Here is a 249,517-nt window from a genome sequence, read left to right as displayed (position 1 = left end):
CATGATCTTTATCATTGTCTCTGGCAGCCCCAAGTGTGCAAGAGGCTGAAGCCGTCCTGCGAATCTAAATAACACTTTAAACTTATTATTGGCCAAGAATTTCTGCTTTAGGCACATTTGACCACCGGGGGACAAATTGCACTAAAAACTGCACGAGGTTTCAGAGGCGTTTCTTAAATCAAGAATTTTACATTCGGCGTGCGGGAGCACGCCTGACACGCCTGAGCGTAATATGACGCGCAATGACATCGGGCGTGCGCCCTAACATCATCGCACACCCTCAGGATATTTCGTGAGGTGGGCGCACGATGAAGATGGAGGCGCGAGCGCCGTTAATTATCGGGCCAGTTAAGGCCCACGAGACTCCAATTGTCGTGGAGTTTACGCAGCCCGTGCGATTTTCAGGGCGTCGCACGGGCAGGCCATATTTTTAAAAACCTCACCCACGGGCGGGATAAGAGGGGTGAGTGGGCTTGTGAATGCGAGTAGTTAGTACTTTAGCTTATAACTTGCTGCTGCTTGCTTGTGTGAACAGGACAACTTCAATTCTCTTCAGAGCTACTTTGAGGGAAATAAGAGGCTTCAGTTCAGGACTCCGGAGGAGATTGCGCTCTCCGCTGGAGGCACCTCCTCTGAGGAGGAAGAGAGGGCCAGAAGGGGGAGGAGGCCAGGTGTCCCTATTCAGTCTTCAGCGGAGCCACCTGTGGGAGGAGAGGCGCAGGCACAAGGAGCGCAGGGCCAACAGGTAGTCCAAGGCGGAAGGGGCCACAGAAGATGCCACTATCCTGCTGCCAAGGTTTACAGGTGGCAGTGCAGCTACCTTAATATGCTGGAGGTGCAATGCTGAAGCAGGCTCCTCCTCTCAAGGGAGACAGTGACCTCCATCTGTCAGAGGATTGGCCCTAAGATCAGCTCCGACTGTGTGGGTGGACACACCATGCCAGTGGCGCTGAAGGTCACAATGGCCCTTAACTTCTGTGCCTCTGGCTCTTTCCAGGGGTTGGTGGGTGATCTTTGTGGAATCTCCCAATCAGCTGTCCACAGTTGTGTCAAGCTGGTGACAGAAGCTCTATTCAGGAGTGCATTGACTTTCATTCATTTCCACACAGACAAGGCCAGCCAGGCTGAGCGAACCAGAGGCTTTGCCGCGATTGCTGGGTTCCCCCGCGTCCAGGGTGCCATCGACTGCACACATGTGGCCATCAAGGCGCCAGCGGGTGAGCTGGGCGCCGTCGTCAACAGGAAGGAATTCCAATCACAGAATCACACAATGCAGAAGAGGCCCTTCGGCCCATCGAGTCTGCACCAACACGTGAGAAACACCTGACCTACTTACCTAATCCCATCTACCAGCATTTGGCCTAGAGCCTTGAATGTTATGATGTGCCAAGTGCTCATCCGGGTACTTTTTAAGGATGTGAGGCAACCCGCCTCCACCACCCTCCCAGGCAGCGCATTCCAGACCGTCACCACCCTCTGGGTAAAAAAGTTTTTCCTCACATCCCCCCTAAACCTCCTGCCCCTCACCTTGAACTTATGCCCCATTGTGACTGACCCTTCAACTAAGGGGAACAGCTGCTCCCTATCCACCCTGTCCGTGCCCCTCATAATCTTGTACACCTCAATCAGGTCGCCCCTCAGTCTTCTCCAACGAAAACAACCCAAGTCTATCCAACCTCTCTTCATAACTTAAATGTTTCATCCCAGGCAACATCCTGGTGAATCTCCTCTGCACCCACTCCAGTGCAATCACATCCTTCCTATAATATGGCGACCAGAACTGCACACAGTACTCCAGCTGTGGCCTCACCAAGGTTCTATACAACTCCAACATGACCTCCCTACTTTTTAACATGAATGTGCAGATAGTGTGTGATCACAGGATGCTGATTCTACAAGTCTGTGCAAGGTACCCAGGCAGCTCCCATGACGATTACATCCCGGGACACTCCCAGGTGCCGAGGCTCTTCAGTGCTCCAGCCAGCTGGATGGATGGCTGCTGGGTGACAAGGGCTATCCCCTCAAAAGGCGGCTTATGATGCTTCTCCGCCATCCAAGAACAGAGACCGAGCAGCGGTACAATAGGAGCCATGGCTCCACAAGGATGGTGGTAGAGAGAGCCATAGGTCTTCTCAAGATGTGCTTCCAATGCCTGGACCATTCAGGGAGCACACTGCAGTAACCCCCAGATCGTGTGTCACTGATAGTGGTTGCATGCAGCACTCTCCACAATCTGGCGCTGGAAAGGGGTGACGCAGTGGAGGAAGATGTTGACACAGCTGCTCTGGCTGCAGACAATGAGTCCAGTAGTGAGTCCAAGGACGAGCACGCTCAGGAGAACACTGAGGGGATAGACGCCGACCTGGGCAACCTCCAGGGAGGCAGGGACACCCGGGAGTCTTTGATCCAACGCTCCTTCATCTAGCCCACCAAAGATGAACCATCCCAAAGCAGGGCTGCAGTCTCCATACTCGATACCTGAGGGCAACATCTGCCTGGTCAGGAACATTAACTATGTGCCACTTCAATAAAGTTCAATGACAAGCAAGTCACTCATAACATCATAGGTTACTCTGCACCTGCAGAACTAATGAAGACCCAGAGGCTTGTTGAACACAAACATATTTAATGGTGTGGTGCCTGGCATACATAATACAAATTAAATTGATAGGTGTTCTCAATCACACCAATGAACATCTAACGTAAAAGTGGGGGAAAAAAATATCACCAGTGATAAGCCCATGTTGTGCTTAAGGTGATTAAAGTTTGCGTTTGTGGGTGCTATGTCTGGGTCTCCTACGCTCACTGGCACTGGCATTGGAGCCAGCCTGCTCACTCTGCTGTCCTATGGGCCTTGATGACCTTGGCGGGCGTCCTCTGGCCCGTGGAGCCTGTGCTGGCCCCGCCTGGGAGGGAGCGGCCATTGGCACGGCTGGCATCTCCCCAATCGCCACAGCCTCATCGGATCCCACAGTCACTGGCAGAGGGGCGGGGGAGTTGCTGCCTTCATCTGGAGCGCCCTGAGAGGACCCCGCAGAGACAACAAGCAGCTCGTGCGCCAACGTCAGGTTGCTTTGCACCTCCCTGCTCACCACTGATGGACGGACACCTAGCTGGGATAATTGATGCCCAATCCACCTCCCACACCGACAGTTACCACCTGAGGTCACTGCCGCTGTGAGGGCTTGCAGGTCCGAGCGCATCCCCAGGAAGCCCTGATTCAGCTCCTGGAGAAGCCTCTCTCTGAGAGTCACCACTCCCTCCATGGAGGAGGCCGTGTGCTCGGCCATGAGGGTCAATGCATTGCTCATGCTCCTCATGGACTCCTCCACAACAGAGACCATGGCACGCATTCCCTCATGTATCTCCGCCAGATCCTCCCGCACACCCTGCTGGACTTCCAGCATCTGCTGCCTCAGGGACAACTCCAGAGGGTCATCATCAGCCACCGACTGAGCATGTTCTTGGTCCCCAGCAGTCCTCCAACTGCCGGCATCCTGGGCACTCTCTGCCTCCGCCTGCACCTCAAAGTGAGTGTGAAGTGCCCTCGCCACTGTGCACCAAGATACTAGCTGCCGATCTAATGCCCACCAAGGTGCTGGTATCTGCGCTGGTGCCTGCCTGGCTGAGAGGGTGTGACGCGGGTGCGTTGTGATGGGTGCTGTCCTCTGGGGTCAGTGGTGGGCCTTCAGTCTCCTGACCCCGATGGGCTGCTGGTGAGCCTGAAAGGAAGAACAAGGACATGTCATTTGTTGAAGTAGTTACACTGATACTGCGCATGTCTGGCATCCGGATCAGGGGGCCCTCTCTTTCCAGTATCAATGGAGATTCCATGTTCGAGGCTCAAATCAATATAGAGACGACAGTGGAATGGTGGCTATTACAGACATTCTGACCTCAGTGCCCTGCACTCTTACCTCCCTGTGGCACCCCAGCCACACCACGGTTGGTTGATCTAGGTGCATGGCTCCTCTCCAGGTCCAGTGCTTCCTGCTCATATCGAGTGAGGATGAGTAGATGAGGCGCTCCACTGCCTGTCCGCAACCTCTCAGCATTGTTATGGGATGTCTTCTCCTGTAAGGAGAGAGGAGCATTGATTAGTCCACCCTGTACCTGCAGCGCCATTGCAGCCTGGCCAACCCCACCTGAGGAACACCTCGCAGGGCTCAGCCGATTCGTGACTCTGGAGCCGCAAGACACTCATTCCGATCTGCCAGGGCTCACCCCCTTGGCCAGATGCTGCCTCATTGACATTTGCCACTCAATCTGGGTCAAAATCCTGGAACTGCCTTCCTAACGGCACTGTGGGTGCACCTACACCACACGGACTGCAGCGGTTCAAGAAGGCAGCTCACCACCACCTTCTCAAGGGCAACTAGGGAAGGGCAATAAATGCTGTCCCAGCCAGCGAAGCCCACAGCCCTTGAATGAATAAAAAAAACTCTCTAAGACCTCTGAGGTCCAAAGGGAGGGGTGAGACGGGGTGGGCAGCTCCTAACTGCTGTGCTGTGACCTATGCCAGCACGGTACCCACCCTTCCCGATCGCAGGAGATCATTGAAGCGCTTACGGCACTGCACCCACATGTCGCCTCACCACATCATGGCAGCTGACCCTGGATGCCACCCCCTCCCCCCCTCAGGCATTTTTGTGAGGTGGTGGTGGGGGGGTGGGGGGGGGTTTGGGGGAACCTCCTCCTCTTCCCGTCCCTGGGGACAAGGATCCCTCTCCCGTGCTGCCACCTCCTCCAGGAGGGGCCCCGAGACACTCATCAGGGAAACGTGGGGCCCGCCTGCCCTCCTGCCCTGCCGCGTTCACCCGCTACGATCTCCATCACGAGGTGCAGGTGCTTCACCGGCGGCCTTCGAATCGGCCGCGCGGGTCGTCATTGAACCTGGCGGACATCGAGCACTGGCCGCCCCCCCGCCGCGCGCCCACCCCTTCTCGCTCGTTCCACGGCCGTGCCTCACACCGGGCGGGCCTTCATTGACCCGGCCCAGCGTAAATTCGCGGCACGGAGCCAATCGTGGGCGGCAGTCGGCTTCCCGGCCGCTCCCGCCCGATGAGGGAAAATCTCTGGCCCAAGTTTCAGTTCAAAACTCATTTGCATATCACCAAATGTAAAACCTGCTTTAAACGAGTGAAAATCAGGCAGCAATTCCGAATGTAATTTTTTTTATTTATTAAAAAAAAATCCTTTACACATTTAAAAGTGATAACCTGGTGCAGTTTTATTGATGGAGCTGAAAATGAGTTTATCACAAAAACTAATCAATGTCTAACCCTTTGAGTAGCCGGATTTTAAGTAATTGGAGTTGACCTTTAAAAAAGAACTAAGAGTCATTTACTAGTTACCTTGCTACGCAGTAATCAGTTTCTTAGTAAACTGATGTACACACTCTTGCCTCTGAGTCCAAATGTTGGACGTTCAGGTTGCACTCCGGACAGAGACTTGGGTACAAAGTCCTGGGGTGGAGTGTTGCATTGTTAGCGGTGCTGCTCTTCGGATGTGATATCAAACCATCTTCCATCTCGGATGGACTTAAAAGATCCCCATGGCATAATTTTAAAGAAGAGCAGGGGGGTGTTCTCCCCAGTGTTTATCCCTCGAGCAACATTACTGGAAAACAGATTATCACATTGCTGTTTGTGGCAGTTTACCTGGCTGCTACTGTACCTACTGTTGAACAGCACTTCATTGGTTGTAAAATGCTTTGTGAGGTAGTGAGAGAGGCTGTATAAATGCTGGCATTTTCTTTAACTCCTGCCCTGGCCTTGATCAGCTACCCCAAGTGGGACATGAATTTAAATCAGAACCTTATGCTTTGTCCTGCCATGGGCATTTATTCTCCAGGCCAATGAGAGAAGACCAAATAGTGGATTATAAACACTTGTAGAAATTGGAGAGCACTTTCAGTGCACCCAGTGATGTGACTCACAACATCAACACAGAATCTATAGGGTAGAGAATCATTAAATTATCTCTAGTCCCACTTCTGCTTGTTATATTGCATTCCGTTAGGAATAGCTAGCTAAAACCAGTGTTTGAGACACCTACAAATCCCTCCCAGTTTGTTTTGTTTTTAACTGCATGCTTTGTGCACAAGGAAAGAAGGAAATTTGCATTTGTATAACACACATCATAAACACAGAAACATTTAAGAATTCAATGCTTACACTATCCACACAAAATAACCCTTGTATAAAGGAAGAACTTGCATTCATATGTATATTTTAAAATACTTTGAACATCTGAAATGATTTACAGCTTGTTAATTACTTTTGAATTGTAGCTCGACAAAGTTGCACACAGCTAGATTTCACAGGCAACAAATGAATATAAAAAATAGATGTCTTGCTTTTGCAGGTGGAATGTTAAGCGGGATTCCAAAGAGAACTCCATGGGGCTGAATTTTGCCGTCGGCGAGCAGGGGGGCGGGGCCCAGTTGCCGACGCGCAAAATGACGCGGTATGATGTTGGGCGGAACCTCCGACGTCATCCCGCCCCATTTAAATCTTCAGCAAAATCAGCTGCGGGCCCGCCGACCTGTCAATGGCCAATTGAGGCCATTGACAGGATCATTGAAACAATTAAAGGACCTGCCCTTCCGACCTTAAGGCTGGCGGGCAGGCCAGGAGCCCCGGCGGGGAATAGAAAAAACATGAAACCTCATCCAGCGGCGGGATGAGGTTTCATGCAGGGTTTCAAAAATTTCAATGAAGTTATTATGTAAATTATGAACATGTCCCATCTCATGTGACATTGCCACATGAGGGGCACATGTTAGGGAATTTTTTTTCTATTTTTAACATTTTTAAAGCTGTCAGCGATCTCCCTGAGTCAGCACTTAGCCTCGGGGAGATGTGCACTCTTTTGTGCGCATGCGTGAAACAGCACACTCTCGCTTTTGGGGAATCCCCCCTCCCGCCCGCACAGGGAGCGCATAGCGCTTCCCACCAGACGTCACGCTGGGCGGGCCTTAATTGGCCCACCCTCGTAAAATGGCGGCGGGGCCCGCTTCTCCGGCGGGGATCGGCTCCCCGCCCACCGGAGATTGGGTCGGGCCCGCCTGCCCGACAGGCAGAAAATTCTGCCCCATGTTCCAGTTTGCATAGTGCCGTCAGGCATATTACCAAACAGGCAGAAGGAGCCTTGATTTAATGTCCTCTCCGAAAGACAGTGCGTTGAATTTCGATCCATTTTGCCTGACCATCCGTTCAACCTGCTTCTGCTGATACAGTTGCCAGACAGTATAGAAACATAAAGATAGAAAATAGGAGCAGGAGTGGGCCATTCGGCCTTTCAAGCCTGTTCTACTATTCATTCTGATCATAGCTGATCATCCAATTCAATAGCCTGCTCCCGCTTTCTCCCCATATCCTTTGATCCCTTTCGCCCCAAGAGCTATATCTAACTCCTTCTTGAAAACATACAATGTTTTGGCCTCAACTACTTTCTGTGGTAACGAATTCCACAGGCTCACCACTCTCTGGGTGAAGAAATTACTCCTCATCTCAGTCCTAAGTGGTCCACCCCATATCCTCAGACTGTGACCCCTGGTTCTGGACTCCCCCACCATCGGGAACATCCTTCCTGCATCTACCCTGTCTAGTCCTGTTAGAATTTTATAGGTTTTTATGAGATCCCCCCCTCATTCTTCTGAACTCCAGCGAATATAATCCTAACCGACTCAATCTCTCCTCATATGTCAGTCCTGCCATCCCAGGAATCAGTCTGGTAAACCTTCGCTGCACTCCCTCTATAGCAAGAACATCCTTCCTCAGATAAGGAGACCAAAACTGCACACAATATTCCAGGTGTGGTCCCACCAAGCCCTGTATAATTGCAGCAAGACATCCCTGCTCCTGTATTCGAATCCTCTCGCTATGAAGACCAATATACCATTTGCCTTCTTTACCACCTGCTGCACCTGCATGCTTACCTTCAGCGACTGGTGTACGAGGACACTCAGGTCTCGTTGCACATTCCCCTCTCTCAATTTATAGCCATGAATGATGAATGTTTGGCTGAGCTCCACGAATAACTAATGCATTCCATCCTGTCGGAGGCTGTTTATACAGTTGCAAACTGGACCGATAGTTTTGTTTAATTGACAGTTTTATTAGCTTGGAATAACTTGATCTTTCTTTGAAGTTGTTTTTCAATGCCTGTGTGTTTATTTGGGCAGGATTAAGGATTTCTTCAAGGGGAATTTCATTCATGAACTTTTATTGACAGTTTTTTGAGAATGTAAGGTGGAGGCAGGTGTGGTTTCTAAAGGGAATGTTCAATGCCTGTTTTTTTTTGATGAACATTTCAAAGACTTGTCAGTGTTAATATATGGCTCATGAGTTCTGTAGCTAGTGGATTCTGGGTAAGTTGGCATGGAGGATGAAAGGGGAGCATGGAGGGGGCATAGGAGATAGGGGCATGGGAGATATGAGGGGGCATGGATGGTTCATGGCAGATATGAGAGGGAATGAATGGTTCATGGGCGATATGAGGAGGCATTGGAGGGGCCGTGGGAGATATGAGGGGGCATGGAGTTGCCTGGTGCTGGGTAGGGGTGAGGGGCTGAGATGTGAGGGCTAACAACCATGAATTGAACTGGACCGATGTTCCAGTAAATGGAGGCAGCCTCCATTGCTGCCTCGGGCCTGCCCCAGGAGGCAGTGACCCCGACTCCAACCCAAGACACCCGGAGACCAAAATACCTGGCGAGTGGACTGACTTTTAGAAATCAGGACCTCGACATCAGGAAATGGCCCAACTCACAGTTCCTGAACCGAAGACTCGCCCAGGACCTCTGACAGTGTAGCACTCCCTTTGAGAAATGTTTTGGCCTTGAGTCTTATGTCAGATTAACTGACCTTAAAAATGAAGTAAAAATTCCTATCTCTTTTGAATGTGTTCATAATTTCCCTAGAAATTCTTGGTAGGGCAATCATCACAAATAAGTTATAATGTCACCATGGTTAGTGACCAGAGGGATTTTCTTTTTTACTCATAATGATACCATGGGTGTTTCATTTCTTCATTTCTAACACGTGATTGACAGTCTTTTAAATTGCTCAGATATAAAATGTTGGGACATTTCGCTGGAAAACCCACAACTGTTGATACGATGTCCTGGGAAAAAAAGAGGGAAAGTAGTTTTCATTCTGTGTTCCTTTCGCTTTGAGGAAATGATCTTGCATCCTGGCCATTCAGTTTTTTTGCAAATTAGGTCTCAGAATGACCCAGTAATAGATTCTATTTTCACATTTACTTTAAGGACAGTAAGTCCCTTATGAGCAGAAGGCCTGTGAAAATAAAATCAGAAGTTCATTTTGGATGCGAGCACTTTGACAGGACGTTCAATCGACATTCCTTCCTTCAGAATTCGGCGTTCGCATATATCCAGGCCTTTTAAAAAAAAAACTTATAAACATTGCCTATACGTGTTCACGTGTAAAGCACAACATTAATGATCAGATAACAGACCGGGTAGACGTTGCTTACATTCCCCTGAACATGAGGAAGTTAAGGATGCCAGTCGGATTGAGGTGCTTAAAATAATGAAAGGGATTCACAGGGTATAAGGGGAACAATTCTTCCCTCTATTAGGAGAATCCAGAGCAAGTTGGGGCTTAATCTTAGGGAAGAATTTTCCCCACGTAGGGCTGACTTAGGGCTCTGGCAATGGTTGCAGGCATTTTAGAGAGACCATGAAAGTTGGCGTGCCTGAGGCAGCTCTGCCTCATCTCTCCGCGCTTAACCGGTAAAAGAATAGTTTCTCATGCGCCAAGTGTCACTGGGTCAGGCAAAACATTTCAAGAAGTCCTAGACATAAAAGGAAATGAAAAAGATTACTCATAGGGAAACAAATGAAAGAAGTGATTATGCAAGCAAAGCTAAAATTGTGATGGTAGAAGGGCACAATTTTCCTCTCACGCCCGTGGTGGGAATCCTGGCGGGCGGGGGCACTGAATTTGGAGTGATGGCAAAAGCCAGTTTCACGCTGGCAGGAAAATAGATTGGAATTTTCTCCTCCCAAGTTTCGTTGGGGGGGGGGGGGGTCGAGTTTCCCGCTGCACCATGTGGGGGGGAACCAAATCTGCATCCCTTTGCATCTCATAAATGCTCATTAAAACCCCAGCTCGCCAGGATCACATCCTCCCTCCGAAGTTATTTGTCCCGCCAGCTTATAATGAGGTCGGCCTGTTTCATGACCTGATATAAGTGGCGTGCACCTGGCGACCTTCACTTCACTAGCGACCTCGAGGTACATGGACACTCCTTTCACCTGCCTTTCACAGCGGGGACGGGGGAGACAGAGGCATGACTTGGGGGGGGTGGGGGTGGGGGAGGGGAGTAAATGGAGCACGGGAGAGGAGACTGGAATGCAGACGCATGACTGGGTATGCGGGGAGGGTAGCTGTCAAAGGTACAGAGGATGGTAACGTGAGAAGGTCCGGGGGGGTGCTGAGGGCACGCTGTCGGGGGCAGAATGAGAAGGCAGTCCTGGGGCTGAGTGGTCATGCTGGAGGACACTGCACGGCATGCATGACTTGGTCCTGGTCCTGGTCCTGGTCCTGGTCCTGGTCCTGGCAGGAGGAGGCCTCTCTGGACAGTGACAGTCGGGCACAGCATGCTCTGCAGGGCATGATCAGTGTGCTGCAGAGGTTGGCCCTGGGGTTTGGAGGATCCATATTGGGAAAGCAGATGGCACAGTCACGGTCAGGGGAGGCATCTGCACCCAGTAAAGGAAGAGCTGGTAGTTTGTGGGCAGGCGTTGGAAGGTCTCATGGGGAGGTGCCTGGGAAATCATGGTACATATGGCCTGGAGAAGGGGAGGGGTCAGGTCGACATAAGGCATGGGCACATCAACAGAAAAGGGTTTGACGGGGACGACGGGAATATCAAGATAAGTGAAGATTGGCACCAGGGTGACAGAGGGAGGCAGGAGAGCGATTGGAGGAATGGGAATTTGGACATGGTGAGGATGGAGGAGGATAGGAGGGACTTGGAGGGTAACGGGGGGAGGCTGGAAGCTGACCTCAAATATATAGGCCAAAATTTTCCATTAGGCAGGTGGGCGGAGCTGGTGCTGACGCGGCCGTGCCACCATTTTGCGCGGGCAGGCCAATTAAGACCCGCCCAGCGCATTTCACACGCCCGTGGAGAGCTGGAGTCTTAAATTTGCAGCAGGCATGTTCACTCCACCTGGTCCAATGGCGACCCGGCAGTCTGTTTGAAAAAAGGCCTGGCAGCCTCCTGTCGGCTGTTCACTATGGCCAGCTGCAGGTGGCACCGCTGGGGGTCTGCACAGCAGGCCAGTGTTGAGGGAAGGCCACAGGAACGGGGTAGGCCAGCAGGAGGCCAATGTGCCCCTCGCTTTTCTGACGACTGCCTTGCTGCCCTTGTGGAGGAGGTGGCAGCACGGCAGGAGGTGCTGGTTCTCCAGGATGGGAGGAGGAGGCCCCCCCCCCCACATGACGAAGAGTGCCTGGGAGGAGGTGGCGGAGGTGGTGAGCTCCCACGACATGATGCGGTGCACCTGGATCCAGTGCCGCAAGCGCTTCAACGATTTGTTGCGCCCTGGCAGGGTACCATGTTGGCGTTGGGCATTTAACCCAACAGGTAGCCTTAGCCTTTGAAGCACTTCCCCCCACAAGTCGTGACTGCATTGACTCATGTTGGGCATTTGCCGCACGCTGGGTGGTCAAGCAGATAGTGACCATGCTTACATCAGCCTCAGTGGTTCATGAGAAGATGGGTTCTCCCCGCACCATGTGTTGGTCTTAGTCACACATGAGTAGTCTGGGGTCAACCTGCAGGAGATGCAGCTCGTCGCATACTCATAACTCCAATACATGTCCTATTCACGGTGATGAAATGGTGGAAGGGGAGACTCAAGGTGTCGTGGCCAAGAGCCATCTGATGCCTTCGGCACCGCACCTAGTTGCGCCTCCTTGCCATGGGAGCTAAGACCGTGTGTTTCTGAAAGTGATGGACGCAGAATGTGTCCAAGTTGGCCGTTGGGGGAGGCTGGGAGGGGGGTGGTTGGGAGCAGCCGTGCTATATTTTTGTGACTGATCAGCGGTAGCATGGGCAGGAGGCACTGGAGCCCTCAGATGGGCCACTGTGGTTGGGATGCGGCTGGTGTGTACAGAGTACATGAGTGATTAATCCCAGTGAATGGCCTTCTCTGTTTTGCAGGAGAAAAATGCGCATAATGTGTATGAATGTTCGTGCACTGGAGGCAGCCAGGCCCAGCTCGTAATATTGAGCCGTTTTGAGCAGGAGGCCCTAGAGTTTGAAAGGCGCCATGCGCCCAGGTCCACAGGTGTCGGTGAGGCTGGGGTGGAGCGGCCAGGTATTTGAGGCCCACAGTCCCATCTGCTCTGTCTTCCCACCATACAAAGCACTGATGATTGTTGGAATCGTTAATGCAGCAACATTGCTCATTCACAGACTGATAGAGTCAGACGTGTGGGTCATAGGCAAAGGTCCCTCGGCCCTTCGAAGATGTGCATGTCTAGCACCTTCCAAAGTTGCCTTATCCCATTTCTGATCACTATCTCCATGGCCTTGTATGCCATGGCATCGCTACTGCACATCCAAACACTTATTACATGTTAGGAGGGTTTCTGCCTTCACCATCCTTTCAGGCAGTGCGTCCCACATTACTGTGTGCAAAAGTTCCTCATCACCTCACCTGTCAACCTCATGCTCCTTACCTTAAATAAATGCCGCCAGGTTAGTCATCCCTCCGCCAAGGGGAAATGTTGCTTTCTGTCCACCCGATCTATGCCCCTCATAATGTTATGAAGCTCAATAATGTCACCCTCAATCTCCTGTGCTCCATGGCAAATAGCCCCAGTCTATGCTATGTGTCCTCATAACTCCAATTCTCCAGGCCAGCGTGCATCCTGGTCAACGACCTCTGCACTCTCTCCACTCCAATCACATCCCTCCCATGAAATGCTGATCACAACTGAAAGCAGAAGTGTAGCTGTGGCCTCAGCAGCGTTTTCTGCACTTGCAACATGACCTCCCTGTTCTTACATTCTATTCCTCCGCTAATAAAGGCAAGCATGGCGTTTACCTTCTTAAGCGCCTTATGTACCTGTCCCGCTACCTTAACGGGCCTGTCGACATGCCCAGCAAGGTCCCCCTGATCCTCCTTAAAGATAAATGTTCTCAGTGCTAAAATATGAAAAATAAGTTTTGAATAACAGAAATCTGGCATAGCACAGCACTACATTCCTTGAATAATGGGAGTGGAATGGAAATACCCTAGTTATAAAACTGAGAGGAAGGCGCCAATAATCAGGAAATGCGCTGATACTTCTGACCTCTTGTGTATAAGGCAAAAAATTGCTTAAATATTCTCTGTTTAATCGTTGCTCCTGGCTTTGATGTCGTGAATCCAAGCATGAACCAATTAATGGATGCTGTCAATCTTGTAAATGTTTCCTTTTTAAAGTAATTATTTTGAATATTAACTATCTTTTGTTCACCCTTAATTTGCTTCCTCTTGTGAGGTCAATGTTTGCTTCATAACTCCTCGCGTTCCACAGTCCACAGCAAAGTTCCCACACATCCCGGGGGGCGTATAGTGATTAACAGAATTTTGTCTCATAAATAGTAACACTTCACTCTCATTGAGCCACCAGCCATAGCTCATGATTCATAATTTCCTCAACGACAACCCCTATGGCAAATCATCTTCAAATTCCACATGGTCTCTTCTGCTGCTTCTTCAAATCCTCCACATGTAAAAACCCTAGTACCTTCCTATTTGCCTCCATCACCGAGTTTACCCCCTCCCCACTCCCCCTGCATTGAGAGAGCCCTTACCATTGGCGGTTTCTACTTGCATCTTACCTTAGCTTCTAGCACAACTGTCTTCCCTGCCTTTCTTGGTGTTTCCTTAATTTCGTCCATTACAATGACTTCCTTACATGGCCAAGACCTTGTCATACGTGACCTCTAATTTTCTGAGAGCCCATCCAACAACAATGCTCTCTCTGGTTACTTTTTATTATCTTCTTTCTATGTATCACCACCCATTCCTGCTCCCCTGTTATCATTTCCTGCTTCTGAAGAAAGCTATTCTTCAGCTTTCTCACACTGCCCAGAATGACATTGACACCTCTGGCAGTCTCTTTCACAGCTGTCTGTTCTCTTTTGATGCCTTCATTCCCCTTAGATTCTGGTCAATGTACAATTCCATCACATCCTGGTACAATAGCTATCTCAATGACCTCTAATCTGCAGCTAACATATTTGAAAAACAGCCAGTCTCACTACCTGACATCAAATATGGCATGAACACCATAAGCTGTCCAAGCACTTCCATTCCATGACCAAGCTCTCATATCACTCCAAAATCACCCGGACAATTCCAAACTCCCCTTCTCCACAAGTAACGGCCTCCTCAGACTCCTCCTACTCCGTGCCTTAGCCTGACCTCAGACAAGTATAAGGAGCTTCTGAATATCTCGTTTAAAACTGAGAGCATCTGCCCCATTATCTCCACTTTGACTATTCCTACTATCCTGTTTTAACCCTCAACCTTACTTCTTCTATAGTTTCTTCTACATCTCCTCACTACCATCATGAAATATATCTTGTCCCTGAAGACCACCATCTTCTCCCTTGAACCCTTGAACAGTAAGTTCCTAACCATTCAGCTTCCCTTTCTTAGACCATGCCAACATCATCAACCTGTGGCGGTCTTCTGTTCTGGTATATATAAACCTATTCTCAGAGACCTCTCCTCAAAACAAAATTCCTAAACTCAAATGTTCCCAATTTCCAAACTCTCTAAAGTCCTGGAAGATACTAAAGTCCTGTGTTTAAGCTTCCTCAACTCCTTGTCCAGAGCTCTTTTCCCAATGCTCCTGTCCACTCCACAGCGTTAGGTCTCTCTACTGATTAAGGTCAATGACAGCCTGTATGATTGTGCACTCAGATTGATGTACCTTATCCTCCACAATCTCTGGTGCCCATTGTATCCTACTGGAGCACCTGTCCATCACAATCCACCACCTTTGCAATATCCTGTCATTGACGTGCTCCTAATTGTCACCGTGTGTAAAAAGAAACTCAGCCTCCAAATGATTCATCCATTTTTGTTCCAGTTTAGGTGCAGATGTGGCTCAGTTGGCAGCGCTCTTGCCTCGGAGTCAGAAGGCTGTGGGTTCAAGTCCCACTCCAACGCTTAAACAAAAAAAAAACCAAGGCTGACATTCCACTGCAAAATTTAATCTTTTTGGATAAGGCATTAAACTGAGGCCCTCTCAGGTGAATGTAGGAATAAAATGTCATAAAATATAATAAATGTAGGAATAAACAGGTCATTCTCAGATTGGCAGGCCGTGACTAGTGGGGTACTGCAAAGATCAGTGCATAGGCCCCAGCTATTCACTATCTATATCAGTGATTTGAATGTGGGGACCAAATATAATAATTTCCAAGTTTGCTGATGACACAAAACTAAGTGGGAATGTAAGTTGTGAGGAGGAAGCAAAGAGGCTTCAAGGGCATTCAAACGGACTGGTTGGGGGCAAGAACATGGCAGATGGAATATAATGTGGAAAAATGTGAAGTTATTCACTTTGGTGGAAAAACAGAAACGCAGAATGTTTCTTAAATGGCGAGGGATTGGGATGTATTGATGTCCAAAGGGACCTGGTGTCCTTGTTCATAAGTCACTGAAAGCATTAAGAAGGCAAATGGTATATTGGTCTTTGTTGCAAGAGTAAGGAAGCTTTGCTCCAATTGTATAGAGCCTTGGTGAGACCGCGCCTATTGTGTACCGTTTTGCCTAAGGAAGAATATAGTTGCCCTAGGGGGAGTGCAACGAAAGTTCACCAGACTGATTCCTGGGATGGCAGGATTGTCTTATGAGAAGAATGGGCCTGTATTCTCTAGAGTTTAGAAGGATGAGAGATGATCTCATTGAAGCATACAAAATTCTTACAGGGATCGACAGGTTAGATGTGGAAAGGATGTTTTCCCAGGCTGGGTGAGTTGTAGAGCGGGTGGGGTGGTAGGGTCTAAAACCAGGGGACACCATCTCAGCACAAAAGGTAAGCCATTTAGGACCAAGATAAGGAAAGATTTCTTCATTCAAATGCTGGTGAACCTTTGGAATTCTCCATCCCAGAGTGTTGTGGAGGTTCAGTTATTAAGTGTATTCAAGACAGAGATCGATAGATTTCTAGATATTAAAGATATCCAGGGATATGGGGATAGTGTGGGAAAATGGTGTTGAGGTAGAAGATCAACAATGATCTTGTAGAATGGCGGAGCAGGCTCAAAGGGCCGGATGGCTGACTCCTGCTCTAATTTCCTATGTTCTCATGTTCATATCCCACTATTTCGAAGAAGAGCAGAGGAGTTATGTGGTATTTTGGGCAATATTTAATCCTTCAATCAACATCACAAAAACAGTTTATTCAGTCATTATCACCTTCTGTTTGTGGGAGCTTGCTGTGTGCAAATTGGCTGTCGCATTTCCTGCATTACAATAGTGGCTATACTTCAAAAGTGTTTTATCAGCTGCAAAGTGCTTTGTGACATCCTGTGGTTGTGAAAGGTGCTGTAGAAATGCAAGTCTTTCTTTTCTAGGGAGTATTCAAGGTGAAGAATTGTGTATTTCAGAGTTCAATATAGTTAGATTGTCAAACTCGGCTCAGTCTTAGCTCTCTCACCGTGGAATAGGAAGGTTGTGGACATTATCTAGACTAACATTTCAGTTCAGTACTGAGGAATTGCAGCTCTGATGCAGGGGCTGTCTTTCAAATGGGATGTTAAATCATGTTGGAGAGTTAAAATTCAACTTCTGGCCTCAGTTACTTGTAGAGCTCAGTTTAACATTGATATCTTTGCTCGACAAGCTGCCTGCGGGAGTGCAACCAGCACCGGCAACGCCTGAGGATCAATTCCCATCGATCTTCAGGCCTCTTGGTTCTGGTCATGAAAATCAGCCCAGACCAAGATCTACTCCATTGATTCCAATCACTGCTGTCTCAGTTAAGATCAGCTACCCAGCACAGACTGCAGATCAAACATGAGCGATTCTCGCCTGGGTAGCTCATGGAGGAACACAAGAGCACACAAGGTCATCAGGCAGGGTAACTTTTTTTTAAAAAAATTCTCTCTTTCATAAATAAAAGTTGCAATGAACCAATTCATTGGTCTTCCTCAGGTTCCTCATTTAATCCGAAACTGGAATCCAACATGCACAACAGGCATTAACCCGTTGCAGAAGAAGTGAAGATTGCAATGTGGTTCCTTCATGTATAAGCAGGCTACTTAATCGCAATTCTAATAGTTCATGTTCCCACAAATAATATAACAAGACTAAAAAAATAAGTCACACTGTATATTTAATGTCCCACAGGTTCAAGGAGGCAGCTCACCACCACCTTCTCAAGGGCAACGAGGGATGGGCAATAAATGCTGGCCCAGCCAGCGAAGCCCACATCCCATGAATGAATAAAAAGAAGTGGCAACAAAACAAAAACATTGCTCAATCTCTTACAATACTGTCCTTTTTTTTCAAGTGCTGTGCCAAAAATGTAATCCCAATTTAAATATATATGCAGCTTTAGGAAAACTACTTACTTTTATGCAGCTGGAAAAACTCAGCAGGTCTGACAGCATCTGCGGAGAGGGACACAGTTAACGTTTCGAGTCCGTATGACTCTTCAACAGAACTAAGGAAATATAGAAATGGGGTGGAATATAAGCTGGTTGAGGGGGGGTGGGGTAGGTAGAGCTGGATAGAGGGCCAGTGATAGATGGAGGCAAAGAAGAGATTGCCAAAGATGTCATAGATAAAATGATAAAGAGGTGTTGACGGTGGTGATATTAACTAAGGAATGTGCTAATGGTGACATTAAGGGTAAAAAGCAGGACAGGCAAGGTACAGATAGCCCTGGTGGGGGGAAGGGATCAAAATAGGCTAAAAGGTACAGATAAAACAATGGATGGAAATAAATTTAAAAATAAGAGAAATAGACGGGAAAAGAAAAATATATTTTAAAAATTATAAATTATTGGAAAAGGGGGGATCAGAAAGGGGGTGGGGATGGAGGAGAGAGTTCATGATCTGAAGTTGTTGAACTCGATATTCAGTCCAGAAGGCTGTAAAGTGCCTAATCGGAAGATGAGGTGCTGTTCCTCCAGTTTGCGTTGAGCTTCACTGGAACATTGCAGCAGGCCAAGGACGGACATGTGGGCATGAGAGCAGGGTGGAATGTTGAAATGGCAAGCGACAGGGAGGTCTGGGTCATGCTTGCGGACAGACCAAAGGTGTTCTGCAAAGCGGTCACCCAGTCTGCGTTTGGTCTCTCCAATGTAGAGGAGACCGCATTGGTCTCTGCTGGAGGCACCTCCTCTGAGGAGAAACAGAGGGGCAGAAGGGAGAGGAGGCCAGGTGTCCCAATGCAGATTCCAGGGGAGCGACCTGTGGGAGGAGAGGCGCAAGCACAGGGTGGGCAGGGCCAGCAGGAAGTCTAAGGTGGAAAGGGCCACAGAAGACGGCACTATCCTGCTGCCAGGGTTTACAGGCAACGACGCAGCTACCTGAGGAGAACGCTGAAGGTGTGGAGGGAGATTTGGGTAACGTCCAGGGAGACAGGGATACCCGGGACACATTGATCCAACGCTCCTTCTGCTAGGCTACCAAATAAGAACCATCCCCACATGCCAGGGCTGCAGCTTCCATACTCCATCCCAGAGAGGAGCATTTCCTTGGCCACCAACATACACTCAGTGTCTGTACAATAAAGTTTCAAGAGACACACATCCACCATTACACATTGGCCTACCCTGCACCTACAGACAAATGAATCATACTCAGGCCAATAGCACAAAATCAAATCTCATTTAATATTGCAAGTGAAAGATTGCTGAACCGAACATTAACTGGTGTTGTTCATCATACCATGAAAAAACTCAAAGCAAAATGGGGGAACAAAATATCACCTGTGACAAGCCTGTCTTGTGCTTAAGATGCTTTCATTTTACGTTTGCATGTGCTAGGTCTAGGTCCTCCCCCCTCGCTGGCACCGGCATTGGAGACTCCTGACTCTGCTGTCTTGTTGGCCTTGATGATCTTGGCCCATGGCGCCTGTGCTGGTCCTGCCTGAGAGGGAGCGGCCAGTGCCACGGCTGGCATCTCCCCAGTTGCCGCAGCCTCATCAGATGCCACGGTCACTGGCAGAGGGGCAGAGGAGCTGCTGCCGTCATCCGGAGTGCCCTGACAGTTGCTCTGGACCTCCTTGCTCACCTTTGATGGACGGGCACCTAGCTGGGATACTCGGTGCCCCATCCATCCCACACAGGGACACTGACCAGCTGAGGTCTTTGCCTGTGTGAGGGCTTGCAGGTCCGAGTGCATCCCCAGAGACCCCTGGTTCTGTCCTTGGAGCAGCCTCTGCATGAGAGTCGCCATTCCCTCCATGGATGAGGCATTGTGCTCGGCCATGTGGGTCAATGCAGTGGTCATGCTCCGCAGGGACTCCTCCCAAACGGAGACCATGGCACACATTCCCTCATGTATCTCTGCCAGATCCTCCCGCACGCCCCGCTGGACATCCAGCAGCTGCTGCCTAATGGACGACTCCAGAGGCTCATCATCAGCCTTCAACTGAACATCGTCCTGGTCTCCAGCAGTTGCCCGACTGCCGGCGCCCTGGTCACACTCTGCCTCTGCCTGCACTTCAAACGAGTGTGAAGTGCCCTCACCAATGAGCACCGGGATACTAGATAGCGCTCTAATGCCCACCGAGGTGCTGGTATCTGCTCTGGTGCCTGCTTGACAGAGCAGGTTTGATGCAGGTGCATGGGGAGCATGGTGGTCCTCCGGGGTCAGGAATGGCCCTTCAGGGTCCTCAGTCCAAATGCCTGCTGGTGAACCTAAAAGGGAGAACAAGGACCTGTCATTAGTGAAAGTCATCACACTGTTACTGTGCATGCCAGGCACCCTGGTGAGATAACAGAGATCTGCATCATGGTGCCCTCGTCTTTCAATTATCAATGGAGACTCCAGGTTTGAGGCTCACACCAATGAAGAGACTACACTAGAATGGTTGCACAAGGTGAAATTCTCACGTCAGTGCACTGCACTCTTACCTTCATCTGACACCCCAACCTCACCGTAGCCAGTTGACCGAGGTGCATGGCGCCTCTCGAGCTCCAAGGCCTCATGCTCATAGCGGGTGAGCATGAGGAGGTGTGGGGGGTCCCCCGCCAGTCTGTAACCTCTCAATATTGTTATGGGATGTCTTCTCCTGAAAGGACAGTGGAGCATGGATTAGTCAACTCTCTACCTGCAGCGCCATTGCAGCCTGGCCAGCCCCAGCTGAGGAACACCTTGCAGGGCCACCTCCGAGTCGTGGCCCTTGACCTGTAAGGCGCTCAATCCAAGCAGCCAGGGCTCAACCCCTTGGCCAACTCCTTCACTGACAGGTGCCACTCAGACTCTAACACCCCAGAGGTCCACGGAGGTGGATGTTGGGGGGGGGGGGGGGGGTGGAATGGCCAGCTCTTAATTGTTCTGCACACTGGCCCATGCCAACATGGTACTCACCCTTCCTGAGCGCAGCAGGTCACTGAAGCGCTTCCAGCACTGCACCCACGTGCGTTTCACCATGGCGTGGCTGCTCTCTTGGGATGCCACCTCCTCCCATGCCTTCCTGGTGAGGCCTGCAGGCCTGCTCCTCCCGTCTCTGGGGACAAGGGCGCCCCCTTCTGGCAGCCACCCCCCCCTCCAGGAGGGCAAGCGAGGCGCTCGTCGGAGAAACACGGGGCCGGCTGCCCCGCCGACCTCACCTCTCGCGTGGATTCTCCTTCCTGGGTCGCGGCCATGTCGCTGCTGGAACTCCGACGCGGGCATGAATTGGCCGCTGGCCAATTGGGCCCCTTGGACCCGTCGGACGACAGCCTTCTCGGAGGTTCGCCAGGCACCCCTCATGCTGGGCAGGCCTTAATTAGCCCACCAGCGTGGAATCACTTTCCTGCCCCGATCGCGGGTGGTGGTCGGTGTCCTGACCGCCCCCACTGAGCCTGCCTGACAAGGGCAAAATTCTGCCCTACATGTCCATTATTCTGTGCAGAGAAAGTGCTTCTGTTCGGTGCTTTTTTGCAATGACTGCTTCTGCACTCAAGCTAAACAAATGATTTGTTGTCACAAATATGTGCTTGCTGCATCAATAACAATTTGCATTTGCCTTGTGCTTGTAACATAGTTAAACATTCCCAGCCACTTCACTGCGGCATTTTAAACGATAATTAGACACTGGTCCACATAAGGGGATATTAAGTCAAATGTTCAAAAGCACACTGGCTAAATCTGTTTACTTACAGAACTGCCATCACAGTTTGAGATCTTGTATCCCATCAAGCCAGCAATTTTTTTTCCCCCGTCCCCCCCAAGTACAAGAAGTCTTCAACAGCACGAAAACATGCAGCTGGTTGTTCTACCACCCTGGCTTTGTTTGACTCCCTTAACTATTTCCACACAGCAACTGATCAACCAGTTTGTCAATTATGTGTGATTTGTAGATTGTTCACAGCTTTTCCATGAAAGAGATAGCTTTTAGGTCAAAAGAAATTAGATGGATAGCCGTCCCAGATCTGTCTCCTAGGCCTTAGCTTGGGCGTTTCCCTGATACTTACTACGCGTATGGTCCTTCTGTCTTATTACACAAGTCTGTATCATTTCAAGATTTGACCGGGAAAATAGAGTCACACAAGTTGTATGTATTCTAAATTATCACTGTTGCGATGTAGGATATGTTGCGGTGTAGGATTTTGCATATGTTCCCTTCAGTGTATAATTTAATTGCAAAAATAAATCCAATCAGTAATTTTAGCCTGAACAAAGTGGGTACAGAATTTGACATTTCCTACTTCCTGGATTAACTGTAGAAAAAGAATTGGATCTGAATTTGGATAAGCAATCCACTATAAACCGGGTTACTTATTAGAGCTGGGCAGCACTTGCTTCCTAGAATGTTGGATAATTTTAATCTAACGTGTTCCTCAGGAAACTGACAGGATCAGGTGCAACTTTGCCATCCCCACCCACCCCCCCTCCACCCGATTTTACTCTTCATTGAAGTCTCTGGAGGTAATATTGCGAGGGATGTAAAACTGTTCCAACCAATCCCGCAGGTTTTCCACCCAGTGAGCTTGGTTCAAATTACTCCCCCCGCAGATTTCTGATCATATGGAACATGATCTGTTCATGGGCCTGCTTTCATGCTGTGGCCTAATAGATGGTAGCAATGGGAAAAGTCTCATTGTCAAACTGAACAGCTGTTAACATTATGTCGATTTTGTCAGACAGTCAAATTCTGGGGCAGGAACGGCTGACAGTTTGCAGAGCTGGCAGTGATGTTTTGCAGCTCACCTCAACTCATAATAGTTATTTGCATTAATCAACAGGGTGTGAATAGAGGTGTACAGCCTGAAGCTAAGGCAGATCATTCGGGGACGATACAAGCACTTTGACGTATGACTCAACAGGGACAAAGCCCTTGATGAAGTGGCCACTGCAGGTTGCTGAGGTGAGTGAAGCCATCAGGCAGTGAAGGCCAGTGAAGTTCCAACTTCAGATCAGAATCCCTGGAAATCTACAGATACACGGAATCTTCAAAACCACCCGGGAGATGACTGCAACAGTTGTTGCCTTCAAAAGGTAGAATTAAGAGAGAAGAGAGACAATAGTAATTGTCATGGAAATTCATTTCTTTCAAGAACTAATGAAAGTGCTTCTCAATGGCCTACTCCAAAATGTCTCAGCCCTCAGACACAATTTGGCTTCAGAATGAACTGCATTACTTGGCAGATTCAGGAGAAATATGTGGAGCAGTGTAAGCACCATTTTCTGACTTGATGAAGGCTTTCTGTCTTCTTTCACCTTACTGGGTCTGTAAAAGGTTTGGTTATCCAGATTGTACTTCAGCTCCCCAGTTGGTAGAGTGAGTGCTGAAAGAATGTGGGTCTATGTTTGCAACTGGCCATTTGAACTCCTGTTCACAACTGTTTCTGGTGACACAGCAAGATATGCGGGTATGGGTTGTCATTTGTGCTCTTCAACCTTAGAATGAGGCTTGACAAAATCTTGGAGGAGGTCATGCATGTGCATTTGCTTGTAGACAATTCAGATACTGAAGAAGTCCACATCCATATTCAGCACAACCTGGACAACATTCAGGTGTGGGCTAATAAATGGCAAATAGCATTCATGCCAGGCAACGACCATCTCCAACAAGAGAGAATCTGATTATGTCCCCTTGACATTCAATGGCATTACCATCGCTGCATGCCCCACTACCATAATCCTGGGGTCTATCATTGGCCAGAAACTGAACTAGACCAGCCATATAAATACTGTGGCTACAAGAGCAGGTCAGAGGCTGGGAATTCTGCAGAGAGAAACTCACCTCCTGACTCCCCAAAGTGTGTCCACCGTCTACAATATACAAGTCAAGAGTGTGATGCATTGCTCTCCGCTTGCATGGATGAGTACGGCTCCAACAACACTCAAGAAGCTCGACACCATCCAGGAAAATGCAGGACATTTGATTGCCATCCCATCCACCAGCTTAAACATTTACTCCAACAACGCCTAAAGTGTACCATACACAAGATGCACTGCAGCAACTCACCAAGGCTCCTTCGAAAGCATCTTCCAAACCCGCGATCTCTACCATCAAGAAGGACAAGGTGGGAACACCACTACCTACAAGTTCTCCTTCAAGCCACACACTATCCTGACTTGGAACTATATCTCTGTTCCTTCACTGTTGCTGGGTCAAAAGCCTGGAACTCCCTTCCTAACAGCACTGTGGGTGCACCAACATCATATGGATGGCAGCGTTTCAAGAAGGTGGCTACCACCACCTTCTCAAAGGATGGGCAATAAATGCTGGCTTAGTCAGCGATGCCCACATCCCATGAAAGTATCAACAAAATTAAACTGCAATTTCTGAACACACTCGCTCAGAAGGATCTAACTCATTGCCAATCTGTTTGCCACACAAGCCTATGAACAAGGAGCAGGGGTAGGCCATTCAGCCCCTCAGGCCTGCTCTGCCATTTAATAAGATCATGGCTGACCTTGAAGCGAACAGAAGTCAGGTGTTATGACAGCACAGTACCAAACCAACCATCACCATTGTTAATACCAAAGTTAATTTTGGAAATCAATTCCCTTATCTGTGGTGATATAGAATGACATTCCCATCACATTGGAAAGGTCAGCTTTCTATTGCTAAGAGTGTACAGAACCAGCATTGGATCAAGCTCACAGTAAAGCTGAATGTGTAGAGCAGTGTTGTCAACACAATCTTTCTATACGGAGGTCTGTCCTAGATGCATTATCGCCAGCTCGACTAGTTCCACCTCCAGCAGCTGGGATGGCATGCGTCAGGATGGAATCCATCCTGAGAGAGTCTAGAGTGTTCCACGACCTGCTGTCACTGAGACCATACTGATCCAAGCACTACTTTGTTAGTAAGGACACATCATCCATATGGAAGCTCCAGAGTGCCAAATGCCAGGAGCTAGAGCAGATCTGGAAAAGGGCAGGTAAAAAAACCACCAGGGAAATGAAAAACAAAAGCACAAAACAGAACCTCTAGACCTGCAGCATCAGTGCTGACAGCTGGGAAAATGTGTCAGCAGTGATACATGGTGGATTAGTGCCTGTACGTAAGTCTCTTAAGGGAGAAATAGCAACATCAGAGATGTGGGGACCAGGTTATTGACTCCATTCAGGCTGTTTAGTTTTGTGAAACATGCTTTTTTTCACCCTTTATAATCATCAAGACAGGGGACAAGATTTCTGTAATTCTCTTTTAAGCAGGTATAAGGGGAATACCGCTAAAACTCTGTCACAAAATTATATAGGCAAACATCCCAACCTAATCCGACCGTCTGAAGTTATTGCGATTACCGTACCTACAATTCCTATCTTTATTTACAGAACGAACAGAAAAACAATTAGAATGGGTAAAACATAAAGCCCAGTGATCATTAGCCTTCTGCCTTCCTAGCAGTTGATTTCATATGGGGAGAGGGGTAGCAACTAGCTAAAAACTGTCTGAAAAGATGCATTGAAGGAACCAAATTTTGTGATGACCTGTCTGAAAGAAGCTTCTTCTGACCGGAGGTTTCCCTTTAAGTGCAACTGGAGCACACTATTTCTGAAAAGCAGTAAAATCCTGGGTAAAGGATGTGAAGGCATTAGAGGGAGTGCGGAAAAGATTCACCAGAATGGTTCCAGGGATGAGGGACTTCAGTTGTGAAGATAGACTGGGGAATTTGGGTCCGAAAAGGCTGAGAAAAGATTTGATAGAAGTTTTCAGAATCATGAGGGGTCTGCACAGAGTAGATAGGGAGAAACTGTTCCCCCTCGTAAAAGGATCGAGAACAAGAGGGCACAGATTTAAAGTAATTGGCAAAAGAAACAGATGTAATATGAGAAAAAACTTCTTCGCGCAGAGAGTGATTAAGGTCTGGAACGCACTGTCTAAGAGTGTGGCAGAGGCAGGTTCAACTGAAGCATTCAAAAGGGAACTAGACTGTTATCTGAAAAGGAAGAATGTGCAGGGTTAAGGGGAGAAGGTGGGAGAATGGCACCAAGTAAGTTGCTCATTCAGAGAGCCAGTGCAGACATAATGGGCTGAACGGCCTCCTTCCGTATGGTAAAAATTCAGTGATTCTGCGCCAATAATTCTTCCTGCGGTTATAGTTTCTCAGCGGACCAACAGCCTGATCACATAATTTTTATGGGCTGGACGTTGGTGGGTTTGAAAGCTGGTGGGCAGTTAAAATTTAGTGATTAGCCTTCCCACTGCCTATTTGCCTGCCCCCAAGCTTGTCTGAAATTTTACAGGAGGCAGGGGAGTTGTCAGGTGGCCTGCCTACCCTTGGGTCTATTGAGGCCCTTAAGTGGCTATTAATTGGCCTCTTAAGGTCCTCATCCCACCACTGTGGGTATTTTCCCCGTGGCAGGGGGAGGTCCAGACCACGCAGGAAGCCCAGCAGCATTAGCTACGAGTGCTGATGGGAGCTTCCATATGGATGTTGGGCAATGTTGGGGGGACTTCCTCTGTTGCTCCCCGGGTCCCTTGGAGGCAGCCCCCTCCCCCTGCCCCAGGTCGCCCGCCTTCCTTTCACCCTCCCGCTGGCCTCTTGAACCCAGTGCCCTGCCCACCCCACGCTCCCCCAAGCTCCAGGCCCTCGCCGGGACAGGTTAGCAGGACTCGGTGAGACCTTCAACCCCGGATTAACCTGGGCTCTGTGGCATGGTGGGGCTGCCTGTAGTCCCAGCTGTAACCACTGCTCCCGGTGGCGCTGCTGGGACTACGCAGCTGCAGACCATCTGGTTGGCTGGTAGCTCTCTAAGGTGGGTCTTCCTCCTGAACTGGGGACTGGGGGTGGTGTAGAAGACTTGTCATAGAGCAATTTAACATTGGTCCCAGTGGGATCAAGGGCGGTTTCCCTCCAACTTTTGAGCCAGGGAGCAATTCTGAGTTTTGACAATTTTATAACGCCGATATATTGACTTTTCGAAATGAAGCAAGATTTGTGTGTCAAAAAATAACAAGGAAATCATAGGATATACATAAAGGTATATCCTCATCACCAAAGCTGAAACACTGAAACTGCCGCCAATAATAATTTGGTAAAATATTTGTCAGTTTAAAATAAAAATAAAATTTAAAAATATGTAATTTGATCCAATGGAACTCATGATTTGCTCAAGTAAATTACTGTTTATTTTCTTTTGAGTTCTTTTCGAATTGTTTAATCTAATTTGACATTTTAACTAAACAAATACTTTGAGAACGGCTCATTGAAAATGTTTATAATGTTTTGAAAGACAAATACTGCATTATATGCTTTATTGCACATTTAGCCCATGTGCTCATTTGCCCAGATATATCCCAGAAACCTCTTCTCCCACACCTTAAAGAATTGCTAGATCTTTTCCACCTTTATCCTACATGGAAGTCCCCATGTGTCGTTCGCTTTTTTTTGTATGAATCCATTATGTACTTGAAAAAGAGAAAAATTCAGGGTTATAAGAAAAGAGTGGGAGAGTGGAGTTCATTGGATAGCTTTCAAAGAGCCGGCACAGGCACAATGGGCTGAATGGTCTCGGCTATATAGAATTTTAGCATAAAATCCCATGCTTCTATCAATGCACTGAGAAGGTTAAACCTTCGGTGTATCCCTATCAAGAAACAAGTGAGTCCAGTTCCCATAATCCTAACGTGTTCCAGCATGCTTGATTTGGAAAATCTTTCACTCTCTATTTACAAAAAAATGTGAGGGTGACTTGATAAAGTTGTAGAATGTGGGCACTCAGTGAAAAGCACCAGGGAAATGCTAATGTTACTCGGTGAAAAGCACCAGGAAAATGCTAAAACTATACAAGTAACGGCAGTTAGAATATTAATATTATATTAACTAACCCAATTCCCAACCAATGAGGCGGTGGATGGGGGTGGGGGGTGGGGGTGGGTGGGCGAGTGTGGTGGGGGTTTGTGCAGCTACTTGAATGGGGAAGTTGATCAAATGCAGGTGACTAGAGAGGGAGGGGAATGAGGACAGGGTAGCCAGGGAAGAGAGGAGTGTTCGGACATCAGGACGGGAAGGAGGTTGGGGTCGGAGGGAAGCAAAGACAGAGGTGAAAGAGAGAAAAGAGAAGACCTTCAATTGATGTGGTTAGATTCCAGCCCAGAATTTAGCAGAGAAATTTTCCAGTTGCACATCCTTTTCAGAAAAGAAAGTTACATTTCCTGCCTGTGAGTGACTTAATGAGCAAATGATTCAGAAATAGCTTGAAGGAGATTTCTTAAGTTCCCTATTTCTAGGAAATCTGTTGGAAAGATTGTTTTTCTCCTTGACTTCACCCAATTCCTCCAAACAGAAAGTGTTGCTATGGAAACATGTATGGGACCTAGCTATGTCTGCCTTTTTTGTAGAACATATGGCATATTCTTTATTTCAGTTCCACCCACGTTTTCTCCCTCACCTCTTATTCTGGTAGATTGATGACTGTATCAGTTTCCTTCTCTCACCCTCAACTAGAAAATGTCATTAACTTTGCATGCGGGTTCCATCCCTCCCTTGTATTTACATGGCCCATTTCCGACTCTTCCCTTCCTTTCCTCAACTTTACTATCTCCATTTCTTGGGATAGGCCGACAACCAATATCTACTCTCAGCCCTTTGACTCCTTCAGCTGCCCTTGTTCTATTCCATGAAGCCTGGCGATGAAGGGCAGAACTGGAGCCTAATCTTTATACACTTTTATAAGCTTTTATTACAGAGGTACAAATTACAAATGCGCACCTCCTAACCCAACCGCCACAGTTTCAGTCTGTAGAGGCACAAGTGAATCCCCAGTTGATGCCCGCCACCTACGTACAATTAAACCCACAATTAATATGCAATTAACAACCTTGACCCCACTTCCTCCCATCCCGCTTTCTTAAAGAATTCAATTCCATTCTCCCAGTTTCTCCTTCTCTGCTGCATCTGTTCTGATGATGCCATCTTCCATATTAGTGCTTCTGATATGTTTTGCTTCTTCCTCAACCAAGGACTCCCCTCCATTGTGGTTGACAGGGCCCTCAACCGTGTCCATCCCATTTCCTGTACTTCTCCTCTCACCGCTTCCCCCCTGCCTCCCAGGACCATGATAGGGTGACCCTTGTCCTCATCTTCCCTCCCATCAGCCTCCACATTCAAATGAGCGGCATGCACCATTTCCAAAGGGACCAACCCCTCTGCAACACCTTGGTCCACTCCTCAGTCACCCCCAACGCACCACCCCTTCCCATGGCACCTTCCCACGCAAGTGCAGACGATAAAAATATCTAATTTCTTACCCCCTCTCTTCCCACTGTCCAGGGCCCCAGACACTCCCTTCGGGTGAAAGAACAATTTACTTGTACATCTTTCAGTTTAGTATTCTGTAATCACTGCTCGCAATGTAGTCTTCTTTACAATGCAGACACCAAACACAGATTGAGTGATTGCTTTGTGAAACACCTCCATTCAGTCTGCAACTGTGACCCTGAGCTTCTGGTCACTTGTCATCTTAGTTCTCTACCCCAATCACAACCTGACCTCTCTATCCTCAGCCTCCTACACTGTTCTAATGAAGCACAAGGGAAGCTCAAAGAACAGCACCTCAACTTTTGATTAGGTGCTTTACAACCTTCCTCACTCAACATTGAGTTCAACAATGTCTCTTATGTGGAGCTTTTGTTGAATGTCTTCGGAAGTACATATAAATAGCATCCATAGAAATTCTGCTTTGTACACATTTGTTACTTCCTCAAAAAATTCCAACCAGGTTTGTTAAACATGACTTAATCTTTGCCAAGCCACACTGATTCTCTCTGATCACCTCTTAAGTGTGGGAAGTTGTGCATGGTGGTAGGTCACATGAAAGTGTTAGTTATCCAGTGGTCAACATCTCCCTTTAACAGGAATCCAAACAGTTTTAAACTGCACACTTCCAATTGCTGAAGCTGCAACACTTAAGAGTCTCCACAGCAAATGATTGAGAAATTGATCTAAACAGGTAATATTTGGGCCCAGATTTTTGCTCCCAAACAGAGACAGGAGAATTCCTGGCTCTGTGAACCCTATCTTTAAAAAATGGCAGTTGGGATATTTGTTCTGGGGATGGGGTGGGCTAGATTTTAAGTCAGGCCCACTGCCCCCAGAATGAGTTTGAAGGCTGCCGGGTGCTGAGGTGTGCTGGGCAGAGGGCCTGCCTCTGTGCTCCGACACTTTGTTTAAGTTATTTTCTAAAAATTAAAACCAAAAAACAACCCTCGCCCCTCATCCCCCACACTCTCCCCATGCCCCATCAATGCCAACCTATGCCACCTTGTGCCCCAAATTGCCAACTATGGTCCTTTATACCCCCACGCTAACCCATGCCCCTCTACCCACTCCCATGGCCTTTCATACGCTTTTTGCCAACCCATGCCCATTTTACCCACCCCATCTCCCCTCATACCCACTATGCCCCCACATTCCCATGCTCCTTTATAGTCCCATGCCATCTTCATGCTAATTCATGCAACCTATGCATCCCACCCACCAGCCTTTGCCCTTACCCCTCCATGACAACTCACCTAGTGTCCTTTGAAAGTTCTTTGACAGTTGTTTGACAGTTCCTTCACAACTTTGATAGTTCTTTGGCAGTTTCTTGATAGTTTTGACAGCTATGACAGCTTTGAAAGTTCTTAGAAAGTTTCTTGACAGCTTTGACAGTTCCTTGGCAGTTTTGATCATTCCTTGACCGTTCCCTGACAGCTTCGACAGTTCCAATGAGTTCATGCACTTTTTACGCACAATCATGTTTACTTTTAACAATTTCAAAAGGTGCTTTACCTTTCCCAAAGGGTGTCCTACCTCTCCAAAAGGTGTGCAGGACCATATCCAAAGAGGTACCTTATTTCCCCAAAGCAGTAGTTTGGTTATCCAAATGAATCCACCAAATTTAGATCTCCTCTTGCCTGGTCTAATCTGCACACTCCAGGTTTCACACTCCTGGCCTACCAAAATCCCACATCAGTGGAGGCAGCTGGTGATTTAAATGGCCAGCTGCCTCCATAAACTGTGCATATGCGAGCCCCGGCCCAACTCTAGTCCTGCCCCCGCAAAGATAGGGAATGCCATGTTCGGGGGGGAGACTTTGGATTTCTGGCCATTTCCAGGATTTTAGCCAAGACAGAGAGTCTCTTGATATATATGTGAATGCACGGTCTCTCATTTCCCATAGGAACAACCCTGCCTACCTATGGATGAAGAGTTTAGACACATGTTGGCATGAGTCAAGTTTGTGTAGTATTACTACTGGAATTTAAGCCAGCTAAATCTAGGCAACATCAGTAAGCCTTCCATTCCTTGTTTAGCTTGGGAACCTGGAAATACCAGTGACGGAGCCCTGGAGGAGATTATTGAGGAGGAGACCAATTGAAGATGAAGGATAGGCTGCACAATTGGGAAGACCAATGAGACCACCTAAAGCTCTGCATAGCTGGCAGCCCCACTGGGAGAGGTGGGTGCTGCCAATGTAGGTCGGGGACCATAAGGGCACCTCAGGACAGAAACTCCATGCGGCATATGAAGCGTGTCCTCAATTGGCACTTTAATTGGGCTAATTGGCTGCCCGCTGCTGGCAGACGGATAGCCATCATCCCCCCCACCGCACCACCCCTGCACCCCATCCCAGAAGATACCTCACTGAAAACAGGTTGGAGGTGGGAACATGCCAGCCAATAGCAAGAAATTGCCAGCATGCCCGCCTATGTATCGGGATGAAAAGCCTGCCCTCTGCCATCCAAATATACCAGTCACTTCCTCCACTGCGGGAATAGTTGATTCAACTCATCATAGGCCACACCGTAGGAGATCCACCAACAAAATATAAGGTATGAGAGATGTCTAATACCCCCAGCAGTTTCTTTAAAATTTTGTTCTTGGAATATGGGTATCATGGCAAAACTGCATCTTTTACCCAGCCTGGTGATCCTGAGAAGATGGTGGTGAGTTTTCTCCTTAAACCACTGCACTCTTTATAGTGGTAGCGCTGTCATAATGGAGTTATGTAAAGACCTCCAGGATATTAGTTACACTGAAGAAATAGCAATATATGGTTGGTGTTTGACCTTTTTTTTAATTCATTCATGGTATGTCACTGGCTAGGCCAACATTTATCCCATCCCTAATTGCAATTTGACAGCATTTTAAGGGTCAGCCAGGTTTTTAGAATCAGACCAGGTAAGGACAGCATATTTCCTTCCATATAGGACACTAGTGAACCAGGCGAGTTTTTACAACAATGGTTTTGTGGTCATCATCAGACTTTTAATTCCATAATTTTATTGGATTCAAATTTCACCATCTGCTGTGGTGGGATTCAAACCCCAGTCTCTGGAGCATTACCCTGGGTCTTATGGAATATTAGTCTAGTGACAATACCACTACACCACTGCTTCCCCATGACCTGGAGAGGAACACCCTAGGTAATAGAAATACCCCATCAGGCTGAACCTCCCACTGTCCTTTTAAATAAAGTCCCTTCCCTCAATCTTCTGAGTATAATCTAATGGATTTCCAGTAGCAAGGGACACTCTGGGGAACCCTGGGTATTTAACCCTCCATGAACATAATTTCTTCGAACAGTGGTTGACCACTCTGCTTGACGGTGAACCCGAAAACAGTCCTTTTCTTCTGCTAGGCATAGCAGCACTTGTTGTGGGTCTTCTTCCCCAAATCCCTGTGTCTGGCTGTCTCGGAGAATCTGCGGGCAGAAATTTCTGTGCCCGCTGGCATTGGGCATCATGGAGAATGTGAGTGGACAATAAGGCGGGGAGACCAAAAATCAGTTTCACGCCGTCGTGAAACACGTTTGTAACCATCCGCTCTGCCCGTCAATGGTGGGCTATGTTTTCTGCCACTGCACATCGGGAACTTCATTGTAATACATCTGCATATCATTATAAGCCCAGCTTGCCGGAATCAATAAACCCACGCTGGATCATCCGGGAAAACAACCACCATTTCTCAACTGTACACAAGAATCGTGCTTGGTGAGTTGCACTTCACTCGGGACTTTGAGGCTTGTTTGCCTACCTTGCTTTGGGCATCACTTGTGGTCATCTGCGCCAGGCTTCACAGGCAGCACCACATCATTTTAGGGGGATTCACGGTCAGGCCTCTACCTACTAGACCAGCCATAAGGAAGGAATGGCTTTTTAATGGCTGGCTTGGGGAAGGGGGAAAAGTAGCCTCAGACAAGGGAAGACGTTGCAGGGCAAGGGCTGCACTGGGGAAGGGGGCATGCGGGGACACATGTTGATCTGTGCAAGTGGCATCAAGAGGGTGAGGGCTGAGGGAGGCAGTCTCCAAAGGAGATGAGGCCAGATGGAGATGTGAGGGTGTGTGTGAAAGAGTGAGTGGTGATGTCCCTTGAGCTGGTAGTGAGTGAGACGCCGGTGAATGTGTGATGGCCTTGTGAGTGTGTGAGTTTAGAGTGATGTGATGGTTGCCGTACCCTGATGACCCGGATGAGATCATTCATCCTCTTTCTGCGCTGGATGGCCGAACTCTTCTGTGCAGCATTGGCACTGATCACCACTGCCAGCACCTCCCAAGCTGGAGCGGTGAAACTGATGGGCCTCCTGCGGCCAGAGCGGGGGTAGAGACATCCTGGCGGGCTCCAACGGCATCCGGAAGTCATCCTAGGGGTGTGTCACAGATTCAGGGGGGGCTGCAGTCCTTTTGACTTTTGGGGCCATGTCTTCTCTGCAAGCAGTCCTGGGCTGGGAGCACTGAGAGGTGTGCATGTGGCTGCATTTTAAATATGGCGCCCAGCGTGAGGAAGTGGCAAGGTGACAGCGTGGTGGGCGAATGAGAGCCCACCCACCATTGAAACGACGTGTTTCCTGGGAATGCAGGATTAATGAGGCGGGATTGGGATGATACAGCATGAAAAGCACCATTATGGCCGGTGGGTAAAACATTCTTTCGCATACCTGCCAACGTACTTAGTGTAAATCTGGGACAACTCCGCCCTGTAAGTCTATATGGAGCAAGGACAGCTGCCTCATTTTTTGTGTCCAGATGTTAAAATGTGAACCTTACTTTCAATAAGTTTTGAGCTTGGCCACTGTCCCCATGGCAATCAGGCCACATGGGCTTGTCTCCAGGTAGATCTTGTAGGATTCCTCCTCTCCAAAGTATTCCATTTTTACCTTGAATTAAAGCAGTTTAAAAAATAACCATCTAATAAAAGTCCAGCGGTCATAACAATCATGTTGACAAGATGAAGAGCGTGCAATCATGAATAGTCCATCTAAAATGTTAATCTACCTTTTCTCTTTTTGGATGCTAAAGAATAGTCACAGAGGGAGAGCATTGACCTACTGCAAACTGGAAGGGCAGTTGGTATTACGTTGGGGACATCTCTTTGTCAAAGCTCCTCATGTGAGGTCGTGGACTTAGCTTTCGTGGCAGATATAATGTTAATGTGATTTCAGCATATTGGGAGTACCTTCAGATTGCACTATGCCAGCCGGCATGATGTTTCAAATATTCAAGTAACCCACAGGGCTATCCCAGAACTATATAAAACACTAGTTAGATTGCAGCTGGAATACTGTGCACAGTTCTTGTCACCACATTATAGGAAAGATGTGATGGCACTAGAGAGGATACAGAGCAGATTTACAAGTAAGGGAGGGTTTTAACCATGAAGAAAGATTGGATAGACTGGCGTTGTTTTCTTTGGAATAAAGGAGGTTGTGGGGTGGGGGCAGATTTAATTGAGGTGCATAAAATTATGAGGACTTAGATAAAGTCGATAGGAAGGCCCTATTCCCTTAGCAGAGAGGTCAACAACCAGGAGGCATAGATTTAAATGGTTTAATTGGTAGAAGTCAATACTAAGTCATTAGACAACAGATAACCATGGTTTTGACCTCTTGTAAAGTGGACAATAAGACTTAAGTGGGCATAATTAAGAAGTTTGCAGGTGATCCAAAAATTGGCCACATGCATGATAGTGGGGGATTGACTTGGCCAGTTATGGAAACTATCCTGTCTGCCTTCTTAACCATCTTATTTACCCATCCTACTACCTTCAGGGATCTATGAACATGCACCCCAAGGTCCCTCTACTCCTCTATACTTCTCAGTACCCTAACATTTATTTTGTATTTCGTTGCCTTGTTTGCCCTCTCCAAATGAATTACCTCACACTTATTTGGATTAAATTGTACTTGCCACTTTTCTGCCCACCTGGCCAGTCCATTGATATCTTTCTGCAGTCCACAGCTTTGTCTCCCACTGTCAAACACATGACCAATTTTATATGAGCTGCAAGCTTCTTAACCACACCCACTACACTTTATCCCTCAAATCACTGAGCTATTCTGCTCACCATGTCACTTGTGAGGTGCTCTTAGCACTTATTGTCCACTTTGCAAGAGGTCAAACCCCTGGTTGTCTGTTTTCTTATGACCAAGTATTGACTGCCTTCAGGGAAGAGGGAAAGTAAGTGTGATCAACCAGTTTGGGATCAAGTTAGCTCCAAGGTGGCACTCCTTAATATAAAAGTTCAGAAGTAGATGTACCAGTACTATAGCAGCTATGGCTCAGTCAGTAGCTTTCTTGCTTCTGAGCTGGAAGGCTACAGGTTCAAGTCCCACTCCAGAACTTGAGCACAAAACTCAAGGTTGACACTCCATGTAGTACTGTTTGAAATGCTGTCACTTTTTTGAGAGATGTTGAGGCCCCATCTGACCTCTTTGGTAGTTGTAAAAGATCCCATGGCGTTATTTCGAAGGAGAGTTGGGGAGTTCTCCCTGGTGTCTTGGCCAATATTTATCCCTCAGTCAACATCACAAAAATAGATTATCTGGTGTTTATCTTGTTGCTGTTTGTGGGAGCTTGCTGTGCACAAATTGGCTGCTCCGTTTCAAAAGTACTACATTGGCTGTAAAGTGCTTTGAGACCTCTGGTGGTCATGAAAGGCACTCTGTAGGTTTCTTCTTTTCTTTTTAAATCAACTCACTTTGATAGACAATAATCTGATTCCTGAGCAAGGTAAGGATACAACAGCAGCCTGGAGAGCAGCCAGGACAGCAATGGTCCTAGGCCACCAACATCTGTTGCGCTGTACTAGTCCACTTTGGAGTCCTTGGGCTACATTATCTGAGCCCTAATATCTCACCAGATTTTTGCTATTTCACTGCAGTGCATTTACAACACAGTCGCAGTACAGTTCCCAATGTGATCATCACAGCCTAGCAATAAAATAATGCATTCAGATACATCTCTAGTTGTGATCAACCTAATGCAGAATGTAACTTTGACAAATTATATAATAGAAAAGGATAAAACTCTGAGCTAAACAAATATAGGGTGCTCTTTAGACAGATACTCATGTAAATATTACATAAAACAACTTTACAGAATCCTGGTCCTGTAATAAAGCTTGCAGAGGATAATGGACCCACCCTTTTTCACAACGATTGAGCATTTTCCTTCCTTGCTCATGAAGCAGAACTGCATTGGCACTGATTTGCCTGTTGTAGCAACACGTCCTTGCTCCTTCTGAAGAAGTTTGCAAGAAGGGGAAGTGGTTTCTTATTTGGCCTTAGCTATTTGTTCATGTAATTTTGGCTGTAACCTGGGTTCCATTTTCAGTCTACAGCTTCAGAGAAAATGTCAGATTGTTTTTGGGAGGTTGCTGCGCTAATTAAATCCAGATGGTGCAGCTGGGAGATTCACTTAAAGCTTTCACTTTTGCTATGACTCTGATTTAGGTAAGATACCATTTTTAAAAATTTTCATTTGCAATTTTCATTTGTCATTTTTTTCCTCAACTGAGAAAAATTTCAAGAGCTGTGCGTCTTTCCTTTATGCCGTCCTCAGCAAGTTAATGGCCTCCTTATTCGTAATTGTATTTTTAAAATTTAACATTTGACTTCAATCTACATAAGATATGGTACCAGAGGCTCTAGGAATATCTTGCCCTCTTCATTTTTAAACCATTTGATGATCTATTTGTCCTTTAACTAATGGCCATTGAAAATCCAATAAGTAAGAAAGCCTTAGTAGAATGGTTCCCACCTTTAGTCCTTATATTGTAGCCATGAGTTCAGGAATGCAACACTAACATTCAGGTATTTGCCCACAGTTGAAGTATTTCTCTTATGTGGGGCACAGTGGTGAAGCAACAACGCAAAGCCAGAGAATGGTGGGATTCACTTTTGTACCTTCACCGCGTTCTGTTTCTGTTCTCAGCTGCACTGCTGTACCAGGGCACTGAGTAGAGATCCGGCTCATTCTGGCAAGGGTCAGGCAAACTGGATAGGGCCGCTTCACTTGCTGTTGGCCAACCAAGAACAACCATGATGGTACCATGGAAGTCAGCCATTGCAACTGGGGACAAAGGATTAAAATGAGGAATACATAAGGAAAAGAGAAAAGCGGTGCCTCATGGCAGAATAAATACTCTCAAGAAAATGTTATCATTCGTAATAAATTATAGTAAATGATCCCTGTAGGGTAACTTTATAATTATAGATAGGGCATAAACCTTATTAACAAAATTAAAACCATGGGACTAAAGCTCCAGTAGCAGCATAGATATGAAATTGGCTAAGGGACAGAAAGCAGAGAACAACAGTGAACAGTTGTTTTCAGACTGGAGGAAATGATTCCTCAAGGGTTTGTACTAGGACTGCTGCTTTTTTGAAAAATGTTAACGATCAGGACTTCGTATACAAGGCATAATTTCAATGTCTGAGATGCCACAAAACTCTGAAATGCAGTAAACAATCAGGAAGATTGTACCGGAATTCTTTGGAGAGTAGGATATCCTTTTGGAGAGGTAAGGCACCCTTTTGGATAGGTCCAGGGAGCGGTCAAGTGCTCTTTTGGCATTGGTCAAGTGCCATTTTGGGATTGTTAAAATTAGACATGAATATGTGTGAAAAGTGGACAAACTCATTGGAATTGTAAGCTGTCAAGGCATGTAAATCCCCTGGCCTTTAAATTTTAAAAAGTCTATTGTTTAAAAAATCTGTGCTTGCTATTTCACTCTGTCTATTGATATAAGCCTGAGGGGTATCATTATAGGACTTGTGTTGCATTGCTGATTCTACAACATATCATTATCACAGTGGAGTGCCTATCAGTTCACAGTTTGACAGCTCAAAGTGGTTATAACGTCTTTGATGTGGGGCTATGAATATAAATGCTTGTTTTTATAAGGGATTTGAAGGAAATTAAATATAGTAAATGAGTTTTTATCAATGAGAATGTTATTTTTAAGTACTGAAGTCATCAATAGACACTTCAAGCTTTATTTTATTTCATCTCACCATGGGTCCTGAGATCTACCCCTGGTGGATAATGGGTGAGTTAGAATGGAGGGTATAAGGGCAAAGGGTGATGAGTGGGTTGGCATGAGTGCATCAGTTGACACTAAGTTGTCATAGGGCTACAAATGACCATGGGGTGGGTGAGATGGCATGGGTTGTCATAGTTAGGGCATGGGGACTATGTGGGGAATTTGAGGTGACGTGAGGGGTGAGGTCTAGAGGGCTGTTTTTTGTTTTCTCATTTTTTTAGAGCTGGGGCAAAGTGCCCGAACACTGAGGTGGGCTTTTCAGTCAGCCCACCTCAGTACATGGCAGCCCCTGAGTGGGGGGGGGAGGGGGTGGTGAAGGGAAGATGTGTTTGGTGGCATAATCATGCTGGAGTTGGCAGAAATGGCAGAGGATGATCCTTTGAATGCGGAGGCTGGTGGGGTGATAAGTGAGGACAAGACGGATAGGGCCCCGCCCTTCACCCCCCTGTCGGCATTCCGTAGGGGCCATTCCCTCCGGGACACCCTGGTCCACTCCTCCATCACCCCCTACACCTCAACCCCCTCCCACGGCACCTTCCCATGCAACCGCAGAAGGTGCAACACCTGCCCCTTTAATTCCCTCCTCCTCACTGTCCAAGGGCCCAAACACTCATTTCAAGTAAAGCAGCATTTCACTTGCACTTCCCTCAATTTAGTCTACTGTATTCGCTGCTCCTAATGCGGTCTCCTCTACATTGGAGAGACCAAACGCAGACTGGGTGACCGCTTTGCGGAACACCTTCGGTCTGTCCACAAGCATGACCCAGACCTCCCTGTCGCTTGCCATTTCAACACTCCACCCTGCTCTCATGCCCACATGTCCGTCCTTGGCCTGCTGCAATGTTCCAGTGAAGCTCAACGCAAACTGGAGGAACAGCACCTCATCTTCCGATCAACAACTTCAGATCATGAACTCTCTCCTCCATCCCCACCCCCTTTCCGATCCCCCTTTTTTCTAATTATTTGTATATCTTTTTAATACATTTTTCTTTTCCCACCTATTTCTTTTTATCATTTTTAAATTTATTTCCATCCATTGTTTTATCTCCACCTTTTAGCCTATTTCGATCCCTTCCCCCCCACCCCACCCCCACTGGGGCCAACTGCCACTTGCTCGTCCTGCTTTCTACACTTAATGTCACCATTAGCACATTCCTTAGGTAATATCACCACCATCAACACCCCTTTGTCCTTTTATCTATGACATCTTTGGCAATCTCTTCTTTGCTTCCACCTGTCACTGGCCCTCTATCCAGCTCCATCTGTACCATCCCCATCAAACAGCTTATATTTCACTTCATTTCTATTTTTCTTTAGCTCTGATGAAGAGTCATATGGACTCGAAACGTTAACTGTGTTCCTCTCCACAGATGCTGTCAGACCCGCTGAGTCTGACCACCCTTGACCTGACCTGACCCAACACCCACCCCCCACACGCCCAACCTACCTGACCCCCTGACCTCCGATCCAACCTCCAACCCCCCAACCTTCGTCTCCCCGACCCTGCCAGCCTCTGACAACCCTCACCCCCGAGGTCTGACAGCCCAAACCCCCCCGCCCCTCCCGAGGTCTGACCCCCTATCCCTCCTGCAAGGTCTGACGCCCCCCCCCGACCTCCAAACTCCCCACAACCCCAAATCCTATCTGCTTACCGTAGACACATATCTTCTCCTTGGCCTGTCAGGTTCAATGGCACCTTTAACTTACCTGGTTCACGGCAGCTAGCGCTGTAAAAAAAGGGGGCGTGTCCTCCTTCAAATTGTCGGAGCTGGACTTCAACACTGGGCCTTGGGGACGGGCTACGCTGCCTGGATCTCACATGGCCTGAGTCGGAAGGTTGGGTGAGGTAGGCACGGAAGAAAATCCGTGAAGGTAATTGGGCATAGATTGGCAATCTGGCGCTGATTGCGAGGAAGTTGCAGCCCATTATGTTAGAAAGGGGATTCTGATAAGGAACTGGAGATCTCATAACAGACCTGCAGACAAAGAATGGATGGTTGTTCATCAGATAGTTGTACCGCCTGAATATTGTAAGGGGATATTATGGATAGGACATGAAATTCCTATGTCAGAGCATATAGGGATACGGAAAGCTCAAGTGAGGGTAAACCGCTATTTTTACTGGCCAGGTCTTCACAAGGATGTGGTGCAGTTTTGTAAAACATGCCATAGATGCCAGATGGTGGGAAAACCACAACCAACAATCAAACTGGCACCCTTAATTCCCATTTCAGTTTTTGGGGAACCATTTAGTAGGGTGTTAGTAGGCTGTGTGAGACCGTTACCGAAAATGAAAGCGGGACACCAGTGTATCCTTACTATTATGGATATGTCAACTCGATTTCCAGAGGCCATTCCTTTGCAAACAATTACAGCTCAGGTAGTGGTAGAGAAGTTAACCCAATCTGTGACTCAATACGGATTACTGATAGAGATATAGTCGGATCAAGGTTCCAATTTTATGTCTAAAATTTTTCAAAATATAATGAGTGATTTGAGTATAAAACAGTTAAAGTCCACAGCATTTCATCCACAGACACATGGAGCTTTAGAGAGGTACCATCAAACCCTCAAAACAATGATTAGAGTATATTGTCGTGAACATTTCCATGATAGGGACAAAGAACTGGATTTTCTTTTATTTGCTACCCGAGATTCACCGAATGAATCTACCAGGTTTAGTCCTTTTGAATTAATTTATGGACATGAGATAAAGATCCTCTGAAATTAATCAAAGAAAAGTTTTTAGGACAGAGGGACAAATCCTCAATGTTAGATTATGTGTTGGTGATCCAGGCACGCCTCACCAGAGCCTGCAAGGTGGCTGAAGAGCCTCTTAAAGTTTTACAAACAAAGAGGGAGGAATGGGCAGATAGGCAAGCTGGGACCCGAACATTTCAACCAGGGGATGAAGTGTTAGTGTTATTGCCTTTACAGGAAAACCTCTAAAAGCACGGTTCAGTGGTCCATACAAGGTAATTAAGAGGGTTGGTGAAGCAAATTATTTGACAAAAACCCCAAATCGCAGGAAAAAGTGTCATATCAATACTCTAAAACATTATCATAGGGAGAACGATAAGAAGGAGCAGGTATGTCAGATAGTAAGGGCAGTGGAGGATGAAAGAGACAATGAGAGTGAGGCAGAAGGTGACTTAGACAGTTCACAAATTAAACCTCCTGCTGTGCAGTCTGCTGACACTGAAATATTAGGACAGTTAGGCACCATATTTTCATACTTAGAGGTAGGACAACCGAGAAGGTCTAGTGGGGTTACTTACAGAATCTAAAGGAATCTGTAGGTGTAAACCAGGGTGTAGAACGTCAGCCATGCATGATGTGGATGTAGGGGAATCTCCTGTAAAACATCCTCATCGTTTAAGTCCGGAGAAACAGGCTCAGGTGAAAGCAGGAATTCAATACATGTTGGAAAATCACCTAATTGAACCTAGCCAAAGCAGCTGGTGTTCTCCAGTAGTGTTAGTACCTAAACCTGATGAGTCAGCCAGATTCTGCATAGATTATAGAAAGGTTAATGCTGTAACAAAACCAGATTCCTCCCTAATTCCTCCCCTAGAAGATTGTATTCACAGGATTGGAAATGCCACGTTCCTTGCTAAGATAGATTTACTGAAAGGATACTGGCAAGTACCTTTAACATCACGAGCTAAGGAGATATTGGCTTTTGTCACACCAAAATGGGCTATACCGATGCCAAGTGATGCCATTTGGACCAAAAATTGCTCCAGCCACTTTCCAAAAACTCATGAATGAAGTTGTAGTCATTCTTAATTGTTGTAGTTGTAGTTATTCTTAACTGTGTTATTTACTTGGATGATGTATTTGATTTACAGCAGCACCTAGAAAGATAATTTAAAACTCTAGGAAACCCTATTTAAACAAGTACAGTTGGCAGGTCTAGTAATAAACCTTGCCAAAAGTGAGTTTGCAAAAGTGTAAGTAACTTATCTAGGGCAGTGGCAAGTATTGCCAAGAGCAGCAAAAGTATAGGCATTGGTGGAGTTCCCTTAACAACTAAATAGGAAATCATGAGATTTTTGGGGATGATAATAGCTGATATAGCAGATAATAGCTGCTCTACTAACAGAGTTATTACAAAAGAAGGCAAAGGTGGTACGGTCAAGAGAGTGACAGACAGCTTTTGAGAAGCTGAAGGCAATCCTAACTAATGAACCTGTGTCGGCTGCCCCAAGTTCACTAGACCCTTCAAGGTGGCAATCGATGCTAGTGACTTGGGGATGGGTGCAGTGAATCGGGCATAGTGAAGCCACTGTGGTACTTATCAAAAAAAAATTAAATCGGCATTAAAAGGGATACTCTACAGTAGAAAAGGAAACCCTGGGATGGTTACTGGCTCTGGAAATAAACTGAAAAGGAGAAGGCTGCTCAACTTGCTCCCTCCCTGCCTCAACTAAAATTCAGTGTAATTATCAGTTTCCGGCTAGAAGTCCTCATCTTAGCATAACTCCTCTATAATTTGGAAACCTGAGAAGTTGAGATGAAAGACAGATCCCAAGGACATTGATTCTGTTCTGTTCCCCTCCACACCAAAGCTCCTTTGGAAAGAACTTCCAGATAACTACTGTGGCCATGCAGGAACACCAGATTGACAGCGTCAAAACCCTTCATAAAGTTTCCCCATTGGCCATAAGGCGTTTTTTCCTTTAAACACCAAACTCTGCAGAGACCCCATTTGTTTTGTCCTTTGTGTGTGTGTGTTGTGATTTAAAGGGATATAATGTTATACTTCCAGGTTGCAACTAGCTATTAAAAATAAGTTTTGTTTCACAATAAATCAATCGTTCTGAGTTATTGAAAGAAGCCTGGTTAAAGTCTCTATTATTCTGGGTCTAAGAGCAGTAAAAGTAAACAATTGCCCATTTTGATGAGTGAATTAAATACTTATACTTATGGTGCAACCTATGGAGTAGTGTGGCTAGAGAAATTGTGCATCCTTCCTGTCCTGGTCATAACATATGCACATTGAATATTTCAATGGAGGTTGGCCTGAATTAGGGACAAACTGCATGCAATATGTGATTTCCATCATGGTGAACTCTCACTGAAGATTAACGGTTTAAGAAGCAGGATAGCATTGGAAGTTCTGAGTTGGTTCTGGATTGTGACAACACTAAATTACCTGAGAGGATAAGAAGGGTTCTGTCTTTATATTTTTATGATTGTTTTTGTCTTTATGTCTTTAGGAGAATCTTCAATTTACTTTTCATTGATCTTTAATAATACACTTTGATACTATTGGAAAGTGAGTTACAAGCATATTTACAATGTGCATTGAGGATGTCCTTAAACTGACTAATCTATTGCACAAGAATGTACTTACAGAAATCCCCTTGATTATGTGTGCACTGTAGATACACAGTGAGCAACATAATAAGAGAGTGAAGCCAATTATATCAACTCCAGCTAAAGGATCCAATGCCATATTTACACTTAGCAATTCTGTAATTGGACCTTGTGGCATTCAGGTAGCATTCAGGTGCCAATTTACATTGTCAAAACCACCCCTCCCTTAGACTGACTGCAGAGCTGCATTTGTAGGGCTGTGCTATTCTGCAGTCAGGATAATGGAACTGGTTTTAGCAATGTGGTTATCTAACACATGTGCGATCTGAGGTGAATTCTATCATGGTGCTTTGTGCAGGCTCCAGGGATACATGCCATCTACCAGCTCATTTAATGGTGCAGTGGATCTACAGATTCCACCCCCCTCCAACCCCCATCTCTGAGTTTGTATAGTTGTCCACCAATTGTCCTGCAGTTTGTACAGCAACCAATGTCCATTCCTAGCCAGGTTTTTCTGCTTAGCCATTGCCTGGAGAACCCTCTTATGAATACCATAATAGAATGAAGGTCCTCAGTGTTAAAAGTGATTGAGTGTCTCCTCTTTGATTAAATAGGTAAGAATTATATGCTTAAGAAAGTTAACAAAAGAACCAGAGCAGTAGAAATTCTTTCAATGTGCTGTTGGGATCTGGACTGCACTGCCAGGAAGGATGGTGGAAGTAGGTTCAGTATTAACATTCAAAAGGGAATTGGATAAACACTGGAACAGGGCAAATTGTCAGGGTTGTGGGCAAGTGCAGAGGGAGGGGTTGGACTAATTAGCCAGCTCTTTCAAAGGTTTAGAACAGACTTGATGAGCCAAATGACCTCCTTAGATGCAGTATATTCTAAGATATTTTGACTGGTGGCACTAGGAAAACAGGGTTGGGAATTTACTTGATAAAATTACCAGCTGCACCTGAAATTGGTCAATAAATGCCGACAGTATTCTTCCCAAATTCTCCCTGTTTAGTATCCAAGGGCAACCAACAAAGTGTGTGTGCACCCTCAACTGTCATTATAGGTCTAGCCCTCATCAGTGTTTTGCCTGGAATCTTTGAACCATACACTACAGAGAGAGACAAAAGCAGAATTACCTGGAAAAACTCAGCAGGTCTGGCAGCATCGGCGGAGAAGAAAAAAGTTGACGTTTCGAGTGAAGTGTCATGAGGACTCGAAACGTCAACTCTTTTCTTCTCCGCCGATGCTGCCAGACCTGCTGAGTTTTTCCAGGTAATTCTGTTTTTATTTTGGATTTCCAGCATCCGCAGTTTTTTGTTTTTATCACTACAGAGAGAGGCCATTTAGACTAACAATGTGTATGCCAGCTCCTTGCAAGGGCTATCCAATTGGGTCCACTCCCCTGCTCTGTCACCATAGCCCTCCAAATTTCTTTTCTACCATTCTTTTATGAAAAGTGCAGCTAGCATGAAGTATACTCTGTGAAATGATTAAGCCGTGCTGGTTAAACGTGACTTTGATCTCGCAGACTAACTTGTGCATTCTGTTCCACAAGGATCACTACTTTTACCGTCCCAAATTGGAATATTCCAGTCCTTTTCCTGTGCTCGGTACAGTCTGGGTGGTATCTACATTATACCCAGGCACTTACATATCAGCAAGCTGCCTGATACCAATTATCCTAACCATTTCCAAGCTGAGTGCAGAGTAGCGAAACAGTCTGAATGAAAACTCCAATCCTCACTGCCCAGTTGGGGAGCTGTCCAGCTTTGACTTTCTGGTTGAGTGCTTCCCAAACTTTTTCCCAATGTGACCCTAATTTACTGCCTCAGATTTTGTGCAGCACCAGAGTGAAAATCACTGCGTCTCCTGCCAACGCAAAATGGCTACCAATATCCATCTGCCCATGCGAACATGTCCGCGCGTGCGCAGAAAACCAAAGAGGTCATTGGCCGGAGACACAACGTCTTTAAAAAAAAAACTTCTGTGGAGATTTTCGAACTAAACAATTTGAGTCCAAAAACTATAATTGTATTCAAATCTCTGAGAATCTTATCGATTCTGCTTTTAATATATCTCTGTGTTATATTAAGTTCTTTTATTATGTATGAACTTTCCAGATAACCTAGAGTTAACATATGAACATACAAATTAGAAGTAGGCCACTCGGCCCCTCGAGCCTGCTCCACCGTTCAATAAGATCATGGCTGATCTGATTGTAAACTCAACTTTACATTCCCGGTAACCTTTCACACCCTTGCTTGTCAAGAATCCAACTAGATTCTTTTTCCACCACTTTTTGAGGAAGGGAGCTCCAAAGATTCACAACACTGAGAGAAAAAAAATTCTCCTCATCTCTTTCCTAAATGGGCAACCCCTTAATTTTTAAATAGTGACCCCCTAGTTCTAGATTCTCCCACAAGAGGAAACATCATCTCCACATCCACCCTTTCAAGACCCCTTAGCCAACATATTATATGCTGAATCTGAGGACTGTATATTCAATTTCTGAAGGCTTTCAAATTGATCTGTAAGTGTTTTTGAATTATTTCATATGAAGGTACATTGATGCTTTAATATTTAGAAAATTATGCAATTACATAAAGATTTGTTACTTTACCAGATGGATGACCACTATCGTTTTAATTTAAAAACACACTGCATTCATTTATTTTTCATTACAAAATAAAAATCTTAGGACCATGAGTGCCGAAGGAACTGAAAAGTCTAATTGATATGATTTCTGATCTCTGTCACTCGCAAGGATGTCACAGACTAAAATAATACAACTGTGCCTGCACTGTGTTGGCAGTGAACACAGCCAGTGAAAATTTGCAGGGTGTGGGAGATTTTTTGTGAGTGGGGGTGGGTGGGGGAGGGGCTTTAGTGACCAGGGTGAGCAGGGGAACAGGAGTTGAGCATGAGGGGAGTTGGTGAAAAGGCAGGCTTTCTGCAAAAAAACCCAAACACCTATCTTTTTACAGGCTCTTTTTGAAGTAGCAATTGGGCCTCAGAGAGAAGTCCATTAGGCTACGCCCATCACCTAAAAAACCCTCAAGGATTTAAAGGGGCCTCCCAGCTGCCTGACATCAGTTGGAGCTCCCATGGCGGCCATTTCATCTCACGGCCCCACTGTTGGGGGGTGGGGGGGGGGGTCTCGACCCACAGGTTGGGAACCCCTGTTCTAGTTTGTGCTGAGTTAGGTGACCTCAGATGAGAGGCAGTGATTCCTCTCAACCGGGAAGAGGAAAACTTAGCAACTTAGTTGGCAATCCTGATTTCTACCCAGCGACTCCTGCTTGCGAGGGCATTACGGCATCAGGCTTGCCTTAGGGGCCCATCGTAACCACCCCCACCCCCCCACCCCATCGCCCAACCCCCACCCCCAAACACCCCTGACAGCAGCCAAATGACGGTGTCAACAGCACCCACTGTCAGACGTTCATGTGTAAAGTGTGCGGATGGGGGAGGAACAGGCTAAGCCAGTGGAATTGTGCTCTGGCCAGCGATGGTCAGTCCAACCAGGGCAATGCCAGCAAAGGGGCAGACTGGCATGGTCAGTAGAAGATTGGAAAGGGGGGCGGGGGGGGGGGGTGGGGGTGCGGTGATGGGTTACTGTAAATGAGTTGGCCATCCTGGGAAGGAAATGAATCCAATGTGGATGGGTTGGAATATCCCCAGGGTGGAGATGTTTGCCATGTATGTGGTTAGGGAGGATCCCCCGCAGCCCGTTGGTGCGCATGTTTAGCATTTTTCTTTGCTCGTCCTGCTTTGGCGTGTAAGCTGACACCACACCGAAACAAAGCCCTGTCGATTTCCCGGCACAGAGCACCATTCCTACACACCGAGCATTCCGGCTCATCGCAACTGGGAAGTAATAGGGAGACATGTCACGAACACCTGCCTATAGCTTGTGTGAGTGGGATTTGTCCCCTCACCACCCCCCCTTTAAATCCAGAGACAATTCCAGCTTTCCCATCTTGTTTCTCAGTATCAGATGTCCCGCTTCATTCTCGAAAATTCGCAGTTTAAAAAGGGGGTGGGGGGAGGGTGTAGTTTGACAAAAAAAAAAGTGAAAGTGAAACGTATACCATGTGTGCCAGCGGCCGTCATAGCGAGCAACTGCTGGGGAGTGTTCCGTGCAACAATCATCTGAAACTCTCCTTTAAAAAGATCTGCTTAAGGGACGGGAAGAGGCCGAAGATGGGATAGCAGCGAATCGGGACTGGAAGGAGCCAGTGAACTGTCTGTGTCGACCACCTCCACATGGCCGGGATCAAACAGCTGTTTCTGCTGTGGTCCATATTTCACACAACCCTTGCCTTCAAAGGTAGGCGCAGCACTAACTTAACGAAATGCTGTCTATATATGCAGTGACATTACTGTTATCTATAATAATGAACTTGCAATTGGTTCTGTGCTTTACAGTGTTGGTTAATTCGCATGTTTCCTCCATTAACTACACTTTATTGGGGCTGTTATACACTTCAGAACGCCGGCGGTTGTGAAAGACGCTATGTAAATAAAAGTCTTTCTTTTCCTGTTTCTATGCTGTACTACAAATTTCAGGTTATTCCACTGCTGAACAGGGGGTGTTTTGGAGAGCTCTGAAGAAGATTGATAAGGACTCGAAATGTTAACTGTTTCACTCTCCACAGACGCTTGGCTGACCTGCTGAGTTTTCCCAGCATTTTCTGTTTTTTTTTTAATTTCAAATTTCCAGCATCGGCAGTATTTTGCTTTTATCTCAGGGAGGGTTCGGGGGTTCTTCTATCAGACACAAGTGTAAATGGCAGAGATGTAAATAACTCAATGAAAAGGCAAAGTCAGGGAGGACCAGCTTGGGCTGGCAATGCCCTTGTGTATTTTATAGGGGGAGACCTGGAGAAGCGCTGAAACAGACAGTGGGAGGAGACATGGAGGTAAATCTATAATAAGGGTGCATCTAATGACTGCTAGAGAATTAAGATAATGGAGCAATAAGAAACAGCGATGTGGGCAAGATCAGAAACGTGGTTTAAAGCAGTGGATGGAAGACGATTCAGGGGTGTAGAGTGCTTAGAAAGGAAGAGTGGAGTGCAGACTCATATGTCAGGGGCATCTAGGGGGTAAAACGAGTCAATTTTGTGGAAGGTGGGAAGTTACAATGTGAACTACTCAGTTAGACGTCACTGGCTCTCAGACATTCTATAGACCAGCTTGTTGGCGTAAGGAAGACAGTTTACATTACAGGGAGATTAGTTGAGTAAGTGAGAACATGGCAGATATTTAAAGGGAGGATTCAATCAACCAAATACAAACTGGGACAACTCGTGGTTTTGAGCCAGAGTAGGTAGATAAAAGGGCGGAAGGAAAGGACTTATATTGGTGCATCACCATTCACATTCTCACACTGTCTCAATGCACTTGGACAATGGAGTGCTTCTAAAATGCAATCACTACTGTACCTAAAATGCAATCACTACTGTACCTAAAATGCAATCACTACTGTACCGTAGGCAAACATAAGGTGTAATACATGAATGTTTTTTGACATTCTGCGTGAAGAGATTGATGAGAAGCAATGTTCATCTTGACCTGGTGGTATATATATTAATGACCTAGTAAAGGTATAAGATATGCAGGTTTTGACATGTCAGACCACGAAGCCGCCTTCTTGAAACGCTGCAATCTGTTAGTCTTTACAATTTCAAGAGGTACGGGATAATATTATCGTGATTGGTATCAGGCTACAAGTGAACTCACTCCTTGGGAATTGAAATAGTCCCTTATGTATCTAAGGGTGGAATATTGCTTTGGGTCAAATAGAACATACTTGTTGCTATTACTCATTGAAGGCAACAGGAACAGTTGAACGGAAGCAATATGTTAACAAGCCATGTGGCTTGGGGTTTAAACTACAAATCAGAGGCAAAGAGTAAACAAAAACAATAGATCAACATGGCAGTTTTCACTTGGTGAACTGAACAAATCTGTTGCAAAATAAAAAAGGCACTTTTGTATGTTGGAAGCAGTGCAATTGTTTTAGTTCCGTCAATGATATTATGGCAGGGATTTTCCAGCCCTGCCGTGTCCGGACCCATCCCGGTGGATGCGACGGTCCAGCCTAAAGTCCATTGACTTTGGGCGGGACCCGACGAACCCATAAGACCATAAGACACAGGAGCAGAAATTAGGCCATTCGGCCCATCGAGTCTGCTCCGCCATTCAATCATGGCTGATAAGTTTCTCAACCCCATTCTCCCACCTTCTCCCCGTAACCTTTGATCCCCTTACCAATCAAGAACCTATCTATCTCCGTCTTAAATACACTCAATGACCTGGCCTCCACAGCCTTCTGTGCCAATGAATTCCATAGATTCACCACTCTCTGGCTAAAGAAGTTTCTCCTCATCTCTGCTCTAAAAGGTCTTCCCATTACTCTGAGGCTGTGCCCTCGGGTCCTAGTCTCTCCTACTAATGGAAACATCTTCCCCACGTCCACTCTATCCAGGCCTTTCAGTATTCTGTAAGTTTCAATCAGATCCCCCTCATCCTTCTAAACTCCATCGAGTATAGACCCAGAGTCCTCAAATGTTCCTCTTATGTTAAGCCTTTCATTCCTGGGCCCGGTGGCAGGTGGTCCCGGAAAATTCCGCCCTGTGGTCTTAATGTGAACTTGTATTTGTGATTTTGATTAGGGCTGTTTCAGTGCTATGGCAAGGGGAAAACTGAATGGAGATTTGGAGTTGTCAGGGAGATGGAAACAGGTTTGGCGGGCATTATTAGCGAACCAGATAGGTTTTTACAACAATTGACAATGGTTTCATGCTCATCAATTAGACTTTTAAAAATCTGGAATTAAAAGTCTAATTGATGAGCATGAAACCATTGTCAATTCTTGTAAAAACCCATCTGGTTCACTAATGTCCTTTGGGGAAGGAAATCTGCCATCCTTACCTGGTCTGACCTACCTGTGACTCCAGACCCACAGCAATGTGCTTGACTCTTAAATGCCCTCTGAACTAGGGCAACTAGGGATGGGTAATAAATAAATGCTGGTCTGGTCAGCGATACCCACATCCCATGAATGAATATTAAAAATAAAATAAATTGACTTTGGAAAATGTGTCATCATTGTGTGCACCTCTTAGTACCAAAGGATGACATTGCTGAGAGTACAGATTATTATAAATGTCATTTTAATGGTTTAATTAGGTAAGGCCAACAGTTCCACACCATATGGTAAGCAAGAAACAAGCACGGATGCATAAAATTAGTTTTGATCTCTGAAGCTAAGCTATATTTCCTGAAAAAGACATTTGTCTGATTCACACAATACGAACATTTTCAGGAAAAAGAGTAAAAGCTGCAATTCCAATAGCTACAATTTAGGTAATTTCACTATGAAAGTAATGAGCATTGCGATTCTTCAACGCTACCATTATTCTGGTAGCAGGAAATTATTGAACAATACTGCAGTGTAACTGCTTTCACTGCCTGTGATTTGTTTAATACTATTAATGCTTAATGCTCGTCTCATGCTATGCTATGTTATGCCACGCAACACCAAGCTATAATCTATTCAGTCCCGAGATTAGCTGACGTCTGTTTTTGATACTATGTGCTTGAAATAGTCTAGCGCTATTTATTGTATCACATGCACAAAATGGTTCAAAGTATACTGACACATCACAATTATCTAAAACTACAGATTTACAATGGGCAATCATAACAAAGGGAAATGACTGCGCTGGTTTAGTCACGTGTGCGTGAGAGCTATACAAAATGTTGCTGGCCAATTATTTGGCATTTGAACTCTACCTGATAGAGATATAGTAAGAAAAATTCACTTTAATGTGGAAACGTAAATGGTTTTAAAGGGCAACATGCAATTGTTGCCCCTTTAATGTGGTAACAGTAATGCATAACACTGTAATAGAATATCAATTGGTGTGTCCACTACTTCTATTGTACATTTCAATGTCCATGGTAAGTATTTACTTAGGAATGGACGTCATGCTGGAGTTCTCTTCAGCTGTAAAATTACTTTCATGTTAGCTAATCTCGGGATTGAATAGATTATAGCTTGGTGTCGCATGGCATAACATAGCATAGCATAAGACAAGCATTAATGATTCAGCAACTCATTTCATGTGCTGTCCAATTTCCTTTTCCATTGCAGTCAATAGAGACAATGGGCTGCCATGTTGTGACTTTGCCATTGGCTGTATTGAGCGGCTGCCTAACCTGAATTTACATGCAGTGTTTTTCTAGTTCAATCCTTGGCCATTGCCAACATGAAATGCAAGTGGAATGTATCTAGAGTGTTACACCTCAGATAACTCAAATTTAAACTTTTTCATCTTCATGTACTCTTTAAGGAAATTGCAAGCATTGGCATGTCCTATGTAGTCAGTATTTTTCTACATAAAAATTGACTTTTTCCTTAATTGTCAAATAATTGGTCTGTAACATTTTGATGTTATGCCATCTGTTCAAATTGGGGGAAAAAAAAACACAACTTAATCCATCAGTCATTCGAAGTAAATATTGATGATATGAGGGTGGCTTCTCAGGATTTGTTTTCAATTATCCCATCTTCCTTTTATTTAGGACAAATCCAAGCTGATGAAACACAGCAGCAATCAGGTGTGATCTTGCACCTCATCTGGAGGACAGGCTCCAGGGCAATGAAAATTTAAGAGAACTTTTCTACACAGCAAACTACATCAACAGTCACCCATTACTGCAGAACCCAGATAAACATAGTACAGATTTTGGCCATTGGTGTTTCTGTACTTGAAGGGCTGTGTTTAAATTCTGTGAATGATTAAGTAGAAAAATTAATAAAAACGGGCAGTTTAATCATTCAGTATCAATTTGGGCATTTAAAAATCTGCTCAGATGCGCACTCAAAAGTGAGAACTTCGGTTGTTGATCTCTGATCTGGCACGCATCACGGCCAGGGAATGATCAAAGAGCGTTTCCAGCAAACTGCATGTGAAACCATCTGTGGTTTTGGTTCTCCTTCCTTTCTTTGCATCTTCCCATGTCCAGAATTAACCCCCCCATCCTCGAGGACAGGTGGAAACAGCCTGCTTCCAGAACTAACCAGCCTCTTGGAGCTACTTTAGAGAGTAGCCTGTAGGATTTACCAATTGTCTGAAATTGCCTTGGAGTCTCAACTAACAATTAATCTCCATGGCACTGCTGTGCACAACAGCCCATAACCCAGGAGAAAGATTATAGGGCCTTGATTTTTATTTAAATTTTCTTTGAACACTTTGTTCATGAATTCACGGAACCTTACAGCACTGGAGGGGGCTATTCTGCCCTTCCTGCCTGTACTGGCTCTTTGAAAGAGTATTCCGATTTAGGCCCACAGCCCAGTTTTTTCCCCCCCATAACCCTACAAATTATATCTCCTCAAATACACGTCCAGTTGCCTTTTGAAAGCCCTCATGGGATCTGATTCCATCACTGCTTCAGGTAGTGTATTCCAGACCTTAACACCCCTTTATGTGAAATTATTTGTCCTAATTTCCCTTTTTGCCAACTATTTTAAATCTACGACCTCTGTTTCACCTGGCAAGTGAGTCAGTAACCAATCCCTCACTACTTTCTCCGTCAAAGCCTTTCATAATTTTAATACCTCTGTTAGGTCTCCTTTCCCTGCTCTCAGGTAAAAAAAAGTCAGCTTCCCCAATTTCTCCACATAACTGTCTCACATCCCTGATATCATCCTGGCGAACCTCCCCTGCACCCTCTTCAAGGCCTACTAAAAAGCGTGGTGTCCAGACTTGTACTCAGCATTCCAGCTGAGACCGAACCAGTAATATTTTTAAAGGTTTAGCATGGCTACCTTCTCTTTATAGTCAATGCCCCTACTTAAAAAGACCAAGTATTCGAAATACTTTCTTAACTCTCAACTTACCCTCCATATTTAAGGATTTATGAATATACACCCCTGGTCCCTCTGCTTTTGCACCTCCTAAAAAAAGTACATTTAGATTATACTGCCTCTCCACATTATTTCTTGCAAAGTACATCACTCCACGCTTAACCTCATTAAATTGCATCTGCCACGTGCCAGCCCATTTCATCAGTCCCCCTCTATCCTCCTGAGGTTTGCTACTACCTTCCTCATTGCTCAGTTTTGTATCACCAGCAGACTTTGAAATTGTTCCCCCCTGCCCAAGTCCAGGGCATTTGGATATCACAAGAAAAATAGTGATCCTAATACCAACTCCTGAGGGGGTCCCTACTACATACATTCCCTGCCAAAAAATTATAGTTGAAATACTAATTGGACATGGGGGAAAAGGGCTGTTTGACTGGATGATTCTTGATTGTCAGTCAGGTAACAAAGAGTCCATTCGCTTTCCAAAGGGTGTGGGAAGGTGGTAGATCATGAGTATAGGCACATTGGAGATCAATGGCAGGAGTGAGGGAGTGGGGCTGTCGAAGGCAGAATCATGTGATGACTCCTCCAAGAATACATTCAATCTGAGGTGGTAATCTTATTTTCCTCCAGTTTCTTTTGTCTGCCATATTGATAATTGGGACCAAATCTTATTTAACTAATTGGTGTGCATTAAGTCTGAAGGTGGATAAATCACCTGGACCAGATGGATTACACGCCACAGTTCTGAAGGAGATAGCTGAAGAGATAGTGGAGGCGTTAGTGGTGATCCTTCAGGAATCATTGGAGTCAGGGAGGGTCCCAGAGGACTGGAAAATCACTAATGTAACCCCCCCTGTTTAAGAAGGGAGTGAGGCAAAAGATGAGAAATTACAGGCCAATTAGCCTGACCTCGGTCGTTGGTAACATTTTAGAGTCCATTATTAAGGATGAGATTTCAGAATACTTGGAAGTGCATGATAAAATATGGCAAAGTCAGCATGGTTTCATCAAGGGGAGGTCATGCCTGACAAATCTGTTAAAATTCTTTGAGGAGGTAAAGAGTAGGTTAGACAAAGGAGAGCCAATGGATGTTATCTACTTGGACTTCCAGAAGGCCTTTGACAAGGTGCCGCACAGGAGGCTGCTCAGTAAGATAAGAGCCCATGGTGTTAGAGACAAGGTACTAGCATGGATAGAAGATTGGCTGTCTGGCAGGAGGCAGAGAATGGGGATAAGGGGCTCGTTCTCAGGATGGCAGCCGGTGACTAGTGGAGTTCCGCAGGGGTCAGTGTTGGGACCACAACTTTTCACTTAATACATTAATGATCTAGATGAAGGAACTGAGGGCATCCTGGCTAAGTTTGCAGATGATACAAAGATAGGTGGAGGGACAGGTAGTATTGAGGAGGCGGGGAGGCTGCAGAAGGATTTGGACAGGTTAGGAGAATGGGCAAAGAAGTGGCAGATGGAATATAACGTGGAGAAGTGTGAGGTCATGCACTTTGGTAGGAAGAATAGAGGCATAGACTATTTTCTAAATGGGGAGAGAATTCAGAAATCTGGAGTGCAAAGGGACTTGGGAGTCCTAGTCCAGGACTCTCTTAAGGTTAACTTGCAGGTTGAGTTGGTAGTTAGGAAGGCAAATGCAATGTTGGCATTTATTTCGAGAGGACTAGAATATAAAAGCAGGGATGTGCTGCTGAGGCTTTATAAGGCTCTGGTCAGACCACATTTAGAATATTGTGAGCAATTTTGGGCCTTGTATCTCAGGAAGGATGTTCTGGCCCTGGAGAGGGTCCAGAGGAGGTTCACGAGAACGATCCCAGGAATGAAAGGCTTAACATATGAGGAACATTTGAGGACTCTGGGTCTATACTCGATGGAGTTTAGAAGGATGAGGGGGGATCTGATTCAAACTTACAGAATACTGAAAGGCCTGGATAGAGTGGATGTGGGGAAGATGTTTCCATTAAAAGGAAAGACTAGGACCCGAGGGCACAGCCTCAGAGTAAAGGGAAGACCTTTTAGAACAGAGATAAGGAGAAACTTCTTTAACCAGAGAGTGGTGAATCTATGGAATTCATTGCCACAGAAGGCTGTGGAGGCCAGGTCATTGAGTGAATTTAAGGCGGAGATAGATAGGTTCTTGATTTGGTAAGGGGATCAAAGGTTACGGGGAGAAGACGGGAGAATGGGGTTGAGAAACCTATCAGCCATGATTGAATGGCAGAGCAGACCCGATGGGCCGAATGGCCTAATTTCTGCTCCTATGTCTTATGGTCTTATGGTCTAAGTACGATGGATGAAGAATCATTTTGGTACTGCACATTTTTGTGTCTGCCTATGCTGTTCAATTCTTATTTCCTAATTCTGCATCATGCCTTTCCTTGTAGTGCCAGCCTCTCACTGTTCACTATGCACTCAGCTAATCATAAAGATATGTTTTTCACGCTGAAGGAATCAAGGGGTGTGGGGATAGGGCAGGAAAGTGGAGTTGAAGTCAAAGGTCAGTCATGATGTTAAACATCGGAGCAGGTTCAAGGCACCGTATGGCTCCTTCTTCTATGCCCTATGCCCTGCAAGATAGAAACCTTACTCAACAATGGGCTAGATCTGCCCCAGGTAAGTCAATCAGTCCCAGAGCCATGGCTTCTCAACACATCACTAGAAAGTCTCTAGGTTAATTTTTCAGTTAACTTTATTAAGAAATGATTCATAATAAAATGCATTTATTCAAAAATGTAGAAATAACCATCCATTCCTGGCCATTGCTTGCCCACACTATTGAATTCTTTCAGCCTTATTCTGGATCATGTAATTCATTGTAGTACCACCTTCTGACTGGTCACTATATACAATCAATTTATCACAGTATCACTGCATTGTTTAGTGCAGTGAATCTGTGCCAGTGATGGCCCTTCACATCACATCCCATTTCCCTGCTCTTTCCTCATGTTCACCCTATATAGTACTGACGGACCCCCTTGGACATTGTCGTGGGTAACTTTGGATGGGCAATGAATGCCAGCCTTGCCAGCAATGCCCCTGATACAGAGAAGAAATGTGAAAAAAGCTGCTTTATATTCCTCCTGCTTAGGCTGCAGAATAAAATCACCCCCTTCAGGGGATCTTCAGAATCTTTCAAATTATGATCCTTTCAGGTGGTGATGACTCACACAGCCAGAGCAGTAGAATGTATATAAGATTTGATCACTACCTCCTCTAATGTTTACCTGTTTAGCCCACAACATCTGTACTGCATCCAGTCACCAAGAAACAAGGGCAAAGTTCACTGCTGGAGGCAGTGCACAGAAGACTCTCACTATTGATCAAGTCTCAGAAGTCTAAGTACTGAGGAAAGATGAAAGAAGCTTGGACTTTTTGTTCATTCATGGGATGTGGGTATCACTGGCTGGGCCAACATTTCGTGCCCAGTCCTAATTGCCCTTGAGAAGGTGGGGGTGAACTGCCTTCTTGAACTGCTGCGGTCCATGTGGTGTAGGTACAGCCTAATGCTGTTAGGGAGGAAGGGAGTTCCAGGATTTTGACCCAGGGACAGTGAAGGAATGGCGATATATTTCCAAGTCAGGATGGTGAGTGGCTTGGAGGGGAACTTCCAGGTGGTGATGTTCTCATGAGCCTGCTGCCCTTGTCCATCTAGATAGTAGTGGTTGCGGGTTTGGAAGGTGCTATTGAACCTTGTTGTGTTTCTGCAGTGCATCTTGTAGATGACACACGCTGCTGCTACTGTGCATCGGTGGTGGAGGGAGTGAATGTTTGTGGATGGGAGGAAGTGAATGTTTGTGGATGGGGTGCCAATCAAGTGGGCTGCTTTCCTGGATGGTGTCAAGTTTCTCGAGTATTGTTGGAGCTGCACTCATCCAGGCAAGTGGAGAGTATTCCATCACACTCCTGACTTGTGCCTTGTAGATGGTGGACAGGCTTTGGGGAGTCAGGAGATGAGTTACTCGCTGCAGGATTCCTAGCCTCTGACCTGCTCTTGTAGCCACTCTATTTATATGGCTAGTCTAGTTCAGTTTCTGGTAAATGGTAACGCCCAGGATGTTGACAGTGAGGGGAGTCAGCGATGGTAATTGCATTGAATGTCAAGGCGCGATTGTTAGATTCTCTTGTTGGAGATGGTCATTGCCCAGTGCTTGTGTGGCACGAAATGTTACTTGCTATTTGTCAGCCTAAGCCTGGGTGTTGTCCAGGTCTTGCTGATTTTGGACATGGACTATTTCAGTAGCTGAGGAGTTGCGAATGGTGCTGAACATTGTGCAATCATCAGCGAACATCCCCACGACTGATCTAATGATGGAAGGAAGGTCATTAATGAAGCAGCTGAAGATAGTTGGGCCTAGGACACTACCCTGAGGAACTCCTGCAGTGATGCCCTGGAGATGAGATGTGCTAGGTATGGCTCCAACCAGCAGAGAGTTTTCCCTGATTCCCATCGACTCCAGTCTTGTGAGGGCTCCTTGATGCCACACACTGTCAAATGCAGTCTTGCTGTCAAGGGCAGTCACTCTCACCTCACCTCTGGAATTCGGCTCTTTTGTCCATGTTTGAACCAAGGTTGTAATGAGGTCAGGAGCTGAGTGTCCCTGGCAGAACCCAAACTGGGCATCATTGAGCAGGTTATTGCTAAGCAAGTGCCGCTTGACAGCACTGTTGATGACCCCTTCCATCACTTTACTGATGAATGAAATGTGGGGGGAGGGGTGGGGGGGCGTGGGGGTGGTGTTGTAGCTGTACTGGAACAGCTTGGCTAGGGACACAGCAAGTTCTTAAGCAGAAGTCTTCAGCACTATTGCGGAATATTGTCAGGGCCCATAGCCTCTGCAGTATCCAGTGCTTTCAGCTGTTGCTTGATACCACATGGAATGAATTGAATTGGCTGAAGACTGGCTGATCTATGATGCTGGGGACCTCCGGAGGAGCCAGAGATGGATCATCCACTTGGCATTTCTGGCTGAAGATTGCGGCAAATGCTTCAGCCTCATCTTTTGTACTGTTCTGCTGGACTCCTCCATCATTAAGGACGGGGATATCTCTGGGGAGCTTCCTCCTCCAGCGAGTTGTTTATTTGTCCAGTTCACAGCTGGGTGTAGCAGGATTGCAAAGCTTAGATCTGATCTGTTGGCTGTGGAATCACTTAGTTCTACCACTTGCTGCTTATGCTGTTTGGCATACGTGTAGTCGTGGAGTGTAGGGTCACCAGGTTGACACCTCATTTTTAGGTATGCCTGGTGCTGCTCCTGCACTCTTCATTGAACCAGGGTTGATCCCCAGGCTTGGTGGTGATGGTAGAGTGGGGGATATGCCGGGCCATGAGGTTACAGATTGTGGGTGAGTACAATTCTGCTGCTGCTGATGGCCCAGAGCACCTCATGGTTACCCAGTCTTGAGCTGCTAGATCTGTTTGAAATCTATCCCTTTTAGCACAGTGGTAATGCCACACAACACGATGGAGGGTATTCTCAATGTGAAGACGGGACTTTGTCTCCACAAGGACTGTGAGGTGGTCTGATTGCCCTTGAGAAGGTGGTGGTGAGCTGCCTTTTTGAACCACTGCAGTCCATATGTTGTAGGTACACCCACAGTGCTGTTAGGGACAGAGTTCCAGGATTTTGACCCAGCAACAGAGAAGGAACGGCAATATATTTCCTTTTCCTATTGACATACTTAAGATTGTGAAAGAAATGTGAAAAATAAATTTGGAATATTACTTTCAAGAAGGACTTTCAATTTATATAGCACCTTTCACATCCTCAGGACATTTCAACATATCTCAAACTACTTTTGAAGTGTAGGCACAGTGTTAATGTAGGAACCGTGCAGCCAAATATGCATGGCAAGCTCCCACAGACAGCAACTTGGTAATGGTTGTTCATTTCTAAACAAGTATTGGAAGTTAAGACTGAAACCAAGACAGACTGCTTCAGATAGAGTTTTATTGCTTATCGTAAAACTCTCCACACATAACTAGTCTCAGCTGTTACCTCTTTTATACAAGTTAAACAACCTAATGAACTTTTTTAAGAGGGGAATCTGTTAGGGAAGGGAAGGAAACAGTTAAAGAAGCAACTGTAAGTTTATGTAAATCACAAAAAAAAACAAACATCAATATATATTTTTCCCGTTCAATAAATTCACTTTATTCCCCTCCTTTAAAAATAGAGAACACATGTATAGATATGTCCACACAAAAGGAGTGTTTTTTCCTTAAAGAAAAAAGACATCCCTCTTTGAGGATCTCTAATAACTCCTTGGAGCTCGCACCTCTTTTGGTGAAGTTGTCAGATAATTGGTAGCTGCTATCAATCCATTTGATCTTGGCAATCTCCTTATTCTCGAGCATCATCTGTTTTAAGCTTGCAATGTCAATTCGCAATCTCATCTTGTTAACACACTTCATAGAGTGAACATTTTCCCCAAAGTGACTTTTTGTCTAAGACATTCAATAGGTACCGTTCTGGAATACCCTTTTCCATTTAAAACTTCTGCCAGTATCTCTAATATAAAGAATGCCATATCTACCACTTCAACAAGGGTGAAAGTCTCCGCTGCCAATGTACTTTTTACAACTCTTCGTATCTTTAGATCCCCATGCCAAGCGGCAGCATTTGTCTTTCCCCACCTTCCATGAGAAATATTGTAAATCCTCCTGCACTTGAAAATCCATCAAAGATTTGCATAAGACATCACTGAACACAGTTTTTTTTCTAACATAAAAGCAATAAAAACAGAAAATGCTAGAAAAATTCAGCAAGTCTATCAGCATCTGTGGAGAGAAAGAGAGTTACCGTTTTGAGTCCGTATGACTTCTTCAGAGCTAAAGAGAAGTAGAAATGTGATGAAATTTATACTGTTTAAAGGTGGGTGGAGCAGGTGAAGCTGGCTAGAAGGCCAGCGATAGGTGGAGGCAAAGGAGAGATTGACAAAGATGTCATGAACAAAAGGACAAAGGGGCGTTATTGGTAGTGGTACTGGCTAAAGGAGGTGCTGATGGCAGCATAAGGTCAGAAAGCAGAATGTGATAATAGCAGGACAAGGGTAACCACTCTGGAAAGAACAACATGAACATGTGACATATGGCCCTAGTGGGGGTGGAGTGTGGGATGGTGGGAAAAAAGATCAAAAATAGGATGAAAGGTATGGATAAAGCAATGAATAAAAATGAAAAATAAACAAAGTGGATAATAAATAAAAATTAAGAAATAAAAATGAATATTGAAAAAAAAGGGGTGAGGATGGAGGAGAGAGTTCATGGTCTGAAGTTGATGAACTCAGTGTTAAGTCCGGCAGGCTGTAAAGTGCCTAGTCGGAAGATGAGGTGCTGTTCCTCCAGTTTGAGTTGGGCTTCACTGGAACATTGCAGCAGGCCAAGGTCGGACATGTGGGCATGAGAGCAGGGTGGTGTGTTGAAATGGCAAGCGACAGGGAGGTCTGGGTCATACTTGCAGACAGATCGAAGGTCCAAGTAAAAGGTGTGGCTATGGGTACCTGCATGGGCCCCAGTTATGCCTGTCTCTTTATGGGTATGTGGAACATTCCTTGTTCCAGTCCTACTCAGGCCCCCTCCCACAACTCTTTCTTCGGTACATCGATGACTGTTTTGGTGCCACTTCATGCTCTTGTCTGGACCTGGAAAAATTTATCAATTTTGCTTCCAATTTCCATCCCTCCACATGGTCCATCTCCGACACCTCCCTTCCTTGACCTCCCTGTCTCAATTTCTTGTGATAGACTGTTCACCAATATTCATTATAAGCCCACCGACTCCCACAGCCACCTTGACTACAGCTCCTCACACCCCGCTTCCTGTAAGGACTCCATCCCATTCTCTCAGTTCGTTCGCCTCCGTCGCATCTGTTCCGATGATGCCACTTTCCACAACGGTACTGCTGACATGTCTTCCTTCACTGAGGTTCCCCACCCACTGTGGTTGACAGGGCCCTCAACCGTGTCCGACCCACTTCCCGCGCCTCTGCCTTCACACCTTCCTCTCCCTCCCAGAACCATGATAGGATTCCCCTTGTCCTCACTTTTCACCCCACCAGCCTCCGCATACAAAGGATCATCCTCCGCCACTCCAGCCAACTCCAGCATGATGCCACCACCAAACACATCTTCCCTTCACCTCCCCACCCCCCGCCATGTCAGCATCCCTCAGGGACAGCCTGGTCCACTCCTCCAACACCCCCTACACCTCAACCCCCTCCCACGGCATCTTCCCATGCAATTGCAGAAGGTGCAAGACCTGCCCCTTTACCTCCTTCCTCCTCACTGTCCAAGGGCCCAAACATTCCTTTCAGGTGAAGCAGCACTTGACTTGCACCTCCATTTTGGCCTACTGCATTTGCTGCTCCCAATGCGGTCTCCTGTACATTGGAGAGACCAAATGCAGACTGGGTGACCGCTTTGCAGAACACCTTCGGTCTGTCTGCAAGCATGACCCAGACCTTCCTGTCGCTTGCCATTTCAACACACCACCCTGCTCTCTTGCCCACATGTCCGTCCTTGGCCTGCTGTAATGTTCCAGTGAAGCCCAACTCAAACTGGAGGAACAGCACCTCATCTTCCGATTAGGCATTTTACAGCCTTCTGGACTTAACATTGAGTTCAACAACTTCAGACCATGAACTCTGTCCTCCATCCTCACCCCTTTTTTCAATATTAATTTTATTTTTTTTATTTTTTAAATTTTCATTCATTGTTTTATCCCCACCTTTTATCCTATTTTCAATCGTTTTTCCCACCACCGTCCCCCACCCCCACTAGGGCCATCTGTCAATTGTTCATGTTGTTCTTTCCAGAGTGCTTACCCTTGTTCTGCTATTATCACATTCTGCTTTCTGACCTTATGCTGCCATCAGCACCTCCTTTAGTCAGTACCACTACCATTAACACCCCTTTGTCCTTTTGTTCATGACATCTTTGTCAATCTCTCCTTTGCCTCCACCTATCGCTGGCCTTCTATCCAGCTTCATCTGCTCCATCCCCCCCTTAAAACAGTATAAATTTCATCACATTTTTACTTCTCTTTAGCTCTAAAGAAGAGTCATACCGACTCAAAATGTTAACTGTCTTTCTCTCCACAGACTCTGTTAGACCCGCTGAGTTTTTCCAGCATTTTCTGTTTTTGTTTCATTTTTCTAACATCACCCAAAGATGGGAATTTCAAAACACACGACTCCATTTTTGATTTTGTCAATATTTTGTTTACCCAAATGATTTCTTCAACCTTAGCATCATTCATTTTAGTGTTCAATTCCAAAACGTCAAAACTGATGTCCGGCCTTGTTTCTTTGTTTGCCTAGCCAATTGAGTTGCCCAATTAGACTTTGGAGTTCCTCTTTCTCAATTTCAGGAGCTGCTGTATCTTTCTGGGAGGCCCTACCACAACTAATTGCAATGGGATTGACGTTCTCCAAGTAGGAGTGCTGATGTAAAAAGACATGCGATCTACTCTGCCTGATTTCCAATCCAATATACTTAAATGCACCAGAAGCCTGACTTCCAATTTTAAACTCTGTTCTGAGCCCATTAATGACAACTGTTTCAAATTCACTGCTACCACCCCACAAAAAAAAAATAAACAATCTACATACATCATAAAGATGCTTGCAAGTTTCCCTCCATGGTGTCAATAAAACATTTCCGGGTTCCAGCTGAAAACAGCCCAACTTTAACAAAACTGACCTCACTGATAAATACCAAACACTGGAGGTGTTATTTAAACCATGTACGCATTTATTTAGCTTCGAGAGAGCCCCTTCTGCATTTGGCGCCTCTTTTGGTGGACAGAGCAAAACTTCCCTTTTAAATTGGTACACCTGCAAAAAAGCAGCTTTAATATCAATGGACTTTCTTTCCCAGGAATTTGTAGCTAATAGAGCCAAAATGATCTTCAGCATAATTTTCCCTACTGTAGGTGAATCTACTCTTATATCCCGGTCACCCAATTTTTTTTCAAACCCTTGTGCCATTAGCCTGGCTTTAGCTTTAAAAACCCCATCAGGAAGCACCTTTTCCGTGCATATCCATCTATGAGACAGAGCTGTGGCTCTAATTGGCACCTCTGTATATCCCAAATTCTTTCCAACTATGTAGTTCTTGCTGTTTGGCATCCTTTATTAATTTATCGACTAATTTGTTTGAAGTTACTAAGACTTCTTGATCACATGGGCTTCTGCTCCTTGTAGCAGTACCAGTCTGTGCCATATTCCTTGATCTTGTTAAGCTACACCCTCTATCCTGCCTTCTTTCACACTCCAGACTGTTACTGTTTGATCTCCCTCTCCCATTTATAGATGCTCTTTCAACAGTTTGCGATCTCTTCCTAGAGGCATGTCCACTCCCAGACCCACTGTCTGAACTGATACTGCTTTTCTGTGCCTTCCATTTTTGTACTTCATGTTCCCAATCCATAGGCCTAACTTCCTGTCCTTTATCTCGTACATTTAACCAGTTTTAATAATTTCCAGTGGCCTTCCCTGCTCTATCTACAATGGTCGCATCCTGCCATTGACTGGACTCTTCTGGCAAGTACGTAACTTTAGTGCCAGCTTTCGACAGTTGTCCTCTGGGAGGAATTGTCTCATCTTTGTCCAAATTACTGTCTCCATCTTCAGATACCCTGTCAACCTCAGCTACCTGATCCTCACAATCATGCAACATATGGGTATGAGAAGTATGTGGTTCCTCATCCCTTCCTACAACACTTCCCAAACCCACGGATTTGTAGTCCACGCCAACTAATCTTGATTAGTGTACCTGAATAGTCTGGTTCCCATGTTGTAAAATGACTGTTTTTACGATCTTTACTGGGCCTTTCCACTCATTAAGTCCTTCACTTTTATAGTATACCATGTCTCCCGGATCAACAATAGTTTCCAATGATCGTACATTGCGTCCTAGGGCTCGCCGAGTTCTTTTGGAAACTTTGGCTTTAAGGAACACTTTTATATGCGTGTAGTGCATTTAAATATTCAGAAAAGGTAGAGCTAATTGTAGTTCCCCCCCAAGCTGCGGGGTGATCATTCGAGACTGAACGGAAATTCTGGTGTTCTATTAAAAATCAACTGATATGAACTATAGCCTCCAACCATCTTCAGTGAATTCTTGGCATGGGCAGCTCATGCTAGAGCAGATGTTAAGTTACAGCTTGGTTTGTCAGTGCTTTACTAAGCATCTCATCTATAACCGCAGGCTTCCTTTCACACACTCCGTTACTAAAGGGGCTTTCAGCTGCAGAATTCATAACTATTATACTCATGTCTTTGCACATATCCTGGAATTCATAGTTAGCAAATCCCCCCCCCCCCCCCCCCCCCCAATTATCAGTGAGGAATTTCACTGGTGGTCCCAATCCAGACCCTATCCACTTCTCCATTACCAGATCCACAAGTTTTTTTTTACTGTACAGAATTGTCGACTGGCTAAACCTTGTTGCCAAATCTACAAAATATAAAATAAAAATGTTCTTTTCTTAATCCCACACTTTTAAATCCATCGCCATGGCTTCATTGAAGTCCCTCGCTAAAGGTAAACTCACAATCGGATGTGACGGTGTCCTATATTTCTTACATATATCACATATCTCCAAGTTTAGTGTACTCTCCATCCCTTAGCAAATTTTAAAATCTTTGCTAAGGAGGTTGGGCAAACTGTCGATGCAGCTTTAAACACAATTTGCCTTTTGTCTTCTAAATTCCTACCCCCTGATGCTAATAAGACTTCTTTAATCTCCTTAGTAGAAAGTTTAGGTTTCATTAAAAGAATACAGTAGTGTCCAGATTGTGTAAATTGTAAATCCACAGGTTTTCCAAGTACAATGGCCTTGTCATTTTCCACGTCCAACTTCATTTGCACTTTGGTAAAAGCAAAATACTGCGGATGCTGGAAATCCAAAACAAAAACAAAAATACCTGGAAAAACTCAGCAGGTCTGACAGCATCTGCAGAGAGGAACACAGTTAATGTTTCGAGTCCCTGTGACTCTTCAACAGAACTGAGGAAAAATAGAAAAGAGGTGAAATATAAGCTGGTTTAAGGGGGGGTTGGGGGGGTGGTGGAGAGTGGGACAGGTAGAGCTGGATTGATGACCAGTAATAGGTGGAGATAACCAAAAGATGTCATAGACAAAAGGACAAAGAGGTGTTGAAGGTGGTGATATTATCTAAGGAATGTGCTAATAGGTGATATTAAGGGTGGAAAGCAGGACGAGCAAGGTACAGATAGCCCTAGTGGGGGTGGAGTGGGGGGAAGGGATTGAAATAGGCTAAAAGGTAGAGATAAAGCAATGGATGGAAATACATTTAAAAATAATGGAAATAGGTGGGAAAAGAAAAATCTATATAAATTATTGGAAAAAAGGGGGATTGGAAAGTGGGTGGGGAAGGAGGAGAGAGTTCACGATCTAAAATTGTTGAACTCAATATTCAGTCCGGAAGGCTGTAAAGCACCTAGTTGGAAGATGAGGTGCTGTTCCTCCAGTTTGCGTTGAGCTTCACTGGAACAATGCAGCAGGCCAAGGACGGACATGTGGGCATGAGAGCAGGGTGGAGTGTTGAAATGGCAAGCGACAGGGAGGTGTGGTTCATGCTTGCGGACAGACCGAAGGTGTTCCGCAAAGCGGTCACCCGGTCTGCATTTGGTCTCTCCAATGTAGAGGAAACCGCATTGGGAGCAGCGAATGCAGTAGACTAAATTGAGGGAAGTGCAAGTGAAATGCTGCTTCACTTGAAAAGAGTGTTTGGGCCCTTGGACGGTGAGGAGAGGGGAAGTAAAGGGGCAGGTGTTGCACCTTCTGCGGTTGCATGGGAAGGTGCCGTGGGAGGGGGTTGAGGTGTAAGGGGTGATGGAGGAGTGGACCAGGGTGTCCCGGAGGGAACGATCCCTGTGGAATGCTGCGGCATCATGCTGGAGTTGGCGGAAATGGCGGAGGATGGTCCTTTGAATGCAGAGGCTGATGGGGTGATAAGTGAGGACATGGGGGACACTATCATGGTCCTGGGAGGGAGAGGAAGGTGTGAGGGCGGATGCGCGGGAGATGGGCCAGACACGGTTGAGGGCCCTGTCAATCACCGTGGGTGGAAAACCTCGGTTAAGGAAGAAGGAAGACATGTTAGAGGAACTGTTTTTGAAAGTGGCATCATCAGAACAGATGTGACAGAGGCACACTTTCTTCATCAATGGTCTGTTCAACAGTTACAGTATTTCGCTAGACACTACATCCGTGCTGATGAAATGATTGACTCCGGCTATCTTACAGGGAATCGCTATCCTTTACAAAGATTTTAGGGTATTATCATCTCCAAATCTAAAACTGGTGGAACTCTCAAATTCTTTCACCTTATTCCGGTCCTTGCCATTTAAGGAGTCCAGGTAGCATTTTAACCAGTCTATTCCATAGACTGTAGATGTGCATCCGCTACCTAGCGCCACACAGCTGAAGGACTTTGCCACCAAGACATTCATCACTGGGCTGAAAATTCTTGCAACTAATGCAATGTTCTCTCTTTAGTCAATATCTCCATCTTCTGAATCTTCTCTCTCATGTTTAATTTCAAACACCTTACTTAGGACAGTTCATTGCATAATGGTATGTTGAATCGTATCTAAAACACCGATTGACCACACCCTGGGCACACCATTCTTTTGTCGTAAATCCAGAATTCTTTTCTCCTGCCATAATTGTCCAAGGTGCTTCTGCCCCCATTGCTTCTAGTTACAAATCTCCTTTCTTACTGATGCCTGCATCCTGTTTCTAAACAATCTCACCATCCTTAACATTAACATTGTATCTTCCATTTCCTGTCTTACCGTGAATGACTCATTTGCACATGAACACTGCTGGAAAAGAATGTTTTCCGAGAAATTGTTTTAGAGCTTCGAACATCATTTCTAGCACTGTGTGTCTTTTTGTAAACTTAACTCCTGTTAGAACTAGAAGCCTGTCCATATTCAATACTCTGACACAGTCTAGTAACTTGAACACCAGCACCGATTGCAAAAGTTTCGTCTAGAAATTGCCGAATCTTGTACACAGTTTATCGAATTCCATTATGCAATCTATGGAACTTTCTAAATTTGTCAAAATCAGACCAGGCTTCATAAGCACTTAAATCATCTTTTTGATAGCTCTTACCCATAAAATCTAACTCTTCCAAACCTTCAACCGTGTCTAAATCGAAAATACTTTACATCCTATTTTGCTTTTGTATGGTAACGAAAGTGCCAAGGCCATTCTCTGTTTTTTCTTTGGCAAGGACGTAACCCGTGTCCACATAGTTACTTTATTCTTCCATTGCTCATAGGGCTCGCTCTCAAAACATCAGTGGTAAACATACCCTGAGACTCTTCGTTTTGATTCAGGCATTTTCTTTGTTTTTTTGTTTTTTTGTTTTTTTTGAGTGACTCCAAACCACTCTGCTGTTATAGTTAACTCCAAAGATAGTCTTTTGTCCAAAGAAAGCTTACAAACAACAACCATCCTCTGCTACCACTGTTAAGTTCCAATAGTTGTTTAGAAATGAAGATCAGTACCAAGACAGACTCCTTCAGAGAGAATTTTATTGCTTGTCATAAAACTCTCCACAGGGAGAACTAGTCTCAGCTGTTATCCCTTTTATACAACCAAATGGGTAACTAGTTAAACAACCTAATAATTAGCAATTGAACTTCTTTAACTGTTTCTCTCCCTAACAATAGTCAGATAATCTGTTCCAGTCATGATGGTTGAGAGATAAATATTGCCCAGGACTAGTGCAAACTCCCCTGCTCTTATTGGAATGGTGCCCTGGGATCTTTTACATCCACCTGATATGGCACATGGGTCCTCAGTTTATATCTCATCCGAAAGATGGCATCTCTGACAGTGCAGCACTCCCTCAGTACTGCGCTGGAGAGTTGGCCCAGATTATACGCACAAGCCTCTGGACTGGGGCTTGAATCCACAGACTTCAGGCTCAGTGGTGAGAGTGTTACCAACTGAACCACAGCTGATACTTAAAATTCAGCTATGGGGATACAAGGCACCGATTCAAATCAAAAGGGCCATTTTAATGCTGACATCACGAAGTTCTTCAATTGTAGTGATCAACATGTGGAACAGAATTGCAAATAGAGTAGTGGAAGTGAAATCTTGGGCTCATTTAAGAAGCATTAGGATGCTACAGTTGCGGAACCTTTTGGATGAATGAATTAAGGTGTGCTGTTTGACCTTCCTCATCTGTAATTACCTTGTGAGCTGGGAAAAGCCTCATTAACCTGACAGACCCATAAGACAACATGGCTTGTGGGCCAGCCAGTTCAGTGGATGTTTATTGTTTGCTCGGTTTGACAAGAAGGCTGAATGTTGCTATTCATTTCCTCATGTAGACAACTAATACTGAAGTGTTCATTAACAATCTTTAAACTTTGAAGTTTCATGCTAAAAACCAAACCAGTCAATAGAAAATGTTATGGATATTTCTGAAATGTTAATCACCAAATTCGAGACAAGCGTGCAGACCTCATTGAGCACATTAATGACAATTTTGTTTTATTTTGTGTTTGGCGAAAAGCATTGAAATGATTCTTTTACTGGAGCAGTACTGCAATACTAATGTCCTTATATAGTGACAGTACCATTCATGTAATCTTTCTTCTCTGCATCTTGTTCTGTCGCAATGCAACCTGAACTATAGTTCCACAGGCAACTTCCAACCCTTAGCAACGGTCATTCTCCTTGCTTAAGCTTTAGCAGCTACCTGACTCACAGCCAAACCACAGCAGGTCTGGCAGCATCGGCGGAGAAGAACAAAGTTGACGTTTCGAGTCCTCGTGACCCTGCAACAGAACTAAGTAGAAATAGGAAAGGGGTGAAAAATAAGTTGGTTTAAGGTGGGGGTGGGGAGGGTGGTGAAGAAGGGGGGGCGTTGTTGGGACAAGCAAGCAGTGACAGGAGGAGATAACTTGTGCTGCCTCTTTAGCACAAAGATAAGGAGGCTAATGGAGGCAATTAACAAAAGTTGATTTTTGGGTTTGAAGGACTTCAGGTGTGAGGAAGGGTTAATGAAATTGGACATATTTTCTAAAGGGGGATGTTTGAAGTGATACAGTACAGGTTTTAGATATTATGAAGCCGATCAAGACAACGTGTTGACTGTAAAGAATTGAAATAACAGCAAACACAAGGTATAAGCTAGGAGAGTGTATGAGAATAAATTCATTCAGAAGATAACGAGCTGTGGAATAAATTTCCAGGGTAAAGCTCCTGGGATAAATGAAACAATTGGATATGTAGTTGGAGAAAATAGATTGAAGGATTTAGTAAAATGGTGGATCAATTCAACTGGCCTATCAGAAACGGATTCCGCCCATTAACTCAGTTTTCCGCTCCTCATAGGTGTTGCCAGGCCTGTTCAGTGTTTCCATCAATTTCTGGGGTGTATAATTTTTTTTTTTGTTTAATTTACCTCAGAAAAGCTGGAAGCACGTTGCAGCATTCAGGGAAGTCCAGGTACTTCTGTCAAGAGTGATAAACTCTCTAAACCACAAATGTGTTTTTTTTTGAATATGCTAATTTTGAACAAACCATAATTTAAACCGTAGCCGCTGACTGGGTCTTCTGAAGTGTGCCAATTGGCAGGGCTAATGGTGAGCAACTGAGAAAGACAGAAGTCTTTCTGATAACACGCTGCAACATGACACAGGGAAATTGGAGGTTATCATCAAGTGTTATTCATCAAGTAATTCTTACCAATGTATTGGTTACATTTGAGCCTGAAGGAACATGAGCAGAATATTTTTTCACTCAGCATGTTATTACAATCTGGAATGAAGTGCTTGAAATGAGGCTCATTTAATAGTAACTTTCAAAAGAGAATTAGTTCTATGCTTGAGGCAGTAGAAATTTGCAGAGCTAAGGGGAAGGAGCAAGGGAAACTCTTTCGAGTTATCAACAGTCACAGATTGCAACTCTTTTCGAGTACAATCACAGTTCTTGGTTTCTGGGAGTGGGACATGAACCCACAACCCTCTGATTCAAAGGCGAGGGTGCTATGAACTGAGCCACAGCTGACACAGTGGGACTAATTAGACCGCCTTCCAAAGTATTGGCCCCAGCACGATGGGCCAAATGGCCTCCTTCTGTGCCATATGATTCTATGATTCCACATAAAATTACATTTGCATAGCAATTACCTTCTAGTTACAAATTTATTGTAACCCTTATTAAACTGATTGGTTCAGGAAACCTCAAGCTCCCTAAACCAACCAAGCTTGAAAAACTGCACCTTATCTTTCAACTGGGCACTTCTGGAATCAATATTGAGTTCAACAATTTTAGATCGTAACCTCTGCTCCCATTTGGTTTCCTTGATACTTTGCTGTTTTTTTCTCCTCTCTTATTTTCTTTGCTTTGCTTTCGGACGGCAGCTTTACAGAATTCTGCCATTCATACCTCATCTAGACACATCTTTAGGTTCTTTTATCTGACCCATTATCGCTCCCTTTGGCCTTACGCCAAGAAATTTTTTTGTCATTTAATCTCTCCTGCCCTCCAATTACAATTACCTCTTACATTTCTAACCTTTCCCAGTTCTGATGAAAGGCCACAGACCTGAAACATTTAACTCTTTTTCTCCCTCTACCGCGGTGGGTGACCCACTCTTATGACATAAAATAAGAGACACTTCAACCAGGGGCCCAAGAAGCCATGAAACCAATTCATTGGAGGGGTGGGGGGGGGTGTTTTAAAGCAGCTGAAACTTACCGCTTATCTTGTGGAGTCACATTACCATCTCTCTCTTCTGAAGAAGAGTCATATTTGACTCAAAACGTGACCTCTGTTTCTCTCTCCACAGATGCTACCAGACCTGCTGGGTATTTCCAGCACTTTCAGTTTTAATTTCAGATTTCCGGCATCTGCAGCATTTTGCTTTCGTTGTCATCTCTCTGCCGGCCGACTCACACACTTGCCATCCCGCTGAAATCGCTCGACTGAGACTCCCGGGCTCATTCTCCCACAGGCTGTCTGAGGAATACGGGACAAAAGACGTCCCTTAAGCTGTGTGATCGGGCATCCCGGATTTTGCGGGGTGGTCCCGTGACTGAGCTGGTTGCCCCACGTCCCAGGTTCCTCGACACCGCTACACCGTTCTGCCTGTATTTGAACCCCCGCCCCTCTCTCTTCCCCTACCCCTTACAGGTTTGCAACGGCACCTAATTATCCCTTAGGTTTTTCACCAGGTATTGGTTAACCTGCCCCTTAAGGGGCACGGGATAAAGGGTGGAATCGTCCCAGATTTGTATGAAGTGCGGTAGCAGGAGTGAAAAACAACGTTTTACCCACTGGCCGCAATGGCAGGTCTTCACGCCATGTCATCCTCTTCCCGCCTCATAAATTATGCAGTTACGGGAAACACGCCGGAGTGCGGCTGGCCTCTTATTGGCCCGCCACGCTGTTACCTCGCTGCTTCCTCACGCTGGCGCGATATTTAAAATGCAGCCGCACGCACGCTTTTCAATGTTTGCAGGTGAGGACATGGCCTTGAAAGCCAAGAAGAGTGCAGCATTCCCCCCTGTTCAGTGACGTATCCCTGGGATGCCTTCTGGATGCCATGGAGGCCCACCACAATGTCCCCTACCCCTGCTCTGGCCTCAAGAGGCCCATCAGTCTCACCACTCCAGCTTGGGAGGTGCTGGCAGAGGTGGTCAGCGTCAATGCTGCATACAAGAGGTCGGCCATCCAGTGCAGAAAAAGGATGAATGATCTCAACAGTGTCATTAAGGTAGGACAACCATCTCATCACTCTATACTCACACACTCAGAAGGCCATCACACATTCACTGACATCTCACTCACTGCCAGCTCAAGGGACATCACCACTCACTCTCTCACACACACACCCTCACACCTCCATCTGGCCTCATCTCCTCTGGAGATTGCCGCCTCGTCCCGTCCATGGCTCCACTCAGCACATACGTATGCCTGGTATCCTTCTCATTTGGTTGCACGGGCGTCATCAACCACATCCTCTGTGGGTAGCCCTTGTCCCTGAGGATCCAACCCTGCAGCCTCTCTGGAAGATGTCAGGAATCTGAGACTTGCTAAGGATGTTGGAGTCATGGACGGTCCATGGGAATCGCGCGCAGACCTGTTGGATGCGTTTGTGGTGGACGCACACCAGCTGAATATTCAGTGAGTGGATGCTCTTGCAGTCGGTGTAGTTGACTGCTCGTTGCTACGGAGACCTAAGCGCCACGTGTGTGCAGTCGATGGCACCCTGCACTTGTGGAAAACCTGAGATCTGGGCAAATCCCAGCGTTCTTCCTTGCTTTCCTGATCCCAGGCAATATGCACAAAGTTCTGTGCCTTCGTGAAGATGGCGTCCGTGACTTCCTGAATACACTTGTGCATGGAGGCTTGTGAGATCCTGTACTGGTCACCTGTGGAAGGAGCCACTGGCATAAAAATTGAGCGCCATGGTCACTTTCATAGCGACTGGCAGTGGATGCCCTCCATGTCCCCCTGGTGCCAACTCCTGCAGCAGGCGGCATATGTGACCGACCAGTTCCCTAGACGTGCGCTGTCTTCGGTGACACTGGTTCTCAGTCATCTGCAGGAATGACAAGCGCCATCTATAGACCCTCAGTCTAGCAAGGCACCTACAAGTGATGGCTCGCTGTGGATCTTCAGCTGCGTGCACAGCAGGCCCTGCCGCCCCTTCATCTTGAGAGAGGTGCTCCTCCCTTTGCCAAGCCAGGCTCCTCTGCTGCTCTCTTCTTCTTCTCTGCTCCCTGTAAGTCATGAGGCGTACCGCGAAATCACCAGGCCCCATGATCCTGATGTTCCCCTCCTGCAGGATCAAAGAGAGAGATGTGTGGGTTAGCGTATGTGTTCCAACAACCTCTCTTGGTTAAGTCTGAAGGCCCCTTCACACATTCAGGAGAGTGCTGGCCACCATTTGGATGGCCAGTATGTAGTGCTCTTCATGGCTGCCCGAAACCCCATTGCACTTGACCGACTGGCGGCAGCTTTGCCCATTGGACCTGCATGCTGTGCTCTCAGCTCAGGCACAGGCATCCTCCTAACCCACACTGCAAGGCTGCACTGTTAGCTTGAACCATGAAGGATACTGGTCCAAACCTTCATAAAGACATTGCAAGAGGCTGTGAGCCCCTCCACCAGTGACTGCGCCGTGGTCACCTTTCACAAGGGGATTGTACAATCTGCCCAGTCGGTCAATTGTTCTGTTGCCCCCTAAAACACACATTTATTTCCAGCCTGCGCCCGAGGGGTGAAACTTTCTGGTGCATTTGGTGACACTTTCATGCTTTTGCGTTGCTTGAGTGGGCAGGAAAGCTTCAGAGGCTCCGACTCCAAGCATGGCCGTGGAACTGTCTCAGTTGTGGAACAATGCTCACTTTTGACAAGTTTTTCCAAGTGTTTGGCCACTTCCCTCAACCCCGCCCACCTCCCATATGTGCTTGTGTACTTCCTTCAGTCTGCGCTGCCTCGCCCCTCCCCCTTACCCTGACCCCGCCCCTCCCCACCCCAGAGCCCTTGCCCCAGTACCACACTGAAAGCCAGCTGGGAAAAAGCGACTTGCCTGGGCCCCCTCCTCCCCCACTGCTGAGCGTGCGTCGCCTTCTTCTTAATGTCCTATGGGCGACGTTCGCGCGCGCTGCACAACGCTGTGTGCACTTGCCTCCATGAAGCACGCCGTACTAAAGTCACGCTGACGTGGGTGGTAAATTTGACATGGGTGGGGGGGTGGGGGGGGGAGGGGGTAAATTTGATGTTGGAGGATGATTCCGGCGAGCAGGGCTTATAATGAGATGCTTATAAAGTATTGAAATGAAGTTCCGGATGTGCAGGGGTGGGAAACGCGGCCCAGCCCCGCTGTTGACGGGTGGAGCGGACGATCACAAACTGGTTTCACGACACCCGTTAAACCGATTTTCGGCCTTTTCGCCACATTGTCCGCTCACACCCGCCAACGCCAACAGGCCCAGGCAACTCTGCCCGAAGAGTCAAAATAAGGCATAGTCCCCTAAAATCTGAGACAGTCGATGTCCTTGCTCTGCACAGACGCTGCCAGATCTGCTGAGTATTACTAGGATTTTGGTTTTTATTTTTGTTTACAGTTTTCCCAGTTAAAACAAATGCTACTCGAATGTCAATGGCACATTTTTTACTGTAATATTAAAGCACATGGAACTAAAATAAATACAAGAAAACATTGCATTAAAAAGACACGTTTGCTGTGGTATCAGCACTTCTACCATCATTCTCTCTTTTCGGAATCAACCGTCCTCCATGTTTTGAAATTATTTCAAACTAATACTCCCGATTATATTATTTTCTGCCTCAGTTGCCTCTAGAGTTGCCCATTCAAACACACTCTTGGCTAATCTTCCATATCCTGTCCTCCATAAACTTGAGGTCATCCAAACCTCAGCTGCACATGTTCCTAATTTTCACCAAACTCCATTCACCTATCTTGCCTGTATTCACTGACCTCCGTTGGATCCCAGTCAAACAATGTCTTGATTTTAAAATTGTCATCTTTGTTTTCAAGTCTCTTCATGGCGTCGATCCAACCCACCTCCGTAACCTCCTCCAGCCCCACAACCCTCCAAACTATCTGCTCTCCTCTAACTCTGGCCTCCTGTACATCCCCAAATTTAATCGCTCCACCTTTGGTGACTGTGCCTATAGGCCTTAAACTCTTGAATATCCTCCCTACGCTACTCGGCCTCTGTCCCTCACTTTCCTCCTTTAAGACAATCCTTAAAACCTACCTCTTTACAAAGCTTTTGACCATTGGCCAAAGGTATTCGAGATCCTGAGGGGTATGGACAGGGTAAATAGCGAGAAACTGTCCCTACTCAAGAGAGTATCAAGAACTAGAGGGCACAGATTCAAAATAATTGGCAAAAGGAGTAATGATGATGTGAGGAAAAAATCTTTTCATGCAGAGCGAGGTTGGAGTCTGGAACAAACTTCCTGCAAGGGTGGTGGGAGGTAGGTTCAATCGGTATTCAAAAAGGAATTGGAAGAATGTGCAAGGTTACGTTGGTAAGGCAGGGGAGTGAGACTAGGTAGAATGCTCTTTCAGAGTGCCAGTGCAGACTTGTTGGGCCGAATGGCCACCTTTACACTGTAAAGATTCTCTGACCTTAAGCAGTTGGTATCATATTTACAAAGCTCCCGTGTAGCGTCTTTGGAGGTTTTATTACATGAAAGGTTGTATAAATGTAAGTTGTAGTTATTTTGTCCCCTACCTTGCTCCTGTCCTGAAAGGCACTGGTGCTAATTTCCATCTACAGATGTAATTGGTTAAAAACTGGTACAAAACTCAATAGAATGGAAAAGCTCTCAATGTTCTGGTGTAAGCTCATTTGCATAGTTACACGTGGTGAGAGTGGAAAATCTCTTGTAAGTACAATTTAAAGGGACAAGACCCATTGAAGCAGTAGGGGAGAAATATTTTGAGGGCAATTTTAACTTAACCTGTCCAATGGGAAGAGGACAGGTACAGTTCAGCTGCCTATTTTACAAGCTGCCTGATTATCATCTGCATTGAACTTATTTTCCGACTAGACTAAAAAATTGTGAGTGGCTTCAAAAGGCATAATGCACTTACCTTTAACGTGTGTGGCCCTCTTAAAGGTCTAGCCACCTACAGGCCTACCTCTGTCCAGGCTGTTGGCCTCAACTGAGTGGGAGAACTCTGTGTCAGGAGGTTGTGGGTTCAAGTCCCACTGCAGAGACTTTGAACTCATTCTCTGGAGTAAGGGAGTGCCTCATCGTTGGAGGTGCCGTCTTTTGGATTTTACATTGAACCGAGGCCCTATCTGTCCTCTTTGGTGAATGTAAAAGATTCCAAGTCACTCTTTGAAGAAGAGTGGTGAAGTTCTCCCTGGTAACCTGGCCAATAATTATCCCTCATTCTTGTTTTCAAATCCCTCCATGCCCTCACCCCTCCCTATCCCTGTAATCTTCTTTAGCCGCGCAACCAGAATTATCCATTAATCAACATCACAAAAACAGATTATCTGCTCATTATCGCATTGCCCTTCATGGGAGCTTGCTGTGCGCAAATTGGCTGCTGCATTTCCTACATTATGAAGTGGCTACACTTCAAAAGTACTTCACTGGCTGTAAAGCACTTTGGGACATTGTATGGTCATGAATGATGCTATATAAATGAAATTTTTTTTTCCTTTTTTTTCCTTTAAATCCCACTAGAGGCTAGAGACACCACAAATAACATTTGCTTATTCTGTGCTTTCTTGTGTTCTAACTGTATGTTGTTACAAAAAACAGTAAACTACAAGATAAAAATTAATTTAATATTCTCAGTTATAATGGGACTTGAGCACCTACTCAAGACCAGCTCCTTCATGCATTACTGAGGATGCTGGATTTTTTAGTGGTGCTGTCTCCCAGATGAGTGGTTTAACAAAGGAACAGTTGATACGTTTAGGTAGATGTCAAAGATCCCATGGCTCTCTTCAAAGAAGAGCAGATCATTGGCCCATTATTCTTAACTCCACTTAAAATATAATGACTAAATTTAACTGGTTAGTCATTGACTTTACAATGCCTCACAGAGGGCAGAGAATCCCTTTGGGACTACTTTCTGTCTCAGTCTCCCAAGCTGTGAGACAGTCGAAATTGTGGAATTGCACTCACAAACCCCGCCAGCCCCGACACCCGCCACTCACACGTCAGGGTCTCACTTGAAAGAATTACTGCTTTTACTCGAGTCAATCCCCGACCATGCAGTTAAATTACGTTCAAATTTAGCTATCATAAGAAGGAAAGTAAGGAAACAGGAAATGTTGGAAACAGCAGATCAGTCACATTTCCTTACAGGCTGTGGGCACCTCACCACAACTGGAGGATGTTGCAGATTATCAGCAATAAAAATAGAACTGGACAAAGGCGAGGGTGAGAATAAATAAACACATGTACATGTACGCAGACACACGCCTGGCATAGTGGTATTGTTGCTGGAATAGTATTCCAGAGACCCAGAGTAATGCTCTGGGGACCCGAGTTTGAATCCTACCACAGCAGATGGTGGAATTTGAATTCAATAAAAATCTGGGAATAAAAGTCTAATAATGTCCATTGTTGTAAAAACTCATCAGGTTCACTAATGCCCTTTAGGGAAGGAAATCTGCTGTCCTTACCTGGTCTGGCCTACATGTGATTCCAAACCCACAGCAATGTGGTTGGCATCTTAAATGCCATTTGAATAAAGGGAAATTAGGGATGGGCAATAAATGCTGGCTTAGCCAGCGATGCCCACATCCCATGAATGAATTTTTAAAAAACACATGCACACCACAACCATATACACAAGTCCCATACACATGACCTCTCGAGGTGGGGGGGGAAGCTGCCCAAATTACTTTAAGGGCCCAGGAGGTAGGAAAAGAATAAAGCAGGCCAACACCAACAATGCAGACTGATCTTGCAACAATGTCTTAACCTAAGAAGCTGATTATTAACAACTTCAAAGTCCTGCCACTGGGGCCAAAACAGACAGGGGGACCTTGGGGTGGCATTTAGCCTGCAGAGGCTAATTAACAGGCTGGCAAGGAACCAGCGTCCAATTAAGAACGACAGCAGCAGCACCCCCCCACCCCCAATGAAAGGGCCAGAAGCCTCAGCAGCGTCCTCACGAACAGTGACATTTCTGAGGCACCAGTACAAGGGGCAAGGACGCAATGTTGAGGTGCCCTCGAAGACATGTAAATGGACTGCCCAGGAGCCCCTCTGTGAGCCCTGGAGCACCCATAAAGGAGGGCTCTCCTTGCCTTATCCCAGAAACGTGCTGGGGGGTCTCCCCACACAGCGGTGGGCCCTCCCAATGTGGGCAAAATGCCTTAGAGACAAGAGGTGGCCCTTGAGTAGCTCAACTGGCCGCACAATGGACTCCCTTCCCCTGCCATATTAATAGCCCTCCCATCTCCCATCCTGTCTCCAAAGGGCTGGGAAAATCCACCCCAGGGTCTCCACACCAAACACAGCACCTTTGCTACAAAAACAGAAAATGCTGTAAAAACTCAGCAGGTCTAACAGCATCTGTGGGGAGAAAGACAGAGTTAATGTTTCGAGTCCATATGACTCTTCTTCAGAGCTAAAGAGAAGTAAAAATGTGATGAAATTTAAACTGTTTGAGGGGGCGTGGAACAGGTGAAGCTGGATGGAAGGCCAGTGATAAAGGGGGGGGGGGGGGGGGGGGGGGGGGGGGGGGGGTCGGGTGCTAAGGAGAGATTGACGAAGGTGTCATGGACAAAAGGACAGAGGGGTGTTAATGGTAGTGGTGTTGGCTAAAGGAGGTGCTGATCGTGGCATTAAGGCCAGAAAGCAGAATATGATAATAGCAGGACAAGGGTTTGAGTTCAACAATTTTAGATCATGAACTCTCTCCTCCATCCTCACCCCCTTTCTGATCCCCCCTTTTTTTCCCAATAATTTATATAGATTTTTCTTTTCCTACCTATTTCCATTATTTTTAAATGTATTTCCATCCATTGTTTTATCTCTACCTTTTAGCCTATTTCGATCCCTTCACCCCACCCCCACTAGGGCTATCTGTACCTTGCTTGTCCTCAATTCTACCCTTAATTAACACATTCCTTAGATAATATAATCACCTTCAACACCTCTTTGTTCTTTTGTCTGTGACATTTTTTGGTTATCTCCACCTATCACTGGCCCTCTATCCAGCTCTACCTGTCCCACCCCCCCACAACTTAAACCAGCTTATATTTCACCTCTCTTCTATTTTTACTTAGTTCTGTTGAAGAGTCATAGGGACTCGAAACGTTAACTGTGTCCCTCTCCGCAGATGCTGCCAGACCTGCTGAGTTTTTCCAGGTGTTTTTATTTTTGTTTTGGATTTCCAGCATCTGCAGTTTTTTGCTTTTATGAACAAGTGATAGAGGGCCCTTGTGGGGGTGGGGGGAGGGGACGGTGGTGGGTAAAAAGATTGAAAATGGGATCTTTGGTATTGAGCTATGTTTTGTTCATTTCCTGGACCACTGAACGTTGCTGCACTTTGGTGTTTATTTGCACTTCCATTTGTGCCTGCCTTACCCCTCACTCACCATAGTCTCATAGATGGCTTTCATTCCTCTCTTTATGCTTTGTCTTGTCTCGTGTCAATATTGTTTCAACCATTTAACCATGTCCTGTTTTAAACTGAAGTACTTTACACACCACTCTATTACTTATGAGTGTATCTGTGTACTTTACCTGTTATTCTTTTTAAATGCTATTCGCCTGCAATATCTTTTGCTTCTGATGAAGAGCTGTTTCCAGCATTTTCTATCTTTGCAGAAGTTTGAAATCTGAAACAGATTTTTTTCTTATAAGGAGGGAGATACGTATCTTGTTAAATTTGGACTGTGTACGTAAAGAGCTGATGTAATGCAACAGTCATTAATCACATTTTCAGTAGATTAAACCAGCTTTGCTTCAGTATCTCATTTGACCTTTCTGATAAATCACTTTAAACACTTTGCGTGAAGCACCCTGGAATCCACCAAACAGTGTCTGCCTATTCTTTGTCATGTTGCATTACATAACTAAAGGCCAAATTATAGAAGTTTACTTCCTCTGTTGTATGTACTCTTTGCTATCCATTATCAAATGTTCACAGTGCTGTGGTGTCTGAATATCAAAGTACACAACAGCGAGGAAACAGCTTGAAAGCAAACCGCATGATAATGCATTCCAGTGTCATTACAGCCTGGGAGTTGACCTAATGGACTCAATAAATGCATGGCATTCCATAAATATCCTTTCAACAGCAGAAGAAGGGAGTACATAGAACCATAGAAACCATAGAAAAGTTACAGCACAGAAGGAGGCCATTCGGCCCATCTTGTCCATGCCAGCCTGAGGACACCCAGGTGCCCTTTCTAATCCCTCCTTCCTGCACCTGGGTATCCTCAGGCTGGCATGGACAAGATGGGCTGAATGGCCTCCTTCTGTGCTGTAACTTTTCTATGGTTTCTATGCCCTGCAGCTTACAGCACTTAAGGTGTAAATCCAGGTACTTTCTAAAAGAGTTTAGAGTTTCTGCCTCTACCACCAATTTGGGCAGCGAATTCCAGACACCCACTGCCCTCTGCGTAAAAAAGTTCTTCCTCATTCCCCCCTACACCGTCTGCCACTTATCTTGAATCTGTGTCCCCTGGTTCTAGAATTCTCCACCAAGGGAAACAATTTTATCCTGTCCACTCTATCTATTCCCCTCATAATTTTGTACACCTCAATCAAGTCACCTCTCAGCCTCCTTTGTTCTAAGGAAAATAACCCCAACCTATCCAATCTCTCCTCGTAGCTACATTTTTTTCTAACCCTGGCAACATTCTTGTAAACCTCCTCTGCACTCTCTCCAGAGCTATTACGTCCTTCCTGTAATGTGGTGACCAGAACTGCACACAATATTCCAGTTGTGGCCTCACCAGTGTTTTATACAATTACAACATTATACCCTTACTTTTATATTCTATACCTCTGCCAATGAAGGAGAACATTCCATATGCCTTCTTTACAACCTTGTCTACTTGAACTGCTGCCTTCAGGAGTTGGGAGGACACCTGCTAAATCCTTGGGGATACATCTTATGAACTAGCTGCAGGGTGAATGGTGGGAGAACGCAGTGAGAATAGAGAGGTTACTGCATTCTGCATGGTTTCTGTCCATTTCCCTTTGGGACACACATGGCCGAATTCCTGGCATGTGCACTTATCATACAAAGCTCTAAAATGAAAGCACTCATCTGTTAAATGCATTTGTCTGATTATATGCTTTCAATGGGATTTTCTTTAGATTTTTTACATGACAACACTTGTTTTCAGACTGTGGATGTTTTGCTTTGCGTAGCGACAAACAGCACACTGAAAGATTTTAGAGAACTTCGAACCTTGCCTTCATCCAGTTTTTGTTGAAGTGCCATTCACACTATTTTGCCATTGGGGAAAGAGTAAGTGTAACTTGCATCGGTCGATCAAACTCTGTATCGCCACAGAAATCAAAGTAGTTTATAAATAGGAATGATACCACTCGAAGTCAGTGACAGAGTTACAGGAATTCAGAACCTTCTGAGCCTGGCAGGTGTCAGCTGTGGCTTATTATGTAACATTTTCACTTCTGAGTCAGAAGGTTGCAGGTTCAAGTCCCACTTTAGAGACTTGCACATAAAATCTAGGTTGATAGTCCCTTGGTAATATACTGGCAGAGAGTCATAAAATATTATGTTAGGGGGAGTCAGTGGCGTAGTGGTATTGTCACTGGACTGGTGATCCAGAGATCCAGGGTAATGCTCTGGGGACCCAGGTTCAAATCCCACCATGGCAGATGGCAGAATTTGAATTCATTAAATATCTGGAATTAAAAGCCTAATGAGGACCATGAAATTGTCATCTGGTTTGGGGAAGGAAATCTGCCATCCTTACCTGGTCTGGCCTACATGTGACTCCAGACCCAATGTGGTTGACTCTTTTAAAAAAAAAAGCCCTCTTGAAGAGGAGATGTTACACTCTCTGATCCCACAACGACCACACGAGACTCTGGCTTCCTTTTAACCAGTTTTATTCAAGCATATGCAAGGCCCAGCTCCCTAATTGATTACATTTTACTACTTTTGTACTTTTTCTTATCATAACACATTTGAGTACATTTGAATACATCCAATCGGTAACCGACATGCCAGTTCCATACTAACTCTATCCTATTGAGTACATAAACATGTGATTTTGCTAACCAATTATTCATGTTTACATAAATATATTACCCAATCAAAATTAAAACACATACACAAAGACCTTGGTTCTTACAACTCAAGACTATTTGTGTTTCATCAAAGCCCCCTCTTTGTCCATTGTTCATCTTCCCATATCTAAGCTAAAACCATCTGCCCCTTCCCTATCTGAGACAGGAGTACGCTTAACCTAATTTATGTCATACATTTGTGTCCAGTCTGGCTCTCAAGGCTGTGCAATGTTCATCTGGTAATCTTCAACTCTTAATATGTTTAGCAGCCATGTCTGCCTGGAGATTTTAGGGGTTTTTCAGTAAATTCTTACTGTATTCTCTTTTAGCATTTTTAATTTCCCCCAACACCTCTGAACATGGGTGCCCTGAATTTAGAAGCAATAAGACTACCACGACTTCAAAGGTTTTTAGAAAACCAAATTAAACATTTATTAACAAAAGAAAAGGTTTCAAGCACATACATAGATCCACAAATTACTACTATAATAACTCCTAAAGCCCCTAATTAATCTGGCTCCCAGTTACACCTCCATTAAGGCAACAGTAAAAGACGAATAGATTTAAACAGACCCAGGCAAAGCAACAAGATACCCTGGACAGTAGAATTCAAAGTGAGTTTTCTCAGCTTAGGTTCCTGTAGACAGCGACTTGATGCACAGTGGCTGGAGGCTTTACACACTTGTTACATCTTGGAATGCCTTCCCCTCATAGAGTCATAGAGACATAGAACAGCACAGAAAAAGGCCCTTCAGCCCTTCGAGTCTGCACCGGTCAAACAAGTAGCTAACCATTCTAATCCCATTTTCCAACACTAGGCCCATAGCCTTGTATGCCATGGCATCGCAAGTACACACCCAAATACTCCTTAAATGTTATAAGGGTTTCTGCCTCTACCACCCTTTCTGGCAGTGAGTTCCAGATTCTCACCACCCTCTGGATGAAAAAATTCTTCCTCACATCCCCGCTAAATCTCCTGCCCCTTACCTTAAATCTATGCCCCCTGGTTATTGAGCCCTCCACCATGGGGGAAAGTTCCTTCCTGTCTACCCTATCTATGCCCCTCATAATTTTATATGCCTCAATCATGTCCCCCCTCAATCTCCTCTGCTCCAGGGAAAATAACCCCAGTCTATCCAATCTCTCCTCATAACTAAAACTCTCCAACCCAGGCAACATCCTGGTAAATCTCCTCTGCACTCTCTCTAGTGCAATCATATCCTTCCTGTAATGAGGATTCCAGAACTGCACGCAATACTCTAGCTGTGGCCTAACCAGCGTTTTATACAGTTCCAGCATAACCTCCCTGCTCTTATATTCTATGCCTCGGCTAATAATGCCATATGCCTTCTGACACATAGCCTCATCTCCTTTATATATGTTTCTCTCATTTTCATGTAAATTTCATTGTTCCAATATGCCTTTGGAACTTTACCTTTCTCATAATATATATCTTTCATAGTGCTCATATTCTCAGTAACCTTTGGGAAAAATAAACAAACTGTTTGGTTTTGCTTCTTCTGGCTAGGGTAACATCTTACTATCTCTTTGAAATTCAAACTGCTCTGGTTTATGTATAAATGCAAATTTCCCTCACACCGCACATTCTAAAATTTCAGCCAGGTTTACATATTTAGCATTTCAAACCTAGCTTCTTTTTGATGACTTAAAGCCTCCAGACCAGCTGTCTTCAATTCAATTAAATCCCACACACATGCACAGAAACTATCCAAACCCCACTATAATATTATGAGAATTATTATATTTTCATGACAAGGTCGCCTCTGGCTCTTTTGCCAATCACCTTAAATCTGTGGCCTCATGTTATCTACACTTCCGGCATTGGAGCAGGTTCTCTTTATTTGCTCTAACCCTTCATGATTTTAAAACCCTCTAACAAATCTCCCCTTCGCCTTCTCTGTTCCAAGAAAAACAACCCCAGTTCCTCCAGTCTAGCCACGTAACTGTAATCGTTCATAGAGTGGTTACAGCACAGAAGGAGGCCATTCGGTCTGTTTTGTCTGTGCCAGCTCTCTCCAAGTGCATCTCCCACCCTTTCCCCATAGCCCAGCATTTCTTTTATAGTCAGATGCTTTCCAAATGCATTTTGAATACCATGATTAAATCTGCCTCCATCACAGTCTCAAGGCAATGCATTCCAGATCCTAACCACTTGCTACGTAAAAAAAAGTCCTTCCTCATGTTGCTGTTGCTTCCTTTTCCAATCACCTTTAAATCAGTGCTCTCTGATTCTTAACCCGTCTGTCAACATTAACAGTTTCTCTCTGTTTACTCTGTCCAACCCACTCATGATGTTGGACTCTTATCAAATCTCCTGTCAAGCTTCTCTAAGAAGAACAACCCCAGCTTCGCCAATCTATCCACAGAACTGAAGTCCTTCATCCCAGGACCCATTCTCGTAAACTTTTCTGTACCCTTGCTATAGCATTCGCATCCTTCCTAAAGCGTGGTGCCCTGAATTGGACACAATACTCCAATTGGGGCCAAACCAGAGTTTTATACAGGTGTAGCATAACTTCCTGGCTGGTAATGCCTCTAGTTATTAAAGCTCAGCATTCCATATGCTTTATTAACCAGTTCTGCCACCTTCTGAAATTTATGCACAAACACCCCCAGGTCTCTCTGTTCTTGCACCCACTGTAAAATTGTACCACTATCTTGTATTGTCCCTCCTCATTCTTCCTACCAAAATGTATCGCCTCGCCTTTCTCTGCATTGAATTTCATCTTCCATGTGTCTGCCCATTCTACCAGCCTATGTGTGTCCTCTTGCAGCCTATTACTACCCTCAATGCTACTTTCTACACTTTCTAATTTCACGTTATTTTCCGAATGTCAAAATTCTGCCCTTTACGCCCACGTTCAGTAACTAACGTGGTCCTATTTTTCTGATGAGATGTTAAATTGAGCCCCAATCTCTTCTCTCAGCTTTATCTAAAAATTCCCAGGGCACTATTCTAAGAAGAGCAGAAGAGCTTGCTTTGCAATGCCAGGCAATATTTATACATCAACCAGCATCACTGAAAAAAGAAACAGATCATCTGCTTGTGAGACCTTTGTGCAAATTGGCTGCTGCACTTTCTATGTTACAACAGTGACTACACTTAAAAAGTACTTCACTGGCTGTAAAAGTGTTTAAAGATGTGCAGAGGTCATGAAAAGCACTATATAAATGCAAATCTTTCTTTTATTATTGCCAGTTAGTAGTTCTCTTCCCTGTTATTCATACATCTGTAGTTTGTTGACTTCGCTCCAGGAGATGACCGTGTAATCTTGGCAGTCAATACAAAAAATGGGGAGTGTGACTAATTGTGAGACAGACTGTTTGCAGCTTCAGGGCAATATAGATGAGCTAATAGATTGGGCAGTTGAGATAACTGCTGAACTTCATGCAGAGAAATTCGAGCTTGGATTATTTTGGCGGAGGTACAATGAAAGGACATGGACACCAACGAGTTGAATTTCTTTGGAGCTTCTCCCATTCTTCTGCCGTAACTTCAATGAAGGTTCAGTGTAAAACACCCCCTTCTCCCCATAGATATATTGGCAGAAAAGGTAATATTTTGAAAAGGTGGCGGTGGCATAGTGGTATTGTCACTGGACTAGTATTCCAGAGACCCAGGGCAAAACTCTGGGGACCCGGAATAGTGAACTTTGAATTCAATAAAAATCTGGAATTAAAAATCCAATGATGACCATGAAACCATTGGCAATTGTTGCAAAAACCCACCTGGTTCATTAATGTCCTTTAGGGGAGGAAATCTGCTGTCTTTACCTGGTCTGGCCTACATGTGACTCCAGACCCACAGCAATGTGGTTGGCATTTAAATGCCCTCTGAACAAGAGCAATTAGGGATGGGCACTAAATGCTGGCCTGGCCAGCGACGCCCACATCCCATGAAAGAATTAAAAAAAAACAGAGCAGAGAAACTTTGGGGTTCACACACGAAGAAGTAGGGAGCACCAGTTGATAAAGCTGTGAACCCAGAAGAAAGAAACTGCTGAACCAGCCCTGGAACCAGTTGAAACCAGTTGATCCCAGATTGCAGGAGCCGTCGCTGCACCCGCCCCCTCCCCACCCCCACCCGGGTTGGATTGGGCGCAATCATCACAGTTCGGCTTAACCCTGGTTGAGCCTTATGAGATATAGTTAGAATTATAGAAATATCGCGCCATGAAGAAATGTTGTGCATTGCCACAATAATGTGTGTGAAATTTTGAGAAACCAGCGAGGAAAGAGAAACCAGCCAGGGTCATCCGCTCCCTCCAAAAGAGTCTCCCGGACTCTCCCGCAGCGGGTCCCACCATGACGGGGCCGGAAAATCCCGGCCAACTTGAGCTAGGTTTCAAACTTTTTGGGGAGGGATTAAATTAGGTCAACATAAATCCTATATTATTTGATATAAATGAACTCCTAACCTGACAAGTCACAGCATTCCCACCTAAGTAAAAGGCATGAAATCCTGGGTTTTATGAGAGAGGTATGAAGTACAAAAGCAATAAAGGTAATAAAACTGCACAAAATCAGAAGTTAGGCCACAGGAGAAAGATTGCACCCAGTTCTAGTGTCATACATTAGGGGAGGGTTATCAAGCTCATGAGGAGGCTGCAGAAGATATGTTACTGGGGGTGACAGGCTTGAATTATGAACAGAGACTAGAGGAACTGGAGACTATTCTTTGCAACAAAGAAGGCTATGAGGAGATCTTATAGAGGCATTCAAAGTTATGGAAGGTTACGATTCAATAAATTGGAAAACCTATTCCCATGGGCTGGTTAGTCGCTATCTGTTGGGCATATACCTAGGGCCGTCAGTTTAAAAAGAAGAGTTAGGCCAATATTTTTGACACAAGAGATTATTAGGGCAAGATATCATCTACCCAAAACTGTGGCAAGAGCAGGGTCCATTTTAGCTTTTGAAAGGGTAGTGGATAAATATTTGAAAGAGAAAAGAATTAAAGGGTTTCAGAGGAGTAGAGGAATGGGATGAAGAAGGTAACTCTTTCAGAAAGCTGACATAAACCTAACGGGCTGAATAGCTTCCTCCTGTATTGTAAATGGACCTCCCTTCCTGACAGCACTGTGGGTGTACCTACACCGCGTGGTCCGCAGTAATTCAAGAAGATGGCTCACCACCACCTTCTCTAGGGATGGGCAATAAATATGGCCTAGCCAGCGATGCCCACATCCTGTGAAAAGATTTTTAAAAATAAGTTGCTTCAATCTTCATGAGTTGTCTATTCAAATCCTAGATTCCTTTACCTGAGCCCTTTTTTATATTGCTCATCTTAGAAAGTACTTGTATTTATATATCAACTTTCATGGCCTTAGAATGTCCCAAAGTACTTTACAGCCAATGAAAGACTTTTATTTTGAAGTGTTATTAAAAAATAAAGAATGGTAAAACGTAGTAAAACGTGTCCCCTCTGTCACATGAGCAGGGACATGTTATTAATTAAATCTTAAAACTTTTATTTTATTTTTATTTGCTTTTGGAAACCTCATCCCGCCCTGTGGATGAAGTTTCCAAAAAAAAAGCAAAGGCCGTTTGGCCTTTTTGCCTGCCCCTGCCAACTGTTAGGTTGAACAGGCAGTGAAAAATTCAGCGCAATTGTTAACTTTATGGCCTTAATAGGCCTTTTAATTGTCGGCAGGCACGTGCCCGCCGACCTAACTATGGCGAGAGCGCATGTTGATGTTGGCACGCTCAGCCGACGTCAAAGCGCTTTATTTCACGCACAGGCGTGTCGGGCCCGCGCCTGCATGTCGAGCAGAAAATCCTGCCCTAAGTTGGCAATGAAAGATTTTTTTCCAAAATAACCCTCACACACTTCCACGCACAATAAGCCATCACTCCAAACGCATCTTCCTTGGGCCTTCGGGGAGGTCATAGCTAATGTGTTTTCATCGCAAATGCGCAAGCCTTGGAAGACTTTAACCAGGCGGTTTCTTGTCCACTTGAGGGCCTCAGTAAGCCTAAGGGTGGGTGGGTTTACCTGATGCTTTACTTGCCGGGCCGCCCCCCCCCCCACTACACCCCCCAGCCGCAATAATATGGGGGATAGGTCAAGGGTGGGCAGGATGGTGGCGGGCTGGCCACTGCTTTATTTTACACACCCCCTCCCACCTTCAAATTCACCCCCATACAAAACCCAAGCTGAAAATTCTGAACAGGGAGCATTCGCAGGTCCTAAGCTCTTCCTGTGGAAGCTGGTTTTTGAGTGGGTGCAGATGGTAGAGGTAACTACTCAGAGGTAGTAAAGAGGGCAAGTTTCTACTTGAATAATACAGTGCAGCAAAGGGAAGGAAAGGCTAACAAGTCAGTAAACATAACACATAGTGTAGGACATTTGCCCTTTGGGGCTGAGGCCCCGACATTGGGGTCAAATGGGGTCACAGCCACACGCTGTGTGGGAAACAGTCACCTGGAAGTGATTTTCCCCGAAGTGGCCAATTAGTGGCCAGAGGGCAGCCCCGCTGTCCAGTTAAGGATGGCCGGCGGTTTTTCATAGCTGGAAGGCCAATAGGAGGGCCTCCAGCGTGAATGGAGCATCACCCTACAGTTCCGATAAGCAGGGGGGGACGGTGTGGGCGCCTCCATTTTGAGGTGACCCCTCTGCACATTTTAATAGTTTCAAACTCAAAAATGTCCTCGGTAGCCGGGGCCAATGTTGTGGATGGGTACTCTGGTCTGCCACCAGGGGGCCACCTACAGGGAGGTGGCCTAGTTCCTGATGCCTTCAGGGGGATGCTCAGCCTTAATAGACCTTTAACTCCCCCCCCCCTGCCACTTAACTGGCTACCCACCAACGATCCCACCTCTGGGAAAATGGCATGGAGCGGACTGCTGCTGGCAAACTGGCACACCAACCGAAGGTGCAGATTGTTACGCTCACCCATCTCTGTGCTCACTTCAATGTGGGAGTGAAAATCCTGCCCCTAACGTCACTATTAACCAAAGCGGGGGCGTAGTACAATTTTGATGGAGCACACATAAGTGGGCATAAGTGGAAAGAAAAGTTGGGAGGGGTTTAAAATGAGAGGGTCTACCAGTAAAGCTTGCTTTATATCCCTGCCCAAAATTTAATTTTACCTCCCGCCTGTGTCCAATGCAAATAAGCGAAAGGATATCCAATCCACAAATGCACTGAAGCTGCAGATGGAAAGAATCTCCTGATCGCTAATGATGTAACTGCAGCCACGTGACTTTTGTTTATTCGTTTGTGGTATGTGGACATCGCTGGCTAGCCCAGCACTTATTACCCATCCTTAATTGCCCTTGAGAAGGTGGCAGTGAGCCACTGCAATCCCTGTGGTGTAGGTACCCCCACAGTGCTGTTAGGGAGGGGGTTCTAGGATTTTGACCCAGCGACTGTGAAAGAACAGCAATATGTTTTCAAATCAGATTTAGACGGGTAATTGCAGGTAGCGGTGTTCCCATGCATCTGCTGTTCTCGTCCTTCCAGGTGGTAGAGGTCGTGGCTTTGGAAGTTGCTGTCTAAGGAGACTTGGTGAATTGCTGCAGTGCATGTTTTGAAGGTACACTCTGTTGGCACTGTGCTTTGGTGGTGGAGGGAGTGAATGTTTGTGGATTGGGTGCTAATCAAGCGGGTTGCTTTGTCCTGGATGTTGTTGTGCTTCCTGAATGCTTTTGGCACCAGGCTTTGGGGGAACGAAGATTCTCCATTGCAAATTCATTTTGGCTTTGCTTCTAAATTTCTCTCCCAGTGCTCAGATGGAGTTGGAACACTGCTGTTGGCTTCAGAGTCCAGGATAGGGAGCAGAAAAAAGTCAATCAGGTTCCTCACTCTCGGGGCTTGATTTTCAACCTGGAGTTGGGAACCCAGTGGCCAGAAAGTTTCCAGCTCCTGACCCCGTATTTCCATCTTCAACCATCTTCAGCTGCTTCATCAATGACCTTCCCTCCATCATAAGGTCAGAAGTAGGGATGTTCGCTGACGATTGCACAATGTTCAGCACCATTCGCGACCCCTCAGATACTGAAGTCCAAATGCAGCAAGACCTGGACAATATCCAGGCTTGGGCTGACAAGTAACATTTGCGCCACACAAGTGCCAGACAATGACCATCTCCAACAAGAGAGAATCTAACCATCACCCCATGACATTCAATGGCATTACCACCACTGAATCCCCCACTATCGACATCCGGGGGGTTACCATTGACCAGAAACTGAACTGGACTGGCCATATACATACTGTGGCTACAAGAGAAGGACAGAGGCTAGAACTCCTGCAGCAAGTAACTCGCCTCCTGACTCCCCAAAGCCTGTCCACTGTCTACAAGGCACAAGTCAGGAGTGTGATGGAATACTCCCCACTTGCCTGGATGAGTGCAGCTCCAACAATACACAAGAAACTTGACACCATCCGGGACAAAGCAGCCCGCTTGATTGGCACCCCATCCACCAACATTCACTCCCTCCACCACTGACACACAGTGGCAGCAGTGTGTACCATCTACAAGATGCACTACAGGAATTCACCAAGCCTCCTTAGACAACACCTTCCAAACCCATGACTGCTATCATCTAGAAGGACAAGAGCAGCAGATACATGGCAAAGCCACCACTCGGAAGTTCCCCTCCAAGCCACTCACCATCCTTACTTGGAAATATATCGCCACTCCTTCACTGTCGCCAGGTCAAAATCTTGGAACTCCCTCCCTAACAGCGCTGTGGGTGTACTTACACCACATGGACAGCAGCAGTTCAAGAAGGCAGCTCACCGCCACCTTCTCAAGGGTAATTAGGGATGGGTAATAAATGCTGGCCCAACCAGCGATGCCCACATCCTGTGAATGAATTTTTTAAAAATTCAGATGTTCTAATTGTGTTGACGCCAAACTCGGCGCCAAATTGGTGGCACCAGGAAGCAGGAATTGACTCCAGAGAACAATCCTCAAAGGCAGATGGCAGCCATGACTGAGTTTTCCACTGCCTTCTAGAATGGAGAAGGCAGGAGATCAGGGAGCCGGCAGCTTCCTGGCACAAACAATGGCTTAAGGAAAGTTAGGTAGACCCGTTCTGACAGAATTATCCTTGTTTCCAAAAGATTTTTCTGCGGCATTAATATGGCTCGATGGCTCCCCAAATGCACCCCAACAATGTGCACCAGACTGTTCAGTTTTGTGGATCTGCAATTTCAAACTCATTTTCTGACCCTCCCCAGCCCATGAACAAGCTCCTCCTCAAGGAGCTTAATGGGCAGTCGATTGGAGGCAAGTGGGTCCCCAGCTGCCCACCTGCTGTCCTCGCTTTGAAAGTAGCAGAGGATCCCAGAGGCATCAGGACGCCATCCAGGAGCACCTTATTCAAAGTGGCCATGCCCCAATCTTGCCCCCACAAGCAATTGAAAATCAAGCCCTTGATCGCTGACACCTCCCTGGTCACGTTAACACTTCCATATATTTGGGTTCAGTTGTGGTGCCCACCCTGGGCAAATGTCTTCCCAGCCCTGATTAACTAGGCTCCATATGTGTGCAGTGGCCACTTGAGTGGGCTACCCGAGGGTCGTTAGTACTTCTGGGCCTATGCCCCCAGCCCTGCTCTGTAAGGAGTCAGGTGGCATTGTATATGAGGGAGCTAGCAATGAGAGGACAATCGTGGGCTGGAATTTCCCAATAGGTTGGCCTAGGTTGGCAGGCATCGTGCCAAGAGCACACAGGAAAACATACTCCTGTGCAATCAAGCAAGGACATGTCTCGCTGAGCTCAGTGGTGAAATGCAGAAATGCAGCAGGACAAAAGGGCATGTAGTTTCTTATGATCAAGGCATAAACAATCTCATAAATGCCCTGGCACTGTGCCTCAGGAACAAGTTCACCGAAAGCAATAAATCATTTTGGTGCAACAGGAAATATTAACCCACCCAAAATCTAACATTCCTGATGCAGTTGGAGAAATTAATCCAGCTAGGCAGAAAGGAGGATAGTTCCATCTTGGGCGCACGTGAAAAGATCCATCAGCACTATTGATAAAAGAGCAGGGATGCTTTCTCTGGAGTCCTGGGCAATATTTAACCTCAGCCAACATCATGGCTTATATCCAGGGCACAGCTCTGCCAATGTCAGTGCAGCAAAGTCGATGCCATAACCTCTGCTACTGCTGCCTGTACTGGGGAGTCAAGGCAGAGTCACCTCATTGCCATGGCGTGCCCATCCGAGTGTGGGCCCATCTCAACGAGAGGGACACGAGACCAGCGGGCACCATCTGGCTTTTAAGATTTTCTTGTTGAAATGTTGGCCAGTCGAGCTGGTCGAGATTGTTCGCTGCGGGCCTGGAAGTTTCCGGAGTCTCTCCCAGGTGGGCCAGACATTCAGCCTTAAGCTGACCCGTACCATCAGCTTTGCCAGGATGCTGGGCGGAAAGGAGGTTAGGAGCTGAGAAAATTCCAGGTGTACAACTGGCATCTATCTCCCTAATGCCGCCCTCCACCGCCAACATCCCCCGCCCCACCCACCCCACCCCAAACCGCCCGCCCCCCACCACTCCCCACCCCGAAGCCTGAAGATTTCCGGAGTCACTGTGAGCCCTTGGGTTTGTTTCAATAATGAGCTTCAAGACATAAATTTAAGACCCTTTTTCTCACCAGCAGCTTTCAACAGCACAAGGTCAGTTTGCAGGATTGCTCAGTTTTCAGAAACAATTGTATCCTGATGCATAAGGCCGAATTTTGGAAGCCCGCCAGAGACAGGATTGGAAGTGCATGGGCCTGGCATTGCCCACTGCCGGATGGCGTGCTGGTTTGCTGGCATGGTCCCACCTTCGGGCCATTTTTAAAGAAATTGGCTGGTAGCCAATTGAGGCCATTCAGCAGGCACCATCTCCCACGCCAACTGGAATTTTCCAGTCGGCAGGAGAGCCCATTGCACTGAGACACGGCCAGAAAAAGGAGGTGACTCCCAGTTGGCAAACCCAGGTCTCAGCATTCCGTTTCACTAGTTAAGCATCGCCGCCTTCCTCCAGCTGCTGCCAATTTACAAATGGCCGCCAGCTGCCCTGTAGAATGTGCCCTCTCCACAAAGGCAGTGTGGCACCTGTGGGCATTTGTATCCTCAAAGAATAGAAATGTACTGAGAAGGTGTCTTCCCCACCCCCCACCTCTCTCTCTCTCTCTGCATCAGCAGGCTCCGTCCTTCTCATTGCTGGAAGACCTCCTGTTGGCCCTCCAAAGCGAGGAGCCCACCCTGCATCTTTAATTTGAAGGCGAGCGCGCGCAGAGGGGTCATTGATTGGCCAATAGAACAGAACTCGCATTGGGTGCGTCCATGCCGTGCAGGCTAGAGCTTGGAAATGACTCCAACGTCGGGCTCCCAAACGCAAAACAAAAATCCTCCCAAAAGTACTTAGAGCACAGTAAGAGCCCATTCAGCCGGTGTTTATGCTCCACATGAGCTGACCGTTTCTATACTATATGCTTTTGTCATGAGGAGGTGTGCTTTGAAGTTAGTACGGTTGCAAATTGTGTGTTTAAGCGTAATAATTTTGTGCATGTAAATCACTCCTTAAATCCTACTGCTTTAACTGAGTTTTGGGTCGCCTGTCCTGATACCTATTCACGTCGCGCAGGGTCAGGTCTCGTCGGATTTGTATGATTACCTTTTTATGTGGCTCGCTGCCAAATTTTGCTTAAAACGCGAAGCACCTTGACGTGTTTTATTGCTCTGAAGGTGCTTTATAAAATGAAAGCTCTTGTTACGAGTTGAGGGGTAGAAGTGGGCTAGGACTCCGGGGAGAACTCGTTGGGCGAAATTTTACGGCAGCGGGATTTTACGTTCCCGCTGAAGCCAATGGGGTTTAGAATGTCTCGCCGCATTTTACGGCCCCCTCCCCACTGAAACGGGGCCGTAAAATTCTGCCCATTGTCTGTGAAGCGTCCAAGGATGTTTTACTATGTCAAAGGCAGCTATATAAATGCAAAATGTTGTTGTCAAATTAGCATTAATGGACCAGTTGTTAGTCTTTGCTCATGTTTGTAAAATTGCTAAATATCGCAAGATGTTGGAAATCTTAAATAAAAACAGAAAATGCTGGAAACGCTCAGCAGGCCGGGAAGCATCTGTGGAGGGAAGAAGGTAAAGTTAACGTTTTGAGACAATGATTCATTGTCTGAACCTAAAATTGCTGCTGGGAACGAACGGGGAAAGGTGTTAACTCACTGACTGTGCACTAAAATGGGTTGATTAGCCTGCACATCCGGAGAAAGATTAATTTTTGGACAGAAAACGGAAAAAAATAGAGGGCGGAGATCCATGGTGTTCACACGCATGTGCCCCCATTGTGCTACCCAGATTATCTGCTTGGGTTCCCTCAGGGCAAAGGTCAGAAGTTTTGGGAGTGAAGTGAGAGTAGCATCAGAGTGGGCCACCCTGCTGATACAAAGTTAGATGGGGGAAAAAAGTGGTGAGGAGGTTGCAAAGACACTGTAGAGGGATACGTTCAGGTGAATGGGCAAGAACATGGCAAATGGAATACAATGTGGGGAAGTGTGCAAATGTAGGGAAAAAGAGAAAAAAATGTTTTTTGCATGGCAGGACGCTGGGAAAAGCTGGCATTCGGAGGGACCTGAATGTCCTTGCACACGAATCACAGTCAAGATAGATGCTGAGAAAATGCTTCCCCGGGCTGGGGAACCTAGAACACGGGGTCACTGTCTCAGAACAGGGGGTCAGATATTTCGGGTTGAGATGTGTAGCAATTTCTTCATGCCAAGGGTTGTCAATCTTTGAAATTCTCTACTCCAGAGGGTTGAGGATACTCAGTCATTGTGTATATTCAAGACAGCGGTTGATAGATTTTTGGGCGCTAAAGGGTTAAATGATATGGGTATAGTGTGGAAAGGCGGAGTTGAGACAGATGATCAGCCATGATCTTGTTGAATGGCAGAGCAAGCTTGAAGGGCCAAATGGCCTAATCCAGCTCTTACTTCTTATTTCCCTGAGTCAATACCAAGTGGATGCTCATTCGCAGTGGATCTGCATCCTTGTTATCCAGACCCTGCTCAAATCAGGGCCTGCTTTTCGATCAAAGAAAAGGAAGTTTGCATTTAGGTAGCACCTTTCATGGTCTCAGGAACGTTGCAAAGCACTTTACAGCCAATTCAGTACTCTTTGTAATGTAGCTATCGTTGTAATGTAGGAAATGGAGCAGCCAGTTTGAAGACAGCAGGGTCCCACTAACAGCAATCCAATAATGAGCAGGCAATCTGCCCCCATTTGTAATTCCTTCCAACCTCACAACTCCCTGAGATATCTGTGGTCATCTAATTCTGGTTTCTTAAACATCGCTGATTTTAATTGTCCCATCATTGGTGGCTGCACCTTCAGCTTTCAAGGCCATGAGCTCTAGAATTCCCTCCCTTAGCCTCTCTGACTCTTTACCTCTCCTTCTTCCTGTAATATTTTCCTTAAAATCTACCTCTGTGACCAGGCTTTTGGCCATCTGCCCTAATACCTCTTTATGTGGCTCGCTGTCAAATTTTGCTTCATAATGCCAAGCACCTTGGCACGTTCTATTACATTGAAGGTGCTATATAAATACAAGTTCTTGTTGAGGGATAGACGTTGGCTCAGACTCTGGGGGAAACTCCCCTTTTCTTCTTTAGAATAGACACACAGAATATTTTTACATCAATGTGAGAGGACAGAAGGGGACTTGGTTTAAAGCATTATTATCTGAAAGACAACAGTGCCCTCAGTTCCACACTGGAGTGTCAGCCTCGATTTTGCACTCAACGCTCTGGGGTGGGACTTCAACCCACAACCTTCTGCCTTAGAGGTAGGAGTGCTGCCAACTGAGCCACAGCTGTTGTAGTCATTAACCATTTACTTAGGAACGGCTTATGGCATTACTTGCTTCCAGGAACAGGCCTGGATCAGGTAGAACACCTGGCTTGTTAACACGATCTGAATCTAGAAATGCAGGCAGATACAGGTTTTATCAAGCAGATCACACTTGCAGGTACAGCTAGTCTGCCTGACTGCTGTCCATTGAGAGGAAGAGGTGGTTAATCAGGCTGATTAAGCTTGATAAGGAGCAATTGGATTCTTAAACGCCTAACATCTTTAGCAGAAACTACGCTTCTTCAGAATGAGTGTTACAACAAAAGCTTCCATTTTAATTAAACAACATACAACTTACATTTGTAGGAGTAAATGTACAATGTCAGAAACACCGAAGTAAAATATCAGAAAGGTTTCAAAATGGCCTGGCTGAATTGTGGCATGTTAAAGTACAAAAATTAACTTTCTTGCTAAGTACATACTTATTTATTTATTTTCCTTGTGTGGGATTCAGCGGTGGTAATCCCACTGAACATCAAGGAAAGGAATGGATGCATTTTATAGGACTTCCAGAAGACAAACAATAAGGTTTGAAGACAAACCGCTGGCCTGGTTAGGAGATTGTTCAGCGGTAGAAGGCATAGATTAGGGATAATAGCTTTGTACTCGAATTGGTAGGAAATCACTATTGGTGTCCTACAACGATTGGTGCTGGGGCATCAGAAAATTTACTTTTCAATACCTAGGTGGGTTTTAAACCTTGCTAAAATTTCTCCAGCTTGAAAGGCCTAGGAGAGAGAGAATTAAGAAGCTGGCCTTGAATTTCCAAGGCCTGGGTGAAAGGAGTACTAGCAATTGAGTCAGAAAGTCTAGGGCCTGAGATCAAGGACAATGTGATCACCTCCAAATTTTACTTCAAAATAAAAATCTGATGGATTTGATAAGAGAATTGATTTACATTGCAATCTTGAGATTTAACAGAAAGGAGGAGATCTTTGTATTTGAATAACACCATTGTTTCTTTTTCCCCGGTAGGAAACTGCAGCAAACCCAACTTTGAAGTTGAAAATGTAGACATGAGCCAAATAACAGACACGCATTTCGAAGTTGGCCAAAGGCTCCGTTTGAAATGCCAAAGTGGTTATAAGAGAAAGGCAGGGACATCAAACCTCATCCAATGTGAGAATAAGTCGGAACAAGCCAAGTGGTCAAAGCCAAACCTCACATGCATAAGTAAGTTCCACTCATTGCATAGGATTACGTAGGGTATATGGCACAGAAACAGGTCATTCGGCTTAAGCTATCCATGCTGGTGTTTATTCTCGACTCGAGCCTCCTCCCATCTTTCCTCATCTAAATCTACCATTGTAACTATCAATTCCTTTCTCCCTCATATACTTATCTAGCTTCCCCTTAAATGCATCTATGCCATTTGCTTCAACCACTCCCTGTGGTAGCGAGTTCCACATTCCTACTATGTCAGTTTGACGACAGAGTTGAGCACCACATTACATTGAACTTAACCAGGTTATGGGGTTAGGTTGTTAGTTAGCAGAACAACACTGTTGTGATAGTTGGTAGAGTTACCTGTTTAGTATGAGAATGCATCACCAAGTACGCACCTCTGACCAACTCACCTTAAGTTCGTGGTATTGATTTGTCTGGTCATGCAAAACATTTAAGGTAACATTTACCTCAGGTATGATGGGTTTGAATTACATGGATTGAGAATTGGTTAGCAGACAGGAAACAAAGAGTAGGAATAAATGGGTATTTTTCAGAATGGCAGACAGTGGCCCCTGGGGTACCGCAGGGATCAGTGCTTGGGCCCCAGCAATTCACAATATCTATAAATGATTTGCATGAGGAAACCAAATGTGATATTTCCAAGTTTTCTGCTGACACAAAACTAGGTGGGAATGTGAGCGGTGAGGAGGATATTAAGAGACTTCAAGGCGATTTAGACAAGTTGAATGAGTGGGCAAATACATGGCAGATGCAGTAGAATGTGGATAAGTGTGAAGTTATCCACTTTGGTAGGAAAAACAGAATGGCAGAGTATTATTTAAAAGGTGACGGATTGGGAAATGTTGATGTGCAAAGAAACCTGGGTGTCCTTATACACCAATCACAGTGGCCATAGTATCATCCCAGCAAGAGTCAGCACCTTCAGAAAGGAAGAAAAGAATGGAAAAAATGAGACTAAATTGGCAGAACAAAATATCCCACAGTTTTTATATCCTAACACTAACCAGAAACAGTCTCAGAGATGTTCCTAACCCAAACAATTCACTGTCATGCACTTTTTTCACATCTGAGATTATACAGCTAATATCCAAGGAATATCTGATTGTAGTTTTACTAATGTCTAAGACTCCTTTCCATAATTTATAAGGCTTGTCAGTCCTGCAATTTACAGCCCATTCTCCTCTTCATGGTCACTCTACATTGCTATCTAATATCTTTTGGCTTCATGCATGCCCAAAGCAGTACTTACAAATGGGTAAATTGTGACCCTGTGTTGACACGTGGGGTAGAATCGTCCCCCCGCCGGTCAGGAGGGTTGTGCGTGAGCGGGCAGGCCTCCGACCAAGTCCGCGCCGCCATTTTAAGTGGGCGGGCCTTAATCGGCCCGCCCAGCATGACACGCACCAGGAAGCGCTGAGCACTCCCTGTGCGGGCGGGGGGAGTATCCTGAATTGGTGCCTGCACTCTTTCGTGCATGTGCGTGAAAGAGCGCAGAAAGTTTAAGTTCCAAAATTTTTAATAAAAGGAAAAAAAATTTTAAGACATGTCCCCTTATGTGACAGTGTCACATGAGCTGGGACATGTCAATGAACTTTAATGAAAAAATTTATTTAATTTATAATCCCTTCATGAAACCTCATCCCGCCGGTGGATGAGGTTCCTTGAAAAATGTGAAGGCCGCCCGGGCTCATTGCCTGCCCCCCCACCGCCAACCTTAAGGTTGGACGGGCAGCTTTCTCAATAGGCTTTAATTAGTTCATTAATGGCCTTAACAGGCCTTTGACAGTTCGGCGGGCGAGTCGACTGCGCGCCCACCGAACTGAAACTGTAAATGACGCACGCCCAACGTCACCCCGCATCGTTTTACACCTCAGCGTGTGGGCCCCGTCCCCGCTCGCCGAGCTGAAGATTCAGCCCGTGGAGTTGAAGGAGGCTTTTGACAGACCGGCCTCTGAACGTCTCCCCTTTTTGTTATCTGTGCCCTTGCATACCTTGTCTTTCGTGAAGTAGACCAAGGTCAAAGGGTAAAACCTGTGAGATCCCTTACCACAGGTGGGCCTCACCTGACGTGAGCTCATTTTTGAAAAATTATGACCCAGTGAACACTTCAAGTTTGATATTTATTCCCATCCAGATCTTCAATGATGCAGCCATGATCTAAACAAATGATGGATCAGAGTTGAGCGGCTGAATTCCTGTTCCAATGTTTCCATGTTAGAGTGTGTTGCCAGTGAGTGAACTCTTGAGTCAGCACCCTTAGTTAATCTTAAAAAAATCTCATTTTTAAAAAAAAGGCTTTGACTATTTCTTTCTTTACTCCTCTTCTGCGCGCATCACTGTTGAATTTAATAAAATCTCTGCTGCACATGTTCTTAAATGCTTCCACTGAATTAACAGGTTGCCATATATTTTTTTTTCTAGTTTGTGGAATATTCCTTATCTATGTAATTTCCTACAATGAACACAATTTAAGAGAGCAGTCACCTCTGAATGGCTTTTCATTCCATTATCATATCTTGCCATTCATGAACTAATTTGATCACATGTTACTCAGTACTAAGCTCCAGTGGGTCTGATATGTTATTTTTATAGGTGCAGAAGGTTAATTTACTCCTTTATATATATCAGATGTTTCTTCCAAGCAAGGATCATTGAATGTCAATTTAGTCCACATTTAAGTTTCAACATTAAGTTAAAAATTACTCCATTTAATTGAATACAGTGTTGTTGTCAATACCAGCAAATTAAAGATCTTTATTTGAATGAGTATAAAGCGATTGCCTTCAGGGCAAAATATATTTTGCACATCTTGTCTAGTTTAATTGCAAACCATAAGACCATAAGACCATAAGACATAGGAGCAGAAATTAGGCCATTTGGCCCATCGAGTCTGCTCCGCCATTCAATCATGGGTGATAAGTTTCTCAACCCCATTCTCCCGCCTTCTCCCCGTAACCTTTGATCCCCTTACCAGTCAAGAACCTATCTATCTCTGTCTTAAATACACTCAGTGATCTGGCCTCCACAGCCTTCTGTGGCAATGAATTCCATAGATTCACCACTCTCTGGCTAAAGAAGTTTCTCCTTATCTCTGTTCTAAAAGGTCTTCCCTTTACTCTGAGGCTGTGCCCTCAGGTCCTAGTCTCTCCTACTAATGGAAACATCTTCCCCATGTCCACTCTATCCAGGCCTTTCAGTATTCTGTAAGTTTCAATCAGATCCCCCCTCATCCTTCTAAACTCCATCGAGTATAGACCCAGAGTCCTCAAACGTTCCTCATATGTTAAGCCTTTCATTCCTGGGATCGTTCTCGTGAACCTCCTCTGGACCCTCTCCAGGGCCAGCACATCCTTCCTGAGATACGGGGCCCAAAATTGCTCACAATATTCTAAATGTGGTCTGACCAGAGCCTTATATAGCCTCAGCAGCACATCCCTGCTTTTATATTCTGGTCCTCTCGAAATAAATGCCAACATTGCATTTGCCTTCCTAACTACCGACTCAACCTGCAAGTTAACTTTAAGAGAATCCTGGACTAGGACTCCCAAATCCCTTTGCACTCCGGATTTCTGAATTCTCTCCCCATTTAGAAAATAGTCTATGCCTCTATTCTTCCTACCAAAATGCATGACCTCACACTTCTCCATGTTGTATTCCATCTGCCACTTCTTTGCCCTTTCTCCTAACATGTCTAAATCCTTCTGCAGCCTCCCCGCCTCCTCAATACTACCTGTCCCTCCACCTATCTTTGTATCATCTGCAAACTTAGCCAGGATGCCCTCAGTTCCTTCATCTAGATCATTAATGTATAAAGTGAAAAGTTGTGGTCCCAACACTGACCCCTGCGGAACTCCACTAGTCACCGGCCGCCATCCTGAGAAAGACCCCCTTATCCCCACTCTCTGCCTCCTGCCAGACAGCCAATCTTCTATCCATGCTAGTACCTTGCCTCTAACACCATGGGCTCTTATCTTACTGAGCAGCCTCCTTTGCGGCACCTTGTCAAGGCCTTCTGGAAGTCCAAGTAGATAACATCCATTGGCTCTTCTTTGTCTAACCTACTCGTTATCTCCTCAAAGTGACAAAGTTACCTCCTCCACATGACAAATTGACACAAATCAAATGGAGACACATCATTGAGCAACTTTGATGTGACATTTTGATATACATAACTCCTCTGGAGCTTGTCCCTCATGAAACAAAGGTTTGGCAATTACCATTTAAGAAACTGAGAAATCTGGGTAACAGAAGTCGTCTGACAGGAGTTTGCCTTGTTCAGTTTTACCAATCCTCTTCATATTTTCCAAAGAAAAATTCTAATCAGGCCACCTCTTCTCCAGCAAGAACAAATTAAACTTTCTTACCATTTCCTCATAACTTAAAAATGTTTCTCACAAATGCAGTGCCCCTTGGGAACGTAGACATTGCTAGGCTAAAAAGCCCAAGGTCGTTCTAGTTAGTACACCTTCTTACCAGCCTGGTGGTTGCATGATACGATTATGAAGTAGTTGACTAACCAATCATTCTCTATCAATTAGTCTCCAACAGACCCAGACATGAGGTGAGACAAGCCTCAGGGTGGTGGAGAGCTTTGGGAACCATAAGTCCTAGGTTTCCTGGTTCTCCCAAGCATATCATGCTTACTACATATCTTGCCTTGTGTTACTCATAAAATGCCTTTAAAATGCCATCAATCAAACAAACACTGCACCACGACATTATTTTATTATAAGCTGCTATCTTAACATTAGCCTACTTGTCGCATTAATAATGAATCTCATCAGCTCCCCAATGACAAATTACCTAATGCTTCTTAACTTCTGAATAACACGTGATTTTTGAAAGCAAAATAATCATTTTGATTACATGTTTGGTCCATAGGTTTTAAGAGTGCAATGACACCTGTTTATTTTTAGCACTGGCTCACGTTTAATTTAATAGGACCTGACAAGCCATCTTCAATCTGTATAAATTGAGAACTTCAGAATGTAGAGGGTTCAGAGGTTCAGGGAGTCCAAAATTCTGAAAGCGATGAACACAAAGGAGGAATCTATATGATAGTGGAAGCACCTATCGGTATTGGTGTTGCTTCACCCAAGGAGTTCATGCCTTTTTTTCAGATTTGTGATTGTGAAGGAAGGTATTGTCAAGTTGCTGGAGCATGTGGTGCTCTTACAAAGATAGATTAAGATGCACTTAAGGGGAGGCTGGAGAAAGGGCTGGAGAAAGGAATGGAATGTGATGTTGATAAGAGTTAGATGAAGAGGAAGTGTGAGGGGATGGGTGGCCTGTTTACTGTACATGCAATGTAATTCTGTTAAAGATTAAACCTCATGTTGACTTGGCAGAGTTCCCACTTGCATTGTAGTTTTGTGTACAGTATCTGTGGTTTCCAGAGGTTTATGCCTTTTTTCCCTGTATATAAACAGAAAAGCTAGAGAAAAGAAACTGCCCTCATACTTCTCCCATGGACCCTATCCTATGCATGCAAACAAAAATAGTGATTGAAGGCTATGTTTTAGCATCGCAGTCATTTCCTGGCTATTCCTGTGTAAAGTAACATTACTGAGCATTTGCCATTGATTGTAAAAACATGAAGAAACCAATGAATAGTTAACATGGATTTCAAAAGGGAAAGTCTGGCTAGATCAAACTTATTGGATTCTTTCAAAAGATCATAGAGAGAGTAGACAAGGGTAATTCAATAGATGCAATATATCTAGATTTCCAAAACGCCTTCGATAAGGTACCATAAGTTGGAAAGCACAGTGCCCAGCTGAGACATTCAGACCAGATTTGATTCCCAGTCTCTGCTGAATAAACTGTAATCGCAAACTGAATATAGTTGCCATTACTATCCTTTAATGGCACAATTGTAAGCAATTTTTTGTGGCCCGCCCAACCTTACGGTTGACGGACAGGCCAATCGGCCAGGCGACCTTTACATTTTTTATGAAACCTCATCCAAGGGCGGGATGAAATCTCCGTTTGGCTATAAAATAAAAAGAAATAGATGGGGACAGCGTTCTTATAAGGTATGCTTTCAGGTGCTGGATTGTGTTGCATAGATATTTTTTGCAGCCTTTTTGTGCATTCTTTTATTATTTGGGAGTCTGCAGCTCCCTGGGGCAGCTGCCTGCCTTCAGGGAGCTCAGTGGGTGCGCTCACCTGCCCCAAGGTGACATGGTCGCCTGCCTTCTTCCCGCCCCCACCCCGGTAGCGCTGAGCTTCTCAGCACGCATTTCACGCTGGCTGGCCATTAACTGGACAGCCAGCATGAAATCACAATTGGGTTGGGGGGGTTGCCGATCGCGGTCAGGGGCCCATTTCCCGATAGCTCCCGGGCCCACCGATCTCGCAGGCCTGACGGGGCGCAAACTTCAGGCCTTGATCTCCGCCAAGAATATTCATCCAAGCTTCTCTTTCCTAGCCCCCAGTGGAAAGTGTGTGCCAGATGTACTTGGTTGTGATAAGGATAGGATTAAGGTATAATGTATGCCACCAATTCTAGCTAGACTGCTAACGCTCCTTCGGGTAAATTTTCATCTTTGGCGTGGCCAAGCGGCCTTTGGGTTTTTTTTTAGGAAACCTCATCCGGGCAGGATCAGGTTTCCGTAATGAAATTTTAAAAAAAAGAAAAAATTTTGGGCGGAATTTTTCACATGTACATGTCAAGGTGAGTGAGTCCACTCTGCGTACATTTTTTGTGGATTTTTAAAACCTTTATCTAGTGGTTTAAAAACCTTCAACTCCTTGAGGCAGCTCCCTGCCTTCCGGGAGCTTTCAGTGCGCACACCCCCGTGCACGCGTAGACTTCTGTGCTTGCATCCTCCCGCCTCCCCCACCACCTCAGCAGTGCTGAGCGTTTTGGCGCACGTTTCGCACCAGCTGGCTGTTAATTGGCCAGCCAGCGTGAAATCACGGTCGGGGGCCAATGGCGGGTGGCGGGCTGTTTCCCGCCTCTCCCGGGTCCGCCCACCGTGCCTGCCCAACAAACTCGAAAATCCTGCTCTATGTTTTTATGAGGGTGATTCATTTTTACTTTGTGAGGGAAACAAAAGTTTGCCATAAATTTATAAACCATGTAAACTCGGTGCAATACTAGTTTACTAATCCAATGGTATACTTGGCATGGGAGCCTCGGTGTTTGTTGACAACCGCACACAATATCCCAGATGTGGTCTCACCGAGGCCCTGTATAATTGCAACAAGACATCCCTGCTCCTGTACTCGAATCCTCTCGCTATGAAGGCCAACATACCATTTGCCTTCTTTACCACCTGCATGCTTACCTTCAGCAACTGGTGTACGAGGACACCCAGGTCTTGTTGCACATTCCCCTCTCTCAATTTATAGCCATTCAGATAATAATCTGCCTTCCTGTTTTCGCTACCAAAGTGGACAACCTCACATTTATCCACATTATACTGCATCTGCCATGCATTTGCCCACTCACTCAGCTTGTCCAAATCACACTGAAGCATCTCTGCATCCTCCTCACAGCTCACCCTCCCACCCAGCTTTGTGTCATCTGCAAATTTGGAGATATTACATTTAGTTTCCTCATCTAAATCATTCATATATATTGTGAATAACTGGGGTCCTAGCACTGACCCCTGTGTTACCCCACTAGTCACTGCCTGCCATTCAGAAAAAGACCTGTTTATTCCTACTCTTTGTTTCCTGTCTGCCAACCAGTTTTCTATCCATCTCAATATACTACCCCCAATCCCATGCGCTTTAATTTTACATGCTAATCTCTTATGTGGGACTTTGTCGAAAGCCTTCTTAAAGTCCAAATAAACCACATCCACTGGCTTCCCCTCATCAACTCTACTAGTTACATCCTCAAAAAATTCCAGTAGATTTGTCAAGCATAATTTCCCTTTCATAAACCCATGCTGACTCTGTCCGATTCTGCCACTGTTTTCCAAGTGCTCGTCTATTAAATTTTTTATAATGGACTCTAGAATTTTCCCCACTACCGACGTCAGGCTGAATGGTCTATAATTCCCTGTTTTCTCCCTACCTCCCTTTTTAAATAGCGGGTTTACATTAGCTACCCTCCAATCTGTAGGAACTGTTCCAGAGTCTATAGATCAGAGTCATGATCATAACTTTGGCAGTGAGACATTCCATTAATTGAGCACTTAAGTATAATTGAAAGCTCGACATCTTAGAGGGATAATGGAGCTAGGAAAGAGGAGAAGGGGTCATTATCTGAGAATTCAAGTTACTGAGAATCACCATCAACAGTCTGGGTTACTTTGGGCTGCTAATCCTCCTGGAAAGTGAGTGTTAAATTTGATATTCACATGCATGTAGTGAATCTGCCACTGGTTTAGAAAATATAAACCCTAGCCTTGAAATAAAAATAGAAAATGCTGGAGGCTGAGCAGTATCTGTGGAGAGAGAAACAGTGTTAGGTTGGAATTTGAAAAAAGGCAAAGGGAGGAGCGGTCCTGGCACGAAGACTAGGAGCAACAGATTGAAGGTTTTGGATAACAGTTGTAGGGGGAATGTAAGGAAGAACTTTTACACAGCAAGACCTGGAACTCACTGCCTGTGTGGGTGGTGTAATCAGAGATGATTTCAAAAGGAATTTGGATGGGTGCTTGCAGGAAATAAACTTACAGGGCCACAGGGATAGAGCGGGGGAATGGGACTGACCGGATTGATCCACGGAAAGACTCAATGGGCTAAATGACCTTCTTATCTGCCATAAATGACTTTATGACTCTATTGTTGCTGCCATTTTCACATTGCTTTCCACATTGCCACCTTCTATTGACTGTTGCTTTCTTCATGGCACCCCAACACGGTGCATCTCTCTTAAGATTACATCCGATCATGTTATGAATTGTCGTGATCTGGAAGGCACTGCCCGAATAGGTGGTGGAAGCAGATTCAGTTTGCAACTAACTTTCAAAAGAGAATTGGATCAATACTTGAAGGGGAAAAACATTGCAGGGCTATGGGAAAAGAGCAAGCGACGAATTGGATGGCTGTTTCAAAGAGGCAAGATGGTGGGCCAAATGATGCCTCCTTCTCTGCTATATTGCCCTATGATTCTACATACATTTACAAGCCGGACATTAAATTGTACGGTAGATGTTACATGTTATTGATTACAGTAACTTTACAATATCTATATAAGCTACATTTACAATTTCATATTTGTTATTTGACACCCATTAGTGGCTGTGCAAGAAATTCTGTACAAACCAAAGCCATGGCCACGTCTTCAATCGATGTGGTGGCATGATCATGGGCTGCCTGTGCCTGACATGGTAACCCAGGGCAGCAGAAAAAGTATTAAATCATTGCCAAAACAAATTACTGTGCATATTTAGATTTAAGTAAGAAGCATACTGAAACTAGCTTGGAATGTAACTTTGAAAATTTTTTCTACACTACATTAAGCAACACAGTTTCTGCATCGATTCTTAATGCGTCCCCTGTCAGACTTTGTAGGTTGTTCAACCACGCAGGTTATTGAGGGACTGACATATTCTGCAGAATGGTAAGTTTCCAGCAGAAAGATAGTCCTTAAAATTTTTAAAATCAGTGATGCAGTTAGCTCTTCGAATGAGGAACCAGGAACCGAACAGTTAAAAATACATAAAAAGATATTGACTGAAGCCTACCCTAAGTCTCCTGGCCCAACCTCCAACTGTATTTTCAAATCCCCAAAAAAGCCTTGTCTGGTTGCATTTTCCAAATGCTCCTCGTCCTTTTTTCCCTAACAGGCTTGTTCTTAAATTTATTTTTTCATTAATTTAACCTAATTTCCCCTAGTTCTACTGGCCTGACTTACTCTGCTATAATATTTTGGGTTTACCTTGTCTGTAGTAAGCTTTTACCTCCTCCCCTGCCCCACCACCCCTTCATCCCCTATTACCCCTCCATCCCCCCACTACCCCTCTCTCCCTCACTACCCCCTCCATCCCCCACTACCCCTCCATCCCCCATTGCCCCATCTCCCCCACTACCCCTCCATTTCCCACCCCCACCTCCCCCCCCCCGCCCCCACTAACCCTCCCCCTCAACCTTCTGTCTAGAATTTGTCCCCCTCACGTGTGCAGTTTTGGAGCAGCCTTGGGGTGTTCGTGATCTTTTAGACCATGAAAAATACTGTTTTGCAACAGCAACTTGTATTTATATAGCATCTTTAACGTAATAATAAACTGTCTCAAGGTGCTTCACAAGAGCATTTATAAATCAAAATCTGACACCAAGCCACATAAGGAGACTCTCGGGCAGGTGACCAAAAGCTTGGTCAAAGGGGCAGGTTTTAAGGAGTGTCTTAAAGGACAAAAGAGAGTTGAAGAGGCAAAGAGATTTAGGGAGGGAATTCCAGAACTTATGGCCTTGGCAACTGAAAGCACAGCCACCAAGGTGAGGCAATTAACATGGGGGATGTTCAAGAGGCCTGAATTAGAGGAGCACCGATAACTCAGAGGGTTGTGGGGCCAGGGGATAATACAGAGATAAGGATGGGTGAAACGATGGGGAGATTTGAAAGCAAGGGTGAGAATTTTAAAATCAAGGCACTGCTTAACCAAGAGCCAGTGTAAGTCAACAAGAACAGGGATGAAGGGTGAGTGAGATTTGGTGTAAGTTAGAACATGGGTAGCAGAGTTTTGGATGACCTCATATTTACAGAGGGTGGAATGTAGCAGGCCAGCCAGGAGTCCCTTAGAATAGTCAAGTCTAGAGGCAACAAAGGCATAGACTAGTACCTCAGCAGCAGATGAGCTGTTGAGGCAAGCATGGAGTCAGACGATGTCATGGAGATGTAAATAAGCGTTGTTAGCGATGGTGCAAATGTGTGGTCAGGAGCTCAGCTCAGCGTCAAACATGACACCAAACCTCAGACAGTTGCTAGGGAGAGGGATGGAGTTGGTGACTAGGAAAACGGTGCTTGTCATGGGGACCAATGACGATGGCTCAGTCTTCCCAATATTTAATTGCGGGAAATTTCAGCTTATCCAGTACTGGATGTCCATAAGCAGGCTGATAATTTAGAGACAGTGGAGGGGTTGAGAAGGGTGGTGGTGAGGTAGACCTGGGTGTCAACAGCTGTGTTTTTGGATGATGGCACTAGGGGGCAGCATGTTGGTGAGAAATAGGAGGGAGCCAAGGATAGATCTTTGCAGAAGCAAAGACCTCTCTAAAATCTAAACCTTAATCTGCTTGGAGTCCATCACTTTCTTTACTGCAGAGCTTAATGCAAATTCTAGCATATGCCTTAATCACAAGTAGCTCTTATGCTGAAAAATTGAGTTCTATTTGAATGAACCATAATCCCCAGGGGGGATATGCCAACTTTGAATGGTTGTTTCAGCAACGCTGTTGTCAGGTTCCTTTAGATATAAATTACAATGTGTTCATTATTAACTTCCCATTTTAAAATAAATAAATAGTACTTGAAATCATGAGGGGGTTTAGACTGAGTAGATATGGAGAAACTATTCCTATTGGCAGATGAGTCGAGAACCAGGTGATTGAAGGTAATTGGCAAAAGGACTAAAGACGACATGGGGAAAAACTTTTTACACAGTGAATGGTTAGGATTTGGAAGGCACTACCTGAGACTGGTGGACACAGATGTGGGTGTGCCTACACCACATGGACTGCAGTGGTTCAAGAAGGCAGCTCATCACCACCTTCTCGAGGGCAATTCTGTGATTCTATAAAATGTATCTATTTCTTTTGAAGGGCTCCAGACATTGCGGGTAGAAGTCTTTCCAGATGGATGTTCTTGCCCCAATTTCCTTCCATACTTTTTTGTAAGGACAGACAATGACAGGTTCCATATATTATCTGTGATGCCCCCTGCCAGAACATGGTGGATTAGCAAAGGGTGTAGAACAAAGCACAAAGAACAAAGAAAAGTACAGCACAGGAACAGGCCCTTCAGCCCTCCAAGCCTGCACCAATCATATTGCCAGTGTACTGTCCTAGAAATGTGAGTGAGGCATTTGAGGGAAAGTTACTATTTTATTATCAATTTTTTTTACTAAAAGGAATGAAGGGAGGCTGCATTGCTAATTGTGGTGGCCTGAGTTTGTTTTAAATATTTCAAGTTTTATGTGAATGAAAATCTAGGAAGTCATCCGTTCGCAGCATTGACATCTTTAGCAACATCTGTAGAGCCAACATCTGTAGACCCAACAACATCGACATCTACAGCAGGATCATTTTCAGACCACTATACAACATCAACTATGGACATTACAGTCACCTCAGGTGCGTTACTATTTAACGCAAGTAATTTTCAGGGAATTCTGAGAAAAACGTAACAGTTTTTGGGGAATATTCAGTAAATACTTAACTGAAAGATATTTACTTAATATGTTGAATATCAGTTAATTTTAAATGTTAACTATTTCTCATAACATTCTTCGAGCATGTAATATAGAAACAGAATTTGTGTTGCCATGGGTTATTGACACATGTGTTCGAATGGCTATAAAATGTGAACTCTGCCTTGATGCAGTTTTAGAGGGATTCAACCCTGGTGACAAGGGGCTGTTCCACAATGGAGATAAACTACAGGGAGGGACAGACAGAAGTGGGGACCTGGGCAAACAACTTAGACAGACATGGTGGGGTGCAGAGGCAATTGACCATAAATGGCCCCAGATAATCAGGGCTGGGAGTTAGGATGAATGGTTAAGGTTGTTGGGCTTCCTTTAGAAAAGAGATGTTAAGGTGACATATTGAAGATTTTGAGATTATAGTTGGGACTTTTCTTGGAACTGATGCTGCTCCAATGTCATATACCTCGGAACTGCTCTCGTTCCGTGTGTGCAACTATGCCAGACAGTTGGTGTACGTGGATAAATGGAGTTTCCCCAATCACTAAAGGCAAAGTTAGGGCATTGAAGCAGCAACATCTTTGAGGAAATACCTGGGCCCAGATTTTCGTCCCCGGATCAGGTTCACAGAGTTGGGGGATTTCCCTGCTCGGCAAATCCGACCTTTAAAAATGTCCACCCGCAGGTTGGATTTCCAGCCGGGGGCAGAGAGGGGGTGTGGGGGCCGGGCTGAAGTAGGAGTTGGGGCGGGTGACCCCAGAGCAAATGCACAGGCCGCTAGGTGTGGAGGCGGGCTGGATGCAAGGCCCTGCATCTGTGCCCCGGCACTGTGTTCAAATAAATAAATAATAAAACAAAAGGCACCCTTCACCACCACACCCCCTCACACCCCCGTGCCAATCCATGCCCCTCCAAATGCATCCTATTGCTCCTATTCCCCTATGCCAAACCATGCCCCTCTACACACACCCCATTGCCCCCGTACTCCCTATGCCAATATACTGCCAATCCATGCCCCCCTCTCCCACCACCCTTTGCCCTTACACCCTTCATGCCAACTCACCTGGTATTCTTGGACAGTTCTTGGACAACTTTGACACTTCCTGGACAGCTTTGACAGCTGGTGGCTCTTTAACAGTTCCTTAACAGCTGACAGTTCTTTGACAGCTTGACAGTTCCAATGAGTTTGTATGTCAAAAGTGTGTAATCATGTTCACTTTTAACAATCCCAAAGGGTGCCTTAGCTCTCCCAAAGGGTGCCTCACCTCTCCCCATGGTGCCTTGGGACTATATCCAAAGGGGCATCCAGGCTATCCAAACGAATCATAGGAACATAGGAGTTCAGATCAGCTCTTACCTGGTCTAATCTGCACACTCGGGGTTTCACACTCTTGGCCTTCCAAAATCCCACTTCAGTGGAGGCAGCTATGACCTGAATGGCCAGCTGCCTTCACGAATTACGCATGCGTGAACCCCCAGCCCAACTCCAATCCCACCCCTGCAAAAATGAGAAATGCCAGGCTCAGGGCAGGACTTAGAAATTTCGGCCATCTCCGGGACTTCTGTCATGACAAAGAACCTCCCTGTTGTGGAAAAAAATCTGGGCCCTGGTCTACGAGAGAATGAGCAATGTTGATCCAGGGGAGTATTTTACAGCGCCCACAGGCTTGATTACCAATTTTAAAATTAGGAAGTTAAGAGAAAGAAGGGAAGTTGCTAGAACTTTTTTATTTTGGCCCCTGTTTCGTGAGTGCAAACCTCGCCAAGAGTTTCTCTCTCACAGTTTGCGCCCAAGTACATTTTTGAGGGACATGGAAGAGGAGCATACACCATGCCTGGTCAGAGTAGCCTGACCAGTAGACTTTAAATCAAATTACTAGTAACAAATAAATTAATTACTAAGTTAAAAGCAGAAATTTTTTTTAAAATCTGGACCTCACTGGTGGTAAACTGAGGATTACTGCCCAAACCATGTGCTAATGAACATAGGGACAGATAGAAACAAAAACAACAATTGCTGGAAAAACTCAGCAGGTCTGACAGCATCTGTGGAGAGAAAGACAGAGTTAACGTTACACGCCTGTTTCTGAAGAAACGGGGCTCTGAAGAAGGGTCATACGGACTCGAAACGTTAACTCTGTCTTTCTCTCCACAGATGCTGTCAGACCTGCTGAGTTTTTCCCAGCAGTTTTTGTTTTTGTTTCAGATTTGCAGCATCCGCGGTATTTTGCTTTTATCATAGGGACAGGGAGGTCGGGAAGTTGAGTGCATGGCTGACAGAGTGTGTGGGAAAGAGGGGTCCTTTGCATGTGACATGCACGATACTGGGGCAGGAAGGAGCTGTATTCCTGGAATAGGCTTCGCCTGAACCAGAATGGGACCAGTAACCAAGCGGAAAGGATCAATAGCTCTATGGGCAGGACATTAAATTGGTGAGATGTGGGAAGGCTCTGGTGAAAACAATATAATTCTGAAGATAAAAGAAATAGGGGGGATAAGAGTAAAGGCCAAACCAAGGTAAAGAACAATAAATAGTCAGGGAACAAATACAGTTGTAAAATGTAAGCATAAAATGACTTAAAAATAAAGTGAAAGGAACAATGAATAAAAATAAATGAAATAGCCTTTACAGCAATGTGCATAGTATCTGAAACCAAATGAAGAGGTTAGGAAAGAAGTGAAAAAATAGGCAAAGCGACATGACAAAATTAAATTATCAAAAAAATAAATCATAATTATATAAAAAGAAATAGTAAAGCATTCTACAGACAGATAAATAACAGAAGAAATATAGGAAGGGGATATGATGAGTGTTCCCTCTAAATTCTCTTCATTGTATGCAGCCTATGTATTTCAATGCGTGATACCTTTACATTGTTTGCACCATCATGCACACAGGGCTTACAGGCAACAACTGTTGTACCTTCCAGATTGCTGTGCAGCCATATGCGCACGCAGTTTAGCAGGAAAGTTAGGTAGAAACACATGAGCATGCATATGATAAACTCGCAGGTAATGTCAGTAAACGGCAAAATTATTGAGTGGTTTGCTTTGCTTCAGTAACCACCAGGGAGACTAAAAAGGTGGACATGACGTTAGAAGAAGAGACCAAAAATGATCTAGAGACAGTTAAGATTGAAAAGGGGGAGATGATTGATAAGCTAATCAAACTTATGGAAGATGAAACCACTTCTCCAAACAGATCACATACACACGTATTAAAAGAAGTTAGGGAAGAGCGAGCGAAATCAACTTAACATATAAATAACAATTCATTAGAAAAGGGAATAATACCAGTGGACTGGCTGATAGCTAATGCTATTGCTATATTTAAAAAGGGAGGTAGAACAACTTCAGGAAACTGTAGACCTATGAACTATAGAACTATAAACTATTGGCTTAATGACATTGTTAGGAAAGATAATGAAATCTTTATATAACAGAAAAACATGTAAGGGAGGATCTTCCGGTTGGCGAGCAGGGGTGAGGACATGCCAGGGAAATGTTGCTATCATTGGTTTAACATTTTTTAATTTGGAGTCAATCTCCCTGAGGCAGCACTTAGCCTCAGGGAGATCAGTGCGCTCTTTCGCGCATATGTGAAAGAGCGCACTACTGGCTGAGGGAATCCCAACCCCCCCCCATCCCCGGCCGTACAGGGAGCGCACAGCACTTCCTGGCGGACATCATGCTTAAGGCCCGCCCATGTAAAATGGTGGGGGCGCCAATCGGAGGCACCCCACCCCCACAACGGAGGAAAATTTTTCCCCTTGAACCAAAAATATAACTAAAAGTAGTCAGCACGAGCTTCAAAATGAAGAACATCTTTGACCAACCTTATTTAGTTCTTTGAAGAAGTAACAGAAAGAGCGGACAAGGGGAAATTTAATGGATATTATGGCCGGAATTTTACGACTCTGCTGCAGCGGGGGCAGGGCTGTAAGATGCGGCCAGCCTTTCTAAACTTAATTGACTTCAGCAGGACTGTAAACTCCTGCTGACGTAAAATTCTACCCTATATATTTAGGTTTTCAGAAGGCCTCTGATAAGATACCACATAGCAGACCCATGACTAAGATCAGAACATGTGGAGTCAGGGGTCAAATAGCTGAATAGATAGTAAGCGGAGCACAAAACAGACAGTAGGTGCTAGGAGCTGCAGCTCAAGGTGCTAAGTGGTCTTCTACAGGGATTGATGCTGGGACCACTGCTGTTCACAGTTTCGTTAATGATTTGAGCTCGGGAATCCGAAGTACAATTTCTAAGTTTGCCGACGGCACCAAATTGAGAAATATAGTTAATACAAAGGAAAGTTTTGACAAAGCACAGAAAAAAACATTAATAAACTTGCAGAATGGGTGTTGAATTCGCAAATTAATTTTAATATAATTAAGTCTGAGGTGGTACATTGTGGCAGGAAGAATATGGAGGACAAGTATTGCCTGGACAATAGGAGATTAAATAGGGTAGAGGAGCAAAGACATCCAGGGCTACACATGCATTAATCACTAAAAGTAGAAACAAAATAAGGCCATAAAAAAGCAAATGTTATCACTGGGATTGATTTCTAGAGGGATATGATAGAAGAGCAGGGAATTAATTGTTAAATTTGTTTAGAACCTTGGTTAGATCTCATTTGGAGTACTGCGCACAGTCCTGGTCTCCATATTATAAAAAGGATATAGAGACATTGGTGAAGATGCAAAAAAAATTCACAAGGATGATACCAGAACTGAGATGTTATAACTATCAGCAAAGACTGAATAGGTTGGGGCCCTTTTCTTGGAAAAGAGAATGTACAAGGCAACCAAAAGAGGTCTTAAAATAATGAAAGTATTTTATAGGGCAGGCATGGAGAAAATGTTTCCTCTTGTAGGGAGACCAGGCCATAAATACAAGATAGTCACTAATAAATCCAGTAGGGAATTCAGGAGAAATTTGCTTACTCAAAGAGTGGTAAGAATGTGAATCTACTACATAGATTAATTGAAGCAAATAACATAGATGCATTTAAGGTGAAACTGGGTAAGCACATAAGGAAGGAAGAAATAGAATGCTGATATGGTTAGATGGAGGGGGGTGAGAGAAAGCCCATGTGGAGCATAAACGCTGACGTGGACCAGTTAGGCCCCATGGTCTATTTTAGTGCTGTAGACTAGAAGTAACTCAATGTAAAAGAACTGTTTGTGGGTGTTTTAAAAGCAACCCAGAAACCTTTTCCAAATTATTGCACTGCGCATTTCCTGCCTATTCCATCTCCCGGAGTTTCTCTTCCTCAAGTGAGCACAGCATAGAAACTGAATGATAGCCTGTCAGAATCTTCCCAGGGCCATAAATTCCCTGTCCTTGTTGAATAGGAAGGTCATCCTGTGCAGAGTTCCATTTTGAAGGGAGAACGCTTTCCTAAGAGTAATGGCATAAGCTCACTGTAAATATTTTGTACTTTATCATACAATGGAAACTCTATTTATCATCAGCAATGACAACATTCACTACATCGACAGAATCAATAACCCTGACTGCTACACCAACATCAGCTTCAGGCTGCAATCAAACATCTTCCAGCTCTCCAGTCAATCCAGCCAGCTCAGGTTCGTTGCTAATTTTAGGCAAGCACAGCCTAAAAAATGAAATATTGTTGACGATTTCATGGAAGTTGCTTAAATATCAGTTTATCTTAAATATTGCCCATTTATATATTAATTAAAACGTAGGACTGGGACCCTTAGCTACAGCATGGACAACAGTAAGACCATCAACGCCAAGTGCATCGACAGTTGAAACAGAATTTCCAGCAGCAGTTCTCTCAGACAGCACTCAGAAAGCAACAGCTGAAACCACAGTCACTTACAGTACTAACGGTACTACAGGTCAGTAGACTTACAGAGCTTGTAAAACATGTCAAGCTTCCTATGGTAGTCCAGGCGGTGCTCGGATTTGCAATTGTGATACCAATGCTCATCCGATCATTTTGATAGATTACCATCAACATTACAATCAGTAAAGTTAGACTGCTAAACCCTGTCACTATCTGTCACTACAACGTAAGACAGAAGACATTGGAGCACTGGAGTAAACACCGCTCCTCTTCCTGATGTACAGTACGGTATTTGTAACAGTGTAACTGTAAGCTAACCCTGTTGCTCATGTAACGCCACTAAAATACTTTTTTAATTTCTGCAAAAGCTAGCCAATTGTAAACGTTCTGCATCTTATATTAACACCAACTTAGGAACAGAACCATTAACAACCAGGACAGCACTGGCAGAAAGAACAGTAAAACCACCTACAGCATCAGAAGCAGCTTCTGACGTTACCACCACTATTGGCACTGCAGGTCAGGTAGAATGTTAACATTTTTCTATAAGTGTGTTACTTGAGCTTTTGGAGGTGTAACTGGTACCATAAATTCAGGATCATAACTTATTCCACAACTTTTTATGGCTTGGTTCAGAGTTTTCCCTACTTCCCCAAGGAAGCTGTCAGTGCTACAATTAATCTGGATGCGTTGGCCAAGGGAAGGGGAAGGAAAATTAGCCAGGTCACCTACTCCGATTAGTGATTCCAGGTGGAAAGTTATGTATGGACACCACGTAAGATGATCAGATTAGCCTCTAGTGCACCCATCATCACCACATTCAAATATGTTTTTGATTTTCATTATCTAGGTTCATCCATTACCGCTAGACTTGACTACTCCAATGCATCCCTGGCTGGCCTCCCATATTACACCCTCTGTAAATTTGAGGTCGTATTGAGCTCTGCTTCCCATATCTTACCTCAGAACAAGACATGTTCATCTAGCACTCCTGTCCTAGTTTATCTACATTGGCTCCCAGTCAAGCAATGTCTCGATTTTAAAATTCTCATCCTCCATGACCTTGTCCCTCCCTATCTCTGTAATCTCCTCCAGCTCCCCAGCCCTCTGAGATAGCTGCAGTCCTTTAATTCTGGCCTCCTGAGAATCCCCAGTTTTAATTGCTCCATCATTGTTGGCTGTGCTTTCAGCTGCCTGGGCCCTAAGCTCGAGAATACTATCCCTAAGCCTCTCCACCTCTCTACCCCTTTTCCTCTTTCAAGACACACTTAAAACCTACCTCTTTGACCTAGCTCTCGGTCATCTTTATCCATCTTATCCAAGAAGGAAGAAGATGCTGCACCTTATAATACTTGGTGTCATATAGAATCATAGAATGGTTAGCACAGAAGGAGGCCATTTGGCCTGTTGTGACTGTGCTGACCCACTGGAGGAACAATTCACCAAGTGCCGCTCCCCTGCCTTTTCCTTGTTTATTTTATACTGGCTCTTCATCCTCTTCCTACCAAAATAAATTATTTCACTCTTCTTTGCATTAAATTTGATCTTCCCCTTGTCCGCCCACTCCGCCAACTTGTCTTTAGTCCTTTTGAAGTTCTACACTATCCTCCTCACAGTTCACAATAATTCTTAAGTTTTGTATTGTCCGCAAATTTTGAAATGATGCCCTTCACACCAAAGTTTAAGTTAACAATATACATATATCAAGTTAATAATATATAATAATAATCATAACACTGATTCCTGGGGACTCCACTATAAACCTTCCTCCAGTCCAAAAAACATCCATTAACCACTACTCTCTGTTTCCTGTCACTCAGCCAATTTTGTATTCCTGTTGCTAACTGTATTTTTTTAATTCCATGAGCTATAACTTTGCTCACAAGTCTGATGTGTGGCACTGTATCAAATGCCTTTTGGAAGTCCATGTACACCACATCAACAGCATTGCCCTCATCAAGCCCCTCTGTTACCTCACCAAAAAACTCTAGCAAGTTAGCTAAATACAATTTTCCCTTAACAAATCCATGCTGGCTTCCCTAATTAACCTGCATTTGTCTATGTGACTATTAATTTTGTCCTGAATTATTGTTTCTAAAAGTTTCCCCACCAGTTAAACTGACTGGCCTGTTCTTGCTGGGTTTATCTTTATACCCTTCTTTGAACAAGGCGTAACATTTGCAATCCTCTAGTCCTCTGGCACTACCCCTGAGCCTGAGAAAGATTTAAAAATTATAGCAAATGTTTGCATAATTCCCATTCTCTCCTCCTTCAGTATCCTTGGATGCATCTCATCTGCTCTTGGTACTTTAGCATATCCAATTACTCCTCCTTATCAAATTTTAAACCCCTCAAGTGCCTGAATTACCTCTTCTTTTACCGTGACCTGTGCAGCATCTTCTTCCTTCTTGTAGATGGATACAAATATCCATTTAATACCTCAGCCATGCCCCCTGCCTCCATGTATAAACCCCTCTTTGGTCCCACTCCTCCTCCTACCACTCCTTTGCTATTTATTTGCCCCTAGAAGACTTTTGGATTCCCTTTTATGTTAGCTGCCAGTCTCTTCTTATACTCTCTCTTTGCTTCTCTTATTTGTTTTTCAATTCCCCTCTGAACTTTCTATATTCAGTCTGGTTCTCAATTGTATTATCCACCTGAAATCTGCCATAAGCACACTTTTTCTGCTTCATCTTAATCGCTATCTCTTTTGTCATCCAGGGAGCTCCAAATTTGTTTGCCCCACCTTTCCCCTTCATGGGAATATACTTGACTGCACTTGAACTATCTCTTTTTTATAGTCAGCCCATTCTTCAGTTACAGTTTTGCTTGGACTCTTTGATTTTGTTTTATAATATGTTTAGACCATAAGACCAAAAGACATAGGAGCAGAAATTAGGCCATTCGGCCCATCGAGTCTGCTCCGCCATTCAATCATGGCTGATAAGTTTCTCAACCCCATTCTCCTGCCTTCTCCCCTAACCTTTGGTCCCCTTACCAATCAAGAACCTATCTATCTCCATCTTAAATACACTCAATGACCTGGCCTCCACAGCCTTCTGTGGCAATGAATTCCATAGATTCACCACTCTCTGGCTAAAGAAGTTTCTCCTCATCTCTGTTCTAAAAGGTCTTCCCTTTACTCTGAGGCTGTGCCCTTGGGTCCTAGTCTCTCCTACTAATGGAAACATCTTCCCCACGTCCACTCTATCCAGGCCTTTCAGTATTCTGTAAGTTTCAATCAGATTCCCCCTCATCCTTCTAAACTCCATCGAGTATAGACCCAGAGTCCTCAAACGTTCCTCTTTTGTTAAACCTTTCATTCCTGGGATTATTCTCGTGAACCTCCTCTGGACCGTCTCCAGGCCAGCACATCCTTCCTGAGATAAGGGGCCCAAAATTGCTCACAATATTCTAAATGTGGTCTGACCAGAGCCTTATAAAGTCTCAGCAGCACCTCCCTGCTTTTATATTCTGGTCCTCTCGAAATAAATGCCAACATTGCATTTGCCTTCCTAACTACTGACTCAACCTGCAAGTTAACCTTAAAAGAATCCTGGACTAGGACTCCCAAGTACCTTTGCACTCCAGATTTCTGAACCGTCTCCCCATTTAGAAAATAGTCTATGCCTCTATTCTTCCTACCAAAGTGCATGACCTCACACTTCCCCACGTTGTATTCCATCTGCCACTTCTTTGCCCATTCTCCTAACCTGTCCAAATCCTTCTGCAGCCTCCCCGCCTCCTCAATACTACCTGTCCTTCCACCTATCTTTGTATCATCTGCAAACTTAGCCAGGATGCCCTCAGTTCCTTCATCTAGATCATTAATGTATAAAGTGAAAAGTTGTGGTCGCAACACTGACCCCTGCGGAACTCCACTAGTCACCGGCCGCCATCCTGAGAAGGACCCCCTTATCCCCACTCTCTCCTCCTGCCAGACAGCCAGTCTTCTATCCATGCTAGTACCTTGCCTCTAACACCATGGGCTCTTATCTTACTGAGCAGCCTCCTTTGCAGCACCTTGTCAAAGACCTTCTGGAAGTCCAAGTAGATAACATCCATTGGCTCTCCTTTGTCTAACCTACTCGTTACCTCCTCAAAGAATTCTAACAGATTTGTCAGGCATGACCTCCCCTTGATGAAACCATGCTGACTTTGCCCTATTTTACCATGCACTTCCAAGTATTCTGAAATCTCATCCTTAATAATAGACTCTAAAATCTTACCAACAACCGAGGTCTGGCTAATCGGCCTGTAATTTCCCGTCTTTTGCCTCACTCCCTTCTTAAACAGGGGGGTTACATTAGCGATTTTCCAGTCCTCTAGAACCCTCCCTGACTCGAGTGATTCCTGAAAGATCACCACTAACGCCTCCACTATCTCTTCAGCTATCTCCTTCAGAACTCTGGGGTGTAATCCATCTGGTCCAGGTAATTTATCCACCTTCAGACATTTCAGTTTTCCTAGCACCTTCTCCTTTGTAATGGCCACCATACTCATCTCTGCCCCCCGACTCTCTTGAACTTTGGGGACGTTATTCATGTCTTCCTCCGTGAAGACTGACGCAAAGTACCTACTCAGTTCCTCCGCCATTTCTTTATTCCCCACTACTACTTCTCCAGCGTCATTTTCCAGTGGCCCAATGTCCACTTTTGCCTCTCTCTTATCCTTTATATATCTAAAAAAAACTCTTGCAACCTTATTTTATATTACTGGCTAGTTTACCCTCATATTTAATCTTCTCCCTCCTTATTTCTTTTTTAGTTGTTTTTTGTTGGTCTTTGTAGGCTTCCCAATCCCCTGGTTTCCCATTGCTCTTCGCCGCATTGTATGCTTTCTCTTTAGCTTTTATGCTGTCCCTAACTTCCCTTGTCAGCCATGGTTGCCTCGTCCTCCCTTTAGTATGCTTCTTCTTCCTAGGGCTGAATTTTTGCTGTGTCTCCCAAATTACTCCCAGAAAGTCCTGCCATTGCTGTTCCACTGTCTTTCCTGCTAGGCTTATCTCCCAGTCAATTCTGGCCAGCTCCTCCCTCATGCCTCTGTAGTTGCCTTTATTCAACTGTAATACCGTATTACCTTAAAGGTGCTATATAACTATAAATTGTTGTTGTTACTTATGCATGAAGAATGGCTGCTTGTGGAAAGTATAAAAGAGTGCTTAGCGCCCTTAAAAATCATACCCAAGTCAGCACCTTCAAGAAAGGATGGGAGAAAATTGGAGGTTGAATACCAAGGATGTGTGTATATAGAAAAAGGGATAATGAGCAACCTTCAAATAACCAAGTCCAGATTCGGAAATGACATAAGTCTGAGATGTTCTCAGCAATCAAATTGAAGCAGGGATTGATTTACAATCTGGTCTATTGTTTGGGACTGATGTTCCCAGTTAAATTGTGTGTGATCTCTCATCCAAGTTTACAACATGACCACAATGACCATGCAATGCCCTAAGATGGTTTAATATGGACCATTGATTTCTGTGTAGGTGGAATGGAATCTACAATGGGGTTGTCAAACGAGATGTTAGTATTGTCCCAGAGCTTTTTCCCAGTGTGTTTCAGGATTGAACGAGAATGCTTTAAGAACATTAGCTCTTCACATTGCGTTTCTGTTATGTGTTATTGATTAACACAATGAATGTCATCCAGACATTGACTTGGCATTCTCCCAATAAGATCTGCAATGTGAGGCTTGTTGACAGAAAATACTACATGATAAGCACAAGATTCCAATAATAAGACCAAAAAAGGCACAAGATGTACCTTATATGCCAGATTTTGCACTATTCATCGCTAGAGGCAGGCTGAAGCTGTACAGTTTGATTCAAATGAGACAATATTTAGCACTCCATAGAGAAAAAGGTCTATCCAAATCTTTTGAGTCAAACAGTAGCTTCTGCATTCAAAGCCAAATCAATGGTAGTAATGGGCAGATGTGAAAATCAAAACATTAATTATCATACTAAGATGTAGAGCAGTCTGTAATCTGACTTTACATGAAAGATAGCGGGGGCAATTTTTGGCTGCCTAGTGTTTAGTTAATGCTGGGAAGCAGGCAACTAGCAGATGAACAAATGTTTTTAAGACACTTGGTCACTCCCAAGTCATTTCTTTTGTGTGGGCCTCAAGTTAGGCAGCCTGCACTCCATCCTGAAACAGGCAGGGGCATTAACAAAATCTTTTAATAGGGATCCTATACCAGATGTAGGCCCCTGCCACAATTTTCATGGGCTACTGGGAGGAGCATGTAGTCTGCCTGGTGGAATTGCCAGCTCAGAAATGATCTGGTTGAACAGTAGAAGGTTAGAGGCTTCCTCCTCTTCCTGTCTGCCTATCATCCCTGAGCAACCTTACAGGCAGTCGTTAACGGAGCCACTGAAGGCAGCTCCAGGAGAAAACTGGAGCGAGCTGGGGAACTGATTTTAGTGGGGCCAGGAAGAGAATAAGCGTTCTTCATGTCTCCACAAAATCTTCCAGCTTCCTGCTGGTTCCCTGCCGTGTCCACCTATCAGGATTGCCACCAAAACCCGCAGCACCCTCTTTAAGCAATGACCTCTAGCTGGGCTCTGCTGAGGAGCCTCTGGGTTTCCCACCCTCCTCAATCGCCAAGCTGCCTTTCATTACTCACTGGGCACAGTCAAACAAGGCCCAGCTGTGAAAATGGTTGCAGCCCCTCGTTAATGCCATTGGGTGGGATGTGTGCTATATCCGAAATTATCCGCAGTGTGTGGTCTCAGCATTCTAAAGGTCTTGCTATGAGCTTATTGCTACATACAACATAGCGTTACATGACAGAGCCTTCCAGATAAATGGTGTACAAGTAGCAGAAGATTTTGCAATTTAAAATGTCCCTGAGGATGAACACAGAGCACTTTTACAGAGCACAAGCCAGTCGACCTCAAAAACAAATTAAAAAGCTAGTTAACTAACAAAAAGTTGGTGCCTTGAGATGTTCTACAATTGGCAGAACTGCAAATTGGAATTAGAGGTAATGAAACATGCCAATATCTGCATCCCATACTTTAAAACGGGAAAGATCTCAATTACTTAAATAAACTGAAACCACAAAGCTGTAATACACAATAGACCATCTTATAAAGCTTAGTTTCAGGTTTGGCTATATGGAACAAAATCACAGAGCATGGCAACATAACTCCCAAACGATTCCCTCCTTACCTCTCCACTTCACCCCATCCTCAATCCCCAATTCCCCCATCACTCCATCCTCTCCTCTCCTCCTCCTCACTCTTGTTCTTTCCATCTACCCTGATCCTCTTTTGCTCTGCTCCTTCCTCTTCCTCTGCACTTCTCTTCCTTTCCTTCTTTCCTTCACCCGGCTCCTCCTCTTCCCTCCCCTCTACTTTCCCCATTCCCTATGCTCCTCTACTCCCTCCTGTTCTCCTCCCTCCTCTATTCGTTCACCCTCACTCCATCCCCAGTCTCTCTCCCTTTTCCCTCACTGCTTTTCTCCTCTGTTCTCTCCCCTTTCTCTCTCGCTCTCCCATTCTCAGTCTCCTTCGCTCTGACAATAAGATAAAAGCAAAATACTGCAGATGCTGGAAATCTGAAACAAACACAAAAATTACTGGAAAAATTTCAGCAGGTCTGACAGCATCTTTGGAGAGAAAGACAGAGTTTACGCTTTGAGTCCATATCAGGCTCCACGGATGCTGTCAGACCTGCTGAGTTTTTCCGGCAATTTTTGTTTTCCCTCGCTCTAGTTATTCATCTCTAGCCCTTTAATCTCCTCTCTCCTTCACCTCCCCACTTTTCCCTCCTGCTCCCATGTGCCCCCTCTACCCTCCTGACTGGTCCATTATTTCCCCATCCTCCAACCCCACTTGACCTGAAAATATCTGAACTCCCCTTGTGCAATGCCATGGAGATCAATTGGTGTATAATGTAGAATTACTTCTGCATAAACCTCTCTCAGTGGCACAATGTGATCAAACACTTGAGCTGGAGACTTTGTTTTTCCTTCACCCTGCCTCATTTAACAGCAGTCCCAAATTCACCATTATAAAACTCAACCCAACTAGTTGGATTTAAGCCACAACCAACTTGTTGGAGTTCCCAGGCTACATGTCCTGATTGCTTTTATTATTTTGTTAATTGCCTCTCCCTTCCCTCTGGTGTATCTGAATTACTCTTCCTCATTACAGAGAGAGATTTGGGGGTCGAAATTCAGTGGTGGCTGTTTTCGGGCGGGAAGGGACACTTCTGAACTTGGAAGTGTACCTGGGTCCCAGGGCTGGCCTGGAATTGGGCCTTCTGAGTAAGTTGGGTGAGTCATATCTTCACATGGCAGCCCGCCTGACTGAAAATTCAGGCAAATTGCATAATTGCAGGAAAACCAGTACGTAACTGGTGTAAGATTCATTCCTAGAGCTCCTATTAACATCAGTATGTGTGAATGACAATTCTACGGAGATGGTACAGGTCAGGTATGTCCCAGGTTTAATCTGCGTATTTTTTAGCTGATCTCAGTGGGGATAGCACTGTTCACCTTAATGACCTTGGATTAAAGATGGAAAGAAAACAAAGTGAGAGTTTCCACTTCAAGCACATTATTCAAGCACGCACACTCTTGGACAATGTGTGTTTCTGCAGAAGCCAGTTAGCTTTTAATACCAGCTGGGTGATTCTATTCGGAAGCCAAGTCCAAAATGACAGATCTTTACAAGTATTTATTGAAATTCATTATTGCTAAGTACAAGCAGCTCTAACGTAAGAGAGAGGAATGGTGGGGGACGGGAGATGGAGGGTAGTTGGAATTCTGAGAGGAGAATTTCTGCTTTTCTTGGTTCTACATGTATTTTTTTTTAAATCAAAACTTACTTTTTTGGTGATGGCCGGTGCCAAATCTGAAGCCTAGCTGCTCCACTCAGAACAAGCCAGTTTCTCCAGGAGACCCTAAACCAGTGCTAGTCCCCTCATTAGCCTATGTGAGGGGCCTGACGCCTGTTTCAGGCGGCAATGTCAAAAGTCACATACACGGCCAATATGACACTGTACACCCTTGGAGCTGCGAAATTGGCCATATCTGATCCCACGTTAAACCCAACACTGACCAACTATCACCCCGAGCTCTGGAAGGACTTGGATGCATGAGCAGTAGGCCAAAGGTGGAGAAGAAGAACAACCCATTGGGCCAAAGGAGGAGAGAAAGGGGAGGGTTTTAAGAAGGGAATTTTAGAACTCAGGGCCTGGGCAGCTGAAGGTGTGGCCAAAAGTGGTGGGACGATGAAAATCAAGGGCAGAATTTTACATCCCACAGGCGGGCACGTGTCTGACCCGATCGGGAGTAAAATAGTATGCGATGACGTGGGGTGAGCGTCCCGGCATCATCGCGCACTCACACGATATTTCGGTCGGCGGGTGCGCGCAAGAGTCGGCAGCGCGCCCACCGACAATTAAGAGGCCTGTCGAGGCCATTAATCAATGAATTTAATCCCATTTTTTGCTGCCCTTCCAACCTTATGGTTAGTGGGCGGGCGAATAGACCAGGCGGCCTTTGCATTTTCGAGGAAACCTCATCCCTGGGGCAGGGTGAGGTTTCCAACAGCAATTTAAAAAAATGAAAAATAAAAATTTTGAAGCAGCATTTTGATTGTGTCCCTATTCACGTGACAGATTCACATGTGGGGACCTGCTCCCTTTATTTTTTAAAAACTTTATTTTTCTTTTTAAAATTTTTCAGCTCCCTGAGGCAGCTCGGCGTCTTCAGGGAGCTTCCAGTGCGTGCCCCCGCCCCGCGCGCATGCGCAGGCTCCAGCGCTCGCACTCTTCCCCCCCCCCCGCGTATGCGCAGGCTCCAGCGCTCGCGCTCTCTCCCCCCCCCCCCCGCCCCCCCACGCATGCGCAGACTCCAGCGCTCGCACTCTTCCCCCCGCGTATGCGCAGGTTCCAGCGCTCGCTCTCTCTTTCCCCCCAGCGCCCCCCCCCCCCCCCCACGCATGCGCAGACTCCAGCGCTCGCACTCTACGCCCCGCGTATGCGCAGGTTCCAGCGCCTGCTCTCCCTTCCCCCCCCCGCCCCCCGTGAATGCGCAGGCTCCAGCGCTCGCGCTCCTCCCGCCGCTCCGGCAGCGCGGAGGTGATCAGCGATAAAAGCAGAAAAACTGCGGATGCTGGAAATCCAAAACAATAACAGAAACAGAAATACCTGGAAAAACTCAGCAGGTCTGGCAGCATCGACGGAGGAGAGCACAGTTGACGTTTCGAGTCCTCATGACCCTTCAACAGAAATAAGTAAAAATAGGAAAGGGGTGAAATAGAAGCTGGTTTAAGGTAGGGGGGGGGTGAGGGCAGATCCTTTCTCCCTCCCAGAAACATGATAGGGTCCCCCTTGTCCTCACTTATCACCCCACCAGCCTCCGCATTCAAAGGATCATCCTCCGCCATTTCTGCCAACTCCAGCATGATGCCACCACCAAACACATCTTCCCTTCACCCCCCTGGTGGCATTCCGCAGGGATCTTTCCCTCCGTGACACCCTGGTCCACTCCTCCATCACCCCCTACACCTCAACCCCCTCCCACGGCACCTTCCCATGCAACCGCAGAAGGTGCAACACCTGCCCTTTCACTTCCTCTCTCCTCACCGTCCAAGGGCCCAAACACTCCTTTCAAGTGAAGCAGCATTTCACTTGCACTTCCCTCAATTTAGTCTACTGCTTTCGCTGCTCCCAATGCGGTTTCCTCTACATTGGAGACACCAAACGCAGACTGGGTGACCGCTTTGCAGAATACCTTCGGTCTGTCCACAAGCATGACCCAGACCTCCCTGTCGCTTGCCATTTCAACACTCCACCCTGCTCTCATGCCCACATGTCCGTCCTTGGCCTGCTGCATTATTCCAGTGAAGCTCAACGCAAACTGGAGGAACAGCACCTCATCTTCCGACTAGGCACTTTACAGCCTTCCGGACTGAATATTGAGTTCAACAATTTTAGATCTTGAACTCTCTCCTCCATCCCCACTCCCTTTCCGTTTCTTCCCCCTCCTTTTTGTTTTTTCCAATAATTTATATAGATTTTTCTTTTCCCACCTATTTCCATTATTTTTAAATGTATTTCCACCCATTGTTTATCTCTACCTTTTAGCCTTTTTAGTATTCCTTCACCCCACCCCCACTAGGGCTATCTGTACCTTGTTTGTCCTGCTTCCTACTCTTAATTAGCACATTCCTTAGATAATATCACCACCTTCAACACCTCTTTGTCCTTTTGTCTGTGACATCTTTTGGTTATCTCCTCCTATCACTGGCTGCTTGTCCCAACAACGCGCCCCCCCCCCCCCTTAAACCAGCTTATATTTCACCCCTTTCCTATTTTTACTTAGTTCTGTTGAAGGGTCATGAGGACTCGAAACGTTAACTGTGCTCTTCTCCGCCGATGCTGCCAGACCTGCTGATTTTTCCAGGTATTTCTGTTTCTGTTTCTGTTTTGGCTGAGGTGATCAGCGCCTGTTTCGCACTGGTTGGGCCGCCAGCGCGAAATCGCAGTCAGCAGTCCGTTTCGCGACCGTTCCTGGACCCCAGCCCCCCCACCCCCCCCGCCACCGCGCCTGCCTAACAAGTTGCACAAGGTCATAATTGCAGGGGCGCTTTCGCATTCAGGTGTGCATCCTGAATAGGGCAAGAGGTGTGATGATAGCTGCCAGCAGGTGAGATTAATTCAAGCTGTGTTGTGCGTAGGAAGCTCAGGAACAAGATCCTTATGTCAGTGCACCAAGCAGTAACTCACTGAATGGGGAAAGCATTTTCTCTGTCAACCATGGATTACTTAAGTAAGGACCTTTTTTCTCACAATTGCACAGCAAAGAGTTTACTTTTATTGCCATAGGGAAACAATCATGGGTGCCTCAGTGAAATTAAGGCCTTTCCTTTGACTCCGTTGCAAGCCTCATTGCTTTTTCCTTCCAGACTTCTGTCCCCACTGCTGAAGGTGCTGAATAATATTGGTGTAGAATTACACAGCCACCAATACTTTGCTGAGCTGCCACTTTAATTCGTAAAGCGAGACAGTGAAATTTGACAGATTCTTTCTCTATGGTGGGCAACCTCGTCCAACAGTCCACGACAGCTAACTCTTATCAGCAAGGGTCACCGGATAGCAGCTAGGGGTGGGGAGGTAGGGGCCGGAGGGGAGCTGTAGCAGCTTCTTTCACCTCCCTTTTATCCTCAGGAGTATTCAGGACATTTGTTTAGTTCCCTTACTGACGGCAACCTGAAAATAAAAGGATTGAGGATTGTACCCCCGACCTTCTTGCCCTTCATCTCTCAGTGCAAAACTGGGCAAATGTGGTGAACTGAGCCGCTGGAGGGGGTCTTATGGCATTATCTGAATGCCCCCTTTGGATCATCAGCTTGTCCTCTTTGTAATGCTGATATTCCGGTAGACAATCAGTATGGTAATAAATATATTTCTGTTTTATTATTATTATTATTCACAGACGTCAATCAAACAGTAACTGCTGGAAGAAACATTGGAGTAATTGTCGGTAAGGCACGAGCAAAGAAAGCTTAATTTTCAGGGAATTGTTACAATGGGGATAATATCACCCAGTCAATGAACTAGACAGAATTTTTTTAACCTAAAATGTAATTTTAAAAAGCTATTTAAAAAGGGAAACACAAAAAGTCATTTCTGGCTTCTGGACAAATCACAAAAGGAGGTCATTCTGCCCTTCATGCCTGTGCCAGCCCTTTGGAAGAGCCTGCTCTTCTTTCTCCATAGCCCTGCAAATATTTCTTTGGTAAGTACAGTATTTATCCAATTCCCTTTTTAAATGTCACTATTGAATCTGCTTACATTGGCCTTTCCCGAAGTGCATTCCTGATCATAACAACTCGTGCTTAAAAAAAGCTCTCCTCATCTTCCCTCTGGCTCTTGTAGGTGAAAGGCCTCCAGAACCAAAATATACACTGGGATTTACTCAGAGGTACTGCTGTCTGCCCCTCCAAATGGGGAGGAGCTAGGCAGTTGGCCCGAGACCCTCGAAACATCCCCATGCTGCTGGAAAATGAAGCAGGCGATCAAGAAGGTGGAGCCTTGTTAGCCTTGTACAAATGATCCCTCAAAGGAAACCTAGGAAATCCTGGAGCAACGTAAAGGAGTGCTTGGATGAGTGCATCTCCAACAACACTCCAGATGCTTGACAACATACAAGACAAAGCATCCTGCTTGATTGTCACCTCATCCACCATCTTCAACATCCACTCCCTCCACCACCGACGCACAGTAGCAGCAGTGTGCACCATCTACAAGATGCACTGCAGCAACTCACCAAGGCTCCTTAGAAAGCACCTTCCAAACCCACAACCGCTACCATCTAGAAGGACAAAGGCAGCAGATGCATGGGAGCACCACCACCTGCAAGCTCCCCTCCAAGTCACTCACCACCCTAACTTGGAAATATATCGTCGTTCCTTCACTGTCACTGGGTCAAAATCCTGGAACTCCCTTCCTAACAGCACTGTGGGTGTACCTACACCACATGGACTGCAGCAGTTCAAGAAGGCAGCTCCCCACCACCACCTCAAGGGCAATTAGGGATAGACAATAAATGCTGGCCTTGCCAACGATGCAAAAGAATAAAAAACCCCTGTGAAAGAATTTTAAAAAAGACACCTGTCAATATGAGTCTTCCGCCCTCCCTCTGTTTTGCATCTAAGGCATTTTTCCCCGAGCATAATTAACAGCAAAATTGACCTTAATTCTTTACATGTCTACTGTGGTGTGTGAATTCTTAATGCAGTTTCATGTTTAACCATGCTGACCTAACAATATTGTCTTTCATTCTCTTAACCAAAGGTACCAGCACAGGCAGCTTGTTTATCATCACAATATGCATTCTATTGTTGCTTTGGACAGTTGTTTTCAAAAAGAAAATGTGAGTATTGTGAAGGCACTTTGTTGAATCGCTGTTTTTTGTAGCACTTCTGCCCCAGAATTGATGCCAAATTCAAACACTGAACCCTCCACTACAAGATCCTGGGGCAGCACAGTTTTTGCTTCTGTTATGAGTCAAGGAATGGCATGTTGAGATTTTTTTTAACTTCAATCAGCATCAAATTAGGAGACATTTTGTGCACTCAACTCAGATTGGATTGATGTAGCATAATCTCATTCACTTAAGACCCAACAGAATATAGGACCAGAGGGATGCCATTCAGCCCTTCAAACCTTCCCATTATTGTTTAGGAACCAAAGAGCAGGAGTAGGCCATTCGGCCCATTGAGTCTCTTCCGCCATTTGATCAACTACCTCAACGCCACTTTCCTGCGCTATGCCCATACCCATTGATGTCATTAGTGTCCAGAAATCTATTGATTTCTGTTTTGAACATGCTCAATGATTCCACAGCCCTCTGGGGTAGAGAATTCCAAAGTTTCACCACCCTTTGAGTGAAGGAATTCCAAAGTTTCACCACCCTTTGAGTGAAGAAATTCCTCCTCATCTTAGTCTTAAATGGCCTGCCTCTCATTAGATCATGGCTGATCTGTACCTCAACTCGATTTGCCCACTTTTGCTCCATAATGCCTGAATATCCTTACCTAGCACAAATCTATCTATCTCAGTCTTGAAAATTTTAATGGGTGTAGCAGAAGATAGGAACAGGAATAGGCCATCTAGTTCCTTGAGCTTGCTTGCCTACTCAGTTAGGTCATGGCTGATCTAGCTGTACCTCAACTCCATTTACAAAATGGCCTGGCTTGTGCTGCAAATTCTGTGTAGTTTTATGAAAAGCTCCATATACCCACTTTAACTCCTTAATCATTTGATACACTTACAAAGATCGAGCTATCTCAGACTTGAACACTTCAATGTAATCTGCATCTGATGCCTTTTCATGGGGACAGAGATTTCCAGATGCCCACTACCATTTATCTGAAAAGTTGCTTCATGACTTCATTCTGAAGTAGCCTAGCCCCATTTTAGAGATTATTCCTTAGAAATAGGATATGTTTTGGCCTGTTTGCAAACCTGAATTTCAGAAACTATGGAATTCACTGTGGAGCTATGGAAACAGTGAACAATATGAGGACATGCACTAACATAGAACGAGGAGTTAGCTATCAAATCTGCTCATATATTTCATTAGACATAGCAACTATATTGTTTATTCCTAATTCCAGTTATCTTAACATCTGTCATTGGGAAAATGTTGGAGTCTATTATAAAGAATGTAATAGCAGAGCATTTAGAAATACATAATCTAATCAAGCAGAGTCAGCATGGCTTCATGAAGGGGAAGTCATGCCTAACAAATTTATTAGAATTCTTTGAGGAGGTAACAAGCAGGATAGATAAAGGGGAACCAGTAGACATAATATCAAATGTCTTTTGGAAATTTAAATATAAGGTACTGCACATAAGGCTACTTAATAAGATAAGAGCCCACGGTGTTGGGGGTAGTATATTAGCATGGATAGAGGATTGTCTAACTAATAGAGGACAGGGAGTTGGGACGAGGGGAGCATTTTCAGGATGGAAACCTGTAACTAGTAGAGTGCCACAGGGATCAGTGCTGGGGCCTCAATTATTTACAATATATATAAATGACTTAGATGAGGGAAATGAATGTACTATCACCAAGTTTGCGGATGACACAAAAATGGGTGGGAAGGCAAGTGGTGAGGATGACACAAGGAGTCTACAAAGGGATATAGTCAGGTTAAGTGAGTGAGCAAAAACTTGGCAGAAGGAATATAATGCGGGAAAATGTGAGGTTATGCACTTTTGCCGGAAGAATAGAGGAGCTGAATATTATTTAAATGGAGAAAGACTGCAGAAAGCTGCAACATAGAGGGATTTTGGTGCCCTCATGCATGAATCACAAAAAACTAGCATACAAGTTCAGCAGGTAATAAGGAAGGCAAATGGAATGTTGGCCTTTATTTCAAAGGGAATGGAGTATAAAAATGGAGAAGTCTTGCTGAAACTATACTAGGCACTAGTTAGACACACTTAGAATACTGTGAACAATTTTGGTTCCCTTAACTAAGGAAAGATATACTGGCATTGGGGGCAGTCCAGAGAAGTTCACTAGGTTGATCCCGGGTATGGAGGGATTTTCTTGTGAGGAGAGGTTGAGTAGGTTGGGCCTGTACTCATTGGAATTTAGAAGAATGAGAGGTGACTTTATTGAAACATATAAGATTCTTAGGGGGCTTGACAGGGTAGAAGCTGAGAGGTTGGTTTTCCTTGTGAGAGAGTCTAGGACCAGAGGGCATAATCTCAGAGTAAGGGGGTGCCCATTTAAAATGGAGATGAGAGGAATTCCTTCTCTCAGAGGGTAGTCAATCTGTGGAATTCTTTGCTGAAGAGGGTGTGCTGTTAAGTGTATTCAAGGCTGAGATAGACAGATTTTTAATCAGTAAGGAAATCAAGGGTTATGAAGAAAAGGCAAGAAAGTGGAGTTGAGGATTATCACATCAGCCATGATCTCATTGAATGGTGGAGCAGACTCGAAAGGGCCGAATGGCCTACGTCCCTATGTCTTATGGTCCTATGGTCTTACGGTCTTTCTCCATAATTCCCCGCAATGCTAATCGATATTCTTAAAATTGAGATTGATAAATTGGCTGTTGGCCAAAATTATTAAGGATTAGGGGAGGAGCAGAAATCTTTCCCTCACACGCAATGCATTTCAGAACTATCCTGGGCCAATGCCCACCATTTTCCAGCACATGCTGCTGACAGGCAAGGCTCCCCCCTCACTGTCATCATGTATCTAGAAAATACTTCAGTTTTCTTATGGTAGCTCAACACCTTCATCCCATTCTGATCACGCAGTACAACACTGAGTTCCTGGGAGAGGAAGCAGAGCAGTGAACCTCCAGCTCCCTCCAAGCATTCTGCTGACAGCCAAGAATGGACAAAAGTGGAACTAAATAAAATAAAACACGGCCTGTTCTACCTCTTTGCATTGTTTGTAATTAGTGTCATGTCTGAGAACGGGGGCTGAATTTTACGGCCCCTCCCACCGGTGGGATCTTCCAGTCTCACCGAAGTCAATGGAGTTTAGAACGACACGCCACATTTTCAGGCCCCGCCCCAACCATGACGGGGCCGTAAAATTCTGCCCTGTGTAGGAGGAGTTATGTTTAACTTGTATAAAGCCTTGGTTAGACTGCTCTTGGAGTACTGTGAACACCTCTGGTTTCCATACTATAAAAAAGAATATTGAGGCACCGGAGGAGGTGCAAAACAGATTTATTAGAATGATACCAGAATTGGGAGATTAAATCTATGAGGAAAGATTGAACAGGCTGGGGCTGCTCTGCTAGAAAAGGGAAGACTGAAGGGTGATCTGATAGAGATATATAAGATTACGAACAGGGTAAACATAATGAAGATATTTCCACCTGCGGGCAAGACCAGAACTGGGGGCCATAAATATAAGAATAATACTGCTGAATCCAAAAGGGAATTCAGGCAAAACGCCTTTGTCTAGAGATTGTTAGATTATGGACTCCCGCTGTCCCTCCAAAACAGAGAAGCTGAGGCAAATAACATAGATAGATTTACGGGGAGGCAGGGTAAGTTCACAGAGGAGAAAGGAATAAAGAGATATGTTGAAGGGGTGAGATGAAAATGGATTAAAGGAGGCATGGACTTGCTGGGCTGAATGGCCTGTTTCTGGGCTGTAAATACATTGTAACTTTGTAAAGCATTCTTATTAATGTTGGCAGCAGAGTGATTCCAAGATGAGAAGGGAACTTCATCCTCCTGAGGGATTGCAAAAAGGATAGAAAATGCAGCCAGATGTAGCTCACACTAGCTTCCAGGCTCCAGTTGTTATAACCAATTTAAAAGATAATGGGCAGAATTTTCACCTTGGCGGGCGGGCACTTGAGCGTGAAATGACGCGCGATGTCGGGCGAGCGTCCCAACATCAACATGCAGTCGCGTGATAGTTCGGTCGGCGGGCAGGAGTGGGAATCGGCAGCACGCCTGCCAACAATTAGAAGGTCTATTAAGGCCATTGAAGTATTAATTAACTTGAATTTTTCGCTGCCCGTCCAACCTTACAGTTGGCGGGGCAGGCGAAAAGGCCATGCGGCCTTTACACTTCTTAAGAAACCTCATCCACGAGTGGGATGAGGTTTCCAACAGCAAATAAAAATAAAATTTAAAAATTGACATCTCATTAATAACATGTCCCTGCTTATGTGACAGAGTCACATGAGGGGACATGTTTATTAACATTTAAAAATTCTTCATTTTTGTTTTCGGAACTCTTTATCTGCCTGAGGTAGCTCTGTGCCTCAGGGAGATTTTCCAGCGCGCATCCGCGTGCATGCATGAAGTTCCACACTCACCCCTCTCGCCCTCCTCTGCCCCCCACCACCCTGCACAGGCAGCGCTGAGCACTGCAGCAAGCGTTTCACACTGGGCGGCCCTTAATTGGCCGGCCAGCATGAAATCGCGGTTCGCCCCCGATCGCGAGGCGGCAGTTGGCTTCCCGAACGCCCCCCGCCTGCCCCCGCTGAGCGAGCCCGACAAGGGCAAAATTCTGCCCAATGTGTGTGCATTAGTGTGCAATTTAACCAACTGTGTATCTTAAGGTCATCACAGTAAGGTTTGCTGCAAAGGAGCAATGTCGAATAAGCCCCTCACTCTCTCTGTCCCAATTTAAAATATATATGAGAGAGAAGTGATGTACATTCATGCCCACAATCCTCTGCACTGAGCCCTCAACCTGAACCATGGTACCATAGGGAATTGTCAAGCAAAATCCATTCACTTCCCCACAGAAGAAGAAACAATAACACTATGGAAATGTGGAGGTATGGGGATGTGGCAAAGCAAAAGAGTTCAAATGGACAGATAGACAAACTTACATTATACATCCACTTGCGAGGTAAGCGGAGGCTTGGTTTAGCATTTGGGCTGAAACATGGTACCTTCAACAGTACAACACCGCACTAGATTACGTGTTCAGCTCTTGGGGGTGGCTTGAACCTACAACCTTCTGGACTCAAAAGGTGGATGCATGTTACTACTGAGCTAAGGCTGACCCCTGAGCAAACGGGCAAGGCAAAGTGCTTGAGGCAGAGAACAAACACCCTTCAATGGTGGAGAGGAAGGAGGGAAAAGCAAACAGTAAGAGGGGCAGATGATGCATGGGCAGTGTACAGCTGAAGGTACCAAAAATATGTTCCTGCATATCAGAGAGTTCTCATCAGCCCCTTACTGGACAGATGGCTGTTTTTTTCACTTTATTTGGTTGATTGACAACATTTATCAAAAATGCGTTTACTCAGCTTTGCTGAATCCTTTCATTCTTTCCTTTTTATTCAGTAGCTGTATCAGGCCACACGAATATGAGTTAACACCAGTGCCATCAGTGCAGGTACAAACAGTGACAAATCTAAATGAAACTGAGCCTTTACAGCATGAAACAGAAAGTTGACCCTCATCGCCCATTGAGATGGATCAATGTTACCCACTGTTATTCACAATGCGGAAATGCATAAACAAGTCCGAGGATGACCAAAAGAATGAAGGCGTCAAGAGTCATGTTTGTACGTTAAGGACAGCTGTCGATTTTTTTAAAATTACTTTTGTTACCTGCCTCTTTCTGAGCCACTTGGATCCACTCAGCACCCTTCAACCAAGAAGAGAGTAGACCACGGAAACTAGACCATGGCAATTGGTTCCTCCCCAAGGCTCCATCACTAACATTGTTTTATGGATCAGCCAACAGAAACAAGAACAAGACTTCTGAAGAAGAGTCATACGGACTCGAAACGTTAACTCTGTCTTTCTGTCCACAGGTGCTGTCAGATCTGCTGAGTTTTTCCAGCAATTTTTGTCTTTGTTTGAGAAAGAAATTACTTCTGGACTTCCACGATTGAATGTATGTTATTCTCAACATAAAACCATGCTGCATTCCCATTGACTCTCCTTTATATCAGATTAGTGGCAAATAGGTGGGCAGAAGGATCACTGCTTTGAAATGAACTTTTATGACTATTATACAAAGATATATATTTCTATTAAGTTCCCAAAAGTAAAAATTGAGCCATTTCTGTATTTTTATACTCGTTTTCTAAAAGCAGATTCACTCTCCTCAAGATATTTTTATTTAATTTTCATGCTGCATTCTCTGGAGACCCAAAAACTGATCTTGTTTTTAAAGGGCATTGTTCACAATCAGACGATATGTTTTGATTGGGAGATTAAGTGGGCTTGTTCCTTGACCTTAATTAGCTGATTGGTGTTTTGATGTGAAAGAAATTATTGCTTCCATGGTGTAAAGTATATATGTTTGAGAGGGCCATGTTTATGTTTTTGTCATTCATATCATTGTATTTATGACATTTGTTTATTGTAAATAAGAGCAAGGCATATTGTTTTGAGTAATTCCACATAAAAGGAGTTAACATTAATAATACTGGACTAGTATTCCAGAGACCCAGGGTAATCCTCTGGGGACCCAGGTTCAAATTCCTTGGCGGATGGTGAAATTTGAATCCAACAAAAATCTAGAGTTAAAAGTCTGATGATGACTATGAAACCATAGCCGATTGTCGTAAAAACCATCCGGTTCACTAATGTCCTTTAGGAAAGGAAATCTGCCGTCCTTACCTGATCTGGCCCTACATGTGACTCCAGACCCACAGCAATGTGGTTGACTCTTAAATGCAATTAGGGATGGGCAATAAATACTGGCCTAGCCAGCGATGCCCACATCCCATGGATGAATAAAAAATTATTTGAAGTTGACATCTGAGTGACTAAAAGCAGGAGGTTCAAACAGTTTCCTGCCAAAAATCTAAAGCCTCCTAAGAACTGAAGGCTGTTACACTTCTTTTTGAGTACATGATGGGTTGGTCAAAAGAAAAGTTTCACAGGAATACAAAGCTGATTGGATTCACTACATCGGAGGGCTGAATCAATCTGAAGGGACTTACTTGCTGTGTTTATGTTTATCCATATGTGTAATATATATATATATATATGTATATTATATATACATATATATATATATAGTGCTTCATATTGTTATTTAATTGTAAATAAATTTATAAGTTGCTTTAATCAGTGTGATAATACTCATTGTTTCAGAGAAAAGAGGCTCAGATTCATGAAGCAGCCTGTTGCAAATGGGTAACTACCATTCGTTGGAAACCATCTAAAAGGCCAGATTCAAAACAGGTTTTTATTTCTCAACGAATGCAATGAGATCAAAAGCCACATTTGTAATGGGTCAGTTTGGCTTGTTTGTGTCTGGAATGGACCAAAGAGACAGTTGGGAATGGGGTGAAATTTTCTGAAGCTTTGACTCAAGTTCTTCTTACCAATCAACTCCAAAAACTTTGAGAAAAATGAGAAGCATCACTTGAATCGTCAACCGCCTTTCTTGCTTCTTTCAATGGCTCGCCACATTTATCCAGTGAGCAGCTAACCCTATTGTAGATGAGCTTCAGTCCCCAGTCTGCGTTGTGCTGACCTGTCTCAGCCAGGGTGCCAGGATTTACCACTCAACTGAGCTCATTCCCTCCTAGATTAGAGTAGAGGAAGTAACCACGATTTCCACCCCAGTGACCCTTGTTTCCAAATATCACATTAAAAGAGGACAGGCTGTGTTTATGTGACACCACATCACATTTCAGAAATATTCTGAGCTTTATCAATAGGGACATAAGAGTATAAGAGCAGGGAGGTTTTGCTGAATTTATGACACTCCTTTGATCTCAGCTGGAATATTGTGTACAGTTCTGGGCACCGTCTTATAAGAAGGATGTGAACACATTGGAGACAGTGCAGAAGGAATTTACAAGAATGGTTCCAGGGATGAGAAACTTCAGCTATGAGGATAGATTGGAGAGGTTGGGACTGTTCTCCTTGGAGAGAAGGCAGCTGAGAGGAGATTTGATTGAGATGTTCAAAATCATGAGGAGGCTGGACAGAGTAGATAGGGAGAAGCTGTCCCCACTTGTAAAAAGGATCAAGAATGACAAGGCACGGATTTAAAGTGATTTGCAAAAGAAGCAAATGTGACGTGAGAAAAAACTTTTTCACATGAGTGGGTCGGGTCTGGAATGCACTGCCTGGAAGTGTAGTGAAACCAGGCTCAATCAAGGCATTCAAAATGATTATTTGAATAGAAGAAACAATGTGCAAGAGTATGGGGAAAAGGCAGGGCAATGGCACTAGGTCATAAAGCTCTTTGGAGAGCCGATACAGACATGATGGGCCGAATGGCCTCCTGTGTTGTTGTGATTCTGTGATTCCAAAGCAAGTCACTTGCAATTAATGGCTTTTTAAAATGCCACGGGCATTCTGCCAGTAAACCCAACGGTCATGTTGTGTACAGCAAGTTCCAGCAAAGGCCAGTTTTCAGATCTTTTGATAACATGAGGAGGAACACTGGTCACAAAACTGGGAGAACTCACTTGTTGTTCTTCGAATAGCGGCAGAAGATCTTAAGTTTAAACTGTTTTCAAATTAGTTTTCAAGATCCAAACCTTGTGGGAACAGCATCAGCTCTACATTAAAGACTCTCCTAAACTGAGACCATGTCAGGTGTGCGGGCCCTTTCCATGGCCTGCAAATTCAAACTGTGAACCGAGAGTCCATAAGGCATCTGAAAATATATATAATCTTTCTGATCGTGGGACGATTTATTTGGCCATGCGGCAAACTCTGCCAAACCCTCTGCAACAAAAAGTTTTCCACATGAAAAACAAGGCCTTATCGAATCCTTCAGAAAACATTTAAACGGTGTGATGGATTATGATCCTATGTTCCAATGGAAACTCCATTAGTCAAAACAAGAATTAGGAGCAGGAGTAGGCCATTTGGCCCCTTGAGCTTGCTCCGCTGCTCGATAAGCTCATGGCTGACCTGATTGTGGCATCAACTCCACGTTCCTGTCTGGCCGCAAGAACACTCAACTCCCATATCGATAACGTAAACGTGCTTTCAGATGCACTAAAGCCGAGTTCAGTAAAGCTGCGCCAAATTGCATTAATTTCTTAGCAACAAGGGCAAACAAAGAAAATATGTGCTATTTACTCAATTGTAACTACAGGCTTAAAGTGAACAGGAGGCAAGATAACAAAGAAAATGGGCTTTCAGTTTTCTGATTGCACACAAAACGTGGGACTTTGAGTCAATCAACTGACAACAGAGAGCAAAATATTCGACCAGCTCATGCACAATCTGCTGCTTGGGTTGAACCATCAACTACCTTTCTTTCTTCCTTCAACGGCTCACCACATTTATCCAGTGAGTAGCTAACCCTGTTGTAGACCAGCTTCAGTCTGCGTTGTGCTGAACTATCTCAGCCAGGGTAGCAGGATTTTTCACTCAATTGAGTTCATTCGCTCCTAGGTTAGAGAAGAGGAAGTACCCACGATTTTGACCTTAGTAACCCTTGCAGCATGTGCATGTATTTGGACATTATTGCGGAGGTATGGGTGCACTGGATTGCATTCTGCAGTTCTGAGGTAAGTCTGAAGTTAAGCAGCCTGCTGGCATGCTTTCACTGTCAAAGTCCACACATGATGATTGTGGCAGTAATATGGTATTTTGCATTGTAGATAAACATTATTTAATTTTGTTCATTATAATTTAATCATACATCATGATAAGGACTGCACTGCATGAAGTGAGCAAGTGTGTGTACATGCTTTATAGGGGAACATTCGGGATGGTATGCTGTGATGACATAACGTCCACTAATAATGTGGAGACTAGATGCTGCTGCAACAGTGTTGGACCAATGATAATGTCCTGTTCCAAATTAAATGAAGTACATATTGTGTTGCATGTACAAAGTATATCTATTGCTCGACTCCAAACCCATGGCCATCTAACAAAGCGTAGGCCCCCTTGACATGTACACTCTGCCACTCAGTGGAAGAACATTTTCTGATGTCTCTAAACAGTTTTTTAAAATTCATTCACGGGATGTGGACTTCGCTGGCTGGGCCAGCATTTATTGCCCATCCCTAGTTGCCCTTGAGAAGATGGTGGTGAGCTGCCTTCTTGAACCGCTGCAGTCCATGTGGTGTAGGTACACCCAGTGTTGTTAGGGAGGGAGTTCCAGTGACAGTGAAGGAACGGCGATATATTTCCAAGTCAGGATGGTGAGTGACTTAGAGGGGAACTTAGGGGTGTGGCGGTGTTCCAATGTGTCTGCTGCCCTTGTCCTTCTATATGGTAGTGGTCATGGATTTGGAAGGTGCTGTCTAAGGGGCTTTGGTGAATTCCTGCAGTGCATCTTGTAGATGGTACACACTGCTGCTACTGCGCGTCGGTGGAGGGAGTGAATTTGTGGATGTGGTGCCAATCAAGCGGGCTGCTTTATCCTGGATGGTGTTGAACTTCTTGAGTGTTGTGGGAGCTGCACCCATCCAGGCAAGTGGGAAGTATTCTATCACGCTCACTGACTTGTGCCCTGTAGATACTGGACTGACTTTGGGGATTCAGGAGGTGAGTTACTCATTGCAGGATTCCTAGCCTCTGACCTGTTCTTGTAGCCACAGTATTTATATGGCTAGTCCAGTTCAGTTTCTGGTCAATGGTAACCCCCAGGATGTTGATAGTGGGGGATTCAGTGATGGGAATGTTATTGAACGTCAAGGGGCAATGGTTAAATTGTCTCTTGTTGGAGGTGGTCATTGCCTGGCACTTGTGTGGCACAAATATTATTTGCCACTTGTCAGCCCAAGCCTGGATCCAGGTCTTGCTGCATTTGGACATGGACTGCTTCAGTATGTGAGTCGTCGTGAATCATGCTGAACATTGTGCAATCATCACCAAACATGCCCACTTCTGACCTTTATTATGACAGCTGATGGTAAATGCTGAGCTTTTCAAATCCCAGAGGGAAACTTGAAACAACTGTCATAACCAATTTTGCAATTTGTATGTTTCAAGATGCAGGCTTTAAATTCAGTAGTAATAAGACCACTGAATCGCAGGAGGTTTTTATAAAACTAAATTAAATATTTATTAATACAAGAAAGATTGCAAGCACATACAAATGTCTACAAAATTACTATAATAACTATAAAAATCCACTAATTAATCTGACTCCTAGTTACACCTCCATTAAGGCAACAGTAAAACACAGGTTTAAACAGACCCCTGGCAAAGCACACCCTGGACAGTCGCATACAAAATGAATTTCTTTCAGCTCTGGATCCTTGCAGTGGCCTGAGGCTCATGGGCTGGAGACTTTAGATATTAGAATCCCCCTCCTTTTACCAACAGCCTTTATACATATTCTCCTCTTTGAATGCAAATTTTCATTGTACTCTATGTCTTTTGAACTTTACCTCTTCTAATAATAAGACCCTTTCATAATACACACTTTATTAGTAATCCTTGGGAAAAATAAACAAACTGTTTCTGAGCTTCATCTGGTTAGGTATAATATTTCACTCCCTCTCTTTAAACAAACTAGTGTAGCTTGGATTCAAAGAAAAAATGCAAATTGCCATGTTTACCTAATTAACATTTCAAACCTACTTCTCTTCTATACATCAAAGTATCTAATCCAGCTGGCTTCAATCCAATTAAGACACATACACATACACACAGACACCACTAAACTCTATTTTAAAATAATTTCCAATAATATTATAGACATTATTATATCTTCTTGACACCTTATGATGGAAGGAAGGTCATTGATGAAGCAGCTGAAGATGGTTGGGCCTAGGACACTACCCTGAGGAACTCCTGCAGTGATGTCCTGGAGCTAAGATGGCTGACCTCCAACAACCATAACCATTTTCCTTTGTGCTAGGTATGACTCCAACCAGTGGAGAGTTTTGCTCGAGCTCCTTGATACCACATTCAGTCAGATGCGACCTTGGTGTCAAGGTCATTCTCATCTCAGGAGTTCAGCTCTTTTGTCCATGTTGGGTGTCAGTGAGCAGGTTATTGATAAAGAAGTGCCGCTTGATAGCACTGCTGATGACCCCTTCCATCACTTTACTGATGATCGAGAGTAGACTGATGGGGCAGTAATTGACCGGTTTGGATTTGTCCTGCTTTTTGTGTACAGGACATACCTGGGCAATTTTCAACATAGCTAGGTAGATGCCAGTGTTGTAGCTGTACTGGAACAGCTTGGCAAGTTCTGGAGCACAAGTCTTCAGTACTATTGCCGGAATATTGTCAGGGTCCGTTGCTTTTGCACTATCCAGTGACATCAGCCATTTCTTGATATCATGTGGAGTGAATTGAATTGGCTGAAGACTGGCACCTGTGATGCTGGGGACCTGCAGATGAGGCCGAGATAGATCAGCCACTCAGCACTTCTGGCTGAAGATTGTAGCAAATGCTTCAGCCTTACCTTTTGCACTGATGTGCTGGGCTCATCCATCATTGAGGATGGGGATATTTGTGGAGCCTCCTCCTTTAGTGAGTTGTTTAATTGTCCACCATCATTCATGACTGGATCTGGCAGGACTGCAGAGCTTAGACCTGATCCATTGGTTGTGGGATCGCTTAGTCCTGTGTTATAGCTTCACCAGGTTGACACCTCATTTTTAGGTATGCCTGGTGCTGCTCCTGGCATGCCCTCCTGCACTCTTCATTGAGCCAGGCTTGATTCCCTGACTTGATGGTAATGAATAGAGTGGGGGATATGCCGACCCATGAGGTTACAGATTATGTTCAAGTACAATTCTGCTGCTGATGACCCACAGCGCCTCATGGTTGCCCAGTCTTGAGTCATGAGATCTGTTTGAAATCTATCCCATTTAGCACGGTAGTAGTTTCACACACATGATGGAGAGCATCCTCAATGTGAAGGCAGGGCTTCATCTCCACAATGACTGTGTGGTGGTCACTCCTACCGATACTGTCATGGACAGATGCATCTGTGGCAGGCAAGTTGGTTGGTGAGGATGAGGTCAAGTATGTTTTTCTCTCTTGTTGATTCCCTCACCACTAGCCGCAGACCCAGTTTAGCAGCTATGTCCTTTAGGACTCAACCAGCTCAGATCAGTTGTGGTGCTACCGAACCACTCTTGGTGATGGACATTGAAGTCCCCCACCCAGAATACATTGTGCCCTTGCCACCCTTAGTGCTTCCTCCAAGTAGTGTTCAACATGGAGGAGCACGGATTCATCAGCTGAGGGAGGGTGGTGCATGGTAATCAGTAGGTGGTTTCCTTGCCCATGTTTGACCTGATGCCATGAGTCAATGTTAAGGACTTCCAGAGCAACTGCCTCCTGACTGTATACCACTGTGCCGTGCCACTTGTGGGCCAGGACATACCCAGGGATGGTGGTGATATCTGGGGCGTTATCTGTAAGATGATTACATGAGGATGACTATGTCCGGCTATTGCTTGACTAGTCTGTAATGACAGCTCTCCCAATTTTGGCACTAGCCCCCAGATGATAGTAAGGAGGACTTTGCAGAGTCGACAGGGCTGTGTTTGCTGTTGTGTTTGCTGTTGTTGCTTCCAGTGCCTAGGTTGATGCCAGGTGTTCCATCCAGTTTCAGTCCTTTTTTGTAAGGCACATGTAGCAGTTTTGATACAACTGTGTGGCTTGCTAGGCCATTTTAAGAGGCAACCACATTACTGTGGGTCTGGAGTCACATGTAGGCCAGCAGATTTCCTTCCCTACTGAACTAGATGGGTTTTTTTTACAACAATCGACAATGGTTTCATGGTCATCATTAGACTTTTAATTCCAGTTTCTATAGGATTCAAATTCCACCACCTGCCATGGCGGGATTCGAACCCGGGTCCCCGGAGGATCACCATGGGTCATCTGGATTTACTTGTCCAGCGACAACACCAGTATGCCATCGCCTCCCCTTAAGAATGAACACTTCACAAGAACAGGAAGATCGAATCAGAGCATCCCAGAGAGATGCCATTAGGGAAATGGGTCCTATCCACTTACTAATAAAAAAGACTTGCAGTGATTATAGAACTTATCACAACCTCAGGACAAATATTTGTAAAAAAAATATCTTTATTGGTTGTAAACTGTCATTTCTTGCACTCCTTCAGGGAATTTTACATTTACCATTGAACAAACAGTAGTCATACCTTTATATATAAGCCGATCTAATCAGTATAGAATATCTTCTAAATTCCTTAAAGGAAATATTGGATATCATAGAGGCCATTTCTATTTTGCTGGATATATTCATTTTACATATCATATAAAATATAATATATATAACACTTCAGAGTCCATCAGATGCTCTCAGCCCACCCCCCCCCCCGCCCCGCAGAATCAGAATCTAGAGGATGGTTTGAGGGCTCACAGCCCCATTCTCCCAGTTCTACGCCACCGATTTGACCAGCTCTGGAGATGCGAGGAGAAAGGTCAACGGTCCGATCCGCTGCTTTGCACAAGCGCAGCAAAGGGGACCAGCATCATCTTCGCCACCATTCTGCCATATAACAGGAGCAAAGATAAAGAGAATGAGGAAACAGTGAACACTCTTGGAAAGCCAACTTTACAAACAGCGCGCAGCAATGAACTAAAAAGCCATTATTTCCACCGCCCCCTCAGATATCATTCCACAGAATGCAGGTGGCATTGTTTCCCCCACCCAACCCCAACCACCATCTTTTGGTGCCCTCATGTCCCACTTTCCCCTCATGCTTTCCTGAAGCCCTCCTGTACTTCAACACATGGCTATGTTTCATGTCTGAAATAAGACAGCAAATGGCCAGCATACCATTAGCTCCCGAGTGTCATCACAACCAGCCCAATCCTGCACTGCCCAGAATACGAGAACTGTGTTCATATATACAGCTAGAGGTTGCAATAGTGGTTACAGGTTACGTAATGCTGTATGAGAAATGGTAAAAAATAGAAATGAGCTACTGCACACTATGGTTCTTAGTTTAATTATTGTAAGATTTACCAAATAAGGTTGGGCTGTAGAATATTCTGAACTGTGCAATTTTTTAACCACCAGTCACTGAGCTGAGTGTAGCCCAGGCTGCAGAGCCCTTGTTGAAGATGCTGCTTTTTCAGAAAGTCAAGGGTTATTTTACTGATTTTTTTTTTCCCCTGTCAGACGTTCTCTTTGTTCTTCTGGACCAAGGCTCAGTGGTCTCTTCATCAGAAGCAACAAAACAACAAATAAAAACCTCACAATCAAATAAGACTCTGAGCTGTCTGCTGGGCGGTGTGATGCTGGCAGCATAGAAAGGCTTGTCAGGCCTTTATTACAGGGCCCAGAGACCCTGACTACCTTCAGCCCCTGCCTCACTTGTTGTGCCATGTGCCTTTGGGCCTCCATTCGGGATCTGCCTGGCTGTGTTGACAGGGCTGGGATCCATTGCTGGTCGCTGCCATTTTCTTGCTCTTCTCCAAAAAAAAGAAGAGAATGCTAGGAAGGCAAGGTTGTATCAGCATCAAAATGGATCAACAATTTTTAGAACTGTTGATCCTATAAGCTTTTTGATTTCAATTAGATAATGATCAGCAACTGAAACCGAGGTTAGTCTTGTCTATGCTTACCGAAGGTGCTGAGCACAACTTCAACAGTCCTATGGCCACCAAGTTAAGGCGAGCTAATTTACAGCAGATTGGAAACCGAATCTCGGATGTTCACGGACTCTATGACTGAGCTGCTCATTGCCAAAACCAGCTGAGACATCAAGAGAGTCGCAAGTGCCCATCCTTCGTGTGTGAAGAACACTATTCCGTCATTAAGGCATCACATTCACGTCCTCTCCAGTCCTGTCACAGCCTGACACCCATAGATGCACATTTTCCATCACGAGGCACTGCCTCATTGGTGCTGGGATTGGGTTTCGGAGGAGGCCAGCAGCTGATGCAGGCTGTAACGCAGGAGGATGGTGGCAACGCGCTCACATTTTATGGCAAAACAGATCGCTGACCGAGCCATTCGCGAGGAACTCCCCGTCCCTCCTGTGAAGTGGCACGGGCTCAAACCTACAGCTGCCAGGTGCCCAACACTTTGGAGAAACAAGTTGGCTTCAAGATCACATGCCCCGTGATGGATATTTGGCACAGATTCAATAATCAGATACCCAAGCCAGATAGGTCTGCGGTACTCTGCAACACTACTGACCAGTCAGCCTAGCTTAGAGACGGGAACTAGAGAAATAGAGCTGGCGCTGGGATTCTTCCCTTCCAGCTTCACGCTATTGCCTGGTTGGATAAATCAGTCCTACCTGGATGGGCAGCAGGAAGCTGGTATATTGTGTGCTCGTTTTTTTTCAATTGGTTAAACTGCAATCAGTGCGTGTGGGTCTTTAAGGGTTGTTATTTGCCAATCCATGCAGAGGTCCTCTGGGTCTATGTAAGGAAATGTGACTCTGTGGGGGTGGGGTGGGGGGGGCGGGGGGGTGGTGGGGGAAGCACACATGCTTCAGAAAACAGAAATTCTATCGTGCCAATATCTCAAGGGTTTGATTTTAAATAAGGTGCATTTTCATCGTGAAGCAAACTGCAAAACTCAAGTCATTGACACAGCAGCCAGCTAGGCCATCATGCAAATTGTCCCCTCTTGGATTTGTAAAAGGGGGCAAAAGTCTAAAGGCTGAATGGTTCAGGTAGCAGGTGACTGATTGAAAAGCAGCTCTGGTTAATATATTCCCTTCACTCCCAAATTTCTCTCAATAGCACAACCAGCATCAATAGGAAGTGATCTAGGGGTCATCCAGAAGGTCATCGTTTAATCATCCTTTCAAACACATTTGAAAAAACTCACATGTATATTTGGCACTGTTCTCAGAGTTAATACTGTTTCGCTCACAATGCTATTCGAACAACCTCTTGCCCAGCAGCTAGGGAGTAGACCTTCTACAAACAGGCTGGAAGTCAACTCTGGCTTTACAAAATATTCCTATGATGTTGAAAGTAAACATGTTAAATAATGGGAATAATTCCAAACCAAAAATGACCTTTAGCAAAAGAGCAGCAGCTACATACACGAAGTAGATCAGTCCCCACGCATTCTGCCGAGCTTTCCCCTCCCCACAGCCAGCATCAATCCTAAAGTAGACAACAATGTGCACGGCCTTGTCAACAAACTCACTGTGGATGGGAATGCCACGAACAAAATATAAATCAGTAAAACATTCCATAAGTTAAAAGGATAAAAATATGGCATCTTCTGCGAGTTCCAAGGACAATAAGAACATAAAAAATAGGAGCAGAAGAACACCATACGGCTCCTCCAGCCTCCTCTGCCATTCATTACGATCAGAACTGACCTTTGGCTTCAACTCCACTTTCCCAACCCCTCCCTATATTCCGCAAGATCACAGATCTGTCTCAGTGTTAAATATATTCAACGATGGACAACTGGCATTTCTGCTGATGGAACTGAACCTGGCTTTTTCCGGTGATAGAACGGTTATCCCCATTTCAAAGCAACTGCAAAAACAGCAGTGCTTGGATAGTCCTTGGGGTCAGTTTAGTGTTAAACTTGTTCATTTTATCTCAAAGGGATTCAGAGGCTCATCGCTCTTGGGTTATAGAGGAAAGAACTTGCATTTATACAACACTTTTCACAGCCTCAGGACATCCCAGAGCGCTTCACAGACAATTAAGTGCTTTTGAAGTTTAGTCATCCATGTAGTATAGGAAATGTGGCAGCCAATTTATGCACAGTAATCCCCCCACAAATAGCAGTGAAACGAATAACCAGACAATCTGCTTTAGGTGTTGGTTGAGAGCTAGATGTTGCCCAACACACTGGGAGAACACTGTTCCTCTTCGAATAGTGCCACGGGATCTTATATCTGCCTGAGAGGGAATACAGTACAGGGCCTCAGTTTAGCGTTTCATCCAAAAGGCTGCACCTCTGACCATGCAGCACTCCCTCAGTACTGCACTGGAATGTCAGACTGGATCATGTGCTGAAGTTTGAACCCATAAACTTCTCAGAGGCTCAGAGTTGAGAGCGTTCCCAACTGTGCCAAGGCTGACATTGTTTTTAAAATAGTAATTTTAAACCTCTTTATTTATAAATACTGTGACAGTACCTCAAAACCGTGGAACGGTTTCTGATCCATTACATTCTGCACAGTGACCAGTTGCTTTTGAAGGTTAGATAACGAGTAAAATGCCATACTGAATATGAAACGTAAAATTCTTTGAGAGTGTACTTAAGAACGGTACGTTCAATAGGTCAAGCAATTTGAGTTGAAATATTTAGAAGGACAAGTTCATTGGAGTAAATAGCTCTTCGTGACCTGATGTAATCTGTTATTGCTCTCTCTCAGCTCAGCATCCAATTAGATCCTGTGGGATGCGTCTGTGCTTCAAAGCACTGTAATGCTAGCACATCGGACTGAATTTCCAATTTCCCACAATGCAGCTGTGTAGTGTTGCCATATTATCACAAGGTGCAGTCACCCAGCATGCATCAGGAGCTTGCAAGTGAAATGGAAAAACGAAAATTAATCCCAGCTCACAATGGACCTCCAGTTGGTCTGTTTCTCTTCCACGGTTTTGGTTGGAGGAGGAACATTATCCTGGACACAGAGAGCACTCTACTTTCCCTTTAACAATGCTGCAGGTTCCTTAAACTGAGGCCTTATCTGCCTGTTGAAGAGGAACTCCCTCAGTACTGCACAGGCTCAGGCACAAAGCCACAACTGGCAGCTGAAGGGATAGATTGAAACATACAACACAGAAGGAGGCCATTCAGCCCATTATGCCTGTGCTGGCTCTTTGGTGGAGCTATGCAATAAAGACCATTCACCTGCTCTCTTGCCATTGCCCTGTAAATTTTTGCCTTCAACTATTTATCCAATCCCCTTTTGAAAGTTACTCTTGAATCTGCTTCAACCAACCATTTGGGCAGCGCATTCCAGATCACAACTCTCTGCACAAAAAAAGTTTCCTCATGTCACTTCTGGTTCTTCTGCCAATCACTTTATATCTGTCTCTAGTTACTGTGCCTTCTGCCATTGGACACGATTTCTCTTTATTTGCACCATCAAAACCCTTCAGAATTTCGAACACCACTATCAGATTTCAACCTTCTCTGCACAGAAGGAAAATAACCCCAGCTTCTCCTGTCTTCCCACATAACAGAAGTCCTTCATAAGACCATATGACGTAGGAGCAGAAGTCGGCCATTTGGCCCATCGAGTCTGCTCTGCGATTCAATGAGATCATGGCTGATCTGACAATTCTTCACCTCGCTGCCTTTTCCCCATAACCCTGGATTCCCTTACTGATTAAAAATCTGTCTATCTCAGCTTTGAATATACTTAACGGCCCAGCCTCTAAACCCCTCTGCGCTAAAGAATTCCACAGATTCACCACTCTCAGAGAAGAAATTCCTCCTCATCTGTGTCTTAAATGGGGCCCCTTACTCTGAGATTATGCCCTCCAGTCCTAGACTCTCCCACAAGGGGAAACAACCTCTCAGCATCTACCCTGACAAGTCCCCTAAGAATCTTTTATGTTTCAATAAGGTCGCCTCTCATTCTTCTAAATTCCAATGAGTACAGAGCCAACCTACTCAACCTCTCCTCATAAGAAAATCCCCCCATACCTGGGATCAACCTAGTGAACCTTCTCTGGACTAATACCAGTATATCTTTCTTTAGATAAGGGGACCAAAACTATTCACAGTATTCTAGGTGTGGTCTAACTAGTACCTTGTATAATTTAGCAAGGCTTCCCCTATTTTTATACTCCATTCCCTTTGAAATAAAGGCCAATATTTCACTTGCCTTCCCTATTACCTGTTGAACTTGTATGTTAGCTTTTTGTGATTCATGCATGAGGATCCCAAATCCCTCTGTGCTGCAGATTTCTTCAGTATTTCTCCATTTAAATAATATTCAGCTCCTCTATTCTTCCTGCCAAAGTGAATAACCTCACATTTTCCCACATTATATTCTATCTGCCAAATTTTTGCCCACTCACTTAACCCGTCCATATCCCCCTGTAGATTGTATCATCCTCACCACTTGTCTTCCCACCTATTTTTGTGTCATCCGCAAACTTGGCAATAGTACATTGACTTCCCTCATCCAAGTCATTAATATATATTGTAAATAATTGTGGCCCAGCACTGATCCCTGTGGCACTCCACTAGTTACAGGTTGCCATGCCCTTATCCCAACTCTCTGTCTTCTATTAGTTAGCCAATCCTCTATCCATGCTAATATACTACCCCCAACACCATGGGCTCTTATCTTATTAAGTAGCCTTATGTGCAGTACCTTATATTTAAATTTCCAAAAGGCATTTGATATTACGTCTACTGGTTCCCCTTTATCTATCCTGCTTGTTACCTCCTCAAAGAATTCTAATAAATTGTGTTAGGCATGATTTCCCCTTCATAAAGCCACGCTGACTCTGCATTCCTGGAGTGGTTCTAGTAAATCTAATAAAATACTGGAGAAGTACCACCAATGGTGTCTTTGCAAGATCCTCCAAATCTGGTGCAAAGAAAGATAGTCCGACAGCAGCGTCCTCTCCCAAGCCAACATGCCCAGCATCAAGGTGTTAATCACTCAAAACCAACTCTGCTGGGCATTATAATAAAAGCAAAAAACTGCGGATGCTGGAAATCCAAAACAAAAACAGAAACAGAAATACCTGGAAAAACTCAGCAGGTCTGGCAGCATCGGCGGAGAAGAGCACAGTTGACGTTTCGAGTCCTCATGACCCTTCAACGGAACAAGGGTCATGAGGACTCGAAACGTCAACTGTGCTCTTCTCTGCCGATGCTGCCAGACCTGCTGAGTTTTTCCAGGTATTTCTGTTTCTGTTTTCTGCTGGGCATTATGCCTGTTCATATGCCTGATACCAGACTCCTGAAGCTCAGAACTCAATCAAGGCAGGAGACTCCCAGGAGGACATCAGAAATGCTTTAGGGATATTCTCAAAGCATCTCTGAAGAGGTCAAATATCCCCACCGAGTCATGGGGTCCCTGACTTTTGAAGGACCAAAATGGGGATGGTTAAGTCAGGGAGCACAGAACACATCGAGAGACTTCGTCGGGGATACGCAGTAAAGTCAAGGCCTCAGAGGGAGCGCACAACCCTCCAAACAACCCATCTACCCGATGCTTCAAGCAAGCAGCAGAGTGTGCAGATCATGCATTAGCCATCTCAGAGCATAATGAACCAGAGTGCAAGCAAGCCACCCTCTATGCTGAGGCATAACCGAAGAACAAATCTCTTCTGCACCCGCTCCAAGGCCTTGACATCCTTCCTAAAGTGAGGTGCCCAGAACTGAACTGAACACAATACTCCCACCGGGGGCTAACCAGTTTTATAAAGGTTTAGCATAACTTTTTACTTTTATCCTCCACACCTCTATTAATAAAGCCACAGATTCCATTATTGATGTTTAGACAGCTCTCTCAACTTGTCCTTCACACCTTCAAAGAATTGTGAATGTACCTAGCACCCCCAAAGTCTCTCTGTTCCTGCACCCACTTCAAAGTTACACCATTCAGTTCAAATTGTCTGTCTTCCTCCTTCCTTCCAAAATATATACCTACGGACATACGAATTAAAAGCCCCTTCAAGCCTGCTCTGCCATTCAATGAGATCATTGCTGATCTGATTGTGGCCTCAACGTCACCATCCTGCCTGCCCCCTTAAATGCAAAATGTATCACTCCACACTTCTCCACAGTGCCCACTTCATCAGTCATTACAGTGACTTCCGTAACTCTAAACAGTCCCAAAGCTGAGCCAAATCAGAGCAGGACTGCAAGCAGGTTTTACTGCAGAACACAAGATAAATGCACTTCCCCAAGCACTGGTCTGGCAGCCTTTCTGACAGATAATCACGTGTTCCAGCTCTCCCCCAATCGCTCAGGCTCTGGAACTAGAGTTGATTTTTAGATCAGAAACAAAAATAAAAATACCTGGAAAAACTCAGCAGGTCTGACAGCATCTGCGGAGAGGAACAGAGTTAACGTTTCGAGTCCGGATGACTCTTCAACAGCACCATAAGAGTCATACGGACTCGAAACGTTAACTGTGTCCCTCTCCGCAGATGCTGTCAGACCTGCTGAGTTTTTCCAGGTATTTTTATTTTTGTTTTTTTGTTTTGGATTTCCAGCATCCACAGTTTTTTGCTTTGATTTTTTGATGCCTGCACAGGTCAACCAAGAGGCAGGTGCAGTGGGGTTTGTCCTCTTCTGATCAGCAGGCTGAGTCTAGCTGAATTTCTGAGGTTTAATAAAGGTGATGAGTGTCCAGCACACACGGACCCTGGCACGATGGAGGGAGTGGAGTGAGGGGAGGGGGGGAGGGGAGAGCTATGGTCACTGGGTTGGGGGAGGGGCAGGGAAAGAGAGCTGCTAACAAGGAAAATTGAAAGGGATGCAGCTGCATTAGGGGATCCAAATTTTGTAAGCATTTAAGACGATTGTAAGTATTTTTCATGGGTAGTTGATGCTTTCCAAGGGCCAAACGGGATAAAAGTAATTGCTGCAAAAACCTGGTAGCTGCCACAATAAATATGGAGGCAGAAGAGAGCAGTAGAGATGGGTAGGATTAAAAAAAACTCTTCAGAAATCACAGCCAAAATTTTATAAACAATCATTGCAGTGAATGGAAGTGGTATTGCACATTAATCATTTCTTGGTCTTGTCCATGCATGTAGCATGACTGAACTACAAAAGAATGAAAAACATCAAAATTCTTACCAGGGGAGGGGGGGGAGAGAATGGTTTTTGTGCCAAGGATAACTAATGCTAAAAATTGGGATTAAATCATCTGAAAGTCTCCTATCGCAACTCACCCCCACCCCCACCCCCGCCACCAAAGAAAGGGTGGGCAATAAATGATGGCCTAGCCAACGATGCCCACATCCGGTAAATTAATTTTAAAAAAACTCTTGCACCAAAAGAATATGGGCTCAAGCGCATCCCATCCCCAGGAATTGAACATATAATCTAAGCCACCACTTCAAGTGAAAATTAAACCATGGCTCCTGTTCTACTCTTTCAAAGGTCAAGGATAAGGATCCCGTGTAATGAATCAAAGGGAAGGTGGGTCTCCCAGAATTTTGCACTTCTCCCTCAATTGATACCCTCTAGAACTCATTAACCGGCCAATCATCTCAATGCCCTCTGCAAGGTCTTGCTTTGTGCCAGTTGCTGCCACAGTATCACAGCCAGTGCTCTTCAAAGTAATTCATCGTGTGTGACGCATTTTTAGACACTTCAGGCATGTGAGAAGGCACTAGATAAATGCAGGTCTTTATTTTTCAGAAATTTGTCTTCTGAGATTTTTAAAAATCTCCACCACATCTTAATCGATTTTTCACCCCTCACCCCCACCTCGCACCCAGTGGAATTTAACTGACTGAGGCCAGACTGGTTGGGTTGAACTGAGAGGCCGCACCTTCAGGATAGTTTGGCAACACAGGAGAGAAGGGGCTTGCGCGGCACAGTAACCTGGCTCTGCCCATGGAGCTTGTGTGCCACACAGTCCAACATAACAAGCCTTGTGAGCCTCTTACATATCCGATATGCAGGCTGAAGACAAGAAAAAAAAAAAGGAAACAGGGTATAAGCACTTCACTCACACCGGCAAAGGACAGGAGACATTCCAAAGACCTGTTCATCACTAGACACCTTTTTGCCCGTGTCACAGCAATGTAAAGCAAGTTCCAATCGATTTCTGGCACCACATCTGAGAGGGGAAGAGATGCAATTTAAATAAACAGAAATTTTTAATATCAAGCGGCAACCATTGTTCAACATTTGTAGAGTTGCACAGTTTTTTTCTTGAGGCGAGGGTTAGTCAAAAGTCATTCATCTGATAATATTAAAGCGAGAAGGCAAGTTAGGGTGACATTGAATAATGGAGAACTCGCAAACTGAATCAGCTCTGTGTCAATGCTTTTGCCAAGATGAGCCCATTTGGGTATTTATTCCATAACTCTCTAGCTGAAACGACTGCTACTTCTCAAAGCAGGTTAACATCACTGACATGTTAATGTCAAGGTTTCTAATCCTGATAACAGGATTAACACCCCCCGATTTAGCTAAGTGTGCATTTGTGGACTGAAATGGAGAATATAATTAGGCTGGGATTTTTTATTTATTTATTCTTTCATGAGGATGTGGGCATCACTGCCAAGGCCAACATTTGTTGCCCGTCGCTAATTGCCCTTGAACTGAGTGCTTCACATGGCAGTTAAGAGTCAAACACATTGCTGTGGTTCTGGTGTCACATAGCCCAGGTAAGGACGGCAGATTTCCTTTCCTGAAAAGGGCACTAGTGAACCAGGTGAGTTTTTACAACAATCAATGATAGCTGAGGTTAGCTTCCAGATTCAGTTCCAGGTTTAATTAATTGAATTTAAATTTCACTGGCTGCCATGGTGGGATTCGAACCCAGGTCCCCAGAGCATTAGCGTCAGCCTCTGGATAACTAATCCAATGACATTGCCACGATGCCATCATTCGCCCACACACACCCCCACCCCTCCCCACCTTATGCAATTGAATAATCTGCTGGTCCTCACTGATGAGGCTTATACATGGATAGCAATTTAGGCAAACAAATGGAGGGTTAAAGAGTATACAATATAGCACAGAGTATATGCCTTTAGTAGAAGGGAGAGAAAAGGGTTTAAAAACGAACAGTAAAGTACTTGCCTATCCTGAATTCTGAAAACATATGATCATGGCGATAGCCTGGAACTTTCACAAGGTCATTGGCGATCTGCACAGTGTCAAACTCATATCCTTTTGCTTTGTGCACAGTTCCCAAAACAATATCTTTAAAAGATTGAAAGGGACAATTAAAACCCAAATTTTTAATTTTTAATATTTTTAATAATTCATACCTGCTAATCTCTAGACACAAAATCATTCATCAGAGACCCTCGAGCCTGTTCCGCCGGTCAATGAGATTAGAGCCGCTTTGCAATAGCCCCATTTAACCGTCTTTACTCCACTTCCATTAATACCTCCGACAGATTTTTATTAACCAGTCTCAGATTTAAAATTAGACCCAGCATCCACAGTTGTGTTCAGGGGGCAGAGTCACACATCGCAGTACACATCCCTGAATGGCTCTTATCATTTTAGAATTATTACACATGCTCACACTTTGTAACACCTTCAAAATATAATCTGCAGCGGGTTTAATTAAATTGTGAAATCAAAGACAGAGAGAGAGAAAGAGAGAAGGGTGCAGAGAGAGAAAGAGAGAGAGAAGAGGGAGAGAGAAAGAGGCGCAGAGAAACAACAACAGCTGAAATTGAAATCTCCAGACCAAACTTTTATGGTCCCAATCGCTAAAGGTTTTTCTTCCCATCATTAGTTTTATAGAGTTTAGTAATGGTTAAATCGTTCGGAACAACCTTAATGTAATCTGCACTTTGGGAAACTGGTGTGATTGGGTGCAGCACAATCCCCTGGGTTTCCTACTTGGCTATTTAGGTTAAAATCACCCCCTTTGGGCGTCGATCTCCTGACTATCCTTTCATGCAGCAATGATAGTCCTGTTGCTTTCAATCCCCCAAAGACAGTCCATCTCAGGACAAATCAACAACTCCTGCCTTTCCCTCATTCGCTCCACCTTCCTCTGAGTCAGAGGGTTAATTCAGGGTTCAATTACCACTCCGGTACTTGAGCACTGACACTCCAGTGCGGTACCAAGGGAGTGCGGCACTGTTGGTGGCACCATCTTTCTGGTAAGACGTTGAAACGAAAGCCCTGTCTCTCTTCGCAGGTGGACAAAGGAAGGAAACAGGATGAAGAAGATGCTGAAATACAAAACTAAAGGTTTTAGAGGACCAGAAAATAGTCTTGTTACTTGCAAATGCTGAATCAGTGACAGAGTAGCTGGTGATTTTCTCTATGAGTACAGGGAGTCCCAGACTGTACTTCTCCACCACTGCAATCCTCTCTTCCAACTCCTTATCTTCAGCTTCAGCTGCATAATCTTTCAATCCACACAAACCACCTTTATGTTCAAATATTCTGATGAATGGATCACGGATTACAAGGTCTTCTGTTAGTGAAAAATAAGAAGCATATAATCATACAGCTACAATGTTAAAAAGAAACTGGGAAAGTCCCGCCCAATGTAAAAATGACAGAGCTTTATAAGGACACAAAACAACTATACATACATGATAAATTCTGACACATGTGCAAGAACATAAAACTCAACGAGTCTTCCTTTATTGTTGCCAGCCTTTGGAACACATTTTTATTTTTTGTTTCAATGCCATTTCCTTTATTGCACAGCTTGAGTACACATTTTATGCAAAAAAAATTCTGCCCAATTTCCCTTTTTACTCCCAATTTTCCAGCTTTTCATTCCTGTTCCCTAATGTTCGAGTCCTCTAATAGTGAACAAACTACCTTTATGATCCATTAAAGCTTGAGATCAGTCAGATTCAAGACTTTGCTATTCCAAGGAAAGCAAGTCCACATTTCGTCATTTTCCTCAAGACAGGGAGTTCAATAACTAGAGTGAACTTAATTATCTCTCTAACTCTCAGTCTACTGCCCATCCTAATTGAAGGGTACGCAGCTCATAAGGGAATAGCTGTACCTGCAATTTATTTAATAAAGTCTTATGCAAGTCCAATTAGAAAATGATGTAACAGCCATTACTCCAAATAGGGTGTTACAATTCGCTGCTCTTTCACCGTGTAAAGGAGCAATCTGGAGCCAGTCTTTCCCTAATGTAGGATTACTCTTAAAACCCAGAGAACACAGACTGCCTTTCCTTTCACCACACAGGTGGGGTCTGATTCTTATAAATATTTAAGAATAATACTCTAACCTTTCCCCAATTAGTAACAGTGGCTCTCACTTACAGCTAGAGAATACACTTCATTATGACAGGATTGCAATATTAACATAGGGTCTGACCAACTCCTTGTACAGTAAAACATGTTGCTCCCCCCTTCCCTCTTCTGTTCTGATCTTGTGAAAAACGATTGGAGAGCCTTTTCTCTGAGGTCCACAGTTAAAGGAGGATATGAGAAGGCAGGCAACCAAAAGGAGGAATATAATGGAGTTAGTTTGATCAAAAGCTAAACTCACTGGTTGCTCGTTCCTTCTCCTGGGCCATAAGCATCCAAATGTCCAATATTGTGTCCATTCCAAATTTATCAAGCCCCTAAAGAGAGATGATTTGAGGAGTTCAGAGTGCAGTGGGGCAAAACAAATCTTTTTTTAAAAAATTCATTCACGGGATGTGGGCTTCGCTGGCTGGGCCATTTATTGCCCATCCCTAGTTGGCTTTGAGAAGATAGTGGTGAGCTGCCTTCTTGAACCGCTGCAGTCCACGTGATGTAGGTACATCCACAGGTACATCCACAGTGCTGTTAGGGAGGAAGTTCCAGGGTTTTGATTCAGCGACAGTGAAGGCACGACGATATATTTCCAAGTCAGGATGGTAAGTGACTTGGAGGGGAACTTCCAGGTGGTGGCATTCCCATCTATCTACTGCCCTTGTCCTTCTAGGTGGTAGTGGTCGTGAGTTTGGAAGGTGCTGTCGAAAGAGCCTTGGTGAATTCCTGCAGTGCAGCGTGTAGATGGTACACACTGCTGCTACTGTGCGTCAGTGGTGGAGGGAGTGAATGTTTGTGAATGTGGTGCCAATCAAGTGGGCTGCTTTGTCCTGGATGGTGTCAAGCTTCTTGTGTGTTGTGGGAGCTGCACTCATCCAGGCAAGTGGGGAGTATTCCATCATTGATGAAGCAGCTGAAGATGGTTGGGCCGAGGACACTACCCTAAGAAACTCTTGCAGTGATGTCCTGGAGCTGAGATGCCTGACCTCCAACAACCACAACAATCTTCCTTTGTGCTAGGTATGACTCCAACCAGTGGAGAGTTTTCCCCCTGATTCCCATTGACTCCAGTTTTGCTAGGGCTCCTTGATGCCAAACTCTGTCAAATGCTGCCTTGATGTCAAAGGCAGTCACTCTCACCTCACCTCGGGAGTTCAGCTCTTTTGTCCATGTTTAAACCAAGGCTGTAATGATGTCAGAAGCTGAGTGGCCCTGGTGGAACCCATACTGGACATCAGTGAGCAGGTTATTGCTAAGCAAGTGCCACTTGATAGCACTGTTGATGACCCCTTCCATTACTCTACTGATGATGGAGAGTAGACTGATGGGGTGGTAATTGGCCGGGTTGGATTTGTCCTGCTTTTTGTGTACAGGACATACCTGGGCAGTTTTCCACATAGCCGGGTAGATGCCAGTGTTGTAGCTATACTGGAACCGCTACAACACTGGCAGGGGGAAAACAAATGAAACAAACGGCATTTTGGCAAAGAACACGCAAGTGTGCAATGCTTAAAGCCTGGAGCTGCAACAAATATCAGAAGTACTCACTCCAATGATGTATATTTTGCTTGGATTTTCACTTGTAACGATGCTCACAGCCTGGTCAAATACAGCTGCGTTAGTTCTGCAGAGAAAAGCCGTCTGCCCAGTGTTGGGATCAGCATTGCCTGTAATAAGGAGCTCATGAGATTGTTGTTGGCATAAACTCGAAACAGCTTTAATCTCTACTGTGAATGGGGAAAATGCACACTGAATGCACTGCCACTATTCAGGTCATACAATTGGAAAGCAATTCTAAAGCGAAATTTAAAAAGGGGCAACAATAACAAACTGTGAACAGTTTTCATAAAATTTAGGTTCTCATAATCCTCTAGCCCTCCCCTTCTGCTGCCTTACTAATCTTCCCCCAGCCTCTACATACACACATGAAATAAACTGTGTCCTTGTCCATTTACCATCTTGGCTTCCACCAACCAACATCTTGTCTTTGACCTGTTTGCACACATCCAATATCGTTGCTGCAACATAGGCGATCTTGGGTCCAAATCTGAAACTCTGCAAGTACAGGAAGCAATGATAAGATCAGGTCATACTTCAGGATATCACAGCCATTAAGTAGCAAGTCAGCTACAGTATCAAAATCGTGTTTAATTTGCAATACTGCAGTAATATCACTTTGATACAAGGCAGATGGTGGCCATGAATACACATTACTCTGTGCGGGATACAAGCGGCCAAAGTCTTCAATCCATTTTTATTGTTGTTATTCACGGGATGAGTGTGTTGCTGGCAAGACCAGCATTTTCTGCCTATCCCCAACTGTCCTTGAAAAGCCTTCTTGATTACAGCTGAGCGACTTGCAAAGCCATTCCGATGCGCAGTTAAGAATCCACCACATTGCAAGCGGGTCTGAGGTCACGTGTAGGCCAGACAAGGCGAGGATGGCAGATTTCCCTCCCTATAGGACATTAGTGAGCCAGATGGGTTTTTACAACAATGCAGCAGTTTCGTGGTTACTATCTTTTTATTCCAGGATTTATATAATTGAATTTAAATCGCTGAAAAAAGACATTTTGTCGAAGATTTTTGTCTTACATTCATCAGGACAATCACAAGAATACCAATGTCAGGGAAAGGAACAACTTTATACAGTATGAGAAGAGACTGCTGATTGGTTGGCAAGTGGACTGTGATTGGTAGAGGCATTGTCATAGAGAATGCACCAGTTAATGGTGACTGGCAGTTAAATGCCAAGCATTGTTTGAAATTTTAATCCAGGCAGCTTGACTCTGATTGGTCAAGGCATCTATCACACAAATGATTAATGTGGTATTTGAATTTCTGTGCCAGTGTGATGCTAGGTATGTGGACTGCCCAAAGACTGGCGGATTATATAAATCAGCTTGTCCCTTCCGCTGTTCGCAATGGACAAGGTACAGACCGTACCCAACCAGCCCGTGCTTGTAAACTCAAAACAGTATCCAACGTTAGATGTAATTTCACGACTGGACAACATTTGCTAAAAATTATGTTGACAACCAATTTAAGATTGTCAGTCAAGCTCCCAGTGTGGTGCATTTGCATGCACTGGAAGCTACATATATTAATACACAGGGCCCTGTTCTTCGCAGATAGAAAGAACATGTACACAAATTGCACCTGTTTCAGCTAAACAAATAAATGATGGCCATTCGCTGGTTCATTCCTCAGGGCAATGCCTTGACCAGAGTCAAGCTGCCTGGTTTAAAATGTCAAACAATGCTTGGCAATTAACTGTCAGTCACCATTAACTGATGCATTCTCCATGGCAATGCCTCTACCAACCAGAGCCCATTTGCCAACCAATCAGCACTCTTTTCTCATACAGTATAAAGTTATTGCTTCCCCTAACATTGGTATTCTTGTGATTGTCCTGATGAGTGCAGGGTGAAAAGCTTCAACAAAATATAATTTTTCAGCCATACTCAAGTTCTGTCCTACCAAAAGGCTATTTGAATTTAAATTCCCCCAGCTGCTGTGGTGTGATTTGAACTCATGTCTCCAGAGCATTAGTCCAGCTCTCTGGGTTACTGGTCCAGTAATAATCACTTTGCCACTGGTAGCCCTACATAAACAAGCCATCAGGAGAAATGTTGAACCTCACTTAAGCTGTGGTGGAAATGAACAGTTACTGACTGTTGTTGAGAGCTTTTTTTGGTCTAAAAAATTGGTACATCTCCCTCAACTGGAATAGTCCATCCATGTCCAATACCAACTTATCTTTTTGATGTTACATCCAGTTGGTTTGCTATACAATAAGACTACTTAAAAACTTTCCTTGCCAAAACTCCATTATTCATATCCTAACTTGCAACAAGTCACATTCACCGATCACCCCCTGTGCTCATTGACTGACATTGGTTCCCCATCCAGCAATGCCACAACTTTAAAGTTCCAATCCTTGCTTTCAGATCTCTCCATGGCCTCATCCCTCACTATCTCTTGCGACCTTCTACAGCCTGGTAGCCCTCAAAGGTCCCTGTGCTTCTCCAATTCTGGCCTCTGAAGTGTCATGGATTTCTATTGCTCAGTCATTGGTGGCTGTGCCTTTGGCTGCCTGGGCCTTAAGCTCTGGAATTCCCTCTCCAAACCTCTCCTCCTCTCTAACTTTCTCTCCTCTTTTATGCTACTTCTTCAAGCCTACCTCTTTGACCAAGTTTTTGGTCACCTGTCCAAATATCTCTTCATCTGCCTTGCTGTCAAATTTTGTTTGGTAACGCTCCTGTGAAGCTCTGGGACTATGGTAAAGCTGCTATATAAATGCAAGTTGTTGTTCTCCTTGATAGATTATTACTGGCCAGTGTGTGGTGATTACAAAGTGGTTCACTTCAGCAAAGACTTTTTTTGTGTGGTCCCAAACAGGTATTGTGGCAACGCTTCAAAGAACTGACTATCGAAAGTTAATCCTTACCTGTGTCAGATGAAACAGATGGGGACGGTGGGCTTTAAGCAGAGCATCTACAGTATCCTTGAATCCACTGGTCTGCTGGTGTGGATCTGCTACAAGAATCTTCCCACATTTCTGAGAGAGCACAATGTCCATGATTACTGGGGGGGAAAAAAGAGGATAATCACAGGAAAAAGATAAAGAGATGTCGTGAGAAAGCCATTATCCCAAACAAATTGCAGTGGCTTGGGTACATCTTTTACTATGAACAACGAGGCCGCTGATCAGCTTTGTGAACTCACGAATTGCACAGTCTACAATAGGAAATGTTTTGGAAGATAACTGGCCACTGGTGCTGTTCAGTGTGAACATGACATTACATCTGAACCTCAGGCAGCAGAGAATAGCACATTAAACAACAAAATGGCTCAGGGTCCATGATATGTCACATGAAACAAAGTACTCAAGTATTTACTGGACCAGAATTTCACAGGTCAGTGCTCTTGGTAGTGGGAACAACGAGAACCTGAGTAAGGCCATCAGGACCAACAATGGCAGCTGACGCTGGAGGTCAGCAACAGCCCCAAGACCCTAGGTTCAATGAGGGCTCTAAAATTGCTGCAAGCAGTTCCACTATACCCATCTGTACATCGGCCTTGTACATTGTAAAGTGTAGAGAAGCCATATGGAATGTAATGAACCGCAGTGCAATTTAATTTCCCTCCCAAGTTCATTTATTTCTTTCCACCTTGAGTCTTTTACAATTGAAATAGCTATGGGGGAACACTAAATATCTACCTGTTCCACATTACTGGCTTTGTATTTCAAACATATTTAGTGTTTGAACTGTCCTCTCCCAGTAGGTAAAGAGCAGCAGGTAATTAGCCTACCTGGGCTACAATCTTCAGCTTCATCTAAAAGGATGACATCAAATTGTGACAGGCTGGGTTTGCTGAGTTGCCAAAGTTTCAGATATCCTTAAAAAGAAAACACAAAAACTTAAATCCAACAGGCAGTTAGTGGTCCTGCAGTGTTGCAGAGATAGTTTTACTCCGTGAAGAAATGCTTTTCTGTTAGATTCAGCAAAGTGTAAACACTATTTTCAGTTATGGCACATTACGCTTTACACTATGGGGCCACCACCTTGTTAGGATTCAAAGCTTAAGCTATTCTAGTCTTGCCTCTCAGCACCGCCCCCCACCCCCACCCCCACCTTTTGCATAGAAACCAGCAGAAGGACTAAGCCATTTGGCCCCTTGAGCCTGCTCCAATGGATTGGTGACCAGAACTGGACTGTAGCCTGGAGCAGTGCATTGTGAAGCCTGTGCATAGCTTCTGTAGGGCATAATTTACAGCTCTGGAATGAATCCAATGCTTGATTGACTTTTGTTTGTTGTTTCTCCACGTTATCTGGACAGTAGAAGTAACTATTGCCCCCATGTTCTTTCCCAAGTTTTTCCTTCAGTTCATTCATGGGGTGTGGACATTTAGTGCAAAGCCAGCATTTATTGCCCAACATTAATTGACCGGGAAGGGAAATGATGCTATTTTTGTTCCCTTTCAAACTTTTACGTCTGGTCCACATTTCTGGATCCGAGTATTTTACATTAAATCAGTGGCAAATTCATTTTGTTTGCATTTCTCTAATGGCATGATTCTTACTAAATCCTTATCAGTAATCTTTTCCTGCATCCTCCGAACCTACTGCTCTCTTAGCAGCAAAATCAGACAGGTTATGGACACGGCAATAGGAATTTTAAAAAAGCACCACCGAAATCACTCAGTAAGACACTTGGTTTACTTTGGAGAGGTAGGAAGGAGAGTCAAAGAGAAAGGAGACAGTAGCATTGTGGTAATGTCAGTGGACCGGTAATCCAAAGGCCCGGACTAACGCTTCAGAGATACGAGTTCGAATCCAACCTCAGAAGTTGGGGGAATTTAAGTCAAGTTAATTAATAAATCTGGACTAACATGCTGGTTTCATTAATATTAATAACAATGATTGCCATAAAAGCCCATCTGGTTCACTGGGAAGGAAAAATGCCGTCCTTGCCCCGCTCTGCCTTACATGTGACTCCAGCCCCATCGCAATGTAGCCTGGCAAGCCACTCAATTTAGAGTGGCTCAGCACCACCTGTTAAGGGCAATTAGGGATGGGCAATAAATGCTGGCCTGGCCAGCAACATTCACATCCCAAGAACAAAACTAAAAAAAATACATAAAAATAAGTACATCTTTAAACTAGAAACGAAAAGCACGAGGGTCTCGTCTGCAACATTATCTCAGGAAGTTGCCAACTTCAGTCCCCAAGAGGTAGGAAATGGGAAACTGCTCCCCGCTTCAATTTAACTGGAAAAACGAATGCACTAAGAAATCTTCATTAAGTCCACCTTCGTGAGTCATGAAGTAACCATTCTCCTTCCTTTCTCCAAGATCCATCATCTTTCTCCAAATCCTCTTTGCATCTTCAACTAGTTCCTGAAACAAGGGAGCACAATCGTTACCAATTGCGGGAAGTCTATTTTAAAGAAGTGAAGGGAGGGGGTGAAACGGATCCCTCACAATCAGATCACTCAGGGAAACTCTGTACAGTGAATTTCATACAACAGAGGGAGGGCTATTGGCTCACACCAAAAATGCACTTCTGATAAGGAAGAAGGTGACGCACGGTTGAGTGACACACAAGCAGACTGGCGGCGATAACATTGTCCTCGACTGATGGAGGCGAGTAGAATACACAAGAGAAGTTTTTCGCTTCCCGCTGAGTATCAGAATTCCTGGAAAAGGTGCTGCTGGTTCCCTGAATCCATCCTGACGCGCAGACGGAACAGAAAACTTCCAAAACATTTAAAGCAACTAAAAGAGACAAACATAAAAGCAACAGAATCTCTCTTCTTTCACATGTAACAGGATAGAATTTATACGAATTCACCCCATACAAATCTTGCATGTAGGAAATTCACTGCGGCTCTGAAGTCCCCAATGCAAGGAAAATCTCAGCTACAATACCTGGTTTGTGCAGAGCTGGCCGATCTCAGTTAGTGCTTTTGGAGGTAGAATTGACTTGGGTGTCCATGGGCTAGAGAGGAGGGAGGAAACACATCAGCTTGGTTTCCTGGAAAGGAGCTAGTGAGCAAGGACAAGATTGGACCCGGCTGTGAATATTATAAAAAACTGTACTTGGGATGCGAGCGACTCCAAGCATCCTGCATTTATTGTCTGTTAGGGGGGAATATAGGGGTACATTAAGAACTTATTGAAAGGGAATGGACTACTTAAAATATCCAAGCAGCCAGTGCCTGCAAGTACAGTTAAAGGCCAGGCTGGACAGAGAGGAATCTGAGCCTTGCATACTCTCAGAGCCTGTGACCATCAGCAAGGCCAGGCTGAACAGAGAGGAATGCAAATAGGAATGCAGATTGGGTGTCTTAGGAGTCAGACCGGAGCCTTAGGTGGAAAAACAACCAAGATTGGGTCTGTTTATAGCAGATAGGGAAAGAACAGATGGTCCTAGTTGAGATGGAAGGGAAGGTCTCCGCCGGGGGTGAAAGTAGGGACAGATGATGCCTGTACCTTGGTACCTTTGTTACTAGAGAGATGTCTGTTTAATGTAAACCTATATGTTGACGAGATCGGAATCTGGAAACTGTTCTTGTACGTGATCAATAATGTATAAATATGGTGAACACTTGTAGTTTAGCAGAATGCTATCTCAGGCTGCATTAGGATGGTTCTCTCCTTGCTCGAATAAATGATCGTGACCTGTACCTGAGACTCCTGTGGTCCGTTTGTCAAAGTGACCACAACATTGTCCATCCCAAGTTATTACTGCAAATTGGCACTCGGGTGAAGCAGAGGATAAAAGAAAAAGACCTACAGTTATATAGTGCCGTTCCTGACCTCAGGGAGGCCCAAAGCGCTTTAACATGAAGTACTTTGGCGGTGTGGTCACTCTTGTAATTTAGGAAATGCAGCAGTCTATTAGCCCACAGCAAGCTCCCACAAACCGCAATGTGGTAATGACCAGACAGCCTGTTATAGCAATGCTGGTTGAGGAATAAATATTGACCAGGACACTGGAGATAACTCCCCTACTCTGCTGCACAATAGTGGGATTTTTCGCAGTCACCTGAGAGCAGACAGTGCCTTGATTTAATGCCTCGTCCGAAAGAGAACACCTGCAACAACAGAGCACTCCCTCTGTACTGCACTGAAGTACCAGTCTAGATTTTTGTGCTCAAGTCCTTAGAGCAGGACTTGAACCCACAACCTTCTGATTCAGAGGCAAGAGTGCTACCAACCCAAGCCATGGCTGACAGGTATCTGACATCTCATAACCATAACCTAACAAGGCACGATGCTTTCAGGATAGATGGAGGAAACAACTGAAGCACAACAAAGAAATATTCTAGATACAGTTTGTGAACTCACTAGATTCTCTTGATATTCCATAGGCCTGATACCTCCACACGTGCTCTTACAGGGTTCTGGTACATGAGAAATGGTGATAGCTTCGTCCATGGAGGAAAAAAACGTGCAGAGGCTTTGACAAATTAAGTTTGCTCTAAAAAAACTGCCACGTGCTTCAGGAAGTCCAAAAATAACGAATGGTTTCAGGTCATAAGCCATTAACTTCTTCTTGCGCTGGTACCTAATGGAAAGTTCAAGAGATCAAATAATTTTTCTTTAAAACAGTGACGTCATCGTGAAACATCTTAAAACATCTTCAGATCAAGAGATTTTTGAGGTTCAGTATCATCGCTTCACCAAAGTGCCCATTCTTCATCTGGAAATGTAGACCATGATCAATCGGCAAGTTATTCTGCGTGTTCTTAACAAAACCCAATCTTGTTCTTGCCAAATGTCTCCACACAGTAAGGGTCACTGGCTAGTGATCATCATCAGCAACACAAGCCAATAAACACTGTGACCAACATGAAGTAAATATACAATTGGGAGTTTTCTACTCTTGTGCTGGGGAATTTTTGGCACCAAGTTTCATATTTCAGCATTCCCAGTTCGGGAATGGCATGATGCAGGTTAAAGGGCACTCTGCATTAACCCAACAATATTCCTCTAATCCCTTGCCTTAGATTACCACCTACTACACTAATATGCTGTTTCCAACATTTCCAACACCAACCATCTCCAATACCAACCACCTTGCACTGAGCATCTTGTCACATCTTCAGGGCATCCAAACTGCTTTACAACAACACTTGCCAGTGGCAAATGAATGAACAACCAGTTAATCTGTTTTGATGTTGATGGTTGATTGACATGAGAAGGCAAGACACTGGGAGAACTCTTTGCTCTAATCTGGGACATTTGGCATTCACTACTGCGAGTTTTAACATCTCAACTGAAAGGTGCCGCCTCCAATAATATGGGTCTCTTGTCAACACTGCGCTGGAGATACAGTGTAGACTGTGTGCTCAAGTCTGTGATAGGACTTGACCCCACAATTTTTGGGTCCAGAGGTAAGAATGTTACAAAGTCAGTCACAATAACACTATATTCCCATTGATTTTTTTTTTCTGAATAGTTATGAACAGTCCTGTGCCCCAAATTGGGCTGGACATTAGCTGGACTGGAGAGCCCCAAGTGAGAGATTGTGATCATTCATTCTGGAGTCAAATGTGGATCCAAGAGGTGACAGGGTCAACATCCTAACCCAGCACAGCACTGTCATCCTACACTGAAAACATCCTAGCCCTGAATGCCACTTCCATTTATATAGTTACCCTGATTCTTTAAGGCATTCATTAAAATCACACTCAATGTTTCTCTCATGGTCAAGGCCTCGGGGCATTGGTTGCTATTTCTATCACAACTTTGGAGAAAGATTTGTTTATTTGCTGTCACGTTTCAACTGCAGGGAACTGGCTTGCAGACAGCTGGTCCCCGACAACAACCAGGAATGTCTACATGGAGGACATATGGAAGGGAAAAGAAAAGTCACAGAACTAGATGTTCCCATCTACTAAAGTCTCACAGTCCTCAGCTGATAAGAAAAAAAAAAGGAGCACAGACTTGCATTTATATAGCTCCTTTCATATCCTCAGGACATCCCAGAGCACTTCACAGTCAATCAATGGGGGAAGACGGTGGTGCAATGATAATGTCACCGGACTAGTAATTACAGAGGCCCAGACTAATGCTCTGGGGGCAAGGGATCAAATCCCACCATGGCAGAGGGTGGAACTTAAATTCAATTATTAATCTGGAATTGAATCTCAGAAATGAAGTGCCATGAAACCATTGTCGATTGTCATTAAAATCCATCTGGTTCACTAATGAAATCTGCTGTCCTTATCTGGTTTGGCCTACATGTGACTCCAGATCCACAGCAATATGGTTGACTCTTAATTGCCCTCTGAAATGGCAGAGCAAGCCACTCAGTTCAAGGGCAATTAGGAATGGGCAACAAATGCTGGCCTTGCCAGCAACACCCACATCCCACGAAAGAATAAAAAAAAATTACAGTACTTTCCAAATGTGCCATTGCTGTACTTGCCTACATAGTAACAGTCAATTTTGTGCATGGATAGGTCCCACAGGCATCAATTAGATTAGTCAATCTGTGTTGCTGGTATTGATTAAGAGATCAATGTTGGCCATGACACCGGGCAAATTCCTTGATCTTATTCACCGGGCATAATATGAGCAGTGAGTCAGTTATGCCCACAAGGCACCTCCCTCTTCACTCCCAGACCACAATGTTAGCAAAAACTTCCTGCTACTTTTGTTAACTTTTATGCTAACCGACATGCTCAGAGTATAGTTTGTTTAAGCTATTACAAACTTGGATTGCAGTGCTCGGAAGGAGTTAGATACGAAGATTGTACCTTCGAAATGATACAATTAAAATTCCATTATTGTGTATTTGGTAACTACTGATGTGACACTTTGGAGCGCAAATGCACCGGCCCACCAAATGGGGTCTATGATTTGGATCCACCGACAACTTAATTTTCAATTGGAGTCATTCTGTTGCAGGAAGTGTGAACAGAAGCCAGGTTCCTCTCTGGAAGAGGTGGAGAATTGAAGAGGGTCACCCATGATCCACACTCATATGGTTGCACCAACTCAGTGTCACATTGGCAAGCACCTGGGAACAGGTGGCACAGTTGACCCCAGGCCAGCAAATGGCCTGGTGAGAAAAGGAAAGCTTTTTACCCAAGTTTCATCACACCCACACACACACACACACACACACACACACACACACACACACACACACACACACACAGAGAAAAAAAACACAAGTGGCTTCATTATCTCCATGTCACTTCATTTCCTGCTTACTTGTGACCGATGTACCGATAGGCCAATGCACGCACAGTCGTACACTCCACATTTGGGGGGAAAACTCGACAAATCTCCATTGGAACAGACTTGGTGGAAACGATGTACAGAAATCTGAGGTGAGGTCTGCTCCGTGCATACTCGATCAGCATAGACGTTTTACCTGCGCCTTGGGTAGGAGGAGAAATAATTACATTAATTAAAACGAAAGGAATCAGATCTTGATCTACGTTGTAAATTAAAATGCCCATCTTTTCAATCATCAGACTAGGGTGGGAAGGTTGCACTTGACAACAGAGGGTGGGGTGGAGTCATTTTTCAGATTTAAAGAATCAAACTTAGCGCATTTTTCTTTCTATCCATTGCTTTGTGGGGCATAATACGGAATCTTGAGCAGGCCGGAATAGTCAGGCAGGCACAGTCCATGACTAACTGCCCCATGTGGGCCCAGTCAGAAACCGGACAGGTCCTATCGACTGACCATTGACTATACAGCTCTAAACAAGGTGCCGCCCAGGGAGCACCCGAGAGTAGCCAGCCCTGCCACTATATTTAACAGCTTAGGGTCAAGTCACGTGATCTTTTCAATATTAGACATTGTGAATGGGTTTTGGGCTATTCTGCTAGATGAGGTGTCTCAGAATAGACGGGTGGGACACCGGCAGCATACATGGACCCACTTGCTGCAAGGATTTCACAACAGCCCAGCTATTTTTCACCAGGTAAGCCACGTAAATCTGGGCAGGGGCAGCACACAGTGATCCAATCTGTGGACGATCTTCCAATCGCCTTGGAAACCACTAAAGAACACACAGGGGCTTTACTACATGCTCGAACGGCTGGGAGCAACTGGTTTTAAAGCCAGCCCAAAGAAGCTCAGCCAGGGAAGCGGGAAGTTCAATATTTGGGCTCTGTGATATCACAGGGTAAACGAGAACTTCCCCGCAGCCGGTAGGAGGCTACAGAGAGGATGCCGAGGCCCATGGAAGTGCGAGGGGTGAGGCAGGTTATGGGACTGTTTAACTATTGTAGGGCCTTTGTGGAGGACTTTGCTAAAATCGCCGCACCCGTACAAGAACTGACAAAAGCAGGGAAGGCGTTGCAGGATCAGATAAAACGGGGACAGGGACAAGAATCGGCCTATACGGCATTGGAACAGGCGCTTGTCCGGGCACCAGCGCTGGGGTTACCTTGTACGGTAAAACCGTCTCACTCGTCTACCCACAACGAGGGAGGGTTTTACAGCACGGAACTGGCTCAGGATTGGTTGAGGCCGGTAGGGTACTTTTCAACAAGGCAATCCCCCCGTGGCAAGTAGGGTGCCCCGATGAGTAGCAGCAACTGACTGTGCGTCATGGGCAGTGAAGGCCTGCGGACAATAGTAATGGCAGGGGAGTTGATACTGCACATGAAACACACTGTAGTGGAATTGCTCGACACCAAGAAGCAGAGGACTGTGTCAGATAGCAGGCCAGCAGCGTGGGAAGCCATGCTATTGCCAAAGGGCGAGTCAGTTGTAATAATCAGCGACTCTACGGTCAATGCAGCAGGGGGCTCATTGTTAGCAGGGAAGGAACATGTCATTGAACTAGAACATTATTGTCTGCGGGGGAATAGGTGAGGAAAGCCTGGGGACACTGGGGGAAAATGAGGTAGAAGCCATAGACATGTCCCTGTTCGTTAATGGGTCCCACAGATACGCGGATGGGATCCCCTGTACTGGATGGGCTGCTGACGATGGAGAAGGGCGGAGCTTGGGCACGGGTAAGCTAACAGGGGACCTTTCAGCCCATGTAGCGGAGCTGGTAGCGTTAAAAGAGGCCTTGCATATGTCGGAGGGGAAAACAGCTAATATTTATACTGATAGTGGATAGGTCTTTGGGGTAGTGCACGATTATATGGTTGCTTGGAGCTGGAGGGGGATACATTACATCAGGAGGAGGGCACGTACAAAATGAAGCGATAGTTATGGAACCATTGGAAGCTGTGAAGCTACCACGAGAGGCAGCGGTAATAAAGGTCAAGGCCCGCCAGAAGGTGGTGGACCCCAGTGAATTGGGCAACCAACGGGTAGATGCAGCAGCTAAGGAGGCCGCAGCAATCAGTCCGGGGTACTAGGTGGCCACAGTAACAATCGGGCCCAAGGAGGTGAATATAGCCAATTTACATAGAGACATTGAGGGAGAAGAGAGCAGTCAGTGGGAAAGACAGGGGGCAGACAAAGGCACAGATGGAATTTGGTGAAAGGAAGGAAAGGTTGTAGCAGCTCGCTGTATACAACAGAACCTCATGAAAATATACCATGGGATCGCTCACCATGGGAGAGGAGCTATGTTAGGAAGGATGGGCAGGTGCTGGTGGTGACGGGGAGTGGGAAGAGACATCACCTAACACTGCCAACAGTACCTGACATGTGCGCAGCATAACCCAGGTAGACCCATCAAAGTGCGTATGCCGCACCAACCTCGACCAAGGGGCCCATGGGAGCAGGTAGGTAGATTTCACGGGACCTCTCCCGCCAAGCCAAGGGAAACAGTATCGTTTGGTCATCATTGATAAATTTACTAGATGGATAGAAGCATTTCCCACGCGGGATTGTTCAGCCACAACTATTGCTCAAATAACGCTAGAGGAAGTGATTCCCTGGTGTGGGATACCATTACAGATAGATTCGGATCAGGGTACACATTTTACGGGGCGAGTGATTAAGGAAGTGTGTAAATGGCTAGGAATAAAACAGAAGCTTCACATCCCCTACCACCCGCTGAGTTCGGGCATTGTCAAACGAATGAACAGAATGTTGAAGAAAGCGCTGGCCAAGGCCATTCAGGACACAAGGTGGGGGTGGGTGGATTTGTTACCTAGTATCTTGATGAGACGCAGGGCAACACCCAGTAGGATGACTGGGTTGACTCCATATGAGTTGATGACAGGAAGAGTTATGAAATTGTCAGGAGATATCGTGACAGGGAGTGAGGAAGTAGGACTGGTGAGAGAGAGAGAGAGAGAGAGAGAGAGAGAGAGCGAGAGAGTGAGTGAAGCAATTTGTGCGGGAGCTGTGCAAGCAGCTGCACGAGATGAGACAAGGGATTAGAGACCAGCAGCTTGTATGTGATATAGAGGCAGAAGAAAGAGCAGAACAGGCCGAGGTACCCAGTGTGGGGATATGGTAACGGTCAGGGTCACATCTGATAAGCCAGGATTTGCACCCAGGTGGGTGAGACCATACAAGGTAATCATGACCAGTGATACATGTGTCTGTGTGGACATTAGAGGAAACACTGGTCAGAGCTGAAGTGTTTTGCTAATTAATTAATTAATTGTGTCTTACAGAACTAATCTTGACCGATGGGTGACGACTGGGGCTGTTATTGGTTTAATTTACAGAATGTTAACTGCCATATCAATACTCGTGGGGCTGGTAATCCTAGCGGTGAGAACGGGGAATATTGCCCAACAAACACCACAGACGGGGACTATGGTATACCACAAGCAGTGCGGAGTGCAACACCCAATATGGGACACTGAATGTAACAATAGCGGAGCAGGTAACTTTGCATTGCAATATGGGTCTACTTGAGTTTGGGCGCGGAAGCAGTAACGACTTGACACACATGGACAGTTGGTGGGGACTCTTTAGTAAAACCAGTTTGTTTGTTAAATGCCTGAGTCTAACTGATGAATGCTTTAAACATGAGGAGTGGAATGATTTTGTTCGTGAGAAAGGAAGTCACATGCATAAGGCATGCCTGACAGGGTATGCCCAGTTTTTTACTCATTCTCTCCCCAAGAAACGGGGATGGGACACTTGTGGCCCGAATGACAATAATAGACAAGTATGGGCACAGGGCAATAATAGGTGGTCGTGGGGAGTATACCCCAAGGAAAGAATCATCACAACCACTCCACCACCTGTCACGACAACAAGGCAATCAGTCCCAGCAGATACATTTAAAACCCCATAAACCCCCAAGCCAACAGACCCACCTTGTCCGTTATTAAGCCCAGGACCGGAAAATGGACTTGTGCTGATTAATGATAATAAGATCTTGTATGATAATGTACACCGTGAGCTGGTACCCATGGTCCTAAACATTTCCCATATAACCTACCTTAACGGTGCTTGATTCATACTCAAGCACTGTATACGACCTTTATGGGTCAGTTAATGATAGAAGCAGTTCAGTTCAATGGTGGAACATGGCCAATGGCCCAGGGGAAGAGCCGGCTGAAGCGCAGCCTGGTGAGTGATGTCGCTACAGTGCTCAATTCAGGAACCTGGGTAGTTAATTCCATTGACCTAGCTACTGTGGACCAAAAGATCTGAACCTTAAGTTCACAGATAAAGAAAATTTTAGAAAAGGGGCAAGGGATCCAAGACGCTCAACAAGGCACAGGCCAAGACCTGACAGGAATAGTTCAAAACTTGTGCTGGAGGTCACGCGGAAATTAACAAATTAATTGGAATGGGTAGGAAAATCTTGGATGCTGCAAATAGGAACGATGTCTGCAGTACCAATGGATCATGGGTGCTTGAACAAACACGGGAGAATTTGTGGCAGGTATGGTTCATTCAGTGTTGCTTACACCCACAGATGCCAGCAAGAGTGGGGAAGGTAGAACTGGTTGAAATATATGAAAGAGGAATAGTTAATGTTCAAGCTGAGGAAAGTGTTAAAGACAACCTGATGCAGTATCTGACCCAGTTCTCCTATGCTACCCCACTATTGCCCCAACACTTCACCCTAATCCGGGATGAGGCCCAGTGAGTGTATAGGACATGTTATACACTCCAGCAACAGACTCAAACCTTAAATTACGACATTAGACAAATAGACTCTTATCACCTGGTGGGAGGAACTGAGGAATTGGGGGTCGAATGTACAGATACAGCCGTGGCATCTCCCATGCCCAACTGTTATCAATTTTATATTTAACATACCTGATCTATCGCACCAGGAGGTCACACAGGGAATGGCGATGGGGACTTAAAAACTGGGGCAAAGTGTTGAATCGGGGCCTAAATTGAAGGGCCGACTAGTAAAAATGGTTTGGCCGAGTAACTTTACAACCCTAAGCTGGATACCTGGCCAGTATCGATGGATGGTGGAGTGTAAAGGGAAAGGACAGTACCACTGAATTGGCTACCTTGGGCTAGGGAAAGGGCCAAAAGGGGGGACTGTAAAAGTAAAACAGGAACTTCTATTAGTAAAAACCAAAGGTCAGCAGAATTCTCCAGGCGAACCTTGTACACCATAGGGCCAACGTTAGCAGAACTTTCCAGAAAGACCTTGGAGATCACAAGGGATTAACTAGATAGGAGATATAAGGTGGGGGGGGTATGAGGATAAACAGACACGGTGAAGACAAACAGCACCAGGCTAGAACGGGATAAAGAAGCCTTGCTTGGGTAATGAAAAGATATGTACCTGGGGCTGGGAACATCTACTTATTATTTGGTTATGTGCTGATAAGATTGGAATTTGCATAAGGCAATGAGTACATGACTAACTGTATAAAAAAAGATGGTTATCCTGTAACTGGGAGAGTTCTGTTTTTAGCTAGTCTAAGGCAGGCTCTCCCTGTGTTTGCTTGAATAAAACGATCGTTAACCTGTATCTGAGTCTCCTATGGTTGATTCTGAGAAGGCAGCACAACAGGGTGAATTAGCTGATCTTAAATTGCAATGCAGATGGAACCAAATTAGTTGGTCTCAGCTTCTCTGGAACAAGATGGAAGAGAGATAAGGAAATAAAAAAAGACACTGCTAGAAGGACATCATTGTGGTTCAGGTCAGAGGATAGGAACTGAATGTCACTGGAATCCAAAAGGCCACCAATCCAGTGCTAACTCCCTTGGTCCATACGCAAAGAATGATGACTTAGAAGTGGCACCTGTCCCAAGGTAAGAGTAGGTTAATGACTCTGCCCTTTGGAGTCATAGGAGAAAATGCTTTCCCACCCAAAGCTTTTACAGGTCTCACCATGACACCCAGTCCCCAGGAGATATACAAAATGTCACCCACTCATGATTGTGTATGAACATTAGAGAAATTTACAGCACAGAAAGAAGCCATACGGCCCACTGTGTCTGTGTCGGCCAAAAAAATAGCTATCCGGCCTAATCTTACTTTCTGGCTCTTGGCCTGTAGCCTTGTAGCTTACGGCATTCAGGCAGCTGAAGACAGATTGGGCATTAGGCATGGGATTCCAGTTCATGTCTTTCCAAGTCCAAAAGGCCTTACCTTGCCTGTACCAAGTGGAAGCTGCTGACTTCTATACGGAGAGTGAGGGGAACAAATGGAAAGGAAAGTTGTCTTGTTGTCAGGAATATCATAGCGATCACAAAGCAAGTGACATGACTGTGAGCACCAAATAGCCTCAGGCCACTTACAACACATAGGAAGGGGGGGAAAATTAAAATTAAAAATGAGGGGGGTGATGGTTTTCTAATATATTTTTGTTATTTCCTAGAAGTAATTGTGGTGATTTAATTGTTTTCTTCATCACAGCTGAAGAATGGATTCAGAAGAACATTCAATAACTTTTTAAAGAATATTTGCAAGCATTGTCAAGCAATAAAATAACACAGTATGATCAAAAGAGATCAGAAACTCCTTCCAGAGTTGTGAAAATACATCAGAAAAAACAAGCTTTAAAAAAAATGCAGCATTGAGCTCCACTCAATTAATTCCTGGGAATAGTGTGAAGCTTCAGCAGTTGCTAAGCAACAAAAGACATTCTAAAATTAGAAGTGATATACAGCATGAGGGAGGTCTTGTGGTGCAATGGGTAGTGAGCCAGAAGCTCCAGGTTCGAGTTCCACTCCAGGACTTGATGGCCAAGGAAGGTGCGTTCATAACATGGCCAAACAGGTGGAGCACCAACCTTCAAGTTCTTCCGACACACGCCAATGGCAGGCAGTAAGAGTAGGTGAGATTCCTGGTCAGCCGTGTGATGGAAAGAATGTTGGAGCCTCTACCATCACCATCCATAGCTCCAGGCTACAACATACATGTAAAAGTGCCTGTTGCCACAGCAACTCAGACTCCCTGTGTGAACCATAACATACCACCAACACAGCATGAGGAAATTCAGAGGGCAAGTGGAGGGCAGAAAGAAATACAAGGAGAGATTGGTGGTGGTGGCGGGGGAGAGAGGAGAGAGGGAAGAGAAGAAAGAGGAGAGAAAGAGAGGTAAGAAGAAGAGGACAAAGAAAGGAATTGAGAGAAAGTGGACAGGTAGGGTTTAGGTCAAATAAAGCTAGATAAGGGGCTACTGCCCTCTCCTATTAGCTACACATCCTGAACCACTGCCAATGCTCTGCCTATTCTCTACTCACCTGCAAATCCCACTATTTTAATCACATGTCCTGGGGCAGTTTCCTGGTTCAGTATTTGCTGCTGCTCTGGAGTCAATTTTATGTTGTGTGTTTCAAGCCTTTTTTGAAAAGAAAATGGATCAGTGTTGTCCAACTACTGTAAAGAACTTTTGAGATAATCAAGTAAAATGCAAAGTATAACTTGTTTTAGTCGCACATTGTACATATTATAAGTTTGAAATTATTGATAAAATGCATGGCTGTTCTGGGTCCTGGCATAGAGCAGTAGGACATGTGTTTAAGACCATAATATTAACACTTGTAACCAACTCTCATTATTATTTTAACATAGCGAGCGGCAGTGAAGGGAAAGACAAGGTTTGCGGGGGTTGGTGTGCGGGCTTGAAGGAAGATACCAGACAGGAATTTGGAGAAAAATTGCAAGAGATGGGAAAAGGCAAGTTCAAGGAAATGTTTTTAGGGTGGCTATTAAACTCTTAGTGGAATGTTTAGGAGGAGAATTTGAAAGAGCAGGGCCATGGCGGATAAAGGCTTTCCAAATAGCGATAGACTAGACATGGGGGTCCCCTAACTCTCAAAAAGCTTGGATCCAAGGCTGAAGGAGGCTGCTCAGGTCCAGGTGGAGTCAATAACAGCAACTTGCATTTATATGGTGTCTGTAACACAGCAAAATGTCCTGAGATGCTTCACAGGAGCATAATCAAACAAAATTTGGCATTGAGTTACGTAAGGCCATATTAGAACAGGTGAGAAAACAGTTGGGCAAAGAGATAGATTTTAAAAGAAGCATCTCAAAGTGGTAGAGAGACAGAGTTTAGGGAGGAATTCTGCAACGTAAGGCTGAGGCAGCTGATGGTATGGCCACCAATGGTGGAAAGGTGAAAATCGGTCAGAGTTGGAGAAGCGCAGAGATCTTGAAGGGCTGTAGATCTGCAGGAGGTCACAGGGATGGGGGAAGGTTGAGGCCATGCAGTGATTTGTAAACAAGGATTTGTAAACAATGAAAAAAATTCATTCTAGGCCAGGAATCAATGTACATCAGCGAGCACAGGGGGGATGGGTGAACAGGACGGTGCAAGTTGGAATACAGGTGGCAGAGTTTTGGGTGAACTCAAGCTTATGGAGAGTGGAAGATGGGAGACCTGCCGACAGAGCAATGTAATAGACAACTCTATAGGGAACAAAGGCATGGGTGAGGTTTCAGCAGATGATCTGAGGCAGGGATGGAGTCAGATAATGGTGCAGAGGTAGAAGTAGACAGTCTTGGTGATGGAGCAGGTAGGTGGTCAGACACTCACCTCGGGGTCAAACATGAGACCAAAGCTGCGGACAGTCTAGTTCAGCCTCAGACAGTTGCCATAGATGGGGATGGAATTGGGGGCTAGGGAACGGAGTGTGCAGAGGGGGCCGAAAACGATGGCTTTGGTTTTCCTAATACTTAGTTGGAGGAAACTTCTCATCCAGTATTGTATGTCGGACAAGCAGAGTGACAACTTAGACAAAGTGGAGGGGGTGGATGAAGTTGGTGGTGAGGTAGAACTGGGTGTCAGAGGACATCATTAGTCACAGCCATTAACACAAGCTCCAGTCTCTTTCGTCAGCTTTCATGAGGAGTTTGGGAGTTCTGACCCACTAGCATCTCTGTGGCCACGATAGCTCCACTTTCCACCAGTTTACAAGAGGCAGGGGTTTGTGGGGTCAGCAGCTGATGCGAGCTGTGTTTTTCCACAAGCGGTGAGCCACAGTTCAGTCAGGAAGTGACAGGTGGTGAAAGAAAACTGAACCAGAATAACAAATAGTCTGAGCTGTGAGTGAATCAGATATGTCGAGCTGGATACAACTCTGCTCCTGTCACGAGAACACATTTCTGAAGTCTTATTCAACTCAAAACATTAACTTGGTTTCCCTCTCCACAGGTCCTGCCAGGCCGCTGAGTATTTCTAGCACCTTTTTTTTTATTTCGGATTTCCAGCATCTGCAGTATTTTGCTTTTAATCAGTGAATACAAATTCCCTTTATCCATTCCAGAAGCAATGGCTTATTCTAAATTGCATCAATCTTGGCGCAATTAATTCTGAATTAATTAAAATCCATAACATTTTAACAGTTCACCTGCCAGAGTCCTGAGCTGACGGAAGGTGCTTCACGTGTTTTCCATTGACACAGGTTGGATTCTCCATCAAATAGAGCGCACAGAACAGATTATAATGAATCCTGGAACATTTGGAGAAAAACAGTTTAGAACAATAGTTAAACTTTGATGTTAGACAAGCTTTCTCCTCCGTGGAAGGAGGATTTTATGCCCATCGAGGCTAGGAATGTTAAGCGTCGGAGAACAGGAATGCTCAAGATTTCAAGCGCCCAGTGTCAGCATCAAACACTCCCAGGGCAAGCACAACACGTTTAAGATAGAGAGCAGAAGGTCATCTGCCCCAACATGAGGACTGCTGCAGTAGTGTGGTCATTAACCACATCAGTCATCCTGTTGCTAATTTAGTACCGAGCTAAGTTCAGTCGTACGCAGTTAACGAGAAACTGTGCACCTGTGTTCTGTATTAAATCGTGACTTCTGCATTTTTGTTCTCAGGGTGAGGGCCAGCCTGCATTATTGTTTATCCTAGACGCAACTGCTTTTACAGACAAGGATATCTGAAAGTCAGGCAGGTGGTGGTGGTGGTGGGAAGAGAAGGAAGAGACCGTCTAGTCCCTGAGGGAGACACATGACATAAGCATTTTTTTGGCCCAGCCCAAGTAACCAGTTCTTATTGAATTCATTTTTAACCACAGACCGGGAATCGCAAACTGTTACTTTCACCGCCTGGCACAGGCCAACAAGGTCATGCACTTACCAACTGAAGAACCGGCGGCGCCATTTTCCTTGCACTTTCAATTGACAGAAGCTTCTGCCGATTGTTTATTTTCAGGAGTCAGGACCATTTTCACCGACGCAATCTTGCAGGAGGCAGCTTAACTGGCCAATTCCACGGGCTGTTGTCTAAAGATGGCAGGAGGGTTCCTCAGGGCTATAGGCCCAGAGGACCCACCAGCAATATCCTGCCAGGAGCCCCTCTGGGAGAGATGGGCACTGCTCGGGCAGGCAGGAGATTGCCAAGGGTGCCTCAAGATGGAGGCGCATACCAGGGCATTATGATGTTTTCAAAAAATCCACGCAGTCACAGCTTCCAGTCCATCAGTGCAGAGGGGGAATCCTGCCACAAGATGGCCTGAGCTCTCAGCTGTGGTCCTCGGGCACCCACTGCTCCTATGTTTTTTTTTTAATTAGTTCCTGGCACGTGAGCATTGCTGGCAAGGCCAGCGTTTGTTGCCCATCCCCCAAATGCTTCGGAGAAGGTGGTGGTCAGCCGCCTTTTTGAGCCACTGCAGTCCATCTGGTGTAGGTACACCCACAGTGCTGCTCGGAAGGGAGTTCCAGGATTTTTGACCCAGTGACAGTAAAGGAATGGCGATATATTTCCAAGTCAGGATGGTGTGTGGCTTGGAGGGGAACTTGCGGGTATTGGTGTTCCTATGCTCTTATCCTTGTAAGTGGAAGAGATTCTTTTTTTTAAAAGAAAAAATACAGCAGGTGCCAATCAAGATGGGAATAATAAGATTCTATCATCACGAGGAAAGGGAGAGAAAGCAGGAACCAACAGTCTCCTACACGTGGGCGATGGAAATAGGATGGATGTACAAGGCAATTCAAGAATCACAAGGAATAGGGAGTATTCCTTTTGCCCATCTCTACAGCTGCACATAGTTCATCTGAAGTGAATGATGTGATCTATAAACAGCTACCAAGGCCTGTAGCAGGCACTAGAAGCTATAGAAAGGGGACCATAATCGGAGTCCTGTCCCTACCTGCTGCTGATATTGATGCCCCTCTCCCTCAAGGCAAACAGCAAAGTGGCCATGCAGTACAGGATCTCCGTCACCTCTGCTCGAGGCAGAGTCGAACGGGGTTGCTGGAGACAGGAAATCACTCCCTGGATGTCCTTTACGCTAGAGGACAGGAGAACGATCACAGCCAGTACCGCCCACACATGTGTAGTCTGGATGATATAAAAACATACACATGTGACATGTTTTTTCTCTATATATTTATGGATGCAGAGTAACTGAGCAATATTGTGGCTTCCATGAACATACATCTCCAGCTCAGCTCTTGAACCAGTTTCATATCTCAATCCCTACTTGTCTTTGATGCTGATCAGTGACATCATGGAGTGGACTGGAAGGGTGTGAACAAATATTGGGCATTCAATAGGTAAGAGAATTAACATTTGTATAAAAAGAGAGAAGTGTTTGAAGGTTTATTTTGTTTTCTGTTATCCACGCCTATCCAGCACGTGATGATTCCTCGCTGGAATACTGTCCATCCCAGTCTTCGGCGGTCCTCCACTTCAACAACAACAACTTGCATTTGTGTAGCACCTTTGACATAGTGAAAAAAACATGCCGAGGTGCTTCACAGGAGCAATTACCAAACAAGATTGGACATCAAGCCACACAAGTAAATACTAGGACAGGTGACCAAAAGCTTGCTTTTGAAGCTTCAAGAGCATCTTTAGGGGTAGTGAAAGGTAGAGAGATGGAGAGATTTAGAGAGTTTAGAGCCTAGGTAGATAGGGAACTCCAGGCATGTTTATATCATACAGGGGTATCTGTTAGACGTAAGAGGTCAGAGAAGAATCATAGAATGATACAGTGCTTAAGGAGGTTGTTCAGCCCATCATGCCTGTTACAGATCAGCTATCCCAATAGTCCCATTCCCCTGTTCATTCCAGAGAGCCCTGCAAAGTTTTCCCCTTTGAGTATTAATCCATTCCCTTCTGAAGGTCACTGTTGAACCTGCTTCCACCATCCTTTCAGGCAGTGCATTCCAGGTCATAAAAACTCAAAAATTCCTCATTTGGCCTTTGGTTCTTTTGCCAATTACTTTAAATCTCTGCCATCTGCTCATCGATTCCTCTGTCCCTGAAAACAGTTTCTCCTTATTTACTTTATTGAAACCCTTCAGAATTTTGAACAATTCTATCAAATCTCTCTTTAATCTTCTCTCCGGGGCAATAGCACTCATCACAGATTCTCAGGTAGTCTGGGGTGGTTGAAAGAAAAAGGGTTTTAGGCTGCACTATTATCACCAGAGTTTGAAAATGATGAGTACTAAATTTAGGCTAACTAAAGCTTTAACATAACTGTGCTTAAGAAGAAAGGAGAAGGGAATAGGGGGCAATGATGATTGAGTTTGATGAGGAAGGATTGGAGGTTGCTTAGGTGGAGCATAAGTGCTGGCATGGATGGGTTGGGCTGAATGGCCTTTTTCAGTGCTGCATATTCTACTGAACTGTGCAAGATTTGCTCCATATGCACTGTGTAACAACCCAAATGTATGGAGGAGGAGCAGAATAATTTCCTAGCCTGACACAACTCTAAGAGTTAGGGTTACCTTAGAGAAAACAGGCTTAGAGGAAATTTGCTTGAGGCTTGTAAAATAAATGGAGAGAGTAAACACAGCTTGTATAAGTTATTTCGATGGAGAGGAACGGTAGAATTAGAGGTCAGGCATATAACCCATGTTGGAAATGTTGGATTAGAATCATAGGATGGTTATAGCACAGGAGGAGGTCATTCGGACTGTCGTATCCGAACCGGCTCTTTGTAGGAGCAACTCAGCTAGGCCCTATCCCCTATCTTTTTCCCACAGCCTGGGAGATTCTCTCTTTCCAGGGGTTTATCCAGTTCCCTTTTTAAAGCCATGATTAACTCTGCTTTGAGCATACTGGGGGAAGACGATAGCGTTGTGGTAATGTCACTGGACTAGTAATCCACAGGCCCAGGCTAATGCTCTGGGGCAGCTGTTAGAACTTGAATTCAGTTAATAAATCTGGAATAGAAAGCTAGTCTTAGTAATGGTAGATCATGAAACTATCAACGATTGTCGTAAAAACCCATCTGGTTTGCTAATGTCCTTTAGGGAAGGAAATCTGCTGTCCTCACCTGGTCTGGCCTACAAGTGACTCCGGACCCACAGCAATGTGGTTGGCTCTTAATTGCCCTCTGAAATCGCCTGGCCTGGTCATTTCAAATACAATTAGGGATGGGCAACAAATGCTGGCCTTGCCAGCGACACCCACATCCCATGAAAGATTAAAGAAAAAACAACTCTCAGGCAGTGAATTCCAGATCCTAATCTGTCTGGATGAGATACCAGGAAATAGTTCTTTTCAGAGTGTCACCTCCCTTTGGAACGGACAACCACAATGTCGTGTAAGAATTTGTTACAAATTCTACAGTTCTTCAAAGATGATGTTAAAAGTTCCTGAGAGCTGAAAGTGTTTCCAGTTCAGAAGGGAATGATTCTAGTCAGCGCTAATGGGCTTGGGAACCTTTTTCAATAGCCACTGGGACGTTGGAATTTCCCGGAGTTTTCCCCCCGCCTCCATGAGTGTTTTTCTTTGATCCGTCTAGGACATTATGTGGTTAGCGAGTTAAGCAATGCTCAACACAAGTTTGTACCATTCACTATCTGATGTAGACTTTTCCAAATGCAACCCTGGAGGTTTCATCGCGTGACCTGCTCCACGCTCTTGCTATTATTCAGCCAACGCATACATCCTTATCACGTACTGCCTTCCTACGCCAATTATTTTTTCCATTCATGGGATGTGGGTGTTGCTGGCTAGGCCAGCATTTATTGCCCATCCCTCATAGCCCTTGAGCAGGTGGTGCTGAGCTGCCGTCTTGGACCGCTGTAGTCCCTGTGGTGTAGGTACACCCACAGTGCTGTTAGGGAGGGGGTTCCAGAATTTTAACCCAGCAACAGTGAAGTAATGGCGATATAGTTCCAAGTCAGGATGGTGAATGGCTTGGAGGGGAACTTCCAGGTGGTGGTGTTCCCATGTGTCTGCTGCCCTTGTCCTTCTAGATGCTAGTGGTCGTGGGTTTGGAAGGTGCTGTCTAAGCAGCCTTGGTGAATTCCTGCAGTGCATCTTGTAGATGGTACACACTGCTGCTACTGTGCGTCGGTGGTGGGGGGAGTGAATGTTTGTGGATGGGGTGCCAATCAAGTGGGCTCTTTGCCCTGGATAGTGTCAAGCTTCTTGAATGTTGTTGGAGCTGCACTCATCCAGGCAAGTGGGGAGTATTCCATCACATTCCTGATGTGTGCCTTGTAGATGGTGGAAAGGCTTTGGGGAGTCAGGTGGTGAGTTACTCATCACAGGATTCCTAGCCTCTGACCTGCTCTTGTAGCCACAGTGTTTATATGGCTGGTCCAATTCAGTTTCTGGTCAATGGTAATCCCCCCCCACCAGGATGTTGATATTGGGGGAATTCAGTGATGGTAATGCCATTGAATGTCAAGGGCCAATCATTAGATTTTCTATTATTGGAGATGGACATTGCCTGGCACTTGTGTAGCGTGAATGTTACTTGCCACTTGTTAGTCCAAGCCTAGATATTGACCAGGTCTTGCTGCATTTGGACATGGACTGCTTCAGTATGAGGATTCCTGAATAGTGAACGTTGTGCAATCATCAGCGAACATCCCCACTTATGACCTTACGATGGAAGGAAGGTCATTGATGACGTAGCTGAAGATGGTTGGGCCAAGGACACTACCCTGAGGAATTGCTGCAGAGATGTGCTGGAGCTGAGGTGACTGACCTCCAACCACAATCATCTTCCTTTGTGCTAGGTATGACTCCAACCAGAGGAGAGTTTTCCCCGATTCCCATTGACTCCCATTCTCATTGCTAGGGCTCCTTGATGCCACACTCGGTCAAATGCTACCTTGATGTCAAGGGCAGTCACTCTCACCTCGCCTCTGGAGTTCAGCTTGTTTCCATATTTGAACCAAAGCTGTAATGAAGCAGCACCTGATCTCACCCACCACGACTGTTGTTTCACTTTTGATTTGGACAGCATGGTCCTGATTCAGCTTTTCATGTGCTCCCCCATCTTTTCCCCTCCCCCAGTCACCCATTTCCTTTCCCCCATCACTGTTGACCTGGTGGAACCCTGATGGAACCCAAACTGACCGCCAGTGAGCAGGTTAGTGCTAAGCAATAGCACCACTGATGACCCCTTCCATCACTTTACTGATGATCGAGAGTAGGCTGATGGGGCGGTAATAGGCAGATTGGATACGTCCTGCTTTTTGTGTACAGGACATACCTGGGCAATTTTCCACATTGCCATGTAGATGTGAATGCTGTAGCTGTACTGGAACAGCTTGGCTAGGGGAGCAGCAAGTTCTGGAGCACAAGTCTTCAGTGCTATTGCTGGAATATTGTCAGGGCCCATAGCCTTTGCAGTATCCAGTGCCTTCAGCTGTTTCTTGATATCATGTGATGTGAATCGAATTGGCTGGAGACTGGCACCTGTGATGCTGGGGACCTCTGAAGGAGGCTGAGATGGATCATCCATTTGGCACTTCTGGCTGAAAATTGTTGCAAATGCTTCAGCCTCATCTTTTGCACTGTTGTGCTGGGCTCCCCCATCATTGAGGATGGGGACATTTGTGAAGCCTCCTCCTCCAATGATTTATTAAGTTATCCACCACCATTCACGACCGCACATGACAGGACTACAGAGCTTAGTTCTGATCTGTTGTGGAATCGCTTAGCTCTGTCTATCGTTTGCTGTTTATCTTTTTGGCACGCAAGTAGTCCTGTTTGTAGCTTCATCAGGTTAATACCTCATTTTTAGATATGCCTGGTCCTGCTCCTGGCTTGCCCTCCTGCACTCTTCATTGAACCAGGGTTGATCCCCTGGCTTGGTGTTGATGATAGAGTGGGGGATATGCTGGGAAATGAGATTATAGATTGTGGTCGAGTACAATTCTGCTGCTGCTGATGGCTCATAGCGCCTCATGGTTGCCCAATATAGAGTTGCTAGATCTGTTCAAGGTCTATCCCATTTAGCACGGTGGTAGTGCCACACAACATGTTGGAGGGAATCCTCAATGTGAAGGCGGGACTTCATCTCCATAAGGACCATATGGTGGTCACTCCCACTGATACTGCATGGACAGATATATCTGCGGCAGGCAGGTTGGTGAGGACAAGGTCAAATATGTTTTTCCCTCTTGTTGTAAAGCAAAAGGACTCATTATCCAATTGGATGATGCTTGACTGTCAGCCAAACAGCCTTTCTCCTCCACTTTCAATATTTTTACAACTGGTAAAGAGAAATGTTCAAAGCAAATGACAAAAAGGAAAAAACAACTTCCCTATGGTTTTTCTCCAGAGTTGCACAAAGCAGTGTTCTAGAGAATGATCTTCAATTCCTGGAGACTTCAGGCCAATCCTTGAGGGATGGCAAGCCTATCTGAAAGGAGCAGATTTGGTATCCTGATAAGTCTTTTCATTGCTTACTTCTCCCTTGAATAGGGGGCAGGGCCTTGGTCTATGCTCTGGAATTCACTCCCCAAACCTCTCCATATCCCTCCTCCTTTAGGACACTCCTTAAAACCTACCTCTTTGACCAAGTTTTTGGTCACCTTGCATGACTCAGTGTCAAGCTTTATTTTAAATTGTTTCTCCGAAATACCTTGGGATGTTTTCTAACATTAAAGGCTCTGCAGAAATGCGAATTGTTGTTGTTGTGCATGAGTGGGAAACTGTGCACAGGAATACACCTCAAAACCCTGCCCCCTCCCCAAAAAAAAACAATATTTGAATTAACTCGAGAAGCCAGCACTGCACGAAATGAGAGAAAGGAAGAGGAACGCACAGGAGACATACCCCAGCTGCTTTGGCCAAATTAGACAGCGTCTGAGCCACAGATGCTTCAGCTTGCTTGAAAAGAGGGTGGTCTTTAAGGCAACTCAAGACAGCTTCAGAGTTCACAGACAAACCGTTCTGGAAAGATGCCATATGTCTAAATTTTAAAATAAAAAAATGTGACAAAAACACAAAAAAAAAAGTTTAATCAGACAATTGCGGAGGGATTATATTGTGGAGTGGGGCAAGTACATTTCTTGACACTGGAATTTACTTGGTGCTTTCCAACTCCCCAGTGTGGATTATGTTATCTGTCCATAAAGAGTTTCCTTCATGCTCTCTCCCCGCCTCACCATTGCTCCCCCGCTGCTCTCTCCCGACCTCACCATTGCTCCCCCTGCTCTTTCTTTCACCATCCCACTCCTAACCCATATTCTCCTGTACCGTACACTCTCTCAAGGAGAAAGGACAAGAAAGCATTTTCCAATAATAAGATGCAATGGTGTCTACTTTGACTACTGCCTACAACAAAGCAATACTCTAAAATCCCTCTAATGGTAGACATTCCTCCTAAACTTTCTCCCCACTCTTGGGACAATTTAAAATTAGTAATCCCTCGTCACTAATTTCCTAGCCAGAGGAAAGAATATTTCTTCATTCACGCTAACAAAACCCTTCATGGTTTAAAAAAGAACTCCATTAAACGTCCTTTGTAGCCGCAGATGGTTTCCCACAGGCCAGATGGACACAAAATGAGCATTTCAAATGCCCGATTATGAAGTGAAGTGGAGGAGTTTATGCCTGTGGCTCAGTAGAACATTCCTACGCTTGCCATATGGGTAAGAAATGGGTCAGTGTAAAGATGCTGAATGATATGGATGAACAGAAACATCTGGAATTCAATTACATAATTTCTGGGAAATGCATGTGGGTGAAGCAGTGTGAACACATCTACTGAGCCACAGGGAGAGACTCCTCCAGTTCATGATTATTCTCTTCTTAAAAAATTGATCTGCGTCTTACGCAACATCCTAGAACCATCAGCTCTTGGCCAATTGCTACAGACCTGTAATCACCAGCACCTAACCCTTTTACCAAGCGCAACCCAAAATTTATAGCTGCAGAGCATTTTCACAGTTCAAGTGGACATAAAACGGTCATTTTGAATTATATATTACAGAATATAAATTATTACATATATTATATAGAATCAACAGCGCAGTCACATGAGCATTCTCCCACTCTCTATCAAACCCAACAGCAGCACCCTCTATTTCTTTCCCCCTCGGGTTTATCTGGCCATCTAGTTTCCCCTTAAATGGATCAATGCTATTCGCCTCAGCTACTCCCCGTGGTAGCGAGTTTCACATTCTAGCCATTCGCTGGAAAAGGAAGTTTCTCCCAAATTCCCTATTGGATCTCTTTGTAATTTTAGTTTTGGTCTCCCCCAGAATGGAGACATTTTCTCCACATTGACCCTATCAAACCATTCCAGAACTTTAAAGGCCTCTTATCCGCTCAACCCCTCAGTCGTCTTTTTTCAGAAAAAAAAAAGAGCCCTAGCCTGTTCAAACTTTCCTGATAAATACGTCCTCTCAGTTTTGTCCAGTTAAGTGTCCATGTATTCTAGATATAGTGACCCATACAGCTATAGCTAGGATCCAAGTGCTTGATACTCTGAACACTCACTTTATGAGATTCAACACACAAAGTTCATCTTCCTTTTTAATATTATTTTCCTTCAGGATCAGGTCAATCTCCTTCACCGCACTTTCTTCTCCCTTCCTATATCGATAGTACAACTTCTTATACGGTACAAACTGTGAAACCAGATTCAGAGACGAAACAATCCATCAGAAATAAAAATGCATTTTGCTATTCCACCTCTGTCTTTCCTTTCAGGGAATGTTCGCCACCTGCTCTGAGCTCCTCTAACAGCAGCATTGAGATCAGGAACTTCATGTGGAGGGAATCATGCAGACATGATCTAGTCTTCCCACTCAGTATCTGCTCCCCTCCTCCCAAGGCTCCCACTACTTTAACTCAAAACATTCCCATAAGATAACATTTAATGTAGTCGGAAAGTAAAATAGGCTTGAGGTGACATTTAACTATTGCAGAACAGCTTCTCCAATAGTAAAAATGGATCAAAAATCCAAGGAGTCAAAATGTGTTTTTTTTTTTAAATCAGTTCTCTCCCCCCCTACATTCTAGGGGGTGTCCATTGTTACTGGGTTACAATTCCAATATTAACAAACCTGCACCCAATTGAGCACAATAGGAATAGCCATTTTGGTAAAGTCACATGCTCATGGTGATGATTGGCAATAGGCTGGCTGAATCGCAGGCAAAAAAGGCCAGAGGTTAAATCCGCCTCCAGTCTGTGATTAACCAGCTGGGCTAGTCAGTGGGGAGGATTACAATTTGCATCACCTCCCACCGTACTGGAGGAGGGGTGGGTGGGAAGGGACAATCAGCCCAAAGTCCAGATACCTCTGCTGGAAAATACATGGGCAGGCATCAGGTGAGGACAGGGTTAGGCTCCAGTTAGACCATCATTCCTCTACCCAATTAAATAGCTCTCCAAATGCTCCCTATCTCAGCTCCCAGGTGAAGAATTGGTACTTGTATGAAGTTATTTGCAGGCAGGCAGACATTAGTCCGTGACGTAACCCTGCTCTAGGATCAATGGCTGCAGGAAGGAGAAAATTGGAGGGGCGATTTCAAAAAGAATATTATGATAAAACAGGTGACAGAAGAAGCCAGGGTTTACCATTGGGTCACTGATAACACGCTGCCATTGCTGACAGACCGAGCTGAGGCGATACAGGTCCCCTGCTGGCAGATAAAAGAACATAGTCCTGAGGACTTCATCGGGCAGCTGGCTGATGTGGCCAGAAGGCAGGGTATGGGAACGCGTGCATCCCAGTAATCCAAAGTAAGAGTCTGGGAGAGGATCTACCTCCAGTTCATCACCTTCAGCCCAATTCCGTTGCTGGGTGGTGGGGGCATCTTCAAAGCTGGGCCTCTTTGTACAACCGTCCCAGGCTGTGTCACCAGCCTTGTTTGGGCTTCTCAGCAACAGGGCAGAGTGCTCTCCTCTGGACTTTGAATTCAGAGCCAGCACGTTGCTTTCAGCAAACAAGTCATTGGAAAGAAAATCTTCAGGGTCAAAAACGGAATCCACCTTGGAGGATGTTGGACCAACAATGGCTTTGCCAGTGGTTGCATCTTCTGACGGCCTCTTGGCAGTGTGCGCCCACTGCCTTTGGAGTGGGTACAACCGGGGTGCAGTCCTTCTATCTTTCCTGTCCCTTGGGTGGAGGCCCCTGTTCAAACCTCCATTGGTGCCTGTATAGGTGAACGGTTGGGTCAGTGAGAAAGCACCCTCACTACTATTGCTCAAGGACCAACAGTCCGACGGATTAAGATGTTTCCGTTTGCCTCGTCTGTCTGTACAGGAGGGAAAAAAAAAAGATAAATAGCTAAGAAATTATGTAGTATCTTATCAGTTTAGTGCAGGGTCAGCCATAGTTCAGTTGGCAGCACTCTCAACTTTGAGTCAAAAGATTGTGGGTTCAAGTCCCACTCCAGAGACCTGAGCACAAAATCTAGGTTGGCACTCCAATGCTGTACTGAGGGAATGCAGCACTGGTCATAGATGCCGTCTTTCAGATAGGACATTAACGTGAGATCCCGTTTTCCCTCTCAGTTGGGTGTAAACAATCCCAATGGCACTATTTGAAGAGTGAAGGAGTTTTCCCCATGGCTTGGCTGATATTTGTCCTGTAATCAACATCATTAAAGTAGATTAGCCAGTCAATGTCAAACTGCTGTTTGTAGAAGCTTGTTGTGTACAAGCCAACTGCCATGTTTCCTAAGTTACAACAGTGACTACACTCACCGTAAAGCACTTTTGGACATCCTAACGTCATGAAAGGAGCTTTAGAATTGCAAGTCTTTTTATTTTTAAATCATATCGCTCAAAAATATTCCAAAGTATTTCACACACAACACTGAAGTTCAGCTACTGCTGTGCAGGCAAATGTGGCAGCTAGATTGCACACAAAGACCCCACTAATACGATAAATAAATAACCAGCTTGTTTTTGGTGGCACTGGATGAAGAAGGAAGTGTGGTCAGAACTCTCTGCACTTCCTTCTTCAGGTAGTTGCCAGGGGATCTTAGGCCTAAGTTTTTCAGTTGTTGGGCACACGAGATGGGTGGGCCCAAGAGGGCCCGGAAACGGACCCTGGTCGGCCTTCAACCCCGATTTTACACTGGCTGGCCAATCAGCCATGAAACGTGAAAAGTTCAGAGCTGCCGGGGGTGGGGGGGCGGGTGCTGGTGAGCGCTTCGAGAGAGAGCTCCCTGAAGGCAGGCAGCTGTCTCAGGGAGCTGTAGACCTGCAAATAATGAAATGAAGCACTAAAAAACTGCAAAGAAAAAAATATAGTCCATGCATCACAATCAAGCACCTGAAAAGCATAAAAATAAATATACGGGGACAGATTTTTAATTTTATTTCCTAACGGAGATTTCATCCCGCCCTTGGACTAAGTTCCATGAAAAATGTAAAGGCCGCCTGGCCGATTCGCCTCGTCCACCAACCAGAAGGTCGGGTGGGCCACGAAAAACGCAGGTAATTACAGACTAATGGGCTTAGCTGCTTAATGGGCTTAAAGTCGGTGGGCGTGCTTCCGACTTTTGCACCTGCCCGCCGAGCGAAATATCACGCGGGTGCGTGATGAATGTCGGGGGCACTCACCCGACGTCATCTCGCGCGTTTTTTACACCCGATCAGGTCGGGCACGTGCCCACTCGCAGGATGTAAAATTCTGCCCTTAAGTATCCTACAGAACAGTTGGAAGAGATTGGTTTATCACTACATCAAAATGTTGCTAAACTACCAGAAATAACCGGATTGCAACAGATGGAAAGAGTTCAGGTATCCCAGCAAAAGCAGTTGATAATACATTGATCACTTTTTTAAAAAAAAATTCATTAATGGGATGTGGACATCACTGGCAAGGCCAGCATTTGTTGCCCATCTCTAACTGCCCTCGAGAAGGTGATGTTGAGCTGCCCGGCTTGAACCGCTGCAGGCCATGTGGTGTAAGCACACCCAAGGTGCTGTTTGGGAGGGAGTTCCAGGATTTTGACCCAGCGATAGTGAAGGAACAACGATATAGTTCCAAGTCAGAATGGTGTGCAAGTTGCAGGGGAACTTGCAGATCGTGGTGTTACCATTCACCTGCTGCTCTTGTTTGTATAGGTAGCAGAGATCGCGGGTTTGGAAGATGCTGTTGAAGAAGCCTTGGCAAATTGCTGTGTTGCATCTTGTAGATGGTGCACACTGCTGCCACTGTGCACCAGTAGTGGAGGGAGTGAATATTTTTAAGATGGTGAGTGGGGTGCTGATAAAGACGGCTGCTTTGTCTTGGGTGGTGTCAAGTTTCTTCAGTGTTCTTGGAGCTGCACTCATCCAGGCAAATGGAGAGTATTCCAGCACACTCCTGACTTTTGCCTCGTAGATGGTCAACAGGCTTTGGGGAGTCAGTTGGTGATCGTTTGCCACAGAATTCCCAGCCTCTGGTCTACTTTTGTACCACAGTATTCTTTCAATGAATAAAAAAAATGATAATTATCTGATGACAGCTAGGATTGAAGGTTACAGGAGAAACAGAGGTGAACAATAAATCATAAGTCGAAATGGAATAGTAATTTCAATCTGCAGTTGAACTGGACAAAAAGAGTAATGCAGAAATCAGCAGCTGGCCTCTCTTCACATTAGCCTAGAAAGATAACCCAGGTGGCTACCTGGGTCATCATCCAGTCAAGTGAGCCCAGCTTCTTGATTTTAAAATGGCCCTTATTTTAATCAACATCACCCTTTAAAATAAATAACTGCAAATAGTTAAACAGGTTTGGAATCCATTTCGCTTCTTCAGATCCTAAAACAAGGGTAAGAATTTTTAAATTGACTACTTTGTTTCAACTATTTGTCTAATTTCCTAAATTAATTATTCTCCCAGCATTCCACTTCTGAATCCTGTCTTGAGAAAGAAGCAATTCAACGCTATTGAACAGAGGAGAATACAATTTAAATTGAGATTTACTCACAATGAGTCATCGTAACATGGGTCACACTGCCATACCTATGACTTGGGCTATACAAGCTGTAACATAAGAAAAAAAATCACATTAAATCCTGGTAGAACCCCAATGGCTCAGTTATTCAAGGGGCAGACCAGAAATGTTTTAGTTCCAATTCCCAGTCTGTGCCAAACTGGCTGACCATAGCCAGGGGGGCAGTAAGGGTATTACGCTATCAGTGCCCTTGGGCAAGAGGAAAGTGACAAGTGTGAGTGCAGGAATGTCAACAAGCACTGGTATCAGACTCCCAGGGTTGAATAGAAATCACAGACTCAAAACAGCACAGATAGAAGCCATTCATTCGGTTTATCATGCCTGTGAAGCCCTTTGAAAGATCATTCCAAATCACCCCACTCTCCTGCTCTTTCCCCATCACCCTGTAAATACTTCTTTTTCAAGTATTTATCCAATTTCCTACCTAAACTTACTAATCAGAATCACAGAATTGTTACAGTGCAGAAGGAGGCCAATCGGCCCATCATGTCTGTACCGGCTCTCTGAGCATTTTAACTTAGTACCAATCTCCCGCCTCTTCCCCCGTAAACCTACACATTATTTAAATAGAAACAATCCAATGCCCTCTTGAATGCCCCAATTGAACCTGCCTCCCCCACACTTCCAGGCAGTGCATTCCAAACCCGAACCTCTCGTTGTGTGAAAAAGATTTTTCTCACCTCGCATTTGCTTCTTTTGCAAAACACTTTAAAAACCGTGCCCTCTGGTTCTCGATCCGTTTACGAGTGGAAATGGTTTCTCCCTATCTACTCTGCCCAGGCCCCTCATGATTCTGAAAACTTCTATCAATTCTCCTCTTAGCCTTCTCCTCTCCAAGGAAAACAATCCCAACCTCTCCAATCTTTCCTCATAACCGAGGTGTCTCATCCCTGGAACCATTCTTGTAAACCTCTTCTGCACTCTCTCCAATGCGTTCACATACTTCCTATAGCGTGGCACCCAGAGCTGTACACAATGCTCCAGCTGAGGTCTAACCAGTGTCTTATATAAGCTCAGCATAACCTCCCTGCTCTTGTACTGTATCCCCCTATTAATGAAGCCTAGAATACTGTATGCTTTAGAAACAGCTAGTGAATCTGCTTCCTTCACCCTCTCATTCAGTGTGTCACCTATGTACAGTCTTCCACTCAGTCGCCTCATCCTAGTACCCAACATAAATTTGAACAGCCCCTACCTATGTTTTGCCCCCATGAGCTTGCCTGGGGATTTACTCTGCCACACAGACCATCATTACCTGGGGAAACGGAGGCCAGCTGGAGTTTGGGGGGGTGGGGGAACCATCCTCGCAGAATTTAGTTTGAAATCCAGGACACGGTGCAGGACACTCAGCCACGGTAACCTGCCCCCTGCTTGATTCATTAGGTACTCACCATGTCCAAGGCACTCGGGCTGGTTACATCCTGCAGCTCGGTGTGGATTCAAATCGCCTCCCTCTTGCTTCTCCCGAGGCATGTTAAAGTCAGAGTTGACGTTCCCAACTCTCCGGCTGTTCGGGATTCCCACGCCCAAGGTGAACTCTGCCACGGGATTCTCACGCTCACTTGCACTTCCCATTAACCTCATACGCACAGCAGGTCCTATTGGCTGCCACTGACCAATCAGAGGGGGAGAAGTGGGTGGGATCTTTCCGGGCAAGTTTAGTTCCATTCCAGGACAACTGCACGCTTTCCATGAGTTTTTGTGCTGCCTGGCTCCCACCACCTCTCGTTGATAATGGTTGCCAAACTTGTCCGGGTGAGGGAAGCCACTGCAGATATTGACACTGTCCTAGGGGAGTTCCGCGAAGAGATTGATACACTCCTTGGGCGTCCCTGCTAATAGTCACGTACTTCTGGGACTCCCTTGCAAGTATTGACACATTTCTAGAGAATCACCTGCAAATATTGACACATTTCTACAGGATCACCTGCAAATATTGACCCACGTTAAGGAGTTCCCTGTAAATATTGATAAATGCCTAGGAGTACCCTGTAAATATTAATTGACAGGGGGAATTAAAAATGTCAATTCACTTTGTCAGCCTATACATTTTTTTTTATATAAGAGCGCTCTTAAATAAAGGAGAGTTCGTATTTTTAATTGTTTGAAATTCTGACAGAATCAAACTGGAATGGACAAAACGTCCACCAACCCCCCAAAATATTAAGCTGCCACTTGCTTTCGTGATGTGACCTGGGCATGTTTTTAGTCGGTCCGTGACAGTCTGGAGGGGGAGCTGAAAGACAAGCGTGTGTGTGTGTGTGTCTGGCTGAAAGCAAACGGAGCTGGCCAGCCTATTTAGTGATGAAGAGTTATATGCATGAATAATACCCATCAGGGTGTGGTACAGTACGAGAGGGTGATAGCCAGCACTGGGCACCTTACCCCTGGGAGGGAGTCAGTAACCTCAGGGTAGGGAAAGGCAGCAGAGTTTCAAACAATGAGCCTGTCGGGCTGCAGGATAAGGTCCTGTGACACAAGTAGATGAGTTTGTATACAGATTGTTATAAGTGAGAGTGGACATGAAATGCACAATATTTTTTTGTTGCTGGAGCTATTTTTTTCTGGGGGGGATGTGGTTGGTTATATGCTTAGATTAAAACCCGTAACCAATGGCCAGTGAAGGCAAAATTAAGCACCTCCTTAGAGTGATACAAGAAGGCAATCTTGTCCTCCTTCAAGAAGAGGTGCGCAGAGATGAGAGTGTTCGAGCTGCAGTGCTGAAGGGTCACTTTGGGAGGTCGGGAGACACCGTGCTGCATTATGCTGTAAGGCACGGGCACCTGGAGATCCTAAAATACCTGGTGGAGGAGCTCGGTATCAACACTGAGCTGGCCAACAGCGATTACAAGCGGGTCCTGCATGAAGCGGCATCTATGGGTCACCGAGAGTGTGTGAGGTACCTGATTGCTCAAGGGGCCAGGATTGACTGTTTGAAGAAAGCTGATTGGTAAGTGGCAGCACTGTTGGATAACAGCAAGCAAACTGTACGGCATGTACATCCTTTCTCATTTCTCCTATCTGAAGACTGCCTGCATCATCAGCTGTACCCAAATCCAGAAGAAGTCATATTGGGTGATTTTTTTTTAATGCGTTCACGGGATGTGGGCATCACTGGCTGGGCCAGCATCTACTGCCCATCCCTAATTGCCCTTGAGATGGTGGTGGCGAGCTGCCTTCTTGAACCACTGCAGTCCCTGTGGTGTAGATACACCCACAGTGCTGTTAGGGAGGGAGTTCCAGGATTTTGACCCAGGGACAGTGAAGAAATGGCGATGTAGTTCCAAGTCAGGATGGTGAGTGGCTTGGAGGGGAACTTCCAGGTGGTGGTGTTCCCATCTATCTGCTGCCCTTGTCCTTCTAGATGGTAGAAGTCATGGGTTTGGAAAGTGCCAAGGTCGAAGAAGCCTTGGTGAGTTGCTGCAGTGCGTCTTGTAGATGGTACACACTGCTGCCATTGTGCATATAAGGTGGAGGGAGTGAATGTCGAAGGTAGTGGATGTAGTGCCAATCAAGCGGGCTGCTTTGTCCTGGATGGGGTCCGGCTTCTTGAGTGTTGATGGAGCTGCACTCACCCAGGCAAGTGAAGAGTATTCCATCACACTCCTGACTTGAGCGTAGTAGATGGTGGACAGGTTCTGTGGAGTCAGGAGTTGAGTTACTTGCCGCAGAATTCCCGGCCACTGTCCTGCTCTTGTAGCCACAGTATTTACGTGGCTGGTCCAGTTCACTTGAAACATTAACTCTGTTTCTCGCTGCGCATATGTTGCCAGACCTGCTGAGTTTTTCCAGCACTTTCTGTTTTTATTTCAGATCTCCAGCATCCACAGTATTTTGCTTTTATATTAGCTGTTCCCTTCCCAGGTGGACAAGTGATGACCTCCCTTCATCTCTCTCAGGTGGATGTAAAAGATCCCATGACACTATTTCAACGAGAAATCCAGAGGAGTTCTCCCCTGTGTCCTGGCCAATAGTTAATCACTCAGCCAACATCACTAAAACAGATTATCTGGTCAATTATTTCATTGCTGTTTATGGAATCTTGCTGTGCACTAATTGGCTGCTGAGATTCCTGCATTACAATAGTGATTATAATTCAAAAATACTTAATTGGTTGTAAAGCATTTTGAAATGTCCTGTTCCTTTTCAAAACAATGCTGTGAGATCTTTTACAGCCACCTGCCTCAGTTTAATGTCTTGGCTGACAGTGCAGCACCTCTGACAGTGCAGCACCATCTCTGTACTGTACTGGAGCATCAGCTGAGGCTATGAACTGAAGTGGATCTTGAACCTTTAACCTTCTGACTCAGAAGGGACTGGGTCACAGCTGACACCTAGATGGTATATAAATGTTGCATGTTAACCCAGCTTTGTTCTGCTCATTAGTAAATTCTGTTTGATTTTTTTTCTCAGTTTACATTTTGGTGTTTCAATTGCTTAGGGCTTTTGGGAGTATAGTATTTACCAATGATTGTAGGTGAAGGAATAATATAAACAAGATCAAAACATCGGACAGGAAGGTGGACATCATCATGTGACTGGCACTGTAGCTTGTTTTCTGGTTACAGAATACAGTACATCACTGCGCTGTTAGCGGCTTCAATTGTGGTGTTGCCCTGCACCCATAAGACCATAAGACATAGGAGCAGAAATTAGGCCATTCGGCCCATCGAGTCTGCCCCGCCATTCAATCATGGCTGATAAGTTTCTCAACCCCATTCTCCCGCCTTCTCCCCTTAACCTTTGATCCCCTTACCAATCAAGAACCTATCTATCTCCGTCTTAAATACACTCAATGACCTGGCCTCCACAGCCTTCTGTGGCAATGAATTCCATAGATTCACCACTCTCTGACTAAAGAAGTTTCTCCTCATCTCTGTTCTAAAAGGTCTTCCCTTTAGTCTGAGGCTGTGCCCTCGGGTCCTAGTCTCTCCTACTAATGGAAACATCTTCCCCACGTCCTCTCTATCAAGGCCTTTCAGTATTCTGTAAGTTTCAATCAGATCCCCCCTCATCCTTCTAAATTCCATTGAGTATAGACCCAGAGTCCTCAAACGTTCCTCATATGTTAAGCCTTTCATTCCTGGGATCATTCTCATGAACCTCCTCTGGACCCTCTCCAGGGCCAGCACATCCTTCCTGAGATACGGGGCCCAAAATTGCTCACAATATTCTAAATGTGGTCTGACCAGAGCCTTATAAAGCCTCAGCAGCACATCCCTGCTTTTATATTCTAGTCCTCTCGAAATAAATGTCAACATTGCATTTGCCTTCCTAACTACCGACTCAACCTGCAAGTTAACCTTAAGAGAATCCTGGACTAGGACTCCCAAGTCCCTTTGCATTCCAGATTTCTGAATTCTCTCCCCATTTAGAAAATAGTCTATGCCTCTATTCTTCCTACCAAAGTGCATGACCTTACACTTGCCCACGTTGTATTCCATCTGCCACTTCTTTGCCCATTCTCCTAACCTGTCCAAATCCTTCTGCAGCCTCCCCACCTCCTCAATACTACCTGTCCCTCCACCTATCTTTGTATCATCTGCAAACTTAGCCAGGATGCCCTCAGTTCCTTCATCTAGATCATTAATGTATAAAGTGAAAAGTTGTGGTCCCAACACTGACCCCTGCAGAACTCCACTAGTCACCGGCCGCCATCCTGAGAAGGATCCCATTATCCCCACTCTCTGCCTCCTGCCAGACAGCTAATCTTCTATCCATGCTAGTACCTTGCCTCTAACACCATGGGCTCTTATCTTACTGAGCAGCCTCCTTTGCGGCACCTTGTCAAAGGCCTTCTGGAAGTCCAAGTAGATAACATCCATTGGCTCTCCTTTGTCTAACCTACTCGTTACCTCCTCAAAGAATTCTAACAGATTTGTTAGGCATGACCTCCCCTTGATGAAACCATGCTGACTTTGCCCGATTTTACCATGCACTTCCAAGTATTCTGAAATCTCATCCTTAATAATGGACTCTAAAATCTTACCAACGACTGAGGTCAGGCTAATCGGCCTGTAATTTCCCGTCTTTTGCCTCACTCCCTTCTTAAACAGGGGGGTTACATTAGTGATTTTCCAGTCCTCTGGGACCCTCCCTGACTCCAGTGATTCCTGAAAGATCACCACTAATGCCTCCACTATCTCTTCAGCTATCTCCTTCAGAACTCTGGGGTGTAATCCATCTGGTCCAGGTGATTTATCCACCTTCAGACCTTTCAGTTTTCCTAGCACCTTCTCCTTGGTAATGGCCACCATACTCACCTCTGTCCCCCCGACTCTCTTGAACTTTGGGGATGTCACTCATGTCTTCCACTGTGAAGACTGATGCAAAGTGCCTATTCAGTTCCTCAGCCATTTCTTTGTTCCCCACTACTACTTCTCCAGCGTCATTTTCCAGCGGCCCAATATCCATTTTTGCCTCTCTCTTACCCTTTGTATATCTAAAAAAACTCTTGCAATCTTATTTTATATTACTGGCTAGTTTACCCTCATATTTAATCTTCTCCCTCCTATTTCTTTTTCAGTTGTCCTCTGTTGGTCTTTGTACCCATGTACTTGCAGCAGAGCGACACCAGATGGTGTGGAAGAGTGGCCTGAACAACAAAAAGCAAAAAAGATACAGATAATGGGAATCTGAAATAAAGACAGAAAATGCTGGAAATATTCAGGCAATTCCTCTACAGAGAGATTAATATCCCAGGTGTAAACCCTTCCTCACAGTGAGAACAAATTAAATGTGAACCGTACTTAAGTAGGGAAAGGGGGGAAATGAAAAACATTGCACCACACTACACAGACCATACACAGCACGCATGACACACACCCCCAACACAAACACACCGGAGGAGTGCAGAATGCTGAATGGAAGGATGAGGTGCTATGCCCCAACCTTCAAAAGAGCATCATTGGAACAGTGCAAAAGGCCAAAGACAGAGAGGTGGGAATGGGACAAGGATTTGAAATGTCAAGCAACTCGAAGTCAAACACAATTTCAGACAGGCCAGAAGTGTTCGTCAAAACAGCCATTTAATCTGCATTTGGCTTCCCCACCACAAACAGCGTATACAATGTCCTTGTAGTGAACCTTGTTTAGTCCACACTTGCAGTACTGTTCTGGGTGTTATATTATGCACAGGAGAAGGTGTCAAAAAGATTTACTAGAATTGTACCAGAATTATGAGGTTATAATTAGCAGGAAAGGCTCCCTGTATAAGAGAAGGTTGAGAGATGACCTTATACAGATGTTTTAAAATTATAAAGAGATTTGACAAAGTACATATAGAGACTTGTTTGGGGAGACAAAAACTATGGGCCATAAATATAAGATAGTCAATAATAAATCCAATAGGGAACGCAAGTGAAACTCCTTTACCCAGGCTGTGGTTGGAATGCAGATCTTGCTATCCCAGGGAATAGTTGAGGCGAATAGTATGGATGCATTTAAAGGGAAGCTAGATAAATGCATGGAGAAAGGAATAGAAGGATAGGCTGAGGGTTAGATGAAAAAAGGTGGGAGGAGCATAAACATTAGATCGGACTAGTTGGATTGATTGGTCTGGTTCAGTGCTGTACAATCTGTGTAACACTGGGTTGGAGATAGTGCATGTAAATTGCCATCTTGCCCTGGAAGCCCTGGGCAGTGGCATGGGAGACGGAGAATGAACAGATGACTTTCCTGTTCTGAATGACCCTGCATTACACCCAGTGATACATTTATCCAATGAACCACGAGGGTGGGAGCGGAGAAACTTCTTAAATGCAGGAAGGGTTAACTTCTCTGATTACCCTGCAGGACACCACTGATGATGGCTTGCACAAGAACGAACCTTGAGGTGATTAAAGACCTAGTTGAGAGTGGAGCGAGCCTAACCCTGAAAAACAAGGACGGCTGGAGCAGTTTCCATATTGCATGCCGAGAGGGTGATCCAGAAATTATCCAGTATCTTCTCGAGGTCAGCTCAGGTATCTGGGATGTGGAGAGCAAAATAAATAGAACTCCTCTACACACTGTGGGTAAGATGAATAGGGACCTGTTCTGGTGTTATATGTGTAGTCTGTACTGAATGGTAATGCACAGTGCTATAGATGAATGGTACACAAGTTTATTGTAACATAGGAACAGGAGGAGGCCATTCAGCCCCTCTAACCTGTTCCGCCATTCATTTAGATCATGGTTGATCTGTATCTTAACCCCTTCTGTCTGCCTTGGCTCTGCAGCCCTTAATATCCTTTCTTAACAAAAATCTATCACACTCAGTTTTAAAATTTCCAATTGACCCCCAGCCCCAACTACTTTTTGGGGGAGTGAGTTCCAGATTTCCACAACCCTCTGTGTGAAGAAGTGCTTCCTCATATCACCCCTGAAGGGCCTGGCCCTGTTTTAAGGTTATGCTGCCTTGATCTGGACTTCCCACCCCATCCCTCAGCAGAGAAATAGTTTCTCTCTAATGACTTTATCAAAAGGGGAAGGGCAGAAAATACCAATTTCAAGGGCTGGGGTTGTTTATGAGCCAGAGAAACTAAGGTGAAGTGTCAGGAACCACAGTCTCTCAGTGTTGGAAAAGTAAAAGAGAAGATGAGGTAAATCAGGCAGTGATTGTGACTTCAAACTTGAGTTTTAAAAGCCTATTGGCAGTAAAAGGGAGGGAAGATCAAGGTGAGAATGATCGAGGCTCACTCCAAAGAAATTCTGCTCCCACAGGCAAGGCCTCACTCCCTACAAACAAAAAATGTGACCTTATGCGTAAATTATTTTGGGGTTGCAACAGAACCCATTTTATATCTGACATGTCCGGTGGAGACAGTGTAGGGTACCACAAAACACTCCTGATCTTTCAGACTGAGAAGGAAATAACATAAATTCACAGGCTGAAAGGCACACTTAAAAGTTTATTCAGCAGAAAGATTAAATAAAACAAGATATAGCCAGATTGTTTTACCACCCTCCCAACCTTTGGCCTGGAGTGTGTCCTGGCACCAGTAACAATATTATTCTTTATTTTATAAGTTTCCTTTTTCTTATAGTTTAATTCATTCTTCATTGTGACCCCTTAAACTTCTTTTTATCTTCTGTTTGATGACACTTGGGCAACCCAGGATCTCCTTATTGGTTTATTTACAAGAAGCAACATTTTGCTTAATCTTTTCAAACAAAACCAATCCAGAAGACTTGGTAATTCTGATAACTTGGATCACACATTAGTGAACGGAAAAGGGACTGAGCTCCACTGAGCGCCCTACCAGACCCAGTCATAATTTGCATTAGCTTTGAAGCCCAAATGGAGACAAAGGGGGTTCATGATAGCAAGAACTGTCAATCAAAGGGTACGGGAACAACCCCTCATAATCTAGACAAACTTTCAGGGACTTCCTGTCGAGTCAATTTTTGAAAATTTTGGCATTGACTGCCAAGCCCAATTTATTACCCATCTATAGTTGAACTTGAGTGGGTGAACCAAGCTAGTGTAGACTGGAGTTAGATATAGGCCAGACAAGGTGAAGGTGATAGGTTTCCTTCACAAATGAACCAGCTGAGTTTTTACAGCAATCTATTTTTTTTCTTTCATGGGATGTGGGTGTTGCTGGCTGGGCCAGCATTTGTTGTCCATCCCTACTTGACCTTGAGAAGGTGGTGGTGAGCCATCTTCTTGAACCGCTGCAGTCCATGTGGTGGAGGTACGCCCACAGTGCTATTAGGGAGGGAGTTCCAGGATTTTGATCCAGCGACAGTGAAGGAATGGCGATATATTTCCAAGGCAGGATGGTGAGTGGCTTGGAGGGGGAACTTGCAGCTGGTGATTTTTCCATGCATCTGCTGCCCTTGTCCTTCTAGGTGGTAGAGGTCACGGGTTTGGAAGGTGCTGTTGAAGAAGCCTTGGTGAGTTGCTGCAGTGCATCTTGTAGATGATAAACACTGCTGCCAATGTGTCGATGGAGGATGGAGTGAATGTTTAAGGTGATGGATGGGGTGATAATTTCATGGTCACTTCTAACTGGTACCAGCTTTCTCCTTTCTAAGGTTTTTAAAAACTGCATTCAAATTGTCATAGTGGGATTATGAACTTCATTGCTGCTGGGTTATTTGTCCAGGTTTCCAGACTGCTAGTCCACTGACATAACCACAATAGTGCAGATTGCATAGATAAGATTGATTGAAGTTTGTTCAGGATGGAGCCCAGGCACGTGGCAACATGAATGTGAGACACCTCCACACTGCAATAGGATCCAACAGATTAAGACAATGTGCTGTTTTAGAGTGACCCCTGCAGTGCCCCATACAGTGAGCTACTGATCTCGGTTAAGCTATCAAAATAAGTGCTATCTGTGAGCCCACACTTCCTCAGCCGCTTCCCATCCTGGGTCGACTGTGCTACAAATCAGGTTGACCTGAACTCTCCAAGAATTAAAGAAAAATCTCCAGGACAGTGGCTCGAGCAACCAGGAGACAAATCTTAGGGTCAGTAAAGTGTGTGTTTTTTTCACTTTCTATGAACACTTTTCATTTATTGTAGAAATCCTGGAGGTGTAGTGAGGGGAGGGGTCGTGGGGAAAAGACTGCTGGACCAGGCGGGGGAGTTGGAGACAGGCGTGCATTTGTTGAAACTTCCAGGAATAGACCCAACCAGAGACCTAAAGAGGAGCTTTGGCAGAGGCCTCTCACTGGGGGCTGGGGATGGTGGGAGACAAGACAGTGGAGCCCTGCAGAAGATATAAGTATGAAGCAATCCTTCAAGGGTTATATCCAATCAGAGTGAATGGCAGTGCTATTGAAAAAGGAAAAAAATCCATAAAAATTGATTCTTTACCCTGTTGGTGGCTGGCTCTCTAGGGTTTCCTTGTTGCTAGGCAATGGCTGTACTATCATCAGTGAGAAGCATTCCCTTTGTGACTCCATAGAATGCAATTCAAGCCATGATTTCAAAACAGTCGAAATGGCAGGAAGCCCATGTATGATGAGTCCCCAAAGGATTTTCATTGTGAGAGGAGAATATTTGTCCTTCAAACACACTAAAAAAATTGTCCTGAATAATTCACCTAGATGCTCACAATACATTTGAAGAAGGCAATTTGCAGGGAGGCTGAGATTTTTTTTTAAAATGGTTTTTGTTCTTTTTCTGCCCTTCGTCCCCTCCCCCTAAGATGTTGATTCCTTTTTAGGGTAGAGTTCCAAAGGTGTTGATCACCCTCTTGTGTCTCATCTAAGTCAACATTCTCCATGCGGACGTGGTAGTGGTTATCTTACTGGACTTGTAATCTAAAGAATGAGTTCAAATCCCATCGAGGCAGCAATGTGATGAATGACCAGGTAAACTGTCCTAGTAATATTAGCTAAGGGATAAATATTGGCCAAGCAGACAGGAAGAATTACCCTGCTCATCAATGTTTTCTATGTCCACCTGAGAAAGCAGACCAGGCTTCGATTTAGTGTCACATCTGAAAGACGGTAGCTCTGACAGTGCAGCACTCCCTCAGCACTGTGCTGGAATGTCAGCCTAGATTTTGTGCTCAAGTCGCTGGAGTGGGACTTGAACCCACAATCTTCTGACTCAGAAGTGAGTGTACCCCCCACCGAGCATAATACCGTGCATTGTTTATGGCTCAGCGATGTTTTATTCCAAAGCGATAAGTCTTTTAGACACAGATCATGTTGTGCATTTAATGAATGCAATTTTTAAAAAAAATGTTTGGCAAAATGGTCTTTCAGCAAACACAATGGGCCCTTTGAGATGTGGCTTATTATGGACAGCATCTCAAGAACAGTACTCATTGATTCAGCTTGCAAATGTTTTTTTATTATTATTCAGCTATGCACGGACACTTTGAGGCTGCAGAGCTGCTTCTAGAAAGGTAAGCTCCTTTTCACAAACAGGAAGAAGTCATTTACTGAAATACGCTGTATAGTAACAATAGTTACAGAGTCTAATCCCAAACTTTGCATAGACAGTGTCACACAGTGTTAGTAATGGCACAATGTCACCAAAATGGTTTGCTCCGTGCCTGATGCCAGGCGGGTTTCGCTGTCTGCAGGCCAAGCTGGATATTTGGAGAACGCTGCCCATGTCCAGTCTGGAGCTGGGGGTCAGCGCAGATGTTGTTTGTTTTGGTTTGGTGCCCCTTCACCCTGTGCCACAGATATCCGACTTCGGTGGAAATGTGTCTGCGAACATTCAGCCCTGCTAACTTAGCCATGCTGAGGTTTGCAGTGGTGCAAACGAGGAACCACTCGAATACAATCTCCTGCCAAAAGTGCAGAGTGTTAAGTGTATCTTATGAATACTATTGCATCCTTGTTGTCCGAAAGCTGGTTCCTATTGTCACCATAACTGTAATTCCTGAGCAGTTTCATCATTGTGTTAGAGTACTGTAACTGACAAGGATCCATTGTATGTTGAAATCAATTGAAAATTCTGCAGCTACAGAATACTAGTTTGTGTTTTTAAAGTAGTTTCTTTTAGTTAGTCATGCTTAGGAAATTCTGTGTAGCAAAACTTCAATGCGGTGTTTAGGGACAAGAAGCAGGTGCTTTCATTTTTGGACAGCTTATTGCTCAGATTTCAGCAAAGATTTTATTTTTTAAATTATTTAGTAGTGTCAGCTCTCTGGGTCACACTCTCGCCTCTGAGTCAGAAGGTTACGGGTTCAAGTCCCACTCCAGGACTTGAGTACAAAAGTCAAAGTTGCCACTCCGATGCAATAGTGAAAGAGTGCTGCGCGGTTGGAGGTGCCGTCTTTCAGATGAGGTGTTAAACTGAGGCCCCTCTCAAGTGGACATAAAAGATTCCATGGTACTATTGCAAAGAAGAACAGGAGAGTTCTCCCTGGTGTCCTGGCCAATATTTATCCCTTAATCAACATCACAAAAACAGATTACCTGTTCATTTATCACATTGCTGTTTGTGGGAGCTTGTAGTGCACAAATTGGTTGCCACATGTCCTACAAGGCAACAGTGACCATACTTCAAAAATACTTCATTTGCTGTAAAGCACTTTGGGACATCCTGAGGTTGTGAAAGGCACTTAATAAATGCAAGTTTTTTTTAATTGATTCTCAGGGTGTGGGTATCACTGGCTGGGCCCTGTTTATTGCCTATCCCTAGTTGCATAGTTGCGAGAAGGTTGGTATGACGTTACTTGAACTGCTGCAATCCTTGTGGTGATGGTGTCCACATGATGTTAGATAGAGGAGTCCGCAATATTGACTCAGCACCAATGAAGGAATACTGTTATATGTCCCAAGTCAAGTTGACGTGTGTCACGAAACTATAATGTTTTTCATAAATATTGTTGTAGGCTTATGGATGTGAGTGTGGATGGTTCTGTCTGTGTGACTGATTTAATTGAATTGGAGTCTGATAAACTGCAAGGTTGAAATTATCTAAAGAAGTTAGGTGTAAAAAGGCATTTGGAATGTTAATGAGTAAACATGGATGAGGGCAGCATGTAGCGTGTGAAGGAAATTTGCATTTTGATAAGTGGAAATGTGTTTGGGTTTCAAAGGGTGGGTAGGGTGTTTACAACTAACAAGATAAACAGGGCAAGGTTATTATGTTTGTTTATCCCAAAAGGAAAGAGGCCATATCAACAACATGAAAGATTTTTATATTATGGGAAAAGTAAATTTCTAAAGACCTGTAGAACAATGGAATTTACAGATTAAAGAGAGAGAAAACATATATAAAGAGGAATGGAAGACTATGTAGGGTTGTGGTCGAGTGAGATCGAAGGTACACCATGTGAAGCAGTCCTTGGGGGAAAAGCCGCCAGCCACTTTAGCAGAAGTCTGCTGTGTCCAGTAACTAAAGTTGTGTTAAATGCCTTTGGAATTCCACTGTTGAGTGGGTGCTGTGGTAACTTTGCTGGGTTGATCTTATAATTTCAAATCAATTTTGGACTGTTGCCTTAAAGGGGGTGAGTAGTTGGGAGCCTGTTTAATTAAGAATTTTGGGAACTGTTAAAACTAAATAACCATGCAACTGTAATCTTTGTTTTTTTTTCCTTTTGTTAATAAATGTTTTAACTTAATTTTAAAATCTTTAAAGGTGTTAGTGGACTCAATTCTTCGGAATTCAGTGCATAAGCCTTCTCATAATAAATACAAATTCCAAAACTGTTGTGATAGCGTGGCCAGGTTCCCTTGTGGATTTGGTCCACCTGGCACATATCACCTACCACGTCGTAACGTGTGACTTGGAGGGGAAATTGGAGGTAATGATACCCCACAATGTTGTTTATCTTTCTCTTGGTCTGTTGATGCCTAGCATCCTGTAGATTGTAACTGCAGCCACTGCACTGGTGGAGGAAGAGGGTGGAGATTTGAGTCCAGTAGCGGTAGAGGCACCAATCAAGCAAACAGCTCTGTCCTGTAGAGCTTCTTGAGTTTTGTTCAATCACCAGCCATCTGGGAAAGCAGTGACAATTCCATCACACTCCTGACCTTGTAGATATTGGAGAAGCTTTGCAGGGTCAGGAGATGAGACATTTGTCAAAAAGTACCCTCCAATCTGCTGCTATAACCAGGACTTAACTGGTCCAGTTAAGCTGCTTGTAGTGGTGTCCCCAAGATATTGTGGGTGAGGACTCAATGATGGTGATGTCATTGAAGATCAATCGGACTTTTTCTTGTTCAAGATGGTCATTACCCGGCATATATGTGGCACGTATGTTGCCCACCGCCGTTCAGCCCAAGTCTGGATGTCGTCTAGGTTCTCTTGGCGTAAGCTGCTCACTGCCAGAGGAGTTGCTAATGGAGCGGATCACTGGACAATCACCTGTGGACAGCCATACCACAGATTGGGCCTTACCCTACTGGGAACGCTGCCCGCCACAGAGTCACTGGAGGGATGGGGAAATCATTCAGGGTATGTGAGTGTTGGCAGCAAATGGGGAGACCGTTGGTCTCAGCTGTGATCTTCCATTCCCCACGGTTGAGTAATCTTACAGTATTCACTTGAGCCTAGGCTGGAATTTGAAAAGTGGCTTTTTATTTATTCATTGGGGCGTTGAGCACTACAGGTTTGAAAATGTTGTTCTCGGTTGTTTGTAGGTGCGGTTACAAGCCAGATGCCAAAGACAGCTGTGGAGTCACTCCGTTCATGGATGCAGTGCAGAATGGCCACATTGAGATTGCTAGGCTCCTACTGGAGAAACACAAGGTGGGCAGTGATCTGACTTGCTAAGTAGAGTGTAAAATGTGTAGAGTTCCAGGTTGGGAACATGTAGAGAAGTCTGTATTTCCAGCACTGGAACAGGAGTAGGTCATTTGGCTCCTTGAGTCTGTGGAATCAGTCACAGCTTGGACTAACATTGCACATTGCATAGACTGTCCAGCATAGAAACAGGCCATTTGGCCCAACTGGTCTATGCCAGTGTTAATGCTTCACGTGAGCCTCCTCCCACCTTACCTCATCTAACCCTATTGGCATATCCTATTCTTTTCTCTTTCATTTGTTTATCTAGCTTCCCCTTATTTGGTTCAGAAATAGCCTCAAAATGCTTACTATTGAGCTTTTTAAAGGCATTTCTACAAACAGCCCTGGACACCCATATCTGGGAGCGTAGATGATGATTGAATGCTACGCGTATATAAACATGGGGAACTTGTGTGTATGGCTTTTACGGGGATTAATCAAGCATAACTGCTCCCGGCATTAGTGCAGAAGCTGACTGGAAGACTGGGTGGGTTTTAATAAAAGCAGCAACCTTGCATACCAGCTCTTTGTCCATTTTTCAGATCAGTTACACCTGTGAATTGAGCAAAATCAATTGAAAAGTTACATAAAACCTGTAGCAGAGAAACCAGCCTTTTGACCCTGTTAGGCTATGTGAGTGGGTACACTCCACGCGAGCCTCCTCCCACCCTTCTTCATCTAACCCCTTCAGCATATCACTCTGTTCATTTCTCCCTAATGGGGAGAATTTCTAGCTCGTCGGGTGGGTTTGCGTGCCCGACCCAACCGAGGGTAAGATGGCACGCGATGAGGTCGGGCGAGCATTTCAACGTCTTCGGGCACTCGCACGATATTTCAGTCGACGGGCGCGCGCAGGAATCGGCAGCGCGCCCGCCGACAATTAAAAGGCCTGTTAAGGCCATTAAAAAGGTAATTGAAACACATTTTTCGCTGCCGGTCCAACCTTACGGCCGGCGGGGCAGGCGAGAAGGCCAAGCGGCCTTAGCATTTTCTAGGAAACCTCATCCACGGGGCGGGATGAGGTTTCCAAAAGCATACGAAAATAAAATAAAAATTTTTACGTTTCATTTATAACATGTCCCTGCTCAAGTGACAGAATTTTTTATAACATTTTAAAAATCTTTATTTTTGACGTTTTAACCTGTTCGTCTCCCTGAGGCAGCTCTGTGCCTCAGGGAGCTTTTCCAGCATGCACCTGCGAAGTTTGCACTCGCCCTCCTCCACCTCCTCCCCCTCCCCTCACCCCCACACACAGGTAGCACTGAGTGCTGCCATGTGCGACTCACGCTGGGGCGGGCCTTAATTGGCCCGCCTGTGTGAAACTGTGGTCCGGCCCCGATCACAGGCGGCATTCGGCTTCCCGCCCGCCCCCGTCGAGGGGAAAATCCTCCCCCCATGTGTTTATCCAGCTTCCCCGTTTCGTCTATCCTATTTGCCTCAATGTTGTTTGGGTAAATTAGGTCTTCCCTAATCGATCAGGTACGACGATAGTGTGTAGAACTATTGCGCGTGGTCAAGCTTGGTAACCCACAAACCCATCATCTGTTTCAGGCCAATTACTCAGCCACTGACGCCTTGGGGGCTCAGTCACTGCACCGAGCCACGGTAACAGCACAGGACGGAGCCATTCGCTTCCTGGTCACCGAGCTTGGTGTGAATGTAAATGAGAGAGCCACGGATCTAAAGTTAACAGCTCTGCATTACGCGGCCAAGGTCAGTTGTCAAGAGATCAATGTCAGGGATAATTGCTGAGCTCTGTAGGTACGCTGCCCAGTTTTCATGGCAGCAGCCTTCCTAAAAGATCTCGGTGAAACCAGGCTATTGTCTCTGTAATGCCCACGGGTTTGTTTAGCTGCACCCGTTAAAACATCATCTTACCGAAGGTTCTGCAAGACCATTTGGAACATGCAATCAGACCACAATTAGTGTGGCTTGTCTTTGGTTTTATGAGATTCGGGAGAGATGGTGGCGTAGTGGTAACGTCACTGGGCTAGTAATCCAGAGGCCCAGGCTAATGTTCTGGGGACATGGGTTCAAATCCCACCACAGCAGCTGGAATTTAAATTCAGTAAATAAATCTGGAATATAGAGCTCATCTCAGTAGTGGTGCCCATCAAACTATCATCAATTGTTGTAAAAACCCAGCTGGTTCACTAATGTCCTTTGGGAAAGCAAACCTGCCATCCTCACCTGTAATGTGGCTGACTTTTAACTGCTGTCTGAAATGGCCTAACAAGCCGCTCAGTTCCAGGGCAATTAGGGATGGGCAACAAATGCTGGCCTTGCCAGTGATGCTCACATCCCAAGAACCAATAAAGAAAAAAAAAATGGGTTATATAAATAACTTAGAGAAAGCCTGTGTTAAAGGCAAAATTAGCCAGCTGTGATGTCTCTGTGAAATTCCTTCTTTGGCAATTATTTTGTGGTTATCCAATCTGTGTTGACTGCAAGGCAACGATTCCCTAACCAGCTTACTCAATGTGGGTGTCTGACCTGAATCTATTTTTGTTCTTGGTGTCTATCCATGTCTAGCTGCCTATAATACAGCCCATTATTCGTTTCCGTGGTATCCTGCAGAGTGCTATTTAGTGTGAATTCCTCTCGGTCAGAGCAGTCCAAAAGTCCAACTTTCAACTCCTGCCGCGTGGTTGGAAAGTGTGATCACCACTGGGAGGAGACTCGATTTCGGGGCCGTCAGCCGCTGTTTGCTGGAATGTCAGGCTGCTCAGATTCTCCACGTTACAGTCAATCTTCAAATTCGCAGCTTCTCCATCTGCTTCTGCATTGAGGGGTTCTGGCACACAGATGTTAGGCTTTCGATTCAGCCGACCTCTACACAAGATGGTATGCGTGGTGCTCAGCCAACAGACAGCTTATATATGTAACTGCCTGAAGCAGCAATAAAGATTTTCTGATTGCTGTTATTTCAATAGAGGCGATTAAGGTGGGCCACCTCCCAGTGTTAAGATAATGGCAATCAGCAAATTAAGGCTACTCCCTCGGTTTGTACATATCGTAGAGTTATACGGCCCATCATGTCCATGCTGGCCATCAGGCACCTGTCTATTCTGACTGTTGATGGAACTTAGGAATCTATATATCGAGTTGGCTGGTAGAGTATCTGTCAAAGCTGATGGCCAGGATTTTGTGGGGTTGGCAGGGGTCTCGCCCACAGGTCGGAGAACCGGCAGTGAACCCCCATCAGTTCCATGGAGCAGGCCCAATGGAGTCATTAACGAGCCTAATTGACATTCTGCTGACGGTGACCTGGAATCCCAGGTCAGCCCCTTCCACCCTCCGCTGCTGGGAGACTGATGCGAGGTCCCTCCCACGATTAACTGGGCCCTGCGCCTTGGTTCACGCCACAACGGACTACATTAAATCCAGCCCTATGTTAACATTGTTTTAGCAGGGGAAGATTCTGCCTGGTAAATCTTGTGAGGACATGATATATAAAACGCAATTCCCTCTGATGTAGTTGACTTGGATGTTCAGAATCCACATGAAAGGCTTTAATTAAACTGAACACCGCATGAATCCCGTGTGAAGAAGTGACTGCATAGTGGGATGGCAGGACCGCCAGCCCCCACCCCTGCTGCTGCACCATAACCCCCAACCCATCTTCCTCAATTGGAGTTAATTAGGCGTGTAGGGCAGGCTACCAGCAAGGTTTCTGCTGTCAAGAGGGAGCCCAATGCAGCAAGTAAGTGAAATGGGAACATGCTAACAATGGGGAGGTTACTGCAGCAGCAGAAGATTTCCGTCACATAGTTTAGAGGCAGAAGTGTGCTAAAGGCTAGGAACAGAGAGCGCCAGTGACTGGTGTTTTGCTAGAGTGACATTGTTGTTTTGGGGATCTTTAGAGGTGGAACTTCTTGCTGCTGATAATTGTTTGTCTGTATTGAAAATCATAAGCATTCAATTACCACAGAAACTGCATTAGCATTTGATGCTTTATTAAAGGATAGAAGATAGACACAGTCATGTCATCTAACTTGTTTACATTTTACAGCGGTGTAAAAATATACTTAGAATTAGTGAGGCCATTTATATGTTTTTTATCAGACTAAGTACTACTCATTAACAGCAACCTGCAGGAAGAAGGCTGAGTAACTTTGTTTACTTGTGAATTATTTGCAGCAAACCTATTCATCGTACAATTGCTCCAAACCTGTGCTTGTTTTACTGTCTTTAAAGGAGGGGCATGCTGGCACTATAGAGACTCTGCTAACATTAGGAGCTGACATACTTGGAAGGGATGTCAAAGGTCGCTCTGGTAAGTTCTTTATTTTAACGCACTCGAGAAGCCAAGGCCACTGAGTACAGGACACTGCCGTGGCTGAAAGGAGCAAGGGGATGTTCACATTGGCTGCCTGCCCCTCTCCTGCAGCTATGTCCACATCCAGGTGCCCTGGAGAAGGAGCACATGGTGTCTGCCTGTACGCCTGAGTCCTTGTGCAACCGGTGGGCAGCAATGGGACTAAATTGTATTGCGGATACAGAAAGTAATATTATGGTTTGATAAGCTTCCTTTGCCTTTATTATAATTTGGAGTTTATGGTTTGTGCTGCTTTAGCTAAATTGAATTTGGTTGATGGAAGTCATCCTAATTGCCAGTCAGGATGTGAAAGCAGTAAGGACATACTGGATTTCATCCAGCTTTCTTTTTGATAAAAAGACAAAGCTGCCTCACGCCTGAAAAGACAAAAGGGAGCGTGGATTTCACTCGTTTTGGCAACATAATAAGCAGGGTGCAATCACTACCCAGCCCTCTGACTCCAGCACAATCCATCTTTCTGGATAGGGCTTCACTCCTCACTGCAAGTAAAGGAAATGGGACAGTGAGGACATTGCTGCAGCACCAGAAGATCCCTGGCACATGGATGAAAGATGCAGAAAAGCTCCCAAAACTAGTATGGCCACAGCTTTCATAAGCCTTGGCCTACACATAGGCCTTAAGTGGAGGTGGAGGAAGCCTCATCTAGGCCCTCTTCCCTCCATCACTAGGCTCTGATGACATTTTTGTGTTATCCCAATAATAAATACCTGATAAAAATATTGCTTTTCTCCCCTCTTTTTAGCATTTCTTGGGTCAGTTAACATTTTTGCGTCAGAGAGGGTAGGCACATCTCCTATTGACTTTCTACATGAATGTTTCCTGACGCAGTCACTAGAGAAAGAGAAAACAGAAGTCTAAAGTTATGAAAGTGAGGAGATGGTTATTTTGGGTCTTTTGTGTTATACCACAGACCATTGGTTATGGATTCTCCCTCACAGTTCTTCAAATGGTGAGTTCTGATATTACCCCGTTCGCCGAGTGGGATAACACTGAGCAGAAATATGATCATACCCCACCAGGACTGTGGTGACATCTGGCGGTGCTACTCAGCTCTCCTGTACAACACTGACTGTTCTAGGAGTGACATAAGCATTGACTAGTTGTCTATCTTCTTTCTCAGAGTACCTGGGGGGTTTCCTGACCTGTGAAATGACCACTCGAGAAAAAAATTTGAAGTAAGAAACAAAATGAAAAAGTTCTAAAAATACAAGAAAATTTTAAAAAATGAACAGGAAAAGAGGAAGGAAATGGGTAGAAACAAAAGTATCGTTTATATTTGCACTTGCAGTGTGGTTTTTAAAATATGTTTTCTGAACATAAACGGTGTCAGCCATGGTTCAGTGTTAATGCACTCCCCTCTGAATTCAAAGGTTGTGGATTCAAGTCCCACTCCAGAGGCTTGAGCAGAACATTTAGACACTGTCAGAGGTTCCATCTTTCAGATGAGACGGTAAACTGAGGCCCTAACTACCCTTTTGGGTGGAGGTAAAATATCCCAACGGGACTGTTTGAAGAAGAGCAGCAGAGTTTCTCCCTAGTGTCCTGGACAATACTTATCCCTCAAACAACATCGTTAAAATAGATTGTCTGGTCATTAGTGTTTGTGGGAGCTTTCTGTACCCAAATTGGTTGCTGTATTTCCTACATTGCAGCAGGGACTACACTTCAGAAAAGTACTTCATTCGCTGAAAGCGCTTTGGGATGTCCTGAGGTTGTGAAAGGTGCTATGTAAGTTCTTTCTTTTACAGCTTTGCACATGGCTTGTGCAGGCCAACATACCAAGTGCATAAGACAGCTTACCGCTGCTGGATTAACTGATTCTACAGATCACAGTGGAACACGAGCAAGCCAGCTTCTCAAGAAACCCGAAGCACTCAAGGATCTGGATGACATTACAGACTGTAAATAAAAGATATTTATCCAACACTATCTGCGGTAAATGTCTACTTTTTGACATACAGTACTTCAGTTTGAATGTACTCACTCCTGCCCCCTCCATTCCCCTGCCTGTTCTGTTGCTTCTACTTTGCCAGTTTCCTGCCACTGAACTGAGAAATTGGCCATTTAGCTTTTTGTCCCCGTTGTGGAACTCCATTTAAGTGCAGATTGACGCTCCATTCAAGCATAGAGCCATGCTGGGAGCCTGCAACTGGTAAATTCACCCTTAGATATCCCAATTTAAGGAATGGTAACATGAATTAGTAATCCAAAGACCTGGATTAATGATCCAGGGACATGGGTTCAAATCCCATCACAAAAGCTGGAAAATTTAAGTTCAGTTAATAAATTAATCTAGAAAAAAAGCTAGCATCAGTAATGGTAACCATGAAGCTGTCAGGTTGTCAAAAAAGCCATCTGGTTCACTAATATCCTTTTGTGACAGACATCTGCCATCCTTATCCAGTCTGGCCTGTATGTGCTTCTGAGACACACACCAATGTTGTTTTCGCTTAATTGCCCTCTGAAATGGCCTAGCAAGCCATTGAGGGCAATTAGGGAAGGGCAATAAATGCTGGCCATCCTAACATCCTGTGAATGAACAAAAAAAAATACTCCTGCAGTTTTAAAACAGCGTATTAACAAACTTATCATGCATAATACCACAAGAGACACATTAAATACTTCTCCATTTTACTTCAAGTGTCACGCTGCAAATTTGTTGTCACTCAACAGAAAATGTTGCATAGAATTTACAATGTAGAATCAGTCCTTTCAGCCCAACTGGTCTATGCTGGTATTTATGCACCACACGAGTCCCCTCTCACCCCTCTTCACCTAATCCCATCAGTATATCCATCCAAATAAAGAAACAAAATCAGTGATTTGGAATTTACAGCAAATCGAAATACACCATTAACATATGAATTGGGATGTCTTTAACTTCTAATCTTCCTAATCACACTTTACATCAAAAAGTAATGAAAACTCTGAAGAGCAATTAAAATCTGACCCCGCCCAGTGTTTACTTTAACAGCAACGAAACTCAACTGTTATTAATGTATTTCTTGCGGTACTGCTTATTGAGTTTGAGGCGGTGACCAGATTGTAGTTTTTACAAGTGTTCTTGTGAGCTTAGGAGCAACCAGTTAAAAACCACTGATCTTGTCAAACCAACCAATCAGGTAGATTTTTGCGTTCTCCCTCATGAAATAAGAATGGCTTCCTTAAGTACTGAAAACAAGCTTAGGGAAGGCTGCATTGTCAGCAGTGCTGTCATTTCGATGAGCTGTTTAACCAAGTTCCCATTTGCCTGTTCAGGTAGATGCAAAAGGGTATGATGGGGTTATTCAAAACAGAGCAGAAAGTTCTCCCAGTTTCTGGGCCACAGTCATCTCTCAACAAACACTATCTAAACTTGATTAATCATATGGTATTTGTGGCACTTTGCTGAGTGTAAATTGGTTGTCCTATTCATGATTACTTATTAGTGATTACACTGCAAAAGTAATTCATTGACTATAAGATGCATTGGGACATCCCAAGGACAAAAAGGTGCTATAAAAATACAACCAAAGCATGCATTTATTTAGTGCCTTTAATGTAAAATGTCTCAAGGCTGTACACAGGAGTATAAACAGACAGAAAGTGACCCTAAGCCAAAGAAGGCAATATTAGGGCAGGGGAACAAATTCTTGATCAAAGGGGTAGGTTTTAAGCAATGTCTGAAAGGAGGAGAGTTAGGGAGTCAAAAATTTGGGGACGGAATTCTGGGGATTTAGTCTTGGCAAACACAAATTCTTTTAACCCATCAAACTTCTTGTAATTTTGAAAAAAAAGATGCACGGTGGGAAATGAGAAGCAGGATAATTTTCACTACGAGAAAATGCATTTGTAATGCAATCCGAATAACTAAATTGAATTCCCTCCACCAATGATTAAAAAAAGAAATCTCTCCATCATCAGATAACCCTGCTTTTGGCAGGAACCTCCACCTACGTGTATAAAAGCACTGAGTAGGCAGTCTGCACAAATCCTTTCCTGCCTCTGTTGACAGCACCAATTGCTGTAGCCTCAATGCCTTTTGCCTCTTGTGAGAGGAACGCTGCTGACAAGTTCTAATAATTTTCCACATCAATACAAGCAACAAACGTCATCCCCTGTTCATGTTTTATATAAATGCAGTCAGTATTCTGACCTGTGTAACTCAGGAATTTCCTGTGTGCTGTTTGTCATAAGCTGTTGGGATGACTTTCCTCAAAAGTCACTTTAACAAACTCATTAACCAGGTTAGATTAAACAGGTTAATACGCTGCCAAAAATAGTAAATAGAGGAGTTCCACCCAAACCAGTCAGTATCTATTTTATATTCGTTCTTAGGATGTGAGCATCGCTGGCAAGGCCAGCATTTGTTGCCTATCTCTAATTGCCCTTGAGAAGATGGTGATGAGCCACCACGTTGAACCATTGCAATCCATCTGGTGTAGACACACTTACAGTGCTCTTAAGAAGGGAGTTCCAGGATCCTCTTTTTAGTTCTGGAATTCCCTCTTCGCTGTTCCATCTCTCTCCCTTTCCTCCTTTAAGATGATGCTTAAAACCTACTTACATCCACTTAAAACCCATATTATCCAACATGTGAGAGGACCAAACCGGAAACAACAATCTAGATGAGACCTGATCAAGATCTTTCCTAGAGACAGAATAGTATTTCTTGTTTTGTATTTAATTGTCCTGGCAATGCATCCTAACACTCCATCTTCTCAAGAGAAATTAGGAATGGGCAATAAATGTTGGCCTTGCCAGTGACACCCACATCCCATGAACAAGTAACACAAAATTGGTTTCACAATAGCCAATGGTCATGGACCTTCAATGTCTTGTGCAAAATAATCCCTAGATGCATCTCTCATTCAGCCTTGCCTTTTTCTATATTTTCTTTTGCAAAGAGGACATTTTATTTAAACAATACACTACAGTTTGGTTGTACATTAACAGTGTTCACATTCCAAAAGTGTATCGGGACTGTAATTAATTTCTTAACTGATTTGCTAGTGCCCTGAGCTGTTTTCTTCAGTTGCTGTGGAGTATGAGCAGTCAACCATCATTCTTAATATCAGTGAAATGTTTGCTGATAATTATCATTACTGTATTGCATTTCATAGGACAAAAAATCTTAAATAGCTGTTTACCATAAAGAGAATCAGTGCGTGACGTTAGCGGTTTAACCAGCTTCTTTGTGCTTTCATGTGAAAAAGTCACATCAGCAGTGATGAGTCTGATATTCTCAAAAGCTTACACTTCCCAAAATTCTGCTATCTTTTGCATACCTTGTTGGCTCTCTGGAAACAAAGCAGAGAAGTGACATAAAAATCGTTTGTTTGAAATGGTTAGGTTTGCATGCCTTCAACTTGCAAGTATGGACGTCATTTTACAAAGTTTAATAACACAGCACTGACCACTTTTAATCTGAATCTGTAACAATTCCAGTAAATAATATGATGTATTTCCCCAGAAGTGTGGTGTAGCAATGTTCACTCCTGAACAGCACAGCGATGCTCAGTGGGACACATGGCTGTCCAGATAAAACAAAGATTCTTCATCTTGCGTCAGCAAAAATCAATCACCTGATAATTTGAGCAAATCTTCATTTTTCTCCTCTTGTGGAATGGTGCTTATTACGACAAGAGCTTCAAAGCCGGTATTGTTTATTTGGCAAAATAACCCAAAACGGACAAAAATGCATAAGTGAGGTCAACCTTGTAATAAAGGCCTGACCAAGCCTTTATGCACCGCCCACATTAAACAGACCCAACAGACAGCTCCAAGTCTTATGCGGTTGTGAGTTTTCGTGTTGTTGCTTTGTTACTTCTGCTGATGAGGCCAGTGAGCCTTGGTCCAAACAAACTAAGAGAATGCCTCATGGAAAAAGAACCTTTCAATAAAATAGCACTCAACTTTCTTGAAAAGCAGCATCTTCGCCAAGCGTTCTGCAGTATGGGCTTTGCTCAGCTTATTGATGTGGTTAAGAAATTACATTAAGACCCATTTCAAGATATTATACAATCCTAACTTCATTTAGCAAATCTTAAAATAATTAAGTTAATTAACATAATGTGCAATAGCTCACTTCTATTGTTTAGCATTACTCATGCAGCATTACGTAATCGGTAACCACTATTGAAATCTTTAATAAACACAGCTCTCATGATATTCTGTAATCTATGGGTCGATCTTACAGCACTGTAGAAAAATGCATGTGGTATTTGTTATTTCCCTAATGGAAGTTTTTGAAATGTGTGTTGTGCTTTCTGCCCATCTAAATTCAGTGCAATAAATGCTGGTGTTTTTTTTTTTCCCCAGCTATGTCTTATTGTTTTGTCCCATCTGTTAAAGTCTGCCAGAGCCATTCGCAGGGCGGAGGAGACATGTCCTCCTAAGTCTCCACCAATACCAACTCTATCTCCTTATGCCAGAATGGCAGTCTGAGCTCAACCAATCCATCAATTTCACTCACAAGCTGCCTCAGCACAAGAAATTGGTGAACTGGGGATCTCACTGTGTTGGGATTTTTTTCTTAATGAGAAAGCAAGGAGAAGAACCAAGACTTCATGACACCAAGCCTGAGTTTTAAAGCCCTGTAGATTGCAGGAGAAAAGCATGATCAGTGGAGGGAGTTCCAGAGCTCCGAGATCCTAGGAAACAGAAGATGACATTATAAGTACAGATGAGGAAGGCCATTTAGCCCACCCAAGTTCATCCATCCAGGGAGTACCTAATATTTCTCCATTGTGGTGTTGAATCGTTTCTTAAACATTTCCAGGACGTATGCCTCTATTATTTTATCCAGAAGTTTATTCTACATGTTGATCACTATTTATGTGAAAAAGAATTTCATTTTAATAGTTTGAACCTGGATCTCTCAGTTCTACTTCCATGTTTTAATTTAAAAAATAGTGATTTTTACCTTTAAGACAGAAAGCAGAGAGTAGGGGTAAGGGTTGGGAGAATTTGGAAAGTGGGGTCCCAAAAGGATCAGTGCTGGGTGCACTTGTGTTCACAATTTATATTAATGATTTAGACTTTGGAATCAAAAACACAATCTCTAATTTTTGTGGATGAGACCAAATTGGGGAGCGTTAGTCCAAGGAGGACTGCAGCAAATAACAAGAAGACATCAGTTCATTGACAGCACCTTTCAAACCCCCAACCTTTACTGCCTAGAAAAACAAGGGCACCAAGCACATGAGAAGACTACCTACTGCAAATTCCCTCCTAGTCACACACCATCCTGACTTGGAACTATAATCACCATTCCTCCATCGCTGAGTCAAAATCCGGGGACTATCTCCCTAACAGCTCTGTGGGTAAACCTTCACCACGTGGACTGCAGCAGTGTAAGAAAGCAGCTCACGACCACCTTCTCAAGGGAAATTAGGGATGGGCAATAAATGCTGGCCTTGCTAGTGAAAGCTACACTCTGTGAGGAGAATTTTAAAAAACCAATTAAAGATAGCTACAAAGAATGGAAAGATGAATCAGCTCTTTGCCAACTTTAAGAAATATCCAGCAACTAATTATTGAAGATTGTAATTATTCATGGCTGTTTGTCACTTTCCAAACTGGGCTCAAAATCAATAACTCCAAGCAAAGTGCTAAAATTGGGGAATATTGCTCATTTAACCTCTGTAGGTGTCAAGGATGGTTACACAGAAAGCAAAGGCTATCTATCCTCTTCCCTCATCTCGACAAATTAATTGGCACCTACCATTACAAGTAAATACTAACTGCAGAAATGACAGTTATATCATTCCATACAATCAATACAGAGCTATTGTTTACTGAGAGCTTTTAATTTCTCGCTGCCTTCAGTTTATATAAACTGCAAAGAAGACGAGAAACTGTAGTTGCTCTTCCACACTGTTCTGGGCTTTGGTTGTCTACATAAATGAGGTAACTGCCAAGTACACATCTCATGAATCATATTGCTCATTTAAACTTTATTCTCCATCTGAATGGAAATAGTATCTAATCCAGATAATACAACCTTACCTCAATTTGAAGGGGCCCTCTTTTTATTGTTCTCAAAATACCAACCTTGCTTTTTCCCCATCCCAGAAGGGCCCCATTTGTAAAAAAAAAATCCATATTAATGTAAAATAAACTAATTGCTCAGCATTCATAATAGTCCCAAATACAACATGGATAGTTTCAAGCAGTTCAGCAAGCTTCCGGTTAAACATTAGCTGGATCAAAACCATTGTCTTCAGCCCCTGACCCAATCTCTGTACCCTTGTCACTGATTCTATCCCCCTCCCTAACCATTGTCTCAGGTTGACCATGACTGGTCACGATATTGGCCTTGTTCAACATTGGGCAGAGCTTCCAATGTTATTTTAGCTCCATCGCAGATCACCTTTCTGCACCTTCATAACATCGCCTGCCTCAGTCCATCTGCTACTGAAACCTTCACTTAAGCCTCTGTCATTTCCAGACTCAATTACTCCAATGCTTTTATGGCTGGCCTCCCATTCTCCACCCTCCACTGTCTGCTCATCGAAAACTCTGCCTAAACCCTATCCCTCCCATTTTTACTGATTAACATGGTCCCCGAACACTTGAAATTTTAAATTCTCATCCACGTATTTAAATACCTCTATGGCATCACCCCTCTCAATTTCTGCAAGCTCCTCCAACTGTGCAACACCCCATCACCAACCTTTGTTCTTCAGACTACACTTGTAACTATACAACAGGTGGGAACTCAATACACTGGGTGTCGCCACTTCCCAATGTCATTCATCACATTTGTTGTTTGTGGGCTCTTGCTGTGTATAATTAGGTTGCAGTTGCCTATATACAAATAGCAGTTCAAAATAAATTCATTGGTTGAGAGTTGCTTTGAGATGTGCCTAGAATGTGGTAAGGCATCATAAAGATGCAAGATTTTTCTACCCTCCCTTGTTAAAGGGACAACCTGGATCTGTGACTCTACCACTTTTGGCCATTTGAAATTTGCTGGCCTCCTTCAGCTCATTTTATCATGGGTGTAAGAGTCCATAAAACTCCATCTGGACAATAATCTAAGGCAAAATTAATTGTCACCTGCAAAAATATGGGTTAATAAATGACAGCCAACATGATTTATTAAAATTAATTCGTGTTTGACTAACTTGATTGAGATATTGATGAAATAACAGTTAAGAAGGTGATGTGGTTGATTTCATGTATCTGGACTTTCAAAAGATGTTTGGCAAAGTATGATGAAACAGATTTGCTGGTAAGGTTAAAGCTGATGGGATTAAAGAGACAGTGGCAGCATTGATACAGAAATTCAATTGTTGGACTTGTTTTCTTACCAGGTCCCTCTGCTCCTGCACCCTTTTTAGAATTGTACCCTTTATTTCATATTGTTTCTCCGCATTCTTCTTACCAAAAAAAATCAATTCACACTTCACTGCATTAAATTTAATCTGCCACTTGTCCGCCCGTTCCACCAACCTATGTCTTTTTGAAGTTCTACACTATCTTCCTCATTACTTCCAAGTTTTGTATCATCCACAAATTTGCCCTGTACACCTAGGTCTCGGTCATTAATGTATATCAGGAAGAGGAGGGGTCTTAACGCTGATTCTTGGGGACCTCAACTATAAAGAAGAGCTGGTGGTGTACTGGATTAGTAATCCAGAGGCCCAGGCTATCTTCTGGGGAAATGGGTTCAAATTCCACCACAGCAGCCAGTGAAATTTAAATTCAATTAATAAATCTAGAATAGTGACCATAAAAGTATCATTGCTTATTGTAAAAACCCATCTGGTTCACCAATGTCCTTCAGGAAAGGAAATCTGCTGTCCTTACTTAGACTGGTCTATATGTGACTTCAGATCCACAGCAATGTGGTTGACTCTTAACTGCCTTCTGAAATGGCCTAGCAAGCCACTCATTTCAAGGGCAATTAGGGATGGGCAACAAATGCTGGCCTTGCCAGTGACACCCACATCCCATGAAAGAAAAAAGAAACCTTCCTCCATTTGAAAAACAACAGTTCATGATTATTGACCTTCCTTTTCGCTCCACCCACCGCACCACAGCCCCCCTTAAACAGTATAAAATCCATCACATTTCTACTTCTCTTTAGCTCTGAAGAAGTCATATGGACTCGAAACGATAACTGTTTCCCTCTCCACAAATGCTGCAAGACCTGCTGAGTTTTTCCAGCATTTTCTGTTTTTATTTGGTTGACGATTACTATTTGTTCCTGTTACTCGGCCAATTTTATATCCATACTGCTTCTGTCCCTTTTATTCCATGAGCTATAACTTTGCTTACAGTTCTGTTGTGCGGCACTTTATCAGATGCTTTTGGAAGTCCGTGTACACCACATGAACAGCATTGCCCTCAACAACCCTCTCTGTTACCCCATCAAAAAACTCCAGCAGAGCCATTGAAACATGGCAAGAACACCGTCACAACAGAGCTTACAGACCTGTTCATCAAGATCTGGATTGCAGAGGACATTCCGGATGACTGGAGGCGAGCAGTAATTGTGAAGCTGCCAACGAAAGGGAACCTCAGTGACTGCAACACCTAGAGCGGCATAACACTACTGTCAATGCCTGACAAGACAGTACCATTCATGAAGAACAGGCAGGTTTCCAGGGTGCCAGGTCCATGCTGTGAGCAGGTCTTTATGCTCAGGAGCATCATAGAGTAAAGCCTAGAGTATCAGAAGTCACTTGTTATCAAATTCATTGATCTCAAGAAGGCTTTCAACAGTGTCCATCAGCAATCACTTTGATACATCGCAAGCAGCATGGCATCCCGTCGCAGTATATTAACATCTTCAAAGCCTTATACTGTGTCAAGACCAGTACGGGCACCATGGACTCCTTCAATGTCATCAGGAGTACGGCAAGGCTGCATCCTCTCCCCATTCCTTTTCCTCTTTGTTATTGATTTCAGCATGAGGAAGGTGATGGTGGGTACACCACTGGTTGACAAGCTACATCAGCTTACTGACCGAAGAATTGTGCACAGTCCAAAACATGACCACCGGTGCTGAGTAGTGGCACCAAGATTGGTCTATGTATCAGCGGCAAGAAGACCAAGACGATCATGACTGAATGGCAATGAGGCCCTCCCGTCACCATCGTGCAACAGGACATCAAAGACATCGATCACTTCCCCTACGTAGGAAGTGGCATCTCCAGGGAGGGTAATGTAGAGATTGACGTCCACACAAGAATCGGCAAAGCCGCATCAGTATTCCAGCCGCTGCACATGGTCTGGGCATCCAATACCATCAACATGGCCATGAAGATGTGGCTCTGCATGTCTAGAGCAGTAACAACTGCAATCTATGACGTGGAAGAGAAGAGCAGAAGTGTTGCGCAGGTTGGGCATCTTTTATCAGCGATGCCTACCTAAGACCCTGGGCATCACATGGAGAGACAGTGTCACCAATGGATGGGAGTGCCACTGAGAACTGGTCAGAGGGGCCAGCGGGAGGTTGTGACAGAGAGACAGCTGAGGCTGACAGGACATGTAGTTCGCCTCCCGGACGTAGGCCCTGCCACTGTGTGGCAGCAGCATGGACACCCAACAGATGGAAGAAGAAGAAGATGGGGCCGGCCAAAGAAGGCCTGGCGAAGGACATTTAAGGAGGCCCTTCAAGGCCGGGACTGGAGGGAAAGAGACTGCGATGGAGTGGGGCCCATTGTCCTGCCCCCACAGAATCTAAGTCTAAATAAGTAAGCCCTTAGCGAATCTATGTTGGTGTGCCTTAATCAATCCGTATTTGCCCGAGTGACTATTAATTTCGTCCTGAATTGTCGTTTCTTTAAGTGTGAGACAGCAACCGTCTTACCACCATCAACGTGTACATCTGCCTGCCGACACCTTCCGACTGCGGCTGCGCGAAATCCTTAACGCCGCAACGCGTCCGCCGCTGACACCACAACACAGCGCCTGCGCAGTAACACGTTCGCCGGGCGCGGCCGGCCATCTGCCCTTGCGCTCCAAAACAAAGTGTCGGGTGGAAAACAAAGCTCTCACACGCGCATGCGTATCCGGTCCTCAAGAGGAAAGGGGGGTGGGAGGGGGGGGGGGTGGGAGGGGGGGGGGGGTGGGAGGGGGGGGGGGTGGGAGGGGGGGGGGGTGGGAGGGGGGGGGGCGGGGCGCGCATTTTATTTTTGTGCTCACGCATATCCGGTCCTCAAGAGGAAGTGGGGGTGGGGTGGCGCATATTCTTTTGTGCGCACGCGTATCCGATCCTCAAGAGGAAGGCAGGGCGGGGCGCGCATTTTTCTGTGCGCATGCGTGCCGGGCGCCCGCGCCGTAGTGGTGGGGGGGGGGGGGTTTTTTTAAAGAGGAGCGCGTTGTGCGCGTGCGCCGCCAGGGAGCAGCGACTGTTCCAGATCGGAGTCGAGCGCCCGAGCTAGTTCCCCATCCCCTCCCCCCCCTTCCACACACACACACACACACACACACACATATCCCCAGACGAACGACTGAAAGAAAAACCCTAACCGCTCCTTCACTAAGATGAATGAGGAATACGACGTGATCGTGCTGGGCACCGGGCTGACGGTGAGTTGTTGACTCGGGCGGGCGGGCGGGCGGGCGGGCGGGGTGGTGCGTGTTGTAGTTACTGGGGCGAGCGAGGGAGGGAGGCAGCGCCCGCCTAGGCCTCAGGCCTCTCCCTCTCCTTCCAGCTGAGTCAGAGGGAGGGAGTTGGGCAATGGACTCAGACCCTGCAGCATCAGCAGACATTGGGGGGGGGGGGCTGTATTTCCATTGTCCTCTCTCCCCTCTGAGGGCGCCTCTTTCCCCATCCCCCAGATGAAGGTTTATGATTCATTGAGCGAATGGGGGTTTTATATATATATATACACACATACATACAGATACCGGAAGCTTGTGAGTTGGCGGTGGTGAAGCCCGGGGCTGGGCGAAATGGGTGGAGGTAGGAGAGCTGTGTGGGGGATATTTTTTTTTTCCCCCAACCCAACTAAGCAATTTATAATCTTCCGCGACGCAATCGCAAAATACGGTGGATGCTGGAAACTTGAAATTTTAAGAACGGAAAAAGCTGGAAATATTTAGCGAGTGTGGGAAATTCCGCTGAAACGTTAACCGTGTTTCTTCCCTGTCTCCGGATGCTGAGTAGCTCCAGCAATTTCTGTGGTGTCTTTTTCTCTCTCTCTCTTATCGGCTTTTAAATGTGTGCGCTCCGGAAAATTTTAAAGTGGTAATAAAGCTACCATAATTTCCCAACTTCCTTCATTGGTTCATTTACTTCGTGTGAACAGGTGGAGCCTAAAAGCTGAAATTGCCCCCTTTGAACTGTTAACAATTGTACACTTCACAGTGTGGTACAGCTGCAGAAGTGATGCTCCCGTTGAAAGGTATGAGGAGGGAAATGGTTTAGCTTTTTTTTTAAAAAAAAAGCTTTCCTGATAATTTGATAACGTTGTTGCAGAGGGAACGTATTTATGCTGCATTACCTAGTAAAATAACTGCGCAAAATACGGTCCTCTTGCCAAGCTTGATACCCAAGATGTGCAAGTAAACTAGTGCGGTAGATATTAGACTAAAGATGAAGTGTGTTTTGGGTATGCATTAGATTCTCTTTAATCAGCATGGTTGAAAATGGGTCAGTAGTTGATCTATTTACACATCAGGACTTTGGACCTGTTTTTTTTCTCTCAGCTGTGTCTTAAGTGAATTCTTTATCTTGCTGGTGCAAAACTGAAGTGATGTCTGCAAATATTTTGAATGGTGGGGTGTAGCTTAAAGCACAATTATTTATACTGTTTACTGTGTGGTGAGTATATTTAACATGTTGCATATGAAAATGTATTTGTTTCACTTCAGATTTTGAGAGTATAATGTTTTAAGTCAGTTTGAATTCAAAGTTGCAGGGCACATTTTAGGAGAAATGGGCAAGTAGCCTCAGAGAAATGGTAACGTAGTGGTAATGTCACTGGACTAGTAGCCCAGAGCCCAGGCTAATTCTCTGGGAACATAGGTTCAATTAATAAATTTGGAATATAAAACTAGTCACAATAATAGTGGTATTGTCACTGGACTAGTGTTCCAGAGACCCTGGGGAATGCTCTGGATGATGGCAGATGGTGAAATTTGAATTCAATTAAAATCTGGAACTAAAATTCTGATAGCCACGAAACCATTGCCAATTGTCGTAAAAACCCATCTGGTTCACTAATGTCCTTTAGGAAAGGAAATCTGCCATCCTTACCTGGTCTGGCCTACATGTGACTCCAGAGCCACAGTAATGTGGTTGACTCTTAAATACCCTCTGAACGAGGGTAATTAGGGATGGGCAATAAATGCTGGCCTAGCCAGTGACACCCACATCCCATGAACAAATTAAATAATGGTAACCATGACATATATCGTCAATTTGTTGTGAAAGCCCATCTGGTTCACATTGGGGAAAGAAATCTGCCATCCTTACCTGGTCTAACCTACGTGTAGTTGACTCTTAACTGCCTCTGAAATGGCTGAGCAAGCCATTCAGTTTAAGGGCAATTAGGAATGGGCAACAAACGCTGGTCTTGCCAGCAGTGCCCACATCCCATGAAAGAATAAAGAAAAAAATTCCTCTCAGTTGGTTAATAAGAGTGCAACTTCCATTCTCCCTGCCTCCCTTAACATGCAGCTCCAATGCATCATTTTTTATGGAAAATGTATTTTTAAAATTCTTTCGGAAAGAGCCACTCAGACTGTTTAATTTGTCCTTTAGAAGCATTTTATTTCTCTGCATTTCAATTTGGCAAATGAAAAAAACAAGATTATAATTGTTTTTCCTTTATCCATTGTGGTTTTTATTATCTAGGACTTGAGAATGAAATTAGCTAGTTGCTCCTAAGTTATGGTCTAGCTGTAAAAAGAATTTGTGTACAGGAAAGTCACTGGTCCATTAAACACATTCATTTATTCAATGGATTTTCCTGTTTTCTTCCCCTGTCTCCTTTGCTAATGAATGGGTGGGTAGTGTGCACATTACTTAGATAATCTTAGCTACCATGTCACCCAAGCCAAGTTGAAGGAAAAGGCCTGCAGGATGAAAGAAATGAATGAGTTTGCATTTAAATAGCACCTTTCACAACTTCAGAATATCCCAAATGTGCATCACAGCCAATGATATTACATTTTGAAATGTAGTCACTGTGGTAATGTAGGAAAACACAGTTGCCAGTTTGTGCACTAGAAGGTCCCAGGAAAGCATAACTATCGGCCAAGGCACCAGGAAAACACCATGCTCCTCTATAAATTGCACCATGAAGCCTTTTACACTGACCTAACAGAGCAGATGTGGCTTGATTTGACATCTCATTTGAAAGACAGTATAGAAATCCCTCACTATAGTGTGATTCTAACCTGTGTTCAATTCTTGAGTAGGGCTTGGACCCATGAGCTTCTGACACTCAATGTGCGTGCTACCACTGAGCTCAGGCTGACACCTGGGAGAGAAGTGGAAGAGAGAGAACTTGTAAAAGAAAAGGTCTGGTAACCACTTAAACACTTAATTTGGTGCAATAGCAGTGAACCAATAGACAATACCGTAAGTGGAAGTGGAAAAACAGTGTGATTCAACGTATTAGAAGACACAGATGGTGCATAGTTTAATTGTGGAAGTCTGAGAGTCAATCGGCTCTCAGTTCTGCTTTGAAATGGGAGTTGCAGTGATCGTCTCTACTATGAACTGGGCACATTATGGGGGAAAAGTAGTTGCACAGTAATTATAAGTCAATACTCGACAGAAACAAAAGATTTGAAGATTGTGTGTCCTGGGCACAACACCTAGTCTCTGGTTAAGAAATATACTTGCTTTAAGTTGTAACTTGGGACTTCTGTGCACGTGGATCTGGATTACTTTTCACGTTGGTGCTGAAGTCTAATATCACTGCTAGGTTAGCCAGTGATTGCAGGTGTTAGTTTTGGGCAAGTCTGATACCAGAGTAGAAGGATGAGCAGTCATTAGGTTGCTGAATTTGTAAATCCATAAATTGCAGCTATACAGATAAATCAGAGGTGAGAAGGATCCATGCTGTGGTAAGGTGGCTGGCTATTTCAAGGCATTAAAACCTGCACAGTAAAAACTGCCAAATCTCCAAAGAGTGACTCTAAAACCTGCATTTGGTTTAAAGCAAATCTTCAAAATTAATCAGTTAAACAACCTTTTTTTTTAAATAAAAGTTTTGTATGGTTTGGTTTTAAGGATTTTCCCATGATCTTATTGACACCCTTTTAGTTTCACATTAAAGGGTGTTGTACATTTAAAGTATGAGGAATTAAAGGTCAAACCTCTTGGCCAATTTGTAAGTACCTGAAGCACTACTTGAATCTTGGCTCTGATTCTCTGCTGTTAAAAATACGCTATTTATAATATAGAGCGTTGGCTGTACAGAGGTGGGCAGCAGCATTTCAACTGGTCCACTTGCCATTTGTTGGCACTTGGAGCAGTGTTTATACTGGCAGCTGAAGTGTCATTGTTGGAGGTGATGCTGAAAACTGTTTACTTGTACTTGTTGCCTGCACTGTGTACTATGAATATTAATTCAAAAAAAATTTACTGTGCTGTGAAGCCTCTTTTTAATCATAGTGGCACCTTAAATTTAGCAATAACGTTGTCATTGGTTTCTTCTGTTACACCAAGCAATTTGGGAGAGGAGCCTTAGAGTGTGGAAAAAGATCCTGCATGGTTGTTAGGCAGTATTGTCATAGGCACTATGAAGTGCTTTGAAAATCAGTTCAGCACAGTATGTCACAAAATAATTTAGGGTACACAACTCTGATTTAAATGCCTGAAATATTATAAGTAGCAGAGGTGTACTTATCCATCTGGCTAGTATTTTGCTGGTAATTTGTTTTAAAAAGGCAAACATTTTGTATCTGAGCAAATAAATTGAAGGATCTAAACATCAGTGGCAGTTCCTTACATCCCTTGTAGTGGTTGCAATGAGTTATGATGCTTTTCTGTCTTGCTGCTGTTTAGCTCAGATTGTTCGAAACCTTGGCGTTTTCGATCTGCAAGTGAAATTCCAACCACACAGTCACACCACCAAGAATTGCTTATCTTCACCTCTGTAATATCAGTCAGTTCTGCTCTCTCACTTCGCCCTGCTGAATCTCTTTCAGGCCTTTGTTATTTCTAGATTTGACTATTCCAGTGAACCTCTGGCTGGCCTCCATAAGCTTGAAGTCATCCAAAACAGTGCCTGTCTTAACTCGCACTGAGTCCTGTTCATCCATTACCCATTTGATTGCTGATTTGCACGGGTTCCCATTGAAGCGATGGCTCTTTCAAAATTCGTGTCCTGTTTTCAAATCCCTCCATGGCCTTGAACCTCCACTTCCCTGCTTCCAAAACTCTTACTGTTGCTTGAAATCAAAATGACAGTCAGTAGTGGAAGAATGGTAGTACCCAGGGGATGAGGTCAAATTCTGGTTAGTATTAGAAGCTGAGTTGTCGGTTTTAAAGCCCACTGTAACCACTAAATCTCTGGCTTCACTGCACTGTCAATAAAACTGCCTTTGGAAGTTGCAGGATGTGTTTTGCTTAACTTTCATTATCTTAATCTCTAATCTAATTTGAATAGGGAAAGGCCACCAGTATATTAACCTTGTTATAAATTATTTTTCAAATTGTTTTAAACTGCCCAACTACCAACGATACCATACTGTGCAAATAGTAAAAGATCAATATACAAGTAGTCTATATTGTTGTTCTGGTGTTGCTACTGGTAATGTCATTTTTTCTTTGCACCCTTTAAACATTTTTTCCGCCATCCAGATCCTTCAGTAAACTCATTACAAAGCAACATATGTTAATGGGTTATAAGAGCGATTGCCTGGAGGGTTTCGAAATATGAGCTCCAATTGAATAGCTTTCCAAGCGTGTAATTGTGCAAAAAAAATCTTTTGAGGTATGGAAAGCAGTAGAGATTTTGCAAATCTAAGCTGATTTGTACTAGGTTTGGGTGGGTTGTTTATGGTTTATTTTGCAATTAAAACTGGGCTCCTCAGTTTTCTTGGAAAGGTTCCTTTTAGACGCTACAGGAAACAGTGGTTGTGTGTTCTTCGTGCCTTACAACCACAACTTATTTGATTCTTTTTGGTTCACCATTTAGATGTGCAAGTCTAATTCGCTAGACTGCGGGATTGGATTTTACAAGACTGTTCCCATGATAATGAGTATAGAATTAAGCATTAAGTTTTGGAAGAGGTGGAGGGCAGGAGAAAGGTTATTATATCTAGAAGAGGCTGCACTCTGTTAGAGCCAACTAACAAAGTAAACTTGGATTAGACCATCATTAATTTGATTCATTAGGTTATGCCAAAATGTGCCCCATTTCATGGCATTTTTAAATGGGTGACTTGTTCTTGTGTAGTTAATGCACAGTCTGGGACTTGACAAATCTTAGCATGCTGCACAGAGAACACCTCTCCTGTAGTTGAAGTGAAAGAATATTTAATAGGTTTTGAGCATTTTTAACCAGTGTGTTAGCCTTAGAAGTTCAAGTTTAGTTCTCCTCTTGTCTCTGGGCATTATTTTATTTACTGTTCAAATGTTACTTTTGGCCCTTGTTCCCAAGTTTTAGTATTGAACGGGTTGAAGTAGATGTCAAAAGCAGTTTTTGATTTTCATTCTTGTTTTCCCCCTGAAGAGGTTTTCAGATTTTGTGTGAAATCTATATTTTTCTTCATTTGTATGTATTTTTCATATAGCTTTATTTGACCATAAAAAATTACAAACAATTTAATGACCTGAATTTCCACAAGGGCTTTAATATCCTTCTACATTTAGATGATTTGAATGGTGTCCAGCACTTCATATGTGATCCTGAACAACGCCTCACATTCCAGTCCATTTGAAGTCCAAGCGAAGCACAGTCCATTTTATTTATCTTTTTTACTGTCGCCCAAATGTTTGCACTAATTTTTTAATAGTCCACATTCTAAGGATTTTTCTGATTGTGTTTCAGTTTACCATATACAGGCTCATTTTTTCCACATTGATATATCCACAATATAGAAAAGACCTAAATCCTTTTAAATCTGGTTGCAATATCTGCTGTACCTGCTATATTGCTTTGGATTCTCTCCAAAGTGGTATGTGTGCGCGCAGATATGTCTGTATGCATGACTGCCTCTTGTCTTTTCGGCCTGATTCGTTGTTACTTCAGACTATACTGTTTCCGGTTTTAAAGCCTCTTCGACATAACTGGAACCTCTGTTCCAGCATTCCTTATTGTAGCCATTAATTACTGATGTGGAATCTTGTTGCATTTATCATTGATACTCCTCATCCCACACACCTAAAAGTTTAATTAAGATAATAACATTAAATACATTCGATTACATTCCTTGCATAATGTAGTGCTAATACTCTAGATTTTAAAATCCCAAGTCTGAATTCAATTCCCAGTATTTAACCTAGCAATGTAATTGCCATTGCAGATTAAATGAATGATTTTTTTTGTGTCTGTAGAGGGCTAAAGGTGCGTCAGTTTGTTGAAGGTGTAGACATTCTTACCTAAGCATAAGATAAATAAGTAGTTGGTCAAATTTTTGCTAATTCTCATTTTTAGCGTAATTTCAGTAAGTTATCCTATACTTTAAAACTCCTGCCTGTGGGCTGGATGTTTTGCGTGTCAGCAAATGGCATTGTGTGTATCCTCTTGTCTTTTTAGATACAGCCGTTTTGAGAGCATTATGATGCACAAAATGATGACAGGCACCATTTTCACAAGGGTTGAAACGTGGTTCAGGCAGACACAAGACAAAACTCTGAATTGTATTGTTGCTAGTTGTCATGATGCAAGCAAAGCTTGATTTATTATAGACTTCTCATGAAAATTACATATTTAATGTTTTTAAACCGATGCTCATCAGTCTTTTGATCTCGCTGAATGCCCAGAGTGGAAGAGTGTTTTGTAACCCCTCAACATTTTGTGACCTTTTTCTTTTGTCTCTTCATCTCCCAGTTCAAAGGAAATCAAAGTATCAGGCTCAGAATTGGGGTTGCTTTGTGTAGGCCTGTATCTACAATCATGTACAGCTCTGTAAGAACTGGAAATTGATGCATAGCATTGCTGTGATGCCCTCTACAGACACAAAAAAGCATCATTCATGTGAATCTGTGATGACAATTATGTTGCTAGATTAAGTACTGGGAATTGCATTCAAATTTAGGATTTTAAAATCTAGAGTATTAGCAAGAATATTATGCAAGAAATGTAATTGAATGTATCATGTAATTATGCTTGATTAAACTTATAGGCGTGTGGGATGAGTATCAATGAGGTTTTGTTCACTGGTATTGTGCTGCCAAACAACTAAGATATTTAATTCACTGCATTCAATCTTTTATTTGGCTTCCTACAGCCTAGGAATAGACTAATTTAAGATGCAAGTGTCCACTGTGAACTGGTAGTTGACTCCTTGGGTTGCGGTTAAAATTATAAAGAAGGTGAAAATTTCTGACTGGGGCAATGACTAATTTCCAGTGAGGCTTGTTCTAGCTCCTGTGATATTCATGACATCCAGAAATGATAAGGAATATACTTGCAATTTAAAATTTGGGATGGTGGGTTCTGCAATCAGTTGACCAACATGAGCCTGGGGGTCTGAACCAATTAAGCGTGTGCTCACGGCAAGGGATGTATTGCACAGTGGAGCGTGTGATGTGTACAGGATGACAAGAGTTTAATTGCTGACCGTGGCGGAGTTCTTGAGGCATTTTGCTAATAGCTGGAACAAAGGTATTGATCATCACTGAGACTACATTTAGAATATTGTATTAAGATGCTCCTGTATTGGTGACAATTCAAGCACAAGGATGTTTGAGTGGTGACTGCATATAACCAAGTCCCCTTCTTTTATCTATATAACTTGAGATGAAGATTTTAAAATGCTGGGACATGGATAATTATAGGTATGAGCAAGCCTCAGGGAGGTGCGATTAGGAAGGAATGGCTTTCTCATATCACACATGTAATATAATCCTAGCAAAAGCCATTAATGCTTTCAAAATAATTGGATGAGTATTTGGGAATAATGGGATCAAGGGTTAAAAGGGCAGATCCAGATAGAGATCAGATGTTTTGTGAAATATGGTTTTCAAGTTTCTGTCTGTTGAATTGTTTGGCCAGAGAAGATAGCTGCATGGTAATGTGTAACGTGAAATTTCACATACTGGAATTTGCTCAGTTTACCCTGGAGTGGAGGGGTATGAATAATCCTGGAAGTGGAGTAAATAAAAAATGCAAAGAAAAATCTCTGATAGTTCTGCCTTGTCTGCATCAGGGAAGTGACCGATACAAGCATGTTCTGATTCCACCACACTCAGTGAGTTGGTAGACTTTCTTTGTCACTGGTTATATTCAGAAAGCAGGACAAATTTAGTAGTTGGCCATTTATACTTTAAAAAGTTAATGTGGCAGTAAATATGTATGAAGGAAACATTTTAAACTCCTGTGGGTTGGTTCAGTTTTCTAAGTGCATATCTTGCACATGTAACCTGGTTTTCGTCTGACAATGCATTTACTGCTGTTTGACCTATACAGGCATATATTGACATATTCTGTATGGCTGATAGTAAATTATTAAAAGCTAATTGTTGGTACTTCAGTGAACAGTTCTATTTATGGTGCACAAACAGATGACATTTTGCTCATGAGGAACTTGATTAGTTTGAGTAAATCTTTTTAAATGTCGGGAGTAAGCCTGAATTGTACACTGATATCTGTAGAAAAAATTTTTAAGCTGTTGCAGCTAGTGACATTGGAAACTGCATGGTAAAATGGTATCTTTGATATGATTGATTTGCAGAATGCCTGTCACCCATTCCTCCATTTAGCCACTTGCAGTGTTGCTGAGAAGTGTCAGTGCTTTTATAGGACCCTGATTGTTTGATACGTGGCAACTATATTTGCAATATTGGCCTGCTTGCAGAGACCTGATGGGTCAAAATGCTCCAATATGATATTGTAGTGTTCTTCCTGGAAGCTGAACTAATAACCTACAGCTTGTAGCCAGAAATATATTACAGTGCCATAAGGTTTTAACAAATGTGTTGAATTGTGAATCAGAAAAAGTCTTTAATGGAATCTGGCAGTGTTGGAAGGCTTTGGCACAAAGTAGAATTCTGCAGAAGCTGATCCTGAACTTGCTGTGCAGGACTAGACATGCAGAAAAGTAGCCTGAGAGGAGATTTGATAGAGGTATTCAAAATCATGAGGGGTCTGGACAGGAGGAAGTTAGAGAAAAGCTGTTCCCACTCGTGAAAGGATCGTGGGTGAGAGGGGACAAATTTAAAGTAATTGGTAAAAGAAGACAAAGCAATATTAAAAAACTTTTTCGCTCCAAGTTATTAGAGTCTGGAAAGCACCCACAGTGTAGTGGAGGCAGATTCAATCAAGGCATTGAAAAGGGAATTCAATGTATATTTGAAAAGAAACAATCTGCAGGGTTACAGGGCGAAGACAGGAAAATGGCACTAGGTCAAATGCTCATTCGGAGAGCTGGTGCAGACGCGATGGGCCAAATGGCCTCCTGCACTGTAACAGCTCTGCGACTGAAGTATACCAAAGCCTGAAATAAGTGTTAGCTGAGTAATTTTTTGTTGGAAATTTGAATTTGTGGTATTTCTCCAGGAAGGATGCCAAATCACATCGTAATCCACTGTTACACATCCTAAAACATTTCAAGCACTTGTGCAGTTGATAGCTTTATCACCTGAATGAATTATTAATTTTAGCTTTTCTTGCTGCCTGTTAGTACTTTTTTAAAAAAAATTCATGCCAGAAAATTTGCTTTCAATTCGCAGATTTTTATTTCGCTAACTGTTGAGACCTTGACTTGCAAGTTCCTCTTTACTTCCTGTTTTGAGTTTACCTTTCTCTGCAAAACGTAACAATGTGTAGTATGCATATGCAGTTGAAGTTGTAAGATTAGCTTTGAAATAATCACTTTCACTAACTAGGCAACTTTGACAATGTAAAGAAAGCTACTATGGGCAGTGTTGGAATCTTGATTATCATCATTTGTGACATGATCTTATAGCATGAGTTAGCTAAGCATCTGATCGAATTTATATTACATAGCCTAAACTCAATTTCAGGTTTACTAACAAAGGTAGTGTACACAATTTGTATGGTGCCTTTTTACAAAGTACGATATCCAAGACATTTCATTAAGAGTGGGTTTGGATACCAAGTAAAAAGAGGAATGGGGAATTTTGAGGAGGGTTTTGAATGACTTTGTGTCTTCCCCCCCCCACCCCCCCACCCCCAGTCCCTCACACTCACTTTAAAATGCATACATAATGAGCAATCTGCTTTAAGACACTCATTTTAAGACATTAGATTATTTTTGTTTTTTAAAAAAAGTCATCAGTATCTTGTATTTATCCATAATGGAATGCTTTAAACCTCTGCATCATCTACAAGGTTCAGTTCACGACTATATTCAAATGGAGTGAAGATCAACATCACTGCGTTGGAGGCAGAGCAGGATTTGTGGTTTTAATTTATGGAGTCACCAAGACTGAAAGAGCAAAGAGTCTCCCAAGTACAGTGGGACTATTTTTCCAGCAAAGATACAGAGAGTGCAGGATAGTTATATAATACAAATTATGTGATAATCCCAGGCCCCCACGAAGGCAAGGTCTCTGGGTGATTGATGGGGAAATGACCTAATCATCTCTGTTCTGGCTGGGATTTATGGTGCATTATATTCAGCCATATTTGAATGCTTATTGTTCAAGCTTGGGGGATGGGGGGAGAGAAATCTGAAAATCCGGGTGCGAATTGTAGAAAAAGTTACTTTTGGTATCCCAGGTTATAGTAGCTATGTAAATAGCACAAGGCAGGTTAAATATTTGAGATTATTTTGGTTCATAGCTTGTTTCTTGCTCACTTGTTCACTCATTGTAGTTGACCTTTCCCCTTTGAGAATCTTGACTTGTAGCTCTCAAATTTTCTTAAGGCTGTTCCCGGAAGTACCTGGGTAAATAATGCAATCTGCATTAATAACTTGCCAACAGTTTTCTGAATAATGTTTTTGTGAATGGAAATTTTATGCCATTGTCCTTGGTTCTGCAGGCTAATTACATTGCAATTCCTTAACGTGACTTTCTGCTACAACATTGTTGGATCCCCATAACATAGGATTCAATTTATACAGATGGGTTATCTATAAATTCTTGTCTGAATAATGCTGCGTGGAACAGGCTTTGCACGATTGTACTGTTTTCTGGTAAAGAGCCTTGTGACTGATCCAACAGCTCAAATTGCTTCATCTGAATTATCCAGTTCTGACTATTTTTTAACTTTCACAGGAATGCATCCTTTCTGGTATAATGTCTGTGAAAGGGAAGAAGGTGCTGCACATGGATCGCAACTCTTACTATGGAGGTGAAAGTGCATCTATAACGCCCCTGGATGATGTAAGTAATAAGGACGAACTGCTTGTTTCCTATCTTCACTTGGCATTAATATATGCAATCATGATTTTTGATCTTTTTTGCCTCGATGCTTTCAATTTATTTCCTTTCTTTAAAAAAAGATGTTGAAAGTCAGAACATTGACCTCTCCTCACTGGCCAATATGCCCCCGAAGGCAAAATAACCAGGATGTGCAACTGACTTCATTCTGTTCAATGTCAAAAACTTAGTGGATTAGGAGCCATCAGCTGGCTTCCACATCACGGCTGTGTTTAACAATATCCGACATTTCACCATTAGTGAAATACGACATACCTGTACCATGTTTAATTGTCTCTTATGATTGCTGGTTTGGCTTAGTTGGAGTAATTGAATCTCTGGACCAGAAGATTGTAGGCTAGACCCCCACATCAGGCCATCATCTAGACTTGGCCAACGCTTCATTACAGTTCTGAGGAAACAGCTTGTTGGAAATGCAATCCTTTGAGATGTTAAACTGTAGTGTTGCACTCTATGTGACGGTTAAAGGCCCACAGGCCACCAATACTTTACCCTGAGCCTTCAACACCAAAAGCAGATTGACTGACTTATTCAGGTTGCTTGTGGGGCATTGCTGGCACAAAGTAACTTCCTCATTTGCCTATAGAAAACACTTCACTTAAAGAATGAAAAGTGTTATGTAAATGGAAGTAAGTTTCACACACCAGTATAGCTGTTCTTATGCTCTGGGTGTCACCTATGGCTGGCTAACTTATGGATCCATGTGTACCTGGAATTTAGTGCACAAATTGCCAAGTCATGGAGTTTGACTTGAGCTGTCACTCCATAATGTTTCTTCTGTCCTTGTTTTTAGCAACAAAATGGGGTACATCCCTGTTGATCCATTTTCCAGGCAGCAAATAAAAAAGACTCTTAATTCAGAACTATGACCTTGAATGCTTTTCACTTCCTGTGGACTGTATTTGGCCAGCTATTTAAATCAGTGGTCACTGAGGAATTGTAACTACAGACACTAGTTCTATCTCTTGCTTTTTTGTAGCATTCCTGAGAGTTGCCCTCAAAAAAAAATACAGATTAAGATTTTAGTTCTCTGCAAAAAAAAGAGTAATGATGCCATAGTCCAAACAAGTTGGTTTGAATTTGTTGTCCTGGTTTTTGTGCATATGATTTTTTTTTACAAGAGGGGTTAATCCAAGCACTTTTTGTTCACACTATTCTAAATTAATGTTTTTTTTCTTCAGCTGTACAAAAGATTTAATCTCCCTGGATCACCACCAGAGTCCATGGGCAGGGGAAGAGACTGGAACGTGGATCTGATTCCAAAGTTTCTTATGGCAAATGGTAGGGAATTCCCTTTTTGAAATATTTAGTATAACCTATGGGACAAACTGCCTATGTTATTCAGGAGATGAAAAAGATAAGATTGAGGGTGCAGTTATTTTGTGGTTGTTCATGACCATAAATACTTGAACCATGAATGTTTAATAATTTGAAAGCATGTTTCTTTTTTTTTTAATGGCATTGTTCTCCAAATGAATGTTGTCCTACAGCAAGGGACTTGTGTCTGGCTGTGCCTGTCCCTGCAAGCATAATGTTAGATGGAGGTCTTAGGGAAGCCACCTCAGTGAGATATTGAGCTAGGGGCTGCTTTGGGGCAGAGCACACAATATATTTATATGTTTCTCTTACTAGTACCACTCCTAGCCCCACAATTGCTCCCCTGCTATGTCAACCAAGTGATCGTTAGTATGTAGGTTGTTTCTTCTTGTGTTCCCAATAACCCCATATTCTCCTCAAAAAGCAATGGGTGTTTGTGCTAATTGTAGCATGCCTTTTTGCTACTCTACTAAGTAATGGTAGGTAAACCGGGTTCATACAGCCATAAGCTGGGGTGTGAAGAATGATGTGTAATTAAGGGAATAGTGTAAATGCACAGAAGAAGCAGTTGGTGAATATATAGCATGTCAGCTTTGAATCAATAGCATACTTGTCTCTGGTTCAGAAGAACAGGAGTACAAACCTGTCATTTGAGAGATCAGCAAACAATCTAGGCTGATACTTAAAGGTGTCCTGAGGTCACGTAAAGCAATATGTAAATTCATTTTTTACCTCCATTTTTTTCTCACTCGTGCTTCCTGCCCCCTCTTTCTATATTGATGCCCGCAGTGCTTTGCGATTTATTTCAATTAAAATGTGTACTGGTATGTAATCTAAAAAATATAATGCTTTGTTTGCAGGACAACTTGTAAAGATGCTACTGTATACTGAAGTCACCCGGTACCTTGACTTTAAGGTCATTGAAGGCAGCTATGTTTACAAAAAAGGCAAAATCTACAAGGTCCCATCTACTGAAAAGGAAGCCTTGGCATCCAGTAAGTAGGAAACAAAATGGCCAAAAGGAGATGGCGGTTAAGAAATAGTCTATGTAATTTTGGATGTGTTATAACCCATGGGTCACATTTTCTTTTCTACCGATTGTGTCTGATCTCGAAAATGAAGTAAAACTAATCCAATTGAAATGCCATTGGCTACTTCTGTAGGAAAAGGCTTGGCCGATGGACCTTCCAATGCCTCTTTTTTTATTTACAAGTGGCGCTTAAGACAGAAAATATGTGTCAAGCTCTTGTTATCCGATTCAGAATAGCAACTCTTTTTCCAGTTAGAACAGCAGGCATGTGTAGGGTGCTATCCTGCTGTGCTGGTTTTGAATTAAAGTACCATTGTGTTGCAACAGTCTTTGCAAGTCCTGTAAGCAGACATTTGCTCCTTAAGATTTGGAAATTGTACTACTTCCTCTGAGACTCAGTAACTGCATTTCTATTAAATGTAACACGTTCAACTTGTCCACCGAAATCATCTGAATGGATTTTCTTTTCCCTGCTTCTCAACTATTTTCCCCCTTGAGTAGTATTTGAAAATACACTTTGTTCATTTCTAGAGTAGGATGGGTTGGGGGATAAAGAGGAGGAATTGCTTTGTTTTCACAGACTGATACTTTTGCATGTCAAAAAAATAACAATGGTGGAACTCTTGCTGTTATTTCCAGACAGAATCAGTAATGTGCTAGAAGTTAATTGTGAAGATCCAGACCACAAGTGTTTTGTAGAACCAGGAACCAAGCAACTTGGACACTGCTACATTGGTCAACTAATAGAAAAATCTAATTTTTAATTAACTTGGTAGAAACAATAACAATTCTGCCATTTTTCTGCCTTATGGGTGGGTTGTGACTGTTTATTTTTTACAAGTGAAATCAATGCTTTATGCTATTTGATGAGATCAGAAGCTTTAATTGGGAAATTTAATCTGCATCCTGCCACTTGCTGTAATGGTCTACTACACTGCTTATGTATAACCTAAGCAAATTGTCCTATTGATTTAGCAAAATTTGTTGCAGTATACGTGAGAGCTCTGGTTCTGCTAAATGTTTAACCCATCGTTGTCACTAGACTTGTAGTGGTGGGGAAAAAAAGCAGTTGTGTGAATTTTTACCATACACGTTCTGAGCTGGGGAAGGTGGGGTTGGGGGAGCTGCTGTTGGTGGGTTTCCAAACTTGAATTCTGTCTAGACAGACCCTTTTGCAAAACTAAGATGTTTTCAGGTCTGTAACTGATGGTTGGAGTGTGAGAGCAGTTCAAGCTAAATGAATTGGGTATCTCTTGAACCTTTGGTTTGTGTCTGTTCATAGTGTTTCGCTAAAAATATGTTTAATTGACCATATTGTACCTTTGCAATATTGTAAAATATGTAGGCCATTGGTGCTAACGGAAAAGAAACTGATTAGTAGTGTTCCTACGTTTTATAGGAGCACCACAAATAAGTGAAAGACAAAATTATATTTCCTTGTCAGGATTGTCACTAATTTCAGCTGTAATATGTTCTTAATTTTCTATTGTAACTAATGTTGAGCTAACTATAAATTGATACTTTTTCTTAGATTTGTTGGGTTTTATGGAAAAAAATCGGTTTAGGAAGTTTTTACAACGTGTTTCCCTTTATGATGAAAATGATCCCACAACTTGGGATGGCATTGACCCGAAGAAAACAACAATGAAGAATGTATATGAGAAATTTGGCTTGGGGAAGGATGTAATTGACTTCACAGGCCATGCCCTAGCCTTGTATAGGACTGATGAGTGAGTACTTGTTGTTGCAGTAATTTTTCTGTTAGCATAAACATTTTATGTACATAAATACCATATGGAGTTTTTGCCCCTCTAATCATCCTTTAATTTGCATTTTTATTATATTAATACCGATGGAGCACGCTTCCTTTTTCCCCTGTAGTGTTTGTATGTCACATTGTTAATTTGTCAATCCATATAGGGTAGCGCTTGTTTAGTTTTAGTTTGTTCATTTTCACTATTTATCCTGAATGCTCAGCATTATACTGGAGTGTTGTCAAACAACTTTCCCCAATCTATTTGCTTTATTTATTCCCTCATTTAGCCCTTTTATGGAGTTAAATACTTGGTGGTCTTAAATATTTTAGACTTCCCGATCATGTCAAATTGTCTCATCCTCCAAGGATGATACTTGCCTCCAGTGTGGCAGATACTTGCCTCCTTCATGTGGCAGATTACAAAGCATTTGTGCATTACATTTATCAAATTTGATTTTCAGCTACTTGGGGCACAAGAAAACAGAAGAAAAGCTTTCAGTGACTTCAGAGAACAATCTGATTTGTTCGTCTGTAGCATAGTATCAGTGGATTTTTGTCCTCATTCAAATGTCTAACCAGAGCATTTCACTATGTAGCTCTTGCCTTTCCATGGAATCAACTAGATTTGTTTCCTAGGTATTTGTGAGGCGTGAATGCTATGCATATGTTTTCCTTTCCCCATGCCCCTTAGAACCATTGGGCCTTCAGCTTGTTTCCTTTTCATATGACTGAGATTGTGAACTTGCTGGTATGGTGCATGCTCAACACTAGCTGCAGCATGAGTCCTGTCAGTCAGTGCTCTGACTTTCTCAGAAGAATGAATACGGTGGTCACATTCAAATCTTCCTATCCCTTTCAGCTACGTTGATCAACCTTGCCTTGAGACGTTAAGCAGGGTTAAGCTTTACAGTGAATCGCTGGCTCGCTATGGGAAGAGTCCATACCTTTACCCTCTCTATGGCCTTGGGGAGTTGCCTCAGGGTTTTGCCAGGTGAGAATTTATTGTACATGAGCAAATGTTCTATTAAACAGAAATGGACTGTTGATGGATTTAGGCCTTTAGCAAGGAAAAAATCCATTGTGAAATACACAAGTTAGACTACAGCATTTTATTCTTGTAACTCTAAGCCAGAAAAAACACAAATTAAATGTGTATTTGTAAAGTAGCAAAATATGGATACAGTATAGAGTTTTATAGTATGACCTCGCGTTTGTGAGTTGTTCTGAGACCTTTTCCATTGTCACTTATCTGTCCACAAGGAAGTGCATACACAGCCAGGCATGACTCCGATTGTCCCTATCTTTTGTGAAAGTACCTTACTGCTACTTGCAGGTAATGTACAATACTGAAGTTGAGATCAGTAATTTAGGCCTGTGCCCACACTATCCACGCTATCTCCGATTTCCTCGGGGATTATTGGGAACTTAATTCCTCTCTGAGATTTTTCTTTGGACACATCTCTGATGGTTAAATCTTAATTTGCTCAAATTTACAGGGTTCACAGGTATTCTAGTACCATGTGTAGCCCATCTAATCTCCATAACCATCGAGGAGAATATATAAAATGTTGGTCTGTCCAAATGACTGGAGCCAATGTTCATTTCTTTTGAAAAGTTTCACCTTAGCAGGAGGTTTCAAACTGGAAATGTCCAACTGACACCTTTATTTAAAATTAAAGCTGTTAATTGTGCCTGGTTATAAATCTTGAGTACCTTTATGATTAAAACTCAAAGACACTGAATCTTTTTTTAAAGCAATTTCCAAATACCACAGGTGTTAATTTTTCTGTTTGGAATGTCATGGAAGTGTTGCCTCTCGAGCATTAATTCATAAGGTTGGGAAAAATATAATTTTTCTTTGATTTTTTTTTTAAGCTGTACGCAGTCACAGTCATCAAATTAAGTAACCTGCAGAATTCACGACCAAAGTGTTGGCTTGATGGGCTAACTACCTTTGGCTTGTCCTCGGCTCATCATTCTATAATTGGGCGATCGTACAGAGAAGTAAACAAGTTTTTTTTTTAAAAGCAAAAAACTGCAGATGCTGGAAATCCAAAACAAAAACAAAAATACCTGGAAAAAACTCAGCAGATCTGACAGCATCTGCGGAGAGGAATACAGTTAACGTTTTGAGTCCGAATGACTCTTCATCAGAACTAAGGAAAAATAGAAAAGAGGTGAAATATAAGCTGATTTAAGGGGGGTGGGACAGGTAGAACTGGATAGAGGGCCAGTGATAGGTGAAGATTGCCAAAAGATGTCATAGACAAAAGGACAAAGAGGTGTTGATGGTGGTGATATTGGCTAAGATATGTGCTAATGGTGACAGGAAGGGTAGAAAGCAGGACGAGCAAGGTACAGATAGCCCTAGTGGGGGTGGGATGGGGGGGAAGGGATCGAAATAGGCTAAAAGGTAGAGATAAAACAATGGATGGAAATACATTTAAAAATAATGGAAATAGGTGGGAAAAGAAAAAAAGTATATATAAATTATTGGAAAAGGGGGGATCGGAAAGGGGATGGGAGAGAGAGTTCATGATCTAAAGTTGTTGAACTCAATATTCAGTCCGGAAGGCTGTAAAGTGCCTAGTTGGAAGATGAGGTGCTGTTCCTCCAGTTTGCGTTGAGCTTCACTAGAGCATTGCAGCAGGCCAAGGACAGGCATGAGAGCAGGGTGGTGTGTTGAAATGGCAAGCGACAGGGAGGTCTGGGCCATGCTTGCGGACAGACTGAAGGTTTTTTTTAGTTTTGCTTTTACACGTGAAAACTGTTATGTATTTTGATCGCATGGTGCTGGCAAGCAAAGTGCAGTGAAGTCTTGGTGTCGCGATATAACTGAGTTTGCTAATATTTGCAATCATGATTCTAGATGTCTGTATGTACTCATGGATTTCAAGTGTCTAAGTGGTCTGTGGCTTCTAGACCAGAGAAAAATCTGTTTCAGAAAAACCTGTTCTTCATAGTTACAAATCTAAATATTCAGTGTGAATGTAGGGAAAATACATGTTTCTCTAAGTACCTTAGCTTTTCTCTGAGCTGACCTAAAATGAGTGCCATGAAACACAGTGGACATGGCTCAAATTACGTATTTTCCCAAATTGAAGGAATTCAACATGTTTAAAATATGTTTGCGGATGTGTTTGGACAACCCAAATGTTCTTGTCTTTTATTTTGATGTTCTTTGGTCTAATTCTTGAATAAATTGTGAAACCTGCTATGTAAAGGTCACAGCTACAAACTATGACCACACTGTGCTGATCTATCTATCCACAAGCAGTGAAAAACCTGGCTTAATGCTGGGTTTCCTTTTTTTTAGGTTAAGTGCCATTTATGGTGGGACCTATATGTTAAACAAGCCTATTGAAGAAATAATTATGGAAAATGGGCAGGTGGTTGGAGTCAAGTCTGAAGGAGAGGTGAGATCTTTAAGCACTTTGCTTTATTTATATATATATATATATATATATATTTTCTTATAGATATGTTGCAAAGAAACTCTGCAACAGGAGTATCTCTTTCCTTTGGTTAGCTTATAGTCTTGCAACAGTTATGATGCAATAGAAAGGTTTCTGTGAGTGTGTGAATATTTATTTGGAGTCCCTGCCCATGTAAAGTTTGAAAATCATTAGGTTTCTACCACGTTGAATGGGGATTATCCAGGACTGAAGCACTTTCAAGCGTGTGCAAATGTGAATTTCAGCTTCATGCCCAAACCCCCTGTACTTATCAGTGTTACAAATTCAGGTCTGCTGCTTTTATAAAATTTAAGGCAAACTATCCTATTTTTATTTGGGTGATCGATTGTGGTTTGGAATGGAGCATTTGTCTTTTCCCTTTTAATTTATTGAGTCTCTTCAAACGCAAACCTAGTTGAGTGTTTGCTGAGACAGGTCAACAGCTCCATTGTTAAGCTACATTATTTTCTACATGCAGGATAATAACCATTGCTGATTTCTACTTCTAGCAATATACGCAAGTTATATAGCTTAGTGTTATGATAATTGTTCAACGGATACAATATTTTTGAAAATTTGTAGATTTCTTGGGACTAAATATTTTCATGCAATGATACTCAAGTTTCACTTTGGTCACTGTAGATGTTAGAGCTTTGAGTATTCACTGAGTTGACTGATCCGTTTTGCCAATTTTCGCAATCTGTTAGCTAGTTTAGATTGAGGTGCCTTAAGATGGCATTCCTGTTAGTTTGAACACTTGGGATTTATGAGTTTATTCATTGAACAGTGGAACAATCCTCCAAAAAATAATCTGTGGAATGTTTGTGAAGGCAGCATGGAGTTGGAAAAATCTTTTTTGAGGAATTGATGCCTTTCTACAAAAAAAGTACTTGTTTGGAAGTTGGCAGTAAAACTGCTTTCTGGCAGAGGCGCAATCGGCCAAGTAGTCTTTTGTGATGAAAGTTCTGGTACTATGCCAGATTTAGTAAAAAAAAAACTTTATTTGCAGATTGCCCGCTGCAAGCAGCTGATCTGTGACCCTAGTTATGTGTCCGACCGTGTGAAGAAAAGCGGCCAGGTGATTCGAGTCATCTGCATCATGAGTCATCCCATTAAGAGCATAACAGATGTAAATTCCTGTCAGATTATCATTCCCCAAAATCAGGTCAACAGAAAATCTGGTGAGTAGCTTCCATAAACCTGCATTTCATTATAGCCCTTGAAGTGAGCTGCAGAGTTTGGACTTGTCGGGCTGTAGGGGGTAGACAATCTTGCGCACAAATTTGAGCAGAGCAGTGTTCTTCACAAAGGAGACCAACTACATGCCAATTTTCAGCCATCATATTTAGCATTAAGCAAGGCCTATAAATGGGTTGCCTTCCTGCCTCGATCCTGTATTGCACATTGGGTACAGACGTAAAGGATTGATATACACAAGATGGGAGCGGAGGGGAAAAGGACTGAGACACTCAACACCCAAAGGTTGGTTAAGGACAGAATTGGGGAGACCAGGTACAGTTCTAAACGGAAGGAATGATTTGAATGTCTGAATACAGAGCTGGGTTATTAAAGGGTTCAGGTCATCGCCGGTGAGATAACGCAAGACTTATGTTTGTAGAACCCTTTGCTACAAGAAGAATTGGAGTGTGAAGTTTCAGGTTTAATGTTCAGTGGCATTACCATCACTGAATCCACTGTCAACATCCTGGGTGCCACCATTGACCAGAAACTGAACTGGACTAGCCATATAAATACTGTGGCTACAAGAGCAGGTCAGAGGCTAGGAACCGTGCGACGAGTAACTCGCCTCCTGACTCCCAAAAGCCTGTCCGCCATCTACAAGGCACAAGTCAGGAGTGCGATGGAATATTCCCCACTTGCCTGGATGAGTGCAGCTCCCACAACACTCAAGAAGCTTGACACCATCCAGGACAAAGCAGTCTAACTGATTGACACCATCCACATCCACAAACATTCACTCCCTCTGCCACCGATGCACAGTAGCAGCAGTGTGTGTCATCTACAAGATGCACTGCAGGAATTCACCAAGGCTCCTTAGATGGCTCCTTCCAAACCCATGACCACTACCATCTGTAAGGACAAGGGCAGCAGATACATGGGAACTCCACCACCTGGAAGTTCCCCTCCAAGTCATTCACCATCCTGACTTGGATATATATCCCTGTTCCTTCACTGACGCTGGGTCAAAATCCTGGAACTCCCTCCCTAGCAGCACTGTGGGTGTACCTACACCACATGGACTGCAGCAGTTCAAGAAGGCAGCTCACCGCCACCTTCTCGAGGGCAACTAGGGATGGGCAATAAATGCAGGCCCAGCCAGCGAAGCGAACATCCTGTGAATGAATTAAAAAAAGGCAAGTTCTAGCATGCTCGATCTTTTGTCAAGATTGTAGTCTTTAGATAATGGAAAACTTGGCTTGTCTGAATTTGTTTGACTTCACAATCTTTTTAAACATTATCTAGACATCTACATTTGCATGATATCCTACGCGCACAATGTAGCTGCTCAAGGAAAGTACATTGCCATTATTAGCACAACAGTGGAGACCAATGATCCAGAAAGTGAAATTCAACCAGCATTGGATCTTCTGGAGCCTGTGGAACAGAAGTATGCTTTAATATTTTGAATTGATTTGGGACATTTTGGCAGAGTATGTTTTGTTGAAACTGTAGAGTAAGACATTTATTCGATAATAAGTTGATTGGGAGATTTTTATAGGAAGATGTTTGAAGGAGAGATCTGTCATTCCTATGCCATACATGGTAGCCTGGTCAGTAAAAATGCCTATGAATAAGTATGGTATGTGCCATTCAAACAACCATCATGGGGTTATCTCAGCTCACTATTGGTGTAATAGTCCTAATGCAAACAGTGAACAGTTTCAAACCACTCAGTATGGAAGACAAACTCAATATAGAAAAACTTTATAGGTTAATTGGTAGCATTAATGATGGATGATGAGAGTATGGTAGGTAGGTATTTTCTGACTTTGTTTGAGAGGTTGTGTGATAGCACCAAATCTGAGATGCAACTGCCCTGACATTGGGTACAAAAGTTGAAAAGGCCAGCAGAGAGCCCTGCCCCAATGTGTTAAACTTTTTAAAATGCAAAACGTGGAGAGGAATTGCATTAAAGTGAACTACTCTATAAAGCAGTACACCCATGGGACAATTTTTTTGTCTGCATGCCAATTAAAGGTATCCTTTCTAATTATTGCATTAATGTTGTGATCCTGGGATCTTGGCATATTTTGCCAGTCTGAACTTTAATTCTGATTGCTAATACTGTCAGCTGCATAGAATTGACAAATTTTACAGCGCAGAAACTGGTAATTCAGCCCAATCTATGAGGGTGTTTATGCTCCACATGAGCCTCCTTACCACTTCTCAATCTACAATGTAATTTTTACCTTGGCAGAATTACTAGTATGGTCCACACATTTTAACGTGGTGGGAGCTGCTACTATTTACCATATGGTGCTGCTGTTAGCTTCCCCAATGAGATGGAGGATTATTGTGGCAGGTGTGTTGATATGTGATCTTCCAAACTGATGGTCTCCAGCTCCTTGTGATTTCAAATGGATCTTGCCCATCTTTCAGGAGCTGGTATTGACTTGTGTGTCAGCACAGGGGAAAGTAGTTCCTGTGTGTTCCAAAAATGGAAGCTTGGGCTTCAGAGTTTAAAATAGAATTGTTAATCATGCTTTCAGAGTCCTAGAAATGACAGCACAGAGGAAGGCCATTTAGTCTGTCATACCAGTGCTGGCTGTGGAACTCCATGCGTTGCTCTGCCCCATTTCTGGAGGATTGCCCTGCCATCTATTAGCTGGTTCGGTGCTTTCTTTCTAAAGGCTTGGGGAGCTGAGAGTCATTATATATTGTATAACAAATTAAAAGACTATCTTGTATCTGCAATTCAGGCTATTATAGCTGTTCCATTATCAGATGTATGAAACCTGCAATTTCAGCAACTTTTCATTATTAAAGCATAGGCGAGTAGATTGAATTGTGACCCCTTAATTTTATAGGATACTTTGGTACTTAATAAAATTTATCATATACTTTTGCTCTTCAGATTTGTTTGCATCAGTGATATGTATGTTCCAGTTGACGTGGGAACTGAAAGTCAGGTAAGAATATGATGCCATAAGTCCTTTTGCAACTAAAATATTTGTAGATCACGACATGAGTTGTAAATTGGTTATTTAGCCCATGGAAATAGAGGTTCATAGTTTCTGGCAGCTGAGAGCAGTGGATACCACTTTATCATTCCTGGTAGTATGTATAATTTCAGTTTAGTCTAATGGCAGCAGAGAGTTGGAAGATTGAGCTCATACCCCCACTGGTGCAGTCTGTGTGGCTGGCAGTGGAAACCTGATTAGAGAGATTCAAAACATGGAGTTGTGGGAAAGATGCGCACACATTTTGGGAGGCAATATGTTCGCGGACTTGAGAGAAAAGGGATGTTGGCGGTGGGTTAGTAGTTTTCCTGAGGCTCCAGAGTGTGCTTTTTGAGGGGGCGTTTGAAAGTGAGGAAGGCAATAGCTGAGAAGAGATATTACCAGTTAGCATGGTGGCCATGAAGGGAAGTTGGGTGGACAGGAGTTTAGTAGGGATTGGGATCACTAGCACAAGGTGGGTGTTGTGGTCAAGTTGAACTTGGAAGATAAATGGGGAGATGAGTGAGAAATTAGTGGATTCAATATTAGGGCAATGGGGAAACCTTGAGGAAATTTAGCTTTGTGGTGAAGGAGAGAATGTGGCAGAGATAGCTGAACAAGAGATCTCAATCTTGGTAACAAATGTATTGAGCTTCTTGCACGTTAATTAGATAGAAGGGGTAGGGTCAGGGAGCAGGATTTAAGGAGGCAGTTGAAAGTAAGGAAAGAAGGCAGGGATGCCTTTGCATTCTGAGATGATTCAAAACAGTGAACACCTTTAGCTGAGGAGATCAGGACTTGCTGGTTGATGTGGTCCATTGTGATTTGGCATTAAATGGCTGGTGTGCGTCATATACGTTTAAATCTGCACTCTTTGGACTTGAAGTAAAGATGAGGGCCATAGGAACGGAAGGAGGTCATTTAGCTCCTCGAACCTTTTCCACCGTTCAGAGAGATCATGCTCAACTGTGACTTTACCCTCCCCCTCACTGGTTATGGTTAAGGTTTACAGGGGAAAAGGCATGAAAAATAGACATGAGGGAATAATTTGAGCAGATTGATAGCTTCCATAGGTCCAAAGTCTAACTAACTCTCTGGCCCTCCTATCTTCATCTGTACCCTAAGCCCTTAGCAATATTGGCCAATGTTAGATTGCTAGGGGTGAGTTATCTCCTGAGGCGGTGATGCTGGGTGAGAAGAGAAGCCATTGGTAGAGATGCCCTGGATCTGATCCAATGGGTAATATTGGAACCAAATGTGACGGGTTGATTGACCTGCAGAACAGGAGAAATGCTCTACAGTTTAGAAAACTGGTTCGATGTAGGCGATAGTCAGAAAACAGCACTGAGGCAAACTCGCTTTTGTATTAATTGGTTACTTTTTATCTTTAACAGATTTTCATTTCTAGAACATATGATGCAACCACCCACTTTGAGACCACTTGTGATGATATTAAAGATATTTACAGGAGGATGATGGGGGTTGAGTTTGACTTTGAAGAAATGAAGCGAAAGCAGAATGATATCTTCGGAGAGGATGGGCAGAATGAACCTTCAAAGTAAACCCCCTGAAATCTTGTACTTAATTGGCTGATTTAACTTGGGCGTCATTAAGGAAATTAATGAGCACTGCAGAAAAGCAAGTTTGTATTGTGGGGCCGGCTTATTTTTTAAATCGCGTCTTCAAGATCCTGACAAGTATTGCACTGATTCTAGATGGAAACCCCATCAATTGTCTTTGGCATCATGTGTAAATTTTGCTGATATCTTAGGGGTGCTGTCCAAAGAAGACAACTTACTGATGTCTGAAAAGTTTTGATCAGAGGCTTTGAAGGAGGAGCAGTGGGGGTTTGTTGGTGGTGGGGTGGGGGGTTGTTGGGGAAGCCATGACTTAATTCAGATGCATTCTTTACTGTAAACATGGAAAGATGTAAAAATGCTAAATCAATATTCCATATTGTTTGTGGAAGTATTTACTGCCATCTGCTTTAACATCAGCTCTAACATTTAATGGGTTAAAAATTCATTTGTGTAATCGACTAACAGTTTATGATAGATTGATTCTATGTAGAACTGCAACTTCACAATAAAAACTTGTATGTAACACCAGCCTTTCTAAACACTATGAACACTTGTATAATTTTTAATCTTGTTTACTTTTCTGGGGCTTCAGATAATTTGGGTGGTGCCCATTAAACTTTAGCTTCAGAGTTAACTGGATCTAGAGTTCATGGAGGTGACCCTAATCTTGCTAAAGGATACCCTAATGTAACCCAGGATACTGAGTTGAAGTAAAATATGCTTTTAAACTCTGAGCTATAAACAATGTATATTAGAGGCAATTCATTGAGAATTTTAGTCAAATGAAGAACCGATTTCAAAGCAGGTGGATGTGAATGCCTTCTCTATCTCTGTTAGTTTGGAAGGATCAAACTGAATGCAATGAAATGTCAAGAGCTTAAAAGTTCTGTCATGACTACTTGGCACAAAATGACTTCTGTACTGGAAAGTTAGATGGTCTTCAAATAAACTGCTGTATGCTTTTTGAATCTACCACATACTTTTGAGTTCAAACTTTCATGCTAAGATGCAAATTGTTGGTAAAGATTGTGACCAAGAATTGTACTTTGCTTTTGGGACTAGGAATTAAGTTTAGACTTTTCTCCTTTCCCCGACCAGAATGGTTTTCTAACTTAACTATTGTATGTTCCTTTTTTCCCATCAAGTTAGGTAGCTGAGTGCTCAGCATTCAGTCAGGTAATTAACATTTGAGTGGAGTTGCCAAATATTCAAATTTGTTGTTCACTTGAGCTCTAGATTGGCCCACTGGACAGCATGACTCCATTTAGCATTGAAAGGCAGTTGGACTGACTCTTCTCCCCATCACCA

At 44.2% G+C, this 249,517-nt stretch overlaps 4 protein-coding genes and 1 long non-coding RNA gene across 5 annotated transcripts; 4 read left to right on the top strand and 1 right to left on the bottom strand.

Moving 5' to 3' along the window:
* The first annotated feature begins 47,363 nt into the window (after positions 1 to 47,363).
* LOC144687226 (uncharacterized) lies at positions 47,364 to 136,083 on the top strand. The gene is made up of 9 exons (XM_078553033.1): positions 47,364 to 47,624; positions 96,838 to 97,035; positions 109,162 to 109,302; positions 114,878 to 114,964; positions 115,088 to 115,243; positions 115,606 to 115,710; positions 127,648 to 127,695; positions 129,009 to 129,087; positions 134,505 to 136,083. Exons 1-9 carry the CDS (start codon positions 47,561 to 47,563, stop codon positions 134,614 to 134,616), a joined length of 990 nt encoding a protein of 329 aa, XP_078409159.1. The 5' UTR covers positions 47,364 to 47,560; the 3' UTR covers positions 134,617 to 136,083.
* A 191-nt stretch (positions 136,084 to 136,274) lies between these two features.
* LOC144687225 (uncharacterized) lies at positions 136,275 to 160,453 on the top strand. Its single transcript, XR_013578095.1, has 3 exons — positions 136,275 to 136,415; positions 138,546 to 138,661; positions 160,338 to 160,453. It is a non-coding gene; the product is annotated as an uncharacterized LOC144687225 (long non-coding RNA).
* On the bottom strand, positions 143,150 to 190,913 carry fbxo18 (F-box DNA helicase 1). The gene is made up of 20 exons (XM_078553031.1): positions 190,863 to 190,913; positions 187,513 to 188,192; positions 186,429 to 186,559; positions 184,761 to 184,896; positions 178,873 to 179,063; positions 177,124 to 177,225; positions 175,012 to 175,109; positions 167,671 to 167,839; positions 164,794 to 165,013; positions 162,753 to 162,840; positions 161,253 to 161,339; positions 160,387 to 160,523; positions 157,892 to 157,991; positions 157,485 to 157,603; positions 156,187 to 156,262; positions 154,943 to 155,140; positions 153,778 to 153,900; positions 152,700 to 152,806; positions 145,891 to 146,025; positions 143,150 to 143,589 (listed from the first exon to the last, which is right to left on the bottom strand). The coding sequence occupies exons 1-20, from the start codon at positions 190,870 to 190,872 to the stop codon at positions 143,479 to 143,481; spliced, it is 3,018 nt and encodes a 1,005-aa protein (XP_078409157.1). The 5' UTR covers positions 190,873 to 190,913; the 3' UTR covers positions 143,150 to 143,478.
* Positions 190,914 to 193,099: 2,186 nt separating this feature from the next.
* ankrd16 (ankyrin repeat domain 16) lies at positions 193,100 to 212,347 on the top strand. The gene is made up of 7 exons (XM_078553032.1): positions 193,100 to 193,839; positions 198,684 to 198,904; positions 202,696 to 202,738; positions 205,935 to 206,043; positions 207,631 to 207,792; positions 210,277 to 210,355; positions 212,167 to 212,347. The coding sequence occupies exons 1-7, from the start codon at positions 193,502 to 193,504 to the stop codon at positions 212,325 to 212,327; spliced, it is 1,113 nt and encodes a 370-aa protein (XP_078409158.1). The 5' UTR covers positions 193,100 to 193,501; the 3' UTR covers positions 212,328 to 212,347.
* Positions 212,348 to 222,719: 10,372 nt separating this feature from the next.
* Positions 222,720 to 249,181, top strand: gdi2 (GDP dissociation inhibitor 2). The gene is made up of 11 exons (XM_078553029.1): positions 222,720 to 222,943; positions 234,726 to 234,833; positions 236,072 to 236,171; positions 237,068 to 237,202; positions 238,769 to 238,967; positions 239,853 to 239,984; positions 242,310 to 242,409; positions 243,458 to 243,629; positions 244,933 to 245,077; positions 246,545 to 246,599; positions 248,024 to 249,181. Exons 1-11 carry the CDS (start codon positions 222,899 to 222,901, stop codon positions 248,189 to 248,191), a joined length of 1,359 nt encoding a protein of 452 aa, XP_078409155.1. The 5' UTR covers positions 222,720 to 222,898; the 3' UTR covers positions 248,192 to 249,181.
* Positions 249,182 to 249,517: the final 336 nt, after the last annotated feature.

Source organism: Cetorhinus maximus, chromosome 12, assembly GCF_964194155.1.
Source record: "Cetorhinus maximus chromosome 12, sCetMax3.hap1.1, whole genome shotgun sequence".
Classification (NCBI taxonomy): Eukaryota; Metazoa; Chordata; class Chondrichthyes; order Lamniformes; family Cetorhinidae; genus Cetorhinus; species Cetorhinus maximus.
This window is presented reverse-complemented; position numbering and strand designations above follow the sequence as displayed.

Coding starts and splice junctions, on each gene's coding strand:
- LOC144687226 (XM_078553033.1), top strand. CDS start 47,561: ATGGCCGGGATCAAACAGCTGTTTCTGCTGTGGTCCATATTTCACACA. Junction 115,711..127,647: donor CACCACTATTGGCACTGCAG/GTCAGGTAGAAT, acceptor TATTATTCACAG/ACGTCAATCAAACAGTAACT. Junction 129,088..134,504: donor GTTGTTTTCAAAAAGAAAAT/GTGAGTATTGTG, acceptor CTTTTTATTCAG/TAGCTGTATCAGGCCACACG.
- fbxo18 (XM_078553031.1), bottom strand. Junction 186,560..187,512: donor GTGTTATCAGTGACCCAATG/GTAAACCCTGGC, acceptor CTGGTTTCACAG/TTTGTACCGTATAAGAAGTT. Junction 157,604..157,891: donor GGTTGGTGGAAGCCAAGATG/GTAAATGGACAA, acceptor TCCTTATTACAG/GCAATGCTGATCCCAACACT.
- ankrd16 (XM_078553032.1), top strand. CDS start 193,502: ATGGCCAGTGAAGGCAAAATTAAGCACCTCCTTAGAGTGATACAAGAA. Junction 193,840..198,683: donor TGTTTGAAGAAAGCTGATTG/GTAAGTGGCAGC, acceptor ATTACCCTGCAG/GACACCACTGATGATGGCTT. Junction 206,044..207,630: donor TCCTACTGGAGAAACACAAG/GTGGGCAGTGAT, acceptor CATCTGTTTCAG/GCCAATTACTCAGCCACTGA.
- gdi2 (XM_078553029.1), top strand. CDS start 222,899: ATGAATGAGGAATACGACGTGATCGTGCTGGGCACCGGGCTGACG. Junction 239,985..242,309: donor TTGCCTCAGGGTTTTGCCAG/GTGAGAATTTAT, acceptor CCTTTTTTTTAG/GTTAAGTGCCATTTATGGTG. Junction 243,630..244,932: donor TCAGGTCAACAGAAAATCTG/GTGAGTAGCTTC, acceptor AACATTATCTAG/ACATCTACATTTGCATGATA.